The 262,332-nt window shown below is 44.9% G+C and overlaps 9 protein-coding genes and 1 long non-coding RNA gene across 19 annotated transcripts; 5 read left to right on the forward strand and 5 right to left on the reverse strand.

The window, feature by feature from the left end:
• The first annotated feature begins 40,635 nt into the window (after window positions 1–40,635).
• On the forward strand, window positions 40,636–48,040 carry RER1 (retention in endoplasmic reticulum sorting receptor 1). 2 transcript variants are annotated; one of them, XM_066334192.1, is made up of 8 exons: window positions 40,636–40,779; window positions 41,170–41,287; window positions 43,896–43,981; window positions 44,520–44,624; window positions 45,491–45,590; window positions 46,086–46,164; window positions 46,271–46,406; window positions 47,196–48,040. In XM_066334192.1, exons 3-8 carry the CDS (start codon window positions 43,901–43,903, stop codon window positions 47,283–47,285), a joined length of 591 nt encoding a protein of 196 aa, XP_066190289.1. In that variant the 5' UTR covers window positions 40,636–40,779; window positions 41,170–41,287; window positions 43,896–43,900; the 3' UTR covers window positions 47,286–48,040. The 2 variants fall into 2 exon arrangements, with proteins under 2 accessions (XP_066190289.1, XP_066190287.1); XM_066334190.1 differs by lacking the exon at window positions 41,170–41,287 and having other exon boundaries at window positions 40,637–40,779.
• A 1,691-nt stretch (window positions 48,041–49,731) lies between these two features.
• PEX10 (peroxisomal biogenesis factor 10) lies at window positions 49,732–53,388 on the reverse strand. 3 transcript variants are annotated; one of them, XM_066334189.1, is made up of 6 exons: window positions 53,197–53,386; window positions 52,956–53,036; window positions 52,081–52,487; window positions 51,228–51,403; window positions 50,777–50,909; window positions 50,291–50,516 (listed from the first exon to the last, which is right to left on the reverse strand). In XM_066334189.1, exons 1-6 carry the CDS (start codon window positions 53,303–53,305, stop codon window positions 50,445–50,447), a joined length of 978 nt encoding a protein of 325 aa, XP_066190286.1. In that variant the 5' UTR covers window positions 53,306–53,386; the 3' UTR covers window positions 50,291–50,444. The 3 variants fall into 3 exon arrangements, with proteins under 3 accessions (XP_066190284.1, XP_066190286.1, XP_066190285.1); XM_066334188.1 differs by having other exon boundaries at window positions 50,777–50,912; window positions 53,197–53,385; XM_066334187.1 differs by lacking the exon at window positions 50,777–50,909 and having other exon boundaries at window positions 49,732–50,516; window positions 53,197–53,388.
• A 47,839-nt stretch (window positions 53,389–101,227) lies between these two features.
• Window positions 101,228–128,913, forward strand: PLCH2 (phospholipase C eta 2). The gene is made up of 22 exons (XM_066334588.1): window positions 101,228–101,249; window positions 101,447–101,593; window positions 101,943–102,186; window positions 102,686–102,815; window positions 103,819–103,989; window positions 105,823–105,916; window positions 109,251–109,454; window positions 109,715–109,835; window positions 111,079–111,250; window positions 111,505–111,612; window positions 112,792–112,950; window positions 113,669–113,761; window positions 114,238–114,338; window positions 114,667–114,764; window positions 115,083–115,265; window positions 115,619–115,726; window positions 115,887–116,011; window positions 116,461–116,545; window positions 117,044–117,190; window positions 118,104–118,183; window positions 122,472–122,811; window positions 127,107–128,913. Exons 1-22 carry the CDS (start codon window positions 101,228–101,230, stop codon window positions 128,837–128,839), a joined length of 4,665 nt encoding a protein of 1,554 aa, XP_066190685.1. The 3' UTR covers window positions 128,840–128,913.
• Window positions 128,914–133,259: 4,346 nt separating this feature from the next.
• Window positions 133,260–143,138, forward strand: LOC136370674 (probable glutamate receptor). The gene is made up of 11 exons (XM_066334197.1): window positions 133,260–133,365; window positions 134,990–135,021; window positions 136,039–136,098; window positions 137,224–137,403; window positions 138,209–138,435; window positions 138,700–138,797; window positions 139,308–139,525; window positions 140,007–140,232; window positions 140,631–140,878; window positions 141,541–142,897; window positions 143,001–143,138. The coding sequence occupies exons 1-10, from the start codon at window positions 133,293–133,295 to the stop codon at window positions 141,640–141,642; spliced, it is 1,464 nt and encodes a 487-aa protein (XP_066190294.1). The 5' UTR covers window positions 133,260–133,292; the 3' UTR covers window positions 141,643–142,897; window positions 143,001–143,138.
• On the reverse strand, window positions 143,121–162,435 carry PANK4 (pantothenate kinase 4 (inactive)). Of its 3 annotated transcripts, none has more exons than XM_066334196.1 (19): window positions 162,174–162,329; window positions 159,543–159,625; window positions 158,873–159,081; window positions 157,205–157,388; window positions 156,586–156,678; window positions 155,258–155,411; window positions 154,251–154,432; window positions 152,766–152,847; window positions 151,554–151,654; window positions 150,749–150,904; window positions 149,808–149,920; window positions 149,246–149,333; window positions 147,835–147,986; window positions 147,351–147,406; window positions 146,808–146,857; window positions 145,534–145,641; window positions 145,287–145,387; window positions 144,772–144,840; window positions 143,121–143,632 (listed from the first exon to the last, which is right to left on the reverse strand). In XM_066334196.1, the coding sequence occupies exons 1-19, from the start codon at window positions 162,289–162,291 to the stop codon at window positions 143,419–143,421; spliced, it is 2,313 nt and encodes a 770-aa protein (XP_066190293.1). In that variant the 5' UTR covers window positions 162,292–162,329; the 3' UTR covers window positions 143,121–143,418. The 3 variants fall into 3 exon arrangements, 2 of the variants coding, with proteins under 2 accessions (XP_066190293.1, XP_066190292.1); XM_066334195.1 differs by having other exon boundaries at window positions 143,237–143,632; window positions 151,494–151,654; window positions 162,174–162,432; XR_010745224.1 differs by lacking the exons at window positions 143,121–143,632; window positions 144,772–144,840 and having other exon boundaries at window positions 145,534–145,604; window positions 151,494–151,654; window positions 162,174–162,435.
• On the forward strand, window positions 162,208–163,699 carry LOC136370675 (uncharacterized). Its single transcript, XR_010745225.1, has 2 exons — window positions 162,208–162,342; window positions 163,251–163,699. It is a non-coding gene; the product is annotated as an uncharacterized lncRNA (long non-coding RNA).
• Window positions 163,700–170,739: 7,040 nt separating this feature from the next.
• On the reverse strand, window positions 170,740–172,702 carry HES5 (hes family bHLH transcription factor 5). The gene is made up of 3 exons (XM_066334570.1): window positions 172,448–172,702; window positions 171,971–172,154; window positions 170,740–171,788 (listed from the first exon to the last, which is right to left on the reverse strand). Exons 1-3 carry the CDS (start codon window positions 172,511–172,513, stop codon window positions 171,523–171,525), a joined length of 516 nt encoding a protein of 171 aa, XP_066190667.1. The 5' UTR covers window positions 172,514–172,702; the 3' UTR covers window positions 170,740–171,522.
• A 4,755-nt stretch (window positions 172,703–177,457) lies between these two features.
• LOC136370679 (transcription factor HES-5-like) lies at window positions 177,458–184,314 on the forward strand. Of its 5 annotated transcripts, none has more exons than XM_066334203.1 (5): window positions 177,501–177,593; window positions 181,929–182,045; window positions 182,436–182,766; window positions 182,913–183,093; window positions 183,221–184,314. In XM_066334203.1, exons 3-5 carry the CDS (start codon window positions 182,704–182,706, stop codon window positions 183,460–183,462), a joined length of 486 nt encoding a protein of 161 aa, XP_066190300.1. In that variant the 5' UTR covers window positions 177,501–177,593; window positions 181,929–182,045; window positions 182,436–182,703; the 3' UTR covers window positions 183,463–184,314. The 5 variants fall into 5 exon arrangements, with proteins under 5 accessions (XP_066190302.1, XP_066190298.1, XP_066190300.1 ...); XM_066334204.1 differs by having other exon boundaries at window positions 177,507–177,593; window positions 181,929–181,995; XM_066334201.1 differs by lacking the exon at window positions 181,929–182,045 and having other exon boundaries at window positions 177,462–177,593.
• Window positions 184,315–188,520: 4,206 nt separating this feature from the next.
• Window positions 188,521–212,432, reverse strand: MMEL1 (membrane metalloendopeptidase like 1). Its single transcript, XM_066334199.1, has 23 exons — window positions 211,944–212,432; window positions 211,640–211,803; window positions 205,277–205,336; window positions 204,516–204,677; window positions 204,027–204,107; window positions 203,455–203,550; window positions 203,086–203,204; window positions 202,356–202,421; window positions 199,779–199,913; window positions 199,077–199,166; window positions 198,700–198,836; window positions 198,163–198,256; window positions 197,605–197,733; window positions 197,231–197,329; window positions 196,780–196,863; window positions 196,418–196,521; window positions 195,811–195,869; window positions 193,715–193,834; window positions 192,537–192,670; window positions 192,053–192,118; window positions 191,050–191,145; window positions 190,686–190,762; window positions 188,521–190,328 (listed from the first exon to the last, which is right to left on the reverse strand). Exons 1-23 carry the CDS (start codon window positions 211,991–211,993, stop codon window positions 190,229–190,231), a joined length of 2,322 nt encoding a protein of 773 aa, XP_066190296.1. The 5' UTR covers window positions 211,994–212,432; the 3' UTR covers window positions 188,521–190,228.
• A 12,971-nt stretch (window positions 212,433–225,403) lies between these two features.
• Window positions 225,404–237,392, reverse strand: TTC34 (tetratricopeptide repeat domain 34). The gene is made up of 8 exons (XM_066334184.1): window positions 237,084–237,392; window positions 235,864–236,672; window positions 235,528–235,753; window positions 233,765–233,957; window positions 232,168–232,334; window positions 231,450–231,717; window positions 230,942–231,156; window positions 225,404–226,098 (listed from the first exon to the last, which is right to left on the reverse strand). The coding sequence occupies exons 1-8, from the start codon at window positions 237,390–237,392 to the stop codon at window positions 225,580–225,582; spliced, it is 2,706 nt and encodes a 901-aa protein (XP_066190281.1). The 3' UTR covers window positions 225,404–225,579.
• Between the last annotated feature and the right edge of the window lie 24,940 nt (window positions 237,393–262,332).

A 262,332-nucleotide genomic window follows, 5' to 3' on the forward strand; every position in this document is an offset into this window, starting at 1 on the left:
CAGGGAGTGATGCTTTACATCGTTATTAAATCTAGGCTTCCCTTGGCATGCAACATTATCATAACAAACTCATGACTACACAGTTTCTGTCACTGTATAAATTCCATTTCTGCTGCCATCAGCAGAATTAGAAAGCAGATTTGGTTTCTACATATCATTTCTGATTAATTTTTGCATTACAGGGACTGAAGACAATTCCAGAGCCTCTGGATGGTCCAGATTCCAGCCATTTGCAGGTCTGTCCCACCAGCACATTAGTGAAGCCATTTCAGAGTTCTAAAGAAATGCATAGAGAAGCAAAGTTTTTGATTAAGTTTAATATTAAAGTGTTTTTAAGTGATGAGTATTTCCTGAAAAAAAAAATCTAGAAAATTACATACAACACAAAGAACTAACACAGGATGAAATTACTTGAAGTCTGGAGAAAATTGTTTTTACTAAGATAATTATTAGTCCAAGGGCATTATTTAATATCTCAAAAAGATGATTGACAGGTGACTTAAATAGATCATGGAAGATGGAAAGGTATCATCTGACTCTTGAGCTTAGGAAGAAGCAATGGCTTTAACACGAAGCCAGAAAAATTCCAGATTTGAAACAGAACGTTTGGATTCAGCACCTCTTGCCCACAGAGATACACATTTCTCCCAAGGTGAGTGCTGAAATGCACTGGTGGTTATTTTCTCCAATCTTGAACCTGCTCTTTCAACCTGAGGTTTCCTTCTGGCTGAGACCTTGGTTATAGTGAATAGTTCAGGATTCAGCGCTGGATGAGTGGCTCCTGCTCATTGTCTATCCAGGCTTTCATTCCAACTTCCTCCCACTGCCATTTCCCCAGCTGAAATTCCTGGAGAAACATCCAAGGAGACAAACCTCATTTTGTCTGTTCAGAAAGAGAAAGCCTCAAATGGCCCTTGCTTTCTGCCTGGGAAGTCACAGAAATGAAACTCATCCCATGGCCAAACATCTCCTGAAGTGCTTTCCATGGGTTTGTCACAAACCTCTCCTCAGTCCCTGCTCCTTCCCCAGGCAGGTGTCTTCACACAAGTGAAATGCACTTAGCATCCAGGTAACACTGCCCCATCCCAAATGTCTGCAGCTCAGAAATGGAACCCAGGAACGAGGCCAGCTTCCAGAGGCTGAATCACCTCTGCTGCCCTTCCTGGGATAACTGGGCTGTGCTGTGGGGAGGTGGGAGTGCTCACAGGGAGAGAGACGTGTCAAGGAGGGCCCTCTTCACTCAAAGCAATTCCACAAATCCTAAGGAATCCACAGGCTGAGGTGAAGCTGTGCTAGGAGTCCTCTATGTCTCATCTCAGCCTTCCTCCCTGTGCATTAAATAAAAGCACTGATTTAGCTCCAGATTGATTCTGCTTTGAGCAGCTCCTCTCTTTGTCCCTGCCTTGGAGCTCATTAGATGTTGTTTGGCCTCGGTGTAATTGCTGCTGTCTGCTGACAGGGCACTTCTGCCAACCAGATGGTTTTTATTTTGAGGCATGGCTATTTGATAAAACTGTTCTTAACTCATAAATAAAGGAGGAAGCTGTTGCAGGGGTTCTATTCTTCCCATTAGCAATTGAGATTACTGGATATAAAAAAAGGTCATGGATGGAATTTGATATTTATGTAAAAGAATCAACACTCTGCATCAGTTAAAACTTTTCTGTACTTTGGTGGGCCTCAAGATTCCCTTAATAAGCATTAATTTCTTGTTAGATGATAAAATGGAAATAGCTCATGGATCTTGGTGAAAAAATATTTGTTGGCAGCAGAAACTGTTTTTGTAACATGCAGTGTAGGTACAGCTACATGAACTAGAAAAACTTTACAGGATGAATCAATAGTTAAAATCCCACAATCTTGATATTTCTCTCATTTTCCTTAATGCTTGTCTTCTTCACTGTTATTTTCTGTATTTCCTGGGTTTGTCCTGTGCTGGAAACACTGGATAATGATCTTCAATAGGATAATTCTTAGCTTCTGGGACCATACAACTTCATATATGTATCCTTGTGTGTACTTCATATCTGTATACTTGACTTCATAAAGTCAAACATAATATAACCTAAATTTTTCAAAATTACCAATATCAATTTGGCATTTTGTTATTATTTAAATTTGAATGAAGCAAATATTCCAGGTGACGAAACCGAAGTTTATTATTTTACATTGCATTTACCCATCAAAAGTGTTTTTTGTCACCCTGTTATTACACGAAAAACTAATCAAAAGAGCACTGGAAAATAACAGAGGAGAAACATGGGGTGGCTTTTCCTAAAGTGTTGCTGTGAGCAGGGGACAAAGTTTTTTCTACCTACACCCAAATTTCTTTTTGCTCTAAGCCTTTTCAAAATGCAACTTGACAAACAGACAGGTAAAAAGAACCTTGGGCACTGGCTGACTCCACATTCAAACAGGGGATGTTAAAAGCTCCCTAGCAGCTGGCTGCGGTAGTAGGAATTCTGAGAATACCACTAATTTTCCTTTCATTCCCTCAGACCAGAAATCAAAGACATTTTAAACCAGAACCTGGGCTCTTTGCTGATCATGGAGTCCTTGAGAGTTCAGAAAGGCACTTTGGAAATGTTAATTCCAATAAAGCTAGCATTCTAAATAAACAGGAAAGGAAACATGCCGTGGAAGACAAAAAAGAACCTCTTCAAACACCTTAAACCCCCGTCTTCAAACCCTAAACTCCCAAATGCAACCACCTGCTCTTCTTTTGCAGCAAGGAGAAGTGCTGAGCTGAGCACTATTTGCTGGCCCTAATAATAAATATCAGTTCTGGCCATTTCCAAGTGTTTGGAACAACAGTTGGTCGGTGAGTAAGCTGTTAATGAGAAGCAGAGGATGGGTCTGCAGTGGGGCTGTTCAGCAGTGACAGGGGCTGTTGCTCTTCCTGGAGGGAAAGGTTTCAGCTGTCAGAGAGACCCTGAGCACGTGAACCTGCCATTCCTCCTCCCCTGGCCAGGTACAGCACAAGGACAGTGCCAAGGACACAGCAGGTATTTCCTCAGGCTTTCCAAGAGCTTAGAAAACACTTAAGAGAAGTTGGGATGTAAAGTGTGTTGTGTGTAAATAAACACTGATGAGTCGGATGTACAACCCTGGGTGGTTTGTACATCACACAAATTGCAAATCCAGCACACAGTAAAGAAGGTGATGCCTTAAATTCTGAAAAAAACCTCAAGAAAAAGTCATCCAGTGTATCCTGGAGGAGTCAGGATACCTACTGGGTGCCCAGAAAGGTGCATTGCTCCTGTTTTTTCTGCAGATATTTACTCATTATTCCAAGGGAATGTTACTTCACCAAAACCTCATTACACGATGTACAGTAGAGGCCGTGGAGCCACGAATAACACTTAATGTTATTTGGTTTATTCCAACTATGGTCTTCTCCAAATAAAAATGAATTATTGCACTTGACTGGTTGGCTGTGCATTTTCCTTAAGTCATCCTACAGAAAATAATTCCAAGATGAGAGAAAATGAAAAATAATTAGACTTATGAATGATAATTGCTTAGGCAAAGGCAAAAGCTTATTGCCCCAGACAGTGAGGAGGCAAAGACCTTGAAGTAGCCAGTAGGGCAGATTTTACAGATTTTACACTTTTCTTCACAAAACACAGGACTTCCCTAGGAGACAACTAGCAGTGGCATCCCAACTAGACATCTTACTGACAGCACTCCTATTATAAATAGAGTTGGAGTTCTAAAAACTATTCTTCCAACAAATTAAATCATTTAACTTACACCGAAATAAATAATAGACTAAAAATGTTTGCAAATGGTTGTCACTTGGAAATAAAGTACCCCTGAGGTTTCACAAAACTCCAAATATTCCCCAAATGAAGTAATTATTGCAATGAATTGTCTGTGGAATAAGCAGCTCCTCAGTAGGAATTAGTGAGGCACAGCATGGTGGAAAAGGTGCTTTCAAGTACGACTGTAACTTCCTGATGCCACCTTGGGGAGGTTTTGTAGGTGCCCAGGAATGTGTCACGGCAGTGCCAAGCTCCTGTCCCGGCAGGTGATATAATTTTGTGTGCTGCAGGTCCTCGGGGACAGTCACACCACGGCAGGCAGGATCCAGGATACTCTGGCAGACACAGGGGCTGACAAATCTCAAGGAAAATTAACCAACAGCAACAGGACCTTTTCCTACCACACACCTGAACGTGGTAAAACAGCTTTCCACAAAGAACTGTCAAATGAAATGCGATGATCATAGGGAATATTCAGGCTTAGGGTAAGGATGAGCAGTTCCCGGTTTGGTAGTGAAGAGTTTTAGGCTCTGTAAGAACCATGCAGACAGTGTGATGGGCACAGTACTCTCTCAGTCCCTCCACTCCCCTGTCATACTGATGAATGTGCTTCAGTCTTACCATTCCCAAAGGCCACCCAAAAACCTATCAGCCCAACATCAGTATTTTCCACCTATAAATCAGAACTGCAAACCGACAAGTGACAAATGACCAGCTCCATAATGAAATGTGACGAAAGGATCTACCCTTCTTGCCCAGGTCCCTATTCATCAAGTATCTCCCTAATTAATTCTGACTTCAGTGTAAATCTCCAGCCCATGCTTTGCAGAAAGTCAGAGCAGATGATGATAAACTGGTCCTGTAGGTACTGATCTATAAATCTGAGTTTCAGAGCCACATTTGGCAAGGGACTAATTAATGTACAGTGGGTGCCACTCTGCAATGTCTGAGGACTGCAGCAGCCCAGGGACAGGGGCAGAACCATTCCCTCCAGTGAAGAAATCCTGAATATCAATCTGAAGTCAGGAGCAGAGTTTGCTGAGTGAGATGGAAGCAAGTTCATTTGAAGTCCTTCCAAAATGATCTACATAAAGCATGTAGCCTGTCTAACAACATCTGAAGAGCTACAAAAACAGTCAATAGCTGCAATAGCTCTGAGACAGGAGTCCCACTGAGTCTGGACAAAATCATTACAAATGAGGAGAGCCATGTTTGTGGAGAGGAAAGGATGGAATTCATTAGAAGAGCAGCGACAGTTCATATTCTTGACAACAAGGAACCGGCAGAATGGAGTTTTTGTTTGTTCCTTTGTTTATTAGAAAGATCTTACAGCAAAATAAACACTGAAAATTGAAAAAATAGTTTACAGTGATGAACTCTGGTAAATCCAGCCTCTTTTACAAGGGAATACCAAAGCAGATTTTAAACATTTGGCAGCTTATCAGGAGCCAGAGGAAGATTAACTATGTGAGTGAAAAATCAGGCTGAGAAACCAGAAACAGCTTTTCACAGTGAAGGAAAGCCAAGAAGGAACAGAGTCTAAGAAGCATTTGGAAAGAAATGGTAAGATCATCACACTCTTAGGAAACAGATCACTGAAGCAAGAGGAATTTAAATTCATTTTGGAAATGTGCAGGTATTTTATTTTTAAGTAAGACTTGGGCTGTCTAACAGCACAGGGTCACCCAGAAACCATCGCAGGTGTAGTGGTCCTGTCAGGGGTCCTGTGCACAAACAGCACAGAGACATGGTGTGGTTTTCATAAAAGCCACCAAAATGGAATGCCTGGTGCTCCCAGATTCCCTGTTGGATTTGGCAAATCCCTGCTGAAGCTCCAAATGCTCTCCCTAGCTGAGCTGTGTCGTGCTCATGGGACCTGGGAGTAGGGAAAAGTTTCCTTCTGGGCGCAACAGAAGACAAAATCCATTGCCACTTGATGTTATTAGAGAACAGCATGAAAACTTTGGATTTCCAGCTCAGTATTCAATTCCAAATACAACAAACATATTCCACTTCCTACATTCCCATGGAAATTCCGAAGCCTACAGACTCTTCACTTGTTTTTGAACATTCGTGTTTGATGTTTAAAAGCTTTGCCTTCCCTTTCAGGGGTGGGTGATCCCTGCATACCTCTCTCACTCTTTCCTAGAGGAGCTGGGATTTGTCAGTGGAGCTCACAGCACATTCGGTACTCCTAGATCTGGATGGCTGCAGACACTAAACCACATCACTGTGTCCCTGAGCCCGTGTGGTGTAATAGCTGTGAGAGTCCCAAAGATAAACAAAAGCCCCCAGGAAAACCTCCAACTTGCTGTACTCCTCGTAAAGAATTTTCGATTTTCCATTGCTGTTAGACGAGGCATTACACACATTTCAGACACACTTCTTCACATGGTAGAAAAAAAAAAGAGAGAGAAGGGAAGGGGAGCCAAAACCTCTCTGACTTCTCTCTGGCTGATCTCAACCATAGGAATTCCCCAATCATGAAAACGCTGGGCTCTAGCTAAGGAAATGCTGTTGATTAGGGAAAAACGTTCCAGATGTTAAGCGAAAGCAATTTCAAGAGGAAGGGAAAGTGGAAGAGGGAGGAGGGGTGTGAGGTGACCCCACCCTCGCATGGAGCACAGCAGGATCTTGTACCCTCTTGGGGCTGGGGAGCAGCCAAGTGGGAGAAGCTCTCAAACACTCCCCTCAGTTTGTTCTTCCCTCTCCAGGCAGCAATTACAGCTCCAGTTTAACCCCATCCGTTCTTTGTATCCTTTCTATTTGGCATTAATAGACAAAAACATAAATTAATAAGAATTAAAGTTATACAGAAAGAAAGAGAAGGACCAAATTTTCCTCACAATTCCCACACAATTTCTTCCACGCATCCTTATTAGCACAGTGTCCCTGACAGATCCAGGGTATCTCCAAAGGTGTGGATAGAGTTAAAATAGCAAGAGAAGACACTGCAGTCAGAGCGAAGACAAATGTCTTAGTTCTTTGTAAAGTTAGTTAATGTGATTTAACTCTTTGTGTGCTTAGGAAAGCAGCCAAAGCAAACCAGCTGCTCACTTCTCTGGGCTGAACTACCAGAGCTCACTGAGAACTCCCTGAGTCCTCCCATCTGTACTTTACTGCCTATCACAATAACGCTGCTCTAAGCAGATATTTAGGGAAAAGGAAGAAAAGGGCCAAGAATTAATCCCAAGTGTCTTCCTGGGACAGCAGTGGCTGGCACAGGGATAACTGAGGCTCACTGCAGCCCTGTGTGGGCAGAGTCTGTTCCCATTTTCTAGAAAGTTAAAGGAAACTCAAGAACTCAAGCTCAGGAGTGATGATGACTTGTTTTCATGATGAGACTGAAGAACAAAAACAATGTACTGAGGGTGTCATTCTATTGGAACCTCCAAACTTTAATGCAGGACTTAGGCACAGTGTTTTCCAGAAATCCAATCTGCACCTGTCACGTAAGACTAAAACCAGGCCACTGAAAGATGCCCACTGAGAATCCTGGGAAAGGATTTCACAGGAACTGTCCAGAACTGAGCTCAGCGACTCCCTGGAGAACTTCCTGCAGGGAGGCAGAACGAGCTGGCAGAGGACATGGACAGGATGACCTAATAGGTTTTTTCCATCTCTGATGTCTGTGATTACGTAATTCCATCTTGATATGGGACCAGAGGAGTTGACACTTACATCTGCAGTTTCTTTTAAAAAGTTGTTGACTCTACCCATGGAACAGATCAAAAATTTAAGAGGAAAATATCACATGAGTATTAGGAATTGAGGGTGTGTATCAAATTTGGGTTAATAATACTTCTTGAAAGCCATAAATGGGAATAAAGATGCAATGAAAGCAAAGATTGGTCTTGGTTTAAGACATGACCAGATGACATTAAGGAGGAAGATGCTTATTGCATACAGTTTAGCACTTCTACAAAGCCATGAATAAAGGGTTTGAAATTTGTTGTTTTCTTCAGCATATAAAAGAAAATGTCTCTTCCCAAAGCAGAATTCATGTCCAAAATATTAGAATTTTCTGCTCCTGCAGGTGTCCTTGTGTAACGTATTTTCTAAGGCATTTTTAAAATGAAAAATAATAAAAGCTGTAATGGTCCTTTCTTGGCTATGGGAATCAGAGCAGTTATGAAAAGCAATAAAGCAGCCTTTCTCTTTTAGCTGCCAACAACTCCAGAAACATGTTTGCTGGAACTCTGACCCCTTACATAGAAAACATTAAAACAACTGCAACTTGATACAATTAACTGGTATTAGATTCAAAGTTTGTGAGGCCAACTGGCTTTTATGATATATTTCTTGGTACTTACATACTAATGGAAGAACTCCAAACTTTTGAAAAATATATTCCAGATAGGCTGACTGTTAAGTAATTTTTTTAAAAACAAATGCTTTAGCAACTGCTCATCCTGTCTGCAAAGAAGGAAAAGCAGAGACACAGAATTTCTCCTGCTGTACACCCAAGGAGCTTTTCTATCTCATTCAGCCCTCCCTCAAAATCCATTAACAATGGCAATATTTGAGGTGTTATGGATAAAGCTTTCGCTGCACTTCTCAGAATATCAGGACTGTAACATTTCCCAATCCTTCCCTTCATTCCCTGGCTCAATATTGAAAGAGGTAAATAAATCTCATTCTAAATCACAGAATGGTTTGGCTTGGAAGGAACCTGAAGGATCATCTCATTCCAACCCCTGCCAGATTGCTTCAAGCCCCAATGTCCAACCTGACCCTGGACACTTCCAAGGATCCAGGGGCAGCCCCAGCATCTCTGGGCACCTGTGCCAGGCCCCACCACCCTCACAGCCAGGAATTCCTTCCCAATATTCAATCTAAATCTCCTCTCTGCCGGTGTGAAGCCATTCCCCCTCACCCTGTCACTCTATGCTCTTGTAGATCAATCAATCCATCAATCAATCCATCACTCAATCCATCAATCAGAAGGGCTTCAGCTGGGGCCTTTCTCTGGGATCCTCTCCCCTGTGTGACAGGACAAGGGGGACATGGTCAGAGTGACAACTGTGGCAGGATGATGTCACAGAACTGGAGACAGTCCCAGAACTGTGACTCCTCTGCATTCCTTCCACCTGTGTGAGGAAACAAGAAATTGTGCAACAGCTCTGAAAGAAATATTTCTAGGATACTGCATAGAAAAAGAAAATCCTACAGTACAGATCAATCAGTCTGTGACCCCAAAACCTCTTCCTACGCAAATCTTTAATGAGACTTTAAAAGCTGCAGCTTTTGGTGCTGATTGTGAATTATGAACAGAAAAGGCATTTCTTGTGGGACCTGTGAATCTGCAGGATGCCAAGTGAAACAATCCAGCATCTCCTGAAACTCAGCCTTTCCTGCCTGTATTAAGTGGTTCTTTGCTTCAGTCTAAAAGGAGCAGAACACAGGGGAGTTACTGTGCCCCTTATGGAAAATACCTGCCAGCTGCTCTATTTTAGGTGTGACTTATCCAGAGGAAAGTCCTGTTAAATATCTGTACACCATGTATAGGATAGAACTTGACCTACCACAGATCTGTGTATTCTGGAGAGAAAACCAGAAGTTCAGATTGTTTGTTCTCTGGTATTTTTAAAGATAACAGTAATTTAACTTTTTTATCTGTTTCTAATTGCAGGGTTGCTTCTTTTGTTTGCCTGTGTGTTTGTTCATTTATTTGTGGACTTTTTAAAGAATGTTAAAGCTATAATTGGCAAGCAGACAGAGAAAAATAAATGAGGATGCCCATGATCAGATAGAAACATCTCAAACCCTGAGAGAAGTAAAACCGAATGGAATTCATGAACAAATTACTCCAGCTCTTTGAGTAATCAATTCCAATCACTATTAATAATACAACTTTTCCTTCAAAGAATTACTTTCACCTTATAAAGTCAAAGCTTGAAACCTCCTTAATCTTTAATAGAGCCTGCAACAATTACTCCAGGTAGAGAGGACCCACAAATTGGAAACCCCATGTGATTCTCTCCTTCTCCAACCAACTCTTCTGATGATCATAAATAACAGTAAAATTATCATAAAAATTAATAGTTCTACAGTTAAAGAAAATCATTATGTAAAGGTTTATGAATTTTGCAGCCATTAATAGATATAAGTTAATGAGCCATAGGCCTTCCAGAATATGATATCAGATATTTTTCCGCCAATGAAACTTTCAGAGTTCCAAATCCTTCAGAGGTCACCAACTTCAAAAATGGAACAGAAAGTTACTGTTTAATACTAATGTGAGTAAAAATGGAACAGAAGTATTAGGGCAAGTATCATCCATGGCAATTTGAAGAGTCTAAAAGAACAAGGTCAGGAAATCTACTGTGTCAACAACTTGGAATAAAGAAAGACAAAACTAAAATATCCAAGATGAATAAGTTGCATTTTGAACACTCTGTGCATTTTAAATTCACTTGTACACATCATCATTTTATTGTTGAAAAACTCTCGGCAATTAAGAGATTTTGATTCTAAAAGGGAAAGTCTCAAAACTGTTCTATAACAAATATGAGATTGTATTAGAATGGCATTTAAAAAAATGAGAAATCAATTTGAGATTCACTATTAAATGCAGGTGGTAAAAATCATACACAAGTAAACATAAAGTAGTTTCTATGTCCTACTTATTGCACTTTGTATTACAATTTAAAAAAATCAGATACCAAATCTTAAACATACTTATGCATTCAAATTTTACATGTGCATTTTTATGGTAAAATCCAAAAGACAAAAGATAAAAATGGCTTCACTTTAAAGTGGGGGAAAAAAAAGCCCTAACCCACCAAAAAACCCACTCCACACGTCCCAAGAGTCAAGTTAAAGATTCAGAAGTCAGGGCTAGGAGGGAAAAGGAAGATAAATAATTTAGCACTAAGCATAACTAAAGCCTGTCAGTCTGCCAGCTTTAAGAGAAATAAAAAGGTTTACAAGGATCCTGAGAGTTTTTACAGAACCTCTGGGGGTTTGAAAAAATAAATCCAGAACAAGAAAAGAGTTTTGAAGTATTCTGCATAAACAGATTTTAAAGGCACTGATTAGACTGTGAGAATAATAGTAGGGAAAGATTCCTTTAGCTGGGAATCAGGCTGCTCCCTGAGGTTTGCTCTCCTGTACCATCACCAGCTGCTCCATCCGTGGATTCTCTGGGAATGAGGATCTTCCAGGAGAAAACCACTCCAGCAGCACAAACAACAGGATGGGCCCAGGTGTGGCACCAAAGGCACAGGCACTGCAGAGCAGACACACAGCTACTCCTGTGCAGTGAAACACCTGCTCAGGCTCCAGCTCTGAGCGTTGCTGAGCTGAGCCACTCCTGGGTTTTGGAGTGGCCATGGCTCAACCAAGACAGTGAAGGAAAGAAAATCTCAGTAAGCCTTGGCCTCATTCTTTTACGGAGACAAAGGAAGAATTTAACATCCTTCCCTTCTTCAGTTTTTGCTTTTTTTTTTTTCCTCTTCAGGAACAATCTCTAGCAAGGTCTTTTGAATTGCAGAAACCCAGGAGTTAAACTGCAAAACCTGTATATAAAAAATGTGAATTCCATATCATGCTCAGTTTTACTCCAAACGGAGATGTAACCTTGTACTTCACTGCTCAGACAATGTTAACAGTAGGAGAATCACGGGAAGGAACCAAATTCATTTAAGACATAAAGCAATTTTGAATTGCATTGATTACAGTGATCAGTCTATCACTTTAATGTCATCTCCGCTGACATTTATTAAAAAGACATACATGTGACAACCCATTGATCCTTAACACTGCAGCTGAGATAAAAACTCTATTTGCAAAGGAAAATTACTTCTTTAATTAGAAATGGAGTATCATTTTCCCTTTTCTATGTTAGAACCTCAGCAGCCATAGACCCAGTACAGCACAGGAGGGGCTGCAGAACCTGGAATCTTCTTTGACTTAAGAATCTTCATAGTTAATCATTCAGAGTTGTGCAAATGAGCCCTGGAGATGGGAAAGAAAACAGGTTTATTCCACCTGTGTGTCAGGGGCTGCAACTCAGTGCTGCTTGGGAAGGGTCTCAGATGGAGTAAGGCAGCAAACAAAATATTCCACAGACGTCCTACAGGGTTTCAATGGGTTAACAGTGGTTAGGCATTACACCTCTCCTAATGATCAACTATTTGATGAAAAACAACCCAGCAAACACTGCCAAGGAATATGCTGTGGAAATGTCTGAATGCTGTCAGTCACTTAATGTATATAAAGAAATTAATCTCAGTCTACCAGATAAAATGATAAAAGTGTCGGATACACCGCGAATGAAATGCTGCTCTAGAAATTCCAGGAGCATTCCTTGTTGGTGAGCAGAATTTTGAAGCCAAGTTATTTAGTCTGTGGACTTATAAAATCCTATTTTTAACATTGTTTTCTCTTTGTACAAATCCAAAACTACATATTTGGAAAATCTTACATTTCATACAGTGTCACTTTTAGTTCTAGGGTTGATCAGTGTGATTCTCTTTAGAGAATTGTCTTATTTCTATAAATTATATTAATAATTTCCTCTCTCTCAGAAATACAGGGGCACCTCCACATTCTACAAATGTAGATTCCACTCCTTCCACTCTTCTGTCAGTCGTATTTTATACTCTACTTGAAAAGCATGTAATTCAACAGATCTGGCTTTAATTTTTATAAGTTTACAGCATGAAAATCACAAGCTAATATTGAAGTGGACTAGTCAATCTCCACACTCTTGTGTTTGTAGACTTTTTATATCAAGTGACATTAATTCTGGATAAACAACTCATATTGCATTTTCTCCAGTAATTAAAATCAGAAAAAAATCAATGCCCTGCTTATTTCTTAGCTGAACACAGAGTCTATATGTCTGGCAAAAAATGTCCAGACTGAATGATTATTTACAACAAAAGTCTTCAGATTCTTCAGATTCTTTTGTACAGTATGTAACCCTTCAGATTTGCTTAAATTGCTGCCTACAAATAAACTGACAGTAACTTCTCATCTACTCATAAAAATAACTTAATTGGATTGCTATTAGATATTTAATTGGCTTCACAGTGTTGGTACAGTATCTGCCTATAAAACTTCAGATAATATTGCCTTAATTCATCTGAGTAAACTATCAATTCCCTTACAACAATAGACAAAAATCTGCAATCCTCTTTTAATATTCCCCTGAGTGCAGATTAAAACTTTCAGGTGGCAGATCTTTATTTTGCTATAAGCTCTCCAAATAGTTTGGAATTACGAAAAAGTTTCTGTTCAGGAGAGTGGAATGATTTGAGTGGAGTGATTTTTATATCCTTGGTTTACAAAAGGTCAATTATTCCTAGAAGCCTGGGATCATACAAGAGAACGACAGGCACCAAGAGCCTCAGTGTTCTAAAGACATGACACAGTTGTGTACAGAAGGAATGTGTAAAGCTGTGTACAGAAAGAATGACTTCCATGAAAAAATTAATGGATGGAGTTCGTACCTGCTCCAATTCCTCAGCCTTGTGTGGGATGATGCTAATATAATCTAATAATATCAGGATCAAAGATGAGTGGAATAAAACTTCCAATTTTAGATGCTCTTTATCTGCAGGTGTGAATGTATAATGAATTCTCACCACTGGCTCCTATTATAAATCCAATGATTTTGTACTCTGTGACAGCAGTTTCTACAATTTTCTTTTGGCACAACCTGCTTGGAAGATATGACAAACCCGCGGGGTGCCAAAACGCTTCTCTAAATGATCTACTTTGCAAGACAGCTTCCAAGTGTGACCCTGATGAATCTTATCAAACTCTTGGAATAGAATAAACATGAAGGAAAGAACCCACGTATCATTTACTTAAGTGGGTATTTCGTTGGTTTTTTTACATCCTACTGCACAGCCGTGCCAAAGGATTCATCCCAGCATTTGGAGCATTTTAAACCCAGGTTAAATAGAAAACCATTACTGGGTAGGATAGAATTGCACTGTGGCTATTTTTGAATCCTGCTGCCTCAGACAAGTGCAATGAATCAGTTGATGTCACCTCAATTACCGTGTTAGTTCTAATCAAGGAACTGCTCTTCCCATCCATTCTGTGTAGGGAACTCTCTGAACTAGGTGGCAGATTTTTCCAGTGGACAAAACCACCCCCTGGCAGATTACAAGGGTCAGGATTTGACAGAATAAGGCTGGATGACTCTATTTTAATTGAATATCAGATAATTTTAATGGCACAGGAGGTATTTCATTGCCATTCATAGAAATGGTTCAATGTTGAACTGGGGAGAAACATTTATGTGCAAAAGCTCCACCATCATGGGGAGGGGATCATTGCACATCTGCCAAAATACTGCTTGGAATTAAGGTAGATTCCAGTTTTCAACACAATTTTTCAAAGTCTTCTCATTTTTTCAGCTTAGCATGCCATGTCCTGCTGCAAACACTAAGGACTGGACAGTGAGGACCAGCAGAACGCACTGAGAGGGTTCCTGAGTACACAGGTACAGGGAAAAGTGAACATGCAGAGAGTGAACTGGGGTTGTTCCCTCCTCCACTCTTGGTCTAGGAACCCTTCCATGTGCTGTGTTCTATTTATTATTTCTGCATTGCATCAGGGGGGAAATATTCACACTGAGCCACGGGGATTAAAGACTGAAGCTCTAGAGAAGTCGGATCACATCCGTCATATCCAGCTGTTTTCAATTCCAACACCTCACACCTGCTTTTATTTATTATTCCTGGGCTAGACAAGACAGGGCTCATTTTTCAGTCTTTACAAGCTTTCCTAGAAAAGACACAAATCAATCTATTTCCTTCCCCTTTTGCCTCTGCAAGAGAACATTACAGTAAACTCCTGACACTGTGCAGAGCTGACCTACAGGAGCCACTCACATCCTGAGGCTGGACAGCTCCCTCTCCTCTCCCAGCATGGGGACAATGGCCCAAAAGGGACCAGAAACATCATCAATTACAGAAACCTGTGCCAGCACAGACTTTTAACCTCACTTACTCCCGCAGATTTCAACTGCCTTGTCTTCATCTTACATTGGAGATGGACTCAAGAGGTTTGGGTGGTGGTGAATGAACAAACTGATTCATGGAACACTTAAAGTAATGGGTTCTCCACTTTCAATCATTTTCAGCTTCCATTCCAGGAGCCTGTTTGCTGGCAATCCATCTGAATCAGTTTCTGGTAGTTTACCTGGAGATCAGTCTGCCTGAGCATTTGATTGTCCTTCTTACCAAGTACTTTTTCCAGAGTGGGACTCACAAGTCATTCCTTTTGCAACCCTCTCATGTCACAGATTAGTCTTACATTAGGATCTTTATAACTAACTTAGGATCTTACATCTTTATAACTAACTGTTCAAGAGTACTAATCCAGACACATTTAAAATGCAAGCCAAATGTCCCAGGCCTCCTTGTCCTTACAGCACAAACATTTTCACAAGTGCAGTGGTTCCTCTCATACATCTGGCACACCAGGTTATTATTTGATGGAGCAAACTTGTGTCTTGATTGCAATTCATCCACTTCAATTTTTGAATCAGCCAAGTACATAGAAAACCTTCCCACACCAAAGAAAGAGGCCCTTAAGTTCTTAAAACATTTGAAATTCTTGCATGAAATTTAGCACTGAAACACAGAGTACTATCATCTGTAATGAAATGTGTTAGGAGACGCTGAATACACTTGCTTTAAAAGGCAACTCTGCCACATCACTCATTAAAAAATCAAGGATACTCCATAACAAGAACAACTGTCAGCCTGAATTCAAAATCAAACTGATTCCCTAAAATTTGAAAGCCTGTAATAAAACATACCTATAGCTGCCGTAACACTGATGTGCTGTAAATCTCCCCAGTTTTGAGAAGAGCAGTGCACACTTACAGGACAGACATCAAGGCAATTGCCCATGATACAATGTTAAAAAAAAAAAAAAATAGCTTGTACGTTTTGCAGTAGCATCAAGTCTCTATTCAAGTGTAAAAAAATTAATTGACTCCATCTGTATTGGCCTAATGACTGATTAAATGACTAATCACGGAAGTCTTAATTAAAATCATTTTTCTGTGCAGAAGAGGATGGAGGGAGGAAGGCAATCATTAATGTGTTCTAATGTATGTCAGATTCCATTTGTGCCTTTTCCTAACAGCCACCAAATGAGTAATTACACACAAGGTCATTCTGTAAACTTTGTGCTCACACGCACTGATTGGATCTGGGTTCTGCACGGGGCTGCTTCTTCCCCTTCACAGAGCAGGTAATTAATAGTGCTCAGCATAAATAATAAAGGAAGCTGACATTTCCTCTTCCATCACCAGCCAGCCCAGATTCACACACTACTTCCATCCACTGCTGGTGGAGTCCCACACCTCACACACTCCATCAGAATTCAACATTCTCCATGCACTGACAGGGATCCCCATCACACAGTGAAATTCCAGGATTTTTTCCTGCATGAATAAAATGTCCAGCCAATTAAGATAATCCTTTTCAAGTAAAGCAGGATGGCAGTAGAAAACTTATTTTAAATTTTATTTGCCAGCCATCTGACAACCTGATGCATGGTGACCTCTGCTATGGAAAAATAACAAGCTGCTTCCACCTCAACAGCTGAGAAGAATCTATTTAAAACAACGTATTAAAATGTATAATGGAATAAAAAAGTGCGTCTTGAGACTGGATAAACCAACTTTCCACTGGCATGTAACACAGCACTCACACTTTTTGATGAAACGTTGCATATAAAATGTTGAAGTCCAGACTACAAAGTGTAACACAAAGTATTTTGTTTGCTGAATGCTGTCCTGAAATTCTAGCAATTGTTATTTGTAGCCACAGCAAATCTGCTCATCACCAGCTGCAATAATTTTCCATATCCCAGATGACAATACATTATCATGTATAAAACAAGGAATTTTATAAAACTAGAGTCAAACGCTGTAATAGGGAAAAAAGAAGTTTGTAAAGCCCTGTCACTTTTATCAACAAATGTCCAATCCTACACCTTTCCTTTCCTTCAAAATCCTGAATTCAAAGGTGCAGCACTAGTGCGAGGTGCAGAATTAGGGACCAAGTAAGCTCCAGTTCTTCCAAAACAACTGAACATTTGGTGCTGATGAATTTTCTCCAACTACTGTTTTCCCTAACCAGAAGTATTCTGACCCACAGTCCTGATGAGGAAGATCTTTGCAGAGCCACAGGGAACAAGCACCCTCCTGTGAGCAAGGTGCTGCTTTAGAGTGCCCAGCTGATTGAAAATAGGCCTCAGAATATGGAGGGAGAGGCTAAGGGGATAAAAAATATGAAAAGAATCTAGAGTCATTACATGACTCTATAATGTCCAATTACATTTCTAGCATGATTAAGCACTACCCTGTCTAAATCATTCAAAATCACTGAAGTCACAGAACAATGTAAGTAAAGATACATCAAGAAGCTTCATCCAGATTTCAAGAAAATGTGATTTTCAACTGTTCTGAATTAATTATAACACAATCTTGACCCTACTTACCACATAACAGAAGAAAACAAAAATATGTGACAACAACTCTCTGCTTGCAGTAACTGTCAGTGTCACATATGAAAGAAGTTCATTTTACTAATAAAGGAAATAGAATTGAGTGATAGATTTAAAATTAAATTCAGCTATTCTATAAATGTCAATCAGAGTTTTAAGGTGGCTCTCAAGGCTTAAAACCAGCACTGAGACTCAAATGTGCCACTCTCTGGGCTTCTAGGGAATTAATGAAGCTCAGTTTCATCTCCCTTTGAAGACACATACATTTAAAACAACCACAAAATCCATCACCACCACACCAGAACACTCCAAAATAAACAACATGCAGATGGCACAGTAAATCTTTCAAAACCTGAAGATATTTTTATGGAATAATTCAAGACAATCTGCACTACTCTGCTAATGCAAATGAAAACTTGCACAACTACCTAAATTACAGGGTGGTGTGCCATTCTTAATCTTCTCAGAAATGTAGGAGTTCCTGTTTCAATCATTTCTATTGTTTGAAATACACCCGGTGATAATGGAGTGGTTGCCACTGCAGGCACAGAGCGACTTCTGGGTGAAGCTAATTAATAATTCAGTTCTTGCTGCTGGTTGGAGGTGATCAGCAGACAGAGGGGAGGATCGAGGTGTGAGGGAGCTGAGAGGACACTGAGTGCCCTGTCCGAAATTCAGCACTGTGCTTTTTCTGCATAAATTGATTATTTAGGTTACTCCTGGTCATTAATGGTGTAAAATATTTTAAAGTCAAGCACTTCAAGTGTTTCATTTCAGGGACCTCTCAGGTAAATCCCTCAGCTCACAAGGACAGACCCTTCCCATCACAGTGTGAGAGACATCTAAGCTGGGTGAAAAACACCCTTTATATTTCTTCAAGAATTGAAAAATGCTAAGCAATCTTATGCTCAAAGACAGACCACAGAGGATGATGGTGTCTTGTGAAGGCACCTCCAGCTATTCTAGATCCATTAATCTGGGAATTTGCCACTCTTTAGGCCAATTAATTGGATAAGACAAATGGGTTCAGATTAAAGGGTCCAAATGCATCCCGGTGATGCCATTTAAGGAAAAGAATCCCAAGAGTCTACACTCGATTGCCTGGTCACAAGGCAGAAATGAGGGACACAGTTGCTGCATGTGGTAACTGAAGCTTTTTTGAGTGTGCTTTAAATGGTTCATGGAATCTCAGAATCCCAGAATGGTTTAGATTGGAAGCCTGGAAAGTCAATCCACTTCCATCCCCTGCCATCAGCAGGTATTCCTTCCACTATTCCAGATTCCACACCTCTGATTTCCGTGATTTGCCAGTGCACATTGTCCCTTCTCTTGTGACCTAAAGATGACTTCTCATGTGGGTTGAAGGTGACAAAATGTCTTATCTGTGACAGAGAAACTACTGCACCTCGGTGGGCCCAGCCTGATTAGACACTGGACCACTGTGGGTCCATGGCAGCCAGGCCTGTTATCGTTGTTTGAGGCTTTGCTGTTGGCTGAACTAGTGGCAAAGGTGGAGAATGTCATCAGGGCAGATCTGCTCAAGTGGTTTGAGAGCCTGCAACCTATTCTACAGCAGAGAAATTAAAGCAAACACTGAAACAGTTACCAGTAGCAGGCTAGAGGGAAAGTCACTTTCATCACAACCCAAATAATGGGGAAGTTAAACAATACCTTTCTCTGAACTGCTGCAACTTCCATCCATGGCAGAGGATTTCTATCTCCCTGCTCATTTTTTTCAGCTAAGAAATGCAAATGAGCTCTGCCCTATTCTTCTGTTTGTTTTGTACAGTGAGCACAATTTCTGCCTGAACGTCCAACTGTATTTCCATCCTCTTTGTGTCACACAAACCTCATTTACCAGTCATTCTTCTCCACATGAAGAGATCTATAATGAGGAGTCTTTCTGTCATTGCCCTGCTCCTCTGAGTCAGGAATTTTCATTTCCCCCTAATACTTGCTGCTGTAGCTGCAATTTCATTTACTGTCACACCACAGCCTTAATGTGAGCACATCTGTGGCTGGAGCATGGAAAAGATTCAGGATTGCTCTCTGAGCTGCCTATCGATTAAACGGTTACAAGAAACCAGAGGGTTTATTTGCCATCTTCTCACACGGTACTTATAAAAAGGAATGTTTATTTACTGTACTTGAAATGACAGTTTATTCTTCCAGTTACTTAATTCCCTCCTATCAAGCAAAAAAGAAATGTAATGCTGGTGTTGTTTTCAACCAGCAAAATGCACTGAAAATCTACAGCTTGGGTTAACTTCTGGTCCATTAACACCACAAAGGCTCATTATATTCTTTCCACACCAAATTACATCCTGAATTTTCAGTAAACTCAAACTAGTGCATTTTGGTGGTGGTTTGGTTTGCTTTTTTATCTCGAGAGTGGGGATTTTCTGTGACCAAACAAACAATAAGTTTAATATTGATTAAAGAAACAATGAACATCGCCATAGTTCAAACCACCATTGCAAAACTTGACCAACCCAATAAGCAGAAGAAAAAGGGTTTTTTTCTCTATGTAATTATTTTCTTTTTAACTATCTACAGCCTATGCAATGTAATTTTGGAGGTTTGTTTCAACACGCCAGTTTTCAAGTGGCAAAGTTAGATGTAATGGCAAGGTTAGGTGGAATTACTCGAGTCTCATCAGAGCAGACTGTAAAATCCAGCTAAAAAGGTTTTCTCACCTAAAAACCATGTAAAGTAGGTTTGATGACAATTTTAAAGGCGTGGTGAAACCCCTTCCCCAACCTACTTCATTTGAATGAAGGGGGGAAAAGCTCTAGTAAAACAGGAAAAGCACTTAAACCCCCCACCCAAGCACCAAAAACCCCGACACCAAAACCTCTCTAAAGTGAAGGACTGAAAAACGTTATTGCAAGCACAAGCTCAGGCTATAAGGAAGTTAGAGGTGGAGTAAAATGTGAAGGGCAGTGTGACCCACAGTGCCCAGGGCTTGGTCCCAGGGGACAGCACCAGGGAGGGGGACCAGTGTGCTTTGGGCAGGCAGCAGCCTCCAGCTGAGAAGCAGCAATCCTGATTCACACATACCTGCTGCCTTCCCTCTTCTCCTGCGAGACTGTCATCTTCTCAGCTTTCTCAGCAGATATCCTGCCACTTGGCTTTTTGCCTCCTTTCTGCAGGGGGAAAAAAAAAAAAAAAAGTATTTCTGTAGTGCTTCGGGGAAGTGCCAAAAATGGTGTAATTTATGATGTGCTAGTGTTTTCCTTTGCATTCTTAAGTTAAGAACAAATGCAAAATCATCAGCACTTGACTATGGTGGATTTTGATTTACATACATTAAGATTCTCTTGTGATTTCCTATTATTTATTTCTGTAAACAAAATTGGATCCTGGTCACTAAACTATCATCATCCCCTGCAGTGTGAAGACAAAAGCCAGAATGTACAACTCAACAGTCAAAAGAATCTGAAACCAGAAGTTGGAGCACATTATCTGATCTGAGACTCTCATCTGCTCTTCCTTTTTGGAACATTCTTACTGGGAGTGAAGTAAATAGTTCTCTATAAATAGTAAATAGTTATCTATACCTGAACTTTGGGAATTGGCACATCTTATTTTCTCAGTTTGAATAATAGGATCTAGGCTTTTCCCCTAGAATTTTCTCAATACAGCTTCAGTTATTTTCTGAACAAGTTATTTTCTGGACTATTTCCTGGAACTAAATGCATACACCATTGCTTTGCTCATTTTAGTGTGTTGTATCCATGCAAACACAGTATTTTGCACTAAGGTTGGCACAGACAGAAGTTTAACAGCTTTTACTTTTCTTCCTTTCCTGAAATCTCTTCAGGATCTCACTGTAAGAAGCACTGCAAAGCCTGAGGAATTCTGCTGACAGAATTACATAAAACTGGGGCTTTTCCCCCCCTTTACACTCAGGTGTAACAGAGCTGATTCCACCTTGCATGGTTTTTGCCACAACCAACACAGTGAACAGTTACGGAACACTGTGACCCCTCATGATAATTTTATACCAACACACCCTGCAGGAACCAAAATTTCCCTATTAATTAACTTCTGTTCCCTGTGAGACCTGCAGAGAGGCTGCTTTGGTCACGTCCTTAATGGGTGGAAACTTGCAGAAGCATTTCACAACACAAAGCAGAAGCCAGGAGAATGCTTGATGGGTCATCCCCCATCCTGGCAGGAATGTCTGGTGTTGGAAAGCTGTTGTTTAATATGAATCATTAACAGCACTGCTTGCCTCAAATTTTGTGGGGTGAAGTGGAAGGAAAGATCACGTTCTACTGCAATGCTTTATCTGAGCTAGAAGACCTTAAATAAGAACTTTGCAGTTGGCAGTGCTGCAGTTCCCTCCACAGCACCATAACTTTATCATTATATGGTGTGATAAAAGTTAAGCCTTTGCCTCTGCAAGGACATTAAATAACATCTTTCTCCCCATTAGCTTTTGCTGTAGTAGCAGTATTTATTCTCTGGGCAATGAGTGAGAACCACACTCCTTACAGAGTAACTCCAGGATCTTAATGCACTAACAGTTTCAGAAAGGTTCCTGTGTCACTAAATTTAATGTGTTTTTAATATTATTATATTGTTAATTGATAGCTCTTGTGCCACACAGTTTTAAAGGAAATGTTTAAGAGCCTCTTAAACATCAGTGAAGTCCTACATGTGGATAATCCATTTTTTTTTAATTTCTTCATGCCAATCTTTAACTTAAATAATCTCAAAATAAGCAGCTGTTTCAAAGAAAGGTGTTCAAGATCAATGATTTTGAGGTCCTGACAGGATTTCACATCAGGCCTCTCAAACTTAAACACCTCTAGTGATAGTTCAGTGGTCCCACTTTTTGTTTTAGTACAGGAGTTTCAGACAGTAAATGAAACTCTTATGCTGAGCATTAAAATAAATTCCAGTTTCACATGCTTTCAAGTGAAGCTAAAGAATCCAAATCAGAGAATCATTCCATAGATACCCCCTTATGTTAATTTTAATTACAACAATTATTACTACCAGCAAGACAAGGCTCATGTGCCACCTTCGAGGGCTAAGTGCCAGCAGAATGACTCCTTCCATAACAACCCTTCAAGATAGGGCAGCCTGACCTCTCTGGGAGTGAAATATCAATTAATTATCTTTTTACAGTCAATTCAATTACAGCACACTAATCACTTGTGTAGGACATCAAGCCAGAAGCTGAGGGTGGGTGGGTGGTTGGGGAGAGGAAGGAAAAACATTGGCAGGGAAGGACCCTCAGTGAGGCTGATGGGGCAGTAACCCCACAGATGCAGCTGAAATGTTTGTTAACATCCCACAAAGAGTTATTATCTGTTTGTAGCAGAATAAATGCTGCAAAATCATCCTCATTTAACAGAAGGTTTTTAAAAAGAAAGAGTTATTGGTCCTATGGGTAATAGACATTTCATTTAAAGGTGACCAGACACACTGCATTAGTCTTTAATGCTGGAGTCAATTCACCAAAGAGCTTTGTTCATTCAGGGAAAAAAAAAAAAAAAGAAAGATAAAAGATGATCTATTCAGCAGAAAGCAAAATATATTTAATTTCTGTTAAATGAACTAGTATTAACTCAAGTTACCAAGGACTATTTCACTACTGTACTGATGCCAAAGAAAATTATCAAGTGTGATGGATCCACAGTAATGCACACAGCAGAAGAACAGTATAGAAGCAAACACGTTTTAATTTATGACCCCATTAGCATTGCTACAGAGGCCAAACTTCTGAGAACATTGAATAAACACGTGAGTATATGCAAACAACCCCCAAACTTGACTCTATGTCATTGATAGCACTGGCAAAATAAAATGTGGAGGTGGGTGTCTGTCCCTTCTGCCACATAACAAGAGAGAGGACGAGAGGAAATGGCCTCAAGGGCCATTTGCACCAGGGGAGGTAAATAAATTAAGAAAAGTTTTCTGGGGCTGACCAGGCAGCTGGATGGAGTTCCCATCCCTCAAAATGTTAAAAAATCTCTGGCAGGTGAGGCCACGGTGTGATGGTGAACACAGTGGTGGTGCTGGGTTCATTGCTGGTCTCGGTCTTTCCCAAACTCAACTTTTTAACACAATCCTTAGGAACTAAAATTGAATTCGAGTGGTTTTAATGGAAAAAAATATTATCTTAGAGTGAAAAACATGAGAATCTTCTATTTTTGACCCTAATTTTCCTTTTTTTTCCCTCTGTATAGTAACTTCAGCTCACTAAAGATATTTTTTGTGAGAATGACTCTCATCCATATTAAAGCATTCTGTGGAAACAAAGACTTCACTCAGGGGGAGGGTTCATCAAACCCACTAAAATTATAATCATTTAATAAAAGTAATGACTAGTCTGTATTTAAAATATTTTCCCAGGCAGCACTTTAGCATATTGTGTATTCCAAACAAAGTGCTGTTGCATAATCATTAACTCTGCACCGTGAAGATCTTAAGAAGAAAGTAATGAAGATTTTAGTAAAGTAAAGAATATTAAGTTTTTCTTATGGCTAGAAAACACACCCAAGTGCCCACAAAGATGATAGGAGAGAGTTTTGCTCAGAGCAGCCACGGGGGTTTGAGATGTTTAAAGGAAAAGCAATATGTTATTTTATCCTGAGAAAAGCAGGGCAAGAAGGAAGCAATAAGTCCAGCATCACTCAGAGGATGTGGGCTCAGAGCACAAACCCTCTCTTGGCTGCCATTCCCATGTCACATCCACTGCATTATGATGTTACACCGAGCAGCCTTCAGGAACCACCCCAGAAAATCCCTGCAAACACCAAACCCACAGGGAAATATTAAATACGACACAATGGCTGTTGAACCTGAGAGTCTGCCCTGTGGAGAGTGGCTTCAAACTGCAAGTATGGAAAACTGTCTTAGCAATTAGAGGAAAAATGTCTCCAGCTCCTTTCTTTATGGTCAAGATAATGTAAGGCAATCTTCAAATGCCGGATTTATTTTTTAAAAGTGTTCTCAAATCCAATTTGAAAAGAATTGTTTGAGACATACACGCTGCAGCCAGCAGACAATAACAGTCCTGCAATTACCAGCACCTGCATTCCAATTCAGTGGATTGACATTCCCGAGGGGCCGTGGCAGATTCCCTACTGACAACAATTAGCATCAAAATGTTCCCCAGTGTAAAGCTGTGGGTGGGAATTACAAAAGGTTAACAGACTAAATATAAAAATCTTTTTGAATATAAAATCAATGCGCTTTGTTACCGAAATCTGGGTACTGTAATTTAACCAAAATAGGGATTAGAGTCTCTGGCAATCTTCCATGTGTGTGAGCTTGGCTTTTCTTTAAGCAAAATGCAAAGCAGCCAATCTGAAAGTTTAAAACAAAACAAACCCAAGAGCCAAAGGAAAGCATTCTATAGTTTTGGGGTTTTTTTTCATTTTCCTTAGCACCAAAAGGAACACCCCTCTTATCAAGGCTCACAATGATCCTGTTATATGGTCAGACTCAAAATCCCAAATTATTTTAGTGCAAAGAAAAAGTGGTCAAAATCAGCTCAAAGTTTCTTTACTGATATGAGTTCTAACAACACACAGTTTTCTCCAAAGGTCATCACTGCATCCCTATATCCATATTTTCAGTAGTGGCTCCTAATTCTCTGTAGCTACCAGGGGTAATGAAAAAAAAATATATGTTTTTATAATGCTTGGAACCACAGCTTTGCTTTATTTAGATTGAAGTCACAAGCAGAACAGATGAAAACAAAACAAAAAAAAATTGGTCATTAAAAATACAACATCAAAACACTGAATTTGATGAGAATATGGAACTGTAACAGACATCAACAAGAAGGATGTTCTGTAAAAATACAGAGTTGATAAGTTTAAATTTATCTAGGTTGCCCTTTGTGTTTTTGATTGCAAGGATAAGTGGCTGTGCAGGAACTTTGGATCTAGATAAATTCAAAGTGCTTTGACATGAAAGCCTAATTTCTGTTACCAACCAATAAATAATCTCTTTTAAAACATAGTTAACAAGTCTCAGAATAACAAGGTGGGAAATTTATCCTGGGCTGTGGAGGCTGAGCAGGTACAGTGATTTGTACAGTGAGAGTCTGACTCCAAATTGATGCCTCATTACACTGAGTTAACGCGGATGTGCTTGGCACATGCTGGGACCCCTCTTATCCCAATCAGTGCAGCAGCTCCTGCTCTCCTCACATCTCTCAGAGAATCAGCATGTTCAGGACCAGCCCAAGGATTCTAATTGCTAAATCAGCAAACATGTTAATCATCACTTTGTTGTGAAATGAGATTACAGATGTGTACGAGAGATTATAGAGGGGAATCTGACAAATTGATTTAGCTATTTCAACACAGGGCTGCAAGGTGCTTTTCATAATTATATCTTTTTAGCTATAGTTCTGTAGGGCTCCCAGTGTGCAAACAGGTGTCCAAAAGGTAAAATACCATGTGAGGTAACCCTGGTGTTTTTACAAGAACCTAAATAAGCACAGCACACACACAGACACGTCTGTATGTACATGTTCATACATTTGTGTGGTGCATGGACCTGTCATGACAGGATTATTATTATTAATCATTTCAGAAATTGAGTAGAGGATAAATCATCTGCACAGCCAGAGGGTTACCCAGGGTGTGCATTACTCCACACACAAGCTTTACTTCCACATTACCAAAGCCTCAAAGTACTTGGAATGAAGTAGAGGAAGATGCCAGCAGGAAGGGACTGAAAGGGACACATTTAATTCCAATGGTAGAAAGACAATAACGGTTTCTGGTTTGGTTTTGCCAAAATACAATTTCTGGTGTCATCAAAAAGCAATTATGGGTAGAAGTAATTATAGATAGGGGTGGTAGTTTTTATTTTACACCTGCTACAGACAAGTCTGAGCTGCTATGGAGAACCAAAGCCGTTGTGTCCTGGCCATGTGATTGTATCGGATCTCTGGTCCTGACACGACTCCAGGGAGGTAAACGTGTACATTTAAATTCACAGAACTTATGTACACTAAGACTAATTTGTTCTTTCAAGCAGCCACCGTGTGGTGCTGAGAAATCCGTGGGAAGCAGTGCCTGGGGGAGGGCTGCATGCACAGCCATGAAATGCCTGACCCTGGGCTCCAACAGGGTCCCATTATACCCAAATAAATGTCTTTCAGACCCTTACAGAACTCAAAGAGAAACTATTAAGAACGTAAAGTTATTGTAGACACTTTAGATACCAAATTTACATATTGTTGCTAATGAAAAAAAAATTTCTTCTTAGAGTATATTAATTTACATTAATCCAAAACTCAGTATTTCTTTTTCCACACCATATGTGAAGAAGTCAGGTTTCTTTACTTTTGAAACATGGTAATTGCTACAGTGATGGTTTCATGCAAAATTCCAGACAAAATGATCAAAATTATGATAAACACCTATCACCTAAAAGAGGCAGAACTGTTTGCTGAAATGCAGGTCAGATAAGGAAAAAACTGAATAATAAAACAGAGGGGAAACCTCATAACAGCTGCAGTTATTATATATATAATGACTGGATGTGGCTCTCAGTGCTCTGGGCTGAGTGACAAAGGGGGGGTCACAGGTTGGACTCAATGCTATTGGAGGTCTTTTCCAACCTAATTGATTCTAGGATTCTGTGATTCCCTTTGCCCTAACCCAGGAAAATGTATGAAATGTCAGATTAAAAATAATCTGATCCTGCAGAAATTCTTTATTTATTACTGCCCACAGGAAGGAGGGGGCAGAGTCAAAACCTCTTTTTCAGCAGAGTATTTGTCTGTAGTGGAAATTACTACCAAGTATTCAAAGTCTCTGATGATCCTCAGGCTACCTCGAGTGATGATGTCAAGTTCTGGCACCAAGGGCTTCAGAGGAGATGCAGGAAACATGTCTGGGGAAGTGGCTTTGAAGCAGGCTCAGAGGGACTGACACAAAATAGAAAATAAATCATGTCAAGGCTTGATCACGCAAACTCTGACATCAATGGTAAAATTCCTGTTGACTTCAGACATGAGCAGGATCAGTTCCTCAACAGTGACACCCCAAAAAGAAAAATCAGTACTTCTAAAAGAAAAAAAGAGTGCTCCCTAATATGATTAGAAATCCAGTGATCAGAGCTGGGAGTTTTGGTTTTGTTTTTAAACATAATTTCTTGCACTGTTGTTTCAGTTGAAAGGATCTTCTAAGAAGCCCAATCTTATTTCTGAGATCAAATCCTTATTGGAATAAGAAAAAAAAAAGAATAATTCTTGCCACCCATGAAAGTGTTCCTGCTTGTTCACTGACAGCACCAACACACATGGACTGACCCATCACATTTTCTTTTAAGATATTCTCTCGCTTGGAAATACAAGTGGTGAGTCAGTTGTTATGGTAACTATTTTTCTTTTTGTTTTTTTAACTAACATATGACAGCCTGTGTGTCATCTGATGCTGTTCCTGAATTCAGTTACACACTCACTTTTGTCAAATAGTCTAAAAAAGGGCTTCTTGGATGAAGAAATAGTAGGGAGAAAACAGGATATTTTTTCCCCATGCACATGGTTTCAACCCATGAAACCACTGATTATGTGATTAAATTTATGCACACAGTCAACTTTTTCTAGTTCAGAGCTATGACATGATGACATAAAAAGTAGCTCTCATTTGTCACCTTTTTTCTTAAGCAAACTGCTGACAATTCCACGAACTCCACTCTTGCAAATCCAGTCTTGTTTGCCCTGTCTCCTGATGAGCCAGTCATTTGAACATGGGCCTATCTGAGTTATGATCTGCTTCATTGATCAACTAAAATTATCAGTGATTACATCACCCGAGTGGGTTTGGCTTCCCACTCAAGTCCGGTGTTATCAGTTATTCACACTGATATTGCAAAATATAATTGGTACTGGAATAGTCACAAGTGTAAAAGAAAGAAGGGGTCTGTTCAGTCCTAATGAACCTTCAGAAAAGGATCTCAGTTAGATAAACCTGTAGTGGAACCCAGTGGAGATAGTGGGTGAAGGATAAAAGAACATCCAACGCTGATAAGTTTGAAATACTTACGGCAGAATACTTAAGGAAAATACTTAGACCTAAAACCAGCAGGAGCCAAAACTTGAACTTTTTACAGCTCCAACCTCCTGAACAATGACCCAGTGATGTGTTTGAGTTGGCTCCACACCCCAGCTCCGTGCATTCCCAGCCCTGGTTTCAATTGAAAGCTTGTTACTCAGTCTTGTAAATTCCCGTAAATTTTAGACACATCGGACCAGAACATTCTTCAGTCCAGAAAAATGAAAAATATTTTCGCTGATGCAGCAGAAATGTGATGATATGGAGCAAATGCAAACCAGAGGGATTACAGTGGTCTGGACAAGCAGCAATATTATGTCACTGCTATCAATGCCTAGAAACTGTTTTCTTTATTACACTCTGATATCTTGTAATAACATCAAGAGGAGAACATTCCTTACCACGCACGCATCGCTTCCATCAGTGTGGCAAACTGAAATAACCAAAGGAAAATTGCTGCCCCAAGTCCATTTAGCAATGCATCTCATCCTACTTCAAGCAGCCTTGGAAAATAATCAATATCTTAACAAAGAATGCAAAAATACATCATGAATGGTAAGAAAAAGAGGAAAAAAAGAAAAGGAGCTGCAAGTGGAGGTCAGTTGCTTAGTCAACACCATGAAACTATCAGAAATTAATTTGTAAGCATTAAGACATTTACTAAGTAGTGACAAAAAAGGTTTTCCCATCAAATAACATCAAAACCATCTTCCATGGGCTTGGATCGCATTACCTATTTGAAATATGAAAACCATCCCTATTTAAACTACAGCTACACAGATATTATTACTAAACAGCAAAGCTTCTTGGAGCTCTTTCAGTGACAGCTCATCAATACTGGATGAAACTGGATGATTCTCCATCACTGAATGATTATATCCATACCACGGGCAGTGGTGCATGAATGCCTCGAGGATCTCATCATTTACCCATCAGCAGAGGTTTATTCCCAAGGTATTTTGAGAGTTAGCCAACATTTCTCTCCAAAAGCAGAGATGAGAAGAATCAGAAGGGAAATCGGTAGAGCAATGCCCAGAGAAAAGACCTTCGAATAGATTTGAATATAACTTTGTGTTCATTCTTCTTTTTCCTTTTTCCTTCCCTCTTTTTCCTCAAGTCACCCAGGTGTCTTCCCCACTCTTTCTGTGCCCTCTGCCTCACTTACCTTCCAGTGCCAATTATCCCAATGTCCCTGGCCAAAACGAAATCAGTGATTAGTGAGCTCAGAAAAGCCCCAAAGTTTCCCTGCCATGAACACTCAGATAGGACAAAACACAATCACATGCACAGTAACACACCCCCGAGCAGTGACACCAACACCAGAAATAGTTGAGTGCCCGTAACAACAGGATGATTACAACCCCCAAAACAATCTTTAGCTCAGTGAACGATGCAAAACAACGACTGGGTTTTGTTTTGAAGTCCTAATATTTAAAGCCTAGCACATTTTCTACGTTTTCTCTCCAATGTCATCTTTCCAAAAACACCAAACTGCCTCCTCCTGAAGTGCTCTTTTTCTGTTGCACCATATGGTGCCCCATCCAGGGAGTCACAAGATATTTTGTTTCTAATTGATTAAATTCATGAGTCACACACAGGATTTGCACAGAGGTTGCAAATCAACTGGTTGTTTTTCAGGGCTTCCACACAGTAACGCAGGTGGGACAGTCACTCTGCGGCCACAGCTATCAAAAACTTCCTTAGAAACATAACATTTGAAACTTAAAATCCAAGTCACCAAGTCTTCTGGTTTTATTTCATAGCTGGGAGGATTTTGTGGGGGTTTTGTGTGTTTGTTTTGGTTTTTTGGGTTTTTTTTCCCCTCCTAAACTTTCTGCTGTAATTAGGGCATCAGGAGAAAGTGTATTCTATCCAGTGTTATGGTTCAGGAATTCCAATGTTGCAAATCTCACAATATAAATAAACAGAACCCAAACTCACCACCTTTAGAATCCTAATAGAATTAGCCAAATCAGGTGTTTCTGAAGGAAAAGTGATTTTTTTAACACTCGACTTCTCACTGCTTGGAGTGGCAGTGCCAGAACTTGTTACTCCAGCATTAAAGTAATTCCCAGGTTAAAATGGCAGTTAAATCACCATGAATTACAGATCAGACAGAACATTAAATCAGGAAAAAAAAAACATTTAAACATTTCTGCCTCCACCATCTGCTTGAGTACTTTGTAAAATGTGAAAATGGCTTTGTGTGGACATAGAAGCCCACATGGCTGAATATTCCTGATTTTCCCTGAAAGTAGCACTCCCACAGTTTAAGATCCTGTAGCTGCTGTATTTATGGGACCATTTCACATGCCTAAGTTGTTCCTGAAAGTCTGTGAAGTACCAGCAGCATTTCTAAACATCAGTGAAGGGTATAAAGTCTGGGGTCTAGATTTAAGTATTTGGCCCTATTTCATTCTTGGTAGAACAAATTAGGACTGCAGAAATTATTAACTTGAACACTTTTGATCTTATTGCACACCACTGTGTTTTGCCTGAATAAAAGAACTGAGCAGAAACCTCAGGAGGGAAAGATTTCTCTTACAGAATGGAATAACTGTCAAAAAATTACTTTGTTTGTACTTATTATGAAGAATTCAGCACTCTGCTAAAAAAAAAATCCCTGCCTGTTTGTATTACAAAGGCTGTTTCTTATACTCTTAAGTTATTTTACTGCAATGCAAAGATACTTTTTTTTTATTTTTCAGTTAACTAGAAAGCTGAGCAGTTGACTAATCCATTATCTTTACTCACCATGCTGGCTGCTCGAAGCATCTCCTGCTCTATATTGGGTGTCAGACCCAGATTCTGGCTCTGCCTCCCTTAGGGGATGGCAAATCAGCCAGTGCAAATCCAGAATTGCTAATGACAGAAACAGGAGATTTCAGTTCCCAGCTTCCAGATGCAACATATGTCAAAAGATAGCTTATACACTCAGAGCCAGGGAGAGAAAACAGCTTTGACATTTTTGTTTGTTTGTGCTGATGGGTTTTAAATCTTAATTAAGTCCAAATATAAGGAAAAAATTCACCATGACATCCATTAGGTGCTCAGTATATTAAATTTACAGCTGGGTATCCAGCAGAAAACATACATTAAGCATCATATTGAGAACTACCCCTCCAACAACTTAAATCTATTAGGTTGTGTCAGGCTGAAGATGGAGCTGACAAATTGGAATTTAGAATTCATTTATATGACTCCTTGTGTTTTCCAAGTCTTTTGAAATGCTGCACAAACTTAAGGCATTGACTTTCCTAATAAACAAAGAATCAAGTTTCACAGCTTCAAAGAAATATTTCACTGTAGGGTCTATTTAATCTGGTTCTGTACTTCAAATAATTATTGTAGAGTATTTACAATTCTGACATCAGCTATTATCCTTGACAAGGAAAAAAAGAACAATGTTGCTATAAAATACAGAGAGAACCTAAAGCTGGGTGAGATTTTTGAAACAAGTTTTGGTGAGGTTCAAAGGTTCCTGGCTTCCTAAAAGTACTGATACATCCAGCAGTTTCCAGGGACTTAAATACTTCAGAAACCAATGATTAATTTAGGACCACCAATCAGTGTTTAGAAGAAGGATTTTTATGGTCCTAATTATTGAAGACAGAACTTGCTGCTGTAATTCCTTGACTAGAGAATCCTTCTTGAGCTGGAAACCACCAGCTGGGGCTTGGGAGGGCAGTGAAGAACCTGAACTCTTTAAAGGCTGAAAATTATACTATAAAAGTACATTTGACAATCACAAAAACACCTCAGCATCTAAAAAAGAGTATTTTCTACCATTTTTGTTCTGTAACACTTGTATGGTTGCTGTAATTGATGAAGTTGGCAAATTAACTACCTGGTTTTAGAATTGATATTTATGCATTTGTACACGAATCATGGGAAACACATAAAGAAATTGGCTTTTCCCCTTGTACACAGGATTTAACTGTTTTCCTCTGTTTCTTCCAAATACTCAAAGCTGGGAGCAGAACTCGATGGAATTTGGTGGGTTTTGGTGGATTTCCAGACCATGACCATTCACAGCTGATCACCAAAAACCCCAACAAATAAATAATCAGTTATAAACGGTATAGTAACTATCTCTTACTGTTACCATGGCACAATGTTACAAGTTCAGGTAAAGTTTTTAAGTCAGAGTATAAAACACTTTCACTGTGCTTTTTACTCAAAAACACAACAGAACTCTTCATTTTGGCCAACAGCATTAGATAGAGGAAGCTCAGTGGCTGATGATGATGAAGAGCAATATTAAGAAGGTTAAAAATTATGACTCAGGTGAAAGAAAATCTCAAGCAAATCTGAATTCATTGAATGGAACCACCCACTGAAGGTTTATTTGTTATATCCTTCATAGCCTTTGTGGTGGGCTGCCCAAGGCTGGCTGCCAGGAGCCCACCCAGCTGTGCTCTCATTCCCTCTTCTCAACAGCAGGGAGGAAAAGAAGATAAAAATGGCCATAGTCAAGATAAAGACATGAAGAACGTTTACTGATTATTCAGGGAAATAATTTATTACAAATTAAATTATGCTTGGACAGCCCTCCTGCCCAACTCCGGCCCTTTCTTCCCAGTCTCAACCTCATCCCTTCACCTCCCTCCCACAGAGTGGTGCAGGGGATGAGGAATGGGAGGTTGTGGTTGGGAAAATGACATTCCCTCTCTGCTGCACCAGGAGCAGTTCCCATCAGCAGAACCTGCTCCTCTGTGGGCTTTCCCTGGGCTGCTTTTCCTGCAGGACACTCCCCTGCTCTGGCGTGGGGGCTCCGTGCTGTGAATCTGTTCTGCTCTGCTCCCTCCTCATGGGCAGCACACAAACCCCTGCTCCACCACGGCTTCTTTCAAACCTTCCACAGGCTGAAGGGGGAAGATCTGCTGTGACACCTGCTGAACCTCCTTCCCCTCACCTCAGTCTCCACAGGGCTGTTTATTGCTCTTTTTTCCCCCCAGATCCTCCCTGCTGTGCAGTGGTAAAGCAAACCTGTCTTCCCAGAGGGAAGAAGACACACATTCATTCCCTTAAAGGCAGTTTCTTCACAAAAGCCAAGCTATCTCTCTGCCTGAAATAATTACCTAGATGTTTAAACTGAAGTCCTCTGAATAACCTCAACTTCCACAAAAATGCATTTTTAAAAGGTTTTTTAAAAAATTAAGTTTTCGCAATAAACAGGAATATCATGCTTTCTTAATGCAGAATGTAAATGATTGCACTGCTGAGAAAAGGGAAAATTAAGTCTTCTAAGTACCCAATGAACAGGAGTGGAACAAATTTTCTCTCTTCAAATATATCCTTATAGTAATCTGAAGAGAATACTCCCATGATTGTGTAGCGATTTCTTCAAGACCTATTCAATTCCTTATTGTTCAGCTTACAGTGCCAGAAAAAAGGGCCTGTTAAAGTTAACATCTGCTAACTAATCATGGAACAGACCATCCCAACATTCCACAGGGTTTGAACATTGCTATGAATTTTGATTACTATCAACTTTGGCTGGATTAAAAAAGCACTTTACTGTGAGACTTTTGAAACCTACAAAAACTTATTTCTTTAGAGGAAATGCTTCTAAAAAGAAACATTTTCATTCAGTTCAGAACATATGACCTAGCACTGAAAGCATGTCTAGTATTAAAGGTAGAAATAAATCAATCTGGTGAAATATATTCCTCTGATTTTTTCATTAAATATTTCATTTTGGGAGTGTTAACATCCCACAGTAGATTCTGAAATGACAGTATTGTTTGGATGGGCTGATGTACTGATTGGATCTTCTGAGCTCCATTCTGTGTGTTTTGCTTGCCTGACACTGAGAGTACATCCATATTTGCAGGATTCCCAGGAATGGGGATCCTTTTCTTTGAGGTTTCATTCACACCTGAGTGAGGCAATCCAAGATGTACCTCTGAGCACCTCGTGGCCAGCTCTGGTTGGGGCTGTGTGTGCTGTGCAAACAGAACCCCCCAAAAGTCAATTGGATTAGATGAGCTTTCTACAAAGCCATGGATTCCATCTCTCTACATTAAGATGGGATTCATTTGTGCTTGACAAATTACAACCTGCTGAGCAACTCTTTACTGTTTCCAGTGTATAATGTGTAATTTACACTAACTGGGATTATTCTCTGACAGACACACAAACCATGCATGCACACTCAGAGCTTGGGGTTTGTTGTTTTGGTTTTTTTTTTCCTATTTTTCCAACCTTTTATTCCAAAATACTTCCCTTTTAAAATTAAAAATCCATAATATTAACCAGAAAAACCACTCCCTCATTGCAAGGATAAAAATTCATTAGAAGAACATTGGACACCTCACTGTACTTCTGCAGTTAACTGGAATGAAGCTCTCTCCTCCTCAGGAAAGGTCACTGTCCCTCTTGCTCCAGAGAACCTTGTGTTCTGGGAGAGCTGAGCACTCAGAGGATGCCAAACACTGCAGTCAGATCATATCCATCAAAAGAGAGACAGCCAAAGCATTCTGTCAGAGTGCTGTCAGTAACTGGGGAGCACAATGAAGGGACGTCCCAGGCCCTGAGCCCGTCACAGGTGTCACCACCACAATCCTCCCGTCCATCCAACACGTCATTTCTCCCCTGCCCCTTTAACAGAAATACACATGCAACTTAAATTTCGACAACACCGCGGCGAAATTATAAAGAAGGGATTATTTCAGCCAATTTTCAATAGCAAAGTGGGTGGTCCTCAAGACTTTTTATAAATACCCTTCCAACATTTGTGTGAAAAGTTGAATAGGAGACCACACAACAACCAAGGATTATGTGGCACTGCTCTAAAGGGGAAAGGGAGGAGAATCAAACATTTCTTGCCCAAGGTTTGTTACTGTGGGATACTATTATGTGAAGCCCTTCAGTTCATATAGAACATCGCATTAAATTACATGGCAAGAATGAATAACTGCTTTGTCACATACAGAATCACACATTATTTTGCTTTTTAAAGATTGTGAAAAGTGAAATAGTGTACCAAACTCCATTCCAAAAAGCTTTGGTTATTTAAATCCAGTCTGCATTTTACCCAAGGTATTCCCTTTGCATAAAGGTTTAAAGGTTCCTAAGGCTGCAAAGCCAAATACCACAGAAGTTTAGGTATGAGCCAATTAAGTTTCCAGCAATGTTAAAACTGGACACGTGACTGTGCAGCTCAGTCTGATGTCATAATGAACATGCAGTTTACAGCCACCATTTTAATGACATGAACTGACAGCAGGACAGGAGAGGTCATGGTCAGGAATACTGGTTTCAGTCCCTACTGGGAGAAGAAAATATAGGATTGTATACTGGGGAACAGTTCTGCCCCAAGATAAATGTAAAATTCATCTTGACGCCCAGAGCTGGCACTGACATTCAGTGTGAATTGTTCCATATTATTGGAAGACTTCAGAGTCACAACTGAGATGGAAATCATCAGACAATGGTCAAAGTGCAGTCAAAAGCCCAGGTATGAGAAATGAAACAGCTCAGTAACAAACCTCACTGGTTTTATGTGGTACTAAATCCTGTTTAGCCATCAGGCAACATTCTCCCAATCTCAGAGTGCATCAGGAACTAGAGAATAAGAATATTTAAAACCTAATATGACCATTCTTCTATTAAGCTGGATATTTGGTTGTTTATGTGGTAACAGCAGAGATACCAATAAAAGGGCTCCTACAATTCTCAAATCTGTGTGAACCCAGCTGAAGCTCCAGACGGATTCAGTAGCCAAAGGTGTAGCTTGGTTTACACCTTTAGCAGTTACAGGTGTGCTGAGGATGGCAACAAAGACAAGGCACTTCTCTAGCAAGTGACACCACGTGCTCTGCTCTGTCCTTGCCATCCCCCAAAGCACAGGATGTTCTCCTCAGCAGTTATCCCAGGACAGCTGCACTGATGATAACTCACGTACAGAATCATGTGTAACTCGTGTGTGCAGAACCTCTACAAGCAACAGCTCAAGTTCCAGGCTCCACTGGCAGTTCACAGCCTCCTCTGCTGCAGGGGGAGGAACTCGAAACGGCAGCCAGCCAGTCACACTCCTGGATGGACACAACAACTGGAAGATCTAGAAAAGACTCATTGCCACTGGAACTGTATCTAATTTATAAACTGAAATCCCAGGGGCCTTCATCTTGCATCATGCAATGGGAGGCAGCCAAGTTCTGCTTCCTGCAGGGAGGGAAGAGGCCAGGGGATATAAAATATGCCACCTTTCCCAGAGCTTCCTTATCACTACCTGTGAAGCATTGTGCCTGCTTTCAATCACTTCTGCTGATTGCCTACTATTAATGTCACTCATTCTCTTAAGCAATTAAGCCACCTCTTTCTTAGATGTGCCTTTGTCTCTCCCTGGCACATTTCCTTGTCTAATCCTCTTTTCCAGATGGCATAAGGACGCGAGATAAGTGTTGCTAAAAGTTGCTTAGCAATGCAACACATGCAAGGTTTGGAAATGCTGACGTCCACATAAGCACTATCTCTACATCACACATTTCTGCAGAGAAACAAAGGCGTGAACACCCGCAGTGACACGGGGGCCTCCAGAAAAAGAGCCACCGGTGCCCAGAGGGAGCAGGGAGGGAAAAAAGGGAAAGCTCCGAGCTCTCCCAGTGATGGGATGAGTTGTACTGCTGGGGGTTTGTTTGTGTTTGGCTTGGATTTTAAACCAGAACTGGAAATTCTGCTTTAAAGACATAAACCCCCTCGTGTTCTAGCAAGGGCCTGTATTTTCTGTGATTTGGAGACACAGGGTGCCACAGACACAAAGACACTTCAGGCTGCTGATAGAGACCACAGCAGAAAGGGATGCCCCATCCCTGGAAGTGTCCAAGGCCAAGTTGGTCAGGCCTTGGAGCAACCTGGGACAGTGAAAGGTGTCCCTGCCCGTGGCAGGAGTGGAACTGGATGGGCTTTTAGGTCCCTCCCAACCCAAACCAGAATCTGTGAAGAGTCCATGACAAACAGGAACTGATAAAGGCAAAGCTGTTTATCATCAGCTTGGTACCAACCCTACAAATCCTCCTCTCCTAAGGATCACTGATAGGGAATTTATTCCTCCAACTGCACCATGTAATTGTGGATTGTTTCTAAACTCTGCAGTAAATGTGTTTATATGGAATTTATTTAAACTACAATTAAATGTTACGGGTAATAAATAAGAACATTTAGTACACGAACAGTAGTAATTTCACAGGGTCATATTATCATATTAATTCATTTCTGCAGCAGCCTACGAAAACAGGTTGGCATGACTCATTTTGTGTTTGAAAAACCTGAGATGTTACGAATTTATTCATCATGGGGAACAACTTTGAAACAGCCAGTTCTGAGGAAACAACTGAAGAGTAGTAAATTAACTACAGAAATTCACACGTTGCTTTACTCAGGGTCATCTCTTGCTAACCAGAATTTAGTGGTCTCCTCCAAAAGCCATTAAAATAGAGCTCAACACTTACTAGTGGGGAGAGTCATTCATGGTCTTTTACTCAGAAGTAGTTTTATTTATATTTTTACATCATACATCCTCATGCTGTAGTCATAATCATAATTATGTCATAATCATAGTCAAGATTTGGGGAGATTTATAGTATCTTCAAATGTCCTATTGCCCACTCACACGGAGCCTAGTACTAAATAACTAAAATCACAGAAATTTAAATAATTTGCACTGAAGTGAAGCCACGAGGAGTGTTCTGAACAGACACCTGAGCTGGATTCCTGCAGGTGAGGAAGCCCAGAAGGCCGGGCACCTGTTTGTGTGGTTAACAGGTGTGTCAGACAGCAGGGCTTCCTCAGGAACCAGCACAAACCACACTCAGCCAAGGCACACAAGGAAGCAGCCACGGGGACAGAATGCAACGAGGCAGCAGCCAGAGAGGAGGGATCACAGGGAGGAAACGTTTTTATGGCAAAAAAAAAAAAAAAAAAAGGAGAGTGTTTTCCTTCATTAACCTCTGCAAACTTCATTCATGTGTCATCGTTTCCTTTCATTCTCAAACCTGTGCACATAAAAAAATGCATGAAAACCAGACAGGCCACCACAGGTCACTGGGAGCTTTATTTAATTATTTTTAAAACCAGCTTTCAGAGACTCTGCTCCATGTTCCCTGTTACTCAGTTATAGTTTCTGTCTCTCACCTCTATGCAGCATTTTTACCGAATGCAAAACCAGTTACATACTGTTAAAAAGGAGATAAATCAGAGTTGTTTCCAATTATTTGTCTCCTCTGTTGAAACTATCAATTATTGCTTGTGTACTGGACATTTAATTGACCTGAATCCCTGAAGATTCCCAGACTGCAATGTGCTGTTAACTGACAGCATCCACTCACTAAAAAAAGATTATCACTTGCCAAGGATTGATCTAAAACTCTGGCCCTGACGCTGCTGCAGCTGAAACTGGACAGATTAAACATTCATGCCACGATTCAATCCATTCCATACCCCACAGAAGTAATGCTGGGATACCTTAGGGCTTGAAATATTTGCCCACGTTTTCTTGCTCCAGCAGATTATTTCAGGATGTCCACAGTAGTATTTCAGGAGAGGGAAAAAAAAAAAAAAAACAACAACAACAAAAAAAACAAAACACCAAAAAAACCCAAAAACAAACCACCACCCAGATTTTTTCAAAATCTCTTCAGTTTGATAGAGTTTTCAGGTATAGATCTATCTGTGACATGTCTGGGTGCACTGATCCATTAGCAATAATCTTTGGTGTTCACTGAGATAATCAGACCAAGGAAACCAACTTCAAAGTCATGTGCACAAAGCAGACAGAACTCCCAGATCCTTCACTTTAAGATTTGCCCCTTTTTTGGGCACTGAACCATATTTTGTCACTTATGTTACGACCAGGTTTGTGTCCCAAGCCATAATTCCTCCACTGATGATCTCTGGGGTCCCTTCCAACCCAGATTGTTCCAGGATTCTGATTCTTTCCCATATTTCCTGTTTATTTTCCAGAAGGATGGTTAGCTCTTCTATAAATCTATGATAATCTATGCCAAGTAAAGAAATATATCATACTAAACAGCTAACTCTTCCCCCCTTTAACCTATTATTTTGCTTGAGGAAAAAAAAAGGTATTTATGTTCTTACTGTTTATTGTTTCATGTTAAGTTATATAATTTGAAAGCAGTATATGCTGAGGGATTACTTGCACTAAGGGGATGTCTTGGAAGTTATATATAATAATATTATATATATATTTATGTGTAAATATAAAAAGTACTTCTATGTTTTATATACTTATATAAATATATTATATAGTATAATTTGTATATTCACATATGTAATATTAACATATTTATGATATGTATGAAGTAAATAAGTACACTCATAGGCTTGCATACTATAAATACTAAATCAATAGATTTTCAGAAGTTTCAGGGCTAATTTTTTGGCATCTTGTCACTTTTAAGCACGTATTGAGTGTAAACTTTAGTACTAAGGGCTGCAGCCAGGGAAGAATTCACTGTTTCAGCCCCAAAAGAGATGCTGGAGAGACGCCCAGTGGCGCCCAAAGGCGCTACAGAACGGCCGAATCCAGAGAAAATAAATTACCATCCTTGGGTTCGTTTATCAGTATTTCTATTCCATGGGAACAAACGCACCTCAGCACGTGTAGCGATGTTTGTGTCACCTCTTTTTCCAAGTAACGAGTATTTCTTGTCTTCTCCTACTGATTTTGATGCCCAAACGTTCACGTGCTCACGAAATAAAATACACTGAACTCCTTACAACTTTAAATCCTTCAACACTTTTGCCCTCATTTCTGTGAGGAGGCTCGGTTCGGCTCGGCTAACTTCGGCTGGGCTCGTTCGGCCCATTTCGGCAGAGCTCGGTTCGGCTCGGCTGAGTTCGGCTGGGCTCGTTCGGCCCATTTCGGCAGAGCTCGGTTCGGCTCGGCTGAGTTCGGCTGGGCTCGTTCGGCCCATTTCGGCAGAGCTCGGTTCGGGCTCGGCTAACTTCGGCTGGGCTCGTTCGGCCCACCTCGGTAGACCTCGGTTCGGGCTCGGCTAACTTCGGCTGGGCTCGTTCGGCCCCGCCCTCGGCCCCGCCTCTTTGCCCGCCGCCGTCCCGCCATTGGCCGTGCGTCCGCGCCCGCCCCAGCAGCCGCTCCCATTGGCTGCGCGAGCGGCCTGGCGCCCCCCTCAGGGGAGCAGGGTCAGCGGCACGCGGCCCGTCTTGTCCTGCGCTCGGTCCGCGCCGGTACCGCCCGATCCCGCCCCGCCTCACAGGCCACACACACACCTCCCGCTCCCAGCCGGTACCGCCCCACCCGCTCCCCGTTCCCCCGTCACGGACCGCGCACGCCTCCCGCCGCCCCGCCCGGCGCCGCGGCCCCGCCCGCTCCGGGGTCCAATAGCGGGGCAGCACCGGGGCTGTGCCCCGCCCCTGAACCCCGGAAGCGGAAGTAGATCCCCGTCCTGCCGCCATATTGGTCTGTGGAGGGGCGGGAGCGGAAGGCAGGACCGGCCCGGTGGCCTGTGAGTACCGGGACCGACCGCGGCTGGAGCGGGGTGGGAGCGGGAGCGGGCAGCGCGCCTCCGGGCCGCCGGGCGCAGCGCTGACACCCGCGGGCAGGCGGGCGGGGGCCTGGAACGAGCGGCCCCTCCGGGAGCGCGGGGGCTGCTGAGGGCTGGGCGCTCCGGCCGGGGCCTCCCGGGGCTCGTGTCCCGCCTCTGCCGGCCCCGCCCCGCTCCGCTCCGCGCAGAGGCAGCGCAGCTCCCCCCGTTCATTGTACCGAGTGTCCCGCCGCGCCGGGGCTGCGCAGAGCCCGGCCAAGGGGAAGTCCCCGCTTGCGGGCACAAGCGAAAAGCGCAGGTGCTGCTCAGCTGCCGTTGCAATGGATAAAATCAAACAGTGCCTTTTTTTAGTGTGAAAAACCAATCTGCGCGACCAATGAGCTGTTTCCCCGTGGCTGTCCATTCACGCAGTTCTTAATAAATCACCTTAATGTGTTGCTCTTCAAAGACATTTCCTCTATGAGATAAGGTAACCTGAATGAGTAATGTGTTTTTGTTAGTCACTTGCTTCATTTATATTTTTAATCTGTATCATGAGCAGAGTTGTGCTCAAATTTTGTATCTCTGTGTGACGATGTGAGGCTTAAAGTAAATATTCTTACTGCCGGAGGTTCTGCTTTTCAGAACTCGGGGATCAGTGGTGTTTGCAATGAAATTACCACAAGTTGTGGAGAAAAGCGTAATTGTTCAGGCCATGCCTCTGCTTATGTGGTGTTTTCAGCAGAGAAAACTGCTGTGATATGTAATACGCTGTTTTAGTCTGAGTTCTGCTGGTAGCAGACTGTTCCCCCGTGGGTTGTGCTGATGTCCGTGTGTGTGTTGTCTGTGCTGGAGAGCTCACAGCTGGGCGGGGAATCTGACGGTGCATTCACAGACAGATGGAGAGAGGCTTTTCACAGTGGCCTGCAGTGACAGGACAAGGGGGAGTGGCTTCAAACTGCCAGAGGGAAGGCTTAGATGGGATATTGGGAAGGAATTCCTGGCTGTGAGGGTGGTGGGGCCTGGCACAGGGTGCCCAGAGATGCTGGGGCTGCCCCTGGATCCTTGGAAGTGTCCAGGGTCAGGCTGGACATTGGGGCTTGGAGCAGCCTGGGATGGTGGAAGGTGTCCCTGCCCATGGGGTGGAATGGGATGATCTTTAAGGTCCCTCCCAACCCAAATCATTCTATGGTTCCGTGATTATGAAAGAGAAATTGCAACTGTCTAGGTAAACATTCCCTTAAACCAACACAACCCAGTGTTCTTAACTGTGAGCTCAGAGTAGTGCCAAGGGCTCCTGCTCTTGATAATTGTTCATTTCAGGGCGTTTCTCCAGCAAAGTTTCGATGTGATGAGAAATATTACCTTAAATTCCAGTCTGTGTCTTGTCATTAAACTGATCCCCAGGGAGGTTTCTCCTCAGTAGAACTGTTGTATTTCTTGGTCTGCTCTGGAGAAATGTGCATGATAAAAAAAATCATACATATTCACATAAAATGTAGTATTTTACACCAGGCAAGACCCCTGCTCCAGCATAAAGCCTTCAGTAGCCTCACACACGTGATTTTCCACTTGCTGTGCACAGGATAACATTTACAAAGTTGTCATGTAAGGTCTGCCTGTAACCCATATTTACTGTGAATATATCTGTATAATTAATTTTGACACTATAAGAGTTTTCATGCTCTGATCAAATTGTGTGATTCTAATTAATTGAATGACTTTTTGTTACAGCTTTATACTTCAGGACATTAAAAAATACCCCAAAATAAAGCATCAAATGATGCTCAGCTGAGAGCACTGAACAATTTCTGCCCTGCAGAGTGTGGGGAGAAGAATGACAACTTCTTTCTGCCTGTAATGGAAGAGTGTATATATTGTATGGCTTTATACTCGATTCTTTTCTTTTAGTTGTAGCTTGAATCAAAGTGGACTCAGGTCCTGAAGCCTCCTAGTGAGTCCCCTTGGCCTTTGAAGTGTAACAGCTCTCCTTTTTTTCTGCTTTCTAATTATTCCATAGAATGTAGTTTTCAGATGTTTACAGAGAAGATGCACAGCTTTAAGGTTTTGTGCCTCCTCAGATTGTCCTTCATCTTAAACTTTCTGCAGCAGTCACTGTCTTGCAGCCTCTAAGACAGTTATTTTCTTCTTTTGAATTTATGAATGTTTCATAGAGATCTGTTGCCCCATGTGGCTTTTGAGTAGGGCTGAATGTACTCCCGGTATCCCAGAGTTACAAAGTCCCACCCACAGAGGAGGATTCCAGGAAGTAATGCCAGGGATTGCTCTTGGTGATGTGGCAAAATGCTGCTGCTCAGGATCCACTTTATTTGGCCTCTGTCTTGAAGTGAGCTGTAAAACTCACTGATAAGAAAAACGAAGCTGTTCAACTGGTAGCAGAGGCATGGACTGAAAAATAACCCCCTTTGGTAATTATTTTTATTTGAGTTCAGGCCCTTTGACTGTACAGTTTTGCTCTTGTATGAAACTTTTCTGTCACGGCTCAGCTCTTGGTGTTCAAAAGACAGAGAAGTTCATTGAATGATTCCAGTGTGGGCAGCATTTTGGGTTTGGTGCTCTGGCAGAGTCTGAAACCACTCACACCATAAATTCAGAGTCCTGATTTTTTTTCTTCACTATGTAGTTACTCAGTATTTAAAATCCTAAGAAGATTTTTTTTTTTTTAAAAAGTCTACTTTGGTTTTGTTCTTTCTCTTTGGAGACTGAGGTGGCAGGAGGGAGGTGCTGCAGTTCATGCCTCACTGCTTAGGGGCTGTGCCTTAACAAGGTCACAATGTCCAACTGGGTTCTTCCTGAATTTCCTTATGGGCTTCTTTATTTCCTTCCCCAAAACACACTGGGTCCTGTCCTGCCTTTGTAAAACACTCTGTTCTTTGCTTTCTTGGATGAGGAATTTTCATTCACTTTGGCATAAAGGTCCTCTCTTTAAGAATACTTCAGTCAGAATAATTTGTTTCAAACAGGACAAGCCAGAAAAATATTGTGTGTAAATGCTGGTTCTGATAATGTGCTGTAAACCTCACTGAGTTTAGATTTTGGATTTCAATGTTCCCTTGTCACATGTTTTGTTTCCACAGCCACCATGTCAGAAGGGGACAGCATTGGGGAGTCTGTGCATGGAAAACCTTCTGTGGTCTATAGATTTTTCTCAAGACTTGGACAGGTTGGTTTTGTGAAGGATTTTTCTGACTCCTCTAGGAGCAGATCTCACTGCAGCTTGTGGAACTCACTGCTGTGTTGGCTGGGTTGTTGAAATGCTATGATCTATACAAAATATTTCTTTTGAAACCTTTTAAAATAGATAAATACCTATAGTAAATGGCTTACTGGAATATTTAATGGGTATATGTGTGACTCTGCACAGTGAAAATATGTTGTTACTGTCAGAAATGAGGAGTGTGTTCAGATTTCATTTCAAATTCATCTTAAGGGAAGCAACTTGCATAAAATATAGAAAATTTAAATTGCTTTACAATGCCCTAAGCATTAGGATTTTTTTTCCTTTGTTAAAATATAGAAGCTTATAAGGATAGTTCTGTGTAACTTATTTATAGTAAAGAACACAAGTTTACTCTCTTTCCTAAAATACTCCTCCCAAACGCTTTCTTTTGCCCATACTACCCTCAAATGAGCTTTATCCATTGTGCATGAAGTGTTTGACAGTATTTATTATTGACTGTGCACTTTGTGTTTCCTCCTAGATCTACCAGTCCTGGTTAGACAAATCCACCCCCTACACCGCAGTGCGATGGATTGTAACGTTGGGGCTGAGCTTTATCTACATGATTAGAGTTTATTTACTGCAGGTAAGGCAGCTGCATTTGATGCTGAAGTAGTTCCAGATATTATTGCTGGCCTAATTTTGGTTCTAAGAGTGTTTTTGAAGTGTGCTGTTGCTTTAGTGTAGTGTGTTGTTCAGCATGTGGCAGAGGGTAAATTGTGTGGTCTGAAGAGAGGACACATCCTGCTGGTGTGGAAGTTGCTGCTGCAGGGAGAAAAATGTGTGAATAGTTGAGGATATTCATCTGATGGCAATCTGAAATCACAAAATAAATCTCTGAAAACTGTTGTAATTACATTTTTGCTTTTATATTAAAGCTGTGTAACAGCATGCTCAGAGCCAGGGGTTTCTTTCTGTCATGAAAACCATAGAGAATGGCTTTGTCAGCATTTCTCTCCCTGCAGGCCAGGGGCAGACTATTCCCCATTATCAGATGTTTCTGTTCCATGCCAGTCTGCAGTTCAGTTAAGAACTTGGGAACTGTTATTTCCAAAAACTGAAGATTACAGAATGCAAAACCTTCACAGGTCATAGTAGTGGGAACATTTCAGACACTGAAGGCTGCAAAGATGATTTAAAAAGGGATGGTTTTATGCTCTTTACTACTTTTGAAGTCCACATTTTGAACCTAGAGAACCTGTATGCCAGACCAGGCTTTCATGTTCAGTCTGTCTCTACATGAGGGATTTGCTTTTTTGTCATGTTCTAAGACTTGTTTGGTCACTGACAAATCCTGATATTCTTCCAGTTAATACGAGGACATAGAAAAGCTTCTCAAGGAAGCAAAACCCACAATTTTGTTTAATCTTGTTAAAAAAATCAGTATCAGAAAATGATTTTCTGATTTGAAAAAAAAGAGGATTTTACCCTTGTCTGTTCCTCCCTGTGCAGGGTTGGTACATTGTGACATATGCCTTGGGAATCTACCACCTCAACCTCTTCATAGCTTTCCTGTCGCCAAAGGTAGACCCCTCTCTAATGGAAGATTCAGGTATGAGGAAAAGTTCCTTTCTACCATCACTTGAGACTTGGTTGAACTTCCAGCTCCTTTTGTCTGATACAGTCGTGTAAAGATAATGCAATTTTAGCACTGCATTGTGATTTTAAACCTGAAAAAAATCTATACAACTTAACATCGAGAGTTGCTATAAAATCTGTTATTTTTCGTGGGACTTGGATATATTCCATATTGTATTAGTTTTCTGGGTTTTGAAAGGAGGTTTATGTGACTTAAGCTCTCCTTATGGTGACTGAAGTGGCCTGGCATTCCTAAGTTAAATTTATTTTAAGGAATCTATGTGAACTTACATTAAACCAGCAACTCTTAATTGGAATCTACGTGTAACAATGGAAACTGGGTGTGGTTTTGTTTTGTGAATGTTTTTCCTATCTTAAGATAGAAAGTAAAAGAAAAGCTGGAATCTGAATAGTGTAAAAAACTACTGTGAGGAGGTTTGTGGTTTGGTTTCTTTTCTGTTATTTTTAGATGATGGTCCTTCCTTACCTACAAGGCAAAATGAAGAATTTCGGCCTTTCATTAGAAGGCTCCCAGAATTCAAATTCTGGTGAGTGGATCCATCTGCCTGTGATGTGTTTTTGAAAAATACAAATATCTGCATGACATTATTGGTAACTGGGCTTGAAGGATTAATTGTTGCTGTTGTTTTTCAGGCACTCTGCCACTAAAGGAATCCTGGTTGCCATGGCCTGTACATTCTTTGAGGCTTTCAACGTTCCTGTGTTTTGGCCAATCCTTGTGATGTACTTCATTATGCTATTTTGTATCACTATGAAGAGGCAAATCAAGGTAACTTGGCAGGAACAGAGAGTTGGGGATGTCAGGATTTACTGCTCCAAACTGGCCATTCAGTGGAGCCCTTCAGGGGTTAAATGTGCTGCACACACTGATTTTACTGGAGGAACTTCAATAACTAATATTTGAACATGAATTGTTCAGGTGGGGCGTGTTTACAGTGTTGAGCAGATTTTACAAAACGATATTCTTGTTATCAAAAGGTTTTGACTTTAGAGTGCAGTGTCAGGGTTTTATGCAGGTTCTCATCCACTTGCTGGGGCAATTCTGGATGCAGAGGTGTTGAACCAGCTCTGGTGGGTGAAAAGGGAAGGTTTTACAAGGTGGTGTGAGAAAATAGATGGGGGAAGGGGGAAAAACATGGGCAAGTAATTCAGACCATTTTAACAAATTACTTATGGTTTGTTAGAATTTTAAAAAATTCCTAACTTTTTCCCCAGACATTCTGAATTTTGACAGGTACTGTGATTCAAAGTGGTAATTTAAAGATGAAAGGGTAGCAAAGAATTAGTGCCCCTGTGCTCTCACCAGTTTCCTGTGGTTCCCCAATCACTAATCTTCACTGTAGTGTACAATTTGTGGGCTAACCCAAAATCTGAGATTTATAAAACTGCTCTCATACTCCTAATCAGATTTAAACTGCTGTAGGATTAGTTATTTCATTACCTTTACTAAGAACTCTCTTTCTGGAGGACTCAGTAATTTACAGTGTGTATTATAAACCCTTTTCTCTAAATACTGTGTAACTTTCTTGCCTCAACAACTGCTGTTTTCTCTTTGCAGCACATGATAAAGTACAGATATATACCCTTCACACATGGCAAGAGGAAATACAAAGGGAAAGAGGATGTGGGGAAGACCTTTGCTAGCTAGGAAGAAGCAATCAACCTGTTGACCAATTCTACTGCTCACTAAAGGAACGATTTTGAGCCATTGTAACAATGCCTTTTTTCTTCATAAAAGTGATTAACAGAGTGGTGACAAAGCAGTTGAATTTTCATTTTATGAGGATCTTGCTATTTTTATCTGAGATATCAGTTTCTCGAGGAAACTGGCATTCTAACCAAATTGCATTGAGTTTATTCTCTTTCGTAAGAAGTTGGAGAAACTTTGGATAATCCCATGGATTTGGGATAATGTATTTCTTTCAAGATCCGTTGCACTGGAGAGGTTAATGGCCTAGAGTTGGATATTTTTACATAGTTCTCCTGCTCAACATCACCCTGAAGTGCTGTGCACATCTGTGGAGGAAAGTGTAAGCTGGCACACGTGATGCTGTTTTCTGCTTCATGGCCGTGTGCTGTTCTCATAGAAAAATTCAGTAGACCTTAATTAGATGCAGAACTTAAGCCAGTTTCCTAAATGCATGGTATTACTGAGTTATAACCAAACAAATATAGATAGGAATAAGAAATTACTAAATTATGGGGTTTGCAGTAGGGCAAAAATACTCATTTAGCTTCTAAAGCAACTCGTTTGTGTTGGGTTTTAATGCCAGTTTCACTGTTCCATCTCCCAGCAGATGCTAAAATTGGGCTCTTTTCGTGATGACTCAGAACTTTGTTCAAACTCTTACCACAATTTCCTTCGAGGACCTGGAATTATAAAAATATATATTTTAATTGTTATTAGTTGGAGTTTCTTTCATACTTAATGGTTTCTTGAATTATTGAAGTTGACTTCATGCAGCCCCACAGGACATACCCAAACTGGCCACAACAGACAGTGGTGGGGGTTTTAACAGATTTTCTTTTTTTATGGGGGAGAAAAAAAAAGAGAGATAAATGACTTGCATGTAAACTTTTTCATGTGATACAACTGCAGTTTTATTAAGTGACTTTTTAATTCCAAAATTTATTAAAAGACAGTGTTCCCCTTTACTTGTTCTCTATCTTTATATACATCTCTGGATTTAACACTATTTATGACTCCTTTTCAATAATGGTTGCCCTCAGTTTACCTTCATGCAATGCCTTTTTCAACTCCTTAGGGAGCATTCACTTGCAGAAGGTAGGAAAGGATTAGCTCTTGGAAGATTCTGAATGGAATTCAGCAGCTTCAGCAGACAGCTGATTGGAAAATAAATGTAGGCACCTTTACTTCTGATTTTGTCAAATAAAGGTTTTGTGGAGCTCTGGAGTTCAGTAATCCTGGGAAAGTGACAGGTCGTTTTAGCTGACATTGACCTGTGGCTTTTTGTTGGTCTGCGTGTGTTTTATTAGCAGTGTGGAAAACAGGAGTGTAAGCACTTAAAATTAGAGAGACAGCACCCAGAATGGTCATAATAAACATTGCAGTTGTGGATGCTCATAGTTTGTGCCTGAAAACCTGAAAGCCTTGACTTGGAGTTGTTTTTAGACTTGCTGGAGTTTCGGAATATGGACGAACCAGGGAGAAAAATGTGACATTAATACTAAAATTACCAACTGGGATGACTCCTACTAAACAAGGGTGCTAATGACATCCATTGCAAATCTGACGTTTTTACCTAAACTTTGTTTTGAAGTTTAGATTGATGCCTTCCTTTTGGGAAGGCAGATGCCCTGCATCCAGTGGGATGAAGTTTTCCAACATGGATTTCAGGAGCTGTTTGCACTAACAGTGCCGTTCCCCAGCTGTGGCTGCATCTCAGCCTGTCATGGCCAGGCAAGTCTGCTGGCATTTTGTTCAACTTTGCTCTGCTGTGTCACTTAAAAATGTTAAAAATTAATTCCCCTTAAAGAATGCATGAAAAAACTTGGCTGGACAGTTTCAAAAGCACTTCCCAGTCACCAGTTTCTTCCTGTGTGTTTTCATGTGCAACAAAATGTTTTTCCTTACTGTTTTAGGAAGGAGCTGAGGCAGTGATTTCCTTAGTCTGTTCTGATTTGTGATATGGATTATTTTTCTTCCACTGTTGCCTTGACAGTTTAATAGGTGAGGAATGCCTCAAAGTTTTCTGGTGTGAGAAGGGATGGTATCACTTTTGTAGTGATGATGAAGTGTTCACATAGTTACCAGCAACTATTTTTTATTCCAGTTATAGATACGATGAAAAGTTAATTTACTGGGTTATTATGATAACACTTGGAGGTTTAATTATTAGCTGGATAACCAGGATCTCTGCAGCACAAATACCCATCTTAAAAGTGCTTTTAATGAAGCATACCTGGCCCTGCCCCTGAGTCAACATTCAGTGCCATTTTTGAAAGATTTACTGAAACTGTAACTCATGATGCACAGGCTGGACCACCTGCGTTCTTTTTCCTACCTGTATTTGAAAAATACAAATAAATTGATCTTCTGCATCTTCTATCATGCTTCAGGGATATTGGTAACACTCCTGGGCTTTGGAAAACACCTCTTGTTATATTGATGTGGCCTCAGTGTCTGGAATAACCTGAAAAATTTCCATTGCTAATAGTGATGGGAAAACCTGGGTTTGGAAGCTGAGTGTGAACAGACCAGTGTGCACAATCTGCATTGCTGGGGCTTTGCATTTGTTGTTCCTGTTGATCTAAGCAGATCTCACAGATTGTCAAATCACAGAACCCTGCTTTATTTGCAAACACAATGGCACATGGCATTTATAACCAGAACTACCACTGCACTTAAAACTCAGGCTTTGTGTACAGCTTCTGTTCTCTGCCCCTGAAGTCCACAGCACGGACATTATGATGTTACAGGAGAACGGATTCTTAAGATTAAATAATGGAGTTTTATTAATACCTTAAGGATGTTATAGAAGACTGGAGGACTCATTTACACTTGTATTTTAAGAATGAAAAATTCAGTTATCCATTGTCCAAAATGAAAAAAAAATATTAAACTTGTGTTAAGCATTTTTTAGAAACCCATTTTTAATATGGTCAAGAGCTACATCAGAAGAGGCAGAAGAGTAGAAGCAGAAATAGCTTTATTCTGTTGCACAGGAATGTAGTGCCACCTTGCACAGGCAGTTTCCAGTTGAATAAAGCCTTTTCTTGGACCAACTCAAGGACAAGTATGAGAGTATGAGCTGGGGCCCTCGTCAGGAGACAGAAGAGGTTCCCTTTACATTTGGTAGTGCCGTAGGTAGATGAGTTTCTGAGGATGAAACTTCTCTCTGCACAGTGGACATTCTGCCTACAGAAAGAAAAGGGATGGACACACTGGATAGTTCTATTAAAAAAAATGAATAGAACTGTTTAGCTACTTTCAGAAAACAATTTTCAGTCCCAGCTGTGGTACGAGCTCCCCTGAGCTGGCCCAGTTTAACGTCACCTATGTAACTGTCAGTGTATTTCAACTCTCTAGGTGCTGGTGAGCTCTGGGTGCCTCAGTGAGAGCCAGGGCATCCCAGCAGGCTGGGGGCACCTTGCAGTGTGTGTGGGCTGTGTACTCACCCTGGTGTTGCACCAGGCCGTGATGCACTCCCAGCAGAAGAGGTGCCCACAGGGGGTGGCTGTGCTGTGCCTCCGCTCCTCCAGGCACAGCGTGCAGCGCGACTGGCGCCCCGCGGCCGCCTCCTTGCCCCTGCTTCTGATTAACACAGGGGGGTTAATTGCGCTTACCCTGCTTGTCAGACATGCAGCACCAGCCTGAAGTAAACCCCCTGCTCAAGTATCAACCCTTTTCATCAAGGTCTCAAAAAAAACCCCGCAAAACCTCACCAAAAAAACCCACCAAAGCATGAAGTCAGACATGCGCAAAACAGTGAGGAATTAGTTTTGCTAATTAATTAAATGTTACATTACATCAGATTTGTAACCTGAATTGGTCACTCCTGAGCTGTCCCTGTTCATGACAGCTGTGACATTCCCACCTCTCTCCTAGGAAGTAAGAACCAGCTCTTACTTGTGGTGAGCAAGGCTGCGGTGCAGCCTCCACTCCTGCCTTGCTCTCTGCTTCTGTTTGAAGCTGTACATCTGAACTCCAATGGTCAGCAGAAGGTGGAAGAGTGAAATTATTCCAAGGAACTTGTAGCTTGATCGGATACTCTGATCTTCTCCTTGCAGTCCTCCAAAATGCAGCTACAGAATTCACAGAAAGATGTTTTGTTACTGTGGTTTTAGGAAACTTCCCCCCTCTCCCCATCTGCAATAAACTTGATTTGGGATTCTCATTCTGTTCAAAAAAATTGACATTTTATGACTACTCAGCCAGCTGTCTCTCAAGACATGTAACCACCTTCAGTCAGGCTAGACTTAGCTGCTGTCTGCCCATAAAAATTGCAGGTTTAATTGGTTTGGTGTTATATATCTCTGAGCAAACAGACCCCTCTTTCCCACACTGATGCTGGGAATTGTTGAGAGCTCTTTCATCAGTACACATTTCTGGGTCAGTACGGCTGATATTTTTCCGTAAAGATGAAAAAATATCTTCATATAGAAAAGTGCTACCTAAATGTGTTGTTCAAAATTGTATTTCCCAAGCATTTATCAAATCACCTCTCACTTCCAGTGTATTTGTGGCAGACAGACTGAAGTTACACAGGTAACTTGTGACACCACATTCATGTTTATTATGTGTAACCTCTTGACTGCAGGGACTCATCACCCCCCACATGAAGCAAAACCTTCTCTCTCACCCCTCTGCTCTGCCTGTGTAATAAACCACAGCCAAATTCCTTATCCCTTTTACACACATGGCACCCCAGGAGAGGCCAAAATTCTGTGCAGTGGACACATCTTCAAGCAAAACCACTTACATATGAGATCCCAGTGATCCTTTTGGACAGGTGATAGAAGGTGCCCTGGATGTAGAACACTGCCAGGTGGAGCCGGTGCAGCAGAGGGATGGATTGTTTAAGGACATACACAACCTGAGAGGCTCTTTTCTTCTGCTGCTCTGTGAATTCCCCAACCTGCCTCCGAATCCAGCTGCGAATGAAGGTCCTGCTGGGAAAACCAAGTGCTGGGGGGTTCTCTGGGCCCCTGGATTCCTCAGCCTCCATCTGCAGCTCGTGTTCCAGGTGCATCAGACCCTTTTCCAGGCAGTAGGGTACCACGGTGTGCAGGGAAATGAAGAGGGCTCGACGAAGGACAGAAGGCACCTTCTTCTTGCTCGGGTCCACCTGAATGATGTTCACATACTCTTCTCCCAGAGTCTGATAACCTAAACAAATGTGTGCAACAGGAAACGGGGTGAGAGGGCAACTGCAGGATCATTCTGGATGTGGGGAGCAGTGGGGACAGGCCACAACTCAGGTTTGGAATTAGTTACTTTATTTGTTGAAATAAGATAAGCATCATGGTGACACCCAGTTTTAGGCTTAAAGCAGGGATACTTTTCATGGTGTCATCTATTCCTGCTTTTTTGTAAAAAATTGCTTTTAGAAGAACATCTCTCTGTGTTGACGAAGTGCGTTTGACCCTAACCCTGACAATTTCGTCGTTTGATATTTACCAGAAGACATTTATCCAAACCAAACACTGAAAAGAACTGCTTGGGCAATCTCAGGTGGTGATGACCAGCACAGCGGCCGCGGCACTGCCCCCTCAGCTTTCAGATGTTGGGAGAAACGATAAAAAATGATAAATTACTTTATCATTTATAAATGATAAACGATAAAAAGGAGGTTACCTGACAGCGTGGTCAGCACGAAATAGGCCACATCGGAGAGCAGCTCCACCTCCCTCCTCCACTCCAGCCAGGGCCGGGCACCTGCGGAACGCCCCAAATCCGTGCTGATCCCAGCCCTTCCCGGGGAATTCCTCCGGGACTCGCCATCAGCCCCCTCAGCCCCTCAGAGCCGCGGGGCGGGCGGCGGCTCCCGGAACACCCGGGAGGGCTCGGGGTGGATCCAACCCCACGCAGGCATTACCCGCCAGCCCCCGCAGCGCCGTGCCGGCCCCGCTGCGCAGCCCGGCCCGGTACAGCTCGTCCTTCTGCCCGCACCGCACCAGCCGCGCCGGGCCCGCCGCCGCCGCCATGGCGGGCGGAGGGACACGGCGCCTGAGGCGGCACGGCGGCCGCGGCAGCGGCGGAGCACCAGCCGCCCGCGCAGGGATATCCCGTCAGTGAGGGGCGGGGAAAGGGGCGGGGCCCAGCGAGGGGGCGGGAAACACCGACCCTGAGGGAGCCGAAAGGGCGGGAAAAGGGGAGGATAGAGTGGGAAAAGGGGAGGATAGAGTGGGAAAAGGGGCGGAACAAGTGGGAAAAGGGGAGGATAGAGTGGGAAAAGGGGAGGATAGAGTGGGAAAATGGGCGAAACAAGTGGAAAAGGGGAGGATAGAGTGGGAAAAGGGGCGGAACAAGTGGGAAAAGGGGAGGATAGAGTAGGGAAAAAGGTGGAAAAAGGGGCGGATAGAGTGGAAAAAGGGTGGGAGAAGAGCCCGTGAGGGGCGGGAATAGGAGGGAAGGGAGTGTAAGGGGAGGGAAAAGGGGCGGGAAGGGGCTGTGAGGGGCAGGAAAAGGGGCGAGGAAACGGACAGTGAGGGGCAGGAAAAGGGGCGAGTAAAGGGGAGGAAGAGGCTGTGAGGAAAAAAGGGAAAAGGTGCGGGAAAAGGAAGGAGAAGGATCCCCGCGGTCACAGCTGAGGTGGTAAGAACAGTAAAAGTGATGTTTCAGATCACAGTTCGCTGGGAAGCCACCAAATCACCGCTGCCCAGGCAGGTGCAGCACTCCACAATCTTGTACAAATGCTGCAGCCCTTCCACAGCCCCAGCATAATTCAGAAGGAAAGTGTATCCAGTGTCCCGACATTGCTTTTTTAACAGCTGCGAAAGCCTTCTTGCATTCCCTTCAAAGATGAGTTGTTTATTTGAGGAAACTGAACAAGCTGCCCTTTGTTTTCCGGCGAGCTCTGCTTGAGGCAGACAACAAACACCACTCCACACACAAACACATGAACATGTCCAGTGTATTCATCTCCAAAATCCTGGTGCCAGGGGGATAAAGCTGCAGGCTGCCAGGGTGTGAGAGAACTGGTGAGTTTTTTCTGTACCAGAACCCCCAAATCAGTCCCTCAGTGTCTGCTGTTCCTTTGTGGCTCAGCCGCTGGGAACAGGGGGGATTTGGAGTGTTATCAGAATTCCTGATGAATAAATTACTAATTTATTTAAGGAGCTTACTGGACTCCTGCCTGGTGACTTTTGCCATAAAGCTCACTGGCCTCTCGATGGAGAGGGACAGCCACAGTCCTGCCAGCTGCCATAAGGGTCTTGCACCTGCATTTAATGTTTAAAAATAATGCCAAATTTTTTGTAAAACTAAAAAAAACCCCCACCAATCCATTTAAAAATAATTATAATATTTTAACCAAGGTAACAGCATTCTGTTAATGTTTCCAACCTCCACATGTGTGTGTATATATTTACACTCTGAGGTCTGGTACATTTATTTTTGCCAAAACACGTTTCTTTTTCTCCTAGCGTATTTTAATGTCCCGTTGTTATAAATTCAGTTTTGCCGCACGCTGAATTGAAGGGGCAGTTAAACAGTTCCACATTTAATGAATTTATTTGATAAAACTGCTTTCACTAGGATTAAGGTAGGTGTTTTCCTGAAGAAGTTACAGACTGATATGGCAGGAACTCACTGGAAATTTCTGGGACAGCAGGAGCTTGGTGGGTTTTTTTCCCTTTCTTTTAACTGAGGAGCAAAGAAAGGCTCCCTGTGGTCAAACATAACATAACCACAAATAAACTGGATATTTGTAATCCTTTCAGTAGCCTATTGGTGCACACATCGTGGCATCAAAGTTCTAATTAAACTGCACCAGAAGTTGTATGTGATAAGTAAAGCTGTGATGAATTTTACAGATAAGAAAAACATTCTTAATCCCTCCCTGCTCCAAGTGCTACTCAATTTTTATTTGTTAGGGTGTATCGCAATAGTTTTTTATTTGTTGGGGTGTATCGCAATAGTGGAATCGCGGATTGTTCCCTCTGTAGCTGTAAAATTAATGGAATTAGGGGATAAAAGACGCTGGCATATTTTCCGGCGTCCAACAGTAGGGGACGCACCTGCACAAGGAAATGTCCCTCGGGAAACGGGCTCTGGAATGGGACGGTCTCACACTTAAATCTTGGGGATCTGCTGTTAAATGAGTAACTCGAAGCTGCCACCTGAAATTATAGAATTTTTAAAAAATATTGAAAAAAAAATTGAAACGAATTGACCAATCCCTGGATCATTTTGTTCAGAATTCCAATCCCGTCTCTTATGTTTTGATTTTTGTTTAAAGGCAAAGCTGTGTGTATCTCACACGTCCAGCTCCACTGTTAAGAAAAATGCCAAACATATTTGTTGCCCTTTTACTGAAATGGGTAAATATGATTTTCTTATTTTATAGGTCAAGAAACCGAAGAAGAGGTCGAGAGAGTTTTTTTGCAAAGCTGAAATCCTGATTAATGACCACTTAATTATTAGACTGGAAACCATTTGTAAAGCCGAAGGTCGGACTCTGCCAACAAATGTGAGAACATTTGAAGTGTGTTAGTTCTGTGTACATACCCATTTTGACTTATTATACTGATTCTATTATATTGTAAAAGTCGTTTTGTGATGTTTTGAAGGCTGGAGGTCCTGTCAGTGTGTTTTGAACTGAGGAGGTGCAGCATGCCAAGTAACCTTTCCATTTTGTGATATCCTTTCATATATATATTCATACATAGATATAAACACACACATGCATACTGTATTAGTTGTTGCACTATGATCTGCCAGGAAAATCTAATTCTTCTTCTTTGTATTCTCATTGATGCTGATGACTTCAGAACACCGCCATTATCTCTTAAGACAAAGCTGCTGTGGTTTTTTATGAGATTTTTGCAGCCAAGTTTCTTAATTTCCGTGCCATGCTTCTCTGCTGTTCCTTCGAACAGACCTGACAGGGCAACGAGCTGCTTCCCTGACGTTACCACAAGGAAGTCCAAAACGTAAAAACCCCTCGGTGCTCAGCAATGATTAACTTTTCCTCCCACAGGCTACTTGTCTGTGCATCATAAAATCCGATTTTTGCCTTCGCAGACCTGTTAGGAGACAAGAGGTTCGGAGCGCAGCTTTCAAACAGGGCACGGGGCAGATGTTTCAGTTTCCAACCTGAAGAACAGGTTCTGCGGATGCAAAAGGAGCGAAACGTCTGCTCGGCATTGTTACCACCCTCCGATTCCTTTTGCCTCCTCCCACTTTGAACTTGTTACCCTGGAGCTGAACTGTTTGAACAGGGGCTGGGAGGCTGCTTTGTGATCGGGGAAGCCGAGAGCCCTCCACATGTAAAAGCGGGGCGGGATTTCGGGCGGACTCGGCAGGTCCCTCCCTCTCTCCTCCCGGTTCTGGCCCGGGTTATGAAGGTTGGACACCGCACGCAGAAGCCGGGACAGCCCTTCTGCACTGCCCTGCCGGGACAGACAAAGGTGTGTGCGTTTGCTTTCGCCTTGCTTCGCTACTTTCCTCTCGCAGCCATCCTTGTGGTGTCATTTTAACACTTTTGCTCGCTCTTCGGCGTTAGAAACAAAGTTTATGGCACGCTACCCCAGGAGCATGCACAAGCCTTATAGCTGTAGCAGAATTTGCTGCTGCTTTTGCTCTTGTCTTTTTTAAAGGAAGAGGGAAAATGGAAAGAGCATCATGTCTAATGCTTGTTTTATTTTATCGTGCATAATGCTTGTTTTATTTCATCATGCTTTCTCTCATTCATGAAAATGTTCAGGAACCCTGGAATTCTGTCAGTACTAAATTTTTACATTCTCTGGGTTTGTAGGCGTGGAGCAATCCCCATTTGTGGCTCAAGTTTAGACTTTTCTAAGTGGACAACTGCTTTTTTTATGAAGGACTACTGCATTCATTCTGAACAGATAACCTGAGCCTTGAGTTTCCCAGGTGTGCAGAGCCAAAATGAAAACCGACTTGGATAAGAGAGGTTGGATGTAAAATAAACTTCAGGTATTTAAATAAAATACCAGTTTAGCAATAGAATGTGGCTGATTCTGTGACTGAACAGCCTAGTCTTAACTTGTGAGGAAAGACATGCAGGACACTTTGAAAAGGTGTACTTGCTTTTATTTTTGAATTTTTTTTTTAATTTGCTCATTCTTTTGGGCTATGGAGAAGTAATTTTCAATTCTTTCCTGGCATAAAAATGTGGGAAATTATTGCAGAGATGTGGCAAATAATAAAGATGGCCAGATTGCTGGGGCTGTGTATGTTCCAAATGCCTCAGGCTTCAGAGTTCCCATGTAGGTCTTAAATATACCCTGAATCCTCAGGGTGATAATTTCTAGAATTATGTTCTGTTTCATGGCAGAGGTAGGTTGCCTGTTGTAAAATAAAACAGAAGCAGAGTAAGAGTCACTGCTGGTTGGTTTGAGGTAGGAAATTGATGCCATGTTCAGAATGGGGCTCAAAGCTAACTTATTGTCCAAAAGAATGTGGTGAAAGTTTTGTCTACTGGGACAGCTTTTTCTGTCCTTGCTGAGGCTGTAAAAACCGTGCTGGGCAGAATTCCTTTTTGCCCAGTGAGATTAGCTGTGAGAAGCTGTTCCGTGAGAGTGAGGGGAGGCCGGAGAGTGCCGAGGACACCGAGTTACCTAAATGTGGGCAAGGCTGAGTGGTGCCAGAGCCACTGTGTTCTGGTGGCCTCAGGACTGGCTCTGGGGACAGGGAGAAATGTTACCTTGGCTCTGAGCTCTTCAGCAGGAGCACTGCTTGGTACAGGCTCTGCTTTGGGCACAGAGGGTTTATTACAGACAGTAGAGGCCATGAGCAGATACAGAAATATTTGTCATGGCAGAGCTGTTAACAGTGGGCTTTTTATTCAATAAGCAATATTTTACCAGGACTGCTTCTGGGATACCCAGTTTTATGATATAAACCTGTATAACTGAGCCTTGAAACACTCAGGGCTCACTGACTCTTATATTTAATGACTCTGTTGGCAAGATGAGCTCCTATAATACAGCACATTTTGATTATTCTCGGCCAAAGAACAAGTTTATTCTGGCTTTGCAAAAAAGGACGATAACATTCCAGTTTATAGCCAAGTTCCTTCTACATTGTCTGAAAAGGCTTTTGTTTTCATTCATCATTTCTGTAATTTTTCTGAATTAAAAGCTATTCCATACTTTAACCCGAAGTGGCTGAGAGTATTTTAGTGAATGGTCCTGAGGAACAACAGAGCAATAAAATACATGGTGTGCAAGGCTCTTCTAAAGTCCTGTACTCATAGTTTCAAAACAGCACAATCTCACTTTGGTTTTGAAATAAATGATACAGAGCACTCAGTCCCTAAATATAGCTCAAAGGGGACAACGTACTTGTGAATATCACTGGAATTTGTTCTTGTTAATTTGTCAAGGGCTGAGAAAATTACTGTATAAATGAATCTGAGTGGGTTAGAGGATGAGGCTGAAGAGATTTTTCAGCAAAGATAGTATTGCAGTTAGTAAGGATCATCTGAACTTACAGCAACACAATTTTCATGCACCCAGATATCTCAGTTCTGCAACAGTTATCTTTGAAATGACCCACTTCTTCCCATGATAAGCTGAAATTGATCTGATCTTAATAATGAAATAGATTTTTCCAGTGTTATGCCTGAATCTTCTTTCTCTTCCACTGTCTTGACCTGCTTTGTGAGTTCACCTCTGCTTCCATCGTTACCTCTGGCCTCACTGGATGCTGGCAAACCTTGTGTCCATCCCCTGTGACAGTTCCTGGTGGCAGCTGTGACACCAGCAGCAGGTACTGGCCGTGCATCCAGGCCCAGCTGGCAGAGAAGGAAAGCCCTGCAGCTCATGAGCCAAGCCCTGTTCTGAGGGCACAGCCATCCATGGCCACTGTGTGCAGCTCCTCAGCCCAGCTTTTGCTGCAAGTCACTGAAATCCTGCTCTCCGCATTAGTGCTCAGGGCACAGACTCTAAATCTGTAGGAAATTTCCAAACTTCTTATTCATTGTTTAATCTGCCTTCCCTTTGTGGGGGTGGAGTGCTTCCCCTCAGCTCACACAGGTGCCCAGCAGAGTCATTGGATAGGAACCTGCACAGTGCAGGCTGTGACAAACCTCTGCACATGCTGAGACAAAGTTCTCAGCTTCCTTCCTGCTCTTTGCTGTCTTTTGCTTTTACAGGAGACTGTGCAGTCCTGAGAGAAATTTTGGGTGCAGACATCAAGATAAGTATGACCTGAGTGAGAATTTCAGATCCCTCTGCATCACAAATACAGCATGAGAGCCTTGAGAGGCTGATTTGGGTGTACCTGGTTCTGATCTTGGCCCGCATTCTTTATTGCTCATCACAGCCTCACTTGTTTCCATTTAATTAGGGAATGACTCCTGTAGAATTGTCTGACATCTTCATAGTTGTCAGGGAGCTCTGGGCTGCCTCAGACATGACAGGGGAAGCCAGGTGGGAAGGTGAGGGATGGATCTCTCCGTGTTAACATTCCTGGGAGAGACTGAAAGTGCTGCACAAGCTCTGCAGTTCCCATTCCCTGAGGGGTTTGCCAGGGGCCGTTATGTACAAACTTGCAACAGCACTTTTTGTGTTTGGTCTGGTGTTCAGAGGATGTCTCCTCTCAGGTCTCCTTGCAGTATTAGTTACTGTGAGACAAATTTTAAAAAGCTCCTCCCTGCCTCTTCTCCCCTTCAACATATCCCCCCCACACAGCTTGTTATTCCAGATTTCCTACTGCCCTTAGATGCTGGAATGGATTCTCTGGAAGTTTTCTCTGCCCTTACCTGAAAACGTGTAATTTAGGTTTTATTTAATTAAAAAATTAAAAAAAAAGAAGAAAATTAAGAAAAAAAAGTTAAGGAATGGAGCCTGAGGAAACAATAGCAGCTGCAATTGAGGTGCCTGGAAGAAGTTCTATAGCCTGCAGAGAAGAACCTCAAAACCACAACTTTGGGATGAGTTACAATGGCATTATTTGGTGGCATTGCTGCAAAAGACTATGTGAAAGATTTTCTGTTTAAACAGCTTAACAGGTTTTTGTCTCCTACAGTATAAAGTGACCTATCCCACTTCTACCCCTCCTGTGGGTTTAGACTGAGTGAAATGAAGTAATGTTATTTATTGACTAACCAAGTACTAAAGTCCATGATAAGGCGGAGAGGGAAGCAGAGCTGTACTTTGATATTTATTGGATCAGGCCCTAAAGACTTGCTGCCTTGTAATTCCCATGTGTGCACGTCATTGTTCTCTGTTTGACAAAAAAATGAGGGTAGATTGGGTGTTCCAAGACCCATTCCTGCTAATAGAGAAAGAGATTCATCATTTAAGAAATTGGTTTTGGCGAAAAAAAAAAGAAAAAAAAAAAGAAAACTTCAGCGTCCTCTTGAAGTTGCCAAGCACAAGCGTGTTTTTCTTGTTTGTAATATTCTCTTAGTGTCTGTCTGCCTGTCTCTTGTGTTTGGCCCTACCAGCACCCTCAGGAGCAAGCTGATGTTTGCCACTGACTTGTGAAAGGGGAACACAAGTTGCCACCTTTTCTGTACCTCCGCCAGCATAAATTATTCCTTAATATCCAAGAGATTCATCAGTGCAGCAGTAAGCTGCTGTACAGAATTAAAGCAGTTTGATTAAAGATGTTATTCTTAAAAGAAATTCCTCCTCATTCACATGAAATTGAAGAAAAAAATTATCAGACTTGTGGAGAGTGACCAAGACTGCCAGCACAACTGGCAGCATGGACATTATTAGTATGATAGATCTGATTACAAGTGGCATTGGGGCCCATGGTCTCTCCTGGGTATGACTCACAAATTCCCAAGTGCAGCACTCCTCACCCCTCCTTTTCCAGCACTCCTCACTTCCCGTCTGTCTCCTAACAAGGAGATCTTCCTCCTCTCATTTCTTCTCTGAGGCTCTTTGCTTTTTGTGGTCTAGAGTATGTAACTTTTATTTTCAAAGTTCTTTTGAGCCAAGCTATTGGATGAGATTTAGAGCTCTGCTTAATTAGTTCCTTTTGCCTCTTAATAGAAATTGCCGGTTCTCCCTTGCTAATGCAAAATGTAAATGTTCTTCAGAAGCAAGAGGCTGCTGTGTTTCCATTGTCACTTCAGACAGGTCTGGGAACTGCCTGGTGACAAGGAATGATGGTGAAACCGAGAGGGGTCCTGGCAATTCAGGATAAATAGGGCAGGGGATTACAAACAAGTCTATCCCTATAGATAGAAATTGTTACAAATGTCACCTTTTGTTTCATGAAGTGAACGCTGAAGTCGTATGACGTGGCCCATACAAACATGAAATAAATAATTTGGATTTAATAATAAGTCTGCTTACTTGCATAAGGAATATTCAGTTACATCACCCAACAAAAATGCAGGGCTCCTGCAAGTGCAGCTCCAGCTCAGGCTGTGAGGGGCGGGTGAGGAAAAGCTGACAAATTCCTTAAGTATTCCTTTTAAGTGGGATGACTCTGTTCTGGGTGAAGGTGAACACACCAGCCTGCCAGAAAGGGATTCTGACGTCCTCTTCACTGCCTTTTCTTCACTTTCTCCTTTTCAAACCGAGTCGTTTGCCGCGGGACCCTGTCGCACGCCGGTGTTGTGAGTCTCCCCGTCCTTTGGGAAGACGAAAGCGGGCTCACACCCAAAGGTGTGGGCTGAGCCCTCGCTCCGCGGGGCTGGAGCAGCCTCCTCTCCCCGGGAGCAGCGCTGCCTGTGCGCTGACGTGCCTGGGCGTGCGGGTTATCATCTCCCTGCCATTCCCCGCTCCATGGAGCTGCATTCCTTCAAATGAGCAGCGCGGCACCGGCAAACCACGCTGCGCCTTAAAGCAAATCCCAGCTCTCACATTTAAATGCTTTAAAGGATTATTATTTTTTTTTTCCCTTCCCATTTGATGGCACTTTGATCTTTTATCCATTGATCTGCTTCCCGATCAAACTATTCAGCTTCAGTTGATGCCTTGGTTTTTGTGTGTTTCATCCATGGTGTCAGTGTATCTGTCCTGGGAGGATATCAGAGCTTGTCTGAGTTCTGTGGATGCCACACAAAACCTCCCTGAACAAAAGCAGGTCTTGTGGGGTTAAGCTCTAAATACTACAGTGATATAAAAATGGCTAGGGAATTGTTAATGCTGTACACAGCTTTTATTGTCTGTAAGTGATACAGATCCTGCCTCTAGGGTTTTAAGTCCTTTTTTCCGAGGGAATACAGAGCCTCACACAATAATCTCAGGTAGGGCTCTCAGCCTGAGCCGACAGTTTAAATCTTGTTCATGAGGTCTGAACAGATACAGTTGCTCTCTTTTGGCTGTTTGATGTCTTCTGTCAATGAGCAGTGCTGTTCTCAGAGCCAGCCTGGTTCTTACTGTAACAGAGGTGAGGTGTTTCCAGACAGTGCAGCTGGTATTTTCCATCATACAACCTGCACAATGAATTTTCCAGGAAAGCCAACTGAGCTTCTTTCATTTACTTTAATAGGAAATCTGGCCCCTGGATATTGTTCTGAGATACCAATCTGTATTTTTAGGGATTCACTGTGTACTTTTCCATCGGCTGTGTAGGAATTATGGGGAAGAGGGGCTCGGCTCTTATATTTTACCAACACAGGTATGGTGAAGAGAGGGAGGGGAGGAAGGGAACTCTGAGGATCTGTAGGAAGCTGTAAAAAGTGGGACTGAGTGCAGGAAGAACATCTTTAGCATGGAAAGTGAAAACATTCAGAGATCAGCTTCCTCAAAGTAGGTTCACTTTCAGATCACAACGAAGCATAAAGAACATGAATTTGACATAACTCGAGACAATAAAATATTTAACGAGCCACATCAATGTAAAGCTCATCTGCTTTCACTGGAGTGATGCTGCTCTGGCACCAGCAGGAACACCCGTGCCCATTCAGTCTTTCTCGCCCTCATGGATATGTTCTTTGGTGTCTAATGAGTCACAGTGATTGAACTTCCTACAAAGGAAATGGCCTTTCAAAAAAGCCCTGAGGCAAAGAGGTGAGAGTCTGCAAAGTAACTACCCACCAGTTCGGCTTTCTGCAAAGGAAATGGGCTGATCTTGTCTTGATGTTAAAACAGTTTCTTCTGTCCTATGAGCTGTGGCTTCCTGGGTTAATCCAGGGTCAAACATTCAGTGCACAGGTACCAGGAATTGCACTTTGTGGCTAGTGGCTATAAAATTGTGGTCAGGAGTTGCCCAGATGACCAAAGGAGATGATAACTGAGGCAGTGCCTCTCATCTGCAGAAGTATCTGCCCAGAGCTTGCAATTGAACAGCTCCAGAAATGCTATTTGGTGCAGTTTTGGCTTTTTCACAGGACAAGTTGATATAAATACTGACGTGCCTTCTAACATCTCCTTTGTGTTCCATTCTAAATAAAACAAGTCAGCTCGGTGTATGTAAGGGTATTTTTGGTATCAGTTCAAGGATTAACCTAAAGGAAAAAAACAATTTATTTTGTGATGCACAAAATAACTACATGAAATGTATTAAATGAATACATGGATATGTATGGATTGATTTTGCTCAGTCTAAAGCTGAATTTTTGCTCTGTATTCTTTTACCTAATTCTGTATGTCAGGGAATGATGAAGGGATACAATTGCAGGGACAAGTGACAGAACCTACAAGAATGGATATTTGGGGGGCACAGGATGTATCTTTGTTAATCTATTACCTTCCTCACTTCTCAATCCAGTCAGCTTTTGAAATCTGCCTTAAGTTCATAATTTGAGTTTTGATATAATAAAGATTTCTTTGCCAAATAAGTGTCACTATCTGAGATGCCCGTAACTATTGCAAAGCCACAGGATCCCCTGTGAGATATTTCTCATTTGAATGTAGAGACAAATTACTGTAATGACACCGAATTTTTACAGGATGACTATTGCCAAGCACTGCTGTCCTTTAGATTAAGTTGCTGTGCGTTTGGCTCCACATAAGGGTGTTACTTCACTGACTGATGCTCCCTCTGAACAGAGGAGGATTTAACAGCACCGGAATGGGGAAGGTGGGGCTTGGTGAAAAGATAATGGCAGGGAGGAAGTGACTTCCCAAAGAAGCTGAATGAGGGACCAAAGACAAGGAGTGAGGTACAGCTTCAAACAGGCAGATGCTCTAGCAGAACATTATCTTACTCTTTTTTTTTGCTACAAATGTCTTAAACCCCCTCCTCTATTTCTAATCACTGCAATTAATAGTGAGCTTCGTTGCCCTCTCTCTTTAAAATAAATGTCAAACTGGATCTGTGCTTTCACAACAAAACATGTTAGGGCAATGTTTCGGAGCTCAAGTTGTAATTACAAACTGAAGGAGACTCCCAGAGATTCAAGCAGTTAGCAGCACTAAGATCCCAGGTTTCTGTCTGCTGTGATTGCTGTTTTGGAGGGAGCTGCTTTGACCTTCTTTCTCTGAGGAAGGGATCCATTGAACGTTTTGGAAAGGTGAGTCTTCTGTATCCAGTGGGCAGAAGAAGGAAAGGGAAAGGGAATGCCAGGGAATGCCAGGGAATGCCAGAGATACAGAATGGAGACAGCTGACAACAGGTAAGAGGAGCAAAGAGCTTTAAGGGTTAGAGATGGAAGATAATGGAGGAGCCATCATCAGGCAGAGCCCTTTGGGAACGTACCCAATGCATTCACTTGTGCAGAATGACTGAGTTAAGTGTTACGTGTACATCTTATATCTCTGTGTGTTTGTGTGTATAAAACAATTAACCCCAGCATGAGTACTTTGGCTTCTGGAGAAGTTGCTGCTGGCAAAAAATGGAGCTTTGTCTATCTGTGGAAAATCCTGGGGTGAGGGAAGGAAGAGTTTTGGTGCCTTCTGTCTGCTGAGGTCAGTCCATTGTTTGCCACCTAAGGGTGTTTCTGTAGTGAATATCTCACAGTTAAAGTAACTTCCACTATTTTAAAAAAATGTCTTCTCCAGGGTGTCCACATGGAAGAAACACTGGGAAGATAAATGGAATGTACCTCCTGTGCTCCTGGGAAGGGCCCTCACATCCATCCTGTCAGGACTGAGCTCCGTGGTTCTGTCTGCACACCCATACTGCAAATTCTGTTGTCCAATGAGTGGAATATGTATCAAAAGAATTAAACCCGGACAGTCTCCTGAATGTGGAATTCCAGAGAAGGCACTCACTGGCCCTTCCAGAGCACGCAAAGCAGCAACATCCTGAAATTGTTGCTTTTTCTCAGATACTTTCATTGCTTGACTGAAACTTTCTGCAGATATCTGTGCTGAAGTGCTTTGTTTGACTTGGAGCACTGTTGCTGGGCTGCTCTGAAAGCTTGAGATGGCTCTGACTTCTCCAAAAACTCTAGCAGGGGATTTGACACTAAGAGAAGATTCCATTCTCCATGAAGGAAACTGCTGCCATTTCCTCTCTGCAAACATCCTCACAGTGGGTGAGTGGCAGGTGCCATCCTTTCGTGTCATAGTTTGGTATTGAAAATGCACTCCTTCTTCTCCAGATTTACTTTTATTGTATTTATATTTCATCTGGGACTGCTGGTTTTCCTTGAATTTGAGGGAACTATGCTTGTATATTCCTCAGCCCCTTTTTCCTGTGTAGTTGGTTTTGTGACTTGAGTTTGGGTAAAATGTATTAAAAAATCCCCAAGACAACAATTTCCCTGTACACTGAGGATAACTTTGAATCAATCTTACTTCTGTCCTTGCTTGTACAGTCTGTGAGGTTTCATCATGTGAAGAGACCTTCATGTGCTGAATTTGTAAAACTTGTAAAAAATTCAAATTAGTATCCTGGGATAAGACTGTCATGAGATTGCAATGTTTTTCCTTGATTCTTTCCAGTGCTTCTGGAAAATCTTTCTTGAAGTTGATGAGGCTGGGATTTATAGTGCCTCAGGTTGTGGCTCTGTGCCATGGAGTTGTCTGAACTGAGCTGGGAGATGCAGAGCTCAAAGAGTAACTATTGTTGGCTGTTGTTCTTTTCTCAGTGTTGACAGCTCGCGCAGGGGAAAATGAGCTCTTCTCTTAGGAAGCTCTGGAGATTACAGATGTGATTGTGCACATCAAGTGTAGACTGGAGATTGGGTAGGAGGGAGGGAATTGTGTAACTGATGTCTGTGGCAGATGAATTTGTGCTATGGAAGACATCTGAGAGAGGAGGGGCTGGGGTTTTTTTGCATTTAAAATAAATTTTAAAAAGATCATTTAGCTTAATATTTAAATCAAAACTTCATTTATTCAACACAGGACTCATTTGCTTGAAATGTATTTAATTTACTGCGTACAATCATGAAGTAGACAGCACTAAAAGTTTTGGCTGGGTTTTCACAGGACCTAATTTTGTAACTTTGGTTAAATATCCAGCAATTGGGAGATCAGTTTTGCTTTCTGTTGGATTACAATTTGTCCTGACAAGTATATTTTCTACTAGCTGAATATGATTATATTGTAGGTGTATTAAAAATAGCCTGTCAATGAAATAATTTTTCCATGATTGATTGTCATTATCCTAGTTCTTATCTTTCTTACACCTTTACTGATGTTACTTTTCCTAGCAGAGCCATCAAGTCATTAACATTATCTAAGTGTGCTTCTTTTCTTATATTGATTTGCAAGCACTTTGAAAAAGGAAAATGCAGAAATTTAGATGTGAAATGGGTGTATTGAATCATTTGTGTGTTCTGGCACTACAGAAGTGAGGTGATCTATTCCAGTGATTGCTATATCACACTAACTGACTGTTAAGGAACTAATTTTTTATTTCTAGGGTGATAACTCCTGGCTGTGCATTGCATATTCCTGTGTGTGAAGCTCTGTCAGTGTGCGAACATAGGCCAAAGTGCAAAGGAGAGGCAGGAATAGCTGGAGGGAGAGAAAGTCTGCATTGTGCCTGGGCAGCACTTCCAGCATTCCAATGCAAGTGGGTCTGGACCTAAACAAAAGCTGGTCTGGCCTGAGGAATCCCTCTGCAGGCTCAGAACACCCACTTGAGCCTGGCCTTGACTCCCTCATTAACTCTTTCCATGGCTCTGTTGACACGCAGCTCTCATCTGGTTTTACCTCTGCACTGTGACAGACACTGAGCCACCTGCACAGACGTGACAGTGACACTGCTGAGCTGCAGTGCAGCCTGTGCCTTCAGAACAACATTTCAGCTTGGTCAGGCCCAGGCTGCCTAGTGCAATGCTTCTCTTCACGTATTTGGCTGAGTTTATGTGCCAGAAAACTTAGGAAAGGATGGAGCTGGAGAGTTAAGCCACTGGTTGCAATAACTCCATGAAGTTAATTAAGTGCCCCTCAACTGATCATTTGGCCCCACTGTATCACAGTTACCTGCAGTCTCATTTTGTGCTCACTCATCTTTAGTGGCTTGGAACTCTTGGGCCTCTTGTGCAGCTTTCTGATGTTTCTTCAACTGAGACATGTTTCAAAACCTGTTGCTTTTTTGCAGTAAAATCTCCACTTTTCTGTGCAGGCTGTACATGGATCAGGAAGCAGATTGCTATGTAAAAAGGAAATCTGAGTGGAATGCAATTAACTTTCACGTAATTTGGTTATATATAATGTCATTAGTCCTTATTACAGCAGCATTGGGAGAGTCCAGAATCAAGGAGGGATATGGCAAATTCAGTAATCCTCTATTTTTCAAATATGCTCTGGCATGTCTAGACTCACTTTTCCCTTGTAATCTGATGAAAGAGTGTTGTGCACAGACATGCAAAATCCTGTTTGCTGAGATATGTGGTACATCAGATTAGCCTGGAAAGCACTTGAGCTGGCCTTCAGCTGGGGCTCCACCATCTGCCTGGCTGTGGGCAGCTGCTGGCATGGCAGGACCTGGGCTGGGCCATCTCCAGAGGTCCCTTCCAGCCCAAACCACTCCCGTGGCACAAGCTGAGCTGGAGAACAGACAGGCAGGTGACATTTTGTGAATTGGCACCAGCTGTCTGACAGGAACTTCAATTCAAGTTAGATTTCTCTGAAACTGCCCATCAGCTGAAAATAAAAGGTGACCTGATGCTGCAGTTCTGCTTGTTCCAAGGGAGTGAGGGAAGAATGGGACCTGGTTTGGGTTTGGGATTTGTTGGTGCAGTTCGAATCCAATCTGAACAGACTCTTATCCCTTTAATGATTGAACTCTGTCACTCTCCTCAATTTGCTGTGGCACAGACAGTGGTGCTACAAAATTGTGACACCAAATCCTGAAGGTTTTGCACAGTCTCAGCTGAGAGTTATGTTTTCAACACCTTTTTTCCTTCCTGAATGGAGGACAAGGCTGTAGTGTAATGAACACTGAGAGCTGCTGTTTGTCCTCCCTTCTGCTGCAGAGGCAGAAATGCACAAGTGAGGTTTGCAGAATGCACAATTGTTTCCTTTGTTGGCAAGGTCAGCTTATACTAATTTACGTTAATGAGTCCAAAGACTGTTGTAATGAAGATATGAATCTAAGGACACAATACTGGGCTGCTCAGCACATCCAGATTCTAGTTCTGATTCTGTTACTGCCTCCTTGTTTGGCTCTTTTTGTAACTTCATTTCATCCTTATGTTGTCTCTTATTCTGATTATAAATGGGAACTGCTGTTCCTGCACAGCAGATACTTCTCAGTCATGTTTAGGTCTTTTTTACATGTTCTGAAATATAAATAATAATAATAATGTCCAACCTCAGCAATTCAGAACTGAAATAACTCTGGTAAGATCTAGGGAGTGACAAGAAGGGGTGCTGATATCAGCTGCTTGGGAACTGTTCTGCAGCATGCAATCTGTAAACCACAAAGGAGTCTGAACCCTGGAGGTTTTTAACCTTGGCTGGTGGTGGCCTGGGGTAGATCTGAGGACTGACAGATCAGTGAAACCAAATCAATTCTCAGTTTGTGAAAAAGGCTGGTTCTGGACATCCAGGCTCACGTAGAATTCTTTAATACTGTTTAAGTGTTAGAAGGAAAATTGCTTCAAAGTGTTCAATCTTCGAGCATTTTTATATCACATTAAGAGATGACAAAATTATAAGCAATTGTCTGTTTCTGTGAAGCAGAGTGCCTTGTAAAGGACGAGGAAGTGTCTTGAGGTCACTGCAGGCAGAGGTAACCTTGGCTGGGGCTCGGCACCCAAGGGCAGCTCTCAGCTCTGTCCCTTCATTCACACTCCATAAACACATCTCCTGCCCCGATGGAGGACAGGGATTTGGGAATCGTGTGTGGCACAAGGTACCTGCAGGATGTCTGGCTCCTTGCTGCAAGCAAAGGGCTGAGCAGGAGGCTCAGGCTTAGGGGTTCAGAGTGAACCACTGGAGCCCAGGACCTTGAACTTCATTATGACTGTGCCTAAGTGTCTTATCTTTCAGCTGATGTGACTCAGATTCCTTTTTCCTGTCTTTGAGAAATGTATACTGGAATGTATATTTGTTTCCCTAATGATTTTAGTTTGAATCAAGTGAACTTTTTGAGCCTTGCCATTTAGCCCAAATGGATTCAACAGGTAATGAAAATCTCTAAGACTTTCTAGATTAATTTATTTCTTAGTCTTTTTTTTTTTTTTTTTTTTTTTTTTTTTTTTTTTTCCCCCTCGGGATTTTTGTTTGCCTGTTGTTTTGGTAAAGTGCATTGTAATGTACTTTTTGGAGGCTCTGTGCCAAGATGCCTAAAGGTGTTTAGTCTCCTAACTCCTGTTCAGGCTCAGACATTCCTGCTGCAATCTCCTGGAAGGCAGGAGCCCAAATACCAATGACTTGACACCTGCTGTGGAGCAGGAAGGTCTCTGCTTTGTCTCCAGCTCACACAGCCTCTGCCTTTGGTAGTGATTTTGTTTTAGAATCAGGAAATACTAAGAACCAGCTGTCTTTGCCTCAGTGTAGGTCTGTTAGGATAAATGTTTAGAAGGTTGTAAATCTGACACGAAAAGCAATGAGCCCCACAGAGATGCTTCTGACAGAGCTCAGCTTTGTTGGTCCTTCTCTGTGGTCTGAAGGAATATTGCAGTTTGGCCTCACCTTTCTTTGCTCTGTGCCAGTGAATTATGAGGCTGTAATAAAAAGGGGAGCGTTACCTGGATACTCAGTTTATGTGGCAGCTCTGCTTCTCCTGTAAAAGTTACCTGAGGAAAACGAGATAAAAGGCACTGACTGAACTCTGTTGCAGCAAAAGTGGTTTTTTCTGGATTAGAAACTGAATCACCTGAATGCTACCATCTGTTTCTTCTTTCTTCTCCTCTGCCCCCTCAAGTGTTCCTGCCCTATCTCGTGTATCTGCTGCTGCCTGTACAGATTTTGGGCGCTGTAGTGGCAAACGGGACAACTCCAGCAGAATAAGCACCGAGTGCGCTCCACTCCCCGTTCAGGACATCGCTCATGCAATGGGCTGTGTCGCGGTTGCCATCTACTGGGTGAACGCGTGCTCGTGGTCACTCAGCCTCCACCCTGCCAGAACCCAGGGAAGTTTCAGCTGCCTCAGAACCAGCTGAATGCCGCTGTTCCTGGAGCTTTTGTACCTGGCATCCCTTGGGGGTTATTAACCAGGGTAACGACTGCTTGAAACCACTGCTCCTTGCGAGGCAGAATCAAAGCTCCTGAGAGATGTAGCTGGTAGCAAAGGAGTTACCCTGGTTTGAACCTAATAACAGTGAAATAGCTAAAAATCATGCTCAGTCAGATGGTTAGAGTAAGTACAGTATATTTAGAGGTAGTAAACCAACTTCTGGATTGACTGAACCAATGCTGGTGCAATTAAAAATAAGGTCTTTATAATGCTGCGAGAGGAAAAATATGTTCCTTTCATTCATTCATATGAGTGCTCAGCCTGAGTGTTGTCAGAGATGGGAGGGGAGGAAATCCAATATTTTTTAACGATGTGCAACGATATTGGCATTATCTGTGGGAAGTTCTGGAGATGCTGCCATTAGCTGTGAATAAGCCTGTCAGTCAAAGCCGCTCAGGGGGATGCTGCTCTGGGAGGCTCCGTAAACAAGAGCTGAGTCTCTCCCTCTTACACTTTCTCACAAGCAAATTATTTGTTTCTGCTGATAGTTCTGGTAAACTTAATTCCCCTGAAAGCCACCGAATGCAGGTACAGCCGAGTGACTACTAGCCCTTGTGTCTTACAGCATTGACTGGCTTTGGTTTGCATTTGGAGTTTGGCAAATCGTTTTTTAAAATCCAGGCAGTCCCTGATTGTGATACTGTGAACCTCCCTGGCTTTTGCTATTCCTCACCTCCCCAAACATCTCAATGCCCTTCATCTCCAAGCAGTTTTCTGTTTATCTTCACATCAGAATCTTATCTGTCAGTTTGATCTGAGGTTAAATGCTTCATCAGAGGGAGGAATGCTTTGTTTCTCGAGAGAACAAATGACTCCAGTTGTCTTCTGAAGCAAACCATCGTGGTTTTCTACAGTTATCAAACTATGAGGAACCACTTGATGCATGGCTGCTGCCGTCTCCCAGGCAAATCCAGGATCCTTCAGCTGCATTGCTGGCTCTGTAGAGAAGAAACCAGAATGTTCCTGAACTCATGATCTCAGAAGTACAAACCATGAGTTAAGCCTGTGTGGCCGCTGTGAAAAGAAGCTGTTCTATTATGGCCCTTTTATGCTGAAAATGCTCTGCATAAAATTGAAGAGCTGTGAATAGTTTAGAGAAGAGTGAGTGAGATTATTTTTGACAATATCAGAATCACTGATATTTCCCTGAAGTAATAATCTTTTTCCCTGCTGAAATGCTGAAGTTCCAGGTAATTGGCTCAGTGTAGAAGACAAAAGATTTTAAACCTGTTTTGAGACATTTTAATCCCCTTAACTGGTGTCTTTCTTACTGAACTGAAAGAGGAGATGCTGATCCCCAGTAGGCAGCAGGATTTATGATTGGACCTAGGGAAGAAAGAGCTTGAGGTTTGTGTCACAGTGAATGAACTGTGTGTTGACATGTGCAGGTACTTAGAATGTGTGGGACCATCAGTGAAACTCAGAGGGAAGTCATTCCATGGAAGTGTGCTCCAGCACCAGGCAAGTCTTTGGAAGAGTGGCAGATGCAGGAGCTGAGCTGCTGTCAAGATAATGCTCAAACATCAAGAAATGAAGCTTAATGAAAGTTCAAAATGCTCATTTGCTAGAATTAAATATGAAAATAGAAATATGTAAGAAGCACTAGCATTCAGATCGACGATTGCAGAACAGGTTTTGTCCTCATTTACCAGCAGAAAAAAGGAATAGATGGACTACAAAGTGCTGTTTGAAGTAGGGGGAAAAAAAGGTTTGTGCTTATCCCGCCTGCTGTTCTCTGGAGGAAAATGGTTAGTGAGGAAAATCTAGTTAATTTGACTCGTTTTTCTCATAGAGCTCTGAGTAAAAATTTGCATCAGAGAGGTTTTACTGTGGGCAGAGATTAAAAAGTTAAAACTCTCTCAAGAGATGCAAATATCTACAGAGTTCTATATGTACATACATACATATATACATATATTCATATATTTTTATATATATAATAGTTCTCCCAGGAAAACACTGAGCTTGGGGAAACCTTTGCAGACCTGGTTGAGTGTGGAACTGGCTGTGGGGTAGTGTTACTAAGCTGTGTTTCTTTTGCAGAACAGGTGGTTGAGAAAGTGAAGCAAGATCATTTGTTCCTACCTGACTGAAAATTCACTGCAGAGGAATGAACAGGATTCTGTTCTGTTACCTTGAAAGTTTAAGTGTTTGGGGATGAAGGCAGCATTCACAGGTGCATCCACATTTCATCCTTCTAGCAGCAGCAAATTTGGTTTTGTTGCAAATAATCCTGTTCCGTTTTGGATATTCAGGGTTAGAGGTGTTAAATGCTCTACCTAAAGAAGCAGCAAGCATTAGCTGGAGGAGAATAAATCCCTGTTAGAGACCTCTGTAAGTTTTCGAAGCTGTAGGGACTGGGGAACAAAGTAAACTTTAGAAGTTCATAGGATTTGTGACCCTTAGTCCCTCTGGCATAATGGAACAGGGGCACCTCGTGTGGCTGTAGGAAATCATGGCTGTGGTGGTGCCTGGCTGTAGTTCCCACGGAAGCAGTGGGAGACAAAAGCAGAGGAAACCTTGAAAGAAGGAACATGAGCATTAAAGAGCTGTCAGAGAGAATCCCCTGTTGCCTTGGAAGAGCAAACATTTCAGCGTCAACTGACACGAGATACACCAGGAAGGAGCTGTCAGCCAGCGAAGAGTTAATTGCTCCAGCAAAAAGTAGTTTAGATAAAATCCTACCTCTCCTCTCTCCCCCGCTTCCTCGGTGTTGTGTAGAGGAAAGGAGCCTGCACATCACAAAACTGACAGTGATTCCTCAGTGCCTGAGCTAATAAACGGGATGAAATTCAAACTGCCTTCTCACACGGACACAGAGAGAGACTTGCAGAAGAGGGAGCAAGACGGAGGGAAAATGCAGAGAATTTTTACTTCCTAACATAGGCAATTGAGAAAAACACTCTTATCTCTACAAGACGATGGATTTAGGAAGCCCATCGCAGAAACACAGTAGGTGGATTTATTCTTTTTACTGCATCCACTAGAATTTTTGCTAGAAGATAAATTGTACTTGTGCTTATGGGCTCAGTTGTTGTTCAGTGGTACTTTCATAACATCACATTACTCTTCCTTTTCCCCACTTGCTCAGAGATATTCAACCATTTGACCCTGTTTTTTAGAGGACAATATTTTTTGGATCTTACCAGCTCAGTGTCATTTCAAAAGATCTTTTATCTTTAAGAAGGCATGTTTTATTAATTACGGCCATAGTATCTAGATAAATGCAAAGACTGCTAAGTAAATGAAAATCCATTCCACTTACAGCAAATGAAACGTGTATTGCTTCGGAGAAACCATAATGCTAAGGACAGAGCAATTCCCAATTCTCTGAATGAATTGTTTACTCCAGAGCAGTTCCAGCAGCTGTAGACGTTGCATTTGAGTCTAGTTTTGCTAAGTTTACTGATGGAGGAAGCGAAGGTTGGCGTTTAAACAACAGAAACTCCACCACAATGCACTGTGCTAAACCCTGCCCATCATTTCTTAATGTCATTACTCACCACTGTGTGTATAGAATGATTTCTGCTGCCACACAATGCTGATGTTCCTGCCTTCTCTCAGTGATTATACAGGAGTTCTGCTAGTGAGGATTATGCTGATCAGGTTTGATTGTGCAGTCATCTTATCTTTACCTGTGGTACATCGTTCATTAAAGCCATTCCCACGTGCAGTTCTCAGATAGTTGTGCAGTGTTGTGTGTTCCTGGGGCTCTGTACACGGATTTGTCAGGTGCATGTCTCATGACAAAGTGTGTTTGTGCAGAGGGGGCCGTTCCCGGGTCTGTGTCTGCTTCAGGATCACGCTACTGCATCTCTAATGATGGTTGTAACACTTGAGGTACCCTGGGTGATGAGCCATTTGGAGGAGATAATTAATCAAGTAAATGACTGACAAGTAAATTACAGCCAGCACTCGGAATGCATCTCACTGTTCGAAGCACCTGCAGGCATTCAGGTGCTGTGCAAGCCAGGTCCTCAGTTCTATTCTGCATTTTCCTTCTCTCTGTGGGCTTTATATAACCTTCCCCACTCATCTCACATGCATTTGCACAGTCCTACTGAGATGATTAATCCTCAGCTGGAAGAGCTTTTTTAATAGCACAAGTACCAGATATTAGATTCAAGCTTCTTACAGACAGTGTAGGGATAAAGTCTGGATTCTCTGCACAGCAAATCGTGGTTGTGACATCCTGTAAATGTGGCTGTGATATCAGAGAGACTTTGCCAATAACTGTCACCAGAGAGTCTCTGAGTCCTTCACTGTCTGGTTCAGAGCCTGATTTGCTTTCCTGCCCTGAGTTCAGGTGACTGGGCAGGCTGTGCTCTGAGCAGTTTGCTGTTTGCTTCTCAGCAAAGTTGTGAGCTGACTGCAAGTGCCATGCAAGATTTCCTGCCTTGGTCAGAATAAAGTTTAAAGCAATAATAAAAGTTAGAATCGTGAGGGGGTTGTGAAGATTCCGTGCTTCCTTTTTGTTGTGAGAGGTGCAGCATAAATAGGTAATTTAGGGACAAGAGACAATGCAGTGACGGACTGTGCCATTCATTTTTATTGCAGAGAAATAGCTTTTCTATCCATCTCCAGCACCTGAGCAGGGGATGCTTATCTCGGTGGATGAGATGCACTTACTTGTGAGAAGGGAGGAGGCTCGGTCAAGTCCCTGGAAGACACTACCTGGATTGGCACAGCTTTTTGTTCTAAGCCTCGTTTAGTTCATGCCGTGCGCTGAATCCTTGTGCCTTTGTAGCCGGTGGGGCACTCGCAGGTCTGTTTGCAGTTTCTGTGAGGATCCACCAGCCTGTGCTGCTCTGCGTTTCCCTCCTGCCCCGCGCTGCTCGGGGCTGATCCCGGCGGACCCGGAGAGCTCCGTGCGCGTCCCGCCGGCAGCGAGGGACAACCGCGGCCGTGGGACAGGCGACTGTCCCCTCCCGAGCGCCGCTTCCGAGGCCACACCGAGCGCTGTTTCCAGCTGGGGCTCCTCAGCACACGGCGACGTTTCCAGCTTGGGATCCAGAGGCGCTTGGTCCCGAGTTACAGTTCTGGAGCGTGTGATGCACAAGCTTATTATAAACTTAGAAACTTCTTCAGCAGCCCTTCTTCACCTTTTTCCTTATTTGCGGCCTTTGTATTTTCAAATGGCATCAGTTCCCCTGACTGAGAACTCAGTTAAGTGAGAATTAACAACGTTATTTCTGGTGAGAATTATCAATTTACTTGTGACCTTCACTCCCAGTTCAGACTGACACAAGATAGCAAAGACCTTTGATACCCATGTGCTTCTGGCAAGCTTTTCATTTGGTGTTTTGTTCTTTGCCCATGTTTCTGGGCCAGCTTTCATGCCATGCCCCTGCTGTTCAGCCATTCATGTTCATAAGAGGCTAGTTCTAACCCTCTTAAAAAATAAAACCCAGCTGAGGTCAAGCCTGGCAGCACAGCTTTGATGCTTGCAGCTGTAGCAGAGAATTCAAAGTTTAGTCCCCTACAGTTCTCTCCCCTCAGAGCAGACTCTTCATTTTTTCATACATTATTAACTGGTGATTTGAGTAACAGATGCTTATGGGGGGGCATCCATAATTTATTACAAGGATGAACAAACCGTGGCCTGTGGACAGTGAGGACAGGCTGAATTCCCTGTGCTGGTGGGGGCAGGGGTTTCCCTTAAAGAGAGACAGGAGTGTTTCATGCACTGAGGCCTTTGGGCACCTGGGAGTAAAACCAGCTCTGAGCAAAAATTCTGACCCTGAGAGTTTCCAAGGGCTGTGCCCGAGAGGGCAGAGCAAACATAAAGTGGGCACAGGGTATCTGTGCTAAGATATCTTCACTGAGAACAGTGAAGCTGCTACTTGCAGGTTAATTTTTTTTTTTTGCTGCTCAGACTGGCTAATCAGATAAACTGAGTTCTGTGCTTTCATTTAATCAGTGGCAAATAGCTAAAAGGGGTGACTGTAATTGTAATTTAGCAGTGACAGGCAGAGATATGTGCAGAGAATTGACTTGCAGCAATCTCCTGTGCTAAGGCAGGGGCTGCAGCACCTCTGTGCTGTTTGTAGGACAGCCCTGGGATGTGACAAGGCCTAAACTTGTGTCTCTTGAACCCTCTTATTTGGTCTGCTGGATTTTGGGTCAGGTTTATGGGATTTTTCTGTCTCCAGTCAGGAAGTGCTTGAAAAGCCCATCTTTTAGCTGCAAGACTCAGGTCCAGAAATTTTTTATACTAAACATCTTAACTAGAGGTGGCTTGAGCAACTTAAATGAAATAACTTACTTTGGCTGTATGGAGTTTCACCAAACAGGAAATGCTTTGTAGAAAAGAATTTTTTAGATTTGTTTCTCATGTCAGATTAAAAAGAAAAAAAAGTGTTTCACTGAAGGTTTAAATAAACCTATTTTTTCAGTTTTAGGAAAAAAAAATGCAGATTTTTTCATTGTTTTAAATCATCTCATCTCAATTTATATATATCTAATCTATACTACATACTACCAGGTACATATAATCTGTAATATATATATAGGTACCTATTTACTATCTCATGTGCTTTTTAAGGCAGAAACTATTTTGATGAGCCAAAACATGTTGATTCAAAACACATGAATTATTTTGGGAACTTTCCTTTGTAGAAATCCTGAAAGAAAAACTTCCCATTTCTTTTCACAATTCTATGCAGCAACACTGCCCACTTCCAACACCTGAAAGAAATCTAAGTAAATATAGTTGTCATGAGACAGGAACTGTGGCTTGTAATAGGAGTAGAATAAATATAATTGCTAAAAGAAGAAAAGGGACTTTTGGAACAAACCCTTCCTGTCCCATATGTTTTAATTTTGCCTGTGCCAGTCTGCATTTGTGTCATGGCTGAGCCTTTGGTTCCTTCACGAGGTGATCCAAAGGAAGACTTTGGCACCCTTAGTGGTTCTTGGAAAGAAACTTGAGTTTTATTCTTGAGTCTCTTCCATTTCTAACTTAAAGCCCATCTGTGAAAGCCCAATATTCTGGCTTAGGATTTTTGAGCACAGGTCTGTTATAATAGTCTGGTATTTTTGTGCAGAACAAATGGCAGTGGTGGCACTGAAGGAACTGAGGCACAGTCAGTTCTTTCACTGTTGGGTTTCATTAATAAACAGCAAAGATCAAAATGTGACTTTTCACGGTGTTCTCACGGCAGTGTTTGTGTCAAAACCAACACGTCTGTACAGTTCAGCTCAGGAACTGGAGCAATCCTGGCTCTGGCCACACTCGATACATGGCACAGCAGCTCCCTGCAGTGAGGAATGTTTTCATCCCAGAGAAGGACACAACACACTCCCTGAGCAGGGCCTTACCTGGTACCTGAGCACCGAAAAAGCCGCAGCTGAGGGGGGAAATCAGTGAGCAGGGCCTTACCTGGTACCTGAGCACCAAAAAAGCCACAGCTGAGAGGGGAAATCAGTGAGCAGGGGTTTGCAGCCCCCCCAGAGGCTGTGTGAGACCAGCAGGGGTGACCTGGAACAGGGAAGGAGCCTGGCACTCCAGGGAGAGCCTCGGGCAGGAGATGTCGTGGAGCTGCCTGGGGATGACAGGGCACATGAATGCGATGCCTTTTTGCCATAAAATGGACTATAGGTATTTTGTCACAGCCTCTGACTGACAGCTGGGAGAAGGGGGATGAAAGGGAAGGTAGGTGAACTCGCTTGCAGCTATGAAACAGAGCTCAGGATTTTAGCTGTGTAACGCGGTTTAAATTCCACATCTCTCTGCATCTTGCAGAGAAACCTAATTTTTTTTAAAATCTCCACAGGCTTCTCGGAGACAGAAGATGCTAATTTTAGAAATGTGGCAGCTCGTCTTCTTCCCCACCCCCTCCCATTTGCTGCCAGAATGCTTAACAATCCAGTAAACAAGCCGTAGGAAAAAGGGGAATAACCTCAAGACCTGAGGTTGGTGTTAGCCTCTTGTCAGTGGCATTTTTGGGGAAGGATTTGCCCCCTGCCCGTGGGTCTTGAGTTTGAAACCGATTTAAAAATAGAAGAGTAACAGTTGAACTGACGGTGAAAAGAAGTATTTAAAGGTGCAGTAATCGTGGCTGGCAGCCCCTCTGCTGACCTGATTAATTCTGCACCAGTACTCAGGGTAGTCTAAATGAAAGCATTGCATAAGGAGAGTGCTGGGAAGTAAAGGATCAAGCCTGAAAATTTCACGTAGAACTTGGATATCTCATTTTTGGTTTCTCTACACACCGAAAACCTGATACAGACATCTGATGCACCTGCTATGAGGAGTTTGTTCTAATTACAAAATACAAAGTGCACTACAAAAAGGTCTGATTTGAGATACCTTTTTACCGTGCAAAAAGGTGAGTTAGTTCATCTTAATGAGTACCCAGAGTCCTAATTATTGCAGATATTGAACAATAAATTTCACACTTTATACTGATCTTCTGGTATTGCTGCATCTTCATCCTCTGCTTCAATCTTGCATGGGCAAACAAAGTTTGGACAATGTTTGTCCAAACCCAAATGTATTAGAGTTGCGACCATCTAATTATCAGGCCTTAGAGTGCAAATAATTTTGTCCTCATTTTGGCAACAGGTGGAGTGATCTGAGTGTGTTAGGTAGAATTTTCCTGATGAAGCTTTTTTGTTGAAGAACTTCTGATGTAAAGTACCCCAAATTCCTTTGGCTTAAAAAGACCCAGCTCTTCTCCACTATTATTATGCAAGTCTTTTATTGTACCTGCTCTTGTGGGCACTTGAAGCTGTGTGTGCATAAATATATAGGAAAATGTTTAAAATTAGACATTAATTGCTGCTTCAGAGCATCTGTTAGACTAAAAGTTTTGTGTTAGACCTACACAAGACACACGTGTGTGTTCAGTCTAGAAAATCTGCTATTTTTAAAGTAGGAAATGTGAGGCAGTGAAGTGTTCATTACATTCGGAACACGTGGATAATAAATCTGCTTAAATTTAACATGCATCATAATTTCAAACACCCTCGAGTGTCTGGAAAGTTTAACAAAGCATGAATGCCTCATCTACTTTGTGCCTGCACAGAGCAATGCATTTATCTTTTCCAATTTATGTGGGACAATGGAGCAGAGTGCAGCACAGCTGTTTTCTATGGATGTAAGCATATGTGTCTTCTATTACTAATTAGTAATCGATTCCACCCCACTGTGCGTTTTTCATGGCTCAACTGTCTGAGAACTGTGTCTGTGCTCAGAAATCCATGTCACAGTTGTGACTGAATGAATTGCAAGTTTTGATTTTGAGAGAAAATTAGCTCAGGAGATTTTGTCATATGTGTCAGAGTGCTGTCTGCTGAAAAATGAGATGATTAATTTATTTCTTGGCTCCCTTCCTGCCTTGGGTATCTCATATCTTGTCCTCAGCACACACCGAAGATGTGAATTACCCTGAAGCAGGTTATTATCTGTTTGTAGGGACAAGGCATGTACTTCAGGCAGCCATGATTCTCTCCTGCTTGTGGTTGTTTTGTGCCTTTTGCACAGCTCTCCCACAGTGCTGACACTGGATTCTCAGAGGCAGCAGAGCTTTGCAGACAATGGGCTGCAGGGTGGAAATATGTCAAAAGCAGTAACAGGACCAGGAGCAGGGAGCTGTGAGCAGGCTCCCTCCACTACTAACAGCAGAAACATGGAATAGAGCAACTGTGCTGGGCTGCACTCAAGCAAGAATATTAAGGGGTTTCTATTTTTAAGGGGAGAAAAAAGATTGCGTGGAGAAACAGAAAGGGATCTGAGGTAATTTAACATTAATCTTTGTGAGCTGTGTTTCTGTTGCTTGGATGCATCTGAGATAACCAGACCCACTGGAGTAACTGAGGTTTAGCGCCTCGCTGGAGGAGTTGCCAAAACTAACTAGAAAAGAAAAAGTATCGTGGGGAAAGTATCGTGAGGGAGGAACTACAGTCACAGGGAAGGGAAATGATCTCCAGGATCATACTTCAGACACAGCTCCTTCCTAGGACAGCTGGCAGATCTGCCTGCCCTAAGGTGTCCAGTTCCCAAGGGCAGGTGGGTGTTTGCCTCACAGGATTCCTGCACAGAATGTGCAGAAAGGCTGCACGGAATTCCTACATTTGGGAAACAGCTCTGGCTGCAGGTGAGGCACCGCCAGAGCCGTGCTCTCACTCTGCGAGGCAGCGCTCACCGGTGCCTGTGGGCTGCTTGTAGTTTGTCAGGTATTTCATGGTACCGCAATGAGAGCAGTTGTGCAGCGAGATGTAACACCGAGTTCGACTTTTCAGTTGTAAAACTTGGAGGGACAAAGAGGAGCAGCGAGCCTAGGGATTTTTACCTTTCTCTTTTAGTGATCTTAGTGAAAAGAAGTAGCAGGAATTCCAGCAGCAAACACATCTGTGTGTCTGCAGCTGTCACTGCAGCACCTCCAGATTTTATCACCTGCACACAGTATAAACTACTTACTGAGGTGTTTTTGTTTAAACAGAGTGGTCCGGCCAATGATCTTTCCCTCATTTTCAGATCGTTACTGAGAAGTTTGAACACTTGTTTATAAAACAGTGCAGCAAATAGAAGGGCTCCAGAGAGGCTCTTGGTGTGTGTGGAGTTGGGGTTGTGGTGCTGTGGACTGTTCTTGTCACTGGAGTGGTTGAGAACTCAGGACTAGTTCAGTCTGGTTGGTAGCTAAACTGTACTTCTAAACGCTTTCTATGACCCCAAGATCTATTTGAAACTGCTTTTTGCCTTCTTTCATTGCTGCCTTTTCCCCCTTTTCTGCTAGACACGAGCATCTTCCCATCTTATGTAACACAGATTTTCTTGGAAGAATGTGTGTACCCTGAAAACCTCAAACAGCCAAGATGATTTATGGGTCTATAAGAAAATAGGCCACCAAAACACTTCAGTTCTTCCAATCTCCAAATCATAAAAAGATCTAAGACTGCAATAATAAGGATTGTAAATGTTGTTTATTCCGAAACTGTGTGGTGAAAAAATCAGGTTAAACCAGCTTAGTTCAAACGACTTTCTCAGTGTTCTCTTTCCTCTGGTGTTCAATAGAAGTTTGGGAGAAAGGGGATGAAAGGGAGAACCAAAGGAATGGTTGCTATCTCTGAGAGCCAAAGGAATGGTTGTTATCTCTGTGTTATAAACAGGCTGGTGAGCCCCAGGGAGGTGAGCTAGTCAGTGGCACAGGGTTTCAGGAGCCAGTACAATTCAGCTGTCAAGTTTTGATTCCTGTCCTGCTGTCACACACGTGACAGGATGTGAGCCTGTAGCACTGGACACGTGAAGGACATTACCTTTTTTCCTCTGCCTGAGGAGAAGCAGAAGGCAATGGACAGCACACAGAACCACAGTGTCTGATTTTATTGCAGAAAGAGTCACAAAACTTACTTATGCAAAGCAGCTCCTTGGTATTTACAGCACATTCAATGCCAGTTATTTTGCCCTCTATTTGAGTTGACAATGGAGAAGTTATTACTTGCAAGCTGTGAGAGTTTTGATAGCAGCCTTCAAGTCAATTTTTGTTTTAGTTGAACAGACTGTTGGTGGTTGTTTTTACTGTTTCTATCCCACAAAGATAATTTTATTTGGAGAAATCCATCTTGTATACAGTGTGCTGGGCCTCTTCACCTTTTCCCTGTAGAAAGTACATGGGAAGGTATAAAAGGGACCTAGGGAGAATTTCAAATTACAAAGACATAACTACTGCTGCACTAGATTGCACAATCCCGTGGCATCATCTGATGCAGGGCTGGAAATTGATCATCCTCTTGGATGTTGAATTTATTGTTGACTCAGGATGAAATGTATGGAAGGATATTAGAGTTTTCTAATCTGATAGTGTTCGTCTTGGTTACTGTCTGTAAACATTTCGCAATAAAACCTTAATTTGAAACTTCCCAACTCTTCATATGTTGAAAGAATGGTGATTTTGTTCTGTGTCTTGCCACCTGCTGTTCTCTTCTGTGGTAAAGTACATTGGTAACTATGGGAACAAAAACTTAAGAACAGACACCCACATGTGCTGAAGTTGATTTATAGAAGGTCTTGAAGTGATGCCACGGATTGTGAGAGATGGAACTCTCTGGATGGAGTCTGATGGCTTTCAACGAGGCCTCAGTGTTCGACTTTCAGAAGTTGTTTAGAACATCTCTGGCGTTGTGGATGTTCCATTCTCCACTTAACCATGGTGTAACATGGTGGTGCTGCATTTCCCAGCTGGCTCATTCTGTCCCTCTGCTGTGCTGGGCAACAAGATCTCTGTTATTTCTGTCAGGGAATAGGTCTTAGAATGGGATAAAATGTGGCAGCTGGAGCCTTGGGATGAAGGATGTATGTGTAGGTGCATGTGTAGCCAATTTATAATGTAGCCTTGCAGTGCGTGCCACTGTGATCTGACAAAATCGTGCTCTCAGTTGAAGCTTGGGTGCTTTGTGTTGTTTCTCTGGAAGTGCCCTGTTCCTTTCCCCAGCAGCCAGGATGGTGCTGTGGCTGTGGCAGAGGTCTGGGATAGCTCAGGATCCTGTATGGGCAGTGCAGCCACACAGCAAGAGCAGATCTTCGTCAGGTCATGGCTCAGCTCTTCTCACCAGGGTCAGCTGCTCAGTACCATCACTCTGGGCTTCTTCTGCTTGTCTTGGAAAGTGAGAATTGAGAGGTTTACTGGCCCCTTTTAGTCCCTTCTTAGGACTTAAATCTTTATGATGTGACAGCACCACACCACAAAGCACTCTTCTCTGGTTGGTAGAGCTGGAGAGCTGGGAATGGAGGATGAAGGAATTAGGGCATGCTATGCTTTGTGGAATGTGGAACTGACATCGCCGTAGGTTTGCTCCATGCCAGCGCTGTGCTCTCTGAACTGGAGTGCTGGGGACCTTTCCCGTCACATATGAACTTCTGGTGTGCATCAGAGTCCTCAAAAGCCAGATAAAAGTTCACCATTGATTTCAAGAGTCAGCAGATTGTCTTTGCTCAGAGAAGTTTCCTGGTTTAGACTAGACATTACTTGGCAAAGAGAATCTTTTCATGTAAAATGCTTTGGTCTCGATGATAGCACAGTCTGTGTTCTCTTTATTTCAAAAAAATTTGCATGTGTTGTGAAGGCATTCAAATGTCTCTCTGACGTTTGTTCTGTGACCCTGTTCTAACTGCACAGCAAAAAAACTCCCAGAGAAACAAAACATTTCATTTTGTGGAATTGATATCTTACAGTAATTAGGTACTGAGTCTCAATCTCTAATGGTCTCAGATGGGAGTATATTTTTGTTTCTAAAGAAAGCATAACCTGCTGAAGCAACAAGCTTTGCTCAATTTGAGAGGGTAATTAGTGAATTAGATGATCATCCTTAGCTGTTATCTTTAAATTTTCTCTGTCTCTTGATCAGGTTGTGAGGAATAGGTGGTGTTGAATGGGAGGTTTGTCTCTAGCAGTGAATTGAGCCTACCCTGCAGTGTGAAGATTTCCTGCCCTGGGATTCCCCAGAGAAGTTGTCTGACAGGCATTTTCTGGGCTTCAACATGTGCCCATCTTCTCCCCTCTGATACGAAGCAGAGATTGGTTGATAACCTGCACTTGCCGACAGGAAATAAGAACAGAAATGAGAGTTACTTTTAGGACAAACCTGGCACGTTCCCGGCAGTGTTCACCCTGATAAACCTGTGTTAAAGCACAGTGGCTGCAAGAGGAGTTACCCAAATGTAATGTGGTGTAAATACATGAGGCCCCAGAGACTCCTGCAGTGAGTGCTCCTGCATGGGTTGCTCAGGAGATGAGACCTCAGGGGACACAGCTAGTGCTGAAAGCCACTAAGCAAATAGGATAATGTTTTATTGAAAGTAAACTTGAGCCAAATCCTGGAGTCATTCCTTAGACGGCGAGGACCATGGGATTCATGCCTAAGTGAAAACTGTAGAGGATTGTGTCACATCTTGCAAAGAACGTGATCTTTGTGTAATGGTGACTGATACCTAAAATGCAGAGATGGTGTAGGGTGGAAACAGCAGGACAATCCAGCTGCAGCAGCTGGGAGCTATGAACAAGAGTCAGCATTCCCAGTGTGGAGAGCCCGAGTGGGGTGGGAGAAAGGTGACTCTGGGAGCATTACACAGCACCTCCTGTGCTGAAATAGGTCAGGATGAGGAGATACAAGGCAAGAGGGCAGCGTCAAACAGCACAAAGAGATTGGCTTCAGTTCCTGCAGTCAGGTGGGGAGAGGCTCCAGAGCAGCACTGCCTGATGGAGCTGTGTGGGGTCACTGCCTGCACGGCTCCATGGCAGATCTGCCCTGGGTGTTGGGCAGGACACTGTGATCCTGCTTACCCTACCCCCCAGTTTCCTTTCCTAGAAGGGAGACAGACTTTTCCCCAATCCTTTATCATCCCTGTTTAATTAGATTTCAAGTCCTCAAAGGAACAAATTGTTTTATCCTGTGTATTTCAGTGGCATGTAGGAGGGGCAGGAACTATTCCTGGTTGGAATTTTTAGGCAGCACCCTCATACAAAGATGCTGAAATTCTTCCCCAGGATTTAGACAGAACTCAAAGGTCTGCGCCTGTCTTCTTCTGCGTTGTGCTTTGGGACACAGAGTACAATAATGTGCATTGTTTCCTTGCCATATCCCATTAATTCTGCATTAATATTTCCTTGCAAGTTAAAAAAGGTGGGAAATACATCATCTTTGCCAAGAAAAGAATGAAAAAGAAATCCAAAGAGAACAGCTTGCCTATTTTTATCAGTAGCTGTAGACTTGCTTTCTAAACTTAAGCAAGTCTGGGAGGATCCCAAAACAATGTGTAGGATGCTGAATGGACACAAGGGAGGAATTAACATAAAAAAGAGGTTGGTTTTTTTTCCCCCTTCTTAAATGAAGTAGCACCTCGCTGACGTTTGCTGCCTACTGCAATACATCCCGGAGGAATTAAAAGTTAATTATCCTCTGCGCTGCTTTGCTGACATCCACAAGTTTTCCCTTCAGTTCTTCTCTGAAGGGGTAAAGCAAAAGCCATCCCCACGTCCTGCCTGAGAGCAGGGAGGCAAAGAGTTAACGAACAGTTATCCCAGGTGGCTGAACACTTGAGTTGCAGGGAAAGGCTGGGAACATTCATTGAGCTCCTGCGCTGGTTTCTACCTGCCAGCAGCTCCTGATGCACTCCTGCACAGGGAATAGAGGATGAGCCTGCTCAGAGCACAGGCAGCAGGCAGCCCTAGGAGCCCTCGGATGCTGCAGTGAAAACCAACGGGCAATGTCCTTTTCCTCATTTCTTTAAAAGAGTCTTTTGAAAGATCAGGGATGTGCAGATGGTCTTTGCTGCTTCCCCTGGTGTTTTCACTTGAATCTCTCACTGGAATATGGATGATGCAAGCACAATTAAATGCCTCAGCCCAGAAAAAGGTAAGGGGAAAACGTTTATTTTAACCACCTTTCTGAGGGAAATTAGTTTTACTGTAGAGGGAAGTGTAGTTTACAAAGCTTCCTTGGACACTTCTTTTCTGTCATTCAAACTTAAATGCTTTACACAAATATAGCAGGTTCTTAAGGGAGCTTTTGCTGTACCTTTGCCTCCTACTATCACTAAAGCTTAAATAATAAATGTCTCTCTAATGGCTGCTTCTTCCTGCATAAAGTGTGCAACGAAGGAGTGCACCAGGTATGTTCATGTTCCTTTTCTGCTCGCTTAACTAGCTGCTGTCACCATAAGAAAGGCTTTCTATTTTTATCCAGAGACCTTCTGCTACCCACATGAGAAGAGAGAAAAGAGACTACAGTTCTGTTGTGAGTCAGCTGTATTGTTTTAATTTTTTAAAACAGGTGATTTGCTACTCATTAGATGTAGTTTCTTCACACCCATCCAACAGGGAGAGTGCACAGAATCAGTTGGGGTTGAAGTTGTCCCTGGTGAGATTAAACCAGGGGTGAAGTCAGGGAAGTGCCTCGAGCTGGGAAAACTGTGCTGCAGTGTCCTGCATGCTGAACTTGGAGCTCATCCCTCCTGTGCTGATGGCTGCTGAAGCAATCTATGAACTCAAGACCAATTCTCAAATGCCCAGTTTTTATCCTTAAAAGCTTTAGTTCCTTGTTGATTTACTCAGGAAAAGCCCAGAGAGAGAAACCCTTCCCTGTGATGTATTTTAATTGACTCCAGTGCCTGGTTGCTTGTCCGTATGCATTCTGTATTTTATGCCTGTTAGGCTTGTGGTTTTACAGGAGTTATGCAACAAGTAAAGAAAGATGTCTTGAGTTCTGTGTCCTCAGAAAAGCTGCTCTGAACGCTGGTCCCACACCTTGGTGTCTTTGGGGAGGCAGAGAAGCATCCCTCACTCCCTGTGTTTTCAGCTAATCAATGCTTAGTGCCACGTTCCTCAATCCCTTTTGAAGGAAGCATGCCTTAAAGTTCTCTCTCATTTTCTAAAAATCATTTCTAGATGAAAACTTTACCAAAGTGGAAAAATGCTTGGCTCTAACTTGGTGTTTGGGTGTCAGAACCAAACCTCTGGTTTGGCTTTGCCACGTCTTTGTTATTAAAATACCAAAAATAAGCTCCAGCAATGCCATTCACTGAGAAAAGGACAACAGGTAACTCAGAGAGGTGTGGCTGTCCCTGTGCAGTCATTCATCACTGCAGCAAATACTGTTCCAGTGACTGAAGGGTGATGGGGAGGTGAAAATAACAGCAAATTGACTTTAAAAGGTCCCATTCTAGGGCAGAACTGTAATTAAAAAAGAAGAGGGTGACCATAAAACATCACATAGGAAAAGCTTTTATTGTACATAGAAATGGCTATTGTTTTTTCCATAGTTTCATGACCATATTTGAAATTGTTTTATTTATTGATGAAATTAATATCAAATCTAAGAATACTTCTAGGTTGCGACAGATTTAAGGAATCTCAGAAGTATGCAAACAATTCAGGTAAATAATGAGAGAGTCTCCATGTGCATCACAACAACAGAAAAATGTAAACCAGTATTTCCTTGGAGATTTATTAAGAATGAAGCAGAGATGATGAGATGAATTTGGGCATTGTCAATATTTATTTAAAAAGCAAAAAAAGCAGATTTTAAAACTTGGCATAAGAATTTATTTGCCTGTACCATATTGCTGGCATAGAGGCTGGAGATTTGGGAGCATGGAAGCTTTAATTGAACAATGTGCTAAATAGCAAGAAACTATTTCCCATATGCAAGAACTCTTTTTGTTCCAAGGAAAGAAGGTGTTTTTCTTAAATCTTCATAACCTTTAAATCCTCAAGTTTTGGATTGAGTTGGCTGAAGTGGTACATTTATCATGGAATTGTGGAATGGTTTGGGTTGGAGGGGATTGGAGGGGACCTAAAATATTGTCCTGTTTCATCCCCCTGCCATGGCAGGGACATTTTCCACTATTCCAGGTTGTTCCAAGCCCCATCCAACCTGGTCTTGGACACTTCCAGGGATGGGGCAGCCACAGCTTCTCTGGGCACCTGTGCCAGGGCTTCTTCACCCTCACCGGGAACAATTCCTCCCCAGTATCCCATCTCACCCTGCCCTCTGGCAGTGGAGAGCCTTAACATACTTTTCATGATTGCATTTTCTAACAGAAGTGTTTCAGGACTGAAAATCAGTTCGGTTTTGAAAATATCATGATGGGACAGCCTGAGTATTCCTGATCCAGTTATTGTTCTCTGAGACCTGGTGCACCAGTGTGCATTTGTACTTTAAACAGACAAGGTCCTCAGCAGAGGTGTGATGGAGCAGAAATTGTGTCACCCAAAATTCTTTTGGCTTCTTCCTACTGGGCTCAGCTTCCAACTTGTGAAAACAGGAATGAGAGAGAGGGGCTCTCACCCGAGGATCTCCCTGGAGATCATCCAGGTAGCAGTTAGCAGGTAGGAAACTGCTGAGGCTGAGATTGGATCAGTGTTTGTGAGTAAACCAGCTCGGTGTTCCTGCCAGATGGTGTCGTTCTAAGGCAGCGAGTGGAAACACCTGGAAAACAAATGGGGCAACTGAAAAGAGCAGAGGTCCCATGGGCAGGGCTCCAGGGGCTGAAGCCACGGGCAGGGGGGTGCATGAAGGTTCTTTTTAAAGGGTTCCACCTTCTTGCTGTCATCTGTAGCATTATAAGGAAATGAGATTCTCCTCCCACTTAGGTATAAAACCAGTCACGATGCAGCTGAAGTTCCCAAGTGTGTGGAAGCCTCCAGAAGCCTTCAAATGATGGTCTATTCAAACATTTCTAGTGAGAGGCACCAACATCTCAAGGCTTTGATGTTCCAGTGACTTGCCACTCTCCTTTTTTTAAGGGGTTCTGGCTATTAGAGGCTGAGGAGTCACTGATGATGATCCAAAATATTCCTTGCTGTCAATAATTCTGAAACATTAGCTATCACCAAAGAAACAACTGATACTGTCAGTGCTATTGGCAGAGCAATGAGCCATGTCCTGAGAGAAGCGTCTTGTCTGGGAAGATGTGGAAAATGTGGGAAATTAAAAAATGTGGCAGTTAGCAAACATCTTCCAGTGGAGCAGCTCAGGAGAGGTGGCTGCAGAATTTCAGCCTCCAAACTGCCAGAGACTCCCAGGAGCAGCATATGCACCATGTCTCTCACTGGGGAAGATGAGAAGAGAACTCAGGTGTTCTCTGGTTCTCCAGCATCATCAGTCCTGATTTTGCCTCTTACTGAAGATATTGTTTCTCCTAGTCTAACCCTCAATTAGAGATGGTTTCCAGATGCCTCATCTTCAACTTGATTAAAAAAAAAAATAGGGAAACATTGCGAAGAAAATGTCATGTTAATGCTAAGTGGACAACTTCAAATTAACTGGTACCATACGTGCAGATTGCTGTGATTCATATCCCTTCTGTCCCTGACAATCATTTGTGTGGGGAATGTGAATTGAGTCCAGCTAAATGGGAAAGCTCTCCCACTTCAGGGAATTACAGAGGGATAATCAATATTGGCCTCTGCAGGTCTAAAGACATTATGTGGCAGAGAGCAACTAAATTTTCTGGCATGATGAGATCTGACATGGAGTGAGTGTGGACCTGCCGGTACTGAACAAAGTCCAGAACCACTGTTAAATGTGGATCTCTGTAAAATATTTTCCTGAAAGCCCATTTTTCCAGTTCAGCCAGCGAGCTGACACTTTCATCAGCCTTCAAATGCCTGCTTATCTTCTGGCTCTAAGCCCTGGGGAGAAATGAATCTGTCAGGATGCTTTGTTTCAAACTGAGGTGGATATTGGAGGCCATAGCAAAAGATAGAAACACATTTCCTGTAAGAGTCCAGGAGCAATTACTTTACTTCCTGTACGTTTACCTGAGCCCTGCTGAATCCAGGACCAAATGGAATTGGCAATCAGCTGTGAGACTGCAGCCCCTGACCTTGCTGTGGGCTCCAGCTCAGCACCCTGTGCTCTCTGTGCTGCTTTCTGCTGCTGATCCTCCCCTCAGGGATTACAGAACCCTCTTGGTTCCTGCTCGAAGAAAACCACAATTATGGTCATCTTACAAACTTCCAGAAAGAACTTGCCATTGGTTTCTGAGATATACAGATGCTGGGTTCTGTTGAGTGATAAGTTTTTGAAAGGAAACTTTAAAGAAGAGCCTCATAAGGCTGTCTCCTGGACGTCAAAGAAGCTGAGAAAAGCACTGAATGAAGACAGAGACTGAGTTATTCCTAGAGGCACTGCAGCTTCTTTTTTCCCCGTCTTTCATGAAACTGGTCTATATTTGAAGAAATAGGGAGTCTGTCACATATTTCAAAATGTACATGGCACAAAAGGAAGGTCTGGAAGGGTTCTGAATTTATACAGATAGAATACATTAAAATTCATCCCAGATACAGAAGTAAAATTTGTAAGTTAAAATCACTTTGTGGTGATGCATTTCAATATAAGGCAACTTTTCTGAATGTCTTTCAACCTGTCTTGCATTCCTGTGCCCATTTTGCTTTGGAATCTTGAATTCTTAGAGGGGTTTTCCTAGAAGGAGTGATCATATTGATGGATTGCTTTCCTCCCAACCTGCCTTAATCCCCCTCTCTGTGTTTATGGCCCATGGCCCTGAACAGATGGTCAAGCACTGAAAGACCTTTAAATGTAAAGGGTTTATGATCTTACTTCAATTAAGTGTGTAGGGACATTTTCTTATACAAGTTGGTGGTTGGAGACAAGGTGACCTTAGAGCACCATTTACAGTCTTAAAATCTTCATTTTATGCTGATATTTTTCTACAACTGACAAAATTTGTTTATAACAGCTTTGCAAGGAAAAGGCTTCAACAGCTCAGATCACAAAGCTTGTTCTCACTTAATTAAAATAATTGCACCATTTTTTTCCAGATGAGCCCGAGAACTAAACATCATGGCAGGAGGCAGAGTAATTGTCATTAAATTAGTGCCGTTGTTGCTAATGGGTCCACCTTCCACAAACACTCCTTCAAGTGAATGAAGTAATTTAGGGGATTTCACAACTGGTTCATTTTAATAATGGGACTTTCTAAACAGTTTTGGGGAGCCTTGGGAGCGTTCATGGTTGTGGTTGCCTGAAGAAGCTGTGCCAGGGCAAGGAGCACCAGGAAAATGTGATGTTACAGCCACTGCCAGTGGAATCAGTGCCTCAGTGGATGGATTTTGGAGACAGGTGTATTTCAGGCAATAACTTGCTGACTGTGCTCTGAGGCAGTGCACCAATGCTGCACTTGGAGGCCTGGTGGGTGAGGCACAGAGGCCATGGAATAACCTGAATTCCACTCGATCCGGGCAAGATGTGCAGTGTTAATCTCGAGGGGGGATTACTGTGCTTAGAGGTGCTGTCCAGATGGTCAGGCAGGCTCTGCCTGTGCCCATGGCAGAGGTCGGCAGGGTGGAGCTGGGCTAGAATTAGGGAAAAGGCAGCTTATGCACAGTTGGGATAAGACTGTGGTCCAGCAGGTGTTCTGGCCTCTCTGAGCCAAAACCATCTGAAAGTGATTGATTTAGGCAATTCTTACTACAACTAATACAGAAGTTTTTAGTTGAAAGACAAAAAATAGGAAATGTAACAGTGGATGTCTTTTCTCCATCAGCATCTGTTCCCCAAATCCCTCTTCTTGGGAAGAGCCCACACTAAAAACGTGGGCAGCTGTTGCATACAGACACAGCTGTGAAAAAGCAGAGAGTGCATTGGAAACATGAAGGCAAATGACTCCAGCAGAGAGAAGAGAAACTGCAGCTGGGCTGGCTGGTCTGGCCGCCCAGTTCATGCTGCTTTAGACCTCTTGGAAGCATTTCTGGGGGAAAGGGAACAAACATAAATCACATGTTTAGAAGTAGTGAATGAGCATCATTCACCTTTGGTTCACCAAGTCCAGTCATCTCCTGCTGCTCGTGTTTGTGCCCACGTATGTGGGGTTTTGAACCTTTACTGTTACTGAGCATTCCTGACTTGTATTTAGTGATGTGCACTTCAATGAGATGTATTTGCTTTTCATATTTCAGAAATGTCTTTGCATTTAGTGCTTCAGAAGGCAGTAATGGGCTGAATAATTCCTATGAAGATCTTGGGCTGGGGTAGCTAAGATGTAGCTGTAAATGGAGTTTCTGCAGCTTTTACAGGTTTTTTTTTACTTGAGTTTAGAGCTGAAAGTGCAATGGAGAGGATAAAAGTAAGTGACAGAGAGGTGTGCCAGAAGGGACTGATATCTTCTGTTTCCTCCTGTATTTTATGACTGTTGTTGGTGGGCAGTCCTTTTCTTTTGGTTCTACAGCCATTAGGAGTAAGATTCACTGGGTGGAAAGTGGGAAATGGGAAAACCTGTATCAAAGTTCTTCTGTGTATCACTAATAGCTGCCCATGAGTGGCTCAGTGTTTTAGAATCAGCCTCTTGTGACGAGGTCAGTTTGTTAATCTGGTAAACTGGGTCTGTAGAGTGGCCGTGCAAAGGTAAAGGGAGTGCACGGCTGGGAAGTCACAGGCCTAATCCTGGTGGATTTGCAGGTCAAATACACTGCCAGCTCTGTAACACTTCATGTCTTTGGCAGTCAGGATATTGAAATTTCTACTTCTGGTTTTTCTTCTTTGAGGTCTGCAGCTGTTTCCTTGTGTGTTACATAACTGTTCACACTTTTTCCATCCCTCAGCAGTCGAGTGAATCCCTCCATCCTGAAGGATTGCTTTAATGATAAACCCATTTGTCTCAGGAGGATCTCCATCCTGTTCCCTTTTCTCCATCTTCCAAACCATATGTGTGTTGTGCTCCTGTGTCTTCTTCAAGATGTTCTTTCCGTGGGATGGAGTCTGGCTCCTCTGGCACTCTCAAAGTGAATTTCTTCCTCTGCAAGACTTTGACATTCCAGCATTGTTCAAGTGTTCCGAGTTCCATTTTTAGCTAAGCCACAGGCTGGAGACTCAGACATTGTTGGTTTTAAAATCCGTTTCGTGGCATGAAAAGCCTTTGTTACACTCAGACAATAATAAGTTCCTCAAGTGCTGTGGGAAGAAGTCTTTAATCTCCATGTTATGTCAGGTGAGCAAGATTTCTCTGAGGATGTCAAGTGAGGCAAGAATAGAAAGCCATTTCAGTAGGCTTAGATCCTAAGTCCTCAGCTCAGTGTGCTTAAGAGTTGGGAGAGGGATTGCGTCCAGTTTAACCCTTCCTTATTCCCTGTTGCTTTTCCACACAGTACCCAGCATAATAAATGGAGGAGCCGTCTGAAAGATTTTATTTTTCTTTGTTTTCATGATGGTTTTCTTAGGAGGCCTGAAGGGGAGTATGGATAGTGTCAACTGAAATGATTTAAATTAACCTTATCTGTGTGCCCTTAGGATTAAAAATCTAACTTTAACTTGACTGCTGTAATAGTTATTTTGCAGTGCTATAAATCATTGCCATTTCCCTCTACTCAAATAAAACCAAATCCACATTTCAAGCCCTGCTTGTGCAGAATTCTAATTCTGAACCATGAAACCGGTATCTTGAGCAATGCTGCAATGGGAGTTACATTTCACTCTTCTCCTCCCTTCCCTTTGTGCCCAGGTTGATAACACATAAACGGTGAATGCAGACTCTAGGATGTCCTGGCAGAATTGATATTTGAATTTTGAAGGGATTATCTTTAGCATTCTGTGCCAGCCACTGATTTTGTTGCATGTGCAGCCTGGAAAACTGCAAAGAAAACTGATCAGTACTGCAGAAGGGAAAAAAGAGAGCTAAACAGCTGGAATACTTTCAGTTTATGCAAAAGTTTGCCTTAATTCTGTCTCCTCATAATTAAGAGCCTCAAAGTTTAGATCTGTCTCCTTCCCTGTGAGGTACAGCAGTGACATTCTCACCATTTAAGGTGTTATTTCTAAAGCATGGATGTTACACGAAGATGCTTGTGGGTTTATTTGAGGAATTCAGAGAAGCAGGTGGTACAGAAGACAACGAAACTCCCAGATCCCAGCTCTCATCCTGGCCCAGGCTCCACGTGAAGAAAGGATTAGGATCTTTAGAACAAAGTTTCCTTTGTTCTTCCCTTCAGGGCAGAGTTTTCTGTGGGATGCATACATCCTTCTGAGCGTTTTACAGGAGAAGTTGCTCTTTCCCTGATGACAGTTTGCAGTCATCTCAGTAAATTGCTCTTGAAAGATGCCTTAGCAGGGTGGAAGGCTGTGGTTGAAATGTTTGAATAAATAGTGGCAAGAGTGTACATAGCATCTCTGCCACCCGTGGTGCAGACCCAGTTTGGGTCTAGTTTGGAATTAATCTGTGGTTAAACTCTGAGTCAAGCCCAATATAAGAACTCTGGGCATAGGTGGTGAAATAAACAACTTGTAATTGAGAGTGAATCATCTCCAGAATTAACTACTCCAAAGCTTTTTTTCAAACTGTGAAAGGAAGAGGAGGAAGCACTTAATGAATGTGTTTTTAAACGGGCAATTTGTGTTTAGCTCATCAGGGTAGAAGCATATGAGGCTCCTTGTACAGATCACAGATGGCAAGAGAGATTGTCTATTGTACTTAAAACTTAATGTAGCTTAAGTGGTTGTGATAACCTAAGTGACAGATTTCTGTATTTGGAGTTCAATGAGTGCATTTCAAATGGAACGAGGTAGTGACTTAGCGCTTTTTAAAAATTAATCCTCACCTGCTTTTATCTGTCAGTCTTGGAGCCCCCTCAGTGCTCCTGGTTCTGTTACAGCAGCTCTGGGCACAGGAGCTTCCTGGTTGTGCCCTAAGCAAGATCTTCTCTGGCTGTGGCAGCTTTCAGAGACATCCCTAAATAGATTGTGAGATGGAAAGATACTGGGGAAGAAGGAGAAGAAGGAAGAGGAGGCGGAGGAGAAGATGAAGAAGAAGAAGCAGAAGAAGGAGAAGAATAAGAAGAATGAACTTTTTTGAAATCTTTTTTTTTTTTTTTTTTCAGCTGCAACGTGTCACCTAAATCCCTTGACTGGATAGGGCAGGAGCACAGCTTTAGGATTAGTGCGTATGATGGATTTAGGATTTGAAGCAAACATGTGTTGCTGTGTTTCCATCGTATCTAGTTTCTGCTGCCTAGAGAGAAATGTTCTTTCTTTTATCAGAAATGTCCGTTAAAATAGTGAGGAGAACCTTTGGAGAAGAGAAGAAGAGTGGCACAATGATATTTTGAAGAGCTGTATGAGAAGAAAATGTGATTATTCTTTTTTTATTTCCAGCCCTGGGAAGAGACTGAAGAGCTTATGCACCTGGGCAGATCCACAGTGAAAGGCAAGGGTGGCTCAGGAGGGCAGAGAGGGGAATGGATTGTGCTGTTAACTGTGCATTATTTACTGCAGGGAATGTTGTTAGCTGGTTTTGAAGAGCAGGTAGAGCCCCAGAAGAACTGCAAAACTGTTTGTAACCAAAGAAAGAAAAGGGTTTTCTCTTTGTGTGGATCGCTGTCAGGAGGAGGAAGGGGTGGAGGAGCCAACAACTATAAATTGCTGTAATGTCTTGATGATGCTGAGCAGCTGGGAAAGTACCAAAGGAAAAAGAGAATCAGCAGGAGGAAATGAATTTCATCAGGAGGCCTTGCTGTCCAGAAATGGTTTCATCTACATGCCAAATTGCCTCATGGTCCATCATGTGTCTTCTTTAAAATCTTGAACTGAAGCCCACTCAATCCTCCAAAGTAATCACAGGTACATTGCAATAAAAAGGATTTTATTGGGATTTTAGTGTTCTAAATCTGGACTGTGAAAGAAGCCTTGATTTGCTGAGAAACTTCTGAAACAGTGTGAAAAATAACCGAAAAATAGCACTGGATTTTGGAAATCAACAGCTATTTTCTATTTTTCTGATATTATTCTTATCTTATTACATGGAAAATGTGTACTACAGAATCTTGATACCTCCTAAGGCCATCAGTGCTTGTTTTAAGTCCAGCTCAGATATGGATATCTCAAAATCTCCCTTGCTTCAAAACAAGTTCTCAGTGGCCCGTCTGGCTGAAGATTTCTTCTGGGTTGGTGGCAGCATCGTCGCTTCTCCGAGATGGAAAATCGGCCACTTTGGTAAGAAACTGAATCCCTGCATTGAGTGGACTGGTGGCATCTTTAAATCTTTCCTGTTCAAATCTCAGTTAGTGGCTCCTCTGTGTAGCAGCAGTGTGGGGAGCAGGAAAGCAGCAAGGGTTTGAGGCAGCCCTGCTCTGATGTTGTGTTGCTTGGTTGGTAGTGCAGTTCTTTTTGTCTTCTTGCAAGCCTCCACTTACAATTTCGTGATTGATTTGTGTTCTTCTGGACAAGCTGGAGCAAAGTTGTACATTTTGACGCTTGCTGACCTTTTAAAATATTCTGCTTCATAGACTGTCTCTTTCTCCTTACCCAGAGCAAGAGAGGTTTGCTATCTGCCAGTATCGTACACCTCTTAACTCTTTAATTTAATTTGTAGTTTAGTTTTAAAAATGAGCATTTGGAAGTATCTCTGCTGTCTTCATCCACACTAGGCCACTGGACTGCTTAGAGGTTGTTTTTTGAGTACTGATACACAAAACTCTCAAGCTTCACTGGCTGTGTGAGAAGAATCCCCTTTGGGTGCTCACAGCAGCCTTTTGTTTAAACAGCTAATAAACCCAGCAAACCTAATTAGAGATGGCCAGAGAAAACAGATGTTCTAGTAAAAGCACTTTAGTAACAATCATCTTGAGCCACTTCTTCGTGTCCAGTGAGGAAATCTGCAGCCTTGACCAGAACCACCCGTTCCCTTGGAGCACTTTTTTGTTCTATTTGTTTGTCAGCTTCATCCATCAAAGAATTTTTTTAAGCAAGAAGGTTGGACACACAGATAGCTTAGAAAGTACTGGGAATTTCTGCAGAGGTTGAGAAACACCATCCAAGCTCTGCTTCTGCATTTCCCTGGATGCAGGTGGCTGATGGAGGGATGGAGAACTGATAGCCAGGCCTCAAATCCAGCCCCTAATTTCCACAGGATTAAGAGCATCTCTTCTCCCATTAACACTTCATTTATTTGGGGTTATGTGCTTTAAGGATGGGTTCAGACTTCCATCATCTCTTGTACACAGTAAACAGTGTCCCAACCATTGCTGGCAGAATTACAGAGAAATGTTCCTTTCCAAAGACATTTCCAGGTTTTTTTGGCTAATGAGCAGAACAGTAGAGTCCCAACCTTCAGTGAAGCTTGAGCCACTGAGAGCCAACAAGGGGGAGAAAGCTTTGCGAGGAATAGGTTGTTGGTTTAAAAGGTGAGAGGGACCTGTTCATTAGGCTGGAGAGATGCAAAATGAAACAAATTAAGATTAATGAGTTTGGATGTGATCTGGTTTTTAACTGGATCCAGCGTAGTGATGCAAGTGAGCCTGGTGTACCTGGGCCAGGAACACCACACACAGTTTTCATAAGCAAGATTGCCAAAATATCTTCTGGACTGTTCAGCTGGACAGCATTCCCAACACACTCTGCTGGATATATTATTTATTTGGATGTATTACATATTTTATATCATTACATTGATATATTGATTTTTAAAAAGATTTGATGCCTCCTGTCTAGAAGGAAAGTGATATTCCTGGCAGGAATAGTTGGAGCCAGTCAGCTCTTTGGTTTACATATCGATGAGCCACTTATAGCTGCAAAACCATTTCCAGTGAGATTTAAAAAAAAAATAAATGGGGCAGTCATTATGTCTTCAATGGATTGGCAGTGCTGGATGTGTGACAAGTGTGGGAGTCCTCTGTTTGTGTGTGGGAGAGCTGTTTTGGTTTGGTGATATTTTAAGGGAACAACTTGCCCTTCTGGTGCACGTGTACTGAGGAGGTTTTCTCTGGGCTCTCAAACATCTTCTGGAGGCCCTGGAGAGAAATCAGCTGCTGAAATCTGTTTTCCTCTCCTGGTGTTGTTCAGGAGGGTGGCTGTTGTGAGGCGCACTGTTGGGATTCGTCCCTGCAGGATCTGTTCATGGGGCAGAACTCAGCAGAGGGGTTTGATGCTCCCTGCTCATGTCCCTAAGCCTGGCTGGGGCAAAGGTGTGTGACACAGCCTGGGGCTGCCTCAAACCCAGGGACATGTATCTTTTGACAAAGCTGGTCCATGTACAAAAATACTCAATGACTCAATCTCCTGACTTCTTTTCATCCCCACATGCTAAAATACTCCCACTCCTTCACACATTTATATCAAACTCAGAGACTCCTAAAAGACAATAATGCTACTGAACCATAAATAATTAATTTGCAGACACTGGAACATCTTTCTAACAATAGGCATGAAATTGGTCTCCTTTTTTTCCCCCTTGTTTCAGGACAAATAATAGGGTTCATGGTTTGTGTGGTTTTGCTATTTATTGTTACTTTAACACTTTGTATAGTAAATATAAATGTTATTAAGAAGCATGAAAAATCCCTGTGAGTCTTTTTGCTGCATCAGTCCGGTGTGGAGCTGGGTGTTCCATGTTTCTATTCCCTGCTCTGCTCTGGCACAGCTCTGTGCTGCAGCACAGAGATCCATCTTCTCGCCACGATTTTTTTGTCCAGATGCAAATTGAGGCAACTCATTAGATCAGAAGAGACCTGAACGTAAGCTGAATTCTGAAAAAAAAAAAGGAACTAATGAAGTGCAAAACAGAAAAGCTGTAATTCAGCCTTAATTGAAGATAGTTAAGAGCCATTTCTTCGAAAACCTGATTGATTGCAAGACTGGGGGATTTTTACTTGAAGTATAGAAATGAATCCTTAAAGAAGGAATCTGAACAATGGCAAGGAGAAGCAGTTCTACCTCTCAGCAGTGTGCCTTTTTCACTTACATGCTGTGAAAGACTTCAGAAAAAAACCATATAATTTTCTGTTTGATATAAGTACCACTAGGATTTTTTTTTTTCTTCCAGTCTCTGTAGTGCTCTAAACTTTCAGTCCCACAGGGGAGAGAATATGTGTGAGTGCCACACACAGGGACAGGTGTGGAGGTGTCCCTGCTCCATCTCCTGGCCGTTGCCTGGAGCCCCCAGCAAACACCTCTGCATTCCCTTTGGGGTTTTCCTTCCCACTGCATTGCCAGGATCCAGAAAAGCTGCTGCTCTGACACAGGAAAAAAGAGATTCCTTGTGCCCTCCTTCCCCTGTGTCACCAGCCCTAAAAAGATGGCAACACTGAAATATTGGGGCTGGTCACAGATCACCCAGGTGTGCTAGAACTGCAGGAGGCACCTGTGAGGTGCTCAGAGTGGCTTTGGGTGAGAATTCCTACAACAAAATAAACAGCAGCATTGAAAAAGCAATCCAAGGGGGCTTATTAAAATTTTAGCAGCAGGGAATGTATTCCTGCTTTATGCAAAGGCAAAGTAAATGTGTGTTGCAGAAAGTGTAGTTTTATTTTGGTGCTGCTTCATTATGTTCTGCTTTGTAACAGGTGTGATCTTTGATACTTTTCCCATTCCTACTCTTCTCATTTCTTCCAATAAGATTATTTACTGCTGTAATTCCCAAAAAGGAAGTTGAAAATGTAATGTGATTTGAAGTGTGTGTGATTAGTGTTCAGAGAAATTCTTTTATTAGCAATTTTGACCGAATATTTTTTTTTCAAAACTTATAAACCTTGTGAAATTAAAATAAGTTCAAGCTTCCCATAATTCTTATCTCAGTAAATCTGAGAAATATTTATCTTCTTCTGAATTGGAATGAAAGCAGATATTGAAAGTTTGAGTGTCTGTGAGAGGGTTGGGCTGAGTTTGGTTCTGATGTTGCAGTGGATTCCAGTGATGTTTCTGGCACAGCACTTGCCTTTATGGCTGATTCCTGCTGAATATTGATTTTCTCTAAAGGCATCTGTGACTGAAGCCAAGGGTCCAGCTTTAAGAACTAAAATGTTACATGAGGGATTATCTCGCTCTCAATTCCACAACTTCTCTCCATGAATATTTAATTAACATGGACAATGAACCCTACAGAACTCTGCCTTTAAATTAAAATTTCCTTTTACTATATCGGTCTGCTTGCAAATTAATCTATTTTGCTGAACCTTTTCCAGAGTAAATTAATTGACTTTTTCTGAACATGAGCTCTAAGGCAGAGGGACATCAAAGCTTTTTGCCATTTCTTTTTACCTACCTTGCCTTTGCCTGAGAGATGGACTTGAATCACCCCAAAGAGCTGTGTTGGTGTTGATCCATTTTGGAACACATGGAATCAGTGTTTTCATTTGGACACTGTTTCATCTTTAATCTTGATGGCAGAAGATTGATAAAACACACCTGATCTCAGAATCTGCTTGCATTTATTTCTAAAATAGAATGTGTATTGCATGTATTAATTTTCATTCTTCAATCCAGAATCTCAATAGTAATTTTCACTCCTCATCTCTAGGTCTGAAAAAAAAATGCTGAACATGGTAATAGTTTTAATTTTACTTTAACAGATCAGGCAGAAAGTCAGAGGAAAATCAGGTCACAGGCTCTGCTCTGTCATCAGGGGAAATAAATGGGAGACTTGGCAGAAAATGTGAGTCTGCATTTATTCCTGGGGCAGAGCCAACCGCTCACAGTTGGATTGAAGTTGTTGAGCTTAGTCCTTGCAGCAGCTGGATTTCAGAACAAGGCCCCAACCTGGCTCCCAGGGGCTTCCAATGCCAGAGCCCTGGTTTGGCAGCAGCTCCCCAGGAAAGGAAGAGCAGACCCTTGTGGGAGCTTCTCCCAACACTCGCGGCTTTTAAGGCCACTGCCTGCGGTGTCTGGGATGCTGCCAAACCCACAGGAATGGAACAGGTCCTGACACCCAGAGGCAGAGTGCAACACAGGTGAGAGGCCTCCTGCTAGGAAAATGTGGGTTTGTGGGATTTGGAAGATGAAATAACTGTGAGGGTCTTGCTAAGCAGATCTATAGGATCAGTGACTTAACCCTAGAAGCAGTGGCACCTTGCTGGCCGAGGATTCCAGTCTCCAGGTGAAATTTCATCCTGTGTCCAGCACAAGGTTTACATGTTGTAGGAGCTCGGATTTGAGATGGTCTTGAGCAAGGTACATACCTTGTGCTGGTGCCAACATATGAACATTTCATATAAATTAATATGGGAATGACAACTTTCACATTTACAGGCAAGTCCACAGTCACCAAGAATCTTTCTACCTTTTTGATCTTAACACCTGACCTCTTATATCAGACACTGCAGGAAACCTTGTCCTTTGACTTGAACTGTTCACTTGGCAGCTGCTGGCTGTGGTTTCTTCTCGTAAAGGTGATTCCAAAGGGAGCAAGGTCTGACTCACTGCTCTCTCTCCCTTGCTCTCCTCAGTGGAAAGATGTATGAGCTCCATGCAGGCGGGCACCCAGATGATCAAACTCCGTGGTGGCTCCAAGGGGCTGGTCCGCTTCTACTACTTGGATGACCACAGGTCGTGCATTCGCTGGAGACCCTCTCGGAAGAATGAGAAAGCCAAAAGTGAGTGTCAGCCACAGAGCCTCCCCTCTGACCCCTCCTGGACCACTGTCCTCTTGTAAAGAAATGAGAATGGAGGGTCTGGCTCAATGAGAGGTGTTGTGCTTGACTTTAAAGGGCAGGAAATGATTTTATGATGGGTCATTTACGAAGTTGAAGTTGCTGCTGTTGGCTGTGCAGGTTGCAGGGGTGGAGTGTGCTGTAAATGAGTCAGGTAACCCCCGTGTGAACTGGGGCCTTGCAGTGGGAGGTTTGGGCTCTCCCTCGCTGGCATTTCTCTGTGGGATGGATGCAGCTGCCCAGCCTGGGGCATGCTCACAGCCATTACTGAGCTGCACTCCTGTCCCTGCAGTTTCCATCGACTCCATCCAGGAGGTGTGTGAGGGGAAGCAGTCGGAGATCTTCCAGCGCTATGCCGACGGCAGCTTCGATCCCAACTGCTGCTTCAGCATCTACTACGGGGACCACATGGAGTCCCTGGACCTGGTGTCCTCCAGTGCTGAGGAGGCACGGACCTGGATCACAGGGCTGAAGTACCTGATGGCAGGGATCAGTGACGAGGACAGCCTGTCCAAACGCCAAAGGACCAGAGACCAATATCCTTCCCGTGCTGCCTGAGAGCTTTCCCAGCACTGGAGAGCTGTGGATAAGCTCAGGATTCCTTACAGTATTTGCTTTGCTACAAGTAAGCTCAGAGCTTCAAAGCAGTTCCCATTGTAGTCCCTGTTTCCAGAGACAGAGTTCCTGAAGACGATTGTTCTGGGCAAGATTTAACAGTGAGTCACTGCAGTGGACTGGAAAACACAGAGGTGTATTCCTCACTCTCACTCCCACTGTAAAACCATGATGTAACACTGAGATTCACTCAGAAGTTTTTCTTCTGTGTTGTCAAGTAGGCACAGAGCACATGGTGGCATGTTGAGCACAGCAAGTCTAGAAGCTGTTACTGCACCAACATGAGGAGAGTTAGATATTAGCTTGACCTTTCATTCCCAGTCTCATTTGCAGTGTTTCCTAATGTGAAAAAAATAATATATCCGTGATGCTCAGTAATATCCTCCAATACTCCCTGCTGTTCCTTAACTCCTGTTCAATGTGGTTGAAGCAGACATTTGATGAGGCAGATAAAAATGGGGATGGCAGTCTGAGTATCAGTGAAGTGCTCCAGCTCATGCACAAGCTGAATGTCAACCTACCCCGACAGAAAGTCAAGCAAATGTTTAAGGTAAGAATTTTATTTTTCCTGAAAAAGCAAGGATTTAACACAAAACCCAGTAGGAGAAATTGCAAATACTTCAGCAGCTGGTTTGTTTCCACTCTGCTGAGAGATACTACACAGTCCACTTGGTAAACTGGAAAGAGCTCCAGAAACACGTCACAGATAAATTGTTAAGCACAGAAAAAGGCAACACACCAGTTACCTTCTGTGTTATGTAACCTGAAAACACACAGTACCAAGATTGCTCTCTTGCTGTACCTTTTTGATCAGAAACTTCCTCCTCCAATTATGTTCTCTCTAACAAATATTATTTAATAAAGTATGCAATATCCTATGATAGCTGGTGCTAATAAAATATCCAGCATGCAAACTTCTGTATCTGTCAGATTTTTGCACTGCTAAAAGCTGTTTGTTTGACACTGCATTCTGCTGACCTTGGCCCAATTTAGTGAGCAACAATGGAGATGGCAGCTTTTGTTATCACAAAGTCCCTGCAGGGACCAGCAAGCCTTTATGTGAAATCCCTGATGATTTTTTCTTTACTTGCAAAATTAGTACTCTTCCAGATCTTATTAATTTATGGCAACGGATTTAACAGATATCCTCTCAAAACCTGGATATAAAATTAATTTCAAGATGACTTGGGCTCCCATGATCTTCTGAGGATGTGAGTGGGTAATTCTGCCAGACACAAGAATGTGGTCGGAGGGTACCTTGTCTTTACCTGATTGCCAGAAAGGGAAGAAATCCTTCAGCAAGGTTCCCTGTGGAACAGTTAAAACCTTTAAAATTGTTTTTTGGCTCCTGCACTGATGTATCCATGGGAGAGGTTCAAAGCTGTGCAGAGGATTCCTGTGACAAGGCTGATGGATCAGTCGGTTCTAACAGCCACGTCAGGCAGCTTCAACCTGCATTTAATTCCAGTGCTTCCCTCTCATCCAGGGGTTTGTTTATTTAAAAGTGGTGCAGGCACTTGGGTTCCTGACTGTCTCGTTGCTGTGTGCTGCAGGAGGCTGACACAGATGACAACCAGGGCACGCTGGACTTCGAGGAGTTCTGTGCCTTCTACAAGATGATGTCGACGCGGCGCGATCTGTACCTGCTGATGCTCACCTACAGCAACCACAAGGACTACCTGGACACAGATGACCTGAAACGCTTCTTGGAGACTGAACAGAAGGTAGGCCCAAGCCAGGAGCAGAATTCCAGCTGCATGCCTTCCTGCTTGCCACTGGGAATGAATTCCTTTTTAAAAGGGTGGGGACTTTGGTGCTGTGTGTGTGAAAAACAGACAGATGTCTCTTGATTTTTATCTCTAGGCTGGCAGGACTATTTCTTGAATCTTCTTGCTCTCATTACCTTTTTTTTCCCCTGTAGGCTCTTTTGGTGTGCCCCTAAATATAATCTCTAGAATTGCTTTCTTTTTTCATGTGTTCCCCTTGAGCAATCCCATCAGCATCTGTCTGTTCCCAGTGTTCAATACCTTGGAGCAAAGCTGGTGTTCCTGGTTCTGCTTGTGACCTGGTGCACAGCCCATGATGAAACTCTGAATTACTGTGTCACACTATCTCAGTGTCTAAACTGGAAGATTATCTTTCAAAGAGCAGTTGAGAGGATGATTAATGTATGGGAGAGTTTTTGAAACACATTGTAGTACCTAAGAAATTTTCTCTGAATGATTTAACTCCAGTGCTGCAGGAAAAACGCTTTGACTTATCTTTGCCCTTTTCCTCTCATGGTCTCCTCTGAAACTTCATGCCTGTAAGTCACAAATGTCCGTGAGTTTTAGTCACTGTCCATGAAAGGAATGAATAAAAAATCCACCTCTCTGGCAGTTATCTTCTTAGATAAGTGGGGTGTGTTTCCATTTCATTGGTCAATTGATCCTCCAGATGGTGAGGGGAAGATGAACACTCACCACAGGACACAAATCAACTCAGCTAATTACTGACATGGCCAAATCCTGCCTGGGGGGCTTCTCTCCCTTGCCAGCCTTTTTCATACACCATGGACAGGGAAAACATCTTTACTTCATCCCAGGAAAACCTGATGTTCGAGAGCTTTATCTTTTGAACCCAGTATCATCGATGTTCAAATCCAGAGTTAGAGGGTTTTGTCTTCTTCTTTTACTTTTATTTATTAGGTTTTAAATTGCCCCCAGAAAAGGCATTGATCTTGTAGCAGATGTGCTGGTGGTCTCATTTTCCCCCAGGCAAAGAGGAAATTCTGTGTTGCAAATTGGTGGTTATTTTATTGCACTCTGATGACAAGGGCTATGTTTTCATGCCATGTACAGCATCTAATAGAAAGGATTTGCTGGACCACTCAGGACAGGAATGTTAAATATCAGGATAATAGAGAATGCATCAACAGTTAGTAGCAGGAATATTAATTGAGTTACAGTTAAATTACTAAAACATTGCATTATGTAAAAGAAGTTACAGCTCAACATTACGGGCCCTGGTTTCATAAACTACAGCATTTACAGATATATATTTCCATTTGTACTCTTTTCTTTTTCAGTTGAGAATGCAAAGCAACCTTGAAGTTAGCAGATTTCCTGAGAACATTATGTCCCGATTCTCTGTTTCCCTGCTACTAACAGATTTTTCTGTCTGCTGCATAAAGATGAGCCATTTTCTTGTTTTATTTTAAAGTAAAAAAAACCTTTGATAATGCAAACTAATCCTCTAATCCTACAAGAGAAGAAATCCCATTGGTTTGTGACAAAGCTGGTTCTGTTTGGATGCTCTGTGGTGCCTAACAACAGATCTGACCTACAAAGCAGAACTCTGCCATCAGGCAGCTGCCAATAGCACAGAAACTTTTCACAGAGCGCTCCCCTTCTGATCTGACCTGACACTGATTGACAGGAGTGAGAATCCCACTGGGGAACTGGAAATCCTGAGTCCCACTATGGATAATCTGCCCAGTTGTTGGACTGGAGACAGAGGAGAGAGCTCAGAGAAGCTGTGGTTAATAGTTAACACTGCATTTTTTGCTGCTTTTACAGATGGCAAATGTGACTAAAGAACATTGCCTGGAAATCATCAGCAAGTTTGAGCCATGCCCGGAGAACAAGAAGGAGGGAGCCCTGGGAATTGATGGTAAGCTGGCTGGTGCAGCCTTTGTGGGGAAAAGGGAACTGTGTCAATGCTCAGGAGAATATTGCTGCTGCTTGCAGAATATATAGCTGTAGAAATCTGTCATGTTGTATAGAGTATGTTTTCAGTCTTTCTGCCTTTTTTTTTTTTCCTAATATCTACCATTTGCTGAGGAATCTAAAGGGAAATGAGATCTTTTTGGAGGAGTTTTGAGAGGTACATATCATGATGAAGCAGCAGTTATTGAAAGTCAGCTGGAACTGGAGGTGTCTCTATTTGTGCTTTTGGAAAATACAGTTGAATTTAGTTGCATCATTCCTTCAGGTATTTTTGGAAATCATTTAAGACTTAATATAAGAGGAGTGATGTGATCCAGAGTAAATGTCTGAGTGGGATGATAGATGAAATTGGTCCTGCCTTCCTGACCTTTGCTGCTGAAGCCTTCTCTCTAAATATATCAATGCTGTACCACCAGGCTGGGAGCTGTTATTTTGGGGGCTGACTGTCAGTCCTTTCCCCCAAACAGTAAATCTTCGAGCAGATCCTATTGACTCCAAGAAGGGAGTACATTCCTCAGGAATTAGGTTCTGTGCAAAAGTTCTTGGACCTTTAGAAAATCAGTCTTGTCCATTTCTGTGGGTGTGTTGTCATCCTGAAAAGTGGCAGAACAGAAGTTGTTTGGTTTCCTGCAGGAAGAAGTGGGTAGTTTCTGGTACAATGTGTAAGGTGGTTGCTGACGATGGGTCAAGGTCTGTTCTACTTCCAGACTAAATTTTCAATTTATTTTAAAACTTATGCTAATGCCAGTGAGGGAGCAGATGACATTCTTTTCATTTGCTGGTCTTTACAGGCAGCTGCAGTGACATAAATAATGAATAAGTTAGTTCATTATCTTGCCTTCCTCATACCTGCAAAAGTAAGAGCAGGCTTTTCAAACTCTGTTAAGTTTCCGTAGAGAAAAACATTTTTTAAAATTTTTATACAATTGCTTTGCCTCAGAATGGGTGTTAAAACATTAGAGACTTTATGGATTAGGATGAGAGAGAGTCCAGCATGGTGACATTCTGCTGGTGTCTGCTACAGAGCTCCTGATCAGGGGGAAGCAGAAGGTGAGGTCCTTTGGAGACAACTGGAAAAAGTTTTGTGACCTTAACCCCTCCAGTAACTTGCTGGAAGTGCAGCAGAAGAGAACAGACCTAATCTAGAGCCTAATTAATGCAGGAGATTTCTGGTGACATCCAAACAGAGGTGACTGAGGAGCTGACAGGGACACACTGCTGGGCTGGAGCTGACAGAGGAGGAAGAGCTGCTTAAAAATCATAAATCTGTGTCTGCATGTGCATCATGTGTGAACATGTGTGTGCACACACACAGGGGAGTTATTCCTCTCTTGTCTTCGTGTGGAGTTGAGATTTTAGATGTCTCCTGTCTCCCAGAAAACAAGTCCAGTGTTGCCCTGGGGACTGAAATGCAACAGCCATGGAAGCTGAAGCTGCCTGTTTATTTCTCAAATTGGTACAGCCCAGGCAGGAGCATCCTGCCCATACTTGGCTGCACTTCAATAGTAGTGAAATAACCATACAGTGTTCTTTGTCCTGTTGTATTCATTCATGTGCCTGTGCTGCCTTGTGCCCTCAGCTGTGCTGGCTGTGGTCACACAGCACCTTGGGCTGGCCTGTCACAACGGGCTCATTCACAGCCTTGCAGAGAAACCTTCACCTTTGTCTGCTGATCAGTGACACCGTGCACCTTCCCTGAGTGTGAGCACTGTGGGGCACACAGCTGCCAGGACCTTCCTTCACTCCTGTTTTTATTCCCTGTAGCACTGATAAATCCAGTTCGTGTGAACTCATTACGACCATCATGGCATCACATTTTAACAAGAGCTTAAAGCGAACAATGGCGTTGTTGCAGCAGCTGCCCTGCCAGTGCTGGGTGGAATTAATCTGGCAGCAGCTGATTGGTTTGCAGGAAGAACTGATTACCTGCCACGAGTGGCTGGCTGTGTGTTTGCTGACACACTCTGTGCTCTATCCATTTTCCACGGTGGCTGCTCTGCCTTGGTTCATCTTTTGTTTTCACCCTGGCACTATCACTGCTCATTGATCGTGGTGTGTGCTCCGAGAGACTTCAATATTCAGCTGGGCTGAGTTGAATTCCCTGGCACTGTGTCCCAGTGTATTGTTCAAAAAGTTTTTTGGCTGCTATTTGTGTTTATCAGCTCTTTGCCTTTAATAAAAGTTTCATCAACACAAAATGTAGAGCCTAGAAGGACCATCACAGAGGTGACATTTTATCTTGTCACAGTCAAAAGTGTTAAGACCTTTGAAAGTTTGGCAGGATTTTTACACAGACACATTAATTATGGAATGAAATGTCAGGAGAATTAGAAGTCCTGAAGCAGAAACCTACTGACCAAAGGCATCAATGCTGTCAGCAACACCAGGGTGTGAATGGGAATCTGAGTCTTTCCTTGGTGGTGAAAAAAAAAAAAAACCTTTGAGGGAGATTTGAAGTGGAAGTTACAGTGTTTCATGTCAGTCTGAATTGTGAAAGTGTCTGTGATATGTGCACAGATGTCTGCTGGAGGTCTGAAAGCTGCAATTTCACACAAAGATAAAATCATAACTTGCTAAAACTTTGCTTCTGAACAAGAGTAGTGATTGCAATGCACAGAGGGCCCAGGTGATGATGTCTGCAGGATTCACAGGCATCCCACTACTCTGGAAGATAAATTCTTCTGGTAGCATCACTGAAAACCCCACAGATAATTGATATTCCAGTGTCAAGTCTGGAGTGAACTTTAATCTCTGAAGTGACATTAGTGCCCCACTCCTCAGGCACATTTGTGGTGTCATGCCCAAATTAGAGAGTGTAGCTTGTAGAAGCCAATGTGTACTGTCACTATTCTGGTATTTTTGGGGAAGATACTGAAAGAGGAGAGGAGACTATCTCCTCTTGGGCCATCAGAAACTGTAGATCTTACAAGATTTCACTGAGGAGCAGCTCCAGGATATGACTGCAGATCTCTGGGGGCTTTTATATACTGTGTGACCCAATGTCTGAGCAGAATCTTTGGACACAAGTTATAAGCCTAAGAAGTTTGGATTAAATAGACTTTTTTTTTTTCCTCAGGAAAGGTAGAGCAGGAAAATGTACAAAGCAACGAGAAAAGCAATAACTGCACTGGGTCATGGTGGCAATTTGGGTGTAGTGGTGCTGTTTCTCTAATTTTAAATGTGCTGGTGAATAAAAGGCTGCATTTTAGGCTGGTTTTAGGAAAGTCATGGCAACAAAAAGGATGAAACTGCATTATTTACAGCATTGTTGTTGACAGGTTTCACCAATTACATGCGGAGTCCATCAGGGGACATTTTCAACCCAGAACATTACCATGTGAACCAGGACATGAGCTACCCTCTGAGTCACTATTTCATTACCTCTTCACACAACACCTACCTCATGGGAGATCAGCTGATGTCCCAGTCCAGGGTGGACATGTATGCATGGGTGCTACAGTCTGGCTGTCGCTGCGTGGAAGGTAAAGAGCAAAAAGGAGCTGTCACTGGGCTCTGTACTCTTGTTTCTCCTCTCTGAAGAAAGATTTGTGGCTTCTGCAGAAGACGTGGTAACTGGGGAGAGGAAAAAGCCTGGGGAAATGGCATCTTCCTTCCGTAAAGAACAACAAAATAATGTTCTGATAGAATGGACAGATTTTCCTGAGCGTGGAAATACAAGAGAGATTTGAGGAGTGGTGCAGGTGTTCCTGCTCTGATGGGTGTCCTTGTTTCTGTCCTGCAGTTGACTGCTGGGATGGGCCAGACGGGGAACCAATTGTCCACCATGGATACACCTTGACTTCCAAAATCCTCTTCAAAGATGTGATTGAAACTATCAACAAATATGCCTTTATCAAGAATGAGTATGTATCCAGCCTGCCAACCTTTGAGTCTCAGGGCTATGAATGGGAGTGTTCCCTGGCATCCTTGTACAGGGAGTGAAGATCTGACCTGTTCCAGTGTTCCAGACAGAATTTGGGGTTGTTTTCTGAATTTTGGTCTTTTCAGATCCTTCAGAAAGAAACACCAAGGCAAAGCTGAGTAGGGACATTCTGCACAGAGGTGTGGAGCTGGCTTTATTGAGTCTGTACAACACTTGAGGTACAGCAGGTTTTTAGTGAAGGGCTGACAGTTGAACCACTTTGTCTCTGTGGTGTGCACTCTGGTGCTGCCAAGACTACACCTGAGTGCTCCAGGGATAGGAAACAAGGCAGGGAATAAAGAATCCAAAGAGACAGTAGCCCAGTTGTGGACAAGGCAGAGTGTTCATCACAAAGAAGTTATTTTCCCTGCAGGTACATTGCTCAGAAAATCAGTATTATTCATGGGAAGTTTCATGTGGCAGTTACTGTTCTCCTCCTCCACACACAGTCAAAATGTGTGTGCCAACCTTTGTTTCTTTTTAAACAGAAATTACTTTATCGCTGTAAAAATTTTCCAGTGGCTCCCCCAAAGCAGCCCATCTGCCTTTACAAGTAGAACTAAACTTGCACTAAATTTTCAGACCAGGTAAAGTTCTTGTGAGCCTGAGATTTTTTGCAGTTTGCCTGAAGTCATGGTAAACAAATCAAAAGCAATGCTTTTGAAATTGTTCAGTTTTTTAAACCTTTGCAAAAACGGTAACTGGGACCACATCATCAACTGGTCAAGTTTGGTCCTGGTTTGGCTGAAAGATTTATTTTCCTGATGAGGAGCTAATGAAGGCCAGATGTCAGGATAGAAATAATTGATTTTAAATTAATGAATCCCTGATATTTCAGTCCTGCAATACTCCTTTATAGACTGGCTGCTGTGCTGATCTTAAAAAAGCATCATCTCTAAAGAGAAATCCATCTTCAGTGTGGTTTTACATTGCACTGATCACACTGGAATAGATGTTCCACAGGTCTTATCTTCAACCAACAAGGCATTGTTGTTCCTTGGCCTTGGCCTGGATAATCAACAATAAATGAGAACAGCAGGACTAAAACTAGAAACAACATTGCTGTGTTTATAGAAAAGGCTTTGTCTGCAGGTTTATCTGTATGACACTGCTCTGTTGTTAGTGGGGAAAGTCTTCATGCTGTAAAAGCCAAATTTGCAGCTGATACTTGCTGGTCTCTGCAGGTACCCTGTGATCCTGTCAATTGAGAACCACTGCAGCATCGTGCAGCAGAAGAAGATGGCTCAGTATCTTACAGAAATCCTGGGAGACAAACTGGATCTGTCTTCTGTGCACAATGATGACTCCACAAAGCTCCCTTCACCAGCAAGTCTTAAAGGGAAGATCCTGGTTAAGGTAAGACACCTGCTTCATGTGTCCTTTCCTTCCTCTTGTTTGTGACGGTGATGATTTCTGCCTGATTATCACTGAACCCGAACTTAAATAATTTCACAAAAATCAGACTTTGGGAAACTGCTACTTAAGGTTCTGAACAAATGTCTTCTCAGTCAGTAAGATCCTGGAAAAGATTTGAATAATTTTGGGTTTTTTTAGGATGTCACATCAAGAGCTGCATATTCCCCTGCCTGTGTAATAAATTTATCTTCTAGGGCAAGAAACTTCCAGCCAACATCAGCGATGATGCAGAGGAAGGAGAAGTTTCTGATGAGGACAGTGCTGATGAGATCGATGATGACTGTAAACTAATGAATGGAGATGTAAGTGCCCATTTGAGTGTAAATTTCCGTCAAGGCTTCCCATCCCAGTGAGAGGAAACCTTGTAGGAGTTCTCTGGATTGTGGGTGTGATCTGATCTTTGGGATTCATCACAAGTGGTTCAGGTTCTAAACCTTCATGGGGGCAGGTTGACAAAAGTGCAGAGGAAGCAGCACCTGTTCTAGGGGTTATGTTTCAAGTGTAGAATTTTAAAGAGTAACATCTCATGATTCTTCAGTTCATCACAGTGTGCTTCCCCTAAAATGCAAGAAAAAGAAAAGAAACTATTCGACTTACATCAGATTGTGGTCATTTTTACAGAGCATCACTTTGCTTTGCTGGGCTTGGTTGATTTTTACTGTAAGGAAAATCTCTGCTGGCTTCAATCTGAAAATCCCTTGCTCCTTCATCCTTTTTAGAAGTTCTATTTTTTGTCACTTTAATCTTCTGGCAAGTTCCACTGTGCCTTGCAGAAACAATACAAAACACAGCAAAACCATTTAATGACATAAACCAGATTGCCTTGGAGAGAGTTTCATTCTCAGTCCTCTCTCCCTCAGGCTATTTCCCCATTTTGTATTATGTATCTGATCCTTTTCATCTAAAAGAGAAACTTCTTCCTGAATAAGTCTACCAAAGGAGAAAAATAATTTCTTTTCTTTTTGGAAGTTATTACATGTTAGCATATCACTTTTTAGTATTTTACAGCACTATCTTTGTTATTAACAGTTCACTTTGCTGAGGTTTACTGGTGCTTTAAATCTGAGATTTGCTACACCTGGTTTGCTTTCCAAAATGAATTTTTGAGGAGTTCAGAAAATCAGAGCTTGTTTCATGATAAATGTAACTGGGGATTCTTGAGGCCTACAGAGAGAACACAATCTGTCACCCCTTAAAAGACCTGAGTGAAAAAGAAAACTCTTGATTTTTAATTTTAGTTTTATCTCCCCACTTCCCTACATGGGCCATGGTGCACACAGAGCAGGGAACAGGAGTTCTCCTGCATTTTGCCTTTGATCTGCTGAAAAGAGGATTCTAAAGCATCTCCCATCCATTCCACCCAATAGATCTTGCACCTATTGCAGCTGCAGGGTTGGGCTGGACATGGCATGGGGCTCACATGATGCTGTTTTCATCACTGCCTTGTTTAATGGTTTAATGATTAAATGATTTGTTTGCAGGCATCTGCTAACAGGAAGAGAGTGGAGAATATAGCAAAGAAAAAACTTGACTCACTGATAAAAGAGTCCAAAATCCGTGACTGTGAAGATCCAAACAATTTTACAGTTTCCACTCTACCATCCACAGGAAAGGCTGGGCTGAAGTCTGATAGTAAGAAGGTAAATTTATGTTTAATTGTACTTCTGTTCCATTAGTTTACTAAATATATCATCTATTATTAACTTCAGCTTCATAGCTGAGTTCATGCAGTCAATGATGATGCCAGGTGAACATCACTGTCAGATACACAAACTACTTATCTTGCTCATACAGCAATTGGAGCATGAAATGTACTCTGAAATGACTTTTCAACAGAAAGAATTTGCTTTTCCATTATAAAAACTGCTTATGAAAGTTGGGCTCTCTTTGCTCCTCAGTTCTCTATGTTCTGTGCATTTTCAATATATTTTAATTTTATATTAATTCTAATTTATAAAAAGGTACTCAGCCCACAGACTACACCTCATGAAGTCGAGGCATTTTCATTTCAGACTTTGGAATAAGCCACAAATTTTGGGAAGATCGTTCCACACAAATGAAAAACAGTGGAGATCTGCCAATAAGATACAGGTGTAATAACCAGGGATTAAAACTAAACTAGGGATGAGAACTAAAAATCAGCTTCCCAAAACATTCTTGGGGTGAGTTTTGGATGTACTTTAAACGCAATTCTTTACACCATGTATCAGAGTTCTTGTGAGAGCCACTACAAGGCCAAGGGCTTGACAAACCCTTTAGCAGAGATGTTACCCAGAACAGTCAGTGCTAAAAGCCCCTGTTGTTTGTGCTGATATCCAGAGACTCTGAGCTCCTGTGTTCTCTCTTTGGTTGCTTTAGAGTAAACTTGAGGACGATGCGGAATCTGGGGAAGATTTCAGTGCCAGCAAAAGGCACAGCCGCTCACTCATGGGCAGCTTTTCCAAACGCAAGGTGAGTTCCTGCCAAGGTGAGGTCTGCACCACATCTTGGATTCTTGGAGGGTTGGGGGTTTTTTTATTATTTTTGCACGCAGTGGAGAGGAATTTCATAACTGCAACATCTGCAGCACCTCGCTCTGAGGCTGTTACTGAGCAGACAGGCTGGGGAGCTGCTTATCATTGTGCATAACAACACAGATTCAATTTACATGAAGGTGTGAGGGCGTCCAAGATCTAACTGAGAACCACAGAAATTAATTTACACCTTTTATCTGAGGATTTATGCTTCCTTTATAACAAGGCTCAGACCTTGGGCTGAGTTTTCCCCATGTGCAAATTTTGCTGCAGAGCTGAGTGTTACGAAAGCTGTCATTTTCCATTTTCTCTAAGTAACACTCTCATTGGCATAACAAAGCAGAATTGTAGCCAGCTGCTCAAACTTTTGATCACACAGTTATGACATTATGGTTTTATTTCCTTCTGGCACAGAAAAAAGGAAGCAAATTGAAAAAGGCATCAAGTCTGGAAGAGGGTGAAGATGATTCGGATTCTCAGGGGAATGTAGCCAGGAGCTCTGTACACTACAGCAGGTTTGTTAACAAGTGATTGGAGAGCTTTGTTGCCAAAATATGCCTGCATAAATGCACCCACTAAATAGGTTTGCCTCTGGTCTAGATGCCAGTTTGTTGGTGGCTGCAGGCATGTGACAGGAATGTGGGGAGGAGATACAATGTCTGCCACAAAATCACCAGAATTATCTCTTGGTGCTGTTCAGATTAATTAGCAAAGCACAGTGGACCTTCTATGCATTTTGGGCTCTTACTGTCTCCTATATTTCTTTACCCTGATTTATTTTTAAATAAGAACAATACATTTATCCCTTAATTGGTGTGAAGTTAATCTGTTTTGTCCTTCTAGGGTTAACCGACAGAAGAAGACAATGAAGCTGTCCAGGGCCTTGTCTGACCTGGTGAAATACACAAAGTCTGTTGGCATCCATGATGTTGAAACTGAAAGTAAGTTGAACTAAAAGTTTGGTGAAAATAATTGCTACACAAAGAAATGGAAAGGTGTATATTCTTCCATATCTTTTAATTAAAAGAAGACTTCTTAATGAAGATTCAGGTCATCATCATATTCAGCTTCCCTTTCCCAACCATAACTGCTCCAACAAGCACAGTACCTGCTGTAATTTAAGGAAAACAGTTCCCTCTGAGTGGCACAGACTGAAATGATGCTTGATAGTTAAAAGGGACTCAAGCTATGTAATTTTGAAAGCTTTATCTAGATAATAAATAAATGAATAAGGAGATTACCTCTAATCTCCTCTGCAGTCTCTTCCAGCTGGCAGGTTTCATCTTTCAGTGAAACCAAAGCCCACCAGATCCTGCAGCAGAAGCCAGCACAGTACCTACGTTTCAACCAGCACCAGTTGTCCCGCATCTACCCCTCCTCCTACAGAGTGGACTCCAGCAACTACAACCCCCAGCCTTTCTGGAATGCTGGCTGCCAACTTGGTGAGCAGAAAGGAAACTTATTTATTTTTCCTTCTGTTTTGGGAGGGATGTTTTAATAGGGGCGCTGGAATGACCCCTTAGGACACTCTGAGTTCTCTGCTTGTCCAGCTTTGCTGACCACTGAGTCCTCCTTGTCACTGTCCCTGGATTGGTTACCTTGAACAGGTGTCTAACATGCAAAGAGTTGTCTGGTAAATGGAAATAAATGAACTTCTCAAATGCAAGAGGGCTTCAGAGTTCAGCTCTTCTGGAAAGCTCTCCCTGAAGGTGTAATATAAGAGAAAAATTTTCCATAAGGTATCTGTTTTGTATCTAAGAAATCAAATTTGAATCTGATTTCTTTTTTTGAATAGTTGCACTAAACTACCAGTCAGAGGGGAGAATGCTGCAACTGAACCGGGCCAAATTTAGTGCCAATGGGAACTGTGGCTATGTCCTCAAACCAAACTGCATGTGTCAAGGTGAGGAAAACCAGCAAAACCAGTGGGTCACTGATTGCATGACAGGATTGAGTGTGGGGCCTTGTTACAGTTTGTTTAAAGATGCACTTCTGATGCCAGAAGGTATCTGTAATTAAAATCATTTTGCACTTTCATGTTATGGGACTCTTTGTTCTTACAGGTGTCTTTAATCCAAATTCTGAAGACCCACTGCCTGGTCAATTGAAGAAACAACTGGTTCTAAGAATTATCAGTGGTCAACAACTTCCCAAACCACGTGATTCCATGCTGGGGGACAGAGGAGAGGTATGGGGCAGCTGGTGATTGTTATTTTGTGATTCATAAGGTTTATTTCCATACTGGCTGGGTTAAGGACGAGGATTTCACATCCTGCAGTTAGTTATTTGTCAGGAGACACAGAACATGAATAAACTGGGTCATGAACATCCTACATCTTCAGGTGGTTTTCTTCACTTTTAAGCATCACAAGGAGTGGTTTGATGTTTTTCCCCCAACTGCCAACACAGTACTTCCGGAGAAGCAAAAAAAACAAAACAAAAAAAACCCCCAAAAAAACAAAACAAAAAAAAAACCAAAACAAAAAAGGGAGAGAGATCTTATCAATTTAATAATCCATATGGCTCCATATGGCTCAAGACCAATAATTACCCAGACATTCATGTACAGTGCCCATTTGCTTGGGTTTCATCTTTGTCACTCTTTCTTTTCAATATTCGCTGCTTTTTGTTTTTCAGATCATAGATCCATTTGTTGAAGTAGAAGTTATAGGCTTACCTGTTGATTGCTTCAAAGAACAAACCAGAGTAGTTGATGATAATGGTAAGATTGTCTGGGATTTAGGTCTTTTATGGCTGAAACTCCTCTTTCAGGCAAGCTTTTTTTTGTAAGAATAGGAGTAGATAAGACTTGATACCTATTATGGCAAAGCACTGAAAATCGGATTTCAGCATTTTTAATGTTAATTAGACTTGGATTTTGACTTATTTGACTGAGTTGGAATAAATATGCTGAAGGTCTTGGTGTGAAACAAGACATTTCTTTTCTCATTATGTGTGAGAGAAGGGTATTTTGAGCTTGCAGAGATCAAAAGACAGGTTGGCCAAACCCCTACTGGAAGCAGGGCCAAATTTAGGTGAGACCCAACTCTGTTCCTTGCAAATCCTTGTGCTGCTCCTCAGGAGAGTGAGCACTTGGATTTTCCAAGATCAATCTGTCAGCAAAACCAGAATGACCCTGCAGCTGAGCCATTCTTTGTGTAGGCAGACTTCTTGTTTCTTGTGAATGAGATACCTAAAAGCTGATTCCCCCTTTTGCAAGGTTTTAACCCCATGTGGGAGGAGACGTTGGTGTTCACAGTCCACATGCCAGAGATTGCCCTGATCCGGTTCCTCGTGTGGGACCACGACCCCATTGGGAGGGATTTCATCGGGCAGAGGACAATAGCCTTCAGCAGTATGATGCCAGGTGAGAGAAAGGGGACTTCCCAAATTACCAGGCTGGGATTTTGCCTGTGAAATATGGAAATTAATGTACCTGCTGCAGAAATTCCTAGTTAGAAAAAGAGGCTTGCTTCCAAGGAGTTTGGAACTCCCTGAGTTCTCTGCCTCAGTCAGCTACTGACTGATACAGTGATGAAGACTAATCAATTAACTCTAGACTTCTGGGACTAGATTTTGAAAAATAATATAAGATTGCTAAGCAAGGTGGATGAATACTGTGGGCTTGGCAGACTGCTCTACAGGATCTTTACTCCTTTAGTGCTTTTTCTTCTCTTTCTTCACACCAGTTTTTGAAAAAGCTCTAGAGTTTTGCTTGCTTTTATGACTATGAGTAGTAGTTTAGTGCAGAACAGAAAGTTACCTATTCTAATGATGGGATATAATGATTATTAAATGCCATTTTCTGAGTTTCCTCTTTCTGTTTCCAGTTCAGTCTTATTTCACATTAAAGCTTCTCATCTATGTATTTTTCTTTCCTTTCAAAGTAAAGAAAAATATTTGTGTTTAAGATTTTTTTAAAAAATCCAGTCTCAGTAAACTGACCTTGGATGAAAGTTTACAGTCTTAATAATGGACTGAAAGTCCAGAGGAGAGAATGTGGTCAAGTTTAAATCATGGATGACAGCAGCAATAACAGACCCTGAATGAAACAGGACATGACTGCTTTATGAAATCATAACAAAAAATGGGGGTGAAGTTTGCCAGAGGTGTGGCTCAGGTACCTGAGTGTGTGGCAAGGTGATGCACAGATCCTCACTGTGACGAGGAGCTGGGAGAATCCTGCTTGATCTCTTCTGCTGCTCCCAAAAGGAAATTCTCCAGCTGCTCCTCCTGTGACCTGTCCCAGCCCTGTGCCAGCTCTGCTCCCTGTGTTTCAGGTTACAGACACGTGTACCTGGAAGGCATAGAAGAGGCTTCCATCTTTGTGCATGTGGCTATAAATGACATCAGTGGTAAGGTGAGTGTGCAACATCCCCACAGGAGCTGCCAGGAGCTTCTATCATCCCAGGGAAACTCAGGGGGTGAAGGTCCAGCCTGACATTTTTGTTCACTTCAAGTAAAATTGATCTCTGTGCTTTTCAGGCCAGCACCAGATCTTTCTGAATATTCATGGAGGTAAAGGCAAATCATGGGGAGAGTTAAAAAAGAGATTTTTTGCAGTGCCTTTTTGAGGAAAGCCATAGGGGAAGGTTATTTCATTGCAGCACACACATTTATATAAATAATGGGATTGTGTCCAGTCCTGTGAGTGCACCTCACTGGGCCAAAGGTTACACACCTTAGCCTTGAGCCCTTGCTCCCTGCAAAGCTGATGCTATAAAGGCTCTGCCTGATGTTCTGGCATTTTAAATTTAATTAAATTCTTCAAGCTTATTTCCTTTGGATTTTTTGCCGTAATAACTCTAAAAATGCAGAGGAAGGATGATGCTAGTAATAGTTGGACATTAATAGTTACACCCTTTGTCTGTTATTAAGGGTGTGTTTTCTTCACATAAAGGAAATAAACAACTCTCAGGGCGCCACATCTCAATTTCCAAGAAAATAAAGCCCTAATTTCAGACTTTTCCTAGGCCAGATAAAAACGAGACAGCTCCTGTCCTCTCAGTGCAGTGTTGTGTGCTGTTAATGTCAATGAAATCCAGGTACAAAGCCCCTTGAGGAGCTCAGTTTGTCCCGCAGTAACGAGGTGCAATTTCGGCATCGCGGCAGCAGGAGGAGGCATCCAACGGGCTGGGAATGCCCAGCTCCTCCTGGAAAGGGCAATTCGAGCATTTCCCAAACAGGGAAACAGCCTTTTTTTAACTGCTACACTTTAATTACTGCTTAATTACGTAACTCCATCAGCTTCCAAGCCGCTGGCCTTGCCAGCAGTGTTTAATGGAAGGGACAATGTTCATCCTCTGGGAATGTCTGAAGTGTTTTCAATTCAAACCTCCTTTGGCAAATTCTCTCTCTGTTCAGCCTTAATCTCCTGGCCTTTCATAATTATTTGCTCTTACTAACTTCTTCATGAGGGACTGGCTGGTGATAGTTTGAAGAAGGGCAACCTGTCCATTTAAACTTCTGCAGGATTTTTTTTGGGGCATCAATTTTCTTGGTGTTCCCTGATTGTCACTGCAGTCTCTCTGGGTTTGCTGGTGTTAAGAAGCGATTCTGTGCACTGACAAAATATAAGGATTTGGAAAGAAAGCCTGTATGTGTTGTGGTTTTGTTTTGGCTTTTTTTTCAATTTATAATTTTTGATAAAAACTACTGAAAATGTGGAACAGATATTACATGTTCCTTTCTGGTCTGATCTGTCTGAATCACTTTTTACTTTGATTTTCGGTTAACAGAGTGCTGTCCAAACTAGAATTTTGAAAATTCTAATTTTTCTGCCCATAATTAAGAGAGGAGAAAATTCTTTAATGATGGGCAGAAAAAACATACCAGTTATCAGCCTGATTTTACGCATTTTTTATTAATCCAGAGATTCTAATGCAAACATTTACATCTGGGGACTTTTTTATAAACGCAGATATTCCGCCTGCTCAGTAGCTTGGTATTACTAAAGCAGTCTTAGATTATTTTTTTTTTTCACCTTAACTTGTGTGTGAAATCTCTTTCAGATTGCTCTGTTTCCTGGAAAGGCTTTTCTTTGTTTCTGTCTCTTCTGTGGTCTGCTCATGTACTGCAGAATTTCTTGTGGTTTTTCTAGATGTGCCTATCTCTGAGCTCCTCCCTCACTGTTACTCTGCCTTTACTCTGTCTGTTTGTGATTTCAGTGGGCTTCTCTATGTCAAAAAAGTCTCCTTTTAGAAGCAGAGCGTTTTTAGACGCCTTGAAGGTACCCCTCCTGCCTCAGGGAGGTGCAGACACCACCACACACCTGCATGCCTTGAGCTGGTGGCTTCATTAGCATCAATTTCCTCGTTAGCATTTTCGAGCTCTCCAACTCATGGGACATGAATTGTGACATTTGACTGGGTCACTCCTGTGGGGTCATCGACAGCCACAGAGCCCTCCCCCTGTGAAGCAGATCCAGGATAAAAGTCCTGCCATTCTCCTCCTCCTCTGAGCCTCTCCCTCTCCTGCCTTTTCTCTCGAGGGCTATAATTCAAACCCCTTCTTTCACACGGAAAAGAACATTGACAGTGAGTCATTTGCTAAATTGTGGGAAAGCCTCTTGTGCTGTTTTTCAAGTCTGCTTTAGAGAGTGAAAAAGCCCTGTAAAAGCTGGGCTGGAAGCTGAAAGCACAATGTCCTGGATCTCCCTCAAAACTGCTCTCTTTTATTTTTTCCTTCTTTTAAAACTTTTTTTTTTTTTTTTCCTCCCCCCAAGTTAACCAAATCTGCCTTTGGGTTCTTGAATCACTCCACTGATTCAAGCAACAGTGTTCAGCTTAAGAAAGCTGCACCAAACAAGCCAGAATGACACCTGGGGCCCTGCACTGCGTGCCACCCATTCCATCAGTGCTTCCCTTTTCTTTTTTGGTGGATATTATTTGTCTGTGTTATTTGTATGATAATTTTTTCTGGGTTTTGCAAATATTTATATTGTCTGATTTTTTATAGCAATAAATTCATGTACTTGCCAACTTGTCTCCCAGTAGTCTAAGCAGACTGTTCAATACTCTGGCTCTCACAGAAGGTTTTCCAATATTTAATATTTGCCTTGCATGGGGAAAAGAAAAAAATCAATCCCCACCATCTTTATCTTATCCTAAAGGTAATTTTTGATAATGTCCTACTCACACTGGAAATTGGCACGTGTTAACTAAACTTCAGTCAATTATAATTGACTGAATATTATATAAAAAAAAAAAATCAAATGATGAACGCTGTTATTGGTCCTTGTGTCAGCCAAATAAACCTTGGTCCCACGTGGCAGCTTGGGCAGGACACTCAGGGTAAAAGCAGCTCTTAGCCCAGGCTCAGTGCACAGGGCAGCCAATATCTGTCCATTAAATCCTGCACAGCAGAATTGGAAATGCACGAGCATGCACTCAAATATTTATTTGGGGCTGAAAGACCATTGTAATTTAAATGAGACACTTCTGTGCCGTTGTTTGGCACTGCAGAGATGTGACCTCGTGTGACATCACAGGGCAAAACTGGAACTGACAGCGAGTGCCAGCGAGTGTGGCTGCTGGTCAGGTCCTGTCATGGGCTTCTGAAAATCCACTTCAATCATGATGTACCCTGGGTTTATTCATTCTTGATGCTACAGCTGCTCACAAGTCTGATCTCGCTGGGAAATAAGGAGAACAAAGGGGGAGAAGTAGATTGAAAGAGAAATACTTTTCTGTGCTTTAAGTGATCTCTGTGCACAGAGCAAACCAACATTGTCTCAGGCATCAGCCCTGCTGCTTGAAAAGTTGGCAAGTACACCTGGAATGTTTGCAGGAATGCTGGAACTCTGTTTCATTGAAATGTAAATCAGTTGTATGGTGGTGGGAGATTTCTGATGGTGAATTTATATGTTTAATGCTTAAATAATTACTAAAGACTATGGAGAACTGTATAATGACACTGACTAACTTCCCTTGTTTATAGTGTGTTTCCTCAGTGCTGAAAACATACACGAGTGTCTTGGGATAAGTGTTGTATGGTAGGAAAAATTACCAAAGTGTAATCACACAGGTAGAAATTGAAATACTCAATGATCTTTTGTGTGTGTATAGTTAACTGCTATTCATGACACTGCTCAATTCAATTGAAGTGTAGATCTCCTTTATACCAAAAATATTCTATTTTATGGTCAGTGTTTATTTCCCAGCAGTTCCTAGAAAATGCATTTACAGCAAGAACTTTAAATACATCTGCTTTGGGTGAAAATGAGAAACTCTTCAGCTTTCAGAATGAAATCCTTGTAGACAGAAGTATTTCCTTTTGGTTTTTTTGTCTTTTCAATAGCTCTAATGTTTATGTAGATGTTGTAAGTAGTTACGTACTAGAAAGAAAATGATGACAAATACAGAGAAGTGTGGCTGGAAAATGTTATCAAAAACGTAGCTGAGAAAAGGAAAAAAAGAGATGTGTTATTTTGCAAGGCTGCTGTTAGTGATTTTTTTTCATTTTTAATGCCTGTCCTATTTCTGGGTTAGTTCTCATGCTGATGGTAGGAATATAGCAGGAGCCTCTGTATGTGAATGATCATTTGTCCATGAGTTCCTGTGCCCAGAGGAAGAGCTTTGCATTTTTTATAAGGGGTTTTTTATATTTTTTTTTTTATTATTATTATTCTTTTCTTATTTCTTTTGCAGGCCAAACAAGCTCTAGGTCTAAAAGGGCTGTTTCTCAGAAATCCAAAGCAGGCCTCTCTGGACAGTCATGCTGCTGGGCAGCTCCATCGCAAACATTCCTTTAGCAGCCACATCCTGCGACGGACGGCCAGTGCACCCACCAAGAGCCAGAAGAAGAACAAGAAGGGCTTCCCTGAGATTGCTTTTGACACAAAGGACAGCAGCTCTGCAGGGGCTGGAGAAGGGAGGGAAGTGGAAGCTGCCTCCCAGCCTCGCTTTGTGCAAGAGCCAGAAAGTGCTTCCCCGTCCCCAGCTCCCCGAGACGGCGCCGGTGGGGAGGCACCTGGCAAGGGCTTGAAAGGTAAGGCCCAGGGCTCTCCCAAAGGGCCAGGGCAGAGCTGTGCCCACCCCGGGGCTCCTTTCAGCGAGCCCTTGCCCAGGGCACACAGGGTGAGGCTGCAGGAGCCCCAGGGAGAGAAGCCGAGCGTCTTCGCCCGCTGTGCCATCAACAGCTCGGGCAGGATCGGAGTGGCCACCAACTGCATGAAATGCATGATTGGCTCCCAAGAGAGCCCCGACCCCGAGGGGCCGTGGAGTGAGCACCCTGCCAGGCCCATTGCTAGAGACCCTCTGCGCCCTGGGCAGGGCAGCACTGCAGAGGAGAGGATAGAGCTCAGGACCTGGGTTGTCAGAGGGCAGCCCAGGCCGCAGTCAGATTTGCAGCCCTGCAGCAGCCCTGGAACTGCAGATGATGTGGCAAGGAGCACTCAGTCTTTTGTGACCCCAGGGAAGACAAGTGGTGACTCTAAGTGTCACGGAATGAAGGCTCATTCCCGGCAGTGGTGGCAGTGCCAATCAGGTGGCAAGTATGGAAGCACTGTCAACTTGGTTGCAGCCAGCAATGGCTCTATATCCTCCAACTCCAGCAGTCTAGAAAGCCTTGGAAGCCCAGAATTCCCTAAGCACTGGTCTGAACCTTCTCGAAGGCAAGTGGGCACCCTACAGAGGGAAATGAATGCCTTGTTCGTTCAAAAATTGGAGGAAATTCGAAGTAAATCCCCTATATTCTTTACTGGTAAGACCAGATTTTCTTCACCCTTCTCCACTGTAGACCACACCATTGTCTCAGCTTCTGCATAGCGTCCTGACTTAGAAGCTCCTCTATGTTGTTTGGCTGTCAAGAAGTCTTTTTTTTCTTTTTTTAATTTTGGCAATGACAGAAAAAAAATCTGCGTAAATATTTTTATTTTCTTTTTTGTAGATGTGTCTGGTTTAGATTAGTCCTCGCCGTGCCTAGTCAACCATCTGCAGTAGTGACACTGTCAGTAGTCCATAAATGTTGGGGTTGTTTGTTCAGGGTTTTTTGTTTCCTTGGTTTCCTCAGTGAATGTGGTATGATACTAAGTAAATTTTAAGATCCAAACCAGAGCATTAAGTGAGATTGAATATGGAAAACCCATATCAAGAAACAACATTTCCATTATCAGCCTTTGTGTTCCACTGAGGCATAACCACGTCAGGAATGATGTCTAATGTGTTCTCTGATAACAATAAACCTGTTCCCTCCTCAAAGACCTTGCAAAATCACTGCTGTCAGTCCAGGAATTACTGGATGGAATTCTCTGCTCTGGGTGTTCAGGAGATCATATTTTATAAGCACAGTGGCTCATTCTGGTCCTAAATGTGTGTGCAAACATTTCTTCTGTGCTGTGATGTTCCACACACAGCCCTGGCTGTGGCCTGAGGGCAGAGCTGAGCAGCACAGAGCAGCAGAGTGTGTGACCTGCTGCTCCCTGACACCAGCCAGGCTGGGCCACTCCTGGCATTCCCCACCTGCAAAACAAAATGTGCCCACTTAGAGGAAAGTTCCTCAAGCTGCAGCATTTTGTGGTTGTTTCACGCCAGAAACAGGAGTGTGGTCACTGGGACTGTGTGACTGCACCTGTGCTGGGAACTGAGGGTTTGTAAAGATTGGAAATCAAAGCAGAGGCAATCAAAGGAAAGCTTTTAGTAAGAAAAATGGCATTTTTCATCCTGATTTGGCAGGCACAGGAGAGAAGGAAAGACGTTTTGATAAGAATTTTCTGCTTCACAGAATTGTAAGGAGAAAGTGGGATATACAGCTTTTGGCTGTGACTCTTCTTCAAATCCCTCACCCTCCTCGTTAGTTGTCCAAGAAATTTGGACACTGGTGATTACATTTTCAGGAACAGTGAAGGAACTTTGGTGCTTTTCCTAAGATGTAATCCCTTTCTTAGTAACAGATTCTGACTGCCCACCTATAGTAGGCTTCTTTGAAAGCTTCACACAGAAATTTGAGATATTTTATTTATTTGACCAATTTCATCTGGGTGAGTGTCTGCAATTTACCTTCCATCTTTTTATCCCCTTTATTTTTTTAACATATTTTTCCAATATCTGCTTGGGCTTTTAGGAAAACACCAGGACAATGGGAGGGGAGAAGTTTGCTGATTCCCGTGACTTGCAGTTAATCCAAAGCAGCAGAACTTTTTCTATGCCTAAATTATTGGCATTGGGCTTTTCACAAACTCTGAGTACTGTGACATATGAAACCATTTCCCATTATCAGTGCCAGCTCCCCTGCCAGCCCCCCAAGTCACTAAACAAATATTGTGATATGCTTGAAATTTGATTAAATCCATCTGACTTCCCAAGCATGGAATCAGCAAACCCTCAAAGTGGTGAAATGGTGCCTTGGACTGGCTGCTGCTGGTCCAGTGAGAGCCCCTCTGTTTGCACAAACAGCTCCCTTTCCCATCCTCCTGCAAGGCCGTGCCTTGGGCCAGGAAACCAGGGAAACCAGCTCCATGGCTGCACTTGGGAATTGGCATTCTGCTGGGGGAAGTGCCCCTGGGATAAGGCAGGGAACTCTCTGCCCTTTATGGCAGCAGCCTTACATTTTCCAGGGCTTCCCCTTCCAAGTGTGCCCCAATCTGTGCTGCTGGATGGGGAGGAGAGTTCCTAAGTCTGATCAGCTCTGGGCTCTTCCTGACACTCCAGACACTAGGAGTCTGGAATGTTGGATGTGGATTATGGGCACACGTGCCTGATTCCCTTCCAACACTCCCAGCTAATGCAGGACAGGCCAGGGAAGAGCTGCTCCCACCCCTGAGTTCCTGCACTGGGCTGGAAAATCTGGTGCCAAAGGAAAGATCTGGTATTCCCTGGGCAGGTTCTGGGACTGCAGGTGATTTATTTCCATTAGGAAAGGGCTTTGGAGGAGTTCAGCTTCCTCTGAGCAACCTGGAAAGTGTCCTTGCCTATGTCAGGGTACTTGAAACGTGATGATTTTTAGGGTCCTTTCCATCACAAACCACTGATTTCATGATTCTGTGATTCCATTCCCCCGTCCAGTGGAGTGTGTTTCTTCAACACTAACAAATATTTGCATTCCTCTATGATTAAAAGAATGAACTTAATATCTGTCCATGTATGGATTCCATTGAGTGCTCTGGTTGGTCGGAAATTCTTAGGATCCTACAACCATGTGTGAATATCCCTGTATGTCTCCTTTTCCTCCCTGAGCACTAATTTATCCTGTTATCTGCACCTGCCTTCCCTACATTAACTGGATTTTTCCTCTGTTCTGTCCTATTATTCTACATGCACACTCTCTCTCTCTAGTTAAGAACTGAAAGGACAAGCAAGTCAAAGGTAATGTCTGCTGAGTGTCCCTGATTCCAGCACCTTGTTGCCTGTAGTCCTGGTTTTTGCTTGTTTGCTGCCCTATAATTACCTGCTCCTGTACCCTTAAGGTCGTGGTCTGGCTCGGTGGTGCTTTGTTAGTTCTGGAATGCATGTCTGCACTGTGCTTTGGAGATATGGGAAATAATCTTTTTGGCATGATTGCTTTGGCTCCCAGGGTGCAGGTGATAAACACTGCAGAGAATGGAGCATTTTCTCCAGGTAATTGGTGGCTGTAGTGATTCTCCAGGGTTGCACTCTCAGCCTGCTGTTCATGACCCATCTGTCTGCGGAGTTTTTTTGAAATAGAAATTACCAAGTTTTTTTAAGAAGAACAAAGTCTGTCTAAGGCTTTTGTTTTGTTTTTAAAAGTCCCATTGCCAACATTCCACTGCCTGCAGATCATTTGTAATCTGCTCCACAAGTCCTGTACTGCTTCTCTTCTGAGTGGCTGGTCATTGGGATCACATCTGCTGGTCAAACTGGTGTTTTGATTATTGTACATGCTCTGGTTGTGCTCTCATACCCTGACCTGTTTGAGTGCTGGAAGGAAGGAAAACTGCAAATCAAGTGGTGCTGGATAGTGGAGGAAGCAAAGTTGGTTTACAGAAGGGGACACAAAGGGCAAATTGCCGGGTGCTGTTGTTTGATAAGAAAACCAGAACAGTCACATGGTGCTGCTGTGCATGGACTCAGATTTCTTGATGTAACAGGGCTTTGTGCAGCTAAAACTGAATGTGCAAAATGTTTTGCTGTCTTTGGCCAGGCATTTGAAATCACAAGTTATTTTTAAAATCGTGATTAACATAAGCAACTAGTACCTTGAGAACAAAATGGTAACACATAAGGAATGAGTCTTAGTCTATCTAAGCTGTAATTTGTAAGAGATAACTAACCCTGCATCTCTGTTTTTCTTGTTTCTCTCTTTTTCTTTTCATGCCTCCCAAGCAGATGTCTGCCACTTCTCAATCCAGAGGTCAGCCACTTCTTTATGCAGCCTAGAAACGATCACAGAAGAGCCTGTCCTTGCCAATGAGAACCATCACTGCAGCCTTCTCTTCCCTCTGCCCGTTACCCCTTACAGTGACTCTGAGGAAGGGTCTGGGTCTGACCATTCCACCGAAGCTCCATCAGAGGGAAGCAGCACACCCAAGCAGCCTCAAGAGTTCCTGCCCTCCAGAGAACAAGGAACAAATGTGGCTGCAGAAGACCAAGGGCAGGATGTCCCAAGAGCAGCTGACACAAGTTTAGTAGCCCCAGAGGATGAGAGGACAAGTGTGGCAGGATGTCCCACGGAAAGAAATGGCTGGACACAGTGCAGTGAGGCTGAAGAGCAGGGCAGATCAGCAGCACATCCCCAAAAAGCCAGGCTGGTAGAGGCAACAGATCTCAGTGCTGGACAACCTGTAGAAAACTGCCAGAAGCAAAACAACCAACTAGGTCAGGTATTAACAGACATGAAAAGCACCTCTGAATCCAAAGGGCAAAACCTGGGTGCAGCAGCTGCTCCACCCCAGCAAAGCAATGTCATTAACAGCACACAGGCAGGTTCTCCCCAGAAAGCCCAGGCTGCACAGGCTCTCCCTGTCCCTGTTTCTCAGACCAGCTCTTACGTGTTGACAAGAAGGGCAAAGACTGAAGGACTGAAGACGTCAGACTCCTCAGCCTCGATAAAAATTCCCAGCAGCCAGTCTCCAGCAGCAGAAGTGTACTTTGATGCCACGGTCAATGACCGGATCTGGAGCAAGCTGGACTGCGGCAGCCACCGTGACAGCATGTCCTCCTCGTCCAGCATGTCCTCCAACGACACCGTCATCGACCTCTCCCTGCCCAGCCTGGCCCGCAAGAGCCTCCCGGACCTGGGCATCCGCCAGGACAGCCTGGAGCCCCTGGCCATCAGGAGGGGGATGCGCCCACGCTCCGCCACCACCTGCAGCAACGAGATGCCAATGGTCAGCAAGAGCAAGTCCAACCCCAACCTGAGGTCTGGCCAGCTGCCGGCTGATGAGCTGTGCCCCCGGCCCCTGGCCAGGAGCCCTCAGGACGTGTTCTCCTCCATTCCCAGACGGCACACCTGGAGCAGGCTCTACATGGAGAGTCTCAGGCAGTCCTCTAACAAATCCAAAGCGCACGACACGGTTGGGAGTAACCAGGCAAAGTCCAAAAGCCTCGGGGACCTTACCTCTGACGACATCGTGTGCACTTTTGAGAGCAAATACCGCAGCATCAGCAGGAGCTTCGTCACGCGCTCCATGCGGGAGCAGCGCCGCTCCTCGGGCCTGCGGGCCCCGGCCAGATCCCGGGACGAACTGACCGAGCAGCTGAAGAAGCTGACGGCCTTTCAGCAGGAGAACGACATCACCTCTCCCATCAGCCTGGAGCCCAGCGAGTCGGAGGAGGAGGGCGAGAGCGTGGGGCTGCTGCGGCGCTCGTCGTCGCGCAGCCAGAGCCGCGTGCGCTACATCGCCAACAGGGCGCGGCAGGCGCAGGAGAGGCAGCGCCTGCAGGGCCGGGCACAGCTCGGGGGCAGCCCCATCGAGGAGAGGGGCAACCCCGAGGGGGCCTGCAGCGTGGGCAGGGCTGGCTGTGCCGACCCCGCCGCCCACGCCGCCCTGGGGTCCTCGCCCAAAGCCCAGCCCGACTGCGGCGCCGACACCGAGGTGTTCTTCATGCTCAAGCTGTGACCCCGGCGGCGCTGGGCGCTGTTTGCACTCCTGGCACAGCAAAACACAGCCACCTGAGAGGCCCAAAAAATCATCCTGCCCGGCCTTCCCTTGAGCCCAAGGATGGTTAATATCACCACTCCAAAAGAATAGATGAGGATTCATTTTTATTTCTGCTTTGCCCAGCCTGTCCGATTTGGCCTCCTTTGTGTGTTACCACTTCTTGCGTTTGCAGTTTGCTCTTGGTCTTTACTAATTTCAATAATTCTTCTGACAATAGGTAATCTTGATGTTTAATAGCAAAATGCAATGCTAACGACAGCTAAGGTAAATTTTGCTCTCACAGATCCATGTAAGGAGGCTGGACTTAGAATCACATTTTATTTTCCGGAAGAGTTTGAGGCCTCTGAGGGTGTGAATTAATAATGTAGTAGATACAGTCCATCTTCCATCGTGGACCTGCTTATTTCAGTGAAAATCCATCTTTTCTCTTTGAAGAAGAGCTCTCTGGTTCCAAAGCAATGCTTTTATAAACCCAGCCTGTTTATATATCTCTATATATATCTCTATATATACACCTGTGTGTATGCAAAGATATGTCTGCACATGTATGTACACCCTGACACTGAACTGTGACTGCTCCTTGTCTCAAGGCATTGTCTGAGGGAATTGAGACAGGACAGAGAAGGGAATGGCTAAAAATAGGAAATACCTTCTGACTTGACTTCAGAAATGGCTACAAAGCATGTTAGTCTTTTCTTGAAACAGCACTGTCCCTTCTTCTGGTATTTTAACAATGCTGCTGTACATAGCACTTTTTGGATGAATTTTACTATTTCTGTATTGCACTGCCATGCAAAATTTTCAATGATATGTTTAAAAAAAGAGAGATATTTAATTTTTTTAGATGGACATATTTAGAATTAAATAACAACCTAAAGAGAGTAATAATTTTTTTCTCCTCCTTTTTTTTTTTTTTTTACTTTTTATTTTTAGGGATGTTGTCATGTGTCCCCCCAGTCCCCAGTTATGATGTCATTTATTATAGATGTACATTTTATCAGTGATGGAGAAGAATGTTTACTGAGATGCATTTTAAAGAGAAACAGAGGTTTAATTTTATTTCAGGCTGCATAGAGTCCCTATTATTGAGAAGATATTTTGCCTTCGTAATGATTCTTTTGTGTATATTGCAAAATTTAAGAATTTGTTTGTAAAACCACCTTACACTACTAAAATAAACATATTTAACCTTCCAGCTGGTGACTCTTTAGCTGTAACACAACACTGGGGTTTGTGATACACAAACATAATTCATTCTATCTGCTTTGTTTTTCAACTTCCTTTGTGGATAACGTTTAATTTTACTCTTTTTCAGAGAGTTAACCAGCGCAGACCCAGCTCAGATTTTCTCAGGTCCTCCAGAACATGTGCAAGGATTGGCAGAGACTGATATTCTATGGTGTGAGACACGGCACAGGGGCTGGGGCAGAGCCCTGGCTGAGAGGATGAAAATTCTGGGGGAACCAGTGGAATTAGTAGCCAGACAGACAGAAGGAGCTGATCCATCCTGGAGCAGCTGTACAAGTAACACAGATGGCCCTGTTTCATCACTGAGGAGGTTTAAAGTCTGGCTGAAAATGCTGCAGCACAATTTTGCTCTTCACCTGTCACTTGATTGAAAAATCACTTCTATTCCTGTCCCGGCAAAGTGCACAGTGAAAGTGCATTTTACTTCCTTCACACTCCTCCTGAAGGGTTGTCACTTGTGGAGCTGGAAAGGGGCTCTCGGCTCTAATTTTAGTATTACTTGGCCACAAGAATTTGAACTCTGAGATACCAAAACAGCAACAAAATCGAAACTCTGAGCTATCAAAGTGTAAGGCTGTCAGTGTCATCACCATAACATGGTGATGGGGCTGGAGGGGTGCAATATTCTGATTCAATCTTTTCAAATGCTCTTCGACGTTTTTTTGCCTGAAAACATTCAACATTTTTGTCTGAAAATATTCCCTCCGTTTTCCAGCCTGGCTCAGATCTGCACAGTTTGTCTGCAGGACTCAGATCCTGCAGATCCCAGGAGAGCTTTGTGCAGGAGAGGTTTGGGCTGTGCACTGAGGTGACCCCAGAGTGTCACTGCAGGCTCTGAAGGAAAGGAGGTGAAGCTGCAGCAGAACGTGTGATCTGCCAAGAGGAGCCTCCCATTGTGTCCCAGCACAAAGCAAATTTCATTAACATTCTCTGGACGAAAAATCATTCTTGTAATACTTTAATTTCGGGCTGAAAAGCTCCAGGGAGTCGCTGCTTTTTGTAACTTTAATGCTTTTGTAGCTTTAATGTCGAGTACATGCAACTTGACAGCTTTGGAAATTTAATGTTTAAAAGGCCTATTTGTGTCTTCTCAACGACTAAGTCTCACAATCAGATTATTTTCATCTTTAATTGATTAAGCAATATTAGTTAAATTAATGCACCTCACAGGAGGCAGCATCAGGTAGCACTTCAAAATTTAATTTTTTTTGTTCAGAATTTTAACCAACAGTGTCTGGATTTAACTCCTTAGGGTACATGTGAAATTTGCCCTCTTCCTTCCAAATTAGCAGCAGCCACTTTTTCAGCTTGTTTTGTGACATTGTATAAGACCAACCATTCATCATGTGTTTGTTTATTCTTATAAGTGGAATTTATTCCAGCATTTAAGAATTATTTGGAATTTAAGTCACCAGGAATTCACAGTTTTGCTCTTCATTCTTCTGCTCTTCCCGTGCATCCTGAGACTCCTGGGTGTGGATTTCAGCTTATTAAACTGTAAGATCTGAAATCCAAACTCTCCAGATCACAGGCAGTGTACTGGACGTGGGATTTATGGTCTGTATTCCTCCAGCCCGGCCTTCAAGAGCACTGATAATGAACACTGGATTGTGTCTTTCAAAGCTGATTTAGTCTGTGTGATCAACAGGCAGGAAAATGGGCACCGCTGTGGGGACAGATCCAAAGGGAGGAATTTTACAGCAGCACCACGGGCCAGGAACAGAATTCCCTGAGTCTTGCAGCATCCAGCTGCTGTTCTGAGCTGCTTCCAAAGCCTGTCCTCTGGTGTGGTCTCCTCCTTCCCCAGAGCCCCAGGTGTCCCCCGGTCCAGCTGGCACGTTTAGAGGCCACTCCTCCTCCTCCTCTCCGGGGTATTTAACCCAGCGCGGGATGCTCGGGCTGCTCCTGCACGGACGGACGGACGGACAGACGGACAGAGAGAGGCTGTAAGTGACAAACTGCCTTCAGTTCCTGCTCTGCTTCTGGCAAGGGGCAAAGCCCAGTGCCTCGGGCTCCTTCCTGGCTTTTTAACCCAGGTTTGCACCCTATTTGTGCTCTTAGATCATCAGTTACAGCATGTCAACAATTTTCTTTCCAAGGTGATGCCAGCAATGTGTTACCAGCTCTGATTAGTTTGGGGTTTTTTAGAGGAGGCTACTAGAAACAAAGATGATTTTGTTGCGTGCACCAGGTTGTAAAGGAAAAGGAATAGGGATTTAGAGGTTCAATTTACCAGGAAAAGTGCAGCTCCTGCTGCTTCTTTTCCTTTTTGTTTTTGCCCCGTGGTTGATGGAGATGCTCAGGTTTTGTACTGCTCTGGCAACAGCCAAGTGCAGCAACTACTTTGTCTAAAGTAAGTTGTAAAATAAAGTCGGTGTTGGCCGATGTGCAGCTCAGATCTCAGCCCTCACCTCTGGTCCTTTCACAAGGATCAAAAATTCCCATTTGGCAGCATTTTTTAACAGCAGCAACAACAAAATCAGCATCAGAATTTGACCTGGAAAGAATCTTCTGTGGAGCTTTTAGTTATTTCTCTCATTAGGTCAAAAATAGAAGGGAAATGAGTGGAGAGCACTGAGCTGTAATGCTAAGGGTTTTCATAGGATGCAGGATTGGGGAAATTTCTTAAAGCTGATGAGTTAGGAAGACTAAATCCAGTGTTTTCTGAGCATCAGTCAGCAGCAAGTGATGCTGCATGTTAGTGTAATTTTGCCTACACATTCTCATTAATGGTGCATTTTCTTGGGCATTTTTCATTTATTTTTTATCATTTCTGGTGTAATGATACCCTGTATTTTGTTGCACAACAAATACCATTTTAAAAAATTGCTGCTGTTTCCTCTCCTGCCCTTTCCCTGGGAGGGAACCCACACAGAGAGAACCATCAGTGGGTCAATCCCCTTTTTTAGGTTTCTCACATCCTTTTTGCTGCAGTGGGGACTTCAGCAGATCCTTTCTTTAGTATTTGTTCTGGCTGAGCTCAGCAGTGACTGTTTTCAGCTGGAGACTTTGTTTGGAACTGTGGCTCTACAGAAAAAGGAGCAGAAAACCCAGGGCAAAACTGATCTCACCCAGTGAAGAGGAGCTGTAGACCCAGGTTTAACTGCTTGCCTTTCACCTCCAGCAGGAAGGTTCCTTTAGAGCAGCGGGAATTTCTGCTCCAATGGACAAAGGTCTTCACTTCACAATCTGTGTGGTCACCACCGTGCTGCTCCTGAGGGACTCAAGCCAGGCAGGTGAGGAGAAGGCTCCAGAAGTGTTGGCTGTCCCCAAACCTGCTTTTGTTCTTCTTCAGAGTGTTAATTCCTTCAGTTTTTACCTGCCAGTGCTTGCAGGACTTTTGCCTCAATCTCAGAATCTGCTTTATTAAGAGATTCCCCAGAGCTCACCTTGTGGCTGTGACTTTCTGAGTGCTGCCACCAAGTGTCTTTGGTGTCCCCAAGTGTCTTTGCTGCTACAGCTGAAAACCAGATGACAGAGATGGGGGGAGATAAAAAAAGCCAAGGAAAAGGGTGGGTTTAGGTGTGATTATTGTGGTTAAAGCTGCACTGCTGTGAGTTTATGGGTCCCTTGAGCTGCAGCAAGATGCACTGGGGATGGGAGAAAAAAACTGAGCTGAGGTGGCCAGTCCTGAGCAGCGCCAGGAGCCTTTTCCCCAGGAATCCAGCAGGAGCCTCCCTTGGGAAGGCTGGGCAAGCTCAGAGCAGCAGGAGCAGAGAAAAAGCTGATTTTTATTTTTTTGTGGCCACCAACCCACGGGAAAGGGAGAGATGAGCCCTTCCCTTTGTCCTGTGCTGTTGCAGGATCCCCAGGAGGATCCCAGGAGGATCCCAGGAGGATGGATCCCCAGGAGGATCCCCAGGAGGATCCCAGGAGGATCTCAGGAGGATGGATCCCCAGGAGGATGGATCCCCAGGAGGATCCCAGGATGAAGCCTGGGTGTTGGGAAGTGTCCCTGCCATGACTTGGGCTCGGTGCTGCAGCCCCATGGCCCCGGAGCCTTTCAGGAGGCTTCACAAAGGAGCCCTCAGGATGCTCTGCTGCCTTCCAAGGAACCCCACAGGCCCTCAGAAAGGGCCTCCAAAAGCTGCTGCTGGCTTTAAAGGGGTTCTGGAGGGAGACAAGAGAAGTCCTTTGTGGAGATTTCCAGCCCCCATGGAGAACTGGAGTGGAGAGGGAAAAAACAGGTTTTGTTTTACAATAATGTGGAGTTCAGCTCGAGGCCAGAGAATGCAGCACCAAAGAAGGAAAAATAAATACATAATGAATGAATATGCTGTTATATTTAGAGAAGAACTCACAGCTTTTTCTTGAAAGAGTGAAAATACCCCCTGTATTTATTTTTTTTTTGGTTTATCTTGAGGGATTTTGGCTTTTGTGCTGTGAATTCTCTGAGTCCAAGGAACAATGCTAAGCAGATTCTAGAAGAATCATCCCAGGCAATTAATAAGCAATATATTGATAAAATTGTGGTTTTAATTCTGCATCTCAGATGCAGAACCTGCCAGCAGTAGAAGAAAGGAAGAGTAAGAATAAAAAACCAGTGTCTGGGAAGTGGGTGGTGAGGAACTTTTGGCTTCTCCTCAGGGGAAAATGGGGCTTGGCAGGAATGAGAGAGCAGAGCTGGTGCTGCCCCTGCTCAGGGATGGGCAGGATCTATCCTCAGAGCTGAGGGACATTAAATGACATCATGAGGTGACATCAGAACCTCCTGCAGCCCCACTCCATCTCTGCCTCCTTTTGTGCCCTGGGGGAGGAAACAAAGGGAGTTTGGGAGCTGAGGGTGATCCTTCGGGTTATTTCAGTGCACTGTGAAATAAGGAGCTGTAAATACAATCCGATTTTGTTGTATTTTTCCAGGAGCTGGGAGGAATGATGATGCTGTGAGTAAGGTATGTTTGAGTTCATTAGCGCAGAGCTACTAACGAAGGCATAGGGCAGATGACCATATACATATTTAATTCAGAAATAGTGGTCAGGGTGTACAAAGATTTTAATCTCTGAAGAGTTGTTATTGTTTTAAGTGCATTGTTCATGACTGGATGTGTTTCTGTGATGGTTTTATTTGTTTGGGGGTTTTTTTTTGACTGATTTTTCTTTGTCCAGAGCTCAAAATTGAGCCGTGCCCCAGGGAAGAACCTGCCATAGGCCTGTGGCTGGTAGAGTTGGGGAACTTGTGATCACGAGTTCCAAGACAAAGCTCATCCCTCAAACCCTTCCATTGCACAGAGAGAATTAAAACAAGATCATTTGGCTCCTGAAAGGACTGAGGTTTCTTTTGCGCATTTTTTACTGCATATATAGATGTTTATGTATTCACACACACACATTTTTCTCTGCCTAGAAAAATCACCCTGTAATTTTACAATAAGCAGATACCTTTGAGACCCACGAACCTCGCAGAATTTGACACTTCACTAGAAAAAGCTTAAATTGCCCTGAAGTGGCTTTGATGAGGAATCCTCTCGAGCTGGGTGACTGTAAAATTGGAAGATGTACCTTTAACTCACAGAAGTGAATCCACATTTTCCTCTCCTCCTCCTCCTCCTCTCAGGTTTCCAACTGTTCTGTGTCTCCTGGAATTGCTCTCTAATGAGACCTTAATTGGCTGCTAATTCTTTTGTCTGCAGCACGAATTGGTCTCTTGGGAAGGCCGCACACAGCATCTGAAGATGTGCGGCAACATTTGCAGTGATTTTCGTTTGCGGCAGGCAACGAAGTGCAAGGCTGTGATTTATTAATTAGTCAGGGAACAGCAGCAGTGGCTGCAGCTCAGGGGCAGGTTTGGGGCTGGTTTAACTCAGGGACATCCCCTACACCTCCCAGGTCACCCCAAGGTAAGCTCCAGCCTGCTGGGGCCATCCCTGGGACTTGGAAATCCCAACTCATCCTCAATTTCTGCTTTGCAGGGCACAGACTCCCGGGGAGCAGGCGAGGGTCTTCCAACCCTGACTGTCACCACCATCCTGGTAAGGCCGTGCCAGTGGCAGGGAACAGCTGGAACTGCACTTTTGCCTTTTTTATCCCACCCGTTGATGTGCAGGTGTTGGTTTGGACTGGCTTTGACAGTGATGTCCCTGCTCCTCGCGGGGTTTGGGGGCTGTAGAGGGGTCTGTGGTGGGCACAGGGAGGATTTGGGGGCTGTCACTGGGGGCACAGGGCTGTGTCAGTGCTCTGGGGAGGCACCAGGGACCTCTGCTGAGCTGCAGCTGAGGGGCTCAGGCCCCTGTGTGCTGGTCCTGCCCTGAGGTAGGAACAATGTAAAGGTCACACAGGGACAAAACCAGGTGATAAAATCCCCCAAATGCATCACCAGGTGCTCCAGACAAACAGGACTTCCAGGAGAAGCTGCAGCAGTGAATTTTCTGGCCCTGATGTCAGGGACCTGACTGTCAGACCTGAGGCTTTGATGCACCAAAATGAAAATATTTGGCTTTTAGGCTTAGATTTTCACTTATTCCTGTGGTACCTGTGACCTGCAGGATGCAGCTGCCCTGATGGTGGTTCATGTCTCCAGGGAACATCTTCCAGTCTGGAAATATTGTCCCTGCACTAACATGGAGAGGAATTACGGGGAGGGTTTGCCAGGGCGGGGTTGAACACTTGAGTGTGTCCAGAGGAGGCCACGAGGCTGGTGAGGGGCTGGAACACAAACCCTGTGAGGAATGGCTGAGGGAGCTGGGGGTGTTTATCCTGGAGAAAAGGGGACTCAGGGGTGAGCCCATCACTCTCCACAACTCCCTGGAAGGCGCCTGTGCCCAGGTGGGGCTGGGCTCTTTCTCCAGGCAGCACTGACAGAACCAGAGGACACAGTCTCAAGCTGCACCAAGGGAAATACATGTTGGATATTAGGAAAAAGTTTTACAGGAAGGGTAATAAAGTATTGGAATGGTCTGGCTGGGGAGATGATGGCTTCACCATCTCTGGATGTGTTTAAACAAAGGATGTGGCACTGGGGCTATGGTTTAGTTGTGTTGGGGTTGAGTTGGACTCCATGATCTTGGAGATCTCTTCCAGCCTGTAATTCTGTGAACTCCCCTGGGCGTGTCTGGCCCATGGCAGTCTGCAGCCGTGTGTGTGTCCCTCCCTGCCAGGAGGATCCCTACGTGATGGTGCGGGGGGCAGAGCTGGAGGGATACTGCATGGAGCTGCTGGCGGCGCTGGCGGGGATGCTGCGCTTCCAGTACCGCGTCAGGGTGGTGGCCGACGGGCAGTACGGAGCCGCGGCCGCCGGCGGCAACTGGAGCGGCATGATCGGGGAGATCCTCAGGAGGGTGAGCCTGCCCTGTGTCCCTGAGCCCCTCGGCAGGGACAGCGCTGCACGAGCAGCTCCTGGGCTCCTCTAGGCTGTGCTCAGGGGCTGAGGAACTCGGGGTTCGGCCTGGGGTGGAGAGCTGATGAGCAAAACTTGGAGTTGGGTTTGGCCGACGGAGGTGGAAATGAGGCACAAGGAGACAGGAGCCAGAGCAGGAAACTCCTGTTCCAGCCAAATTCCAGCCAAATTCCAGCCAAATTCCAGCCAGGCACTCCCAGGGCAGCACTTGTCTGTCTCAGTGTTTCTCCGTCCCCTGTGCAGACACCTTGGCAAAGCTCAGCCTGAGCTTAACCCCTGCGTGAGGCTCATTTCATTCAGAACGGCGATGCCCAGGCTCTTCAAGAGATGCTTGAATGCACATTTCACCCCATCAGGTGCAGTCTCTGTGGCTGCTCTTCTGTCCTCTGTGGGGGACACTTCAATTAAAGCTCTTTGCCCCTCTGTGCCCAGCTCTCAGCCAGAGTCAGACAGGAGCAGCCTTTTGTTCTGGGTGAGCAGCCCCAGCCTAGCTCCTGCTGCAGAAGGAAGCCAGAAGCCCCAGCACCTCACTGTGAGTGATTCCCCTGGGTGGAATTCCATTCCAGTGATTTCCATGGGAATCCCAGCCTGTTCCTTGGGGCTCACATCCCAAGGCTTGGACAAGTGATGCCATTTCCACCCCTGCCCGCTCAGCCAGGGAAGCACCTGCTTGAGGGACAGAAATGTTGGAGGCACAGAAAAGTTCCCTGGGCTGGGTGGCTGATGGGGTTTTGTCTCCTTGGCAGGAAGCTGACATTGCAGTGGCTCCACTGACCGTCACCTCAGCCAGGGAGGAGGTGGTGTCCTTCACCACGCCCTTCCTGCAGACTGGGATTGGGATCTTGCTCCGCAAGGACACCACCTCCCAGGACATGTCCTTCTTCCACTTCCTATCCCCTTTCAGCAAGGAGACCTGGACAGCCCTTTTATTCGCTTACCTGCTCACCTGCTTCTGCCTCTTTCTTGTTGCCAGGTACAAATGCATTTGTTTTACACATTGTGCTCAAGTCAGTGGCTTTCTCACCTATGAGGAGATTAGAGAATCCCAGGGAGCTTTTGCTTTGAGGAGCCTCCTGTACAGCTCCAGTACAATGGCTCAGAAAGCTTATATCCTGTCAGATTAAGCCAGCATTATTAGTGGAATCTCCTCATGAGGAACACCAGATCTCTTGATGAGGATTATTTTTATTTTTTTCCCCTCTGAATATCTGGTTTTATCCTGTCATTTTTCCCACAGACTGAGCCCCTGTGAATGGAATGAGCCAAAGAATGAAGAGAACCACTTCACCTTCCTGAACAGCCTCTGGTTTGGAGCAGGAGCACTGGCCCTGCAAGGTGAGCTGGGAGGATGCACGAGAGGAGCTCTGGGAGCAGAGAGGTTTTTAAGATGATGGTGCACCCAGCTCCTCCTGTGACACTGTGGTGAGCAGGTGTCTCAGCAGGGACACCTGGAGCACTAAACCAGTTTGGGGAGGTGTGATTACAGACCTGGGCTTGTACAGGTGACTGCCTCTGGCTGGGGAACCTTTTCTGCTTGGGGTAACCATTGCTCTGGGCAATGCCCAGCTGAGCACGGCGTGGCTGCTTTGTACAGAGTTGTTTGTGCAGCTTTGGGCCACTGCTGCTGCTCCAGCCCTGCCCTGCAGCGTTGGTGCTGCTCAGAGCAGCACAGTGGGGCTCTCCAGGCTCAGGCTCTGGGTAGCTGCAGGGCAGAGGCTGCAGTTTGCCTTTATTTAAAGGAAATCTCAGTAGCCCAGGCTGGTGGATCTGCAATTCTGGATGTGTCTCTGCCCCAAGTCCCCTCCGGTGGGATTTATGGTGATTTATTGGCTCCCTGTGGTGCAGGTGCCACGCCCCGGCCCCAGGCGCTGTCGGTGAGGGTCATTGCTGTGGTCTGGTGGCTCTTCACCCTGGCCCTGCTGGCTGCCTACATCGCCAACTTCACGGCCCTGCTGAGCTCCGGCAGCGAGCAGCTCCCCATCCAGACCTTCGAGGACCTGGTCAAGCAAAGGAATCTGGAGTTTGGGACACTGGAGGGCTCCTCGACTTTCTACTACTTCAAGGTGCAGAGAATCTCGTTGTGCCCATTCACAGGGGCTGTGGGGCTGCTGAGCTGGGGCTGGGTCACACAGCTCAGGCCTTATGACCCCTACAACACCCTCACAGCACTGTTGACTCAGTTTTCCTGTAAAACTTCAAATAATACTATTTTTGTTCTGTTCAGCCCTTCCTCCACCTCTTCTCATGGGGAAGCAGGCACAGAACTCTTTATTTTTATTCTGTGTTTTCCTTTAAATATCTCTCTACTCTTCTGGGGCTGCCCTTGTGTACCTGGAGCAGCAGGTGCCACCTATGACACTTGTACCTCTGAGAGATGCTTGTCCCTGGTGTTGGGGACACTCTGTGCTTGCAGGGGTTCACACGTGCTTTAAGTGCTCTTCTTCTCCAAATTGTTCTACAGCCCTTGCACACACAGGCAGATCTTTATGCTTTTGGTGGTTGTCTCACGCTTGAGCCTTGACTCTTGTATTTTTTGGGCTGCAGAACTCCAAGAACCCCATCCACCAGATGATCTACGAGTACATGGAGAAGAGGCGGGAGCACGTCCTGGTCAAGACCTACCAGGAGGCCGTGCAGAGGGTGATGGACTCCAACTACGCCTTCATCGGCGAGTCCATCTCGCAGGACCTGGCGGCCGCCCGCCACTGCAACCTCATCAGGGCCCCCGAGGTCATCGGGGCCCGTGGCTTTGGCATTGCCACCGCCCAGGGTGAGTGCTGTGCCCCTGTGCTGGCAGGGACAGCCACGGGCCACAGCCAGCACTGCTCTCAGGGTGACCAAACACGGCGTGGCGGGGTCACTGCTCTGTGGGTAATCAACACTGGCTCTCACTTGGAGCTCTAAGCCACAAATATTCCATCTCCCAGGGTGTCCTTGGCCCCAGGAATGCAGATCTCCTGGTGCAACGGGCAGGGGACAGTCTGCTCACGTTCCTCCCGAAGCACCTTTGCTCTGCCCTTATCCCACAGGTGTTACCACCCCTCCGTGGCCAGGGCAGGGTGGTTGTTAGCCAGGAAAAGCCCTTGGTTGAGGGTGTACAGTGTTTAAACCCATTAACAGCGTTTAAACCACGAGCTCTCCCATCCTCCCCCCTCTCCCTCTGCCCAGCATCCCCCTGGACCAAGCCCCTGTCCATCGCCGTGCTCAAGCTGCGGGAGGCGGGTGACCTGGACTACCTGAGGAACAAGTGGTGGGAGAGCAGCTGCCTGCGCCAGAGCCGGGACCGCTGGGGGCCGCTGGAGCCACCAGCCCTGGGGGGGCTCTTCCTCACCCTGGGCATCGGCCTCACCCTCGGCATCCTCACTGCCCTGGCCGAGCTCTCCAGCAGCAGCCGCCGCGCCGCCGCGCACGCCAAGGTGGGCCTGGCTCCTGTCCCATCCCGTGTCCCTCCTTTGGCCAAGGTGGGCCTGGCTCCTGTCCTGTGTCCGTGTCCCTCCTTTGGCCAAGGTGGGCCTGGCTCCTGTCCTGTGTCCCTCCTTTGGCCAAGGTGGGCCCTGGCTCCTGTCCCTCCTGCACCAGCCTGGCCCCAGCATTTCCACCCTGACCTCAGTTTTTGAAGGAGAGCCGTGCAGAGGGACAGGGGTGAGGGCAGTTACTCCTTCAAGTGCTAAAATCTCACAGCTTGGGCTGTGGGATGGGTTTGTAGCCAAACAGCATAAAGATAATAAAAATAAAATAGCCCTCTAGCATCCCTTCTCCCTCCTCTCCCCTGCAAAACAAAACAAAACAAAACAAAACAAAAAAAAACAAAAAAAAAAATTAAGTAACATTCTTTGAAATCCCAAGGCAGCCAAACTGCTTTCCACTACCCTGGGCGTTAGGAGAGGACAGCAAATGATCCATAAGAAGTTTATTCTCAGTGCTGGTGGCTGTTCTTCAGTCATTAGACAAGAAACACAGTGAAACTGCACCAGTGCCCGAGTGTGCCCCTGCTCTCCAGCCCTCCCAATGTGCACATGGAAAAGATGGATCCACAGAACAACCCACCCACAGCCTTCTCTCCCCCTTTCTCTTTCAGAAATCCTGCTGCTCTGTTTTCACAGAAGAAATCTGCACTCGTCTACGCATAAAAGGAGCTGCCAGACAAAACCAGGAGCCACCAGGGAAGGCAAATGCTTAAGGATTTTTTGCTGCAGGAATGGGCCTGTGTTAGGGTTGTACCACGTCCTAGGAGCTGTATCAGTGTAGGAAGATGTTTTTCTGCTAGTCTAGAGTGTTAGTTTGCTAATTACACACACACAGAGCACTCGTGGAGTGGTGGTGGAGCTGCAGACACAAGGAAATTAAGTGGCTTGGAAGAATTTAAATTGATAAGGGGTAGAGTGGAACTGTGACAAATTGTTAGACTGAAGCTGAGCTGGCCAGGATGGTGGATCCATGTTTAGGTTTGAGGTTCACCCTGTAAGTCCACAAAGGCCTGTTGGAGGAAGTGACTGGGGACAGGTTAACGTGAAGCCTCTGCTACTAATTCCTGTGTGAGGAAGTCGTGGAACATTAAAGCTCTTGTCTGTCTGCTGTAATTAGAACAGCAGCTTAAGCATTGCAGCTATAAACAGCCTCACCCTGCCCTGCCTGAGCAGCTGCTGGTCCCTGGAAGGCAATCCCTGAATCAGAAGTGACAGTGCTGCTGTGTAACCCCACACAGGCCCTCCCTGCACCCCAAACCCCAGGAAGGCAGCCCGTGCCACAAGGAACCACTGGAGCTAAGGAATGCCATGCAGGGCTTGTCCTTTGTCCCTTCCCATCACAGGCTAAGGGCCACTGGTGGGTGACAGAGAATGTTTTATTCTCGTTGCCCAAGAACTGAGGATTGACAGTGGAAATCCATCAGCACCAGAGCAGGGAAGGAGGGTGGGGATGAGTCAAACACAGCACAGCCCCAGCTCCCCTGCAAGGGGAGATGTGAGGGTGTTTTGCATCACTCTGCTGCTCTCAAAGAATGCCGAAGTTCAGGGGAACAGTTTTCTCAGCTGCATGTTAAGCACTTTCCTCATTAAGCTGTTTTCCCTTTCAGAGCTGGGATGACTGAGGCATGTAAATGTTAGGGCAAATTGGTGGTGAAATCACTCCATTTATGAACTGCACAGCTGAAGGAGAGAAAAAACAAATTGGGTTCCTTGGGAATGGCTGTAATTGCACTGCAGCAACAAAGACACCAATCCTTGTCAATCCCAGCAGGGAGAACTGAAGGCAACAGGAACTAAGGGGGATCAGGCTGGACAGTTTTGGGTGATCCTGAATCCAGCACTGTACATTCCCTGTGAGACTCAGCGAGACTCAGCTTCCAGCTGCTGTGAAGGAATTCAGTGTAGCTGCAGGACTCCCTCCCACATCCCTCCTGCTAATGGGAACAAACAAGGGGTTAGGAATTCCAGGTGTTGGGAAAGCAGGGCTGGTCCTTAACTCAGAGTGCCTGAGAAACGTCTGTGGGGTGAGAAGGTGGAACAGCCCTTCCATCAACTGAGCTGCACAGAGCAGGAGAGATTTAGGTAAGTCTAAAAGCTGAAAATGCAATGTCAGGTTCACTTAGCAGTTAAAAATCTATTTGGTACGTGTTGTGTCACTGCTGGCAGAGTAGGCAGAGATGTATAAAAAAGGTTTCATTGACATTTAAATATATTTCTATATGAATGTCTCACAGAACAAAAAAATAAAGTCTTTTCATCACAAATACTGCAGCATTAAAATAAACACTTACCAAAATAAACAATGAGTGATATACATATATATATTTGAGTGTGTAGACTATAGAGTGAATCATATTGTCGCTTTTTAAGTCACAAAAGCACAATATAAATACGGAATCTCCTGTGAACTCTTGTCCCTGTTGTAATAAAAATACATTCTTTACAGTTAAAGTAAAACTAGTGCAAGTCCATCGGCCGTGCCAGCTCCATCATTTACAGGGCACTTCGTACTTGAAGATGACACTGAAGATTTTGCCCCCGAGGCGGTCGGCGAGCCACGAGTTCTTGATGACGGCCAGCTTGAGGCTCTCACACCTGAGCACGGCGTAGTAGTTGGTGTGGATGGCCCTGCCCATGCCCTCGATGACCACCAGGTCCGTCTGCCGCTCCCGCACCAGCACGGCCAGGCCCTGGTCCAGGCGGCTGCAACACAGCGGTCAGAGCGGCCACGCTGCGGCCACGGCTCGGCCACACTGCGGCCACGGCACGGCCACCACTGCGGCCACGGCACGGCCACAGCACGGCCACCACTGCGGCCACACTGCAGACACACCATGGCCACAGCTCAGACACACCATGGCCACCACTGCGGCCACGGCACGGCCACACTGCGGCCACACTGCAGACACACCATGGCCACAGCTCAGACACACCATGGCCACAGCTCAGACACACCATGGCCACCACTGCGGCCACACTGCGGCCACAGCACGGCCACAGCACGGCCACCACTGCGGCCACGGCACGGCCACCACCGCGGCCACAGCATGGCCACAGCACGGCCACCACTGCGGCCACCCCATGGCCACCACTGTGGCCACAGCACGGCCACGGCACGGCCACCACTGCGGCCACCCCATGGCCACCACTGTGGCCACAGCACGGCCACGGCACGGCCACCACTGCAGCCACACCATGGCCACACTGCGGCCACAGCACGGCCACCACTGCGGCCACCACTGCAGTCACACCATGACCACAGCTCAGACACACCATGGCCACACTGCGACCACGGCTCGGCCACAGCACAGCCACCACTGCAGCCACAGCACAGCCACCACTGCAGCCACACTGCAGACACACCATGACCACAGCTCAGACACACCATGGCCACCACTGTGGCCACATTTCAGTCACACCATGGCCACACTGCAGACATGGCATGGCCACCACTGCGGCCACACCGCAGCCACACCATGGCCACATGGCACGGCCACCACTGCAGCCACACTGCAGCCACACTATGGCCACAGCTCAGACACACCATGGCCACCACTGTGACCACAGCTTGGCCACCACTGCAGCCACATTTCAATCACACCATGGCCACACTGCAGCCATAGCTCAGACACCACCACAGCCACAGCTCAGTCACACCGTGGCCACACCACAGTACACCTCAGCCACACCTGCAGCCCAGAGCTGCCCACACTAAGCACCTCCTAATGGGTGTGCAGAAGCAATTCCCAGCAGGAAAGGCAGCTGGGATGCTCCACAGCTGAACCTTTGACCATCCTCCAGCTGAGGGACACAAAACACACAGTGGCACTTTGCCCACCCACCTCAGATCCAGGCACGGAGAACTGGAGCCCGTCTGAACCAACAGCAGCTTCTCATCCCTCAGTGCAGAGCTGTTGAAAAAGATAAAAATATTTAACAGCTGCTTCAGCAGGGCCTTGTACATCTGGGAATAAGCCAGAGAAGCAGGAATATTGAAGCCTCTTTTGCAAAGGCTTCCTTTGCTGCAGGGAATTCACCAGGAAACAGAGTTTCCTTGAGCACAAGGATTGCTCAGTCAGCCCTGCATCCTCTCCTGGGGACACTCTGTGTGTGACATACATGGATTTGCCTCTATTAACATAGAAAATTCCTGCTAGAGCAGCTGGAGTGCTTGTCAGGGAAAACACACCAAGAAATCTAACTATAGGTTTGCCTGAAAGACCCAATTTCTGAAGTTTTCACTTTAATGAAAGCAAATTCTCTGCGCTGGGCTGGGGCTGCAGGTTCCAGATGCTGCTGAAGAGTGAAATGCAAAGCCAGGCTGTGCCTTCCCCAGGGAGGTGTGAGTGGTGCTTACTGGATCACGGGGTCCATGGCTGCGATGCGCTCGGCGACGATCAGGGACTCGCTGTAGGTGACGTCGTTGAGGGCAGGGCCAGAGTTACAGGCCAAAATCACCTGGGGGGAAGGTCACACAGTCAGGCTCCGGCATTCCAGGTGCTTGGATTATTCCCAGTTTGGCAGAGAAGGGTCCTGCTGGTGGGCAGTGACACCTTCCAGCAGTTACCAAAGCTCCAGAAGAATTCGCAAGGAAAGCCACTCACCTCTGTCCCTCTAGAAAGGAGCTCTCGGACAAAAGGAAAGACTCCTAAAATTATGTCTATCCCACTGTTATCTGCGAAAATTAAGGCACATTTATGAGGGGGACCCTCCTGCAAGAGAAAACCAATGCATTCAGGATGGAGCACCACTCAGCTCAGGGAAGTTTGTTATTCACACCTACTCCTCCAAAACCCCACATTTTTGTACCCTCAAAACACTTGAGCCTTTGGGTCTGGATTGCACCAAACTCCCAGCACACACCAGTGACAGACAGGATGAAGGGGGCTCCCTGATGGTGTCTTTGCACAGGGGTTTAAAACAGCCTTGAGTTCCTGTGCTGTGTTTGAGACAGGGCTCTCAAACTGCAGCAATAAAACCTCCACCTGCCAACTCCAGAGTCAGGCTGTGACCCTGAACCCGCTGGGTGCCAGCTGGACCTACCTTGGTGGGTGTTTAAAGCCAGCCTGGTGCTGGCTGAACAGGATTCCCTTCTGCCAGGAAAGGGCAGGATGGACTGTGGGGGCAGTGACATCCTAAAATGAAAAGATAGTGCCTATTCTCCATTAACCTCTTCATTTGTTCTCAACCTGGTGTTATGAAACTTAGTTCACTCCAGTTCATACCAGCAGAAGAACTGAAAAATGCTTAATTCCTAATAAAAACTGACAGGACAGTGCCTGTAGTTCCCTAATTATCCCTGTTACACAAGATTAGCTGGTGCTTTGTATTAGGATGGAGCATGTAATGATTTGCCATAGTCTGCTCATCCCCAACCTTTAGGCTGCCATTTTCAACAAAGATATTTACACAAAGACACAAAAGCTTTTTAATTAATCTTAATTAAATGGTAAAAGAGATCACATGGAAAAAAAAAAAAAACCCAAAAAAACCCCAAAGCCCTTTGCTAATTGGTAAGTTCATTACTTCCAGTAAGCTCCTACATTAATTCCAGCTTTAGGTTGGTTACTCAGGGAGGAACAACTCAAACACTACATTTGGCCCCAGGTTTCTAAATTCAGGGGTCTGGGTGTATGGAAATAAGAGCCCTGATAAGGAGGGGAGGCTTTGGAGCAGCTGGGCTCCACTGGGAATTCTGGGAAGCAGCTTGGGAAGTAACCACGCTCTAGACTAACTCCTTTACCCCTTTCTTTATGGTGAATTATTGGGACTTGTTTTGGGCTGTCTCAACAGAGTTCTGTTCAAACCCCATGATTACCAAAGTGCTTTGATGATTAAGGTGTTTAATCAGTGGGTTTGGGGCCACCCAGGGTCATACCTTCAGTCGCTCCAGCCACTGGCTGTAGGAATCTTCCAACCAGGGACGTTCTGTGGCACAGACAGAGCAGTGTCAGCATTTCTTATCAGCAGCCACTAACCCTTATCAGCAGTCACTCTGCACATGGTACAAGCAGGAGGTTCATGCTGCACTCACTGAAGCATTGAAGGATTTGAGCTCAGGTTTGGAATGTTAAATGTGTAGGTTCACAGAGCTCCTGAGCTCTCTGTTATGGGAATGGCTCCATGAGAGCAGGCCTGAAGTGGAATTTTCACACTGGAGCTCTGGAATGGTGGGAGTTGGGTGCTGGACCCCCCAGAACATTGTTCCCTGGCAGGGACACAACAGTGAGTGACCATCTCTGTGTTTAATGAGAGCCTGCAGGTTTAATTCCTTTGGAGCATTACCCAAGCTCTGGGTCTGCATTTAGATAACCTTAACAAGTCCTAATTATTCCTTGTCATCTGGGCAGCAGAACCCCCACAAACATCCATTCCCACTCCATTCCCTAATTAATATCCAGATCCAAGGATCTCCCCTTACCTTGGAGCTTTGACTTGGCTTCTTCAAACCCAAACTGTGGCTCAGACTCCAGAACACTGGAACAGGAGAGAAACAAAGTGCACACAGTTCAACACCTCCCTCTCACATCAGTGGAATTCAAACATTTCTTTAGCTGGTGCCCAGCAATTTTACTGCACTGCTTATGCTGAGGGTCCCAGGACTGGGAAATGTATTTTGTGATCATGTTCAAACCAAAAGGCTCTTCAGGACATTAAATCAGAGTTCTGATGCTAAAAGAAACAGCCTCAGCAATGTACAGATGTTTGCAGGCAGTAGGCTAGAGGCAAAAAAGACATTTTTGGGTCTGCAAACCACCATGAAATGTAATGATTAAACCAGCTGCAGGATGTAACTTCTGTACAAAGGCTGATGGGGAGATTGAGGAACTTTAATTTCTAGAAAAAACCCACAACTGGAGACATTCTGTAGCTTAAAGGGTGCTGTTAAAGGATGTAACACCTACTCTGAGACTGCCTTTGCTCCCCAGTCAAAGACATTCCCTGCCAGAAGTCCTTTCACCAGTGCAAACTGCCTCTCCTCCCAGCCCAGGGAATCCAGGGACTCGATCACACTCTGGAAACACTTTAAGGCTATTCCATTTTCTTTCTGCTTTACCTGTAAGACAGACAGGAAACACTGGATTTACAGACAATATTTCTTACCCAGCCTTGGCTGTCTCAGTCCCAAGGCCACATTCAAGCATCTCCTCTGTGTTCATGGCCTCTCATGGACCAACCAATTCCTGTTGTCAGTGTGCTTAGGACCAAGAAAAAACTTTCCTGGATTCTCCCAGGAAGTGTCATGAGTGCCAGGATATGATCTGTAGCCCAGGAATTACTTTTCTTAGCCAAGTTAGAGGTATCTTGAGCAGACTGGGAAATGGATCTTGAGCAAGGTGGGGAATGGGAGAGTGGACACACAAAAACCCTACAGTAGTAACATGAAGCATCAGCTACAGGAAACCACTACCAGCAATCCCACAAAATCTGAAGGATAGTTTTGGGTTTTTTTTTTTTTTGTTTGTTTTTTTTTTTTTTTTTTTTTTTTTGCATCATCCCAAATTCTCAGCAGCTCTCAGGTTTTTTTTTTTTTTTCCTTCTGTCTCCAGTGAGATCAGTGTTACAGGGTGAGTTCTCTTAGAAAATTTGAAATGATTCTGGGTATCAAAATCTTGTTTTGGCAGTCAACTTGTTACAAGAAGCAAACATAAGCAAAAGCCACCTCACATGTTTTAGCCTTTCCTCAGAGTGAAGCTACCACATGACAGTGCTGCCAGGGAGAACTTTCTCTGTATTTTGCAGAAATATGTCAACAGTCAGGAAAAAGGTCTTGGATCAGCCACTAGCACTGTTGTTATTTATATGCCACACAAACAAGTGGTGAGGAACTGACATACAGAAAGCTGTTTTTGAGAGATGTTGACTCAAATGTCCTCTCCCCAATCATTTCATGCCACAGAACAAAACAGAGAGAAAACAGCTGCACAGTGGTAATGAATGTTTTCAGGAGCAGGAGGTTGTGCATTGTGTCCACTCCTACCTGGTGCTGAGCATCTCACAAGTGACAAAAGCAGCCACAGAGGAGTGAATTAGAGCAGAATTAGAAGTGACAGCCACCACACACTGCTCAGGAGCAGGGCTGGCACAAAACTGGCATCTCAGGGCTGTCAGGGAACTGAGGCTGGTGATATTTTTGGTTATCATTATCCTCACCAGGAGCCTGTTCAGGTGAAGGGGTTTATGTCCCATTCCCCAGTGCTGTTTTTCTCCCCCAGCTGCTCACAACCAGTGCAGAAACTGGTTCCTAATCCCTCCCCTCTGAGCCATTCATGACTTGTACATTTCCAGAGTATTGGAAAAGTGTCTTGAACTCACCTTGGAATAGGGATCTGGAAAATTGAACTCGTTCAAACAGTGTTCCCTTGTATCCAAGAGACTTCTGACTGTTAAGGTACCATATGCACTTTAAAAAGGGAGAAGGGGGGAAAAATAAATCAGTTACTTCAAACAGAAAAAGTTATTTTTCCCCTCTGTTTCCTCTCTAAGTCACAGCCCCTCAGAGAAGCACTGAAGCTGAAAGTCACAGGTGCTAAACCCTGGCTCAACAGTAAGATTACTGAATCTACAGTAAGAATCCATAGTAAGATTATTTAAATACAGGGAGAGAGAATGTTCAGAATTAACTTGCTGCTATTTTTAAGAACCACATACAAATTTTTAATAACAAATTTTCTGCCAAGATAGAATTTCTCTGCTCAACTCCAACACCTGAAATCCAAAATCTCTGTGCAGAGGATCGGATGTGTGGCACAGAAACTTCAGCCTTCAGTCTGCTTGGCTTGGTTTGCTCTGCTTCACAACCTGGTTAGCTTTTGGTGGGCTTTCAGTGCTCAACAGAAGCAGCAAGTGATGAAAAAAGGAACATAAAAACACTTACAAGGGCTGCTGCCTGAGTGTCTGGAGCTTATTCCAGTATTTCTGCCGGAATTTCTCAGCTCTCTCCTGTGCATCCACAGAGTCTGGCTGGCTGGCTGCAGCTCGCTTTGCCACCTGGCAGGGAAATGAGGCAACACTGGAGTTACCAAATTAACTCTTCTTCCTTGTAACTGATGTGAAGTTCAGTCTGAGCAATAACCCCTCCATCTGCCTCCCTGTTCTGTGCCTGCAGCCTGCCTGCTCCCTCCCACACAGCACCTCCCAGCCTCCCTTCATTCCAAACAGTAAACAACAATTTTAATGTCTCTTTTCATCCCAAAAGATTTAAAGTTTGTTTTCCAGACTGTACTGTCAGAAATTAAGCACAAGTTGTAACTACTCAGAGGAGGAGGAGGAAAAAAATAACAGTGCACATAACACTAAAGGAGAAACAGGCAGAAATGTAATGGTGCACATCGACCCCTTGTGTTCTTTTTGTTTACTCCAGTGAGCTGACTGAATCAGCTCCAGTGCAGAAAACAATAACTTGTATCTGGTTCAGTTGTGCTCCTCCCAAGAGAAAGTGTCTGGGAGGCAGCAGGACAGCTCCCACGGGAGGAACAAGCCAAGGATCTCTGGCCTTTGGTTGTGTAACTGTCCTGTTTGCAGCTCTGCACAGAGAGAGGTCCAAGTGCCATTAAAGAGAGAAAATGCTTTGAACACACCTTTCAGAAGCTAGAAAAACACACCACAGAAGAACATTTCTGCCTTTGAAGGGGCCAAGCCCTCCCTCAAAAGACTGGGACAATGTCAGGTGCCTCTGTTAGAGGGAAAGAGGGGCTGCACTTCCAGAGGGGTGACACATCAGGAATATTTTACAGGACAAACATGCTGCTTCACAGGTGATTTGCTTCCTAAATACCTGTGTCATTCACACAGGACTCACAGTTTTGTGACACTTACCCCATCCAGTGCCTCCTCAAAGCAAGTGAGCCAGTATTTTCTGGCCATGGCATCATCTGTGAGGTCAACAGTGTCTGGGATGTAGGTGGAGGGGTCTTTCAGCAGTGGCAGGTTAACGAGTGGTCTCTCCAATCTGTCCATTTCCAGCATGTCAAACTAGGGGAGAAAGGAGAGAGATGGATTAGAACTCACTCAGAAATTAATCCGCAAGGAATTAATTAGCACAAGGGCTGCAGAAGTCCAGCCACAGTTAAGACTGACAGATGTGCAGACTATTATAGGTCATCATAAATAATCCAGTTCCCTCTGTGGATTATTTTATCCATGCCCACCCTATAGACAGAAATTATCCAGTGTGAAAATAATCCACTACGAAATCAGAATTGCTGTACTGTCAGTGACTTTAAGAGGTGACTGGGTTTGTGCTCTTCTGTCCAATCCTGTATTTATCTTCTCACAGGAAACAAATTAACACTGCTGAAAGATGGTGGAACATGAAATTCCAAATTCTGAGGTATTTCAGCTGCAGCAAAATCCAGCTGCTCCAGAGAAAGGCTAAGAGACAAACAATCCCCTCACTTTGGTGAAGGAGAGTAAGACCAAGCAGCAGCCAGTCTGTTTTATGAAGCATTCCATCCAACACCACACAGGACACCAGCTAACACCACAGCAGACACCAGACTGGTCACTTCTCTGGCAAGCAGGAGCCTCAGGGGCAAGAAGCAACCAGCTGGAGAATAATCACCTGTGTCCAGGTCACCACTGCTAAGAGAACACACACAGGTCTAGAAAAGACAGCACATACTGTACCACTCCGTGTTCTCTGCATGGGGTAAACATCAGGGGATGTGCTCATAAGCCCAGAACTCCCAGCATAATTCTCTCCCCAGCTGTACTGGTTTGGATCTAGAAAAGAGAAAGACACAGAGACACATAATCTGAAAATAAAACCTAGAATATTCCTGTGAGTGAGTCTAGAGCCAGCATCCCTCTGATGCACTACACCAGCCAGTTCCCCTTGTCTTTAAAAGCAAACAGAATTTTTCCCTCTTAGCTCCCAAAAGAGATGTGTCAAACACTCAGTGAATTACCTGCTCCAAAGAGCTTGAACCTGAATGAGACAAGAGACAATTTAAGTTCTAAAGTCATTCTTTTTAACCCCATTTCCTTGTCATTAATCAGCATGCCTCCAAAGTGCTACCACTGAGCATTTCTTATTTCTAAATCTAGATCCATTATTAACAAAACAGTATTACAGAACTCTCAAAGCACAATGTCAGCTTCAGAGAAACACTGAAGTTATTTCCAGATTTGCTTTATTTGAGAAAAGTTTAATGAGTTCAGATGAACAGTACATGCTGCAGAAGCAATGTCTTTAATTCCTCAGTAGCTGGTTCCTTGCCCATCTCTATGAAATGGGCAGGAAAAGAATTCCACATCCATTTTTTGGACGTGTGTTTGATACTTACTGAGATAAGTACCATTAGCAGGCTGTGGCTGTGCCACTGTAACCAATGTACTGCCTGGCTTGCCAGCACATCAACAGGGGAAAAGGAAAACTAAAATAGGCAGAATTCCACCAAAGCACCCTGGATCCAAGGGATCTGGACAGATGGGTCTCCTCTGTGAGGCTTTTCACTCTCAAACAAACACAGTTTGGAGATGCTGGTCTTCCTCAGTACATTAAAGGAATTCAAAAGTGGCCTCTTAAAGAGGGGGAAGTTCTCCAACCCCACATTTCCCCAGCTGGATTTAGAGCTGTGACTGCTCTTTGCAGAAGTGCAGAGAAGAGAAGAGCCCAGTCCTGCTGCCTTCTCAAAGGTGAGCAGGAAGTCCAGTGAGAAATTAAGATGTCCCTGCCAGAATGTATAAAACCAAAGCCCAGCATCTGTGTTTATTAGTGCCAAAATGGATTTATTTAGGCAACAGCTTACATGCAGCCTCTTAAGAGAAACTTGGACAGTACACTGACATTTCAGAACACAGCATATACAGAACAGAGCAGTGCTGTACTTACTGTCTTGTTCAGCTCCTTTTAAAAATGCCCCAATGGCTCCCAGGTAGCCTTCATGTCTCAGGAACAATGCCTGAACCTCTCCCTGCCACAATATGAAACATTGCAATTGGATGGTCCCTGAGGGCTAACAGGCACTTCTTTGTCACTAGTTTCACACTTTAATTTAATAGAAACAACTAGAAGATGGTAATAGTCATTTGTGCTACATTCTCACACATTCAGCAACTTTATTGGTGCTTCTGGAACAGCTCGGGGAGGAACTGCTCACACACATCATTCCCCAGGTATCACACAGCTGGAAAACACCCATGCACCAGTGGTGTGTGCTCTATGGCCTTCCCTGGAAAACACCACTGCATCATCCCATGAATATTCAACTCCTCTTGCTTCAACAGGCTGGAAATGCAAGGTCCTGTGATTGCCAAGGTGAGCCTGTGCCACTGCAGCCAACACTGCTCATTGGTCTTTATTTCACTGCACTGCTCTTCACCACCACACAGACACTGTGCATTACCCCACAGGGAAGCATTCCCCCATCCAAATAATCCAATTATTAATGCAAAATACAGGAATGCTGGGGAGGAGAGCCCTCCATCCTCACAGCAGGGCCCCTCAGCTGTCCCAGGCTGGGTGAGACATGGCCTTTTCCAAGGAATTCAGCAGTGACTGTGGGAACAGCTCACCCTGAGGGGAGCTACAGGGAAACAGCAGCTCCAGCTCTCAGGGAGATTTGGGGTTGAATCCCTGGCAAAGTGTCTCTTACAACAACCTAAAGCTGCAGTTTTGCAACAGCTTTCTTGGAACTCAGTAAGTTTTACAGAAAGGGACAACAATGGTGAAATAAAGAGGGGGAGAAGCAGCACACAGGAGTCTCTTGCATGAAGCACTGAGATGAGAAAAAAAAATGGTGTCATCTACTCTATAAAATTCCCAAAGTGCAGGACTAATCTGCCTGTAGCAACCATTAATGAGCTTGTGGACTGGACCTTTGTCCTAGTCAAAAATCTTCAGTATTTTCCACAGCTTCAAAATCTGCAAAGAACTTCAGCCTGGTTGATCTGGGGCTTGATTTTCTCTTTAATAACAAAACCCCACTGATGCCAACTGCCTCAGCAGAACAACCCCACACTGCATGGCCTGGGGGTGGAAAGATGCAAATCAGCAAGAGGAATTGAATAATGATGGTGACTATCTAAGAACACAGTGGAAACTCATTACTTGGAGCTACAAGACAGACTGTCAATCAAAAAATAATAATAAAAAGAGAGAGAGGGAGGTAGGGAGAGAGAAAAAAAAGGGCCAGACACAACTCCCAGGCATTTCACATTGATTTCAGCCCTCCCACAACACCTCCCTGCCTTACCCACCTAAGGAGCAGCCTTCTAAGCTTACTTCATGTGCAAATTCATTTATTAAGGTATCCCAACAGCCTAGAAAAATACCTAAAAATTGACTTTGGTGTAGGGAAGCCTGTGTTCTCCTTACCTTGGAGAAGAAGTTGATGCTGTAGGTTATTGTGCGCATGGTGACGGGGTGGCCCCGGATAAAGAACCCTCCAAAATAGATTTTATCCAGGTTGTGCAGTTTGGCATAGAGGCAGGCCAGCTGCCCAATGTCATTGCTGATCATGTGCAGCAAACTTTTGGCCATGTCTTCTTTGGAAAACTCTGGAAGGGTGGGAAGAGTAAAGTGAATTACACACACACACACACACACACAGAAGCAGCTCCTCAAGTGGATTGTGCTTTTCTAACTGAGCTTGGGGTTGGGAAAAATAAAATTAATCCAGGGTTGGAGCAGTTTTCCTTATGTGTGCAGAAGTAAAATGTTACCCCCTAGAAAAACCTCACATATAAAATGTACTTCTAACAAAGAAGGATAGTGATTTGATTCAGGATATCAATCCTGATATCAGGAAGATATCAGGAAAATAAAGATATCAGGAGATATCAGTAAAAAATACCAGGAAAAAAATAAAGATATCAGGGAAAAAAAAAAAAAAAAACACCACAACTCACTAAGCCTACGTGAAATATTTCTTGAAAAAAAAAAACCAAAAAAAACTTCCTGGATGGCAGGAATCCATTTTTTCTCTCTAGGAACCACGGGTGAGGGTTCATCCAGCCGTCTTGGCCTGAGATGCACTGCAAACACTTCATTAAGATACTGAAAATAAACTGCAAATTGTAGTAAATCACTGCCAAAGGGCCTTTCTGAAGCCCAGAAACCACATCTATTTCCCACAGGAATGAATTAACCCCAGGCTAACCAGACAGCTAGTTGTAAATTCTCCCTTGGCTTGGGCAATCCCAAACTGAAAATTTTAGTGTCTGCTTATTAAGCATGGTATTTTTAATCAATAATGTGCAGGCAAAACACAAGATCATGAAAGAAGCTGGTGATTCTTTTCAGCTCTGCTGGTCAGATCAGTATAAAGTTGATTCTCAAGAGCCAGAGGAGATGTTTGGGTAGATCTTTTTTAATCCCAGTACCTTTGTCTGCTGTGGTGGATTTCCCAAAGCTGCTGGCAATGAGATTCCCACTGAGCCCCAGGGTCTGGTAGGCTCCTCCATACACGTCCTTCACCAGCATGTCCACGTTGGTGTGCTGGCCCTTTGAGGCCAGCTGCAACAACTCATCGAATTTCTGAAGGTGAGAAGCACAGTTATTACAGCTGACCTGAGCCAGAGTTCTGCAGCATCTTTACTGAGCAAACCCAGTGTTAGAATTAACCCTGCCAGCCAAAGACAGGCTATTTCTAATTCCAAAATGTATCCAGAGTCCCTGTCTGATCAAACAGACTGATCCTAAGTGGAGCTCCTTTAAATATGAACACCACAAACAATCTCTTTCTTATCTGCAGATATTTTGTTGAATTTCCCCTGAAAACTAGGGTGGGTCAGCATAAACATAAAACAGTCAGAACCCTCATGGCACCCCCAATTTGGAAGTCAGAAACACAGAAACTAGGAGGAAACAGAATTTTGTCCTCCTAAAGCACAATAAAAGAGAAGTTTGAGAAAAAAATCTCAATGTGCCTTTACTGTTGCAAGATGTGCCACTGCCCCTGAAATTAGACTTGCAGGCAAGCTCATTATCCCAATACTTAATTTATAAGCCTGCTAACTTGAATTTCTTCTACAAAACCAAGAGAGAATTAAGAGCAGGCACTAAGTTCTAAGATTTCTTCTTTAGGAGCATCAAACAAAAAGCACAGCCCAGGCTGTGCCCTCCCTTTGACATTTTCTTATCTGGTGCATATGTAACTGTAGCTTTTCCTACACTGCTGACATTTAGGACACTCATTTAAGGCACATGGCCCTTTGGGAAGCCCAGCAGGATGTCAGAGCTGGGCTGGGCTGAGCAGGACTAAATCAGGCCCTGTTCATCAGGATTTAAACTCATGTTGGCAACCAAGGAGCTAACCATGAGGCAAAATTTCCCCTCTCAGCTCCCAGACACTCTGCAGCAATTGTGTGCTCCCTGCTTCCTTCTGCAGACAGTATTGCAGGAACTGGGCTGGCATTTGGGGTTGAAAAGAGAATAAAACATTACCAGGCCACTTTGAGGAGGCTCTTGTCCATCACTTGTCCTTGAGCCCTAAGCAGGATTGCTTCTGGTCACAATAAGCATTTTCTAACTCTTGTCCCTATATTCCACCAGTATCTTTTTCCATGTAAAGCTTCCTTTTATGCATTAGAAGTGTCAAAAATACGAACAGAAGTCCAAGACTCAGCCTTGTTACCTAACATTCTAACATTTCAGGCTTCCTCCCAGCATTTAATTTGATCCCACTCCACTTAAAACAGACACTTGATACCTTTGTTTTGGTGAGCAGAGCTCCAAGACCCCAAAAGGTTCCACCTCCAATTGAGCTGCCTCCAATCCATTCAAATTTGTCTTCTGATTCTACCTGTGAATGACACAAGGCAGATTTATTTAGAAAGTCCTGTTATAATGTTTAACACAGGTTTAAAGGTCAGAGTGTGCAGGGTTTTGGAACTGTGGAATCAATGGAGATGGAATCCTTCTGTTGTGGAAGTGGCAGGTGAGAAGGGCACGTTGCACATACAGCACAAGCAGTTTTGGAAATCTTTGTATTTAATTCTTGGCAACTAATGCTAAATGTAGACATTAAACCTGATCTCTTCAATAGTGTGACAAAACAAACATCAAAAATCACTTTGATCTGACATCCTTTCTCCTCATCAGGCAATGTAACCACTTCTGTAAACATCAAATTAAATGTAATTAAAAAAAATAGTGAATGGAAAAGCATTCAGAACTATGCAATTAACAGAACTAAATGTTAAAAAAATGCACCATTTTCTTTTTAAACCTTACATTACCCAAGAAGAAACAAGTAAAAATCCAAACCAGTGAGAGGTTTCAGATCACCTTTATCAAATCTCCAAGGAAGCATCTTGGCCACCACTCACCTTCACTATGGAGACCCCTGAGCCAATGTTCACCAGCAAATAGGGGAAAATGTTGGGGTGGTTTGTCTGGAAGCGGAATTCCGTGTCTGAATCCTTCTGGTAGGCAAACACCTCGTGGGGGATGTTCCTCAGCACAAAGTTGCACCCCTTAATTAGGCAGGTCATTACATCTTCCTTATCAACTCTGAGGGAGAGGAAAAAAAAAGCCTTAAATAAATGTCCCAGCCCTCCTGATAAGGCAGTTTGCTTTTGGAGCAGCAGTTTGCACTGACTTTGCAGAAGGGAATTTTCACACCACATGGCACAAGTCCAACTCCCTGGAAACATGAAACCTCCAACTGCACGTGGTCTGGTGTTCCCCTGCCATGCCAAAACTCCACGCTGGAGTTCTGTTACACAGTAATTTTAATCCTGTTGTCATTACAAATAATCCTGTTTGCTTGTTTACACTGCTCTTTTCCTGCCCTGCTCCTTTCATGGTCTGTGCGCCCCTGCCATAAAGTAGGTCAGGAAGCTTAGCTGGAAATTAACCTCAGAAAACAATTTCCCGACATGGAATAATAATAATAATAATAATAATAATAATAATAATAATAATAATAATAATAATACTGTTGCTCTTCCCCTGCCTCCTAATAAAGCACAAAAGACCCCCTCGACATTTCAGCAGTTGTTAATTACAGATTCAAGGGACTGGGAAGAGCCTACAACTGTATTAGCAAAGACAGAAAAAGAGACTTCTCCCAAGAGTAGCAGGATTCACAACAGGACATATCCCCCAGTCTGGAGTCTAGGAATGTGATATAAAACTTAGAGAAGATGATTGATAAGTCAGCTAACACACACTGACTTCTGTGTCTCTGTACTGTTATTGATTTATGGAAATTCTTACAGGAAATATCCTGAGGCTTGCTGGAAACACACAAACAAGGCACAAACTCATCTCAACTCCTACAGAATGATTTGTGTGTTCCACGACGGAGAAGCTGCTCTGGTTTGGACCTGGGGAGCAACTGAGTATGTGAGAACCAAATAAAAACCAAACCCAGGTGCACCACGTGAGAGAAGAGGGGAAAGTGCCTCCTTATCTCGATCAAGTGATAGTTAGTAACAGCCAAGAAGGTGCTAAAGGGGGCTGGTGTGAAATAAACAGATAACAGAGTCCAGCTTATCAGGAGAAGAAAGTAATTTGCAAAGACAGTGTGAAAGACGAGCACAGGCCCTCAGGGGCTGAGGAATGTACTACACAGAACACAGCAGGAGAGGTGCCTTGAAGCTCTCCCCAGGGACGTTAAATATCGGGGTAAATTAACGTTTCTACACTTACAGCGTAGAAGGTGTGAATTTATAGGCACCACCATCAGTGGCTTCGATGGCTTTTGTTTCTGTATTGATAAGATGGCCTTTGATGAAATCTAGGCAGGTTTCAGTAGAAGCTTTTTAGTATTTGGTGTTTGATAAAGGTGTTTGAACAGTAAATTTATGAGGCTGTAAATTCACGGGGCCGCCCTTTGTTCTCCTGCAAGTCTTTGCATGAAGTTTAGGTAGGAGCTATACAATAAATGACTGTCACACGAATTACCTCTGAGCATGCCCAGGAAAATGATAAAAGCTTTTGGAGTAGGTGTAAGCGAATTCTTTACAGAAGAAAAAAGCAGTTCCACTTACTTCAACCCCAGTTTCTTCTCGATAAGGTCTTTGAATTTATAGGCACCACCACCCGTGGCTTTGATGACTTTTGTTTCTGTATTGACAAGATGATCTTTGATGAAATCTAGGCAGGTTTCAATGTAAGTGTTTTCAAATTTAATGAAATGAAGTCGAGCTGTAATCTCCTCCTGAACAGATATTTCATACAAAGGTTCATTGTCTATGTCCTTTAAAAGAGAAAAGGATTTCTTAGAGGACATTCTTGCAGAAACAAGGTTAAATGCTGAACTACTAAACATCAATACTAGTGCTTTTTTTACCCTTGAAACTGTGTTAATGCTATTAAACATAACACCTCAAGCTATGTCAAAGAAGAATAGAGTTTCACAGGTCTTAATTCTCCTTAAGCTGAGATAATCAATTCTCCCATGCAGCTGACGTGCAGGAAATCCCTCTGCACTAGGAAAGTTATGTCTGCACAGGAGCAGGGTTTGTTTTTTTCTTACAAAAGTACCACCCTTACTGTCTGGAAAATAAATATTTTATTTTCCTGTACCTGGCAATACAAACACTTCCCAAAAAGTTTGATATAGAACAAGTTATTAGAAGGGTTTGGATACAATTCCTGTTCTAGAAACTCACTCCTGTGAGTCACTCACAAGCAGCTGATCCCTGATGGAATTCTCACCTTTCCAGAATGATCAAAGGATCTCACTCTTGCCACTTTGTGCTGTACAGTTGAGTAATAAGCCAACTTGGTTAATGAACCACCTGTTCATAAAGAAATGACAAGTTATGATTAATGGGAGCAAACAATAGAACTTATGTGTATGTCAGCTCTTGGTTCTCCAGATCTCCTCAGATAAAGCCAGAGAGAATTAACAGAAATACAGCAAGAACCTTTACTGAGGAACTGCTTGGTCTGGTTAACCCCCAGAGCATCAAGGGAGGGAAAAGCTCCAGAAATTCAGTTTGTGCCCAAACCATGAGCAGTGGCAATTATTAATTAGCCAGGCCAGTACATGTGCTGCAGTTATTTACCTTGTTTGGAAACTCTATGAAACCTCTGAAGTCTGTTCCAAGATTTTCTCCACTGAGCAATGCCCCCCACGTGCACAGTGTTTCAGCAGCAACACCTAAATAATATCCTTACCCTGCTTTTAGGGACAAGTCTGCAAATTCATGGCTGGTTAGAAAATGACCCTCTGTACTGAGTAATTGTTTTGCAAGATTGGTCTTGGCTTTGGGGTAAAGAATGCTCAGAGTGATGATGTTTCTCAAGCACACAGCAGCTGGAGATGTTACCAATGTGCAAGTCTGAGCAGAGCAGCCTCATCACCCCCTTCAGGCCTCCAGTCTGCTCGTGGCAATAAAACTCTCCTTGACACAGAACTCAACCCCTTGCCCTGTCTTTGCATCTGACCTGCAAAAGTGCATTTCTGGGGTTACACTGAATAACTTCGATGTTTTCCACCACACTGCTCCAGGTCTGAGGGTAACTGTGATCCACTAGTGGGTTAACAATAAAGTCCTGGAAGTAAATAAAAACCTAGATCCTAAATGATGGCTAAATTCAGTGACACTGCACTCTGCTGCCTAATAATAACCAAGAAATGAAGCAGCAGAGGTGAAAGATAATCCCTAGAGTGTGTAGCTTTGCCTGCATAACAGCACTGTCAGCTCTTTCATGCTCAAATATTTTTGTTAGAAAAATATTTACAACCTGTAGGAGAAAAACAGGCAGTTTACTCCAGGAAAACTTAAGTGAAGCCAACGTAGAGTGACCATGGACAGACACTTAGAGTAACAAAAGCAATAATGCTTCCCTGACCTTGGATCTGATTTCAGTGTTCCAGGCAGTGCTTTAAGGTTTCTGGGAAACAAACCCCACGGTCTGTTCTGCTAAAAGGTGAGGGCTTGGTGCTTAGAGGTGAGGGGTTGCACAGCTTTTTATGGAAAAGCTTCCATCCACCCCTCCACACTGAAGGATCACAAAGCCCCTGTTGGAATTTACACTGACAATGACACAGGTGCTGCAGGAATTCATCACCAGATCCACGGTATGCAGAGCCGTGTGCTTTGTGCATTATCCCCTTCCTCTCCCGGTTTGTAAAGATTTAAATCCATTCAGAACACCAGCTGAGACATGTAACTAGGTTTTATAACTAATCCCACGACTCTAATTCCGTGCTGACCTGCACAAAGGGCCAGTCCTGGCTGTTACTTTCACAGGCACGGAACCAGCAGTTCCTGAGGGGCTGAAATAACTGGTGACACGACAAGGTTTTCTGGTATGGTGCAAGTTTTCTTCCCTCTGTCCCTGAGTCTCCACCACATAGAGCAGTGTTCACCTGAGGGCTGATCGCTTGGTTTTCTTTTCCCTGCCTTTTCTCCTAAAAAGTTCCACTGACATCGAGACCGTAAAACGGAAGGAAAACGCGTGAAATGTCATTTTTGGCTTAGTGAGTGTCCAAAGAACGACTGCTGACCACTGCACGGATGGAACTGGGAACAGGCTCAGCCTGTCCCTGCACAATTCCCGGCTGTGGCGCGCAGGTGTCACCCTGACGCGTGTCACCCTGTCCCTCGGCTCAGGATGTGTGAAATCGGGACCGTGGGGTTCTGGGCTGTACGCACAGGGCAGCGGGTGTTTTTGGGGCTGACTGAGGCAGCAGTGACAGACCCCGACCCACGCCAAGCCCCGCAGCCGTCCTGCCCTGCCCAGGCAGTGCCACAGCCGCCGTCCCCGGCCCTTTTTCTTCTTCCAGGCCGCTTTGGGGAGCCGAGGGAGCGCCCGCAGCATCCCGCGGGCCGCGGCCTGGGGCGGGGGGCGGCCGAGGGGCTCCGCGCTCGGGCCTGGCGCACTGGGGCAGGGCCCGGAGCGCTCTGACGGGGTGCAGCCGATGCCCCCCGGTCCCGCCGGCCCCCGGCCGGTCCGGCCGAGCCCCCCGAGCTCTCCTCGTCCCCCCTCGGACGCCAAGGGCAGCCCCGGCCGGGCCGCCCCGCCCGGCTCCCCGCGGCCCGTTACCCGCGCGGGGCCCGCCGGGACCTGTAGTGCCTCCCCCCGCCCGCACCGCGCCGGCACCCGGCGACGGGACTACAGCTCCCGTCGTGCCCCGCGCCGCCCCCAAACCGCGCAGCCCGCCGGGAGCCGTAGTGAGCCCGCGCCCACCCGCGCTGGCACGCGGGGCGCGGGGAACTACACTTCCCAGCGTGCCCCGCGCGCGGCCGGCCCCCCGCGGGTCCCCTCAGCGGGGCCGGAGCCGCCACCCGTTCCCCACCGCCGCCCGCTCCCCGCAGGCTCCCCCCGCCCGGTTACCGATGTCTATGGCGAAGCGCTTGGCGTTCTCCAGGTTGCGGAAGATCTCGTCGGGCGGGAGGGTGATGCTCTTGTCCAGGCTGCCGTGACCGCTGCCGCGCCCGCCCCGCTCCGCCATTTTGAACGCGACCCGCTCCCTCCCTCACCCCGGCCTCATCGGCATGCAAATGTATGCGCATAAATCTGCATGGCAACGAGGCGGAGGCGCGGGGCTCAGGCGGGGAGCGCGCCTTGGCTCCTCCCACCGGCGGGGGCGTGGCCTGAGAGGCGCCGCGGTGGGCGGGGCCAAGAGAGCCCGGGGGGAGCGGGGGGGGACACCCCGGGGATGGGGTCGGGGACACTCGGGGAGGGGTTGGGGACACTCTGGGGAGAGGTCGGGGACACTCTGGGGAGGGGTTGGTGACACTCGAGGAGGGGTTGGGAACACTCGGGGAGGGGTCGGGGACACTCTGGGGAGAGGTCGGTGACACCCCGGGGAGGGGTCGGGGACACTCTGGGGGGAGTAGGGGGGACACCCCGGGGAGGGTTCGGTGACACCCCGGGGAGGGTTCGGGGACACCCCGGGGAGGGGTCGGGGACACTCTGGGGAGGGGTCGGTGACACTCGGGGAGGGGTCGGGGACACCCCGGGGAGGGGTCGGTGGCACCCCGGGGAAGGGTCGGTGACACTCTTCGGCAGCGTGGGGGAACGGGAGAGACCCCAGGGCAGAGACCTGGGAAAGGGCGAGGTAGGGGGGACAAGGACAGAGCCCTGGTGGGGTCGGTGACACCCTGGGGGAGGAACTTGGGGGGCATGGGGAGAGAGACCCCGAAGAGAACGGGCAGAGACCCACCCTTGTCCCCTGTAGCCAAACCCCTGAATTTTAACCCCCTGAGTGTTTCCAAGAGTTCTGTGACCCGGACACATCTCCAGGAATGTGAATTGTGCCGTGAAGTGCCTCGGAAAACTTTATCTCTTTATCAAAAGTACTTTCTGTGTGTGGTGTCCCTGCCTGTGACAAGGGGTTGGAATCAGGTGATATTTAAGATCTCTCCCAACCAAACCATCCCATGATTATTTTTTTTTTCACCCTTGCAGTGACCTTTCTTGGCTCTGAATTACAGTTTGCTGTTATTTTTGTCTCACATAGAGAGAGCTGGGTTGATATTCCCGAGCTATGGAAAACAGCATTGCAGGGAGTCCTAATGGACACAGCACTGGTGGGGAAATTCGATGTCAAATCTGAATATCTCTGCTTTCACTGAAATCTGTCTCGTGTCCATTGACCACAGCGAAACCAGCTGTAAAAACTACTTTAGAAAAGAAGAATAACTTTGGATTGATTAACCAGATTTTTATTTATTTTTGACCGTTAAAAGTTTCTGCAACTTCTGATGTTCAAGATAACTCTGGCAAAGGTCATACATTGGTGCAGCTTGCACAGAACACATCATAACATCCTCCAAGGACAGTAACAAATTCCCATTTTCCCCTGGCAAAAAGGTACCAAAAAATAAATATAATTTATACACCTGCCTTTCATGAAAGACTTTGATAAATATTTCTTTTATAATCGACAGCACAGCCGTAACTTTCAGTCCTATAAGGACATAAAAACGAGCTCCTGCCTTTACAAAAGGCACACACGCATCCTGAACCTCACAAACAGCCCTGGCTCGTGAGCAAGACATCCCGAGGAATTTCCTCTACATAGTTTGGGATGTGGTTTAACCAGTCTCAGAGCGTGCTCAGTACAGACTATAAATATTATAGAACCTCTCATGGCACCGTGGGAAGGCCAGGTTCCCAAATGTGTCCGGTGAGACCCCGGGGCATTCCAGATGTGGATGCCCTGGGACCCCGAGGAGTCAAAGGCTCCTCCCGAAGGGACAATTTTGGGAATTCTGACCCTCCCGGGGCTTACAGCTTTCCCAGCAGAGGTACATGGACAACCTCGCAGAGGTTAAGAACAGACATCGTTCGGCTCCGAAGAGCCTCTCCAGCCCTCCCAGCAGGAGGATACAGCTCACACTCCCTCAGAACAACTTTCTCTCCACGCGGTGGGAATCGTTGCAGTCCTTCCGAGAGAAGGGGAGCTCACATCCGAGCAGAGCAATGACCTGCAAAGGGGAAACATTCTTCCCTACTCATGAGAGGAGCGGGGGCGACTTGTACAGCAAGTCACGGTCTCCTCTGGAATACGGGAAACGTCCAAAAATCACGGGATCGTGAACTGCCGGTGCCTCGGGAGGCTTTGGAATCACTTCGATGCTGCTGGTGCTGCAGGAGGCCGGTGGCTGCGGGTGGGTGAGGAGGAAGAAGCAGTCCCCAAGTGCCACCTGTGAGCTCCCGGCAGTGACAGCTCAGCTTCCCCCGAGCTCCTGCGCCCGTGGAACGGAGAGTTCGGGAATTGCAGAGCCGCTCCGGGGCACTGCCCGTCTGCATCATCCTGCTGCGGGCTCTTGGCAGGGGCTGCAAAAGCTAAAAGGGCAGGAGGGGAGAGAAGTGTTACACGGGGAGGCGCCGGCTGGAGTTTTCCCCCAAGGAAAAGGCAGCGAGAGGCACGGGGGATGTGATGGGAAGCACTCACCTCGCCCGTGTCCCGGCTCGCCCCCAGGATTTCGCCTTTCCCCAGCTCGGAGTTGAACTAGCGCCTCTCAAATCCCTTCTCCAGGAGCACTTCTGTAAATCCGATCCGGGGTTCCCGGGGCTATAACACAGAAGGGGAAGAAGGGAAGGTGAGCAGCGAGGCTTTCCCTCCTCAGCTCTCAACACCCCGCAGGGTGCGGCCCTTCCCGGCTCTCCAGCAGATAGATACTCACCCTGTGCGTCCCTCCGGGCCATGGGATGTCCAGGGAGAGAGAGAGCACCGTTATCCCAAGGGCTGCTTTCAGCTCGGAGTGGAGCAGGGAGCCGAGATCTGTCCTATTTATACGCAGGGGCCGCATACAAAAGTCTGGGTCCGGAGCGACTCGGAGTTTCCCACAGTCGCCAGCCAATCCGTGCGTGCCCGGGACAATGGGAAAGCATCCATTACAGCATGGCAAATTGACTGTGAATTGCCTGGGGATAATACCCCGCTCCCAAAGGAGCAGGTGGGCTGGGGGGTGTGGGACACAATAGGGTTTGGCATCGCGGCGCTGGGCAGGGAACGTGGGAAAGCGTTCGCCGTCATTATCATCCAGCTCCTGCCTGATGTTGGGAACGTCAGCGTCTCAATGTGCCGCCTTTTCCCAGGCTGCGCTGAAATTAAGCACAGGACACTGATCCCAGGAAGAGATAATGCTCTTGCGCCCCAAAGAGAGGTTGAAAAGGGAAAGATGCAGAATTAGAGGGACTAAACCCTTTCATTGACATTAAACCGTGCTTAGATGAATACAGTACCAGATAATTTTCAGGCAACGAGAGACTAAAATCGAGGGAAGAGCCCTTCAAACAGTTAGCTTGAAATATTTTCTTCTCTATTGTTTAAAGGCCCTCTGTAAGTTATACCCAGAGCTCTTCCTTGCTTTTGTTTGGGTAATCTGGGCTTCCCTACGGCAGCCCGTGACATGTAATGATTGTGATGTCTTTCCCAAATACGTCCTGTTTAATTTCATGCCACTTTGCAAATGCCTCGCTGTTCCTGAGTCTCCACCTAAATATATTTCCCGTTTACAGACAACTGAGACGGAGTGAAAAGTCAGTTCTTGCCTATTATTTTGCTGTATTATCCCCTTTGCAGGATGTACCACAGCTGTGAGGCCCTCCTGTGACTTCGCTCAGTCTTGGGATTTCTCACCTCTGTGCCACAGGTAATGAAGGGGAAAGGACCAGACAAGATCCTGGATTGGAGCTGCCTTGTAGCAGTATTTTTTTTTTTCCAGGCTGTTTTAAGCTGCCAGCTCAGGTTTGCTGCCCCTTCCAGCACAACCCAGTCCAAACCCAGTCATGTTTAGGATCTGTCAGTCAGGCATGGGAGGCCTCACGCAGTTTTTGAACACCTGTTTCTTACAACTACAACACTGATGAAAACCCTGCTTATTTCTTGTGTCTGCCTTTCAAAATCAGAGAGGAAACCTCTCATTTACCTGTCACTTGCAGGCAGCCAGTTCCACCCGCCCTCAGCATCCCTCTCAGGGCCAAACCTGTGTCTGTGGGCACCTGAATAGCAAAGTGTCCCAGCACACAGAGGGCTGGTGAATAAAAAGATATAATTCTGCAAAAGATGATCCTGTAACCCTTTAGTAACCTGAAGGTTTTAGAGCCTTTTCCAGTGCCTGAATCCTCGTGGATTTCTATAAGGCAGGCGTATTCCCTCCCCAGCCCAAGGACACTTTATGTTTAGATGGATCACTTAAGGTACAACAATTTTAATTCTTGATGATTGTCAAAAACTATAACTGACCACGGACCATGAGTCCCATTCAAAATCAGTGCTCTGAATTATTTTGTCAGCTTGTAATCTGCAGTATTCCTCGGAGCTGGGGCTATCCCTGGCGGCATGTGTCTGGGCTGTTACAGCAGAGGGAAGCGATGCACGGGATTTTCTGGATCCCTCCCGGCATCACGTGGGATGAAGGGACAGCAGGTCCTGCCACGCACCGTATGGGAAGGAGGATGCTGGCGGCAGCCGCGGCCACGGGGAGAGGGGAGGGAAGCTCTGACCCAATTTTTCAGCCCTGGAAATATGAAATGAGCGGTTTTAAAGAACGCCACGCTGTCCGCAGCACAATGCGCCGGCCTCTAAAGGGCTAAAGCAGCTCCCACTGATTAAAGGCTGATCCCTTCCTTGAAGGGCCGGGCAGATGGTGCCGCGGGCGTGGGCTCTCCCCAGGACCCTCCCAGGCACACTTCTTTTGTCGGCAGTTTAACACCGTGAACGGGAAATCCTGGGAGCTGCGGGCTCGCACCATCTGATGGGAACGCTGAACCAGGCACCCCGCACACAACAAGCTCCCAAACTCCCTTCCCTTGGAAAGGGATCACCAATCTTCCATTCCCCCGTGCCTGCTTCATCCGCCCTCTGTGTGCTGCTGCGGGGTGAGAGAAGCAAATATCCCCCCTGGTTGGTTTGGTTATTAAGACCTGAAAACTTAACGGCAACAGCATTTCCCAACTGATGGTTGTGAATAATAAATTGTCTAGACTTGGGCTGTCCCTGCAGTATATTCCTTATGGAGGGCAGAATGCAGTTCCTGCAAGAATTTCAGTAAGGAAAAAAATCATGCTCTGCTGAAGGAAGTCCATTGAGTCTTTATTAAAAGCCTGTCATTAGTTTGCTCACTTTGGTCTTTTTTTAAAATCCCACTGTTAGTGCAGCAGTGTGTCCCCCTGCAACGTGTTTGTGCTCCAAATCCTCATCCCCGTGCTTTATGTCCTTGGAAGGAGTTTGTGTGTTGGACTGTTGCTGCAGAGCCAGAAAATTGGGCTGTCTGAGGCTCAGAGATAAGATTCTCCCCGCTTTGGGAATGTAGGATTAAAAGAGACAAATCCCCAAAATTGCCAAACGTAGAGTTGACTGAACAACGGGACTCAAGAATTCCCTTTTTTGGAGGGCAGTGTGAGATTTGGAGATGCTGTGGGCAGAGGCTGCTCCTCTGTAAACCCCATCAAATCCTGAGTTGCCTCATGAAGATGCTCTTTCCAAAATCACACCCTGCCGGTCCCTGTCTGTCCCCACAGCTCTGCAATGCCAGGCAGGAGCCCTGGCTTTTCCCAGCTTCATCCTCTCCAACTGGAGCTGCTCCCCGGTGACCCCGAGCTGTGGTGGGAACCTGTGGGACTGCTGTGAGCTGAGGCACGTCCACAGGGGATCCAGGAAACCATCCAGCCACCCCAAATCCGTCATTATAACTTGGTGTCCATGACAATCCATAAATCAGAACAGCTGGATGTCCTCTGCCCTGAGGAATTGCTACTGGGCCTTTCTGCCCCTGGTTTATGGGTGGTGGTTTCCACCCAGGTGTAGATTTACTCCACAAGCAGTTTGCACAAAAGCTGCTGCTGCTTGTAATTCCAGTTGGCAGCTTTCTCAACCCACCCGGTCCCTAATTTTCCATGGAGGGGAACTCAGTGTGCTGCAATGGAGCAACAGGTCTGCAGGAGGGTGGACTACCAGCAAAGAGTGTGGAAACCCAGATTTTGCTTGTCTGTGTCGCACAGATTTAAAAAGCAGTGCCCTGTACCTCTGTGGCTGTGCTTCCAGCACACAACTCCATGGCTTGCACCAATTTTAGAGCACTTTTATTTAAGTCCGTTTCCTACATTCGTGCCAGCCTGTCTCCCAGATGCCACTGAGCGAGTTTTTAAAGAAATCATTGCCATTTTTAATGTTGGGTTTTTTTTCTTCCCTGTGCCTTCCTTAAATGGTTTAAAATCTTTCTGACAACCCCTCTTGAGACACCTATTTAGTGTCAAAGAGCATAACGTTCCCAAGTTTTAAAAGGACCTTCGCATAATACGGATCGATCAATGTGCTCCTTGGGAAAATAGCTCTCCAGATGGTCCATCGGGACAGGAATTGCTGGTCGTCACAATGCGGAGCCAAAAAGCGTCACTAATGTGGGCTGTTGTGAGGCACGCTTCCTTTGTGGGCCTCTGAATGCCCTAAATAGGGAAGAAAGTGTGGGAAACTCCGAGAAACTCAGGCCCACACTCTGAGGTTAATAGGGGCTTTGTCAGGAGAGTATTCCTGAGCTGTGGGATCAGCATAATAAACAACATCTTCCCCTAAGGGTGGGAATGTGTTGGGAGCAGGGGACAGTCACCCCAGGGGCCGCAGGAGCCCTAAGAAGCTTTCCGCTCAATTATGAGAAGTGATAATAATTAATAAATTGTAAACATAACCTTTGCTGTGCGGGGGCCGGGCAGGCCGGAGGTCTGGCTTTTAGCTCCGGGCTAATTGGTAAATTAAAGCCCGGAGGGGCAACTCGGTGCTTGATGAAAAGCAGAAGGGGAGCACTTGCACCAGGGTGTGCTTGGACCACAAAAAGCAGCTTTTCCGGTGGGGTTTGGTCCCATCCCACTGCCCAGGGAGGCATTCACTGTTTCTCCCCCTTACACTCTTTCTTACACGCCCTGCAGAGGTGCTGCCAGCTGTGACCCTCAAACGCGGTTTCCTTCAGTGGAATCCCATCCCACTGAGAACAGAAGAGCAGCAGCCCGTCCTGTGCCACGTGTGGCTCTCTTCCCAGCGCTGCACATCAGGCTGGGGTGGCCTTTGGGGCACATGGCACTCCAGCTGAGCCCCAACTCCCCCAAACCGCCCTAATTAGGTTTGATGTAAAACCCCACGGGCATGGACAACAGCTGGAGTTTTGCTGGGATTCAGAAGCCTGTGCTAATTGACAAGGACAAGTTGAGCACAGCGAGGTTGAAGTGACTCCTTCAAGCTCGCTAAGCAACCATAAAACCTAAAAATATCTCTTGTGAATTATTTAGCAGTTCATTAGGAAGAATAAATCTGGAGCTTTGGTAGAGACCTGTACCAAACCCGCCTTGTGCTGCACTGGCAGAGAGGTGAAGAGCACTGAACCAATCTGTGCACAGATAAGAACCAAAATGATCCATGGCCCAAAATGAGGCAGAGCAGCACATCCCTGACATGGCTGTTTGGGTTTTGGGGCCTTTTTGTGTGGCTAAGAGAGCATTTCATCACAAACCAAACAAGGACTGGGCAGGTTCAGTGTGGGATGCAGTTTGATCTGTCAGCTGAGCAGATCTCAAGTTGCTCCGTGCTTTTGACAAGATCAGGTATTCAGTGTTTCTTTTTGTTTGAGAGCAAACCCTGTGTGCTTAAAATGCAGCTTCTCAAGGGCACCTCTCCCAGGGAATCTGAGGAAAATTGGATCGTTGACCAAATGTGTTTTGTGCTGTTCCTGTATCTCTGGAAGAAAGAGAGCATTCCCTGTCATAAACCCAAATCAGCGAATTACTGTGGTTAGAGAATAGGTTTGTGGACTGATTATTTTGCAGATTTATTTTGAAGAGAAGGTAAAATAAAAGGAAATAATTCAGGAGAGGAAATGCTTCCTCAATCTCTCCTATCTAATTATAATTTTAGCCATATGTGGGCTAATTTCACTTCAGTAAAGGGAGCCTAACAGAATTTGTGTCATAAAATTAAGACAGCAAAAATTAGTTCACCCCATTGGAGGTAGTTTCAAAGCTCCCCAAGCTGGTGCCCAACTCTTTGGAAGTTATTAGGAAATTTGCACTATACTCCCTCCCAAACAGGCAGAAATCATAAGGCTGATCTCAGCTTGGTGGAAAAATTAGTGGGGGTAATGAAGTGGCTGTGGAATGAGTGATTTTGTTGGAGGCTGAATAGATTGCTGTTAAATCTGAAAGGCTGACATTTCTCAGCACCTCACTTCAATTTCACTTCCCTTTTGATTTTTGATGATTTTTCCAGAGGTTGCTTCCTTACAGGATCTGAGATCCTGTTCTGTCAAAGGGATTTCACGGATCTATTTCATGTATTGGAGTGAGGGGCTCAGAACTGACACCTCCTCATGGTTCCCCCACTGCAGAAGAGTCTGCATGCACCCAGTCCAGCAGTGTCAGCCCTTTTAATCATTCCAAAGCAAAGCATTAATGTCTAAAACCATTTTTATTGTATTGTACAGTGAAGTTGAACATCACACAGGATGAATACATCACAACTTTATAAAAGCTTTTTAAGCTCCTTAGCATGCTCAGTGAATGATTATAAAGTACTTATTGCCTCCCTTCCTCCCCCTTTTCCTTAAGGTATAGCAGAGGTATTTCCTTTACAAAAGGCACCAATTATCCCTCAAATGAGAGCAGCACAAAGTGACATGAAGAGAATTGTCCCTAGAGCTCTCCGTGATCATCGCAACTTTCTGTAAGAAGGATACTAAAAATAGCAGAGGAGCTTCAGAAGAATAAGCATTTCTTAATAACATCTTTCACTCAAAAGGGAAAGGCTCAATCCTCTCTTTATGATACAAAATACATTCTCCGAAGGGCTCCTTCTTGAGGAAGGTCAATACATTATCTAGAGACAATGGAGCACTTGAACCTGTGACCCAGGCAGTCAGCAGAAAGGTTTCCACTGACAGCCACAGGCTCGGCAGCCTGTGATGGAAACCAAAGGGCATTTGCTCTCTAAATCACCACAGAACTTGGTCCTGTCTTTGCCCAGGAGCCACCAATAAAAGCAACAAATTTGCTGCAAGATACACCCACAGTCCTTCATTATGAAGGGAAACCACCCAGCGACCCTCATTTCTGGTGACAGAAAAACAATAACCACCCCCTCTTCCCACTCTTGGAAAGCAACGTTTCCTACTTCAAAGAGGAACTAATAAACCACAGGTCCCTCTAGTTTTTTTGTAGCCAAACGTGGGAATAAAGCTCAGCAGGTCTACCAGGGTCTCCAGATGGTTGGAGCAGCAGCCACGCTCTTCTGGGCAGGCTGTTTTCTGGGAAACACGCAGGGAGACAGGGGTGAGCCACGCAGAGCTGGAGAGTATGAGGTGTCTGCACCGAGCTGAGCCTTGCAGAAGTGCTTGATGAGCTGGACCTGGGTCTCCTTCTTGGGCTCGTAGTAGGACAGAAAGTGCATCGCTTCCTTGAGGCACCGCAGGTACCCGCTGTTAAAGTCCTGCTCTGGGGTCTTGTGGATGAATGCTGAAAGAGAAAGAGAGGCAAATGCAGCGGGTTAAAATCATGACCAAAACACGGTGATGATTTGTGCAGTGACTTTCATGTGCCTGGCGCTGGGATGCTCCAGCCCCTGCTTGCCTCGGGGTGTCTGGGAGGGCACAGCCCTGGGAGCAGGTCCAGCTGTGCAATACCTGCTCTGCACTCACTTTTTTGGTCCTGCAGCTGGCTCTGCTGCTTCAGGTAGCTGACAGCCACTTCCAGGATGTCGGCTTTCTCCAGCTTGGAGTTGGGCTGGTGCCTCTGGAACTCTTTCTCCAGGAGCAGTTTCAGCTGCTCGATGCTGCTGTTAATCCGGTCCCGGCGCATTTTCTCCACCACCGGCTTCCTCAGCTGTGAGAGAGGGAGCAGATCGTCAGGGATTTTGTGAGACCTGACCCAAATTCCCCTCTGGTGCCCTGATACACTCATGTTCAAAGATGCTTTTTTTTTTTTTGCCAAGAGAGCTGTGTGATGCTGTCTACCCATTCCCCACTCATTTTAATTTTTAAAAATCTATATAACCCCCCTCTCTCTTCTCTTTAACATATTTGCTTCACCCCAGACCACTTCCCCCTCTTCTCCCATGTCATATTTATTTGCTAGGGGCAGGCCAACCTTTCCAATCCCCTCTTGGGCTCACTTACTTTATTCTTTTCCTTTGGCAGCAGCTTCTCCTCCATGTGGACCATGAGAGCATTGCTGGGAGCCATTCCAAGCGCTCAGCCCTGGGCACAGACCCCAGCCAGCTGCTGTGCCGAGCGTGAGGCGATGCTTTGGCAGCTCCCAACTGCCTCTATTTATACCCGGGGAGCCGGGGCAGATACGTGAGTGTCGGGATCGCCGGTGTTTCCCACAGCCCCGCAGCCAATCCAGGCCCGCAGCGGGACAATAGAGGAAGCATCCATTAGTGCATGGTACATTGATCGCCAATGCCCCGGGGAGAATAACCTTCTGCCCACGCTGCTGGTGGAGTGTGCGGGCGTGGGGAGCTGGGAAAGCACCGACCCTCCAGCTGGTTGCGCTGGGATCAATGGCATTCCTGAGACCCCGCATGTGCCAGGCACAGTCATGGCGTGGAGGAGGCACGCTTTTGGGGGAAGGTGGGAAAGGGAGGGCAGCCCTGCTAGGGTTCAAATCAACAGCCCCAGGGACATCTCTGCCCATCCCAGAGCCTGGGGGAGTTCTGCGTGTGTGTCCATCCAGTCATTGCACTTTAATGGGTGACCCGAAGTGTGACCACAGGTTTCTTGGCTGGACATTTTAAAATGGTTGTTGGATCAACGGTGAGAATAACTAGAGAGAATTGTAACCCCATTTTCTCTCTTTCCCATAACACAGCAGGGTCTGTGAGCCCATTGCATCACTGTTCTTCCCATTGTCCCCACTAAGGGCAGCCCACACCTCCCAGCAGAGCTGGGCCATGCAGAGTCACCCCTGTAGCTCTTGCTTTTCCTTTTTCTCATCTATCTTTTCCATATCCAGGAATGATGGTTAAGATGGGCCAAAGGATAGTATGAGGCTCAACCCAGAATCCTGGGAAATCTTGGGAAACCAGAGGTGGGCCATGAATGGGATTTAGCAGCCGAGGCTCATCTTTGGCCCTCATCAAGGAGGTTGGTTCTGCTTCTTGCTTAGATTTCAGGTGTGCTTGGTTCTGACCTGACCCTGCTGCAGCCTGGCCCTGCTGAGTGTTCTGAATGTCAGATCTCATACACCATGCACCTGTCTCGCTGTGTAACCATCAGCATGTCATCCCCACTCCATGTTTTTATCTGGAAAATGTGCTGCTTCCTTGTATCTGCATGGAAACATCGGGATGAATTAAGCAGCCATTTCTTTTGCGATAAAGGCAAGAAAAAGACCGAAGCTGTGAGGGCACTGGAGGTCAGTTCTGATTTTGTGTTGTGAGTAAAATATCTGCTTGGGTACAGCCCTCGAGGCAGCACCAAAAATAACCCAGAAGCTACCTGGAGAAAGCTGTGCTGCATCCTGCCATGTGTGGGTCCAGGCCGGGGTGCCCCAGGCAGAGGTGTGCTCCTCCTGCCAGCATCTGGGCACGGCAAGGGAGGAGGGAAGTGTGCAGTGAGGTAAGAAAGCCGAAGAATTTCTTGCTTGGAAATACCGCAATGAAGCTCGAGGGTAATGGGCAGTTGACAGGAAGGAGGGAGGTGTCACTGCAATAGGCAGCGATTGGGACTCATTGTAGCAGCCTGAATGGACTCAGCTCTTTGTGAAGGGCAGATGTTGTCCTTGGAGCCCTTTATTCCCTGCGTTGTGGGAAAGCCAGGAGACAAGACATCTCATGAACACTTTGAAGCAGTCAAAGGATTATGATACAAAATAAGGCACAGCTCAGAGACCATGTCCCAGCTTCTGCCAGCTTTAATGAGGTGTCGCCTCTTTTCCTGTGTTCTCTGGCTGGCCTTCCTCCAGGAGCTGATATCCTGGGTTATCCCTTTCCTAGCAGGGGAGCCATGCCGGCAGACCTTGCAGCCAGGAGCTGACAGGTAGGCACGGACCAAGCTGGTTGAAGACTCTTCAGTGTCAAACCCCATCTTTTTCCCAACTCCTGAGAAGCCCTGACCTTTATTGCTGTATTAGAACTGATAGCCAGATGGTCTTTTGGGAGTTGGATTCTTTCCCTTTAAATCATTCAGGCTCAAGCACCGTCACTAATGTCGGGAGTAGTTGCAAGGCACACTTCTATTGTCCCAGCAAGAAATGTTATCAATGGGGGAAGAGTATGGGAAAGGCAGAGAAATCCAAACCCACACAGCCTGGCGCTAATAACCCCTTTGTGGAGCTGTGCTTCTGTTGGGGCACCATGAACTCTGTGGCTTTTTCACCCAGGAAGGCTGAAATGGGCATGTTTCACCATCCAGGGGCTTCTCTGGGCTGTGTGCGCATAGGGAAAAAGGGGTGACAAGGATCAGGGACACTGGCTCATGCAGGGGTGGCTGCAGGAATGCTGAGCTAGCTGCAGCTCAGGCTATCCTGAGGCTCCGGTTTGTTCTACTGTGCCTCAGTTTGCTCTTCTGGGAAACGGGAGAGTGGTGCTGAGCTCTTCCACAGAGCCCTCTTGGAACTGGGAGCTGACCTGTGTCTTTGGTGAGAGGCAGGGATGGGGCTCACGTGGCCCTTGTGCTTTTCTGGCATCACTGGGGACACCTCAGGGAGCAGAGTGGAGGAGCAGCAGTGCTGGGGATGTTGAGAGGGCCTTTTCTGCCTGTCTTGCAGAGGGGTTTCTTTTCTCCCTGTCTTTTGGGAGCAGTGCTGGGAAAGGTTTTTTTTTCCCCCGGGAAAACGGAGGGAGGTCAGGATCAAATCAGATCTGATCTCAGTTTAATGGGGAATGTGCTGGTGGCAGCACCGCAGAGGGACACAGCAGCAATAACACTGTTCCAGGCAGACACACCTGACTGGGAAATATTATCTTTGAATTCTATTCAAAATTATGAACCTTTGTAAACTACTGGGTCTGTACTTCACTGCTGGGTGGACCTGATCTAACGCTTAAGATTCACAGATTCCAACAAAGCAAATCCCTGCGTGTTAAAACATCCCTTTATCATCCTCATGTTCTCACAACTTCTTCCCTGGAGGTTCTTGGCCAAGGTGTGAAAAGACAAGGAACTACCTGTTTGAGGTGACCCCTAATGATCCTCTGACAGTTCTTAATTGAAGAGCCACTGCTTCCTTTGGTGTCTCACATGAAGAACCCTGCCCCTAACCCTGCCCCTAACCCCAACCCTAACCCCAACCCTAACCCTAATCCTGTGTATCATAGTCTGCTCAAGGTCTTTCAGTGATGTGACATTCTACAGAAAAAATAGTATAAAAATTGTTTGGCTGGAAGGCAATATATAAAGAAATAACCATGTAAAACTTGTTATTCAGGATCGGCTTCTGTTCCCACAGGGGAATCGTAACTCCGCATGTGAACCAGTGGAGTAGGAGTCAAGGGAAATCTGCCTCTTCCAGGGGAAAAGGTTATGTTATTAGAACTATTGTATGAAACATTCCATTAAATGTCATTAACATGGCCTTATCTTGCCTCCTTGAGACATCAGAACCCACTTAAAAAGGAGTCTTAATACTGTAAAGTACATTCTTCACAGATTTAACCTTTTTTAATTAGTTTTTCTTCAGATCCAGAATGTTTAATATACTGCCATTCCCAGGTGCATGAATGAAGGAAAGTGGACTTTGATCATTAAGAAACATCTGAAACAACTTGATCTGCATTTTTAGGGTTGTAAGAGGCAAAAGCAATTTCTATAGCTGCATGTGTGGTGACCCCCAAGTAGTCATGCCCCAATGACATAGTCCTTCTACAGTGAGTATCACAAATAATTAAAAATTAAGGAGAATTTATTATTTTTTCTGCCCGGCTGAAATTCCCACAAGTCACCTCTCGGCATATTCAAGAGTGCACAAGAGGGATTTATTATTTCCTGGTATATTGACTCTGAAAGGTCTGGGGATTACAGCTGCTTTGCACATGAATAGCTGGAGTGTGTTGTACAAAAGGCATGGTCTGTGGGATAATGGGGTTGGATGTGGGAAAGCGCTGACCCTGGGGGAGAGCAGGCTGGTGCCTGATGGCAGGAATCAATTATGTCTCAAAGGAACACATTGCCCTGGGAGCAGGCTTGGCGGGAGCCACCATGTTCAGTGTTTACCACCCTCCTCCTTCCAAACCCGGCTAAAATAACCACGCCACGTATCCTGTCCTTCTGCTCCTTTCCTGGGGCTCACGGCGCTCAGTGCTGAGTTATCAGGGGTTTTGGAAATGCTGCTGCTCCCCATCTCTGGCATGGGGCTGAGGGATCTCCCACGTGCTGCCAGCTGGGTTTGAGGTTTCTCCCAAGCACCTCAGATAGTGCTAAATTCGCTGGGAGTTCCCTGGAAGTCTTCTGGAACTCCCCATCAGTCCCTCCCCTGCCCTGGCCAAGGAAGGGAGCAGCCTGTCACTGACAATGCAGTGGGGGCAGCAAACTGAAGCTGCTGGGTTCATGCACTTCTGTCATTGTTTGGTTTTGGGTGGTATTTTTGGGAGATGGTGAGATTCAGCTCTGACAACGGGCGCTGCACCTCTGTGGGTCTGGCAGTGCTGCCAGCCTTTCAAATGTCAAAATTTGGGCTTTGAGGAACCAAGAAATAGGCTGAACATCACAGAGGTCTGACAAAAACAATTTGATGTTTCCAGTAAAAGCAAAAGCATTTTGATAGATTTTTTTCCTTTACTGAGCGTTTGGACCTTGGATTGATAGAATTCATTTTCTCTCTTTATAGAATTATGAGGCTTGGATGTGAATTCCTGCTGAAGGCCCGAAGTATTATGAGTCTCCTGATAAAAGTCACAAGACTCAGCAAACAGTGCTGCCAAGCTTTTGGCAGGGAGCAGGTACCCTGCAGAGAGGATATTTCAGCAGAGCAGGTTGGGAATAGAGAATGTGGCTTCTGAAGTCTGGCCCCAGCAACCACTTACTGTCACTAATGAGAGCGGAATGGTGTGTCTGTGCCAGACAGGAGGGCAGGCACCTCTCCCCTGACAGCAGCAGCAATTAATCCCATCTGCATGGGGCAGATATTTAATCACTCAGAGGCCAGCGAGTGCAGTGGTGGGAGATAAGAGCCACAGGCTTCCTGGGTGTCCCCTGAGCCTTCCTGCGTGTCCCCTGAGCCTAGTTTGATTGTCCCTGCCTTGGGAACAAGTCTATAACCTGAAGCTGACTCTCCCTTATGCCCCAGTGCATTGCTCCCCTTCCCTTGAGCTCAGGTTTTGAGGTGAGTTTTGGGGTGAGTTTTGGGGTGTAAGCTCCCACTAGAACCCATTTTCTTGTGCTTGGCAGCTGAAACCACCAGCACAATGGATGTGTGCCCGGGGAAAGTGTCCCGGGGCTCCTGTGAGGTCCTGCCCTGCCAGGAAGGTGGGTTTTGGAGACATCTTTGCCACACTCAGCTGGAGCAGAATGAAGAGATGGTGTCTGATTAAAGCAAGAAGGGTTTTTCAGAAGGTGGATAACCTGGTCCTGAGCCAGGCGAAGGACTGGCATTGGGGAACACGCAAGAGCTGCCAGGCCATGGGCAGGGTTGGGTGCCCTACGCTCCATCCACAGGGCAAGGCACGTTGTCAGATTTTCTCATAGTCCCTTAGGAGTCCACATAATTCAGGGCACACTGCATCCGCTCCCTGAGGAGCCCCAGTCCCGGGATAACCATCCCTGCTGGGAAGCAGCTGAGCAGAATTCCATGGTGCTGGCAGACAGACTTGCCCAGGAACTAAGCACAGCTGCACGTCTGCAGGAGTAAGAATAAGCAAATGAAAACTCAGTTTACTTTCTGGAGAGATGGAGTTATTTTCTGTTGAACACAACAATAAGTATTTCCTAATTGGGGATTTGAGTTTTACCTTCCTTTTCAGCCGTTTCATGGGCTTAGAAAAATTATACTAAATAACATGTTCAAACCCCACTGCTGAACTTTAGGGGAAAAGGAGAACATTGGTATCTGCTTATCTGGGTGGTGCATGGCTGTGAGTGTGGTCCAGCCTAGAAATCCAAGTCCTCCCACAAGCAAGGGAACTGGTCCCATTCAGAGATGCCAAAGCTAATTAAAACAAAAGTGGATGCTGAGCATTTTTGCAAACCAGATGTCTCAAACAACCTCTTGGCCACAGAAGCCTGCGACCTGTATGCTGTTTGAAATCTTGAAATCTTGGTTTTCTCCTCTCAGCCTCATTTTCCCGCCTTTGTAAAACACTGCTAATAATACATCCTCACCCACGGAGGAGGTAGCTGAGAATTCATTAGCTGGTATTTGTAAAGCACTTTGAAAATGCAAAGCCAGTGCATTATTCCTACTCTTCTGGATGCTTTCCATGTTATTAAAATCAGGATTTCAGAAAGGCTTATCTGGGATCAAAACAGCATCCCAAACTTGAAAGGAAGCAAGACTGTTAAACCATCAACTGTCGCCTCCCCCTCCAGCCAGATGTTAAGCCCTAAAGAACTGAAGTGGCACAAGGAATTACTTTCCCAAGTTCCCCCAGCTGGGCTGACAGGCCTTGATCAATGGTTTTCTCCACGGTGAGGGCTATGCAGATGGTCTGCCCAGAGCAAGGTTTCTGTGGAGTACAAAGGGAAGTCAAACACCATTTCTAATTCAGCTTGTAGCATGGCACACTTCCTTTATCCTGCGCCTGAATGCCCTGAATGGGAGAGCGGTGTGGGAAACTGGAGGGAACTCCACACTCACCATGGCTGTGGGGCTCTGAGACACCCCTGTCCTCAAACCACATCTGCCTGTGACAGGCAGGGGGGAAAGGAGTGACAGATCGAAAAATCAGATTATTAAACCTGCATGGAGGGAAAGCAAACCACGAGGAAAAAGGAAAAAAATAAAAAAAAGGGGGGAAGGAAGTTGTGCAGGCAGACAGAAATTGCACCAGGAAGACAGAAATTGCACCAGCCAAGCAGCAGCACAGGGAAGAACAGGGAGGAAATGCAGGGAAGGGCTGGGAGGAAATGACAGGGAAAGGAGCTGCAGAGCAGAATCTTGCTCATCCACCAGTCAGGTTAAAGTCAATTGTCCCACTGGAGGTGGCAGAGGTGGGTTAGATTGCTTGGAGAATTCTGAGCCACATCCCCTGTTCGCCTCTTTAACTCCCCAATCTGTTCAATATGTCCCAGGAAATGCAGCAATTCCTGTGGACCACGAGGGTATTGTGAAAGCTTTGTATGACCCATGTGGAGCTAAGGGAGCTGAGCCTGGCTTTTAAGAAAACTCAGTCTGGTTTTATACCAGTAATACCAGGGGGAGGAAAGAAATGGGAAACAACAGACCCAATTCTCGTTTTGGTATTTGGCAGGAGAAAAATTCAAATTTTGATTAGGTTTTGATGAATTTTGAGGTAGGCATGGAAGTAGGTTGTATTTACAAGTTCACAGAGATCAGGAAATAGGTCCAGAGGTATGAACTCTGCAGAGCAAATCTTGGAGTCCAAATTCTCTGTTGGCCTCAGTGGGGATCCCGTAAAGCCCTTGGGACTGGACTCATTTCATTTTCCACCTCAGGATGCTCTGCAGGACTTGACAGTAACTAAATATAATAAATATCCCATATTTTGCTGTCTTTCCAGTTCCCAGTTCATCTCTGCCCCTACTCCCCTTTCTGAACGACTTACTAACATACGGCTGTGGAAGTTTGTGTGCTCCAGAGTTTCCCACACCATTCCTTAACTACATTCCCTCCTGTCACAAAGGAAGTGTGCCCGACTACAAACCACATTAGCAACGGTGCTTGGCTCTGCTTTGTGTTCAGTGGGAAACCCTGCTCCCCAAAGGCCATCTGGGCAGCCTGGACTGGGAGGGAAGCAGTGGGAGCAGGGAGCATCTCTCCAAGACTTGGGAAAGCAGCAGCATCCTTAAGGCTTTCTGAAGGGCTAACATCTGGCAGGGATTCTGGGGCAAGGCTGTTGTTGATGTCCTGTTTCAAACAACCAGGTCCAGTATTTTGGGATCCTAATGAACTTTCTGTCCAGTGGCGTGGGTGTTTGGAATAGAAGATGTGTAATTCCAAACTCATTCTTCTCAGTGTGAAGTCCACAGACTCTCTACGTTTTATAATAGAAAGGATTTTTTTTGCCACGTTCTTTAGGACTTCCAGCCAAAGAAGAGCATCTATTCTGGGTAATTGAGCATCTAATTTGAGTAAGTCTTCCAACTCAGTCAGTAATTGGTTAATTTTCCCCCTCAGAGCTTGTGCAACCAAAGAGAAAATAAAAAGCTTTGTATATGCTTTTATTTCCAATTCTTTAAAATTTGTGTGTGACATAGAGTGAGGATGTAGGAATCTTGAGGGATTTCCCACCCAGGGGAGATTTTGCTGTGTTCACCTCCCAATAATATATTGAATATTGTAATCCTTATTATCACACCCAGTTTAAGTACGTCAGTCTTCCAGCCTCTCCAACCAAAGTGGAATGCTACAGAAGATTATTTTGCATTCAGTCTCCTCAGGTGCAGGCTCTGGGTAAGTTTGGATGCTGGTGGAGAGGAAATTCTGAGCACTGACCCCTTGACTGTGCCAGTGCACAACCACTCCCACGAGCAAGGAGGGTGAGAGTGGCATGACTGCTCCCACGGGATTAATGTAGTTTTTATCTGGGTGTTGAGTGGAGAATCAGAGGAAAGCAGCAAGAAGGAAACAGCAATTGTCTTTAGCAAAACTGCCCTGCCCATCTCAGGACTGGCACTTTTCTTCTTCGTGTGCTCAGTTAATGAGCTGGAGAAACGAATCCCACCTCCGGAGTTTCTGTTTCAGGGAATCTCCCCGAGAGGGATGCGCAGAGGGCAAGATTGGTTTCAGAGGTGGCATTACATGGGCTCAGAGATAATCCACAGGCTTTGAGGAGAACATGTGAAACAGTGTCACAAAAGCTTTCCCACAACTTGACATAAAAGACCCGGAGCTCAACAGCTGCTGCTCTGTGCCGAGAGAAGGGAGCCCATTCAGGGCAGCACAATAGGGATGGAAAAGCAGAGCCTGGAAGAGGTCATTGAAGCCTTACCTGGTGCACCAATAATGAGCTGCAGAGTGAGAGAAATGTGTCCCTGTGCTCTGGGTGTGTCTGTTCACATTAAAGGCCGTGTGTGTGACCACACACACTCTTTAATGTAAAGGTGAACACACCTACACATATATTTATGTGAATACAACTAGTATTTACTCACTGCAGTAAAAGCTCCACAAACATAACCCCTGACATTACTTGATGGATAAATTGCTGGCGGTTCTGGTTCAAGTTTTCCAGCAGGAATCCTGGGCTGTGTTTCTATCAGAGACTGTCAGCTCTCCCAGCCGCAGGCACCTTCTGAGCACGGGCTGAGCATCAAACACAGCAACTGGTCCAGGGGAGAATAATGAGGAATCAGGAATTTGATTTCTAAAAAGTTTATGAGGATATAAATCTCTTCTGCACCCAGGTTTCCTTTGTTTATAGACTAAATTAAAATAATTAGAGTAAAATGTGTTTTGGGGAGGAAGTAAGAGGCAGCATATGATACTGAACTGATCCCAAAACAATCCTAAGACCCTTCTCCATAAGTATTTGTCTTGCAGGTATTTGGAAACAGAAACATGAAGCACTTATGCTTTGGCCTGAAAGTTTTTTAAAGGGCTGCATAAGGTACTGCGGGAAGGGAACAACGATCAAACCAGAAAATGTTTTCAGTAATTGTGTGTCCTTCAAATGAAAAGTTTTTATAGGAGAGAGTCACAGAGGGAAAGCCATTTTCTGCTTCCTACAGGCAAAGCTGGTGGCAGTCACCTGTGGGAGAACCACAGGTGGCTCACTGTGGAAGGCAGGTTAACGGATTTGGGGAATTTCTGGTCGCCAGGAGCTGCTGGCGTGTGCCTTGTGCCTGCTGCAGCGTGTGCCTGGGCGCGCTCCCGGGAGCAGCATTCCCGCCATCGGCAGCTGACCTCCTCCTCCTCCTCCTCCTTCCTCCTCCCGCATGTGAACCCCGGGCTGCCCCTGGAATGCTATTGATCCGCGGCATTAGTCAGCAGCCTTTCCCGTTGAAGGGCAGCTCTTTCCCAGCTCCTGACACGTAACTCTGATCCCAGCCTTTCAGGGAGCACACACTCCCCACCTGCTCATCTGGGAGAAGGTCATTATCCGCGGGCTATTCACTGCCACTGGAGCATGCAAGAATAGCTGCTTCTCCCATTGTGCTGCCCATGGTCCGGATTGGCTGGCGACTGTGGGAAACGCCACCGAGCCTCAGACCCACACACTCGCCCAGAGCTCGGACAGTATAAATATCGGGCACAGGCAGCTTCCAGCTACACGTTTCTCCTGGATTCCACTCCAAGACCTCTCTGCTCAGGACAGATGGCTCCCAGCACCGTTTTCTTGGAGCCCGACAACCTGCTGACGCCAAAGGAGAAAAACAAAGTAAGTGCAGGCATAGCAGAGCAGTTTACACCAGCTGAGACCTTGCCTCGCTCTGTTTAGGAGCGGTGATGGGCAACAAACAGCCCTGCGGAGTGTCAGGGAGAGGATTCTTTAATAACAGGTCTCTTTCCCTTTGCTTTTTACAGCTGAGGAAGCCGGTGGTGGAGAAAATGCGCCGGGACCGGATTAACAGCAGCATCGAGCAGCTGAAACTGCTCCTGGAGAAGGAGTTCCAGAGGCACCAGCCCAACTCCAAGCTGGAGAAAGCCGACATCCTGGAGATGACTGTCAGCTACCTGAAGCAGCAGAGCCAGCTGCAGATGAAGAGTAAGTATTGAGTTTTCTTTCAGTCTCCATTTTACCTCAAATCTGTGACTGTTGTATGAATATCAAGCCATGAACAACTGTTCTAAACTATTCTTTCTTCCTCTCCCTCTTTTCTTCCCTTCTCTAGCTGCAGGGTCCTTCCATAAAAGCTCCCAGTTTGACTTCAGAGAGGGCTATTCCAGGTGTTTGCAAGAAGCTTTCTATTTCCTCTCTCTCCACAAAGTCCGAACTGAAACACAGACCAAACTTTTAAGCCACTTCCAGAAGAGCCAGTCAGCTGCTCCAGAGGTCTCCTTCTCCCCTGGGAACGCCGGTGCCCTGAAACAAGTGTCTCCAAAGGACAGCAGCCCTCTCTGGAGGCCCTGGTAGTTGGGGGAGTCCTCACTGCATGGACCTGTGACAGTCCAGAGGAAGGATCTGACTGCATCTGATAGTCCAGCTCTGATCCTCTCTCCTGTAGGGAATTTTATTTCCCCTCGTGTTTTATTTATGTATGAGAGAATGCCGTGCTTTTGACGTTTTTGGGATCCTTTGGCAAAAGTTGAGGTGTTCTTTTTAGTGTTGAAGCTATGTAGGCACTGGTGCAGTGCTGCCCAGGCAGGGGCAACATCTTCAAAATGAAGGAGGGTGTTTGTAAATGTTACAGTTGTGATGGACAGGAATTGCTGTAGGAGATTTTCTCTAATATTCCCAGTAAGAGCCATCAGCTCTGCTCTGGCTTGACTGACAACTCTGGTTGGCTCAGTCATTCTGGAGGATAAATTTATTCCCTTTGGTTCATGCACACGTGGTTAAAATATTTCCCTCTGCTTGCTTATCAGCTGTGCAGCATCAGAAACGGGTTTTGGTTTGGATTTCTCCCCCCATGGCCTTTTCATAGTCCTGTATATACAGTGTGAGGAATGACCAGGATGATTAGGAAACTATGTGGAATATTTCTACTATTTGATGCTTTTTTCAATTTAGAAAAAGAGTATGTTATTGCTTTATGTTAAAGAAAAGTAGTAGGTAACAGGCTTGATTTGTCAATGTTATACATTTTGGGTGTAAGCTATGCTTTTTTAGCATTTTCATTACAATAATGATTTTTATCTGTATTGAGTGGTTGAATTCCTGGGTGGATGGTGTTTCTCCCTATGCTGGGACTGCCCTATGGCTCACCTGCATACTGTGTATGCATCTCTGTGTGTGTAGAGAGCAATAAAATGCATTTGTGTGCAACTTCTGTGTGGGTCTCTCCATCCGAAGGACGTGCAGCGGCTTGCACCCCTGAGAAAAGTTGATGTCATTCTGAAGAAACGGGTTTTTCGTAAAGCTCAGGGAACTCCCATTCATATCTATGTGCATTATTCTCATGAATCCCACCATGTGAGTCACCCTGAACCTCAAGGAATGCTCCTGTCACACAGATTCCTGCAGAATCCTGAGCATTTCCTCAGTCACTGTCCCTCCTGTCCCCAAACCCCTTCACCTGAGCAACAACTACCCAGAACCTGAGTCCTCCTTCCACACCATGTGTTCACAAACGCAGCCCCCTAAGCTGAGTTTAAAGGGGTTGGTTTATGCCAGGTTTAGAGGGGCTTCTATCAAGGTTTTGGAGGCTGTTTTTTACCAGGATTTGAGGGGTGGTTTGCCAGGTTTTGAGGGGTGGGTTTGTGACAGATTTTGAAGGGTTGGCTTGCCAGGATTCAAGGGGTTTGTCAGGCTTTGAAGAGTTTGTCAGGCTTTGAGGGGTTTAACATAATTTGAGGGGTTTGACACGATTTGAGGAGTTTGTCAGGGTTTGAAGGGTTTGTCAGGTTCTGAGGGGTTTGACAGGATTTGAGGGGTTTGTCAGACTTTGAGGGGCTGGTTTGCCAGGATCTCAGGGATGTATCAGGCTTTGAGGGGCTGCTTTGGCACAATTTGAGGTATTTTAAGGACTTGGGGCACAGTTCTCTCGCCGCCAAATCCTTCCCCGCTGTGGCCGGCCGGCGGGGCGGGATGCGCTGAGGGAATCCGAGCCCGGTGGCTTCTAATTCCCTTCCCCTTCCTCTGTGCCTTCTTTCGCTTTGGCGTCCTGCAGGGACCCCTGCCGGGGCACCGTGAGGATGGCGAGTGGGGAGACCGGGGACCGTGAGGGGACGGCCTCGGGGAACGTAAGGGAACCGCCTCAGGGGCCATGAGGTACCCACCTGAGGGGCCATGAAGGAACCGCCTCGGGGACCATGAGGGAAGGAATGGCCTCAGGGGCTATGAGGGAACAACCTGAGTGGCCATGAGGGAACCACCTGAGGAGCCATGAGGGAACGGCCTCGGGGAACGTGAGGGAAGGAATGGCCTGAGGGATCGTGGGGGGAACTGCCTCAGGGGCCATGAGGGACCCACCTGAGGGGCCATGAGGACCCCGCCTCGGTGGCCACGAGGGAACCGCCTCGGTGGCCGTCATGGACCCATCTCACAGACCACGAGGGGAAACAACCTCGGTGGCCGTGAGGGGAAAGCACTTCATGGGCCGTGAGGAACTGGCCTCAAGGACCCCGTTCTTGTGGTGTAACCCGGGCCTTGTGTTGCCCCCAGGTCCTGGCTGTGGTGTCGGTCGTGTTGTGTGAGTGCTGGCTGTGCCCTGTGGGCATCAGGTGTGATGTGGCCAAGAACATTTTATGCTTTTTTCCTACGTGGAATGGAGAAGTGTGTGAGCTGCTGCCTGTGCTGAAGGGTCTCTGCAGGAATCTCTGTGTCACAAAGAGTGTGCTGGACTCCTCTTAGCAAGAGGTGCAGAGAGAAATCCAGTGGGCTTCTCCCTTCTAGGCACAAAACCTAAGGATGACGTGTGTGAAGTTTGTCCTCTTGGCACCTCTACCACGGCTGGCATGTCTGAGACCTGCACCCCGCTGCCCAGGGAGCCACCTTGGATTCCTTTTGGGTGAGTGCGGCTGTTGGGTCTGCATTTTGGTCTCTTCCAAACAGCAGCATCCTCCTTCCAGCAGGGCTCCAAGTGTGGAATCCTGTTCCTACTTCTCTCTTTATAAGCTCATTGACATGACAGATTCAGCCTTCAGCCTCTCATCCAAACTTGTCACTGTGTGGGAGGCTCTCAGAGTGGCTCCAGCTCTGCTGGAGCTATGGAGAGCAGCACACTCCTGCTACCTGGGTTTCAGGTGACACATCTCTTATCTAGAGTACAACAGCTGACAGTTTGTTTCTCAGGAGAATAATTTTGCACTTACAAGCATTAAAGCAAAGAGGTAAGAGCCAGCTCTCACTTGGATTACCCATGAAGCCAGGAAGACCTTTGGGAGGTGTGATGTGGAAAACAGGGCAGCAGTTCCACTGGCAGGTTCTAACACCACAGTTACTTATTTTCTCATGTCACACCTGAGGAGCAGAACACTTCCCCACCTCCACCTCTGGCAGCAATCATGGCAATCCTTGTCTCTGTTGCTCTGCTGGCTGGTGCAGCTGCCCTCACAGATATCTGGCAAAAGATTATGTGCCCCATAAGTATGAAGAACACAACTGAAAAGGGGTAGTTTTGTAACAATACCCTGAAGAATGGTCTTAGTTCTTCAGCTGAAAATTCCCCTCGCTGCTTGTTGGTGGGAATGTTTCCTTTCCTTTGCAGCAGTGCAGGAGTCAGAGGTATCTCTCTTTTTGGGTAATCCATTAAAATCTGATTTGAGAGTGACCCAACAGTGGTTCTTGCTCTTAAGAGAGAAACCTGGCTCTTAGAGTGGAAAGAGTAGGATTTGCTACTAAAAGCTGATAAAAGCTGACTGTTCATACTCTGTGTTTTCCTTTGACAATGCCATAAAGCCTGAACAGGACAGGCAGGTTTTGATGTTAATGAGGAGAAAGGGGATCAAACAACTGCTCCTGTGCAGGAAGTTGGTGCCAACCCTGAAGAAATTGGACATTATTTGAACTGTGACAGACAATGGGGATGGTTAAAAAACCCAAGCACAGCACCCTTTTATTTTTTTTTCCTAAATTGTCATGAAGAGAAAGGCAGCTTGAAAATGAAAAGGAGAGTTTGCAAAGGAGTTAATGAAATAGCCCAGTGGCATCTTGTGAAGCATCAAAGCCTGCAACAGCTGAGTGATCAAGACACTGGGAGTGTCAACAGGGCCTGGAAAGCTCTTCCCTTTTCCATCCCCTTCAGGAGCAGTGGGCTGTGTGGAATGTCTGGACTTTTCTTCTTCCCCTATGGAGAGTTGACACTTGGTATGCATTAATTATTCCACCATTGCTTGTTGGGAAAAAGCTGGCTTTTTTTTTTTTTCTCCATTTTAAACATTCTGCATAATACACAATTAGCAGTTTCCAACAGCATTTTTGTAGATATTTTTCCTTTTTTAGGAGAAAAGACGATATTGCTGGGAAAAGGAATTCTGCACAGCAAGAACCATGTATCTTTTAGTAAAGAAAGTTAATATCCTCTGTGTCCAGTGTGTCTAAAATTAAAAGTTTTTACTAAAGAAAACACATACTCTGTGTTGAAGAACTTTCCTGGTACCTGCAGAAGGGAAAACTCTGAGTTATGTGGCTGTTTGCTCTACCTTAAGGAAAAGGATTATTCTGGAAGAGCATCCCTGGGGATGTTTTTTAAAGAAGGATTTGGTGAGGATAGAAATGCTGTAATTATCATAATTGTCTATAAAATGAGATGTGGATGAATCTGGAGAGACACAGAGAAGACCCTGGATGAGTTTGCTGGGACATCTGGGAGGTGACATCCACATGACCATGAGGAATGGAAAAAATGGGAAATGTTGGCTTTTTGCTTAAGGAAAACATGATAGACAACTTCTTCAGTTGGTGTTTTTGTTTGTTTGTTTTTGGTTTTCTTTTTTATCTGTTGGTTTTTTCAGCAGAATAAGTTCTGGGTGTTTTTGCAGAGTAAGGTGATGTTGCAGAAATTCTGTGGTTTTGCGGCTGTGCAAAATCACAGCTCTGATGGGAAAAGCTGCAGGCAATGGAAAGTGGAAGGGTTCAGGGAATGCTTTGAAATTCCTTAAAAAAGTCTCTGCTGTACACAGGCAGATCTGTCCATGAAGAAACACTTTCTGTTACAGTCCTAAGAATAAAAACATTGTGATTTTTAGGGTGGGATTTGGTATTCAGTGTTACTGTTTTACTGGGCTGAACTTTTAAATGAACAGCAATGAAAGCAGCTCTTAAGGAGGGAAAAGAGTACTTCTGTTCAACAAATATTACCGTTATTCAGCAAGTGCTGTAATTAGGAGGAAGGATTTATTAATTTTTAGGCAGCAGTTTCTCCAAAAATGTTTTTGTAAAGAAAACCTGTCCTCCAGCCCCATAACAACGACTTCCAGTGAGTTAACTTCCAGATGGAAGATGGCACAGCCAGGGAGAGAGGTGCAGCGTCAACCAGGATCATTAATCTACCAACTAAAAATTAATTATTTTGCAGGGTTTGATGTCTGCATTAGGTGTGGTTCAGTGGAGTCTGGAAGTTGCTCCTGTTGGATGTGAGTTTTGGTCTTTTAGGCGCTGGAGTGGGATTTGTCACCAGGTGGCAGCATGGGAGAAGGAAAGGCTTCGCATTCCTGGCAAACATCAGGATCTTCCTTCTTTTCCTGAGGATGTAATAAAGCTTCTCTGAGGCTTCATTGTCTACGAGTCTAAAGTGCAGCAGAACACCTCTGGGTTCAGAACTTCCCGCAGGGCTGAAGCATTTTGTGATTGTTGAAAGGTAACACAGTGGTCAGCAGGAATTCAGGGCCATTTCCTGGGGCTTTGGAGCCTGTCTCTCATCTCCAGTTCGTGTGTGGGCACAGCACCAGGATCAATGGGGCTGTGAGGGGAGGTTGGGGCTCGTGCACTTGGCACTGACACAAACTGGCAGCTGGGAAATGTTCTGCAGGTGGGAGATGGGATAAACTTGCATGAAAAAAATAGAGTAACTTCCATGTGGTGTGATGGTCACTTGGAATTAACCCTTCCAGGCACATTTTAACTATCTCTTTAACAGTTGCATGTGCCAGAACCTTTAATGGCCCATCTTCGGGGCTCAATGATTTTGCAGAGTCACACAGGCAGTTACTGCCTGGCTGTCAAGTGATTCCTGTGCTAGAAAGAAAAGCATTTGCTGGAATAATATTCAAAACTCACTATTAAATGTTGGAAGTTTAAAATATTCTCATTATAGTAGGATGCTTACCAAGGAAAGCTCTCCAGACCTCTCCATAGGGAAATCCTTGCTGAATTTACCACCGTGATTTTTTCTTTTAAATTTTATTAAAAATTAATATACATGTTACATTTTCAAGTGTAAATACTGAAAAATAGCCTATGGCAAAATAAAAAGGCACAGGATTAAAACCAGCTTAATTGTTTCCATGGATACATGTCTGCTATTTGGCAAAAGGTATTTTATACACTTTCTACAAGAATAAGCATCATTTTAAATATATCTCTGAAGGGTGGGACCCCGTAATTTAACCATAGAGACAGAATTTGTACTCCTAAAATGTGATAGTTGTAGTGATGCCTCACTCGAAGGGGGTTCTTTGGAGCAGAGGAACTCAAGTGCAGGAGGAGAGTGCGACAGGTGTCTCGACATAGAGCTCACTGTGTGACATGTCACGACAAATAGCAACCCATGACAACAAAGCAGTGATCAAAGTGCAGGGGCACAGACAGCACGAGAGTTTACACCAGCTCTAACCTGGTCTGGGGAAAAATGCACCAGAAACGGAACCAGAACACTGGAAACGGAGCAGTGGCACATCTCACACAGCATTGCTGAGCCCCAGAAAGTGGAGCTGACATATTAAAATTATTATTCCGTTCTGAAAAATAGATTTGTGGCTGCTTGTTGGTTTTGTTTTCGTGTAAGAATTAGTCCTTGTAACCCTGATGCAGTGTCTTAATAACAGTCAGGATGTCTGGAAACAGTCGTTGTGCCCGGGAACACAGCGTGGCCTCTGGCACAGCCCGCCAGTCCCGGGATCCATCCCTGTGATCCCCGTGATCCCTGTGTGCTTCCCAGTGGCACTGGGAGAGCCGAGTGCTTCCTTGGCTCTCAGTGCAGCAGCCGCCCCGGCAGCCCTGGCTGTGGCTGAGCGGCAGAACACCGGGCACATCCCTGCCACGAGCTGTTTGTGGTGTCACCAGAGTGCCCCATCCTTGGTTACCACACCCGGCACTTCCCTGCGGGATGCATGGCCGTGCCCTTCTTACAGTGGAACACCTCGGAGAAGGCTTCAAAGTTCTGCAACGAGCCCATCACCCTAAACAAAGAGAAGGGACTCATTTACATGGAAATTGGTGTTCTGGGGAGCAGAAAGTGGTTTGGAGCCTCAGAACTTGATTGCAGTTGAGAATATGGGATGCTTTAGGAAATACAGGTAATATAAGCAATGAAATGGCAGAACAGAGTGGGTTTGGTCCTGCTCCATCCCTTATGGACTGGCAAATTCACCAGGTCAGGTACAGGTATATGCTCTCCAGCAGTGTCCTACAAGCTGTGGGAGAAAATCTGGTAGTTGGTCTGGAGTTATCTCGTGTGTTGTCAGACTCTCCTGTGCTGTTGTGGTGCAAGGGATTGAATAATGTGAGTTGTGAGTTAGGAAATGGATAAAACCCACCTGTACTTCAGAGGGCTGTGGACGTCTGTCTTTATGGACTGACTGGCATATTCTGGTCTGTAGGAACCACACCAAACCTGGACAGGGAGATTCAGCATTAGTGGGTGAGTATTTAAGGGAATTTGTATTGGGAACCCTCTCAGTGGTTTTCCTAAGAGCCATCCCAGTTTGCTATGATGTCATTGGGGTACATTTTATAGAGAGGCAGAATAGATGCAATTATTTACTAATTAGCTTTTGTTTTATCAAGGTCTTGGATCAAGATCTGGTGCTCTGGGATCAAGATCTCTCTGCCCTTGATTTCCCCCAGGTGTTTCCTGCAATAAAGGCCAAGGGCCTGAGGCACAACCCTGTGTGTTCTCACCTGGGCAAAGTTGAGGAAGAAAAGCTGTTTGTGGGACAGGTTCAGTCCAGGCAGCTTTGGCTCCTTCCCTTCCCGTTCCAGCCACTTCAGGTAGGCCTGGAAATGATCACAGATCAACTCACAGGAGCAGCAGGAGGTGGATTTTGAAGGTTGTTTTGGGAGGAAGGATTTTAGTCACCACATGCATTATGCAGTGTGGTTCCTTTCTGAATTTTTATAAATTTTCTCTCTCTAATACAAACAGTGCAGAGAATTTTATGAAAAAGGTGTCAGCATAAGCACTGTTGGCTTCATAAACTCTTTCTGTAGGAATTTGTATCTGGAAATAAAGTGTTAAGTCTCCTCTGCCTCTCTGTAGTGATGATTTTTCTCTCTTCAGGTAACTGCTCATTAAATAGCAGATAACAACCTTGCTCAATGTTAAAATCCATTACCTGTTATTGTTGCACATTAATTGGCCAATTTGCTTTTTTTAGGTATATTGACATGATGGAGACAAGTTAATGTGCCCTCACGCTGGTTAATTCCCAACATTCTGTTTCTGCAGCCTCTCAGGTGCTGAGACAATCCCAAAGCACAAAACTAAAGGCAGAGCTGAGGGTAAAAAGAGATCCAGCACCAGAGAACATCCATGGATTCCATGTGCAGGCAGTTTGTGTCACCCCACACGGCTCCTCCATGACTGTGATGGCTTTTAGAACAATCCTAATGAAGTAATTAGTTGGAATGGCATCCCTTAGGGTTGGAATTTAGATGTCCAAAAATTCAGGATGTTCTATAAACACCCTTAACACCATACTTAAAACCCTAAAGATAAAAGGTTTTACTGGGGCATCTGTTAGGGTTCTTTGTAGGGAAGAACATTCCCTGCTCACACCTGAGCTCCACCTCCAGCTTTTGGAATATGGTAATAACATGATAATTGTCTTTTTTTTAGCACAGAATCAGTCCCCCCATTGCTGGCTGCCAGGTAAAGTTAACTCACAGGGTGTTTGATGATTACCTTATAAGCCTGTCGGACTCCTCCATTATCTGCAATATTTTCTCCTAATGTGCTTATGCCACTGACCTGTAAAAATAATCATTTATTTAATTGATCATCAGTAAAATCAGCAGCTCTAAGAACCACAGGTCAGTCATACAATAGCCTGACATGCCCAGAGCAAAGGGAAGCTGTGTCTTTGTGCTGGGACAAGAAAGGAGAGAATGAAATTAAATCACAGGGTAAGAGTTGTAGGTTGGAACAGAGCACACAGAAATATAACATGCACAGAACTTGGGCTGCTGCTGGACAGAACATCCCTGCAACACACACCCTGAGGTGTCTGGGCCACACCAGTGTCCCCAGTTTATCACAACCCTTGTGCCTTGTTCTCAGAAGAGTTAGTAGCTGGGGTTTGTGCATATCCCCCATAGGGGTCCCCTGTTACAGTCATTATTTGTACAGACCCAGAGCTGTGCCTGTGGTAGTCGTGGTTGTTACTCACATTCTGCCCCCCGGCCAGCTCCCAGGTGTAGTTCCCGTACTGGTGCACCATGCACAGGGACTGCTCCTTGAAATGAAGTGCTGAGAAGTTGCTCCACCAGTCCAGCATGTTCCCATCTTTGTCAAAATTCCTACCTGCAGGATAAACCCAGGGATATAAAGAAAGTTTTGAGTAAGATTTTAAAGCTGCTGCTCTTCCAGTGTAGCACCCAGGACGTAGGAGCTGCACTCCCTTCCTTTGCTCCCTGAATTTAGATTCTCAGAAATATTTTGGGCACAGTTTGTTCTCTTTGTCACAAGGGAATTGAATTGTAGTTTCTGTTATTCCTTGATTTCCTTTTCAGTCAGCAGCCCTGACTGCAGGTATAGCTCCAAGGCCTGGTTTTATTTCCAGGTGGTTTTTGCAGAAACCATGTAACAAAACCTTCCCTCACCTCTGAAGTGTCTGAGGTGTTGGTTCTTTGTGGCCAGAACTGAGGTTTATAGAAAATTAAAAGCTGGAAATGCAGTTCTGGAGTTTGTGTTCTTGGCTCTCTGGCTAGAACAAGGTTTTCCTTTGCTCTAGAATTCAGTTTCTGAGGCTGTGTTGTGTGTTTGTGTGTCATTTCCATAAACCTAATGAGCATTAAAAACTGAAGAATTGGTTCAGTTTTTAATTGAATAAAATTCAATAAAAATTGAAGAAAACCCATATGGAAGCAACTCCTGACTTGTAGAGTCACAAGTGAGCTTTTCCCTCAAATTCTTTTACATGGCATTCAATAAAATCAAAAAAGTCAATTTATTTCAAGCATTTGTGTTGAAAAACAAAGCCTCTGAGGATTTCAAGACACTACTGACATTTGTTCTATCCCAAAAATGTTGTTCACAGATTTCACTGTATTCAGGAGCCCATGGATCTGTTTGCTTTGTGTTTTTGATCTGATGACTCTGTAAAAATAACATTTTTTTTTCCTGAGAATTGTCATTACCTCGATTTATTTTTAACATCTGTTTATTTCTTATGCTCTGTTCAGGAAACATTCCCTGCAAAACCTTCCACAGAGTGTTCCCTGTATCCTCCTATTGCTGCTGAGCTGGATGTGGCTGCGCAGGGATCGTCAATCCCAGGGCATTTTAATTCCTGCCATGCCATGAGTTTAAGCTGAAATAATGACATTTTTTCAGTCATCTCCTCACCGTTGTCATCGAACCCGTGAGTGATCTCGTGCCCAATAACCATCCCAATCCCTCCGAAGTTCAGGGCCTGGGGCTGGTGTTTGCTGAAGAATGGGGGCTGGAGAATCCCAGCAGGAAAAACTGCAAAGACAGGGAGAAAGAGGGAAATGCTATAAGGTGGCTTTGTTTTTGCATCCCTGGCAGACGGATTGTTTGCTTGGTGTAAGGGTCAGGAAGGAACAGAAAATATAAAATGATTAGAAACAAGCTCATGCCTCATGTGAAATTGTTTCTCTCTTGATAAATGGAAAATGACAAGTTAATAAAGGTTTAATTTAGCACATCTGCAGCTACAATATCTCCCTGTTTGAGACCCAAGCAGCATTTACCCAAGCTTAGCCTAATTTGGTCCATAATGTTTGCTGCAGTGAGTCAAGAACAGAATGTTTAGGAGCTGTCCTTTGGAGACAGGCACAGTTTGTGTGTCAGAGCCATTTTATAGGGGAACTAATGGAGGTTTTATTGCTTTATTTGGGTTAAGGAGAAGTTAGAAATGATACCACCAACACTTGGAGTGTAAAATATGCAGGGGAGTGATTCCTACAGACCACCAAGGGCACTTGATGCCAGCTGAGGGGGGCAATATGAGATCTGTTCTGTCTCATTCTGCTGGCAAAAACCTTATCCAGAACCATGGGATTTGCTTTTCACCCCTTCTACACTAGCTGAAAAGCATAAATGCTCCTAGAGGAATTCAGACTAGCAGTAATTCACTCTAATGAGATATTTTCTATGAAGGGAGATATTTTCTATTGAAATTATATTGCAAGTAGTTAATTCAAAGAAAAAACCCTTTTGGCTACATAGGTTTTATCCATACAATTTAGTGGAGAAATGCATAAGCCAGACTGCAGTAAGACAGAGCAGTGTGGCAAATTGTTTTCTCAAGCTAGAGACATGAAGAAACAGAATTTAACTGACAGGCACACAATTGTGGGTGGTTGTGCTTGGATTTTTACACAGGCATATTCGTCTCCAAGTTGCTTAAATGAGTTACTTTTGTATGATTTATAAGGACAAAGCTGGAGAGGAACCAGGTGGCTTCAGGACCTGAGTTCCCTGCCTGGGAAAGCTGATTCCAATCTGTGTAAAACCAGTGGGGATGAACTGGGAGCTGAGGTTGGCCACCAGTAAAGCCCCCAGGAGGGCCCTGCTGTGGCTGAAGGTCCTGGTGCTGCTGTACCTGCAGGATGGAGGTGAGTGGAAGCTGCACAAAGGTAAACGGATTTTGGGAGAGGTCAGAGGGCTAAATTATTAGCAGTTTGGATGGTTGTGCTTTTAGCAGTTAGAGGAGTTTTCTGTTGTGACTGTTGGTAGATTGGGCTGTTTCCACTCCTGGCCTTTGCCCTGGGAGCAGGATGCAGCTTCTGTCTGGCCTAAAACCCCCATGGATTTGTCCTTCTGTGGTATCAGTAGATACCTTCTGTGGTATCAGTAGATACCTTCTGTGGTAGCAGATCTTCCTGACAGTCTGGGAATTTGAATAAGCACTTCTGGAGGGAATTATCTACTGTGTCTGCTACTGGGGGTGCTCAGAGTTCAGCAGAGACTCAGCAGTTTTAACCTGAGCTCCTGCATGAGGTCTGAGCTCAGGGAGCACAGGGAGCCAGGCAGGGTCTGAAGGTTTTCTGTGCTAAGAACGATGAAGGGCAGCCCAGCAGCTCTGCAGAGCTCACACAGCTGATGCTCTGGGAGCTGAGGCAGTTTCTGGGGTGGCTCTTAGCAGTGTAATTCCAGTGTCACATGCACAGAGCAAACTGGAGAGCTGCCCTGTGTGCTGTCAGAACATAGGAGCAGGAGCAGGAGCAGCCCAGGACACTCTGGGAACATTCTCTGAGTGCTGTCCTAGGCTTTCAAACCCAAGACTGCTCAGTGACAGGGTATAAACCACACCTGCCAAGGAGGGGGAGCTGAATATTCACCAACACAGTGCTTGAGCTGAACAGCCTGGCAGCCTTGCCCAGAATTCCTGGATGGGTAGAAGCAGGTTTACCTTTGGATGCACACCTGCACTGTTGTGTGGATAAAATTAACTGGTTAAAAGTGTTTCATCTTACCTATCTGGTTCCTGTTGGGGGAATAGAATGCATTGACCACTGCAGCTCCGATTATCCATCTAAAAATAAATGTTGCACACAGTTAGTCATGATGGGTTTTTTCCCCCCAAACATTTTTGAAATTTAATTCTTGTTAAAAAATGCAAGGTATGTAGGAAAGGATTGTAAGGATATAATCCTTTCAGGGATTTATATATACATGTATGCATAAATATATGTAATATATCTCTAATCAGGAATGTATATATATGGATATAAAAACAAATATAATTTTCTTGTTAGGAGAAAGAAGAGCCTGGTAAAAAGAAGAAAAATCCTTATAAGGAGATTATATATAAAGAAAGGATTAAGTTAGGAAAAAGGGTACATTGATCACAGCTGTAAAGAATTCCTGAGACCAGGAAATACCTGGTGGATTGTTTATGGGCAGCTTTCATCCCAAACACACACAGGAACAAACATTCAAGGGAAAAACATTTTTCATTTTACCTTAGAATTGTTTAATTTCTTGATTATCTCAGCCACGGGCATTCCCAGGTATGAGTTAAACACCCCCACCATTAACTCAGAATTTAGGATGTGTCTGTGACTCTGTCTGGAAACTCACATATCTTGGTCAACTCTCTCTCGAAGCTTTTTCAGGCTCTTTTGGGCTCCAGCTTGCAGATTTTCCAGGATGTTTTCAAAGTAGTTGTGTTCACTGAAGTTCAACTACACAAACAGGGACCCAAGTACACTGGTCAGCTGAGCAGGAAGAGGAACTTCTCGTCCCACTGAATGTCCTCTAAAGAATGTTTTGGTTGCATGGCTTCACTGAATAGTTGGTTCTTTGCACCAATTATTTATTAATATATTAATTCCAATGTCCTTGGAAAGGGCAGTTGCACAGGTACAAATATTCCAGGGGCAAGAAAGCAAATGCAGGTGTTTATTTGGAGGTATTTAGTAAGATGTGTACAAAATACTTACATTGGCATATTCCAGGTCCAGTTTCTCATTCTGATCTTCCAAAATATAATCTGGGTAGCCAATTTGTTCTTTGATTGCCATTGCCTGAAAGAAAAGAGTTGAATATTTCCTCTGAATTGTGGTTTTTGTTGGTGTGTTGTTGTTTTTGCTAAAGTTCCGACACAAAGAATAGTTAAATGTTTGGGGTTTTTTCTTGGCTTTGGAATGGTGCTGATGGTCCTGAGGTCAATTAAAAGTTGGAAATGTTTTTTTTGGGGGAGAAATTGCTTTGTATCCAGTTGGAATTTTTATTGATGTGGGCTAACAAAGGATTGAAAGGAGAGGACAATGTAACAGGATATTAATGTCCTCTTTTCCTCTTGTTTGTGGAGAAACTGGAAATGGTGATACAACAAAATTCCAAATATTATGCGTTCATAAGGGAATACTGAAGTTCCTTGTTATCTCTGACCTTCTCTCGAGCTTTCTCCTTGGATGCCTCATCCATCCACTGTAACTCATCCAAAGTCTCCACAAACACTTCACGGATCTTCTCTATTAAATCTCGGACCTGAAAGAGAGCCAGGGAGACACTCATCATTCACATGCCCTATTCCCAGGCACAGCTAAGGAGGGGTGAAAAGCTTCCTGCTGGCAGGTGACGTCTCCAAATTCTGTACTCTAAACCCTGGTGCTGACCATCTAAAAGAGAACCACAAACGAGCTCTTGCACCTTCTTGACTGGTGAATAATTCTCCCAGGCAAAAAACAGGGAGCTCACACCAGAGGGAATGGGCACTGTGGGCATTGTTGGATGTACAGTAGTACGAAGGGTAAACTACATACCATCCTCTTGCTCTCACCAGCAAAAGTCTCCCGGACATACATCGCTCCCACCGCGTTCTCCATGTTGTTGTTGACGTAACTCACGCACTCCCTCCAGCGCGCCTCCTCCAGCGTCGTCCCGTACAGGGCCTGCAGCACCAGAGCCCAGCGTCAACCCTGCCCCTGCAGCTCCTCCACTCCTCCAGACCTCTGTCTGAATTCACCCAAAGGTTTCCAGTGCTGCCATTGGGTGGTTTCAGTGTTAACCCTGCCTCTGCAGCTCCTCCAGACCTTCGCCCAAATTCACCCAAAGGTTTCTAGTGCTGCCACTGTGTTTGTTTCAGCGTTAACCCTGCCCCTGCAGCTCCTCCAGATCTCTGCCTAAATTAGCCCAAAGGTTTTCAGTGCTGCCATTGGGTTGGTTTGAGGGTTCCATGATGTAATCACAGAATCTAGGATGGTTTGGGCTGGGAGGGAGCTCTAAATTCATCTCTTTGCAAACCCCTGACAGGGTTATAGTGTTGACCAGGCTGGATTTGGTGGCAGTTGTGCTCTCCTCTTTATGAAGAGAGGAAATACCTTCCTGTAGCTGGCCCGAGCATCCTTGAAGCGCCGGCTCAAGCTGCTGACCCTGTCGATCACCAGCCGCCAGATGAGGTAGTTCTGGATGGTGCTGTGGGGGAAAGCAAAGCTGAGCTTAATCTTCTGTAAAAACCAGCACTAGTGCAGGCAGTCAGAGGGGAATTTCAATTTTGGATGGAGACAAGGAAGGAGATAATTGCTGCCAGTCCTGTCATTTAACTGCAGAGTCATCCAGCCTGAGGACTGGGCTGTCGTGTCTGTTCTGGGATTAATTTATTTTTCTTCCTTCTAGAATGTGACAAGAGCTAAGCCTGTCATGTATTTTTGTCTTCCCATTTAACCTTTTCTAAGGAAGCAGCAAGTAAGACACCTTGTACTGCAATATTTGGACTTTGAAACCTCCAAAGGCATTTCTTGTATTTTATAGAGGTGTCATTTTCCCTCAGAAGCTCAGAATCAGTAAGAGGGTCCAGTAATTGACGTTTGAGCAAGCCTTCTGTGACTTTTGTCCTACCTATCCTGCAGTTTCTTTACCTGGCTGAGTACTTGGAGATAATTGCTTTCAGCTCTTGCAGATAAGGCATCCCATACACAACCACCTCTTCCTCCTGGTCCACCTGAACACTTACTGAAGACATGACACGTTGGATGAAGAAGGTCCAGTTAAATTCCTAGGCAGACAGAGAGACATTCCAATGTTGGATGATTAAATGCCTCAGTAACTGGACTTTTGACAGTCTTGAATGCAGCTGTTCCGTAGGACAAAGCTTTTGAAGGAATTCTGAAGACAAAATTAGGAATGGGAATGATTTTGTACCTCTTTGTTGAAGCACTGATTAATTCACAAAGCCATTTCCAACTGGCATGGAATTAAAAGACCTAAAGTATGAGACTGCTCATGAAACACTTACATTGAATGCAAACTTTTCCTGCAGCTCTGCTAAGGTCATTTTGTTGTACAACAAGGTCACATCGTGCCTTTCCTCTGCTGGGGTCGTGGCCTGAAGACATTCACAAGGTTATTACTGGAATCAACTGACAGAAATACCAATGGCTGAAATCACATGCAGGTGAACACATACACACTCCAATAATATTCAAATTAACCAGTTTGTTTGGGAAAAGGAAAATCAATTTGGTTGTGCCCAGTGCTGCTTCCAAAAATTCAGTACAGGAACCTGTGTACCCCCTTATTCTATAATGTTTCAGGGATATATTGAGCCAAGTTCCTTCTGTCCTCTTTTAGAACAGAATCCTCCTCTTGGGGCGTTTTAGGGTGCTGTAGGTTATTAAGGATGCAAGGGAGCCTGCCCTGGTGTTATCCCAGTGCATGGTTGGCAGGAGGGGAATTATCCTGCTTTAGCAGAGTTCCAAATAGAAATAAGGCTGGGAGTGGAGCAGCACAGCAGCATTGTATACAGCAGGCAGAATTAGAGACACAGGGGCTCTGATTTTTGGGCTGCTCATGGCACAAAAATCTTCTTTTCCCACTTTGTTCTGTGCTGTGGGTTTTCTGGTGCACTGAAAACTGCTGCACAAACCAGCAAGAGATCCTTCCCCCTCACCCCTTGCACCCCACAGCTTCCTGAGGAGTTCTTGATCTCTCTACTCACATTTGCAATCTCTGTTTCAAGCTCCATGACCTTTGCCATTTCATCTTGGACAAAGGAGTCATCTCTGGACACATTCTTGTCTTCCCGGATCATTTTGGCAATGGTGATCATGAACTGCAAATAAGCCTCTCTCACCTGCAGTCAGACACAGAATGTGCAGAAAGGGTTTACTCTCCATCATTTCATAGAATCCCAGAGTGGCTGGGGTTGGAAGGACCTGAAACCCCATCCAGTGCCACCTCCTGCCATGGGCAGAGACACCTTCCATTATCCCAAGCTGCCCTGGGATAGGCATTTCCAGGGTTCTGTGTCCCAGGCCACCACAGAAAATGCTTGGGTTGCTCAACTGGTTTGGAAATTTGCCTCAAGGCTTCTAAATAAGCAGCCAAGCCAGCACAGAATAAAGATTTATATATATTTGTATAAAATCATGGAATCCCAGAATGGTTTGGGTTGGAAAGGAGGTTAAAGCCCATCCACTCCCACCCCCTGCCCTGGGCAAGGACACCTTCCACTGTTCCAGGCTCCTGCAAGCTCCAGTGTCCAACCTGGCATTGAACACTTCCAGGGATGGGGCAGCCACAGCTTCTCTGGGCACCCTGTGCCAGGGCCCCACCACCCTCACAGAGAATAATTTCTTCCCAATATCCCATCCCTGCCCTCTGGCAGCTGGAACCCATTCCCCCTTGTCATGTCACTCCAAGCCCAGGATAATACTCTCTCTTTGCTATTTCTGTAGTTCATCTTCACATTTCTCATTCAGCAAAGCATTCTCTTTGTCATGAATACCTTACAGGGCACTTGCCAGCCTCAGAACACACTTTTTGCTTCTCTGTGCCATCCAACCTCAGCATTCTGAGTTAGAATTACTGCTTGGGCAAAGAGGAGACTCTGTGCTTTGAGTTACAGTATGGGAACAGTGATCCAAAATTCCAGGGTGAACAGGGAAGGTTTGAGTTCTCTGAAAGTAATACCATAAATCTCCTCAGGTCTGGTTTTAGTGTCTGAAAGAAAAGCTCTGTTTCAGACAGTTTCCAGTGACACCTTTGCTTTATTCCTGACGGGAGGCTCTGACTGATTTATGCCTCAGAACGGGCCTTGAGAAGACATTTGGCTGCTGGGGGAGTGCTGATCCCTGATGCAGGAAAACTTGATGCTACCTGTCCTTCTCACATACTTTTCTTCCTCTGTAGACCCTGGAAGCCAGATAAACATGGTGACTGTGGTGAAATTGAGTCTGGGCACTTACAGATGATGATTTGTGGTTTTGGGCTGAATGCTGAGCCTTAATCAGGCCAGACTCCCCCAGGCCTCAGGAGGAGTTTTGCCAAAAGATGCTGGACTAAGCACAGGGGGAGTTTGGGTCATCAGAGTTGGGCTCATTGTCTGGGGGCAGTGAGCTGGTAAATACAAATAAAAAGGGGTTGTGTCTCTTCCTTGGTCATTAGGATTAAAAGCACAGCCTCAGCCCCCCTGCTTTGTGCCTTCAAATTAAAGCTGTATTGAGCAGAACTGGTTTTCATTCACTGATTTAGGATTGTCTCTGCACTGTACCTGATTTCCTACTTCCTCCAAGTCAATCTATGACTGACCTTCATGCCTCAAAGCATAAATATCCCTCTTTTCTGCTTTGAGTGCTGCTGTGGAGGTGACGCTTGCAGGGGAGATTCCCGTGTCAGCATCTCTCCACATTTCCCAGCTTCCAGGAGATTGTTTTGTCCCAGGAGCTGGCAGCTCCTAAAGGTGCCCAGAAAGTGTGGGGACAATCCCCTATAAACCTCCCAGGGCTGTATTTTAGCTATATTCTGTATAAAGTGCAGTCAAATACACTGAAGTGAGAAGAAAACTCTTCCCACTGATGTTTTCATCTGCCTTTACAATCACGAGACAAAAGAGTCTCAAATGCTGATTGTTTGCCCTCTGTATTCCCTTCCATTCTTGTTAGGAAAATTGGTTTGATGTTGGGCTGCAAATAGTCTTTGTTAGCAAGGCATAATTGAGGAAAATAAAATGTACTAAAGCAGTATTTTCATCTTGGAAACAGATAAATTATCTGGCTCTGTTTGCAACAGCTTTCTGTGTATTCACAGAAACAGTGTTTTTGCAGAATCAGTGTTTTTGCCCTGAGCGTTGGCAGAGGAAAGCAGCTAGAAAATAATCTCTCACAATTTCATGTAATTTTGGGGGAAGGGGAGAGTAAGTGGCAGCAGATTCTTACTTGCTGAGCATCAGGGATTCAGAGGAAGATACAAGCAAATCCCCTGCACTGAAAATGTGAAGCTGTCCTTCAAAATGAGAGATTGTCTAAGCCATAAAACACAATTTTATTTTCTCATAACCTTCTTCATGAGTTGGCCAGTTCTGGGGAGGCTTGATATTTATACAGATGTTCAGCTCTTTTGTAAACTTTAAAAAATGTTGTCTTAATTAAAAAAAAAAATGTAGCAATGAATGTCACAGTCTAATTCTGATTGTTGCATAGCATGAAGATTCATGTATTGGGGTTTTCAAAAGCACAGGGACAAGGAATAAAGTTGCTTTAGTGGCACAGAGTAAATCAATACAAGGGATACTTACTCTTTGATAATTGCCCCCATTAAAGTAGTAGTCCCTGGATGGCATTCCCAAACTTGGCTGGTCAATCTGGAGGAAAAGGCATTTCTCTGGTTAGTAGTGAACTGGGGTTGTCCAAAGGAATCCTTGAGAGGCAGCAGGAAATGCTGGGCGTGCCACCCTGTCAGGGTTGGAATGACACCCCGGCCAAACACCCGGAAAATCTGGGCTCTCCTGGATGTGGGGTGAGGTGGAAGGTACAACTCTTCTCTCTGGGTTTCCAGGTAAGGACAAGGCGGATCTTAGTGTGGGTTATAAAGCAAAATCTTTCAGTTATCATGGAGATCCAAGAACAAATTTAAATCACTTTTCTACATTGTTTGACTTTAGGGCTGGACTTCTTGCACAACCATTCATGAACAAACTCTGAAATACTCTTTATGTATTTTAAACCCGTGGTTTCTTACTATATATTAAACCTCATCATCATTTTTGAAGTCACAAGAATTTTCAGCCCTTAAATGCTGTAAAACAGCCAAGTTCCATTGATTCTTATTTCTTTTGCTGAAACAAAAATTATGCTGTCGTAAAACATTTCCCAATATGACTTTGAGACAGATCTAACACGTGGAGTACAGAACTGTTGCCTACATTTTACCACTATTGTTCTATGAAAAGTTCATCTGTCTGCAGTGTAAATAATTATCCATTGTGATTCTGGCATATAAATAATTCCCTGTCGTTTTTTTCTTACATAAATGATGTGTCTGCTGGAATCCCGGTCATCATTCCACACGAACATGTCAATGAGGACACGTTTGTTAAACCTGGAGTTCATTATGGAAAGGTTTTCCTCCATGCTCCAGCTTGGCTCTGGGAGATAAAAGGGAAAACAGACTTAATTTGTCAATCTGTGTCAGACTGGTTGAAGTTGTACAGTTCACAAGCTGGCTGCTGAAAATTTGGAGTTCTATTTAAAATGGATCAGGAGTGTTGAATGTGTGATATCCTGATTCCCTTCTGTTTGGGAAGAGAAACTGAAAATGGAAGATTTAATTTGGTGACAGTGGCCTCCCTGATTCAGTAAATAATTCTGACTGAACCCTTCCAGACCCAGAATTACCTTTGGTCTTACTCCAGTCTGCAGAAGCCACTGGCCAATCCCCAACCATCCTCAAGGCCTCTAGCAGAGGCAGGGAATCTCGTTGCTCTATAAGGCCTGAGGGGGAAAGACAAATTCTGTGTTGTTTTCATACAAAAATAAAATTAGAAAAAATAGGTAATGGGCCCAACAGTTTAAATTTGCAACCGAGTGTGTCATAGCAAGAAATAAGAGATATCATGAAACCATTCTGTATTAGTCTTCAGAAAAGGAATGAAAATACTTCTGTGGCTCCAGTGCTGCTTTGGGCTGGATGGGTTTGGGAAAGATGAGCTGGGACAGGTTTGTGCCTTCTGAGGGAAAGGCTTTGCATCCACACCAGGGGTGGATACCCAGCATCCATCCCTCCCGCATCCCCAGTGGGTATATTGAGGCTTAATGAGATATTAAGACATCTTCATCCATCTGAAGATGAATTTTCCAGTCACAGCCTCTTGGATTAGACAGATATTGACTGGACTTTGCTTAACAGGACTTTGGTTTTTCTGTACACCTGGTTTTGAACAGGGGAATCGATGGAACAAGACACTCACTCTCGTTCATGCAGGACTTGTAAAGGATTTTAGCTTTCTGAAATGCTTCTCTGTCCCCTTGATCTGAAGTCTCCAGCACACCTGGGGAAGAAACCATTCCATCAGATTTTTGCCCTGGAGAGCTTTGATCATTTTACAGAAATCCCTGAGGATTCAGGGCTGTGAGAAGCATTTGTAGGCTGCAATTACTGTCAAACTAGAGAGCTCTTCATGCCATTAATGAAAAAAAGTGTCAGGAGGAAGGACCTGCAGACAGAGCTTGCTTGTCCTGCTCTTTTTTGGAGTTAATACCAAATCACCTCAGGCTAATTTTTAGCGAGAACAGGATGTTCCCAAAAAATCTGTAGTAGTAAGAGATGTAGAGATTAAAGTACCAGAGAGAAAAAATTTCTCCGATCAACACTGCAACTTTATTTCTGTCTGATGTGCTGTCAGCTACCTCTGAAATAACCACAGAGGTGCCTGGGGATGGAGCAGCCTCATCCCTACCTTTCAGGATGATCTCCAGCTCGTCTCTGAGGATGTCAAAGATGCTGTATCTGGAGCTGGTCTCTGGGATCACGTGCCGGTTCAGCCAGCCCCCGCAGGCGTACTGGTAGAAATCCTGGCATGGGTCAGCTGTGGGGTCCATGTTCTGGATTATTCTGGCAGCTGGGCAGCAGAATTGGACAGCTGAATTCTACAGACTGCTCAGGGATCTCTGGGACTACTGAAGACTCTCAAGGAGATGGTTGGCAAGGCTCATTCCCACATATTATGATTTGAGGAATCTTATTTTCTGCTTAAAAATGGATCTGAATGGCAGAAGAGTTGTCCCAGAGGAGGAGACTTTGCAGGGAACAGTGCCCAGTGCTCCCCTGGGCTCCAGTTTAGGCACTGCCCAGGAAACCAGTGCTTCCAGGGGGCTATTGGGAACATCTGTGCTGGAGCCTCACCTCTCTTGAGGTGTAGAGACCAAAACCAAGAAGGTAAATAGCCCATGAGAGAGAAAATTCAGTCTAAAGGGTATTTTATTACGCTTATAGGTACAGATTGTGTTGGTCAATCCGTGGCCTTGTGGCTCAGAGCCAGAGCTTTTGGCCACACTGGCAATTTTCCTGTTCTACTTCTGAATGATATTCCTTACCCAAGGGGAAATCTCTTTCCTTTTTATCTACTGCAGCCTTAAACTCGGAATTATCCCTAATTTGGGCTCAATAACAACACATAAAGCCTCCCCTCTGCAGCAGTGATTCACAATAACCCATTACCTGCTGTCACACACCCAGGGGTGGTACAGATGTTGCCCGAGTTGGTGCCATAGTGGGAGCCTGCAGGGAGAGGAGAGGAAAGCAGATGGAATTGCTTGTTTTGGAAGGAAATTGCTCCCAAAGTCGCTCACCAGAGCCCAATCTCAGTGACAGCTCTGCTTGGTTTGAGAGCAGGCGAGTGAATGTTGGTGCCAGTCAAAGACATCAGATGACAACCGTGAAGAAATCTGGGGATTTTTGAGGAAAATTTATTGGCAGCAGAATTAAGACAGTCTTGACAGTGAGTTTTATCTCTCCTGGAAGGAGAATAAGACCATCTTTTCTACCTGCTAACTGCCTCCACAGTCTACTCTGAAAGTACGGGATCTTTTTTTAGACAATCTATTAAGATGCTCTGAGCATCTTCCAAGTCAAGGCTGAGAGGTTTAAACAGGGGGCAAAAAACCCACTCTGCTTTGAGTCACCATAACCAAATTTAAGGAAAAGAAATTACTTTTATTTCTCCAGGTATTTGTGTGTTGGGGTGGGGAAAGGCCACTAAAGTCCTGCTCTTGGCTATTCATTTCCTATTTTTGAGTGCTTAGTCTCGGTTTGTGAGGTTCTCCTGGTGCACAAGGTCCCCAAAAAGCCAGAGCACACATCATTTTTGAGGCTGAGTATTCAGGTGAATGTATTTGTGATGCTGGGCAGGTGTCAGGTCCCTCCCATGTGCTGTTCCCTGTGGAGCTGCAGGGATCTGAGCCCCCCAGCCTGAGGGCCTTGGCCCTGAGAGAAGGAAATTCATTTTGCTGGTTTAATTTCCCATTTAAGAAACTGGCTGTCTAGGTTTACTCCCCACTTATATTAAATAGGCAACTATATGGTTCCACTCTGAAAAACAAAATCTTGGTACTTTCCTGCAGATTTAGTAATTTCAAAGCTCTTTTTTTAATCTTCATTTGCAGAATAGAGTTACCAAAAAAAAATTGCTTTCAATGCAAGTAAGTGCTTTACATGAGAGCAAACAAGATTACAGTAATTCAGAGAGAAATAAAACAGTGGGGGAGAAAAGAGGGCTTTGAAGTTCATCAGTGGAAGCGACATAAAAAGCCCCCACTGTGCTGGGGAATGTTCAGGGTTCAGCTGAGCGTGGCCATGCTGGGTGGGAGCACATCTGCATGAGAAAAACTCTGTGTCCTGCCCTGGCTGGTGTCTGGCAACCTGAACAGGGGAGCAGCAAAATATGTGGAACAATGGGAAGCTTCACAGAGAGTTATATATATATGTATTTTTTTTAATGTTTGTTTCAACATTTGTTGGGATTTTTTTGTGTGTGCTGGATGAAGCTAAACCAAATTTTTGGAGCTTCTTAAATCCTCTTGTAATTAAACAATTGGCAAAGTCAAACCTAAGAGCCCAGGGTATCTCGAAGAGGAAAATAAAACACTTGGAGGAAAAGAAATGAGTAAAAGAAATGAGTAGTTTAAGGGCAAAAGGAACAATAATAGAAGAAATAATTGTACTACAGGAATTTTGTGTATCTCTCATTGTTTCCCAGGGACCAGAAAGGACTGAAATGGATCCTTTTTCTCTTTCATTTACTTATTTATTTATTTAATTAAAAAAAATCAAAGTTTCTCTCTTTACTATAACCTGACAATATCTCATTTCAATTTCTGGAACCAAGTGCTTTGAATGAGGCCAGAACTCCCCTCCCTCCCCCAGGCCCTGGTGATTGTGATGCTGTAACTGAGCAGGATGAGCAGGGGAGCCAGAGCTTGGGCTGGAATTCGAGGGCACACTCAGGGCTCTGAAACTCTGCCCCAAAACCAGATCATGGGAAATGCCTGGGGAAGAGATCTCAGTTTACCTCGAAAAGTGTCTCCTTTGTTTCTCTATCAATTCTGTTCTTTTATTCCTTTGAACCTTTCCTGCCACGGGCTCTGGGTATTACCAGCTCTGCCCTCTTTGGCTTTACAATCTCAGATCTTTGCTCACTCAGCTGGAGCCTTGTCACCTGCACCTTCCAAAAACTAGAAATGAACTTAAAATGCACCTTCTGAATTCTCAACAACTCTGCCTTTTGTTTTCTCAATTACTTTTCTAGAACAACAGCCCAAGTTTTCAGTAGAGACACAGCTATTTCTCTGTTTATTTCCCTCCCTGGTTAAGCATTGCTGACAGGTTGAGTTACAGTGATAGGGGGGCTCCTGCTTTGACATCCATTTCATTCTGATACAGCAGCAGCAGGGAATTGACCAGGGAAGAGAAGCTTTAATGGAGACAAATGAAACGGCCTGAGCTGTGGGACTACTCCAAATGGAGGAAAATGAGGGAGATTAAGCACTCCAGATGCTGCTTCAGAGGTGAACTGCTCACCTGAGAGATGGCAGAGCTGGGACACGCTTCACACCCCCTGGGGTCACTGTAGAGAATTTTATTGTCTTAATTTGGCCTCACAGGAGCTACTGAGCCCTGTCCCATTTCCTGGCCAGCAGCAGGAGCCAGGAATGACTTGTGGCATCTCTGGGTGGCTGCAGTCCCCTTCATACAGTTCATCAGAAAATTTATTCTCTTAGCTCAGGAGATGAGAGGAAAGAAATCCCCCAGAGCCAGGCAACCTTTGGAATGCTTACCTTTGGAATGATGGTGCCTTTCAAACCCAAGCTGCTTTTCCAGGGCCTTATTGCAACTCCTCTTTTAGAGAACAAAAGCCAAGCCAAGCCTTCTGCAGGGCTCTGGAGGACACAGCTTGTGTTTAGTGTCTCCCCACTGTGCGTTTGGAGGAGCACAGATGGCTGGGGATGGCACACATGGAGACAATTAGAGCCACAGTTGTCACCAAGAGCTCACGTGGGAGCTTTTACCTCTCAGCACCTTCCCTTTTCTCAGATCTCCTCTGCAGAAGTGCTGTTGGCACTGCAAGCTGCCCTTGTTGCTGTTAAAACACAAATTTGCTCGCAACAAACAACGGAATTGCCAAATTCAGGTTTTCTTTGCTGCCTGTGCCAGGTGTCAGCGTCTTCAGATGGAATGCAGAACACAGATGTTTGGTTTTATCCCACCTTTCCTAGGATTTCTTACCTATAACCATGGCTGAGCCAGAATTTTGTGTGAGAATCAGCAAATTGTGTGTTTATTTGCCCGTTTTTGCAGCCCTGCATGGCCTGTCACTCCCCATTACAGCTCTGCCCTCACGTACCTCCATCTGACTGTGACTGAGGAGAGTCTTGCCACCCAAATGTCACCATGACTTGTGTGTTAGCTGCCACTTCTTGAAATTCTGCATCTCCCCTGAATAGCTGCCTCGTTAATGAACGTTCCTGACGTCAAAGGACATTTGGGCTTCACACCAGTGAAGGAGAGGAGCCAGAGCTCAGCTACAAACTTGTCTCAGTTTTTAGTTTAGATGCTGCTCCTGCTCAGCAGGCTTGTGTAAATCTGTTATTTAAGGGCACAACAATAACATTCAGCACAGGGAATGCAGGAGAAAAATGTGTTTTGTTTTGTTTGTTTTTTATTTTAATCCACCCCCAGAATAAGGTGCTGCTTGGTTTGTGTTTCTGTTCGTTTGGAGCCTGCCTGAGGGGACAGCAGAGGGCTGTGACCTTGGCCTTCCTAACAGCCAGCAGTGCCAATGTGTGGGGATGCAGACACAAAAAAGATCCTCCTGAGAAGGCAACCTGGGAGCCAGAAAGTCAATCAAATAACCAGAATTACAGGAGCAAATAACCAGAATTATTAGGTGAGGCTGGAAGTTGTTTGGAGCTAAGTTGCTGGAGGAGCTGCTGAGTGATTTGATGTGCCAGCTACAGAGAGGGTTGAGAAGTTCCTCAGGCTGTGACCTTCCAGCAGGGGCTGAGGTTTGGAGTTTAGTAGATACTGAGGGGGAGCTGTGAAAAGGCTGCTGAGGTGGGGCTGTGGGTGTGAGGGAAGGATTGAGAGCATGGTGAGCTCAGATCCAAACCCAGCCCTGCCTCCTTTCCTAGGATCACCCAAATATTGCTTTATTCTTCCTAAGTTTTCTTTCTGCTTATTTAGATGAGGGTGGATTTTGGGTCTGAAGACTTCCTTGGATGCCAAAAATCCCCAAATTGTGTCCAGAACTCTGTAACTGCACTGCTGTGAGAACTTGAGTGTTTTTATTGGCTGGGAATTGAGATAAAAAATCCCAGTCAGCATTAACAGAACTCCAGGAATTATTGCTGTGCCCACAGGGCTGTTTCATGCACCACAGTGCTCTTCTGCAAGATATATACCAGCAGAAAAATATTCTCCCTGAACCACAAAGCCTAAACATGCCTTTTTAAATTAAAAAAAAAGAAAAGTGAATGCAAAGCAGTATAAGCATTGCTTTAATTTCCTAATTTAATTCCTAATTACAAGCTAAACAGAATTATTTCTAGTAGCCTGGGTAGTGTCATTCTGATCAAGGATGTATCAAGGTGAAGTGAGAAATCTGAATCTGCTCTTTGTGAACATCCCAGTGTCCCATACAATCCTCAAACTAACATTTCAGTGAAATTAGCAGTAGGAGAATCCCAGGATAACACTGCTGCTTGTATCACATGAACGGTGCTCAGCCACATTGGTTTGTTTTTTTTTTTTTTTTCCTGTTGTTCTGTGGGATTTCTGTGGCTCAGCTCTGAGCCAGAGGTGCTTTTCCCTTGGGGCACCTGAGACTTGAGGCTTTTGGCTGAGCATTTGGCTGAGGCTGAAGTGTGAGAGCAAAACAGACCTAAGAGGGGCACTGGGACAAAACTCTTCAAGACAAAAAACCAGATGTTTTTACTGCAGGAACAGGCTGAAAAGCTCTTATTATCTCAGTTCTTGACCCAGGCAGTTGACACTGCTCTATGAGGATGAAGCTCCTCATGCTGCTCATTTCCCACCTGGAATTACCCAAAGCTCGTGGCTGCTCCAGCTGTGAGCTGGGCTGGGGACAGAGGCACCAAGAGAACACACCTGGTGGGGTGTGAGGGGCACAGACAGGCAGAACATCAGCCCTGCACTCAGGGAACACTCCCAGGGAAAGTTTAATTGCAGACACAAACCTGCAAAAATATTTTGTTTTTAGACCTGTTTTCTCACAGGTAAGCCTTCCTTAGACGCAGGTAGTGAGCACAGAGCACTGGATTTGGATGAGACCAGCACTTGGGCAAATATTATGAATATCTGAACTCTGGATTGTCTGGACCCAGCAGATGATGCAGGGCAGATTTTTCAAATCCTTTATGCGTGCAGGCAGAAAAACCCTGCCTAACTCAATGCTTGATACAGAAACTCCTCCTCCAGGACCTGGCTCTGGGGAATTTCTTTCCTCTCATCTCCTGAGCTAATAGAATAAACTTTCTGATGAACTTTCTGAATACCAAATACTCAGATTTTGCCTGGCGTTCAACTGCTGCTAGCAAAAGGAGTGAACAATAACAAGGTTTTTTTTTTTCATGAATTATTGCTCAGGATTGTGCCGTGTTTCACTCACAAGTGCTGAAAATGCATCTCCCTGCAGCAGGGGAGGCAGAGACAGTGTGAGGAGACAGCAAAGCCTTGCTCTAGTTTTGCTGTTCCCACTTTAATTTCGTTCTCCAGTGTTTTAACAAAGCTCCCAATCCAAGAGACTTTAATGGAAGTGACAAACATGAGGCAGAGCTGCTCCCGAGCATTTGATGCTTCACAGGGTTTTAAAGTGGGACTTTGCACTTGCTGTGCCAGTGGGGAAACTTTGGTTTTACCAAGTGTGCTCTGCAGTTAAAATATTTAGGCAAAACACTTCAAAATAACGCGGCTTGATGTCAGGTTTCTGGCAAGACATTTGCATTCAAGTCACTGAAGCAAATCACACTTAGAGATCCAACTGCCTGATGGAATATTTAAAAAGTCTCCTTTTCCTTCCTCAGCAGCAAGTAGCTTTTTTTTTTTTTTTTTTTTTTTTTAAGCTTTCACATTGTAATAAGCATTTTCTCCTTCAGGGAGATTGTTTTTAAAAGTGTTTTAAAGCAGCTGTTGCTTTAAAAACCCTGACAATAATGAATCTTGGCTTGTGCTCGGATAAAATGAGGAAATGTCAGTCCTCACACACAGACACACACCTTCCCTCTGAAACAGCACACCAGCTTTGTCAAAACAACTCTGAATTCAACACACTGCATGGAATTAAAGAAAAGCATACAATCTTACAGAGCATAATTCAGAATTTAAGTAAAAGCCAACATAATCTCTGTGCTCAAGCTGGGAGCAAGGCAGAGAGAGCCCAGTCCCTCACAGAGGTGACCTCGTGGTCTCCCCGTATTTTTGTTTTCATTTAGCTCTTTTTTTTTTAAAAAAAAAGGACTTTTTCTGCTGTTTACAGAGGGAAGGGGAGGATTATTCCCAGGCTCTTACCTCTGCTGCTGGCATAGAGGATCACCAGGGCGACGGCAGCACAAGTCATGAGGAGCAGCAGGACAGCCAGCCCGATGGCCACAAAGCTCCAGGGCTTCTTCCCGGATTTGGTCGATTTTTCCACAATATCCATTTGACTTTCTGATTTCCCCATTATTGTAACTCTAAATCGGGGATGGGAGGGCGAGAGAGGGTTAACAGCACGGCTACATCAGGATAGGGAGAAGAAATGCACGAGGGGGAAAAAAAATTAAAAAAAAGCAGAATAAAAGCAAAGAGAGAAAGAAAACTTCCAAATTATTACATGTATTTGTCCATTTGATTGTCCACTGATTTGCCAACCTCGTTCTCCATCCCCTGTGCCTGCGTGTCTGCTGTCAGGGCGGGCTGTGCTGCCCCAGGCGCTCCGTGGTGCAGTGTCAGAACTTCAGGAGCCTCTTTGGGAAGTCTGCGAAAGTCTCATGACCAGGTTGGGCAACTCCTTTCTCCCACCGCACAGAAGGAGGGGAGGGCGAACTGCCTCCTTCCCCTGCCCACTTCCAAAGTATTGAAGGCTGCCGTGAAGAATTCCCTCCGTGGCGCTGGGCAGCTCCTGCAGGGCTGTGTTAGCAGCCGGGGAATCCGAGCTGGGATCCTTCCAGGTGCGAGCGCCCTGGAGCGGCTCCGGGGGCAGCGGCGATGCGGGATGGGGACAGCGGGCGGCTCCGGGGACACGGGGCAGCTCCGGGGGCTGCGGGAGGCTGAGGCTCTGCCGAGCTTCTCCGAGCCATGCTCAGGGTTGGGAGCTCAGCCCCGAGCCCTTCCCAGCTCCAGGGAGATGCTCCGGGGGAGGAGGGGCTGGGATGATGGGCTGGAGGCGCTCCGAGCCTCTGCGGCTTCTCCCGAGCTCTCCGGGATTCTATTCTCCTTGGAATGCCACCCGGTTATTCGGCTTCTCCCGAGCTCCCCGGGATTCTGTTCTCCCTGGAATGCCACCCGGTTATTCGGCTTCTCCCAAACTCCCCGGGATTCTGTTCTCCCTGGAATCCCACCCGGTTATTCGGCTTCTCCCAAACTCCCCGGGATTCTGTTCTCCCTGGAATCCCACCCGGTCATTCATTCGGCCGCTGCTCTCGCAGGGGAGGTGGGAACCTGCTGAAGCTCTCCGGCTTCCCAAAGCGCCGGCAGCTTTGGGGTGGGATGAATGTGTGTGCAAACAGGCTGATTTATGAGGTTGTTGCAGGCAACGCACACAATTCCTTCATGGAAATCTGTCTGGGAACAGCTGGGAAAAGCAGTAAAAGCCGGGGCAGGGTGGGCGTGTGGTTTCCCTGGGGTTTTGTTTTGCTCCAGAGCGGACTCCGGGAGAGCCAGGCTGGTGCTGGGGGTGTTTTCCCCCGAGCTGGGGTCACTCGCTGCAGGATTTCACACCCGAGAAATGTTCAGGTTGTTCCTCTGCGCTCCCAAGTTTTGTGTGAGTTCAGCAGGAGGTGCTGGGGGCAGAGCAGGGATTCCTTTGTGGCTGTTTGCTGGGAATGGACACACAGTGTTCCAAGAATGGGGAACAATGAACACCAGTTCCTCCTGCCAGCAGCCCAAGTCTCCTCTCCCAGTCAGCATTCTGCCGTAAAATCCCTGGGAGAGTTTCCCTTTTATTTTTTTTTTCTCCAGAGTCATGTTAACTCAAGCTCCTGGCGAGTGTGAAGGCAGCAATTCTCATCCCAGCAGCTGAGGAGGAGCAGGAGAGCACAGGGATGTGGAATGCACACACGTGTTTGAGCAGAGCCTGGGTGTCCATATGGGGAACAGAGTTGCAGAAGGCAGGGTCACTTCTAAGGACAAAACTACACATTTCATTAGGGTATAAGTGATCTCTCATTTCTGTTTGCAGAAATTCCTACAGCTGACAAAGACTGGGTTTCTGTGTTGATGGGAATCTTCCTGTTGTTGAGAAGTTTTACTCATGCTTTAAAATGTAGCTGCCTCTGAGTAGGACCTACCAGGTTGACATCCATAAAACTGCAATAGGCAGGTGCCTCACAGGACTTAATGTGGCAATTTTTGTAGATTTAATGTGGTTATTTTTGTAGATTAAATGTGGTTATTCTCATAGATTCAATGGAGTTATTCTTATAGATTTAATGTATTTATTCCTACTCCATGGTTATAAGACACTGCAGGGTATTATTCTGCCCATTTTGGAGGTGGAAAATCAAGATGCAAAGAATCTAAGAGCTTTATTCCTACTGCTGTGCTAAATAAAAAACAACAACAACAACACTCAACTCAAACAAACAACCCAACAAAACTCAAGAAACCTCTTATTTTCTGTGTGAGGAGCACCAGCAACTGTAAAGGACATATTTGCCGAATCATTAATTTTGATTGTCTTGAGCAACTTTGAGTGGTCAGTGGAATGGAGCAATCCATCACCCTGACAGTGCAGCAAGGTCCCCGTTCTGGCCAGTGCTTCCAAGGGGACAGAGCTGCTTTGATTCCTGACAGTCTCACTCTCACCTTGGAGCCTCTGTGGCAAAGGCAGCTCGATGCTGTGAAGTGGAATGAGGTTGCTTCGTTATTTATTTCCCCCTAAATCTCACATTCAATTAAATTATTCATAATTTAATCACTGCCTGCAGAAATTCCCATCTGCTGGCCCACTTCACCATCCCTTAGCCCCTTATTTGACAGAAGAGCTTTAAAAGCTTAATCCCTCTTTGCAATCCTGGGAAGGTGAACACCGGTCTGGGGATTTCTTCTTCCAGAGGTTGAGGAGCAGTGGGGGTTTTCAGTTCTTGGAAAACATCCTCTCCCCCAAAGCAATGTAGACTCAAACCATATGAAGCAATGAGGGATTTGCTGTTTGGGTTGGGCCACTTTGAAAGGATTTCTCCCTTTTTGCTTACTTTGTAACTTTGCAGAGGAGGTTCTCCTGTTACTGGAATTTGGAAGTGTAAAGAGCTCGCAGTGGCAGGGTTACAGCTTGGAAAGAGCCTCAAATCAGGGATTTTTACCCTTGGATCCTGCAGGGATGAGGCTTGAGCAGCCAAGCTGGATGACTGCCTCTTTGTGGGATGTGTTTACCGGGAACTCAGAGACCCCACATGTGAATATTTACTCAAAAGGTGCTTCCTCAGGCACAAGGCATCCCAAAGTGCACAGAACAGAGAGGGAGCAGCTCTGGGGTTTTATGCAGTGCTTTTCTTCTTGGGAAAAAATCTCAAGTCTGGGGGGAATTTAGGTCAGAGGTTCCAGCCCTGGACAGCAAATATTCGAGCTGGTGCCTCACTTGTCTGGGAGACAGCACTTGAATATTTTTTGTCTTTGTGTTTCCCCTGGAGAATCTGGAATAGCCATGGTTATACCTGGGACACTGAGCTGGGATGAGACTATTCAAGGATATTTTTACCTTGCTCAGAAGTTTAGTCGCTGTGTCATAGTTGCCACAATGTCAAGTTGACCTTCGACTCCTCCTTTAGAAGGAATTGACTCCGGAGATAGAAATTGTCAGGAGTTGTGCATTTTTTTCCCCCTCTGCCTGTGGTTTTTTTTTTCCACTGGTGATGTCACAAAAACTTTGTGCTTATGAGAATACATGAGCATATATAACCTAAAATTATACATATATGTGCTCCTGATATTATTATATGAGAATATATTACCTACTTTAGTTGCCTGCCCGATTTTTGCACAGTTTTTAGTCTTAATATTGATGTAATTGAATGCTCTGAGTCGTCTGAACAGATGATCCCATGGCTGCTGCTCCCTGAAATCCAGGGAGTGGATGTGCAGTAGAGCAATGATTTCCCAGCTGGAGCTCTGGGGTCCTCCTGCAGGAATTAAAGAGCTCCACCAAATGTAAAAACAACTCCATGTCCTAAAGCAATCTGAGCCAAGCAGGATGTGGCAGCATCTTTAGTGTGATTTGTCTTAAGAGTTGTTGCCATGGAAACAAGGTCTCCATCTCTATCTGGTACATCCTTATAGATGTCCACAGTGAGATGTGAGGGAAATTCTCTTACCTCTGGGTGTCAGGGTTTGTGGTTTGCCCTGAAACCTTTGCCTATGCAAAGGAAAAAAAGAATAATTTGAGGCAGTCCTGTGTCAGTGGAAGTGCAGTTTCAGATCTGGAATCACCTGTGTGTGAACTGCAGGTTAGAAATGATCAGCTCCTCTGTGTGAGGGGCAGAGGTGTGGGGACCAGCTCCAAAACTCCTCCAAGACTGCTTGAAATCTCTCCAATTATTTACCTTTTTGGTTTTAGTACAATAAAGAGCCACAGGTCTGGAAAGAGAAGCTGTTACCTCTTGTCATCCGAGTTTCAATGTTTGGGGTACACAGACACAAAGTTCCATTTCTTCTGTGTACATAAATTAATCTAAAAAGGAAAACTGACCTGAACCAAGATTTTTGATGCATGTGTAAAATGGTCAGTTTAGTAACCAGAACTTTGTCCATTATTCCAGTCAAAATGTCAGCAAATAAGATTAGTATCCACTTTCAGCTTAAATATGGAAGAAAATCTGAAGCTATAGGGTGACATTAAAACAAAAAAGCCCAACCCAGCAGCCTCTCCCCAGTGAATCAGCAGATGCCTGGCTCCAGGACAATGGCTGGATGTAGCCTGTGATTTATTGTGGCAGGGATGCTGCCCACAGAGGAGAACTCATTGTGCTCAGAAATAATGGCTTTGTCTCTGAGAGCCAGCAGAACCCCGTCATCTGTCAGCCAGCAGAAAAGAAATAAAGCTCAGCATTGAAATATCTTCTTGGAGCAGGTTGGCTGCCAGCTGTGTGTGGTGGAAATAAGTCCTGGTAGAGGCACAGCCAAAACAGTTTAGAATTGGGAAAACCTCGAAGTTTAGGCGATGTTTCAAAACTCTTCTCTTGCTCTCCCTTTAGAGGTGAGCGTCTTTGGAGCACCCTCAGAATTAATTACCAGACATCAGAGTTATTATGTAGGAAACAATAATAGTAGCTCCTGCCCTGAGTGTCTGGATGCGTTCACTGCAGAGACAAGCAGGTAAAAACGTGAAGGTGTCTTACCTGGCTCTTGTGGAGGAGGTTTTTCAGCTGCAGAGGTGCCTCGAGCCGTTTCTGGAGTGGAATTGGACTGTTTGTGTTTTCTGGCAGTCAGAAATAAACGTTCATTCATGTTCCCAGCACGGATCCCCTTCCAGGCTGTCCCCAGGAATGGTCTTTGCAAAGTGCTGTGCCCAAATCTGCCTCTCTCCCCCTCACTCACACCCAGGTGTCTCCTGATGCCCAATGAATTAAATGTTCTGCTCCGAGACTTCTCAGGGATTTAACCCCTTCCAACGTGTCTGAAATCACTTGGGTTTATGTCTAGACTGGAAAATGTGTTGTGTAGCAGGGCTGCCTTTAAGAGGATAAGGTGATTTCCTGGCTTTCTTGGCATTTGGAGAATTCACTTCTATTACAGTAATTAATTCTTAGGAAAGTTCTCATTTTCCATGAGGTGCTTTATCTTTTCCCCCAAGAGGTTTTTCGAGGCTTCTGGAATGCAGCATCTCATTTTCACAGTTAATTTCATTATTGTAATTGTTTCAGTATTGCAATTATATTCTTAATGAAAAAAACTCTTTGAAATTATATGTACATGACTTGAGAGGTATAAAGGTACATTTTTTTATGCTTTGCTGTATAGGAAGACAGATTCCAATTAAAAAAAATCAGATATTTTACCTTAAATTATTCTCAGTTACAGAGCACATGAAAGTTTCAGCTGTTCCAATGTACTGCTTTTAAAAATGACAAGGAGATAATTCCTGTTTCCAAGGAGAGCTGTTCAGACCAGTTGACAAGTTAGACTATACAACCCTAGTCCTGTATTTAAACACCAGGCACACGTTATTTAATGCAACACAGAAGTCCAAGCCATAAAATCCTCTTCAATAAATTATTACACTTGGTTTCAGCAAGACTGTGAAGTCCTGGATTATCAAAATGTTTGTAAATACGCTTAACTTTCAGCAAACTTCCCATTTTCACGCAGCCCTTATCCTTTCCTTGCATTCCCACTGGCAATTAGGATGTTTTGGGGGAAATCAGGGGTTTGGAATCCTTCAGCCCAAGGGCTGAACTTGCCCCCTGGCTGGACAACTGGAATGTGAGGGGTGGCTGTGGCAGGAGCTGCAGGACAGGAGGAGGCACAGTCTGGTCACCTCTTTCAGCTGCTGAAGGGGCCTCAAATCCCAGAATCCCAGGATGGTTTGGTTTGGAAGGGCCCTCTGGACATCACCCAGTCCAAACCCCTGCCAAGGCAGGGTCACCTGGAGCAGTGGGTTTGGGATCCTCCACAGAGGGACACTCCACACCCTCCCTGGGAAGCTGTTCCAGAGCTCTGCCACCTTCGTGGAAAGAAGTTCTTCCTCAGGCTGAGGTGGAACTTGTATTTTAGTTTATGGCCATCACTGCTTGGATTTGGGGTTAGGAATGGGCAGTGGGGTGCAGAGAGGTCCTGGGTGCCCTCAGAGCAGGATTTGGGTCCCAGGTACACCTCTGGTTGGAATTTCCCATTAGGGGCAGTCATTACCTGTCACTGTTAGGGACATGAAAGAACGAAGCAGGCAAGGGAAAGGTCAGCAGGAAAGTTCTCTTTTAAATTTTCTGACTCCATCTTATATACATTTTGATCAGAAGGCAAAAGACTGGCTACACCAATCTTTTCTTGCCACGTCTTTGACCTCATTGCTGAACATCACCATCAACCATCTTTCTCCTCCCGGAGGAGAAATATGCAAACCAAATAGATAAGTTCTAAAAATATACACAGTTTTCTTGAAGCTGCGTGAGAATAAAATGCAAACAATGAAAAGCAGGCAAACTCAGGACCACATTTACCTGTGGTTCCCTTTGGGGTGGGCAGCTCTGGGTGGTGCAGCAAAGCCTCTGGGGCTCAGTCGGGCAGGGCCGGGCTTGCACGGGGATCTGGATGTCTTTATTATTTCTCAAGCCTTGCCATTGTCTAAGGCAAACACAGAGCCTGCCCTGGGGCTGGATCCTGCAGGGTGCCTGAGAGATTTCCTCCTCCCTGCTGAGGGGCTGTGCCAGGGCAGCTGATAGCAGAGGGTTAAAATGTTTCTAGAAATCATGGGAATTGTATACCACAGATTCACGGGAGGTGGAAAGAAAGGTTGGGCCTGGATAGGCTGGGAAAGGGAACCAAAACTGTGTTTAGGCCCTAGAAACGAAGGCTGGGCTTTGTCTTTACTAGATAATGTGAAACTGCACCTGCATAATCATCATATGATAAATGATATGATTGTTAAATGTAATGATTGTTTGGTAATTGAATATGATCATGGTTTATTCAAAACAAGAATCATGAGAAACGATGTTTGGGGAGCTGATGAAAACTACAAGAATTCATACAACAGGCAAATATGGGTTTAATAATTAACATGTAGTTATATAAGGAAAGGGTATAAAAACATGTCCATCTGGAATCCATGTCAGAGTCAGATTTGGGTCTGTCCTGTATCCCTGATTCCCAGAGCTCTTCAATGAAAGCACCTGTATATAATAATTCTGTGATGATGTGTTTCAATGGTAACAGAGCTGTACCTGGGCACAGAGCAGGGGGTGACCTCCAGCAGCAGCACTGGCTGGGGACAGGGGCTGGGGACAGGGACAGGGGCTGGGGACAGGGGCTCGGGACAACATGCAGCTCCTTTAAAAGAATGGAAAATGTACAAATAATGTCATCTTCAAAGCACTGTGTACCCGGAACTAAGAGGCACTGACAAGCATCTGAAAGAGAGAATTATCCCCATTTTACAGATGAAAGGGAGTCACACAGAGAATCAAAGTCAAGATTAGATTAATAGACATTGATGCCAGAGGAGCTATTATGTCTTGTCTGGCATCTGGCAGAACAGACTGGAGAATTTCACACAGATTGCTCCATTAAATCCCTAATCTCTGTTTGGGCTGAGGAAAAGACCTCCAGAGCTGACACAAAGACACTGCACCATCTTCAAGTGAGTTGCCTGTGGGGCACCACTGAAAGTTCACATCCTATCCCAGCAGGAGATTATTTAACTTCCTGCTGCCTCGGCTAATTTTGTTTGAATAATATTTTTAAGAGCCCCCCCAATATCACCTGAATTCTCCTTTGCATTTGTGCTCCCTCGAGGTGATCATTGAGCTGATACTTCTCATGTGGGAGATGAGGGCTGAAAGGATGTTGGAGTGGGAAAAGTTAAATCTTGATAATTTTTTTTCCTATGAGAATAATCAATCACTGGAAGAGCCTCCTCAGGGACATGATAAAGTTCCCCTCACTGGAAGTTTACAACATTTCCCAGGCTGGGCAGGGTGCTGCGTAATCTTATCTAGGACATCTTTTCCCATTGGAGGTTGGCTCAGATGACTTTTTGATGTCCCTTCCAACCTGGGCTGTTCTCTGATTCTGTGTAAAGGGTTTTGTGCATAGGAACTGATGCAAGTGTGTGCTTAAAGGTTGTGTTGGATCAGGTCTTGGGGACCAAATCCAGCACCAATTAGAATGAATTTTCCCAGTTTCCCCGCTGAGAATGATCTGGATCTTTCCAAATGACACAGTCTATTCTGAACTGTCACTTCCTTGGCATTTTCCTCTACATCTGTGCTTGATGTGTGATTATCCTGCAGTTCATCAGGCAGGTTTATTAGGAGACTTAATTGGATTGCATTAGCTGGCATTTAAGCCATCCAAGCCATTTGAGAATGCAATCAATTAAAACATCCAAGCACATTAATGGTGTGGACACGGGGCAATTAATGTAGATGGCTAATTACCTGTTTACTCCAGGAAGCAGATCAAGAATGGCCAAATGATGCACGAGAAGAAAAGAAACAACATTGCAAAAATCCTGTTGGCAAGGATGCAAAAATTAGCACATGGCAAGGTATAATTGTTTCCATTGTTAAAGTCTACAGTGAGAGAACAAACCCTGCACCGTGACAGGCACTCAGAGGTGTTCCCAATAATTTCAGATTTGAATGTGACTTGCAGAGAACAGATTGAGCACATTACCAATGCTGGAATGTCTTATAATGGCACATCTGAGGTTTCTAAGCAATCAAGAAGCTCTCTGAGATGGTCATTTCAAGTGGGGAAATGCTAATCCCTGTCAGTTTTCCATTTCATCCACTACTGATCTGGATCTGAGGCTGGGGCTCTTGGGGACTCCAGGTCCCTCACTCTGGGTGACCTCCAAGGAAGAAGTGTTTTTGGTGTGGCAGCACCCACCTGGAGATGAAAGCACAACTGAGGGGCATAACCAAATGCAAACCAGGGTGGATTGGAATCATTAACATCCTCCTGCTCCCTCCTACAATCCCCCCCTGGCTTTACAGCTACATTTTTTCATTTACTGATGCAGTTCAGGAATGAGGCATGCAAACTGATTATCAGTGCTCTTGATTTCCTTTACACTCCAGGGGGAAATTCTTATTTCTTGTTCATTTTCTGCAACTCCTGACTTTTTGGGTTTGTGTAAGGAACATACAAACCCAAAAATGATCAGGTTGAGGGGTGACACACCTAAAGCCACAGCTGCTCTGGCACAGAACAAGTCCTCAGTGGCTCTCAGGGACACAAGGGAGGTTTGTCTGGGTTTGCAGGAGGTCTTGGCCATGCACCTTGTGCCCAAGATAGGCTTTGGAAATTAATTAATTGAAAATTCCCTGATTGCATATGTCTTAGAGGTGAAGGTTCCACACCTCTACTGAGGTGTGAGATCCAGAGGGTCGGTGGCACCAGGCTGGGTGGTCAGGGAGGTTCAGGGAGGGCCAGGACAGAAGAAGTTTTCTTACTTTCTCAATTGCTGGTTCATTAGTGAGGACCTAAAAACAGCATCACTGTGATCATGAGGGGTTTCTACTCTCTGCTGACATCTTTGGGACTGGCTCATGTTCCCCAACCTCCCGTTTAGGGTGGAAATTTGATCCCCACGTTGTCCTCAAACATCCTCATCTGCTGAGAGCTACAACCAGCAACATCAACTGTGCTTGTTTTCTGCCCTCCAGGCACTTCTGGGAGCCAACAAACCACTGCTCCTGTGCTCAGGGTTGTCTGTACACACCTGTGGGCAGGTGCAGCCTCTGCAGCGTCGACAGAATAAATGGAAATGGAAAAGTCATTCCTGAAATCCACAGCAGGAACCGGAGGGGAGAGAGTCTCCTGAATCCCACAGCTTTGGAATGCTGTGCCTCCTAAATAATGAACTGCTTTTCTTAAGGTGCCACTGAGTAATGGCTGAGTGAAGCAGCATACCCCAGCACAGAGCAGAGTGGCTGGAATCCAGCTGAAGCAGCCAAGGCTCCAAAGGCAGGCTCCAATGCCAGTGATAATTTCATGTAACACGTGAAATTTCTGGTGACAGCGACTCCTTGGAGCCCTGGCAAATTGGAAACTGCTGGATGCAGCAGCAGCACAAGGATAACAGTTAATCTTCTGCTGGGGCATGATGGTAAAAGAAATAGCTTTTAGATTAGCTGTCATTAGAGTGAAACATCTGCCCTTGCAAGCCAAGGGGACTGTCCTCACTTGGGCACAAGGAAACTCATTAAATTCCCGGGTTTGCATGGCTCTGAGCCAGAGCCACACTTCCACCACGCTCTGAAACTGGGAAGCACAATGACTTGGGCTGAAAGGCAGGAAGATGAATTCCCTGGTGATGTGTCAGCTTCCAAAGCAGCTGCAGAAGTTGGTTCATGTGTTTAGATTCCCTTAGTACCTGGGAGCACACAGCGAAGTGAAATAGGAAAAATTAAGGGGAGTGATGGGGTTTAAAAGGAAATGAAACCTTCTGAGATCACAAAAGCTCAAAGTTTAGCTCTGCCTGGACTCCAAGGAAAAGCTTCCAGTGGAATATTTAATTCCAAACACTTTGCCATCATTTCTAAGCTGTTCTTTGCCTGCTGGACTGCAGAGCATGAGGTCAGGAAACTTCCCTTGTCTAACTCTATTTGTGATGCAAATATTCTCACATCTGATTTTCCTTTCACATACTTCGAAGGAATGTTGAATACTTCAGAGGGGCAAGCCTGGCAGGGCAGTGTTTGTGCAGGAACATTCTCAGCCATGATTTCACAGTTTTCTTTCACCCTTCATTACCTGGTGATGATGTGCAACACGGTTATTAAGGTTTCAGAATACTTTAAAGGAATAAAATTTATGGAGAGCAAAGAAATAGTTGGTAGTGTCTGTACAGAGCTCAGAGCTGAATTAACTACAGATATTTAAGCTGTAATTAATTAATGACTGCAGCTGCAAGCTGGATTACAAACAGGTATCCAGTTTCATCTTTTATTAGGCCGTATTTTCTTCTTGATTACATTAATCTCAATTAATATAAATATATTTGAATTCTTCACAGTTGTGTGACATTTACAGCAGAATTCCTCGAGGGCATGTCCTACAGCACATTGTACAAGGAGCAATAAAATTCCTTTACTGAATATTCAGCCTTGGGCTGCTTGCACAGGGTGAGAGAAGGGTCTCAAAGCGGAGGGAAATGGCTCCACAATCCCCATGAACTGCAGCTGGACATTAAAGAAAGGTACAGAAACCATCATTGCAGGTTTTTCTGCCAGATTCTTCAATCTGGAAGGAGTAGAAGTAGTTGTTGTTGTTTGGTGGTGTTTTTTTGTTTTTTTTTTTTTTTTTTTCTTTTTTTAATCTAATGCTAGAATTATGGACTAGTTTGGGTTAGAAGGCACCTTAAAGTTCACCTGGTTCCACCCCTGCCATGGGCAGGGACATCTCCCCTTATCCCAGGTTGCTCCAAGCCCCTTCCTATAAATTGGTTGGAAGAGTAAGAACACAACAGAGAATTGAAGAACAAATCAGAAGTTTGGGCACAGGCAAAGGGCTTTAGTGGGCACAGGCAGAGGATGAGGAAAATGAAGGAAACCAATGAAAATGAGAAGAGTCAGGAGCTGCTGGGAGAAGCAGCCATTCCTCAAGGCCTGGAAGAACAGGCAGTCACCTGAAAAGGAGTTTTTCCTCAGGATAGCTCTCTGGCAGTCCTGCAGGGATGCCTGGTCCTTATTTTTAAAGAAAAAAAATTCTTTAGGAGCAATAAATGCATTCTGTCCAGGAGAATACATTACTTAACAAAAAGAAGAGGCCAAAATGCCCCAAAATTCCAGACTAATGAAGGGAATATACTCTGGGGGACAGGACAACTGAATTGTCTTCTCAGGGCTTTCCATGGTCTGAAATAAGTGAGATATCCTCTTTTTACATAATGGAAAGACTTCCAGAAAAAATTCCAAAGCCCTAAAAGCCACTTCTCAAAAATTCCTTGAGACACAGAAAATTTCCTCTCTGTTGGTTAGTTACTACTTGAAGGAAAACATGATCAAAATTTTTTTTTTTTCAGCTTGCAAATGGAGCCAACAGTTGTTAAGGATATAATTTCATGCTTGGAAAGAAACTCTCCCACAGCATCTTGATGCCCATTAGGGGGAAAAATCCTCATCAGTGTCACTAGGATTAAAATCGAATTTGAAGGGCAGGAAGCCCAGTCTCACCTATGCTCTTAGGGCAGAAAAAAAAGGAGCATGCAGAGAAGAGGAAAAGGTGGAAGGTTCCAGGTGGTATCATTGCTATGGGTTGATCCCATGGCTGCTGAATGAAGTTCCACCCTGGATTGTTGCCTTTGAGACAACAGCACAACAAAAAAGAAACTGCTCCCTGTTCCCTTTCATCTTAATGAAAGCAGCACAGCAGTCCTCAGCATCGCTTTCATCTTTGTTTTCAGCAGTAGTTTCTATTTTCCTCTACGGTTTTATTATCACACTCCAAAAACATTGGGGCAACTCCTTTGGAGCAGCCAAAACAAAGAAAGGAGCTGCTGCTCTGGGCCCCCACCTCGGGTCCTTTCTGCTGCTGGACTGAGCTGAGGGCTCCCATCACACACAGGTGAATCCTCAGGGATGTCCCACACTGATTCCACACTGTCCAGGAGGAGGAGGAGGAGGAGGAGGAGGAGGAGGAGGAGGAAAGGATGCTGCAGCACTGGGAGCAATCCCATCTTGGATGCTCCCTCCAGCCTCCTGCTTGTGCATCACCACTTCTGGATGAGCTGCAGGACTGGCTCTGGGGTTAGAACACCAGGGATGTGAGGGGTGGGATTCAGCAGCTCTGGCAGACACCCTGTGGGGAGCTGATCCCTGTTCCCTGCCCTGGCAAAGGGACACACGGGAATCCAAGGTGAAGCCTGGGGTGGAGCTGCCCATGAGCCCTGGATATCAAGGCAGGAGTCCCTGCAGTGGATCTTTGATCTCTGTTAAGTCTCACCTTTATCCATTATTTCACTGTTCCCTGGGGCAGTAGAACAGTTTATTTGGTGTTTGTGCTGCCCCATTCCCCATATTGGTGCTGACCCTGACAAATCCACTGTGCTCCCACCAAGTCACATCCTTCATCCAGGAGTGAGCCAGGAGAGGGGTGTAACAAAATGGGCCTTCACAGACACCTACAGGAGTTACTTTTGACTGATCCTTCTGACTGGTCCATTAAAATAAGGCCATTTGATTGAAAAGTACATGTTAGAGCTCATCAAATACTAGCTAGGAAATGCACGATTATTATTCATGAGCTGTAAGTGGTTTGAATGTTTTCCTTCAGTAGGACTGGAACCTCTGTTAGAATTCCTTCTTTAGCCAGAAAAAAAGGCTTTTTTCACAATGGGGAGTTTACATAATCCACAATATTTTTAAGGAATCCTGAATGCTGCAATTTGCTTTTTTTTCCTCATTGCTCTCTTGGTCAGTTTTGTTTTGCTGCCTCAAACTTTCTACTCCTAATTCTGCTGTCCCATGTTCAGTGTCACATCTGTTGCATATTTATCATGAGCTTCTCATCTTTCTTATCTTTCTCATCTTTCCTTCATTCTTGCAGCCTGCCAGAAAGCAATCAGACCGGAAAATCCCCAAACAGAGAAATCAATGTATGCTGCAGCTCGATGCCTCCCTTTTGAGTCTTGCTTTCAGCTTCTGGAGCTCAGAACTTTTATCAATTTTAAGCCCACAGTCTGTGATTTTCCAGGCCTCTTCGTAACGCTGCTTTTCAAAGTTACTTTGTGCAATTTTGTGAAAAGTTTTGGTTAAAGATTCCCTGCCGGGGCAGTTGGTGATGGTGCCCAGGGCCAGGGGCTCGTCCAGCTGCAGGGCTTGCATGTAATGCTGCACTGCTGCCTCCTCCTGAGCCAGGGCCAGCAGCAGGAAGCCCTGGCAGCAGTGATCCCCAGCCTGTGTTTTTGGGCTGTTAGAGCCGTGCCCCTGGATCACCTTTGCCATGTCTTTCAGAGCTTTGTGGTGTTTTCTCAGGTGTGTCAGGCAGGCAGCTCTGCGCCGCAGGTACCTGGGGCTGTCCCTGCTGGCCAGCACAGCCAGGCTGAGGTAGCCCAGAGCCTGCTCGTGGTCATGTCTGTTCATCAGCACCTTCCCTTCCTGGGCTGCTGCCTGTGGGGACAGAGGTAATCCATGTTAGTTAAAAAAGGGGAAAAAAAACCGGGGGAATATCTAGTCTGGGCTGGTCGTAGACACAGACGCTAAGAAATCTTAGTTATTTTATCAAATATTGGACTTGCATCTAGCTGGAGAACTAATAACTGGTGTATTTCTGCATACAGATAAGATATAAAGCTCTTGGCTCGCTGGGCACTTGGTGTTATCTTGAGGAGCTTCTGAAGTCCGTTGTTTCTGCACGTCTGCCAGAATTTCTTCTGAATTTGTTTGCATTCCTTAGGAATTGTGAACAAAAAGCTGCCGGGACCAACATCCCCAGGTGCTGCCCCACAAATGCAAGTGCTCAAAATGATATTTTTTTTGGTCTTTACTGGAGCTTTCCTAAGCTGTAGAAAAAAAAAAAGCCCAACTGGTGGCTTTGCTAATTGTTAATCCCGAGTGCAATTTGAACTCTCTGCCCTCATCTGAAGGAAAAAAACAACAACAAGAAAACAGAGAAGGCCAAAAGAGCCACATAATTTATAGGTTCACGGAGGTCAATGAAGAAAACTCCATTAGAACTATTTGCCTCAAATGGATTTCTCATTATTTCCCTTTATTGGTAATAAATAAAGCTTTTAACGTGCTGCAGCAGATTGAATATTCAAGTTATAAACAAGGCTGCCATCAGCAGCTGAGGGCTTACAAAAGGCTGGGCCAAACAAGCTGAGGCTTCAAGCAAAGGATAAATGTTTCCATCCTCCTCATTTCATGGGGTAACTCCTGTTTGTGGACGCAGAAATCCAGTTAGCCCAGCCCTTGTCTCAGTAGCCACACTCAACAGCCAGGTCAGGGCCTCCAGTCTCTCTGTGGGACCATTTTCTTTTGGCTGACTGAGGTTAGAATTGATTGCTGTCTGCCAGGACTGAGGAAAGCAAGTTCTGCAGGAGAGGGATCAATACCGTGGGGCAAATCCCAGCACCTCATCTGAGAACAGTGGCATGAAATAATTTAGCCTCTCCTCATGGTTTAGGAGGAATTCTGCCCCAGTTATTTCATTATAATGCACATTATATATATATATTTGCTATTTTGCTTGACATAGTCGTATTTATTAGGGAGTGTCTCAACTTCCACACAGAGAAATAGCAATAGGACTTCTCCCTAAATAGGGAGGGTGTCAACCCCTGGCTTTAACAATTCTGGCCATAAGTTTTCAGGCAGCCTGTCCAAACCCATCTCAGATGTCTTGTTTAAGGAACAGCACATTTACTTTGAAATGTTTTTAAGACAACTCCTCAATGCAAGAGTCCCCTCAGTGGCAGGAATTTAACAAGGGCTCAAGGTGGAATTGCAGCTGCGTGAGGAGCAGCCTGGCAAGAGAAGGTGTTTTTTATTCCCCTAGAAATTCCAGAGTTCTGGATCACATTGTTCCAAGGAACACAGTGCAGTTCCTCCAGATAGCTTGTGTTTGTGTAGTTAAATTGTCATTTTCAGCCTCGAAGGTGCATTTGCTGTCTCAGAGGCAGAGGAAAACACAATTGTTGTTGTTATGCTGAATCTGGTGCTAGAGGTTTCAGTGCTCTACCCTGGGGCATTTGGGGTTATTGCACCACAGGCAATATTGCATTTATTCACTGAGCCACTGCCTTGTCTCCTTCACTGAGAGTCCCCAAATCAAGCCATGAGATTCTGCCTTTCCTGCCACACTTGGAGGAAAAATCCCATCTGAAAAGAAATGATTTCAGCCTTGCTGATGGAGGAAGGTTGAGCAGCTGGATTCTGGATTCTCTTTTGGCTCTGCCTGACTTAAGGGACCTGAGCTGGGACATTTTTGGGGTGTAACAGGGAAGGATTAATCAGCATCTTGCACATTATCTCCTAACAGAGATGAAAACCAGGCTCAGGGAAGGAAGGTGAAGGACATGGCACAGCTGAGTTCAGCTGCTCCCTGCACGTGGCCTTGGAGAAACATTTTTGTCATCAGCCTCATTGCAGGTGACCTGGAAGGGCAGGAAAATCTGTGGAGTGCATTCCAGAGGAACCCAAGTCCAGCTTGTCACTAAAACTTGGATTTTGGCTTCCAGAATGAAATAATTCAGGTGCCACCTGGAAAGGGCCATGAGTGGATCCCTGGATTAGGTCTCTGTGTCCCTTTTTTCCAACTATTCACCTCACTGAGTGTAAAGGACTGAATATACACATATTTTTGTGGCATTTTTGGTTCCAGTCTCTAGGGATCAATCTTATGATATGACCAAGGCTTAATTCCTTAGAAAGAAAAAGAGTGAGGAGTTTACTGGACATGGAATTATGGCCAAGGGTTAGTCCCTGAGCAGTAAATCCCAGCAGATGGAATGATAAACTCTGAGCTTTGGGAGAAGGTTGGACGTTTCCAGAAGAGTTTGGAGCAAATCTTTCCTTCTCCACCTGCACGTGCCATGAAGGGCATGTGGAATGCCAACTTCACCTAATCCTGGCACAGACCATGGAGTTTTGGAGACCCTTTCTGTAGGAATCTGGATATCCACAGAAGCTGCAGCCCCGAGGATCTGTGTGAGGGGCTGGGAATCAGTCGTGCATTTACCCCTGACTTAGGAAAACCAAGGGTTGAAGCTGCATGAGCAGCAAGCAAACTCCCTTCCTCTGACCTTTTGCAGCTTAATAAATCTTTCAGATTCCTATTCCCATGGGGCTCTCCCAGTTGTTTACAAATTTCTCAGCATGGGACCCCTTCGACTATAAATAATGGGAGAATTTTATCGCTTTGTTTTCCGTGAAAAAAAAAAAAAAGTACATCAAGGAGCTCTCTCCTTCCTCCACCCTTTCCTATTCAGCTTATGGAGAACTATTTTTAGCTCTTCAGACCTGGCTCCAGGATAATGATGACACGGTTTTGAAATGCCTGTAATTCCAAATACTCCAAAAACAATATGGCAGAGATGCTTTTGTGCTGGAGTGCTGGTGTGAAATCTGAACTCTCCTTTTCCTACCTGGGAAATTCAGGAACAGAGCAAACTCCCTCTCCCAGGGTAGGAGCCCTGGCAAAGTCAGGCCATCACTGGGAATTTTAGCACTAATTCTGTCTGTAAGCTTTTTAAATTTTGCTTTTACTGAGATCTTCCTTTCACAAACCAGAATAACCTTGCAGTCAAAAGGAAGTTCTGCTGGGAAATCCTTTGAGACAATGGGCAGGTGGATGAAACAATTCCTTTCCCACCCCAGAGAGCACACACTCCTCCCCTGGCCACAAAACACATCTAAAAACCCGCAGGTGCTTGAGTTCAAACATTAACTAATTGAACAAAAGCACGAGATGAAAGAGGGCAATGTTTTCTTTTTAAACTTCCAACACTGGTATGGGGCTCCAGTTTTGAAATCAGCCTGGTCACACCTCTCATCTCAAGCAGAAGAATTTCTCGTGATAAATGAAACACACTGAGGGGTTTTCTTTCAGACACAGCTGCCAGAAAGAGACAGAAATAAGTTTTCTCTCCCACTTTAAAGGCTTCACTCACCGGTGGCACCAGTGGGTTCTCACATGTCAGTGCAGCATAAGCGATACAAATGTTAGTTTGTTTTTTTCTTCTCATTTTTCTTTTCTTGTTGACAGCAGAGAACATCCCTCCTGTGCTGCCTCGGGAAGCAGCAGGGATGGACTGGGCTGTGAGACCCCCACAGGAGGAGTGATGTGGCAGCAGGGGAAATTCAGCTGTAAAATGTCTCTTCATTTACAGACACCTCCTGAGGGCCTCCCTAGTCACAGTCTCAATTGTTCCTTTATCAACTTTCTAAAGTGGAAGATTGCAAATTGCCTCTGAAGTCTTCCAACTCTTCCCCCATAAGACTGAACTTTTTACATTATTTAGAAGAGAGGGGCTCTTTTCTCAGTAATGGGGCATGTCTGGGGACTGGTAAATTAATACTTGTTTACTTATATCCTCCTGCTGTTCTGTTCAAATACATTCCAAGGGCTCCTCTTGCTGCATTAAGGATATCAGCATGTTGTTTGTATTATAACCTGGGAGAGAGCATAACAATATAGCTTCTCACCAGGGTGCACACCAGCAACAAATTGAATAAAAGGAAGCAAACTGATTCTCAGAACACAGAGCTTCTGGGTAATCAGAATTGCAGATGCTTGGCTGAGTGTTAAAACTCTTCACCATCAATCTGATCTCCTCCTGTCTTATTATTGGAGATATTTTCTGGGTGTACTTTGAGGGAGTAACTTGAAAAAATGCTGAATAATGAATACTTGGGGGGGACCACAGCCATGTGGAATTGTGCCAGTTTAAGGTAAGGAAACCAGCCTCAAAGCTTTTCATTTTATAACAATATGAACATATTAAAAATCCTAAATGTTGCACAAAAGAGCAAGAAGGATGGAAGCACTTAATGTCACTGAATTGAAACATTCAGTATAATTTTACCAAGAAAATGAACAAAACGTGAATCTGCTTTCCCCAGGAGCCATCCATGAGCCTGTTAAAATCTGTTAAACTCCTTCCTGCTGCCCCTCACCTCCCCTGAATTTCAGTGTGGGCATCACCAGGTCCTGTGCCAGGGAAACCAAAAAGGAATCCCAAATGCTCAGATGTGGCAGTGATGGATTATCAGGGATTGATCAAGGTCACTGCAGTGAAAGAAGTTTGGCTCCAACTGTCTGACCTGGCTGGAGGAAAAGCAAATTTGTGCCCTGTCCATCTGATAAAACTCTCCCCATGCACTTCTCATGGCAGGGAGAAATCCGTGCAATCCCAGTTTTGCTTCTCAATTCTTTCCCCACTGAATCCAAGGGTGTGGGATTAAAAAAAAAAAAAAAAAAAAAAAAAAAAAAAAAAAAAAAAAGCTATACCTGAGCAAGATGCTGCTGTTGCTTGGTGTCTACAAAGTTCAGGAGAAAAGCCAAGTCCTTTTCATCCCTCCTGGCCAGGACACTGAGTGGGGCAGCTGCTTCTGCCACGTTCCTGCTGTGCAGCTGCAGCACAGCCAAGCGAGCCCTGGCAAAATCCTCAGCAGGAGAGTGGCCAAAGGCTTCCTGCAGGTGCTTCAGGGCCTCTTGGTGCCTCCCTGTTGGGGAACAGCAGCACAAACTCCACAACCCATCCCGTGGGGAGAAAGGCACTGGGAAACCTCAGCAAGGCAGGGTTCAGGCAGCCAGTCCACATGAATGTGTTAATTACGTCACACCCCATCCCAAAATGTTTCAAACTTCTCTTGAGAAGCACCATCCAGCACTGTCCAGCACCACCCAGCATTATCCAGCACCATCCAACAACACCCTTGACACTTAACATTCCCTTCCATCCATTTTCTGCTCGTTCACCAGGTCTGACCAGCTGTGCTGAAGGACTGGAACTCACCATTTGCCATCAAAACATCAATGTAGAAGATGTGATGCTGTGCAGCCCTGCAGATTTTGGTCAGTGCTTTTGCCACTGTGAGAAGGTCCCCCAGGGTCTCTTCTCCTGGGAGGTCTTTGGTGGCCATGAGCCTGGTGAGAGCAGCCCTGCCATGCTGGAGGAGCCACCCAGTGACCAACCCCTGGGCTTCAGGCTTCAAGGACAGGATTGCTGGGACCACTGCTCCTGCCTCCACCTTCAGTGCTGAGATTAGATCTTGCACTGCCTCCTGTGGAAAAACAACACCAAGGAAAGAAATGGAAGCAATAATTAAATATTGATCATTTGTTCTGTTCTGTTCTCTGCTGAGCCATGGAAGAACTTTGCTCTTCCCTGTCCTTGTGCTGCAATTTTTCCATTTTCAGAGGTGATAGGAGATCATAAATCAGATTTGATTCATAATTCAGGTTTGAATGAGTGTTTGCAAAGTGTTTTAAACTCCTTTGGTATCACAGAAAGTAATGGCCAAGGTTTAGTCTTCCTGTCTCTAGGCTTGGGAAAGAAAATCAGTAACCTCAGGTGGGCTGTTCATACACCCAGCCAAACCCAGAGCCTTTCACTGCCCAAATTCTGTGAGAAACTCCTGATTTCACTGATTCCACAACAAGTCCTGTGATACTTTACACTCCCATTGTCCAATACCCTCAGGAAAATCAGCGAAGCCCCACATGGACAGTACCTTCTGCTGCCTCAGAGCGAGGTGGACGAACCCTCGGCCGCTCAGAGCTTGCACATTCCTGGGCTCCTCCTTCAGGACAGCATTGAAATCAAAAATGGCTGTTTTCATCTGCCCCAGGCGCCCATAGCATCGGGCCCTGGTGAGGAGGCAATCCTCAGCATAACCACCTGGAGGACAGGGATGCAGCCATGGTTACTGCAAGGATACCCACAGGAACCTACAAAAAAAAAAAAAAAAGCTCCACTTGGCCTGAGGATACCTCAGGATGAAGTACAATGAGAGTTTGCTTAAGTGGAAGTTTCCTTTATTTTCGCTGCAAGTGCAATTCCTGCCACGTGTTATCAGCCATGAGTGGAAAGGAAAAAAGAATCTGTGTCAGGTTGGAGTGGGAGCAGCATAAATGAGAGGAGAAAGCCCTAAGAGGGAGATCTGTGACTATGTGAGAGTGGAGGCACGAAGCCATTTGGCTGTTTCAGTAAAGTGGGGTCAGAATCACAGAATAGTTTGGGTTGGAAGGGACCTTAAAGAATCCCCAACCCCCTGCCACGGGCAGGGAAGGTACACATTGTTTTGGATGAATGAGTTATCCAGATGGGACTGACTAATTCCCTGCCAGAATTACTGTGCACTGGGATTTGTGATACTGAGCTGCCTTTTTTTTTGTTTTGTTTTGTTTTTCTTTGCTTTCACCCAAGTGCTGCCCAAATAAACACATCGAGTTATCAGTGAAAATCCTGGTCCCTTCACTCTCTGCCTGCAGAACATTTTTCTCCCTGCCATCCACCTATCCCTTCCTTCCAAGGCAATTTCAATAAGGATCTTAACATGCCCAGGGTTGCAATCAGTAACTGTGGCATCCAATATTGGATGATAAATCATCAGTGCCACTGGAAATATGTTTTCATAGGGAGGTCAGCAAATGCAGCTGCCTGCAGAGATCAGCCAGCAGACAGGCTCCAAGTAATTCCTCTGCAGTAATGAGGCTTTTTCTCCCTTCTGATTTGCTCCAAAACTTCTGTACCAAAGATGATTATCACTCTGGAGCTCTACCAGTTGGCTCCTCTAAAGACAATATCTATTTCTTAACAAGCATCTGTTCTAGCAGGTGGGGAGCTGATAAGCTGGAATGCACGGGCTGTGAAATGGAACCATCTCCAAGCAATTAACAGGCTTTTTATTCCATTTCCATGAGCCAGTCTCTCTTCTTCTCTGTGCTGCTGTCATAACATTTGCTCAGAGTGAAAGGCAGATTTCCATACAAACATGGTTTTACTTGGAACACGCCAGAAGCATTTCCATGTCAGCCTGGTCTCTCTCCTGAGTGGAAGCTGGGATAGTGAAATGTGTGAGAAGCTGCATTCACTTTTTTGCACTGGGTGAAGAAAAGGGGCTGATGTCCATGTAGAACTGAGCTGAACCCATTTCAAGGAATTTAAAACTTAGTTCCTTATTGTTTAACTACACCACCTCATGGCCCAGGTGAACCTGCCGTGTCAGCCCTCACCCGGGGGGAGGTGACACAGGACACCTGGACATCCTGTCCCACCCTTGTGATTTCCTTTAGGAGCAGATGCCCACGAGCATCCTGGTGTCCTACCTGCAGCGAGGATGGCAAAGGACAGGTGGGCAATGGCCTCTCTGATGGCAGCAGCCTCCTGTTTGCCCTTCAGGATGGCCAGGGCTCGCCAGCGGCAGTGGCTCTGCAGCAGCTTTCTGTCCTCGTCCTGGAAAATGTCCAGGATTGGCAGGAGGCAGGAGGAGTCTCCAATTCTGATCAGTCTCTTCAGCAGCTTAAGGATGGGAGAGGAAAAGGCAGCGGAGAAGGAATTGAATGGGATGTGAGGTTGTGTGTGAGACCATTGTGCCCTTCCCCAGCTTCCCCACCTCTCCCTGGGGCTTCAGCCAGCCCAGGACCACAAATCTCCCTGATTTATCTCCTCAGCTGGCCCTGGTGTGAATGCAGGTTGGAGAAAACGGGAATTCTTACCTTTCCTCACCACCACTGCAGCTGTGGAAATAATTCTGAGCAAATACGGGGTGCTGCCCGCTTTGTCTTGGGCAACATCTGCTCCACATTGGCAGTGTTTTTATAAATACAGGATGATTGCCCAAAAAAAAGAATGTTCCTGTGGAATACAGGGGTTCCAAGGACCCTTTTGACTGCAAAATCAAACCCAGAAAATTAATGGAAAATTAGGGAAATGCTGTAACTTATTTTTAGTATTGCTATTGGGAATCTGGGAAAATCATGGATTCAAACCCACAAATTACTGTCCTTCTGGAAAAGAATTCTGTCTGACCTTTGGCATTTTTGCCTCAGCAAGCACTTTTTTTCACTGCATTTCCAATGAAAATGAATCAAAAATGGGTTTTACAGTGCTCAGCAGTGACTGTATATTCAAATCTGAGCCAGAGAAGCCTGGACAAGAACACAGTTATCCTGATGTACCAGACACATCCCTTGAACTTATAACGTTGTTTTATTAATAGATAAAAGTGACTGGCATCTGTCAAGCAAGTGGGACAAAACATTTTGGAGAGAAGTTTTCAGATCCTCCATGTAGAACTTGCAGCAGAAGCTGCAGATGGAAATCCAACTTCCAAGGGCAGCACTCTAATAAAGCCTCCATTAACAGCCTTCCCAAAGGCAGTAAACTTTTATTTTTTATAGGGAGTAGTGAAGTGCTGACAATAACACCTTCCTCCTTATCAGTTAGCAGAATTTATATGGCCCTTTAAAAAAAATACAATAGTTCCCTCTGATGGCAGAGACTGGGAATTCAGCTTCGTCATCCTGGGTAGGAGAACCAACTTGCTGGAATGGCTTTCAAGCAAAATTTATCAGCGTTGGAGAAAGAAAACTGCAGACTGATATTGGAGTTTCTGCATTTGTGTCTTTCTGCTCCAATGCTTAGAATAATCGGGGAGGTGGCACTTGAGCCTTCTTTTCTCTGAGGGAACATTCCCAATCCCATAATGTTGTCCCCAGGGACAGGGTGCTCTGCCTGGTTAAAGTGCTGAGAAATGCCATTAAAAAGCACATGAGGAATGAGCTGGATTTAGCTGGGAGTCCTTGTGTGGCCTTTTTGTAATTTTATGGCAATATCAGCCCTGTATTTACACCTTCAAAGCTCTTCTAGAGGTTCTGCATGTGGGCTCCAAGTTTCCCTGTGTCACAGCTCTCCCTGTTGCTATTCAGGGAGCTCCTAACAGCAAAGTTTAGTTTTAGAGGGGAAATGCACCCAAACCACTGAACACAGGGATTAATCTGTAATTTCCCTGCCGTCTGGGACAAATCTGGCAAATCAGCTGTTGAGGAGGGAATGACCCCAAGGATGAGGTTTTCCAGGTGCTCCTTACCTGGTTGCCATCGTGCACAAAGCCTCTTTTGAGCTGCAGCAGGGCCAGCCTGGCCAGCACAGGAGCTCTCTGGGGATTTCTGGAGAGGGCCAGTGACAGCATCCTGTGGGCTTCTTCCCCACGGCCCATCTGGTACAGGGCATCAGCACACAGGAGCTGGGATGCCTCGTCAGAGCTGTCCAGCTCCACCAAGAGAGAAGCCAGCTGGAAAACCCCAGGAGCATCTCTGGAGAAGAAAAAAAAAAAGCCAACAAAACAAAGTACCTTCAAGGTTAGGAATGTGCACAGCCTCTGTTTGCTTTTTTCTGAAAGGAAACTGAGCTGCCTCCTGAGTACCTCTTCTTCTGGAGCATCATCTGTCCTTCCTCCTGGAGGACCTTCAGCAGCAATCCCCTCTGGTTCCATGGCACGTAGGACTTGATGGTGAAGATGGTTTCCTCCAGCTTTAACTGGCAAGCTGTGATATAATCCAGGGCTGTCAAATAATTGCTGCCACCAGAAATGCGGATCAGCCCACGCCCACACAGGGCTTTGATGCAGCTGTTGGGATGTGGGGAATCGTGCTCGATGACCCTCTGGAAGTCCTGCAGGGCTTTGGGGTGGTCCTGGGCATGGAGGCAGCAGAAGCCTCGCAGAGCCAGCAGGGTGTTGTGGTAAGTGCTCTGCTCTGCTGCCAGCAGCTGCTCACACAGGTCCAGGGCGGCCCCGGGCTGTCCCTGCAGGAGGTGACAGTCTGCCAGGCGGACACTGAGCTCCCGGCTGGAGCCTGGACAGATGTGCAGGAGCAGCTGGATTGTCTGGATGACTGGAAGGAGAAGCTCAGTGCCACGACTGCCCCTGAGCTCAGCCCGGGCACGCACAGCCTCCCTGTACGCTGCAAACCTCTCCTCCAGGGCAGCTCTGGCCTGCTCCTCGATCTTCTCAGCATCACAGGGGGAGAAAAGCTCTTCAAAGCATTTAATCGCCCAGGCAGGGTCTGCTGCAAAGGCTGCTGCTAAATCCTGCATCATTTCCCGCATCCGTCCGCCCAGGAAGAAATACCCAGCAGCTCGTTCCAGGAGCAGAGCCAGAACGTCCTCACCTCTGAGATTCTCAGCCGAGAAGCCCTCAAGGGCCTTGCTGCAAACAGCCACACACTCCCGAAACTGGCCTGTTTTCAGGAGGTGAGCTGCCCGTGCCCTGCACACCCAGAGGTGCCCCGGTGCCACGGCACCAAGGAAGGCGTAGCAGTCACCCAGCCACTGCTCCGAGGACCCGCAGCCTGACCTTTCCTCCTGCCACCTGCCCAGGTGATCGCAGAAAGCCTGCACCACCCGGGGCAGGTGTTCCCTTTGCCTGCTGCACACGTAGGCCACAGCCTCGGTTCGATGCAGCACAAAGGCTTGGACATAATCCACGATTCCTTTCCCGGCCTGTGTCCCTGAGAGCACCCGCGCCAGCGCCCTCAGCAGCAGCAGCTCCATGGCGGCCCTGGGGTCGGCCTCCAGCAGCGCATCGCATCTACTCACCACCTCCTCCGGGCGCCCTCGCCTCAGCAGAGCCTCCAGCTCGTACACCGAGGCCGCCACGCTGTTGGGGATCAAGGTGGAGAGGAAAATGGCAGCTATTCCCACGCTGAGGGACACCACGGCCAGGTTCCTGCTCTGGATCTCAGGGATGGGAGCCCGGCCTTTGCACCAGGTCTCCAGGGTGGCCACCACTCCTTCCCGGAGCCCGCGGCCCATGGAGTTCACTCTGTGCACTGCAGTGAGGGCACAGCAGCTGAAGGCGGCCAGGTAAAAAGCTGTGGCTGCTGGCAATTCCTGCTGGGAGAGGTGCTGGTCCCCTTCCCCGCAGAGCAGGGCGGCCAGCTCCTCGGGGGACATCTCCTGCGCCTGGGCCGACAGCGCTGCGGCGTGCCTGGGGCCTGGAGAACAGAAATGGGGCTGTGGGAGAAGGGCTTCAGCAGAAAACCAACAGAGAGGGGCTGTGGGAGAAGGGCTTTAACAAAAAACCATCAGAGAGGGGCTGTGGGAGAAGGGTTTTAACAAAAAACCAACAGAGAGGGGCTGTGGGAGAAGGGTTTTAACAAAAAACCAACAGAGAGGGGCTGTGGAGCACAGGTTTGACAGAAACTCAGCAGTGAGGGGCTGTGGAGCAGAATTTTAGCAGAATTTTAGGTGAAAATCAGCAGCGAGGGGCTGTGGAGCACAGGTTTGACAAAAAATCAGCAATGAGGGGCTTCGGAGCACAATTTTTACAGAATTCTAGCAGAAAATCAGCAGTGAGAAGCTGTGGAGCAGAATTTTAGCAGAAACCAGCAATGAGGGTCTGTGGAACAGAATTTTAACAGAAAATCAGCAGTGAGGGGCTGTGGAGCAGAATTTTAGCAGAAAATCAGCAGTCAGGGGCTGTTGAGGAGAGTTTTAGCACAAAATATGCAGCGAAGGGCTGTGGAGTAGAGCTTTGATAGAAAATGAGTAAGGGTGGGTTATAGAGAAGAGTTTTAGCAGAAAAACTGTAATGAGGGGCTCTGGAGCTGAGTTTTAACAGAAAATCAGCCGTGAGGGGCTGTGGAATACAGGTTTGAGAGAAAATCAGCAATGGGTGACCACGGAGCAGAATTTCAGCAGCAAATCAGCCATGAGGGGCTCTGGAACACAAGTTTTTCTGCTTGGAGGGAAAATGCCAGATGTCAGCAAACCCAGGCGCTGTGAAAAGCCGGGGTTTGGTCACTGCCAGGTTTCTGGGGGAGTAAATTGATGAGGAGAAACATCACAGAGGTTCAGAGAGCCCAGGCAGGTTGGAAAGCACCCACACCCCCTGGCCAGCGTTCCCTGCCCATGGAATGAGGCTGGGACACCCGTCTGATAAATCTTTAATGATCCATGGTCACCGCTGGTGGGGGGACACAAAGGAGATGAAGCCACAGCACCTCGATGCCTCGCCCAGCCCTTACCTTTTCCCTTGGCCTGCAGGAAGGAGGACAAGCTCGGCTTTTTCCCAGGCAGCGGGGAGGATGAGGCTGCTGCCCCTCATCCCGCACACCAGCGGCCGGCCGGGGAGCGCCGATACCTGAGAGGGATGGAGGAAAGGAGGGAGGAAAGGAGGGAGAACAGGGCAGGAGCGGGCGCTGTGTCGCCCTGGAGACCGCAAACACTGCCCGGGGCGGGGACGGGCACCGTGCCTGCGCTTCTCTCCTTTTCCCGCAGGAAGGGATGCTCAGGGCATGGCCAGGGCAAGGATCCCCTTCATCTGATAGAAGTGATCCCTCATTTTGGGGAAAGGATCCCCGCCGCTTTGAGGAAAGGATGCACCTCATCTCGGGGAAAGGATTCCACTCACCTCGGGGAAAGGATCCCCTCACTTTGGGAAAGGATCCTCATCACTTTGGGGAAAGGATCCTCATCACTTTGGGGAAAGGATTCCCCTCACTTTGGGGAAAGGATTCTCCTCACCTTGGGGAAAGGATTCTCCTCACCTTGGGGAAGGGATCCCCCTCACTTTGGGGAAGGGATCCCCATCACTTTGGGGAAAGGATCCTCATCACTTTGGGGAAAGGATCCTCATCACTTTGGGGAAAGGATTCCCCTCACTTTGGGGAAAGGATTCTCCTCACCTTGGGGAAGGGATCCCCATCACTTTGGAGAAAGGATCATCCTCATTTTGGGGAAAGGATCCTCATCACTTTGGAGAGGGGATCCCCATCAGGAAACTAATCCAGGTCATGATCCTCAGCAGGACAAGATACAAGGAATTACTTACACAAACCAGCAAACTCTGTGATGCAGCCCAAACTTTTAACCTTATATTTTTATTAAAAAGCCTTCTTTTTAAATTATAAATGTTATTTTTAAGAGTAATTCTCATTTTTTTAATAACTACTCTTACTTTTTAAATATTAACCCTTGTCTTTTAAATAATAACACGTTTTTTTGACAATTGGAGTTTTTTTAGCAGTAGATCAACTCTGTTTTTAGGATTGTTTAGCCTGATGCTGTCCCTTTAAGCCAGGGCCATTCTGAAGTGCAACTCTTTCTTTCTCCACATTTTTTGACATTCAAAAGAGTTAAAAAAACCCCTCTATGATGGATAGAGATTTTTTGACATTTTATTAAGAGTTTGCCCATTACCATGATTTGATTACTTTCACTTTAATTACCCTAATTAGCCATCAAGATATAATTTAGCATTGCTGTCACATCGGGCCACAGGTGATATTGCCAGGAAAAGACTCAAGGGCACAACAGAAGCAGTTCTGAAATAGAAATCACATTAAGGGGAGCTGAGTTGATCAAAGGCCTCTGCCCCTCCTCGGAGGCTCTGGCAGAGCTTGTGGGAATAAAATTGGGACTGGAGTCTCTGATGGAGCCTGGTCCAGGCTGCAAAAATCATTACCCATCATCTGACTTTGCTGCATGACTGAGTGGGCTGGAAGTTGCTTCCAGCCACGTTTTGCCCCGTAGATACAGAGAACGTGAGGATGGCATTGTCCTCCATCCATCATTTCCTGCTGAAAAAGCTGGAGCACGGATGGTTTAGGGGATGCTGGGCTTGGTGAAAAAGGCAGCAGCCTCATGAAATGTTATTTTCTTGAGTTTAGGTGAGAAAAACACAATCAATTTTGTGTTGTGTATCAAACTTAGGCTCTTAACTTTGAACCTCGAAGGAATAAGAGGAGCAAAATCTAAGAAGCTCAGTGGAAAAAGACAGTATTTCTCTGTGCCCTGGTGTCATCCCTGAGAGTGAGAGTGTTTAAACCTGTTCTTGTAAGAGGTGGAACCAGCAAAGACTTAAAGGTTCTTCTCAAGCCTCCAGACAATTTGCTGTGTGTTCTGTGGGGTAGATAAGACCAGCTCCTTTCCTAAAAAGATCATAAAATACAGGAAGGGGGAAGGAATTATGGAGATGTCTATCTAAACATTAAATATTAAGTCGGCTACACACTCATTAAATAGTAACTCTACTACAACAGCTCCTCGGGATGTCTCTGATTACTGATGAATTTTTAAAGGGAGGTCAGTGGGGAGGGAATAAATACAAAACAAGTTTGCAAACTTTGTTTTTCCTGCTTTGCAGAGCAGGGGGTGCACAAACACATCTGCAACAGCCCATCTCAGAGACAGGGCTGAGGAATCTTGCACTTCTTTCTTTTGAAGGCCCTCAGTGGCTGCAGTGTAACAAGTCCTTTCTCTTCTGGCTGTTAAATGTAGCTAGGACTGAGGCTGAGAAAGCAGCATTATGGGGTTGAAACTTTGGCCTAAAAGGAGGATGACCTTTCTTTGACAGAGACGAGCATAATGGGGTGGGGTATTAATAATGTAAAAAAACCCACCAAATTTGATTTATTTGATGACTGTTTTTCTCTCTGAGCTGTACCTGGGCTGGAGAGCAGATACCAAATTCTGCTCTCCTTAGGCCGGTGTAAGCATTCAGGCTGGGGAATGAAGATGTTTGTCCTACATGATCCAGGCTGGGTGGCTGGCTGCCCTCCCCGCTGAAGCCAAGGAGCTCTGCTGGTGTGTGAAGCCACACGGTGAAATTTCATCCCGAGGCATCTTTAGTTCCACGCCCTCGGTCTGTCGGTGGAGCTGGGCTGCCAGGAGCTCTGTTGTCAGCCTGAGGCAGCATCTCCTTCTCCTGTGGAGGGAATTTGCAGCCCTGGCACTGTGTCCCCATGTCCCCACAGCTGCTGCTGTGCCTTTGGATCCCAGCAGAGTTCAAATGGAGACCTCTAAGGGTTGGTGGTGACAGATCTGCTTCCTAATGCAGTCTGGTAGGAAATATTCATTTTCAAGATGTTTTCAGTCTTTTGAGTGTTGTTTTTATCACAGAATCATTGAGGTTGGAAAAGATCTCCAGGATCAGAGTCCATCCTGTGCTCAATCCCCACCTCATCACCAGCACAGAGCCCTGCGTGCCACGTCCAGCCCTTCCTTGGACACCTCCAGGGATGGGGACTCCAAACCTCCCTGGGCAGTCTCTTCCAAGGCCTGACCACCCTTTCCATGGAGAAATTCCTCCTGATGTCCAACCTGAACCTCCCCTGGCACAGCTTGGGGCCATTTACCCTCATCCTGCCCTTTTTTCCCTGAGAGCAGAGCCTGACACCCCTTCTGTCAGGCAGTTGTGGAGAAAAGGTCCTCCCTGAGCATCTTTTTCTCCAGGACTTAAAATCTTATTATAGAATATGTCAGACAGCTCTTTGGTCAAACTTTTCTGCTCACCAGATAATGCACGAAGGTGTGTGGGCACAGAAAGCCCAGGTGATCTCTGCATGCACTGCACTATTTTCGTCTCTGCTCACCCAATAAGAGTGATAATGCAAAGGATTGCAGGGATCCTCGATAAGGAGCAGGATTAAGATGCACTTGAGCGAGATTACAAGAAAAGCGTGGTTGTTCCATTAGGAAAAGGAACAATCCCTTTGTTTATGTTGTGGAGATTAAAGCAGTGACAGCAGAGAGCACCCAGAGGTCACCACAGGCAGACTTTGCTGTCTCAGTGGCTGGCTGGGCTGTGACTCTGAGATTCAGCTGTGCAGCTGCAGAATTGAACCAGTTCTCCTTGTGCTGGGAGTTCTGCAGTGTGAGGCAGGGAGGTGGATCTGCCTATTCCACAGGCAGATAGAGGTGCTGGACTTGGAATAAAAAGGATCATCATTCCCCTATGATGTTCACGGTGTTCCCTTAGGATGCTCACACACCTGCCTTCCCCTCTGATGCTGCATCTTCTGATGCAAAGGCTCGAGGGTAGAAATTTGCAGCTGAAATCACAGAATTACGAGGTTGGAAAAAGCTTCCAAGGTCATCAAATCCAGCCTGTGACCGATCACCACCTTGTCACCCTGGTCAGAGCTCTGAGTGCCACGTCCAGTCATTAAACTGGTGTTTAAGAGAGCTCTCAAACATGTGGGTGGAAGGTGGCCCAGGGTAGAGGAGTTTTAACCTGGTCATTTTATACTCTGACCCAGTCAGTCAGGATCTGGCTGAGTATTACAAAATTCACCGTCTGTAATCTTGTCCTTTCCTGCTCTGAGTTATTCCACTGGAATTTCCCAGCCTGGCTTTGCAAGTCCAGGATTTCGAGATGGAAAATGCTGAAATCAGGAACAGCTGGGCCATATGTGATTGGGGACCAAGACCAACCTCTGGATATCCGAACACTCCAACATCCCAGACTTCCCACCCTCAGAATTAGGCTGATTTTTCATCTGGCTCAGCACCTCTGTGTCCAGTGAGGGACATTGGAACAGGTTTGTTTGAACAAATTCCTCAATATGCCAAGCAAGGGGCATTAAGTAAGAAAAAAAAAAAAATAGCCATGCCCTCTGCTTCTGTTCTTCCCAGTGCAAAGTGACAAAGTCATGACATTCCTGTGGTGTGTTAGTTGCCATGTCTGTTTAGGATAGAAGCATTTGAGGCCAAGGGCAGGGATGAGTTTGATGGGCTGAGCCTTAGAAGGGACTCCCAGCAATGCTGAAACTTGGAATAACAGACCATGAGGGATAAAAAAGGGAAGCTGTTGATGTTGCCAGCTGAAATTGCACACTGTTAACCAGCTCACTTTATCCCTCCTCTGTTAATAATGAACCTTTCTGCTCTTATTTCCCTTCATTCCTTCCCTGCTTTCCAAACAAACAGGGATAAGGGGATGTTGTTAAGGGATGACTTGTTTGGTTCTGCTGCTTCCAAGTCATCTGGGCCTGCAGTAAGTTTATCAACCAGCCATGGCAACATCAATCACCCAGAAAAATAGCACAGAGTGAAATGACTTTTCAAAATGTCGTTGGTATAATTATCATCTTGGCCATTACATTAAATGCCACCATTTATAACTGTTATGTTTAAGTATGCAAACAGTAATTAACTTGGTAATGAACTGAGGACCCCTGTGCCTTTCTTCCCTCAGCTAATTTGCATGTTAATTATCATTAGCAACCAGGGAAACAAGTTATAAACAGCTTAATTAGCAGCTTAATCATTTTTACAAGAAAACGTGCTGCACTCTGATACACGAGCAAGAGTTGGATTAATGAAGTCAGACGAGGGAGTTCTCCCTGTGCTGGTCCTGCTGCAGTGCTGGGCTTGTTTTGGGTTTGTTTTGGGTAATTTGGGGCCCCAAGATGTGCTCTTGCACACCCCTGTGCACACTCAGGCTCTGGGCATCCTTGCACAAGGCTCTCTCAGCCTTCCTGGTTGGTATCTACCTAAGAAATTCTGAATTTCCTAATAAAAACTAATTTACTTTAGTTTTACCCCCATTTTGTTTCGTTTTTGGCAGAATTTTTCTGTTGATTTAATGGAAAAAATTAGATATAGTTTGATTGTTTAGATATAATTTGGTTATTTGGTGGTAGTTTACTAGGGTCTTTTTGTTGTTAGTTTAGGGTGGGTTTTTTTGCAGGTGGTTGTGCTTCCATCCTCCAACTACAGCATAGATAATAATTACATTATTTATATTCTAATATAAATGATAACCAGCTCACATGCATTTAGAAGATTTTTTCCTTCTTTTTAATTTTTTTTTAATTACACTCAGAAGTTCAACAGAGGGCTGGAATTTGGTCTTAAGGACATAATAATTAAAGGAAGGCAAACCCAAATAAGAAGGAGAAATGCAAGCTGTGGTTTGTAGGTGGTGCTGCCCACCCTGAATGATGGCAGGTGCAGTGACCTGTGTGGATTCGGGTTTGGGAGATTTTTCCAAGATCCTGGATGGGTAAAATCTCCAGATGAGGCTCACCCTGTTCTTATCCCTTGGATAAAAAATGTCGTTCTGGGCATTATCCCACATTACCCTGCCAAGAGCGCTTCTCACTGGATCAGGAGTCAATAATTTGATGGAAAACAGCAGAAATTTGTCCTAAGATGGGAACACATTATCCGAGGAGGTTATGGGATGTGTCACCAGGGATTTTGGGAACGGGTCAAATAAACATCTATAAGAGAGGCTTTGGGCATTCTTGATGCCGAGAACCTGGGCAGTTCCTGGGATGTGTCCCCGGTGCTCCATCGGGACATCTGAGATCCGACAGAACCACTTCCACCGCAGCTTTGGCCCAAAATCAGGGCTGAATTCCCCGTTCCACGGGAATCCAGGGATTCTCTCCAGCAAGCTGAGGATTCCCGCGGTTACTGTAGGGAAAGAAATGGGGGTTTGTACCCAAATTCGGCCGCAGGAGTGGCACAGCCTCGATTGTCACCCCCGGTCCCGCAGTGCCACCCCTGCCGTGCCGTGTCCCCGCCAGCAGGGGGGGCCAGCGCTCCGCCGGACAGGGCAGGAACGGGCCCCTTTGGGAATAGTCCCTGGAATTATTAGTTATTTTTATGGTTTTATTAACACAGAAGCAGAAAGCTGTCTTGTGGGCTCAAGGCACGGAACTCGGCCCAGAAGGCTGCTTACAAAATCCTGGCTTTTCTAGCCAGAATGAACGAGTTAATTTGGGAGGCTGAAATACCTTAAATGTTTTTGCTTCTTCTTCACTCCTTTTTTTTTTTTTTTTTTTTTTTTTTTTTTTTTTTTTTTTTTTGGTTGTTTTTTGTTTTCTTCCCCACAGATAGAAAGTTTTTGATTTTTGACATTAGAATTGACCTGCTGGCACATCACTGGGCCCCTTATTAATTCAAGGGAGGCTGTAAGGATGAGCAAAAATCTGAAAATTCCCAGCTCAGGCAGTCAGAGAGTGGCTATGAAGGGTACAGTGAAAAACTGCAGTCCTTGGAGTTTAACGTGTAATTTTAGCGAAGAAAAGACAGTGAATGGTGGAAGGGGAAGGAACTATGGCATAAGACAAAAGGGTGGAGTGCTCCAGCCTGCTCCAGAGCCCTGCATGGCTCGGGAAGGGGGTGATTTACAGCAGCAGAGGGGCAGCCCCGTGTGTTTTATCTGCTCTGCCACTGCCCCCATCATTTCCTAGCGAGGGGCACTGCCCCTGGAATGGCAGCCAGCAAAGGCAGAGCTTCCTGTGCTATGTTCCATAAATTCTCTATCAGCTCTGTAATCAGAGAGCGTGGCTGGATGTTGATTTTGTTACGGTACCTGGAGCGAATCTCTATATGTTAATTTAAAGCCATAAAACTACAGCTTAGGGTTTCGGCGTCCTAATTGAAACTTCCTCTTCTTGGAGGCATTCATTCTGCTGTAGAGGAGTAATAATCATGGGGAAAGAAAGGGAGATGCAGATAAAATGAGAGAGTATTGTTCTCAGGAACTCATAAATGCCAGGGAAACTCCAGCACCTGGTGCCCAGCACTCGGCTGCGCTCAAGGATCCCCACTGGACTTTCTGTTGGATTTTCCCAGCAGTGCAGTAGAAGCTCCATGAGATTTGTTGTCAGAAATGTGGGGTTTTGTCTTTTCCTCCTGGAGAAAGCCCTCGTTTGCACGGTCACTGCCTGAGGGGCACCAGAGCTGGGCGCAGCCAGGCCCAGGTCGTGGTTGTGTCATTTCATTGTCCTGTTGATATTTGGCTCTTCTGCTGTGGAAACGTTTACCAAAAGCAGAATATTTGTTCTCAAAGTATTGAAACCAATCCAGGCAGTCACTGACAGCTGCAGATCACATCCTCAAAGTCTCCCACTCCTCAGCCAAGAGTGGCATGGGAGCATCACCCCAAGAGAAGGGCACAGAGGGTGGGTGGGTGGTCCAGGGGGGGCACTGGGCTCCCTCATGTTCTGTTATTTCCTCAAGCTCAAGGTGTAAGTTCTGCTCTTCTGCACCCTCCAACCTCAGGGTTCTGTGTCCAAAAATCCCATTAAAGCCCAGACAGGGTGTGGGACCTCGTGCTTGGAAGCGAAGCAGGAAGGATAAGACAGCAGCAGCTGCCAGACTGGGAGCCAAGGGCTGGAGCAGATCAAAGGCAAAACTAAATTATAGATTGATAGATGCCTTTAGTTTATAAGTTATTAAGCACCAGGTAACAGGTTAGATTAATATTGTGCCTGGAGGTTTCTTTTTTGCTTCCTTTTTTTCACCCCCTCTCTTTCTCCTTTTTTAAAAATTGGAGAAAACAAAATATTTTTCTAATTAAGTAAATCTACAGTGCTTGCTAATGGGGCCCGTCTGTGTGCTTGTCAGGGCACAGGGAGAGCTGGAATAATGATTTTATTTTTTCATTAAATAGAATTATAGGCAGTTACTCAAAGCAACTGTGAGTCTAATTGAAAGAAAACCATTTCTTCTTAATTTACTTTCACGGTTCTGGATGATAAAAGAGTGCGTTCGCTGGAAAATTAAATAAAAAACACAACATGAGGAAGCTTGAAATAATGCTGCTCAGGCACAGGTGGGAAGAGGGAGCACAGCAGCTTTCCTGCTTGTTATTAGTGCAGATACCAGAGCTTCCTCTTACACCCAAAAAGTGCATTTTTTTGCTGCCTAAGTTTTCCTTCCAACTCGCCATTTCTATTTCCAGGACATCCCTTTGTTTTCCAGTTCTCCGTCCACCTTTTGCAGGGTTAGATTTCCCCTCTCCTCCCGTGGATGGTAGCAGGTTTTTTTACCTGTATCCCAGAGATTCCTGGCCAGTTCAGGCCCTGGGAATCACTGGGATCAGCAGGCACAGGTGGGATGTGAGCAGGGGATGTGGGAACAACCCAGGACACAGCAGGGCTGTGATGCCCAAGCCCTGAAATCACCGTGCGTGAGTTTGGGAGAAGCCAGGTGGGGAATTCAGCTTGGAGAGGGAATTAGAGTCACTCCAGGAGTATTCCAGGGGCAGAGCAGAGAGTGGGTCCATGTAAGGATGAGTTCCAGTGTGTGAAGTGACATCTAAGAGAGGTCTGGGGGCTGGGAACTGCAACAGAGCTCTGCAAACAGGAGAAGGCACAGCCCAGGATCTCCTTCTCCTTCTCCTTCTCCTTCTCCTTCTCCTTCTCCTTCTCCTTCTCCTTCTCCTTCTCCTTCTCCTTCTCCTTCTCCTTCTCCTTCTCCTTCTCCTTCTCCTTCTCCTTCCCCTTTCCTCAGCCCCAAGCACCAGCCTTGGGCTCCAAGAGCACCTGGGATTTCTCAAAATCTCATGGGCTGCTTGGATTTCTGTTCTCTCGGTGACCAGGAAAGATTTGCCTGTGCCTTTCTCAGCCTCGAGTGGCCACAGAACCCCCCAGGTTTGTGCAGAGTGGCCCAGCACGGGCACGGGAGGGGTTAAACAAATGGGAACTGATTAATTCCATGGCGAGGGTCCCTCCCTGGCCCTGGTGCCACATCTGGCAGGGTCACAGCAGCAGGGCCCGGCTGCGGCAGGAGGAGAGGGTCTGTTTCCACTAACCAGTTCTGCTACTTCTTACACTAAGTACTTCCTAAAGAAGGCCTGGGATAAGGTTTCACCGGGGCTGCCGTTAGATTTACGGGGATCCCATTTGCTCCAGCTCTTGGATTCACTCAGGCCGGGACAAGATTAAAACCAACCCTTCAATTTCCTTTTTTTTTTTTTTTTTTCTTTAGGAAATGAACTGTGGCTTTTCTGCTAATGAAAGTGCAGAGACACTGAACTCATTCAGGCTCTCTGCTGGCTCTGGGTGTGTTTGATGTGTCTTCAAGGTGCACCTGAAGGAAACAAGAAGTTAAGGCAACTCTTGGCAATTAGCACTGGACATTATTTTCTGCCTTTTATCAATACCTGTGCATATAAGGAAGCCAGAGCAGTACTTGGGGTTGTCACTTTGGGAAATGTTTAATCATTTCTGTTTGAAAATAAGATAAAGAAAATGCAGTGAAACTTTCCATGAAACAAAGCTCAGTATCCAGATGCCTTCTGTGCCTTCCTGTGATCCTGTGAGGCTCACAGATCTGTTTCATTCCAGTTTCATCTTCATGCTGATATAATACAAAACTCAAGAAGCAATTTCAGAAGAAAACTGGAATCCGCTCTTCTTCTTCTCCTGAAATATTTCTAAGGAGTGGTGTCTGTAATTGAGAAGAGCTTTTCCTTACAAGCTGTTCTGCTGCTGATGCCATGAGGCCTTCCAAGGGAAAGAACTTCCCTGTGATACCCCCTGATCAGCTGCATCAGGACGATTCAGAGCAATGGGACAAGATATTTATATTTTTCCCACCAGCGGATTTAGTTGGGAATTTTCTGACAAAAAGGGTTTTCATTGCTAAGCGCTGGTTCAGCCAAAATTATTTTTCTTCCATCTCACTCCCAGAAAACACTGCCTCCTTTGTTTCCTTCTGCTGCTGGAGGATCTGGGCCTCTGGGATCAATGGTTCCAGTGCTGTCCCAGCACAAGCATTTTCCTCCCTTTGGAAAATATGAAGCCTTCCAGGTAGTCTGGAGGAGAACTGGACACCAGAAAAATCCCCATGGAGGCAAAGGAGCTGGGATTTTGGGATCCAGTTGAACTCTGGCTTGAGTCGGATTTGCAGAGGACCTGCCAAAAGAAGGCTGTTGGGGTTTTTTTTTTGTTTGTTTTTTCCTCAGTATCTGAAAGGATGGGGTCAGGTAAAGAAAATCCCCAGTCAATGGGCTCACTGTGCTGTATTGATAATTAAAACTGGGAGGAACCATCACCAGGCCCTTGGAATTAGAAGTTTTTTAAGTTTGAGAGACACTTCCAGTCCATGTTAGATGAACTAAAATTAAGAGATGCTGCTGAATCTCCCATTTTTATTAATATGGAGGCTCCTTCTGCTTCTGAACATCCCAGTGCAGTGCTCTGAGGAATAACCAATGTCCTGGGAACTGCCTGATAAATGCTTCTTTCAAAAGAAAGATTTTTTTCCCCCCCCAAAACTCTTTAATACCTTCCTATTCTGAAGGACAATTTTTCTCCTCTATAATCACTATATTAAAATTTAATACAGAGTATTAATATAACATACTTAATGGCAACCTGAATATTATTCAGGACGTATCTGCACTCCAAAAACTCTGGGAGCTTGAACAGGAGAGTATTTAACTCTTCCCAGGCTTGTGGGGGAGCAAAGGTGTTTTTGTTGCAGGGAATTTTGTTGGCAGGTGGCAAGCAGGGAATGTGTCCTCTTATTTTGTCTGATCATTTCTGTTCTGGAAAATGTTCTTTCTGAGCCCATTTTTGTGGGGAATTTTGATGATAAGAGGGAGAGTGGTGCAATGGAGACTGTTACTGAGGTGTTCAGTCGTGGCAGGGTGGAGGATGGAGAGGTTTGGACATCCCTAAAAAGAAATAACTGAGGAATAGGAAAGGAAATTTTACTGTCCCACACTGGCAGCGTGGCTGTCACTTGTCCCCAGAGCCCCTGGGCTGTGTCTGGGGAAGTGGAGGCTCCATGCAGGATTCCGAAGTGTGGAAAAGGACTTCCCCACCTTTCTCCTTGTGTCCTTTATCCCTTTGCTTCTCTAGGGAGCAGATTCTCAAGATCTAGTGCTTTGCTCTTCCTGCAGATGGCCCAGCCTCACCAAGGAGCCTTAAAAAGGGAATCAGCCCCCAAATGATGAGATTGGCTCCAGCCCACAAGATTACTGTTGGAAGGTTGTTTTAAAATTCGGGGTTTTGAAGGTTTGTATTTCTAATGTTCAACCTGTGGTCCACAACTCGCTGTAAAGGAAAACTCAATTAACTTGTGAACACAGCCAGGCAAAAGCTCTGGCTTGATGCAAAGTGCTGGAACTCAGGACAAAAATCTGTGTGGCTGACAAAGCCATAAAACCTCAGATCCACTTAGAGGAAAGAACACAGGAAATAAATATTTCCATGCAGTTTGGGTCCCTTTTTGCAGGAGGGGCTTTGTGCGGGTGCGTTCCGAGGGGCTAAAAATGGTGAGAGGGCTTTTTTTTTTACAGCATGTTTTAACAGAACCACTAGGTAAAATATTCTCACCTGGAAAGAAGTCTGTGCTGAGGTGGAGGGAGGGGAAAGAAATTGGAAAAAGAAAATAAAGCAGCAGGCAGTGGGTGGCAAAAGGGAGCGGGGGACACAGCGGTGAGTGTGAGGGATGACTTGGAAAAGAGAGGGATGCTATTGAGGAACAGCAGTAGGAAGGAAAAGAGAGGGGGAGGGCTGAGGGGAAAAGCAGGAGACATGGTAAGTTAAGTAAATTCACATTTATTTCTGCAAGAATTTGCTTCAAACGCTCTTCCTGCCCTCGCTGAAGGCTGGGTGTTTGGACGCCCTCCACGCCGGGGGAACAAAACGGCTCTGTTGGAACACCAGGGGTGAAACCCCGGTCACGGGCACGGCCAGGCTCCTGTGCCCCACCTGAGGAGCACATGGAGCTCCTCCAGAGCCCCCCTGAGCCCTGCTGAGCCCCTGGGCCAGGCTGGAAAACCCAACCCCGCTGCTGCTGATCTCCAAGATCTCCGTGGAGGAGCTGGTTCGGAGCCCTGGTCACCTCCCAACCATCCTGGTGGTGTTTAAATTCCGAATGGGCACGTCAGGCCAGGCAGCTGAATTGCCATCCCACCCTGCCAGGGAGGTGTGCTCAGAGATGGTCTCTGGGTTAGTGGAGGGCCCTGGAGAGCAGAGAAAATGAAAGGCTTTTCAGCACCAAGGAGGACAGCAGGGTTTCTCCCTGCTCACAGACAGCAGATATGGCCCAGCTCCTTGGGACTACAACCAGGCCATTGTTCTGGTCCAGGGGGAACAATGGGGCACATTGTGGGGCTCTGCTGCTGGAGGTTTTTGAATGTGTGTTGTGCTGTGAGGGCTCAGAGCATCTGCAGAGAGACAGTGGAGATGTTACTGCCCAGGCCTGAGGACGCTCCTTCACACAGATCCCTCTGTTTTAACCAGGATTTCCCATTCCCTGCGGAATCCTGCATGTTCTCAGGTCTAGTGGCTTCTCCAGATGAAAGCTGCAACGCTTTAAATGATCATAATTTGAAATGTTTTACCTGCTATGGACCCCAGTTGTGGGTGTTGTTGCATGGCAGTTACTGTGGGCAAATTCCATAGGGCAGCAGTATTAGCATCATATTTATACATATATCTGTTTATTAAAACTGGTTGTTCTGGGCCACTCTTATTAATCTGTTCTTTTTAAGTGTGAGATCTTCTTTCCTTTATAATACGTTGTGTAATGGAATTTAAGAACAGAACTGACCCACTTTCTATGTCCATTAAAAAGTACATTTTACTGCTAGAGTCTCTTATGCAGGAGGGCTGTAATTTTAAAGAAATTTTAGAGATTTCATTTGAAATCCCCTGCAAAATTTATTTGGCTTCATCACCTGCAGTGAAAGGCTTTGACAGATAAATCTTGAGTTGCTTTCTGAGGTGGGAGCACCATCCCATCCACAGGAGCTGGAAGAGAATCTTTCAGGAACAACAGCATGATGGCCAGTGGTCTGACAATTAAATCTAACATTTCATCCAGTGCAAGCCTTGGTTCCTGTGACAGGAACCCTCCTTCCAATGGGTAAATTTTCCCTTTGGGATGTCGGATCTGCTGGAATTTTGAAGCAGGGGCTACCACCCTGTATCTCTGGCACTGGTAGTGATGTCACACCAGGAGTACCACGGTTTTCCAGGAGAGGTCAGTCCCTCTGTTAAAGTACCAAAACCAGGGAAAAAATTTTAGAATATGAAGGGGGTGTTTTTAGGATTTTTTTATTTGTGTGTTGATGCTTTTTGTTATTTGGGTGGGGTTTTTAGAAGGGTAGCTGATTTATCCAAGTTCACCACTGCCAGAGGCTCCTCTAGCCAGGGATGCTCTGAATGCCCTGGAAGAAATCAGAGGTTTCTACCAAAATTTCTGATTAATTATCAGAATAACTGATCAGTAACTGATCACTTTAATAACTAAATAACTGATTAATTATCAGTTACTAAAGGCAGAGAAGGCTGAGACAAGGGGTGCTCCCGATGCCATTTATCTGTAAAGTTCCTGGTGGGCCCTGCTAACCCAGAGGGCTCCAAGGCAGCCTCCAGCTGGCTGACATTTCCCACACGTTCAGGGTGTCCCCCCAAGATGTTCTCCAATTAGTCACCATCACTCACAGTCTGTTTTCCATATTCACCCACAGTTTACAGTCAGGCAGAGGAGCACAATGGCAGCACAGCTGCTCCCAGCCAGACACAAAGGTTATGGCTCTGTGTACATAAGCAAGCTGTGAAAGTTCCAGTCCCAGCCACCCAGCTCCTTCACCCTCCTGTGCTTTTAAAAGCCAACAGAAGCAGAAACAAACAGTGAGTGCGTCTCTTGTCTCAGCCCTGGAAAAACATTTGGAAGCATGGAGTGAAAGGAGGGATTTTTGTTTTTCTAATTTGATTCCCATTGCTGCAGCTGCAGCCAAAACCTTTGGGTTCTGGAAAAAGTTCAGAAAGTGCTGCTTTTTGGAAGAGGTCGTGTTTATTGGAAAATTACATCTTGCCCAGTAAAAACTGACAGTATAAGTACTCCAGTCTATTAAAAGCTACAGAAGACACAGTTAAGAGTTTATTTAATGATTGCTGCAGATGGGGTTTGGGAACTCAGAGCCCTGGCATCGGTGAGCTGGGTTGGAGATTGTGTTCTGGGAACACAGAAACCATCACTGTCGTGTTAGTGACCCCTCTCATCCACCCTTGTGCCTGAATCAGAACCAACTGCCGCAGGCAGGCTCTGCCTGGTGACTTGTAACTTGTTTTTCCTGAAGGAAAAGGTGTCAGGGATCAACACAGCAGCTCAGTGAGAGCAGTGGACACACCACAGCTGAGGGAGCCCAAAGCTGGCAGACCTGGGATCCTATTCTGGGAGCAGACTCTGGCTCAGACTGGGGCATGACCCCGTGAAGTTTCCTGGAACCCTTTGGACTATGGAACAAAAATACCTTGTGGAAAGAGAGGAACTGCTGCCCCAGAGATGTTAGACCTGACCTAAACCCCATCAGAATGTCGTGAGCTGTAGGCAGGGTTTGAACTGAGCCCTTAAAACACAACTGCTCCATGGCAGAGCTCTCCATGGAAGGAGGAAGTTCCCATTGAGACCTGGATCTCCAGGGAAGGTCTATTTCTCACAGTTCTGCCCATGAAGAAGGGAACAGCCTTCTCCTTTGCTCAGAGAATCCTCCCATTCCTTTCCTCCCAGCTGTCAGGTCTCTGCAGAACAGTAGAAACCCAGAGTAGTTCAGGTGGTTTGCATGGCTCTCACACACATCCCACATCTGCCTCCTGCCATTCTGCTCAGCCACACCCCTCTGGGAAGGTGTGTGAGCCTTGAGGTCGTGGGTGCCTCTGCAGCTGTGACAGATGTTTGAGCCCAGCCCAGCCCTGCTGATTTCCTCTTTCAATTCCAGCCCCTGCCTTTGCTGCAGTGGTGCCCACTGGCTTTGGGTTTTGCCCCCTCTGACAAACTTCTCACCTCGAATTTACCTGGTGCCCTCAGCCTGTGGGTTGGGCTGGAACAGCAAGTGCTTGTGCCAGGGGAGTGGAAGTGCTGTGAAATTCAGTGCTTTGGTTCTGGGAGACCGACTGAGATCCCAGGTACCCAGAGAGGTTCTGCTTCCTGAGACCGACCTGGTACTGGATCACCTACAACTGTCCAGGAATTCTCTCTTCTCACTTCACTGGCTCCCGAGGCCTGGAGAGAGTGGACAGAGACTTCCTGTGCTTTGGAGAGGAGCTGCCTTTCCCCTGAGCATCAGCTGCAGTTCCACTCCAGCCAGCAGAAAGTGTGTGTGTGTGTGTGTGTAAAGATCTTCATGTCGCAGCTGCTTAGAACAAATTCAGTGTAATTCAGTTTTACAAGCGGTGCTAGGCTAAATCCAAATCAACATTGCTTTCAGCAAAATGCAGTTAGAGTTCTTTTTGGCCTGCTAGCAGAGCGTGTGTTGCCATATTTGTCTTTGAGAAGTGAAATAAAATATGACATTTACTGACAGCCTGCTTCCAAAGTGGAACGGGCTGGTCTCAGTTACACACGGAGGCTCTGGAGCCAATCCATGATTGCTCCTGATTCTCTGAGTTGGAGCTGCCATCAGGATGGAACCTCTGCAAAGAGGAAAACTCATCTAGCAGCAGCCTCTTGTGTAAGGAGATGGGGACGTTTCTTTCAGGAGGGATATTTTCAGCTCAAATGATGGAGTGAATTTTGAAATTCCTCGTGCCCTGCGCTCAAGCCTTGTTCTCAACCTGAAAAGTCTCAAAGGCAGCTGTAATTCAGGGAGTTCCACAGCTGAAAACTGGAGAAAACCCAGTCAGCAGTGTGTGGAATATTGTATGGCTCCTCAGACATCCTTGGGGAGCTCCCCTCAGATCCAGAGCACTCACTGCTCACTCAGCATTGCTGTTCATTTTCTTAGAGTTCCTTCTGTAATCGGGCATTATTTAAAACTCCCCACAGATCATGGAAGGGTTTGGGCTGGAAGGAGCCTTAAAATTCATCTCTTTCCATCCCCCTGCCATGGGCAAGGACACCTCCCACTATCCCAGGTTGCTCCAAGCCCTGTCCAGCCTGGCCTGGGGCATCTCCAGGGTCTGACTCAGTTACACTCAGTTACCATTACAGGGATTTGTTCTCCATGGGGAATAACCTCATTAGTCCACCAAAATACCCTCTTGCAAATCTAGTTCCCTCCCCAACATCAAGCCTGGGGGAAAAGAGGGAAAATCAGAGGTGAAAGTGTACACAGATATATTCTCTGCCTCTCTTTCCCTTGGAGCTGTTCCCTTCCTCTTCCCACCTTTGGACTCTGGACTTTCTCCCACCTAGCCACTCTCCTGGGACACTTTCCCCTCGGAGCAGGTGCTACCCTCACTTCAACTCTGCAGTATTTGGGCAAGTGAGCAGCTGGGACAATGTTGGCTGCTCTCCTCGCCTTATTCCCAGCCTCCTCAAGCCTTGTGACATTACTTCAGTGATAAATAGTCATCATAAATTCTTTAATAGGACGAAGATAGGCTATCTCTCATCCCAGCCAGGCTGTGGGAAGGTTGTAAATCTGGAGCAAGAGCCATTCGTTTGGTTGGAGAATCCAAAGCTTTGCTGTTTAGAAGGATTCATTTCCACCCTCCCCCTCAGTTAATCATTCTCCAAGTCCTCATAAATATCCTGGGCAAAGGAAAAGAATGACCTATTCTTGCTGTGCCATAAATGGGTGGTGTTGTACTGTGAGTTTTTACTCCTCAGCTCACAGGTGAGAAATTCAGTAGCGATCCAGAGGTTGCAGGGTGGGGGTTTCTTGCTGACTCTGCTTTCTAGGCCAAAAGGAGGTGGAATAAACGTGTTCAGAGACCACATAATCTCCCAGGAGAGAGAATAGATAAAGGGAGGATCACATGTAGGTGTGTATTGATGTGTTTTCTCTTTTCAAAAATCTGTACTGGTGGTGCGAACTTAAGAAAATACTGCACCAAACTACTGCAGCACCTCTACTGGTTAGACCTTAAAAAAGCTCAATTATTTCATTATTTTATCGCTTTTTTCATTCAAAATGTGAAGGTGGGAGGAGTTTTCAAGGTTGACTCTCCACTGCAGAAGGTAAAACCCCTTTTGTTACTGAAAGGAGACATTTTCAGGTATTTATTGAAAACATTTTCTGAAAGAGAGGGAAATACTGATTCATGAGGATTTCCATACTGACAAAAAGCACTAGAGAAAAGACCATATTGTATTTCCATTATTATAAGGGAAGGTTAGGAGTACCAAAAGCCAACATGTGAGCAGACTTCACACAGTAGCAGCTGAAATAGCCACAGTTCTACTCATGGCTGATTCCTTGAGGACCCAGCTATGACTCTGCTACAGGTGGAGCTGCTGCTCACTAGACCCCAGTCCATGAGTTGGCCTTGGCCAAAAATTCCTTAGCCAGATGCCATTTAAAAATGCCATTTTTCCTCTTGAGAATGGTTTCTCACCAATTCCTGACTTTGATTGTGTTTTGCAAAAACGCTTTGAGTTTGTCAAGATGTGCTGTTTTGGAATTTCAAGGGGTGTAATTGTCATCTTCCTGGTTTAAATGACTTTTTGCTTCTGAACTTTATTGAACTGAAGTAAAGACATTTAAAAATGTTCAAAAATGAATATTTCTCCAGAGTGAAAGGAAACAATATGAAAAAACACAACTTTTCTTAGGCAACTAAACATCTTTGGTGGTTGTGGCCAGAGAAAGGTGAGAATTCAACTGAACGAAAAATGGGCAGGTTGGTGGTTTCAGAGTTGAGCTGTGTTTGTTTTGATGATGGGAACATCTGTCCCTGGCAGTAACATTTGGTTCCTGGCAGTGGCTTTGTGGTTTTGGTCGCTTGCAGCCCAAATTGTAGAACCACTGGTGATTATGAAGACCACACCTACAATTTAATGTGACCACACGTGTCTTCCTGTCACCAGTTGGCTCAGCACTGATTCATCTGCTCTGCCGCGGGGGAAAACTTTCTTTTCTTGTGTGGCTTCTTGGAAAGGAACATGTGGTTGGGAGGATCATTCTTGGAAAGCTGCAAGAAATCCAGAGTGGCCTTTGGGGATGGGAAGGAGGGAGGTCACTGTGGTGGTGCTGAGAAATTCAGATGTGTTCAGTGGGACAACCACCGCCGTGGATTCATGACTTTGAAGTTGTGCAAGAAATCCTGGAACACAGGAGCTATTCCCTGGGAATCTGCAAGTTATGAGAAGGAAGTGTAGAGGGGAAAAAGAAGAAAAAAAAAAAAGGAAAAAAAAGGGGGGAGAGAGAGAGAGAGAAAGAAAATTGTCTATTTTTAATAAATTGGGGTGTTAGTGGAGCAGGCTTTGCCTTGGGATTAGGAGCCAGCTTGGGAACCAGCGAGGGCTATCTTTGCCTTCCTCTAACCTCATTAACTCTGTAATGTTAAACACATTCCCGAGCCAGGCTCCTCTTCCTCCCAGGGCAGGAGCACCCATCTCAAAAGCATCTCTTGTGAGCCCCTCGCGGGGAACGCTTCCCTTCTGAGCTCCCATTGTCCGTGCCCGCAGATAACTGAGCAGGTATACACGCTTCAATCCAAGACAAACACTTCCCTGGCCTCCCATTTATTGCTGCCCTGGGCCGCTCTGAGGCTGGCCACTGTGCTGGGCTATCGTGGCCTCTATCGCCTCCTCGCAGAATGTAATCCATAAAATGCTTTCATGGTAACCTTAGACAGCGGCGAGCGGCGATAACATCTCGAGGCCCCCGTGACAGACAGGAACTCGCAAGCATGGAGTTAATAATGCAAACTTTCAAAAAATGAAACTGGCAGAAGGAGCCGAGGAGGGGAATAAAAGGGGCCGGTGTGGCTGTAATTGGGACCATGTGAGCTTCCTTAGAGAGGGATTAAGGGAAAGAGACAGGCCTCGCCCGCGAAGATTAGTTTCAATTAGACGGGCTGGAGGCGAAAGTCAGGACTTGGTGAAAGATTAAAACAAGAAGGGAGAAAGTTTCCATTGCTTTTGCTCCAGGCCTACACAAGAGGGTTCAGTGAGATCATGCTAATTGAAGGCAAAGCTTGCATGGAAGTTCGGAAGAACTCGCATTAATTGATTCGATGCTGCAATTTTTTTCCCCTTATCCGCAGTGTACTTTTGGGTAGTTCTTTTTTTTCTGTCTTTTTTTTTTTTTTTTTTTAATCTTTTTGCTTTCAAAACCATCCCCAACTTTTGCTGTGGTTGAAATGAAGAGGTTGTGGACACCCTGCCCTAGAATTGAAGGGAGAGCAAGGGACAGTCCCTGGTGCCATCCAGTCAGTGCTGTTTCCATCTCCCTGAACCCCTCCCAGTTTAGCATCAACTACCAGAACTAAATTGATGCTGTCACTGTTGCTCTTGCACAGCTGAGCTCCTGGTTTCACAAGTTAAAAAGCCTCTTCTCTTGACAGATTTTTTTTTCCCGCATGAAGATCCAATTTAGGGCATTATTTAAAACTCCCCGCTGAAATTTACAGTGTGAGAATCACCCAAGCTTGTGTTTTTTTCCAGTTTTGAGGTTGAGTTGGGCAAACACGTGGTTTCCTCATGGCTCCCACGAAAAGGAGCTCTTCAGGAAATGGGAAATGGTGTTTGAGTCCATCCCTGCCTGGCTGAATCCAGTGCTGGTGTAACTGTGATCACAGGGAGGAAATTCTGCTGCTTTCCTCCTCCTGCTTCCCTCCCCACCACTTTTCCAGTTTCAGTGGAAAAGGAAATAATGGAATCACAGAGATTGGAATTGGGGAAGATGGGCTGGAGTCAGCTGCTGCAGAGCCTCTCTCTGGCACAGCCCTCATTGCTTTGTCTGGTTTGCAGTGCTGAAATTACAATTACACCATTTCCTTGAAGAGGAAACTATTCCAAATATGAAAAGGTTTCCATGTTAAGAATTTTCTCCCTTAGCCCCTTGACAATACTGAAATTATAGGAAAATGTATATCCAATCTTTCTATATTAAATCAATATTTTTATTCCATTAAACTTGCCTCTGAGGAGCAAGAGACATCATCTTTTGCCAGATTTCTGTATCAGATTGTCACTTGGTGGGTTTTTGTTGCAGAAAGCTTTGGAATTACAATGCCCAGTCAATTAGAGTTAAATGCATTTTCACAGCCAGCCAGAAAAACATTAGCACTAATCAAAACCATTGCGCCGACAGGGATTCCCAAAGAGATTTTTCTGTTTTGTTGTGCTTTATGAAAATGTTCTCTCAGCTAGAAACATCAAAAGGCAACCACGAGCATGTTCAGCTAAAATATGAGGACAAGAATGGGAGCTGGAGCTGCAGGGGGATCTGTCTTTCTCGGCTGCTGCAGGATTTTTGCATCTCAGCTGCTCTGGGGGCTCGGCAGGGGAGGTCCCTCCTGGCAGCACCAGTGTCTGATCACATCTCACTCCCATCCCCTGTCCTCAGCTCCACACCTGCACATTGCTGGATTTCCTTGTCCTGGTTCCTGCTGCATTTCTCAGATTCACAGAGAAATCAGATCCCTGGGCTGAGTGCTCGGTACCTTTTCATTTATCATCTTGGGAAAGGCCAGCTCTCCCTGTGGGATCCCACCTGGCCATGGGATGGCTGTGGGATGATTCCATCAGGGAAGAGGACAAACAGCAGGGCTGACCCTCACAGTGGGTGTGTGCTGTGGGGGTGTTTTCTTCCATAAATATCCTTTTTCCGTGCACAGATCACCTCGAGGTGATGCCTTAAGATTTAACTTTTATATTTTTCAGGTCCTGTATTGATTTAGTGTATAACTCTAAAACTCTATGGCCTGTCAGCTACTGTTCTCCCATTTTATTCAGACAAAACAATTCCTCTCTAGGCCTGAAAGTCAAGGGCACATAGTCTCAGGCCCCAAGAGATGTAAACAACACTGAACTGGGGGGACAAACTTGGGATAAATTACTTCATTACCTTCTTCATTATCTGAAGCTATAATTGGAGGATTAACCTCTGATATGTAAATGGACCAAACATAGCTGTATGAAAAACTCATGAACTTTGTCCATCTTGGGTGTAACCCCTTGGAGGCTTTTGAAGGCCTTTAATAAATATCCACTTTTATTCTCTTAATTTTTTCTAGCCTCAGTTTTAGGTGGCCACTCCAAGGCATCAAAGGTATCACAGAATCTCAGCACAGAACCCAGAACACTCCAGCTGCAGCTCAGGGGGGTCTCTGACAGTCCAGGACCTGTCAGGTTTTTCCAGCCGTGGAAATGACACCATGGATATTCCTGAGGTGGATTTGGACTCATCGGGGGTGTGAGAGGCTGCAGTTGGCTGAGGGGTGTAAAAATCTGAAAAGTCCTAAGAGTGGGCTATTGTTCAGATCTGAGAGCACTGGGCAGAACCAATTGACATCATCCTCTACCTCCGAGTGGCACCTGGACACAAACAGCACTTTGTAATTACAGGATTTCTTTTACATGGAAACATTGACAACATTCCAATGTTTCCCTGTTAAAACCTGCTATCCCTGTTTCCCTCTCCCCCACCTACCTCCCTCCAGCCTCTTTTTTTGGTTTTGTTTTTGGGGTGGTTTTATTTTTTTTTTTTTTTTGGTCTGGAGTTATTACATGGAAACCTGATAAATGGATGCTGTGAATGAATGTTTTCCAAACATTGTAGGAACTATTAAGAAAGTGGTTTTCCTTCTTCCCCTTTTTTCCTTCCCACACTCCTCCCCGCTCCCACCCCACAACTAATAGCACACAAATAGCACTTCATGCAATTTTGGCTACTCTCCACTATTCCAGGCAGACTTCAGGAAATCTCTTGATTTATAGATGGGGCATCCAAAGGCAGCATGCTGCCTGCTTCCTTCAGGGATGCCTGTTGGTGACATTTAGTGGGGTTGAGGTGCAGTATTTCAAGTGGGCAATATCCATATTTTAGTCAGATAACTCCATGTTTATACTCATAAATTGATTTAGTAATGAAATAAGCTCCTTTCATGATGCTTGCTGGCTTTAGGGGCTTTGTTATGGTATACTCAGACTTCCTGAAGTTTAGTTTACCAAAGCAGCGCCAAACTTTTCTATCCGTGTTCCCACAAGCAGTCCAAGTGAACTCAATAGGGCCATTCACATTAATAGGGAAAGCAGGATTTGGGACTGGGTTCAGAAAGCCCCTGGAGCATGTGCTGGGGGCTCAGTGGCCTTTGGGCCCCACTGCTGCTCTTGGCTGTCCCTGGAACATCAGTCCTGAGATGCTTTATGAGGCTGGAGCTTCCTGGAGCCCTGCATCTGCTCTCCTGCAGATGAGATGCTTGGAAAGGGGCTCCAGGCCAAACCCAGGGCTGCAGCTCAGTGCTTGGCCCCTGGTTTGGTTTTTGTCTCCATGATCAGTGACCCATAACTGGGAACAGTCCCCAGGAGAATTCCCTGCTCTTTGGAAGGGTCACAGAATGCTGGGGGTTTCCTGCTCCCTCAGAACTGGTCCTTCAGGAGGACAAGTTGGACACTGGGGGCTGGCTGTGCCTTGTGCCATGGGAAAACATGGAAAAACTGCTTGGGATTGCTATTATTGGACTTGATCTCTCTTTATGTAGGTGATATAAATTACTTTTCAGCGAGAAGAACAATTTTCCTTGTTGGTTCCTTATCTTTCTTAGATATTGGGGAATTTGAGACTTTTAATGCGCCACCAACAGAAAATCAGCCTAACTGGGTGACACTTACAGAACCTAATTCCTGGATAAATCTGTGCGTCTGACACGGGAGTTATTTGGAGAGAGAAAAGCCTACAATTTAACTGTGTGCTCTGCAGAAAGGATTCCTCCTGCTCAGAGCACAAAGATCACTATGGACCACGGAGAGCTGGAATAAATCGTGTTTCACTGCAGTTACTGAGGTGCCTGTCTTTAAAAACTTTTTGCTGATGGGCCTTGCTGATCTGACCTTGCTGATGGACCATGGCAGAGTTTCCTCTCTTACACTGAGATTAATCCAAGCTCCCTTGCAGTGGGGACCTGCAAAATCTTTCCATAGGAAATGTGGGAATAAGTGAGGCTTGGGTTTGCCTTTCCTTCGTGGGAGACAGGACTGTCACTGTTGTGCTTGGAAGGAGTTCCTCATGACATCTCCTGCTCAGCTGGGCTGGTCCTGGCTGCAGGGGGAAGGTGTTTGCAGAAGGCAGGGAGCTTTTTACGGCACAGAAATATGGCTGTTGGTAAAAGTAAAAAAACCTGGGGTTTAGGCTTTCCTATCCAACATCTCAGGGGGAATGAAATATTAGTCGAAAGATGCACCTAAATTCCTGCACTCCTGAGCTCAGACAATGGCTTTGACCCAGGATCAGGGTGTTCTAGTCCCATTTGGAGCAGATTTGCTTTTCCTGCAGTGTTGTTCCAGAGTTTTTAGTCCTTTTTTTACAGATGGGTGACCTGTGACATTCCTTCCTTCTAGAGATGTTCTGATTTTCTCCTCTATAAACAGAAATCAAACAGAGGAAACACCCATTTCTATGAAGTGCCGAAGACAAGCCCCACACAGCCTTGGCTCTACTAAGAGCTCTTTGGAAGAGCCA

The sequence above is a fragment of the Sylvia atricapilla genome, chromosome 22, assembly GCF_009819655.1.
Source record: "Sylvia atricapilla isolate bSylAtr1 chromosome 22, bSylAtr1.pri, whole genome shotgun sequence".
Taxonomy (NCBI): Eukaryota; Metazoa; Chordata; class Aves; order Passeriformes; family Sylviidae; genus Sylvia; species Sylvia atricapilla.

Bases quoted from the DNA above. Each gene is read 5' to 3' on its own strand.
- PANK4 (XM_066334195.1), bottom strand. From the start codon at position 162,291: ATGGCGGAGCGGGGCGGGCGCGGCAGCGGTCACGGCAGCCTGGACAAG. The intron at 155,412-156,585 runs GTATCAAGTGTC...TCTCACCTTCAG, and splicing joins CTCTGCTCACCAAAACAAAG to AAATTCGATGAGTTGTTGCA. The intron at 152,848-154,250 runs GTAAGGAGAACA...ATATTGTGGCAG, and splicing joins GCATCAACTTCTTCTCCAAG to GGAGAGGTTCAGGCATTGTT.
- LOC136370679 (XM_066334201.1), top strand. From the start codon at position 182,704: ATGGCTCCCAGCACCGTTTTCTTGGAGCCCGACAACCTGCTGACGCCA. The intron at 182,767-182,912 runs GTAAGTGCAGGC...TGCTTTTTACAG, and splicing joins CGCCAAAGGAGAAAAACAAA to CTGAGGAAGCCGGTGGTGGA. The intron at 183,094-183,220 runs GTAAGTATTGAG...TCCCTTCTCTAG, and splicing joins GAGCCAGCTGCAGATGAAGA to CTGCAGGGTCCTTCCATAAA.
- LOC136370674 (XM_066334197.1), top strand. From the start codon at position 133,293: ATGGACAAAGGTCTTCACTTCACAATCTGTGTGGTCACCACCGTGCTG. The intron at 138,798-139,307 runs GTGAGCTGGGAG...CCTGTGGTGCAG, and splicing joins AGGAGCACTGGCCCTGCAAG to GTGCCACGCCCCGGCCCCAG. The intron at 139,526-140,006 runs GTGCAGAGAATC...TTTGGGCTGCAG, and splicing joins CGACTTTCTACTACTTCAAG to AACTCCAAGAACCCCATCCA.
- MMEL1 (XM_066334199.1), bottom strand. From the start codon at position 211,993: ATGGAGAACGAGGTTGGCAAATCAGTGGACAATCAAATGGACAAATAC. The intron at 204,678-205,276 runs GTAATGGGTTAT...TCTGCTGCCCAG, and splicing joins CCCTGGGTGTGTGACAGCAG to CTGCCAGAATAATCCAGAAC. The intron at 196,522-196,779 runs GTAAGTATTTTG...CTGTTTGTGTAG, and splicing joins TGGACCTGGAATATGCCAAT to TTGAACTTCAGTGAACACAA.
- HES5 (XM_066334570.1), bottom strand. From the start codon at position 172,513: ATGGCTCCCAGCAATGCTCTCATGGTCCACATGGAGGAGAAGCTGCTG. The intron at 172,155-172,447 runs GTAAGTGAGCCC...CCTCTCTCACAG, and splicing joins TGCCAAAGGAAAAGAATAAA to CTGAGGAAGCCGGTGGTGGA. The intron at 171,789-171,970 runs GTGAGTGCAGAG...TTTCTCTTTCAG, and splicing joins CCAGCTGCAGGACCAAAAAA to CATTCATCCACAAGACCCCA.
- RER1 (XM_066334192.1), top strand. From the start codon at position 43,901: ATGTCAGAAGGGGACAGCATTGGGGAGTCTGTGCATGGAAAACCTTCT. The intron at 44,625-45,490 runs GTAAGGCAGCTG...CTCCCTGTGCAG, and splicing joins TTAGAGTTTATTTACTGCAG to GGTTGGTACATTGTGACATA. The intron at 45,591-46,085 runs GTATGAGGAAAA...TGTTATTTTTAG, and splicing joins CTCTCTAATGGAAGATTCAG to ATGATGGTCCTTCCTTACCT.
- PLCH2 (XM_066334588.1), top strand. From the start codon at position 101,228: ATGACAACTTTCACATTTACAG. The intron at 111,251-111,504 runs GTAAGACACCTG...TTTATCTTCTAG, and splicing joins AAGGGAAGATCCTGGTTAAG to GGCAAGAAACTTCCAGCCAA. The intron at 114,339-114,666 runs GTTTGTTAACAA...TTGTCCTTCTAG, and splicing joins AGCTCTGTACACTACAGCAG to GGTTAACCGACAGAAGAAGA.
- PEX10 (XM_066334187.1), bottom strand. From the start codon at position 53,305: ATGGCGGCGGCGGCGGGCCCGGCGCGGCTGGTGCGGTGCGGGCAGAAG. The intron at 52,488-52,955 runs GTAACCTCCTTT...ACATTTGTTTAG, and splicing joins CGTGCTGACCACGCTGTCAG to GTTATCAGACTCTGGGAGAA. The intron at 51,404-52,080 runs GTAAGTGGTTTT...TGAATTCTGTAG, and splicing joins GGATCACTGGGATCTCATAT to CTGCATTTTGGAGGACTGCA.
- TTC34 (XM_066334184.1), bottom strand. From the start codon at position 237,392: ATGTCCCCCGAGGAGCTGGCCGCCCTGCTCTGCGGGGAAGGGGACCAG. The intron at 235,754-235,863 runs GTACTCAGGAGG...TTTCTTCTCCAG, and splicing joins ATGATGCTCCAGAAGAAGAG to AGATGCTCCTGGGGTTTTCC. The intron at 226,099-230,941 runs GTATAGCTTTTT...CTGTCCCCACAG, and splicing joins AACAGCAGCATCTTGCTCAG to GCAGCAGCCCAGGAAGGGAA.